Source organism: Archocentrus centrarchus, chromosome 14, assembly GCF_007364275.1.
Source record: "Archocentrus centrarchus isolate MPI-CPG fArcCen1 chromosome 14, fArcCen1, whole genome shotgun sequence".
Classification (NCBI taxonomy): domain Eukaryota; kingdom Metazoa; phylum Chordata; class Actinopteri; order Cichliformes; family Cichlidae; genus Archocentrus; species Archocentrus centrarchus.
In genome coordinates this window covers 22530750-22787396 of record NC_044359.1, presented here as the reverse complement: position 1 = coordinate 22787396, position 256647 = coordinate 22530750, and the positions used below count along the sequence as shown (strand labels likewise).

At 41.6% G+C, this 256647-nt stretch overlaps 16 protein-coding genes, 2 non-coding genes and 1 pseudogene across 23 annotated transcripts; 15 read left to right on the top strand and 4 right to left on the bottom strand.

The window, feature by feature from the left end:
• Positions 1-6462: 6462 nt before the first annotated feature.
• LOC115791451 (uncharacterized) lies at positions 6463-10059 on the top strand (annotated as a pseudogene).
• A 1590-nt stretch (positions 10060-11649) lies between these two features.
• Positions 11650-42527, bottom strand: LOC115792097 (multidrug and toxin extrusion protein 1-like). Its single transcript, XM_030746493.1, has 17 exons — positions 42315-42527; positions 41853-41954; positions 29931-29999; positions 29664-29812; positions 29312-29354; positions 28754-28798; positions 28064-28161; positions 27348-27445; positions 27136-27249; positions 25592-25659; positions 25342-25450; positions 25170-25245; positions 25016-25085; positions 24757-24889; positions 13899-13993; positions 12639-12743; positions 11650-12531 (listed from the first exon to the last, which is right to left on the bottom strand). Exons 1-17 carry the CDS (start codon positions 42525-42527, stop codon positions 12181-12183), a joined length of 1938 nt encoding a protein of 645 aa, XP_030602353.1. The 3' UTR covers positions 11650-12180.
• Positions 42528-42565: 38 nt separating this feature from the next.
• Positions 42566-51974, top strand: LOC115792631 (transmembrane and immunoglobulin domain-containing protein 1-like). The gene is made up of 6 exons (XM_030747244.1): positions 42566-42637; positions 49118-49202; positions 49318-49593; positions 51265-51552; positions 51676-51779; positions 51861-51974. The coding sequence occupies exons 2-6, from the start codon at positions 49145-49147 to the stop codon at positions 51870-51872; spliced, it is 738 nt and encodes a 245-aa protein (XP_030603104.1). The 5' UTR covers positions 42566-42637; positions 49118-49144; the 3' UTR covers positions 51873-51974.
• A 41106-nt stretch (positions 51975-93080) lies between these two features.
• LOC115792102 (multidrug and toxin extrusion protein 1-like) lies at positions 93081-127883 on the bottom strand. The gene is made up of 17 exons (XM_030746500.1): positions 127658-127883; positions 121301-121402; positions 105682-105750; positions 105433-105581; positions 103654-103696; positions 103401-103445; positions 102722-102819; positions 102011-102108; positions 101799-101912; positions 100056-100123; positions 99806-99914; positions 99644-99719; positions 99490-99559; positions 99231-99363; positions 94764-94858; positions 94185-94289; positions 93081-94077 (listed from the first exon to the last, which is right to left on the bottom strand). Exons 1-17 carry the CDS (start codon positions 127868-127870, stop codon positions 93727-93729), a joined length of 1938 nt encoding a protein of 645 aa, XP_030602360.1. The 5' UTR covers positions 127871-127883; the 3' UTR covers positions 93081-93726.
• A 68-nt stretch (positions 127884-127951) lies between these two features.
• LOC115792651 (transmembrane and immunoglobulin domain-containing protein 1-like) lies at positions 127952-136723 on the top strand. The gene is made up of 6 exons (XM_030747268.1): positions 127952-127980; positions 133347-133431; positions 133547-133822; positions 135494-135781; positions 135905-136008; positions 136090-136723. The coding sequence occupies exons 2-6, from the start codon at positions 133374-133376 to the stop codon at positions 136099-136101; spliced, it is 738 nt and encodes a 245-aa protein (XP_030603128.1). The 5' UTR covers positions 127952-127980; positions 133347-133373; the 3' UTR covers positions 136102-136723.
• A 2850-nt stretch (positions 136724-139573) lies between these two features.
• Positions 139574-143774, top strand: pimreg (PICALM interacting mitotic regulator). Its single transcript, XM_030746947.1, has 5 exons — positions 139574-139696; positions 140505-140821; positions 140979-141268; positions 141450-141545; positions 142746-143774. Exons 2-5 carry the CDS (start codon positions 140513-140515, stop codon positions 142903-142905), a joined length of 855 nt encoding a protein of 284 aa, XP_030602807.1. The 5' UTR covers positions 139574-139696; positions 140505-140512; the 3' UTR covers positions 142906-143774.
• Positions 143775-146367: 2593 nt separating this feature from the next.
• On the top strand, positions 146368-152744 carry cct8 (chaperonin containing TCP1, subunit 8 (theta)). Its single transcript, XM_030745960.1, has 15 exons — positions 146368-146535; positions 147105-147195; positions 147308-147387; positions 147484-147633; positions 147794-147974; positions 148093-148154; positions 148232-148369; positions 148476-148654; positions 149147-149213; positions 149306-149393; positions 149488-149603; positions 150015-150086; positions 150199-150363; positions 150908-151027; positions 152453-152744. The coding sequence occupies exons 1-15, from the start codon at positions 146476-146478 to the stop codon at positions 152522-152524; spliced, it is 1641 nt and encodes a 546-aa protein (XP_030601820.1). The 5' UTR covers positions 146368-146475; the 3' UTR covers positions 152525-152744.
• Positions 152745-153355: 611 nt separating this feature from the next.
• Positions 153356-163068, top strand: rskrb (ribosomal protein S6 kinase related b). Its single transcript, XM_030747332.1, has 13 exons — positions 153356-153608; positions 156370-156660; positions 156800-156883; positions 156990-157058; positions 157459-157528; positions 158525-158632; positions 158907-158947; positions 160461-160488; positions 160720-160809; positions 160968-161056; positions 161257-161367; positions 161446-161559; positions 161653-163068. The coding sequence occupies exons 1-13, from the start codon at positions 153579-153581 to the stop codon at positions 161887-161889; spliced, it is 1362 nt and encodes a 453-aa protein (XP_030603192.1). The 5' UTR covers positions 153356-153578; the 3' UTR covers positions 161890-163068.
• Positions 163069-165800: 2732 nt separating this feature from the next.
• aldocb (aldolase C, fructose-bisphosphate, b) lies at positions 165801-175304 on the top strand. 2 transcript variants are annotated; one of them, XM_030746974.1, is made up of 9 exons: positions 165801-165927; positions 171555-171671; positions 171984-172195; positions 172638-172692; positions 172802-172962; positions 173068-173151; positions 173250-173424; positions 173870-174069; positions 174174-175304. In XM_030746974.1, exons 2-9 carry the CDS (start codon positions 171560-171562, stop codon positions 174264-174266), a joined length of 1092 nt encoding a protein of 363 aa, XP_030602834.1. In that variant the 5' UTR covers positions 165801-165927; positions 171555-171559; the 3' UTR covers positions 174267-175304. The 2 variants fall into 2 exon arrangements, with proteins under 2 accessions (XP_030602834.1, XP_030602832.1); XM_030746972.1 differs by lacking the exon at positions 165801-165927 and adding an exon at positions 167038-167142.
• A 1628-nt stretch (positions 175305-176932) lies between these two features.
• pigs (phosphatidylinositol glycan anchor biosynthesis, class S) lies at positions 176933-183576 on the top strand. The gene is made up of 12 exons (XM_030746971.1): positions 176933-177172; positions 178589-178728; positions 178828-178939; positions 179028-179117; positions 179229-179320; positions 179640-179880; positions 179958-180100; positions 180183-180297; positions 180409-180554; positions 180646-180746; positions 180826-181036; positions 182516-183576. Exons 1-12 carry the CDS (start codon positions 177154-177156, stop codon positions 182792-182794), a joined length of 1689 nt encoding a protein of 562 aa, XP_030602831.1. The 5' UTR covers positions 176933-177153; the 3' UTR covers positions 182795-183576.
• A 295-nt stretch (positions 183577-183871) lies between these two features.
• On the top strand, positions 183872-187286 carry srsf1b (serine and arginine rich splicing factor 1b). The gene is made up of 6 exons (XM_030745921.1): positions 183872-184295; positions 184854-185041; positions 185153-185325; positions 185667-185982; positions 186269-186354; positions 186695-187286. The coding sequence occupies exons 1-4, from the start codon at positions 184105-184107 to the stop codon at positions 185859-185861; spliced, it is 747 nt and encodes a 248-aa protein (XP_030601781.1). The 5' UTR covers positions 183872-184104; the 3' UTR covers positions 185862-185982; positions 186269-186354; positions 186695-187286.
• Positions 187287-192459: 5173 nt separating this feature from the next.
• On the top strand, positions 192460-194111 carry dynll2b (dynein, light chain, LC8-type 2b). Of its 2 annotated transcripts, none has more exons than XM_030745922.1 (3): positions 192460-192596; positions 193149-193293; positions 193384-194111. In XM_030745922.1, the coding sequence occupies exons 2-3, from the start codon at positions 193162-193164 to the stop codon at positions 193519-193521; spliced, it is 270 nt and encodes an 89-aa protein (XP_030601782.1). In that variant the 5' UTR covers positions 192460-192596; positions 193149-193161; the 3' UTR covers positions 193522-194111. The 2 variants fall into 2 exon arrangements, with proteins under 2 accessions (XP_030601782.1, XP_030601783.1); XM_030745923.1 differs by having other exon boundaries at positions 192474-192596; positions 193153-193293.
• Positions 194112-195875: 1764 nt separating this feature from the next.
• On the top strand, positions 195876-204177 carry heatr6 (HEAT repeat containing 6). The gene is made up of 20 exons (XM_030745660.1): positions 195876-196171; positions 196527-196634; positions 197375-197515; positions 197599-197714; positions 197878-197992; positions 198068-198169; positions 198253-198417; positions 198498-198715; positions 198887-199061; positions 199141-199347; positions 199685-199784; positions 199871-200265; positions 200347-200469; positions 200578-200664; positions 201273-201407; positions 201492-201614; positions 201725-201849; positions 201973-202069; positions 202184-202388; positions 202555-204177. Exons 1-20 carry the CDS (start codon positions 195878-195880, stop codon positions 203115-203117), a joined length of 3594 nt encoding a protein of 1197 aa, XP_030601520.1. The 5' UTR covers positions 195876-195877; the 3' UTR covers positions 203118-204177.
• Positions 204178-204916: 739 nt separating this feature from the next.
• On the top strand, positions 204917-211799 carry ddx52 (DEAD (Asp-Glu-Ala-Asp) box polypeptide 52). The gene is made up of 15 exons (XM_030746499.1): positions 204917-205030; positions 205237-205483; positions 205589-205728; positions 205859-206044; positions 206166-206309; positions 206503-206614; positions 206690-206762; positions 206915-207118; positions 207216-207306; positions 207416-207538; positions 207626-207776; positions 207864-207939; positions 209891-209962; positions 210088-210387; positions 211628-211799. The coding sequence occupies exons 1-15, from the start codon at positions 204944-204946 to the stop codon at positions 211662-211664; spliced, it is 2043 nt and encodes a 680-aa protein (XP_030602359.1). The 5' UTR covers positions 204917-204943; the 3' UTR covers positions 211665-211799.
• Positions 211800-212441: 642 nt separating this feature from the next.
• Positions 212442-215367, top strand: rpl23a (ribosomal protein L23a). Its single transcript, XM_030746350.1, has 5 exons — positions 212442-212519; positions 213502-213682; positions 213913-214089; positions 215055-215124; positions 215305-215367. Exons 1-5 carry the CDS (start codon positions 212495-212497, stop codon positions 215317-215319), a joined length of 468 nt encoding a protein of 155 aa, XP_030602210.1. The 5' UTR covers positions 212442-212494; the 3' UTR covers positions 215320-215367.
• Positions 213733-213806, top strand: LOC115792715 (small nucleolar RNA Z17). Its single transcript, XR_004021066.1, has one exon. It is a non-coding gene; the product is annotated as a small nucleolar RNA Z17 (small nucleolar RNA).
• On the top strand, positions 215166-215234 carry LOC115792713 (small nucleolar RNA SNORD42). Its single transcript, XR_004021065.1, has one exon. It is a non-coding gene; the product is annotated as a small nucleolar RNA SNORD42 (small nucleolar RNA).
• A 7682-nt stretch (positions 215368-223049) lies between the features above and the next one.
• On the bottom strand, positions 223050-232327 carry birc2 (baculoviral IAP repeat containing 2). 3 transcript variants are annotated; one of them, XM_030746290.1, is made up of 13 exons: positions 232244-232327; positions 229774-230612; positions 229397-229677; positions 227751-228053; positions 227265-227553; positions 225766-225865; positions 225531-225609; positions 225367-225415; positions 225026-225268; positions 224793-224891; positions 223778-223933; positions 223617-223658; positions 223050-223483 (listed from the first exon to the last, which is right to left on the bottom strand). In XM_030746290.1, exons 2-13 carry the CDS (start codon positions 229865-229867, stop codon positions 223290-223292), a joined length of 1929 nt encoding a protein of 642 aa, XP_030602150.1. In that variant the 5' UTR covers positions 229868-230612; positions 232244-232327; the 3' UTR covers positions 223050-223289. The 3 variants fall into 3 exon arrangements, with proteins under 3 accessions (XP_030602150.1, XP_030602148.1, XP_030602149.1); XM_030746288.1 differs by lacking the exon at positions 232244-232327 and adding an exon at positions 231395-231454; XM_030746289.1 differs by lacking the exon at positions 232244-232327 and adding an exon at positions 230890-231370.
• Positions 232328-241830: 9503 nt separating this feature from the next.
• Positions 241831-253138, bottom strand: LOC115792307 (transcriptional coactivator YAP1-like). 2 transcript variants are annotated; one of them, XM_030746787.1, is made up of 9 exons: positions 252798-253138; positions 252240-252469; positions 250254-250453; positions 249326-249480; positions 247421-247522; positions 247080-247183; positions 246869-246987; positions 243096-243196; positions 241831-242802 (listed from the first exon to the last, which is right to left on the bottom strand). In XM_030746787.1, exons 2-9 carry the CDS (start codon positions 252438-252440, stop codon positions 242624-242626), a joined length of 1161 nt encoding a protein of 386 aa, XP_030602647.1. In that variant the 5' UTR covers positions 252441-252469; positions 252798-253138; the 3' UTR covers positions 241831-242623. The 2 variants fall into 2 exon arrangements, with proteins under 2 accessions (XP_030602647.1, XP_030602648.1); XM_030746788.1 differs by lacking the exon at positions 247421-247522.
• Between the last annotated feature and the right edge of the window lie 3509 nt (positions 253139-256647).

The window sequence follows — 256647 nt, the reverse complement described above, 5'->3', positions numbered from 1 at the left end:
GGCTTAACTGAGACAGCCAATGGAAACCCAGACTGAAAAAATAGCTACTGTATAGACAAGTCTTCCTTTTTTTTTTTTTTTTTTTTTTTTTTTTTTATAGGAACATGCTGTGTAAGCTGAGCTCCAATCGAGACTGAAAAAAATACATTTTCCCGTCCTCCAATTCATGGCCCGAATGGATGCCACAATTAGAAATAACATGATTAAAGCTTATATTTAGGCTACAGCACATCAGTGGATGTGTGCTTTCATCATCAAAAGACAGAAATGCTACTCTCTTGCTCGGTTTATCTTTCTTCCCTTTGATCTGTGTTGCCAAATTTGATGATAATGAAAGGCCTGCATGCGCTCACTGTAACATGCTGGTTGGATAAAGACATGTCACCCTGAGCAAATCAACCACCTGTTCCCTCTGCCTGAGCAGATAACCAGCACACAGTTTCAGTCTGCTCATAAATTCAGATTCAACCTGCTTAACAGTTACCCATTTGTGATTTTCGCATGCATATGTGTTGTTTGTACACAGCTATTAATTAAATAAATTGACTGTCTGTCTGTAATATGTAAGGCTAGCCTGAAATCAGCTAGCACAAAGGCTAGAACCAGGATACACTGCAGCCTTTAAATGCCTCTAAATCTCGCTATCTACCCAATTGTGACAAATTTTTATTGATTTTGGACAGAGCCTGGCTAGCCGGGTCCTCCTTTTATAGTCTGTCTTAAGTGAATTCAGAACTGGAAAAACATATTTCCCTTCTGCCCCACTATGTTTGATTTTATTTGTACTGCTGCTGACAGTTTAATTTGGATCTCAAGCAGCTAATGGACAGTCACACAGGTTAAAGCACAACACAAAGCCCTGCACTTGCTACAGTCTCATGTTTGCAACAATAAGATTAGAAAAAAGAAAAAAACTTTCATATTAATTCAGCGTTATTCAACATGTAAATCAGGTTTGATTCATACAAGGTTACAGCGTCATCCGAGCTATTCAGTCTTGCTCATCAGCGGAGATATTGCCACAGGCTCCTCACAGAGACCATAATCTTGGTCTGCTCACCTCCAGAGACTGCAATCAGTAACACGCTGTGGCATCATTAACAAGTGAAAAGTGACTGTTTAAAGATTTGCTGTCAGTATCTTTAGACTGCAACTTAGTCACTTAAGGAATCTCATATTAACTTCTTGGTTGTGTAACCACACAGCACAATAATATTCTTGAATCTAAGTCAAATTATGGCTCCATTTAATACAACCCTATAAATCAGGGACCCTGATTAATGGTGACTTGAATGATTTCCACAAATGATGTGCAAATAATTGAGCACCTGTATGTAAATGGAAATAATACTGAATTTTGAAACTGATACATTTCCTCGTTTGTTGAGAAACACATTCTCATTTTAAATTTGATGCCAGCCACAAGCTTTCAAATAGGTGGAACAGAAGCATGTAAGCCACTGTGTGGCCACACGTTTGGTTTTAACTATAGCCAGTAAGGTTTTGATAACTGAGGAAATCAGAGGTTTGAAAGCAAAATGATTCTCTGCAGTTGCTTGGAATTTCATCTGCACAGCAGTTCAGGGACTCCTTTGTTGTGCTTTTCATTTGTACAAAATGTTTCAAGGGGGGGACAGCTCCGGACTCCAGGTAAGCCCATTCATCACCTGCACCAGTTTACTACTGGGGGTGTCCTTTGGAATACAGGTATAATGTTGTTTGGAATTATTTTACAGACACAAGTAAAAAAGACATCATCTGGATGGCACAGAGTGTTACTCTAAAACCTGTACATATGGTACTGTGCAAAAGTTTTGAGCCACCCCTCATTTCTGCATATTTAAAGTTTTGCATGTGAGGGAATTGATTATTGCAGATTTGTGAAAATGCAAGGTTCAGTGTGGAGGTGCATTATTCTGATCAGGGAAAAGAAGGTGAAGCAGTCTCAGAGGTGTGTCTCTCATTGTTTACATTAGGCAGGAGTGGGGGTCGCATAACTGAGAGAGGAGAGTTGGCCCTAAGGATAAAACAATTCCTTATAACGTATTACGGTCGGAACCATAAAAAAGGGACGCGCAGACACACAGTCAGATTTGCAGTGCGCTTAGGGGGAGAACAGCCTAATTGCGGTAAGGGATGTTAACTGCAATCTCCAAGCATGCTTGTGGTGATTAATAAATTTTTATGAATGAAACTGAAAGTCTGACTTTTACCCCCTTTATTAAACGATCCCGGGAGGACACGAGGCGGAGGATTCCGATCGTTCCAACAATTTGGGGGCTCAGTCCGGGGATAAAGGGAGGAAAAGGTAGGACAAATTGGAGAGGGCGGTTTGAGCCAGACAAACCGGGAAACGAACTGATCTGACCCCGCGCGCGAAATATGAAAAGGTAAGGCAGAAACCTGTTTTGTCGAATGTCTGCCGATTGAGCATTTTAAAAGTGGTCAGATTACATTTAATTTCCGTGTTTCTAAATTAAAAAGGACATTAATAATGCAGAATGTCGGGATAAATAAAAAGAAAGTAAAATAAGGAAAGGAAATATTGTGTTACTTAACGAATGGTTTAGTGTAAAGGGAAAAAGTAAAATAGGAAGAAATACTTTTGCTCAGCGATTCGCAGACCGAGTTTCAGACGTGAGCTCGGTTCTTCGCGGCCTGGGGTCGGTAGAGACTGGGTGCAACCCCCGAGAGGATTGGAGCTCTCTCGAAGATTAAATATTAAAATAATGGGTGAAAGGCCAGGAGTAGATATTAGATCTATTCCAAGCATAATAGGGTGAAAGGCCCGGAAAATTATTAATAATAATTCTCAGCATATTAAAATAATAGTGCACGCCCGGAATAATTATTAATAAAAATTCCAAGCATATTTAAGGGTAAGAGGCCCAAGGTAGATTAGATTCACCTCAAGCATAGGGTGGAAGACCCGGGGTAATTATTGACAAAAAACCCCAAGCATCATAAGAGAAAACCATTCGAGGGAAATTTGTTTTGTTATAAAATCTATTGGGAAGAGTGAATGCGCGCGACCGTGGTATGAATGCTGTGCACGAGTGCGGAAGCAGCAGCGAGATCGCAGCGAAAGCACGATTTTGGTCTGTTGGAGTACGCCTCGGGAAGCAGATGCGTTGAAAAAAAGGAAAAACATAGGAGAAGACGTCGAGAGTAAAACCTGTACAGTGAAAAGAGAACAAAGGAGAACGGGCAGACCAGGGGGAGGAAGTGAACTCCTCGACAGACAGCGCATACTGACTCTCAGGGGCGGAAGTCCCTGCGAGTAGGGTGCTGAAGGAGGAGTCAGAAAGGGGACACTCACACTCACACACACACACACACACACACACACACACACACACACACACACACACACACACACACACACACACATATATACGTATATAGGATTGAGAAAAACCGAGGCAATACAAAAGAAGTAGTAAAATAAAATAAAATAAGAAATAAATAAATAAATAAAATAATAATAAATAAAACTTATATCAGAGTAATTGAAAATAAATTAAGGACCGAGAAGGAAAGCAAGATAACATGGAGAAAGAGTGGAAAACGGTCAATGAGCAAATTGAGGAATTGGTAATGGTAATGAAAAAACAGAAAGAGACCACAAAGGATAAAAAGAGGGTTGAAAAACGAGTGAGGGAACAGGTAGGTATAGCCCTCGAAACAGGAGGTGGTAAGTGACGAGCTGAACCGTCGCTGTGAGAGATTAAAAGCAACATCCAGCCCAGAGGAGAAAGAGGGGTTCACCTTCTGGGAAAAAAGGGTGCGAAAGAAAGCACATGAGGACGCTATGGAAGGCTGGAGAAAGCTTTATGACATTTACACCTGTTGTATGTGCCTCGATCACAGAATGAGGAGAGAAATTGAAAATAAAGATTCAAAAGAGATGGGGAATGGAACTCCAGAGCCATCTGCACCATCAGCAGAGGATTTTGACAGCTCTCCTAAGGAAAAGAAGGGGAGAGATGGAAACTCAGGTATGTATCCCGTGATTAACATAACTGGAGGACAGATGGAACTCCATGGGATAGATCATCCACCACCTTATAAGGCACCGACAAAACTGGGACCGGAACGAAAATGGACAGGAAATGGGGGAGTGCAAGGTGAAAAGGAGATGGAAGATGACCAGTTCCTGTTTGGAGGAGCCCACCTAACAGAGGGAGAGTCTCCGATGGAGCGGAGACGGTTAAAGAAAGGTAAGAAAAAGGAAAAATAGAAAACAAAGGACCCCAAGAGGGAAAGGGGTAAAAGGCAAATTAAATTACAGGCTGAAATAGATGGAGAGGTGGACTCTGAGAGCGAATACTCTCAGCATTCACCAGAACAGTCAGAACTAGAGTCAGAAGCCTCAGAGGAGGAGGATCTCTGTAGACAACAGTCTGAAATGTGGGATCAAATGGCACGAAACTACACTGAAATGCAGGAACACCTGCTGGAGATAAGAGAACAACTGAAGAATAAGGAGGACCCTGAAGAGGAACACCAGGTTGGTAGTGATGAAGAAATACCTGAAATAGAGGGACCATCCAGTAGGACCCAAAGCAAAACGTTGCCCACACAAATGCCATTATTAGCCAGAATAAAAGGAGGCCCCTGCAATATAAACCCTTTGGTTTAGGTGACATTCAAACATTGGCAGATCAGCTACCTCCCCCATCTGAAGGAGGAGCTAAATTCCTACATGCGCTAGATCGCCTTACACAAGGCTACGTAGTAGCAGTGGGTGATTTCAGGGCTGTGGCAGCACGACGAATGTCGAGAAGGGACCTTAAAGAGGTCCAAGAATTGGCTCAAATGGAGAATGACCCAGACGATACTACCCTACATTACAGAGGAGTTGCCTTGGGTGCAGCTATGAGGGAAGTTTTCCCTAGGAATGTAGCTCCAGCCATTCCTAAACTCACGTGGGACATATCTGAGGCCCCTAGAGTTTATTTAGATAAGGCTAAAGACACCTGGCTCCAAGAGACATGTGCTCATCCTTATAAAGAAGGAGCGAACAAAGAGTGGTTCAGGAAGGCAGTACTGGAGGGAATGCCAGGGGAAATTAAGGAACTGATGCAAAATAATCCTGATATACCAGGGTGTGAGGACACCAAATGGGAAAGACACTTAGTACATCATATGCAGCGACACAAAGATATAAAAGATGAAGAATCCAGTAAGGTGAAGGATTTACAGGCCCAATTGTTGAAACTCCAACTCGGCAAAGCAAGACAAGACGCGACTGAGTTAAAGAAAAATAGTAAACAGACCACAAAACAAATGGTGGTTCGCATGGCGAACCCAGAGGAACCGAATGGGCTGGATTTGGATCCGGATTCGGATCCTGCCGGTCATCGGTTACCATTCCCACAGAGAAACTCACAGCGTGGGTGGGGGGCTCCGAGGGGGAGACTTTTGAGACGGTTTGGCGGACCAGGGGGACCACCTCGTGCATTAGCCTGTTTTCTGTGTGGTCAGATGGGTCACTGGGTCAGGAGCTGCCCTATGAACAGACAAGGACCAGCAAGCCGTGGGGGAGCGCGTGGCAACCCTCGCCTGAATATATGGGCACCACCACAACGCCCAGGAGGGTGGACAGCTCCTAATCCACAGGCCGCACCCGATCACCAGTTTGCACCAGGAGTGCAGTACCAGGCTCCAGGGGGCCAGTACCCCCTGTGGGAGGACACCTGGGGTTCTGATCCAGGACAGTATTGACACACCCCACAGGGAGGCCACGGAGAAGAGGGAACGGCAGTACCACTTCTCCCAGTGATGGTGGCAGGCAAAACGATGCCATTCCTGGTTGACACAGGAGCAACTCACTCCACAATAAGACAATTATCTGGACTGACACCATTGTCGGACAAGACAGTCGACGTGGTCGGCTTCTCTGGGGTGCCACAAACTCTGCCCATAACGAAACCACTTAACACGGTGGTAGCTAAACAGATAGTGCATCATTCATTTGTAGTTGCCAAACATGTACCAGTGAATCTCCTGGGGAGAGATTTATTGATGAAGTTGGGAGCATCGATTCTGTGTAATACAGATGGACTGACAATTACTCTACCTGATGGGCAAACAAGGACGTATGATTATCAGCCCTCCAGTTGGAAGCACCAACTACTGATGCAACCCCTGGCCACACAGACACACACTGCTGACATTTACTGGGCTTTGTTGAAACCAGAAACGCCAACACAGACAGGCATATTGACTTTGTTCTGCAGGTGGGAACCCTGGATCGCTAGATTGGGACCATATGTCTCTCCGCCTGACCCTCCCCATGTCACGTTGTTTTATGACCGAGACGACACAGATTGGTATAAAGACGCTTTTGCCGAGCTGGAGGGTCAACAATGGGAGGTAGCAGTTTCTGATTTATACGTGGCTCATGAGGGAGTCGCGGCGGCGGTTATAATCACCTCCGATCAACAAAATTGGTATATGATGGCGGAGACATCCGTTCCACATGTCTCACTGGCATTACATTCAGGACACGCGGCCAAAGAATTAGGGCCCATGATGAAATGCGCAGGGGGCCTGACAGATTGGGTCCCGACACAGATCCCCGGACTCACTTATTCTCCGAGTACCAAAACGTACCGAATTTATGCGCGTGTAAATAATCAGGCAAATTTGGAACATGTCACGCTCGATCGAGAACACGGCCGAGAACACGGCCGAGAACACTCCGATCACAAGCAGGCTGAAGTCATAATTGCCCGGCTACCTCGTACTCTGTGGTCAACAGGACCTGCCGATGCGGGACATTGTCAGTGGTTACCTCCTATTACATTCCAAGTTCAAAAGGTCCATCCCATTTGGATTCCCCAGTACCCTCACAAACCTGCGGCTGAAGCTGGTATCATAGATACCATTCAAGGACTCCTGAAGACGGGAGTCCTGGAACCTTCCCAGTCCAATTGGAAAACCCCGATTTTACCTGTGGAGAAGGTGGGGACCGGTAAGTACCGAATGGCTCATGACTTGTGGGCCGTAAATAAAATTGTGGTAACTCCCACCCTACCGGTGCCAAATCCCTACACCGCTCTCTCATCGCTTCTTCCCACACAAAAATGGTTTTCCTGCATAGACCTGGCAAATGCATTCTTCTGCTTTCCTCTGGCAGAGAGCTGTAGAGACATGTTCTCCTTCACCTTCCAGGGGCGACAACTCCGGTACACACGGGTCCCGCAGGGATTTATTTTGTCACCGGGACTCTTCAATCAGGCCTTAAAAGAAGCCTTATTAGGCTGCGAGCTCCCACCTGACTGTACATTACAGTAATTCAGTACGTGGATGATATTCTCATCGCAGCCACAACAGCGGCAGATTGCCTCCAGGCCACACGTGATGTGCTCTGGCGGTTACATGCCCGTGGATTTAAGGCCAGCAAAGACAAATTACAGATAGCCCGTCCCACTGTTAAATTTCTGGGGCGCCTTATTAACAGACAGGGAGCCGGCATGTCCCCGAATCACAGACAAACCATTTTGCAGCATCCGAAACTGGCCACAGTAAAGCAAATGCTATCATTTTTGGGTCTTGCAGGGTTCAGCAGAAGTTATGTACCAGACTTTGTGAACCTGACCAATCTCCACCGAGAAATGGTGAGAGAACAGGGCATGAGAAACCTTACAGCTCCACTCCAGTGGACAGTTCCTGCAGAAGAGGCTTTCACAAAACTGAAACAATCTGGCTCGTCCAGATTATGCACATCCCTTTTTCTTGGATGTTTCTGTACAGGACAACGTGGTTAACGGTGTCCTGTATCAGAAACAAAGGGGGAGAAGGTGTATTCTAATGTATTTAAGCGTGATGCTGGACCCATTAGAAAGAAGGCACCCGGTGTGCACACAACACGCAGCAGGGATAGTAAAACTCATTCACCTAACAACACACAGCGTAGTAGCATTTGTGAACTCACAGATTTTCACACTAGCTCCACTGAGACAGGGAAGACTGAGCAAGATTCTGGAAGCCCCAAACCTGGTGTTTACACACCAAGGGATTAACGTGGCTGACCAGATCTCAGGGGAAGAACCCCATGACTGCCAAGAGAAGGTCTTGGAAGACCTGAAAATCAGACCAGACTTAGTCAGCGAACCGATAGAGGACGCTGAAAACTGGTACACAGATGGATGCTGCTATAAAGATAAACAGGGAGACCTCCAAGCAGGGTATGCAGTAGTTAGGGAGACAGAGACAGGTTATCAGGTCGTGAGAGCAGAGAAGTTAACAGAAAGACCATCAGCTCAGAGAGCAGAGCCTCTTGCAATGATCACAGCACTGCAATATGCAAAGGACAGAGAAGTGAATATCTACACTGACTCGGCCTACGTGGCAGGAGCTGTGCATGTGGAACTTAAACAATGGGAAAGAGCGGGATATCGAACGGCTAATATGACCCCTGTAAAACATGCAGAAGAAATGGCGAACTTGGCCCACGCCATCCAGGGACCAACCAAGGTGGCAGTGATAAAATGCAAAGGACATGACAGAGAAGGGAGCAGAGTGGCAAAAGGAAATGAGAAGGCTGATCAGCGAGCTAAAGAAGCAGCAGGATACACCCCTAGACATCAAATGATGATAAGCCATTCACAGGTAAGTGATTTACTCCCTAGGATTGACTTTGATATGATCAAAGAGTGTCAAAAGAGAGCATCACTTCAGGAGAAGACTGTTTGGAAACAACGAGGAGGCACTGAAATTGAAGGTGTGTGGAGAGGACCAGATGGTCGACCAATTTTTCCCCCAGAATTGACACCAAGTCTAATAGAAGAAGCCCACGGGCCAGGACATGTGGGGGCACAACAAATTCTGAGAAATTTGAGCCACTGGTGGCACCCCTACCAGGCTGACATGGCCAAGAGATGGGTAAGAGACTGTGAAATTTGTGGTAAGTACAACCCAAAGCCAACTGTGAAACCACACATGGGAGCATTCCCATTACAGGTATGGCCTGGAGAAGAGATTGTGATTGATTACACTGATATGATTGACAGAGTTCGAGGGTATCGCTACCTCCTGATGATGGTCGAATCGATCACAGGATGGCCCGAAGCGTACCCCGCAAAAAATGAAGACAGCAAAACAGTGATCAAATGTTTGATAAATCATTATATACCACAACATGGGTTTCCGAGAAGAGTGAGATCTGACAACGGAAGGCATTTCAAAAACCGAGACCTACAGGCTGTGGAAGCAGCTCTAGGCCTAAAACACAAGTTTGGAGCAGTGTACCACCCAGAATCTCAGGGCAAAGTTGAGCGCATGAACCAAAATCTAAAAACTAAATTGGCTAAAATCTGTGCACAGAGCAAAATTGATTGGGTTACAGCTCTTCCAGTGGCATTGTTGCAAGTAAGGAGCTCACTAAATAAAGTAACAGGGTTCACACCATTTGAGCTGCGTACAGGTAGACAGTTCCCAGGCCCTACAGCAGCTATTCCTGGGGAAAGGCAACATATAATCAATTTTCAGTACAAATCATATTTTGATGAACTTAAAGCTTTGTTGTCAGGTTTTGTCTCACAGGTGCACGATGGAGTGACGGGAGGCCAAAAGGGGGAGCCACACACAGCAGAGTGGGTCCTTCTGAAGGTCATCAAGAGGAAGTGGTCAGAGCCCAGGTGGACAGGACCCCACCGGGTGGTCGAGAGAACGTCGCATGCCGTGCGCCTACAAGGGAAAGGAGACACCTGGTACCACTGGAGCCAGTGTGCTCCAGCAGAAGAACCAGGAAGAACGGTTCAGGAAATCCAGAGCGTGTTGAAAGGGTCATCTGCTGGCGACCCCAACAAGGCTCTTCCACATATGGAGCAGAATAATCCCCAGGTAGAGCTTTTGGCTGAGGTAGTCCACCCTCAGTCAGCAATGTGATCTCCTCCGGTAGGAGGGATCTGAAGACAGAAGATCGACGTAAAGACAACTGCAAGTGGCATCAGAATAACAGATAATCTCACCACACATAACTCATTATGACTGGCAAAATGTATGATAACTGGAAATTGATAGTCATGCTTGGAGTACTTAGCATAGGGAATTGTGGTCACTTGTGGGTGCTGCTGTGTGCTCTGTATCCGTTCGCTCTGCATCAGGTGTATTACCAGAACCATTGAAGGGGGGTTTAAAGACCCACCTCCAGCATATTAGATGCTGTTATTGGGAATGGATTCAGAGGAGTTGGACTGGGAGCCTGCAGGAGCAGCTACAACTGATTGTGAGCTCTAGAGGAGCTCAAAAGCGGGAATTGAGGGAACTGATTATTGCAGATTTGTGAAAATGCAAGGTTCAGTGTGGAGGTGCATTATTCTGATCAGGGAAAGGAAGGTGAAGAAGTCTCAGAGGTGTGTCTCTCATTGTTTACATTAGGCAGGAGTAAGGGTCGCATAACTGAGAGAGGAGAGTTGGCCCTAAGGGAAAAACAATTCCTTATAAGGTATTACGGTCGGAACCATAAAAAAGGGACGCGCGAACACACAGTCAGATTTGCAGTGCGCTTAGTGGGAGAACAGCCTAATTGCGGTAAGGGATGTTAACTGCAATCTCCAAGCATGCTTGTTTAATTCTGCATTATTTTTGGCCCTCATGTATTATGTGTGGTGATTAATAAATTTTTATGAATGAAACTGAAAGTCTGACTTTCACCCCCTTTATTAAACGATCCCGGGAGGAAACGAGGTGGAGGAAACGAGGCGGAGGATTCCAATCGTTCTAACACGCGCTTTCTGAATGCCTTTCAGTTTCAAAGCTTTTTCATTCATTTTCAGTCCAGCCCTTGTACCTGACAATTTTCAGAGAAATGTTTTGGCGTTTGGGGGATTTTTTTGTTTGTTTTGTTAAGCTGCTGACTTATGACCTCAAGAACTGAAGAAGCCTATCGGATGAGAGGTGAAACGTCTTCGAGAAACAAAACGAAGTCACACACAAGGTGATTCCCAAAAAAATCACCTTGTTATTTTTTCAGCTGTTAGCTGAAAAATTGGTATATATTGGCATGGTGAGCACTGCGACCCTAAAAAAAAGGATACTGGAAAAGTGGAGGACATTAGAAGTGGTAATAGGTCTTATGGAGTGATGAATCCGAATTTGAAATTTTGGCTACAAATCATCATCAGTATGTATGGAGGTCAGTACAGAGGTACAACAGTGAGAGTCTACAGTCATCTGTAAAACACAGTGGAAGCTCTGTCATGGTTTGCAGCTGCATTTCAGCCAGCAGTGTTGGAGAGCTTGTCAAAATCAATGGAATTATGAACACAGAAAAGTGTAATCAAATTTTGATCCACCATGCAGTGCCATCTGGAGTGTGTCTGATTGGCAAGAGCTTCATTTTACAGCATGACAATGATCCCAAACACACTTTCAGCGCAGTAAAAGCATACCTGCGCAGAGAAACACACAATGGAACACTATCAGTCATGGATTGGCCTCCCTTTGGTTCTTCTTCTTCTGGTTGTGCAATTTTATTTCCAGTGTTTTTCATGTGAAAATAGTTACCTTTGCAGTTATTAGTAACACATCTATAAGAGCAGCAGAGCCAGCTTATTATTTATTAATTGCATTTGTCTCAAAAACAAACAGAGCCAGACTGATAGTAATAGACAATGCGACAACTATATTTCACTTATAGACATGTAAATTTAGCATCACATATTTACAGTCAATATTAAAGTTAAAACATGAGAAAATGATTTGAGGTCAGTAAGCTTCAACATATATCTCACAGTGCAATATGTAAATCAAGTCAAGAACAGGTTGAAAAACAAAAAAGCTATCTGTGAGAAAACATCTGTTGGTTGATGCCCGTGTGATTATTCAGAGAGGATTTGTAACCTACCTTGTTGCTCCAGTTAAAACATCTCAGCTGTGAGCTGGTTAAAACATGATCTTTGTAACAAGACCTTTGCTAATCCTGCCAGATTCCCTCTCATTTGATATTTCTTCCAGCTTTCTGTGGATTTGCTTGGCAGTGCAGCACTGAGACGTTTTTCTCTACACAAGGTAGCACGAGTAGCAAACATCAGGTTTTTACTAAATGAGACCTCTGGTTCATGAGAAGATCTGCAACTAGGAAGGAATTTGACACTTTTCTCTCTGTGAATACATCTGTGAGAACTATGTGCAGCCACGAGAAGTCAATACTTGGAAGTTAAATATATATCAGAAGTCTAGTGTAAGGTTCAGAGTCACTGGTGTGGGAGTGGAGTCATTGGCCCCGTTCAGAGTAAAGTTGGCCCTGCTCTGTGCACTCAGCCCTGGTACAGGGAAAGCAATATAAAAGGCAACACCTATAATCAAAATAAGAACTGAAACCAATAAGGTGGTTCCCAGACGCAAAATCAGCTGAGTGGCAGAAAGCAGCACTTTAGGTTTGGTGTTTTTGCTCTGTTCAGTTCTTCTTGCATTAGCATTGCTGTCACCTGCCACATGAGCAGCTTTCACTTCCTGATCCTGGGTGTTCACCGGACTGTAGCCATCTGTTTTAGGAGCTTCTCCGCTGTCCAACGGGCCCTTCACGGTGCAAAGACACAGTTAATGAATTTATGAGTGGCCCCATTACGATTTGACTATTATACATGTGAGAACATACACAGCACACATAGTGATTGTATACTTACTGAGTCCAGGCAGTTAGGAGTATCCGGCACCATAGCTTCACTGAGCCCTGTACTAGGAGGATGTCCAGGTGTTACCAGCAATTTCTTCCCAGCTCGCAGTTGAGCCTAAAGCATGTTAGTGAGGTTCAGGAAGTAAATAATAATATTAGGTATTCTCAGAGGTGGGAAGTAATGAAGTACAAATACTTTATTACTGTATTTAAGTGGAATTTTCAGGTATCTGTACTTTATTTGAGTATTTATTTTTCTGACAACTTTTTTACTTTTACTCCCTACATTTTTAAACAAATATCTGTACTTTCTACTCCTTACATTTTCAAAACAGGCTCGTTAGCTTAGGTTTCAGATATTTGAGGGAAGTTTTTACTTCACGTCACTGCACCTTCAAACATCAACCCGATCAGAGCCTACAGTAAATGGACGAACAATAACACATAAGAGACAATTGGTGTGTCCTCCATCAATGGGGCTTATCTCATACAAAGAGATTAAAGAGACAAAACCATATAATTTATGTATCATTTATAGCGCTATAATCAGGGGTTACAGTGGGCCGGACCGAGTGCAGATGTCCGTAAGTTGTGGTCGCAGTACTTCCAGCATCTTAGCTAGCGCTACTGAAGAGGAGCGAGCATAAAGGAAGAAACGTGTTGTAGCAGGTAAAGAACTTTGTAGCTGCTCCATCCACCTCTGTTTGTTTTCACATTGAACAATCTGCAGTAAATCTATGGAACTTAAAATATGCAGATGAACAGCCCTAATTACTGCAATCTGTCATCTCTGGCATTGTTACAAAATGCGAATTTAATGTGAATTTAAAAAACCCAATAAATTGAGTAAAAATATGAGCCTATAGAGAGGTTATTGAGCTCCTCTTGACTCAGCAAATGTGTTTGGCACAACAGGGCAATCAGATCATGGCTCTGTTTGCTAAAGCTGCTGGACAGGACAGGTTATTAAAAAAATGCATTGCATGTAATATGTGAGTGTGCATATTTATATTCTCATCTTTTGTTCCTTATCTATTTTTACGAAAGTGAAAAAATAAAAGCAAAGCCAAAGAAAAACAAAAGTTCTCAAAAGAAAAACAAATATATTTGGCAACTACATACAGATAAAAACCTCAGGTGCTGCCAAAGCTCGAGGGAGCTTCGGATGAACCAAAGATTTCCCTCAGAATTTTTTTCCTTTCTTTTTTTTTTTTTGGGGGGGGGGGGGGGGGTAAATTAATGTTTTTAGAGAAAGTTGAGAGCATCCTACCTTCTGTGTGACTTTTTTCCAGTTGAGCTTAAAGATCAGAACCAGGAATAACACCGTCTCAATGACAACACATATAAGGAGGCCCAGCCACAAACCTGAAAGGAGGAACACAAGTTCAAACAAACACATTAAGAAATACTCTAAAGTGTATGCATGCTCTAAATGCTACTGATAAACCTGGTTATACAAGGGTTAAAGATACAGCCAAGCTGGCAGCTGGCTCTGCTTATTAACAGCTGTAGACTGTGAGACCATATGCTCATACAAAGTGTTCACTCCATGCATTGACTGTGTTTCCATGTCCAGATGCTGTGCCTGGGGATAGAACTGCCAATTCTCTGACAAGTTCACCACTCAGCTTTACATTAGGATAATCTGATGTATTTACAGCACTGTGCAAAAGTCTTGAGTCACCCTTCATTTCTTTATAATTTGCAAGGTAAATGAGAAATAGATCCAACGATTTCTTGAAGCAAGTTTAGTTTAGTTTAATCATTTATTCATTTTAGTTAAAAACAAAACAAATTTCAATACAGAAAACAAATCTCATAAAATGAAAGGAAGCAGATAGAAGAAAAAAAATCAGCATTTTTGTTATCACTAGCCAAATTGTTCCACAACCTTATTCCTTGAACAGTGGTACATCTCTCTTTCAAACTTGTTCGGATTTTAGGGTTTACAAACATTTCAAATCCCTTTAGATTATAAATATTTTCTCACTTAATAAAATTAGATTGAATATTCAAAGGTAATACATTTTTGTGTGCCCATCAACTCTAAATGAAACATCCACCAATCAACAAAATCTTATAATCAACCAACTCATAAAACTTCAATAATCCCAATTGATCAAATAATATATTTGATGGGTGACTATAATGTTTTTTGGCAATAATTCTTATAGCTCTTTTTTGCAAAATAAAAATAGAATTTGTAGATGTTTTACATGCCTTCCCCCAAACTTCAACACAATAAATCAAATGTGGAACAATTATAGCATTATACAATATAAACAATGCTTTTTCATTAAATAACTCCTTTACCCTATATAGTACTGCAATAGACCTTGCCATTTTTCTTCTTAAGTAATTTATATGAGACTTCCAGGTCAGGTTTTCATCTATAATAACACCCAAAAACTTCACCTCACTGACTCTGCAAATATCAACACCATCAACTCTAAATGAAACATCCACCATTCTTTTTCTATTACTGAATATCATGTAATTTATTTTATCCAAATTTAGCGATAATTTATTACGCTTAAACCAAGTTTGTATTTTTGCAAATTCTGTTTGCATCATTCCCAACATTCGCTCTAAGTCTTTGCCCAAGCAAAAAAATGTGATATCGTCAGCAAACAAAACACACCTAAACAATCCTGACACATTTACCAAATCATTTATGTATAAAAGAAACAACGCTGGTCCAAGCATAGAACCCTGTGGGACTCCACATGTAATATCACCAAATGTAGATCTTACGTCATTTAATTGAACAAATTGTTTCCTGTTGGTAAGATAACTGGATACCCACTGTAATACTGGACCTCTCATACCATATTTATTCAATTTCTCAAGAAGAATGCTATGATCAATAGTATCAAAAGCTTTTTTTAAATCAACAAAAACACTAACACAATATTGTCTTTGATCAATAGCTGTCGATATTTGTTCTATCAGATCCATGAGTGCCATCGATGTTGAGTTGTTAGCTCTAAAGCCATATTGATTTTTACTCAAAACATTTTGTTTATCAATGAATTGATCCAATCTTGTAACAAACAATTTTTCCAAAATTTTCGAGAACTGAGGCAACAGGGAAATAGGTCTGTAGTTAGTAAACAAAAATTTGTCACCATTCTTATAAAGAGGAATTACTTTCGCTACTTTCATGCTGTCAAGAAAAATCCCTGTCGAAAAAGACAAGTTACAAATATATGTGAATGGCTCAATAACATAACCCATTATTTCCTTCACAAACGTCATATCCATGTCCATCCAGTCTTTAGATTTTTTATCAGCAAAATTTTTTACCAACTTCATTATTTCTTCTTTATCAGTTCCATCAAGAAAAAAACTGTTGGTACAACCCATCACCTTATCAGTCACACTGTCATTTACATTTGGTATCTTGGCAGCAAGACTTGGGCCAACATTCACAAAATAATTATTAAATTCATTTACAATTTCATTCTGCTCGTAAATTTCATGATCATCCTTAACAAAATATTGTGAAACACCAAATTTTGTTTTATTTTTCAAAACACCATTCATTACTCACCATGTCGCTTTCATGTCATTTTTACTTTTATCTAATAAATCACTGTAATGTTTCTTTTTATGCTTTCTGATAATCCATACCAATTTGTTTTTGTACTTCTTGTATTTCTCTTCTGATTCTTTTGTTCTCAACTTCAAGAAACAAGAATACAAGTAATTCTTTTTTTTACAAGCATTTCTCAGTCCTTTTGTCATCCATGGTTTATCAATAGTATTTGTCTTATTGTAATTGTTTTGCACACAGTTCTTTTTGAACAAAGTTCCTAAAATATTCATGAAAATGTCATAAGCTCTGTTTACATCATTGACATACACTTCTGTCCAATTTTGTTTTCCTAAATCATCCTTTAATTTGTCCAAAACTTTTTTTTAAGTATTTGTTGTTTTTTTCTTAATTCTAACTACTTTTGTACTATATTGATCATTTTTGTAAATCATAAATACTGGTAAATGATCACTTACATCAGTCAACAAAATACCACCCATTAGTTCTCCATTTGTTATAATTGTTGTAGCGCTATGGGTTGTGTTTCTTGTAGGGTTTGATATCAATGGATAAAGATTAAAAGTATGCATTGAGTTTATAAATGTACCAATATTATTTGTATCTGTTTTCTTTCCCAGGTCAATATTAAAATCTCCACACAAAAAAACTGTTTTATTAGAACAATCGTCCAATAACTCCATGATTTTATTGGTAAATACCTCAATACTTGATCTTGGTGATCGATATACACAGCTTATTATTGTATTTGTGGAATTCTTATTTATTATTTCAATTGTTACTATTTCCATACCATCATCTATAATGAATGACATTTTATTATTTAATTTACATTTTATTTCATTATTAATAAATAAAGCCACCCCCCTCTTTTGTTACTTCTATTCATACTGTACATATTATAACCATCAATGTAAATGTTACTTTTATATCCATCATTTATCCATGTTTCTGAAAGTGCTATTATGCTAAATTTTCTGTTAAATTGTTTTAAATAATCTGTTATGTTGGCTAAATTTGCTGTTGTACTCCTACTATTAAAATGTATGATGGAAAGATCGATTTTTGTTATATTATTAAACTGCTCTACATTATAATATTCACTATCACTGATTACTGGAAAAAAGTTTGAATCAGTTATATCTTCAACATCATATATTTTAGACTCCAGGTCTTCATTTGTCATATCGTAATGTATTTGTCCATTTGTTCTTATATTTTGTTAATTCCATTTGCACCAGTTGCTTCTGCCATTTAATTTTGTAACCTATCCCCTTCTAAATTCATCTAAATCCTTCATTTCTTTGATCATTTTTGCTTGTGACCCTTCCTTTGCTCTAATCCAAATATTTCCATTCCATGTCCAAGTTGCTATTATTTTTTTCTGTTTTTTCAATGACCTTGCCTCACGTGCTATATTTCCATTTTTTTTAGTTAAATGTTCATTTATGTATATATTCGTTCCTTTCAGTTTCTTTGCTTGCATTATTAAATTGTTTCTTGACTTCCTGCTTATAAATCTGATAACTATAGGTGGTTTGAACTTATCAGATTTAGAGGGCAAGGTGTGACAGATGGAAATATCCTCGGATTTAATGTCAATGTTTTTGTTTTGTAAAAAAAGTCACTACCTGTTGCTCCAAAGTGAGAAGTTCTCAAAGTGAATCATCAGTGATATTCACATTTGCTGCAACTCGAGCATAGGTCCGGTGTTTGATGTCAAGTCCAGTAATTAACAAGTCGTCGCGTCTTATATATTGTTCCAGTTCATCCACTTTTTGCTCCAATTCGGTTATCTTTTTGTCTCTATCACTTACTGCAAGTTTTAATCGCTTCACTTCCTCAAACAGCCCCATCAAAAGTTCTTGCTGTGATGCCACTCTCGTCAGTTCAGCACTCATAAAATCCAAAGATTTTTTAAATTCCTCCATATTGTCTTCAGAGTTGTTTTCGGCTGAAGCTGACCCTCTTCCCTGGCCGCGTCTAGGCATGACTCACCTGGGCCTGGCTCGATGACAACCAGGCCGCAGCAGGTCCTCACTCCAATGTCCCCAATGTCCGCCGCTCAGCAGGCAGGACAATTTCACAGGCCTGGTGGCTCCAGCTCCTGGAGGCAGCCCGGCATCGTATGGACTCGCGGCTCGGCGATGTTAACTCCTTGGGCCGACTACCAGCAGCTCCGAAGCCCGGTGTTGTTGTAGGCTCGCGGCTCGGCGGTGTTAGCTCGCCGAAGTCACGGCAGCCTTTCCTCGTCAAGGAAACTCAAGGTGTTCTGGAGGAAACGTCAGTCGGGATTTTTTGATGGACTTATTTGACAAATAATATGGCTCGGTGTGTGGCACAGCCTGTCGAAGAACTGTGCGATTCTGTTTTGGTGAGTGAATTCTTGCCGGTACTCGCAGTAACTGCACTTGTAGAGTCTCTATTCAAACGTGGGAGCTCCCCTCTTGCTGGCTGTACAGCGTAGACTTTATCCGCGTAGACTTTTTGTGACTTGTAAATGCGAACATATGTGGAAATAGAATATATAAAAACAGTGTTTTGACAATTCTAACAACCTTGAAAGTCAATACTTTGTATGACCACATTTATTCTTCAACACAGCCTGAACTCACTTAAGCAAGCTTTCTTATACTTGCTTTAAGGAATAGTTCTCCAGGCTTCTTGAAGGACATTCAAAGCTCTTTATGGATGTTGGCTGCCTTTTGTTCTGTTCTCTGATGATGATCTCACACTGCTTTACTAACACTGAGGTCCAGGCTCTGGGGAGGCCAATCCATGACTGATAGAGTGCCACTGTGTGTTTTTCTATCCAGGTACAGTGTATCACAAAAGTGAGTACAACCCTCACATGTGTGCAGATATTTAAGTATCTCTTTTCATGGGACAACACTGACAAAATGACACTTTTGTAGGAGTCGGTGGAAGGAGACACGAGCAGGTATGTAGTCTCAGCTTTATTAGGTAAACTCACAACAAACTACAACTCCAAATATAACTCCTGCAAAAGGAGGAGTCAAGCCCTTTTATCCTAGGCCTCTCTCTCCCGCCTTTTCCCTATCTATTCCGGTCTCTCTCTTCGCAATAAGAGCTTGGGGCATTCTGGTGTGAAATGTGCATATATGTGGCCACCACACAGGCCCCCCCTGAACACACAGAATGGCAAACAATACAATAATAAAAACAGCAACCATTTTCAACTCAACATAGCAAAAATAAAATACCACATCAAGAGTATCTCCTAGGGGGTTTAACAAGGCGGCCACTACGGCTGTGCTTGGCAACCACAGGTGGTGAAAACGAGGGAGGGGCATAGCCCCGACTACGGCGAGACTGCCCCCTCGCAGGGGAAAAAACAGCAGCTGGGGGCAGGTCCTCCGAGTGAGGCATAGAAACGGGAGGACGACCGCGGCGCGGAGGGTGGGCCAACTCAATAGGACCATCCGGAAACATGTGAGCAGGCTTAAGGCGATCCACCGAAACCCGCTCCTGACGACCTCCCAGCTCAACCAAAAAATCCTTAGGTCCCACCTCTAGCACACGGAATGGACCATCATAAGGAGGTCGAAGTGGAGAACGGTGCGCGTCATGGCGGATAAAAATGTACTTGGCAGACATCAGGTCCTTTGGCACATATGACTGTGGAAGGCAGTGATGCGCCGCTACTGGGGCCAAAAACCTATCATTCCCCGGGAAAACCGGCCCGCTCCTTTTGTCGGCCCCCGAAGCAGATGCACCAGGAAGGAATTCCCCTGGAACCCTCAAAGGCTGGCCCAGGACCAGCTCGGCTGAAGAAGACTGCAGGTCCTCCTTAGGTGTCGCACGCAGGCCCAGCAGGACCCAAGGAAGGCGGTCAACCCAGCTGCTGTCCACCAGCGCAGCCCGTAAGGCAGCCTTCATGGTACGGTGGAACCTCTCGCAAAGGCCATTGGCCTGCGGGTGGTACGCGGTAGTGCGATGGAGTCTGACGCCAAGGTTCTCCGCCACAGCAGTCCACAGCTCAGACGTGAACTGAGGACCCCTGTCAGATGTCAAGTCAAGCGGTACGCCAAACCGAGATACCCAGGAGGAGACGAACGCACGAGCAACATCTGCTGAGGTGGTTGACGCCAAAGGAACTGCTTCAGGCCACCGAGTCGTCCTGTCCACCATTGTCAGGAGATGGGTGAAACCCCGGGAAGGGGGAAATGGACCTACCAGGTCTACATGGACATGTTCGAACCTTCTCTGTGGTATGGGAAAGTGCTCCAGAGGGGATTTGGTGTGTCGTTGCACTTTGGCGCGCTGCCAAGCAACACAGGAGGAAGCCCACGCCCTGACCTCTTTCCGGAGGCCGGGCCACACAAACTTGGCCCCTACCAACTTAACTGAGGCTTTAACTCCTGGGTGCGAAAGAGAATGAACTGCCTCAAAAACCCGCCGACGCCAGCAAGCAGGAACCAAGGGGCGAGGCCTGCCCAATGAGACGTCGCAAAGTAGGGTTACGCCACTATCCTGAAATGAGACATCTTCCAAACGCAAACTGGACTCGGCCGCCTTAAAAGCCTGAATCTCCGTATCCGTAAGTTGGTCGGCAGCCATGGCAGAGTAGTCCACTCCCAAATGCACAGAACTAACCTGCGCCCTGGACAGACAGGCAGCCACCCGATTACACTTGCCGGCGACGTGCTGAATGTCAGTGGTAAACTCTGAAATAGCAGAAAGCTGCCGTTGCTGCCGTGCAGTCCATGGTTCTGAAACCTTTGTGAGAGGTTTGTGGTCTACAAAAGCGGTAAAGTCACGGCCCTCAAGCAGGAACCGGAAATGACGCGTCGCGAGAAAAAGGGCAAGGAGCTCCCTGTCAAACGTACTGTACTTTCTCTCCGCATCCCGAAGCTTCCTGCTAAAAAAGGCGAGGGGCTGCCAAGCACCACCCACCCATTGTTCGCACACGGCCCCGACTGCAAAATCGGAGGCATCGGTAGTAAGGGCAACAGGCGCCTCGGGAGACGGGTGGGCCAGCAGGGTAGCGTTGGCAAGAGCAGCTTTGGCACTGTCAAATGCCTGCACCCGCTCAGGTGTCCACTCTATCTCTTGGTTGCCTTTCTTGCCCTTAAGTGCATTGTACAGAGGGTGCATGAGGTGAGCAGCCCGGGGGATGAAACGGTTATAAAAGTTCACCATCCCCAAAAACTCCTGCAGGGGCTTCACTGAGGAAGGGCGCGGAAAAGCAGAAACCGCCTCCACCTTAGCGGGCAGGGGAAACGCCCCTTGGGGCGAAACGAGGTGTCCCAAAAACTCTATGGCCGGCAGACCGAACTGGCATTTAGCTGGATTCACAATCAAACCGTGCTCACTGAGACGCTCAAACAACTGGCGGAGGTGCACTGAATGCTCCGCGGCGGAAGGGCTGGCAACCAGTATGTCATCCAGATAGACGAACAAAAATGGCATACCACGCAAAACGGAGTCCATGAGGCGCTGAAACGTCTGTGCCGCGCCCTTCAGACCGAAGGGCATTCGCAAAAACTCGAAAAGGCCAAAAGGAGTGATAACCGCGGTCTTGGGCACATCACGCGGATGGACAGGAACCTGATGGTATCCCCTCACCAAATCCACCTTTGAAAAAATAGTTGCCCCCGCAAGATGAACCGAAAAATCTTGAATGTGGGGAACCGGGTACCTGTCATTAGTCGTCGCATTATTAAGGCGCCTAAAATCCCCACAAGGGCGCCACCCACCGTCAGCTTTAGGGACCATGTGCAACGGGGACGCCCACGGGCTGTTTGAGCGGCGCACAATACCAAGGCGCTCCATGTTTGCAAACTCCTCCCTGGCTATCGCTAACTTCGCGGCATCGAGACGGCGTGCACGCGCAAAAACCGGCGGACCCACAGTGGTAATGTAATGCTCCACACCATGTTTAGCTACGGCTGCAGAGAAGGTGGGAACCGTGAGGGTGGGAAACTCGGCAAGCAAACGCTGGTACTCATCACCTGTGGCAAGCATGTTAGCGAGGGGCAGGGGGCCAGGACTACCAAGTGTACAGGGGTAGGTATCAAAAGACACAGCATCTATCAAGCACCTATTAGCTACATCGACCAACAACCTGAAAGCACACAAGAAATCAGCGCCGAGTATAGGTACTGACACAGACGCTATCACAAAGTCCCAGTTAAACTGACGTCCCTTGAAACACACAGTCACCAACCTCATTCCATATGTGCGAATGGGGGTACCGTTCGCCGCGTCCAGCAGGGGTCCGTGACATTGTCCCAAGGCGTCCGCAGCTGAAGCCGGCATGATGCTACGCTGAGCACCCGAGTCCACAAGCAGACGGCGTCCCGAAGCAGTGTCCTCAATGAAGAGCAGCTTGTCCGAGCTGCCAGCGCACACAGCTGCTAGTGAGCACCGGCCCTCTCGTTTCCCTGGTGCTGGAAGGTACACGGCGGAATGCAGCGCTTCGCCTTCACTCCGAACCGGCGATGATAGAAGCAGAGCACGCTCTCCTTCCTCCGGCGCTCTGCGACGGCGGCCACAGCACCAGCTTCTCTCGTCTCCGCCCCTTGTAGAGCCGCACTCGGTAAAAGTGCATGCACACCGGAATGCCTGGATGCCAGCAAAATCTTGTCCGCCTCTTCAGCTAGCCCGCGGTAATCCTTGGCCCGTATCAGAGCGGAGCTGGCTAGCGCGGTGCGCACGGGAGGGGGGAGCTGGCGCAGGAACAGATGCGTAAAGAGAAACGAAGCGTCGCCCGGGCCGAGCAGAGCCAGCATGTGCTCCATCAGCTCGGAGGGTTTACCATCTCCCAAGCCATTCAGGGACAACAGGCGATCAGCCCGCTCTTCGTCTGAAAGCTGATAAATCCGCAGCAGGTTCTCCTTCAGCGCTCCATACTTGTTAGCAGGCGGCGGGTCCCGGAGCAGTCCCATCAGCCGGCGGGTAGAAGCAGAGTCCAGCGCCGCGACGACATGGTAATACTTGGTGTCGTCTGAGGTGATCCCGCGGAGGTGAAACTGGGCCTCCACATGCTGGAACCAAGGCTCTGGATCGTGCTGCCAGAACTCCGGGAGCTTGACCGTGGCCGCAAAAATAGCGGGAGAAACGGCGGCGGCTGGTGAGGAAACAGCGGCCGCTGAGCTGTCGTCAGCAGACATGTTCTTTAGTCGGGGTCACCAATGTAGGAGTCGGTGGAAGGAGACACGAGCAGGTATGTAGTCTCAGCTTTATTAGGTAAACTCACAACAAACTACAACTCCAAATATAACTCCTGCAAAAGGAGGAGTCAAGCCCTTTTATCCTAGGCCTCTCTCTCCCGCCTTTTCCCTATCTATTCCGGTCTCTCTCTTCGCAATAAGAGCTTGGGGCATTCTGGTGTGAAATGTGCATATATGTGGCCACCACACATTGACACAATGAAAAGTAGTCTGTGTGCAGCTTATATAACAGTCTTCATGTAGTGCAACAATTTGTCTTTTAAGATCAGAGAGTTCTTTGCCATGAGGTGGCATGTTGGAACGTTCAGAGACCAGTATGAGAGAGTGTGAGAGCTGTACTACAAAATTGAACACACCTGCTCCCTATGCACACCTGAGACCTAGTGACACTAACGAGTCACATGACATTTTGGAGGAGAAATGACAAGCAGTGCTCAATTTACACATTTACGGGTGTAGTCTCTTAGGAGTGTACTCACTTTTGTTGCCACTGCTTTAGACATTAATGGCTGTATATTGAGTTATTTTGAGGGAAGAATAAATTTACACTGTTATATAAGCTGCACACGGACTACTTTTCATTGTGTCAAAGTGTCATTTTGTCAGTGTTGTCCCATGAAAAGATATACTTAAATATCTGCAGAAATGTGAGGGGTGTACTCACTTTTGTGATACACTGTATGCTACACTGTAGGCAGTGTGTTTGGGATTATTGTCATGTTGTAAAATTAAGCTGCTTCTAATCAGATGCTTTCGAGATGGTATTTACAGATGTCACCTGCAAGCTTTCTTGTGCAGGTTTAAGTGTTTCCTGCAGTAAATCTAGGTATCAGCATCATTATCACCTGTTTTGTTATTTGTCTTGACCTAATGTCATATCACCTCTGTCTTATTGTCCTTTTTACGTTGTGTATCTTATCACTGTACCAAAATATGCTTGTACCACATCCTGAGCATTCCAGCCTTTGTTCTTCAAGGTCCTGCTTCAAAACATCTTTTGATGTTATGCTATTTAGTCCTCTGATTTTGGTTTATCAGTCCATCCATCCATTTTCTTAACTATTTATCCAACTATGGTCACCAGAAGGACGGACCTTTTCCCAGCTGATTTTGTTGAAGAGGCTTGATTACACCCTGGACAGGTCACCAGTCCATCACCAGTCCTTAACACCCACACCCTTAACCTAACATGCATGAATGAGCACCTGGAGAAAACCCTCAGTCAAACGTTTGCAGAAAGGAACCAGCTGACCATAAGCTTTGAAAACCAAACCTTCTTGTTGTGAGGCAACAATGCTAACCTGTGCACCACTACAGCATCCCGCTTTAGCATTTAACTTATAGCTTGTTCATAGAAACATGTCTACCATGGTTACCTAATATCCTCAGCTTGGCAGCAAACATGAGAGCTATTCCCACTGGCAGGCCGATACAGTAGTAACCAACCAAGTTGGAGATCGCAGCAATTTTCTGCATCCCAGATCCTACAAGAATCCCTGAGCAGACGCACTGAAAGGACACACAGTTTGAAAAGAAACAAAGTTAAGGTTTTAATTCAACAAAGCACACAACCAACTCTGTGAATTAATCCATGTAAAGTAAGAAGAGAACATTTGTTGTTCTGTAAAGACATACCAGAAGTGCATCAAAGAACTGTAGAAATATATACACTGTGAGGTTTTCTGACACGATTGCCACAATGTTGCTGCAGAAAGCAGAAAAAGACCATTAAAGCAGAGTTACCTTAAGATTTTACAGGCTTGAATGTGTATGTTGCTGTGATACTCACACATCAGAGGTAAATATGAAGGCAATGACTGACTTACAGCTAGCAATAACAATACCCTGGAAAACAGCAAGCACTCCTATAGAGACATTACATATACAGTAAGTCCATATGTCATTTTTTTTATCACCTACATATGTTTGACTTTTCAAATAAATGTCATGTATCTTAATACCTGATAGAACTAAGGCCACTCTGCAGGAGACTAAAGCTCTGGCAGTGTTCCCGGCCCCGAGAGCATTGCCAACACGCACACAGGCAGCCGCATGGACGCCTAAAGGGAACTACAAGGACCACACATTACTTCATGACATCAGTTACAGTGTGTACTGATCTGACACTGAGTAAGCCAATTTCCTAAAGTGCAGAATTATTGCTAAATAATAAGTTGCATGTGTTCAGGTGAATAAATGAATGATCCATACCATGTATACAATGCTTCCTATTTCCATCAACACATGCTGAGCAGCAAGATCCACTTCACCAAGTAAACCTGATATGATTTAGACAGATTTAGTAATCAAGCCGGGTTTTTCTGTTATATATGAATGTTACAATTTTTGCACAAGATTTTGACCAGTCACAACCAGGAAGCTGCACACAGAGACAAAGATGTCACAGTAAGGTCAGATCTTTTGAATGACTCTTTTCCATGATGAACTTTTTGCAGAAATGTGCCCATATCAAAACCAGAACATTTTACAGCATTTGGAGTGCAATGATTTGGCCACGGAGCAGCACTAGTACTGATACTGAACAAATACCATCTGGAAATAAGTATGTACAATATAACAGCACTGTATAATCAGTGGAACGTGATTCCAAATATTATCAAGCAACTGACAAGAGTGTAGATTTGTGTTTACAGAAAGATATTTTAGTCAGCATTTTGGCACATTTTTATACAAAAAGATTTAATATTCTTTCCTGGCATTCATTAAATCACTGAAACTCAACCCCTTCATCAGAATTTACATTAGTTACATGTTTATTCTATGAAAATAATTCCTTCGTGCCCTATAGTGGAATATTTGCTTCCTTTCTGTGTAGATCTCACCCATGTATGTGTAGACCTCCAGCAATCTGACAGTCTGTTCACCTCCAGCATGAGCAGGCTCATCTCGTGTTCAGCACCATAATTCTAATCCATGCCGCATAATGGCAATTTATAATATTGGAATAACAGAAGAAACTCTCTCTCACAACTCTAATACTCTCCACAACAGTAATATCAAAGTCAAACCACTTATCACAGAGTTAATAATGTGGTTTTAATGATAGATAAACCTTTTTTCCAGAGGCCAGTTGACAAGTTAACCAAAACCGGCAAGTAGATGGTACTGTTTCCTTAGATTTGTTCCATATGAAACTCTGACAGTCTGAATCTGGGTTTTTGAGACACTGTCACTCTATTTTTGTCATTGGTACACCTCAGTTCCAAGGCAGAAATGCTCTGCCACGGTGACTACACTGAATGTAATAGGTTAAAAAAAAACAAAAAAAACAAAGCTGGATTTTCATTGGAGGGGTTCTTGAGAAAATGTGTTTTAAACAAGTGTGTGTAGTGGGCCATTTGTGTGTGTGTGTGTGTGTGTGTGTGTGTGTGTGTGTGTGTGTGTGTGTGTGTGTGTGTGTGTGCGTGTGTGCGCGTATGTTTATAATACCTTGTGGGGACAATTTTCCTGACATATACTACGTTGTGGGGACCAATTGCTCCTTGTGGGGACTGGAACCTTGTCCCCACAAGGGGAAACCCTGTTTTTGGGTCAGGGGTCAGAGTTAGGGCTAAGGTATGAATTGAGTTTAGGTTAGGGTTAGGGTTAGGTATGTGATGGTTAGGGTTAGGAAAAGGGTAAAGGTAAGGTTTAGGCTGTAGAAATGAATGGAAGTCAATGGAAATTCCCCACAAAGATAGCAAAACACACTTGTGTGTGTGTGTGTGTGTGTGTGTCTGGTAAATAACACTGACCAGCAAAGAAACCTCCAAGCTCCCAGATCCACCATTCAAAGCAGATCATAAGTGCACTCGGAATAGCCAGCTTCATGTAAGAACCCCATTCCTGCAGACATTCAGTGGACCAACCTGCAAGGTTTGCAGAAAATTACATGCATCATTCACATTTTGGCCCAGATTATTTGCAGAAAGTGATTTGTTCACTTGGTATTTTGTGTAGAACTCACCTCCCCATGTCTGCTGATGGAGGTTCCTCCATCTGATGTAACCAAACAGCAGCAGGCAGATGGTGATCTGAGAGAGGCTATTAGCAATTGCTGATCCACTGAAAACACATATGATAAAACATCTTTATACCTGTGGTTCTCAGAGGTATGTGCAGTTACAGTAACCATGATTACACCTTTTGTCTGTAATCAGAAACACAGGGCTTCACTGAGGAGGAATGGACTGAAACACTGAAAGAAACACTGTGGTTTGGCACAGTAGAGTTCTGATGATCTGAGTATAAGACTTTGCAATTAGCAGGAATCAGTTTTTGATAAACGTGAGGGGAGGGAGAAACAAGGCCCACATAGAGAGGCCTGATTGGTTGAGTCATCTGCCTGATGAATCAAGTGTTTGTCCAGCTGGAGTAACTCCTGTCAGCACACTTTCTTCTTCCTTTACCCTATGCTGCCTCCGCTCTCAAATAAAGTTCAAAAATAATAAACATCAGTGCATTGCTGACTCGGTTTTAACAAAACACTATTTTTCTTCTTCTTTCACTCCCCTGTTTGGACTACAGTGTAGTGAACATAGCAGTGACAGAGAGTATTTTTCTGTCTTTGAAGACTAAAGGTATTTAAATAGTGTAGTTTATCTGTCAAGCCACTTAATGCTTAACTCCATATCAAGTCGGTCAAAAATTAAAAGGCAAGAGGAGGCAGTGTGACGCACTTACACAACACCCAAATTGAGGCTGAAGATCAAAATGTAGTTGAAGCCCACATTAAAAACATTCGCCATTCCTGCTGTGTACATCTGTGGGAATATGATCCCCTGAAAGATTTTAAAAAAAGACATGATTACCAATCCAATGTGCAGAGCCAACATTCGTGCAGCAAAATAATTTATTTTACTTATTTCCCTAAGGGAAATTCAGGTAAATGTAGCATATCAGTGAAAACAAGACTAAGAGGCTACAGCCATGCAGCTTCATCATCTTGCTGATGCTGCACATTAGCTGCTTATAATGTATTTGGTCCTGAATCAAAGTAGTGACTGGATGAAATTATTTGCCTGACAGGTGAACTTGAAAAAAGGGGGTCTTCAGAGCTCTTGCAGTTCATGTTGAGAAGGACAAAAATAGCTAAATAAAAATTGCATATAAGTGTATGCAATATTACATCCCTTTTACTGAAAAGTCCGAGCCTTACCAGAGTACTAAAGGAGACCCACCAGAGTTATGAGGATGCATAACACTTGTGCCAGTATTAGCTTGTAGTGTGGCTAAACAGCCGAAATGGTACAGCATGACCCCTTGTGTAATATTTCTAAAATTTTACATGACACGAGATGAACCATTCCCCTTTTGTTCCCTCTGCAGGTTCCTGCATACCAGAAGTGCACTTGTTTCCTCTCATGAACTTACTTGGTTTTGCAGGTAGGCAACCTGCAGCTGGTGCAGAAACATAGCCTGTAGTAGAGAGAGACAATATGGAATTTGTTTTTGTTTTACTGAATAAAATTGGCAGACCTATCAGGTAGCAATTATGATTCTCAAACATGAGGGTTAAAAAAGTTGCAGCTGTCAATCCCAGTGTGTTTACTGAACTGCTGCTCGTGTTACTAAATGCAGACCATGATGTGTGAACACGGTTGACATGGATGCAATAACTGGATTATGTCAGTCAAATTTAGGAGGTAAGAGGACTGAGGACATGTTGGACTGAGATTGTGAGCTTTGTCTTGCTTTTTTTTTTCTAACTGGAGAAAATGTCTCAATACTGTTTTCGCCCATTACTGCAAAGACGCCGCCTCCAGTGCCTTTCCTGAATTGCTTTATTGACAAAAAAGTGCAATCTGTACTGGGCAAAAATGACTATACACAATATTATTTTCAAACTTGGGATGTGTGTGTGTGTGTGTGTGTGTGTGTGTGTGCATGTGTGTGTGTGTGCAGGAGGAGGGGTCAGTTCAATACACTCACTGGAACAGCTGGTAGAAATGTCATCACATAGATGTGGGCAATTCTGAGGGGGAAGCAAACAAAGGGATTTTCATTTAGTGAAGCAAACACAAAGACAATAATTCACTTTCAACTCAAACAAGCACCTGTAAATGCATGCAGAGAAGGAAAATACATCAGCACTGTCTTCACATTAAATGTCTACTTTCTGCCTTAGTCCCTCAAAATTAAATTTAAACAAATTAAACAAATCTAACCAGAACTGTAACAGTCCATCAATATATCAGTGCTATCAGTACTAATAATATCAGTAATGCTGATAAAAATACCTTTTTTAAAAAAGCTATATGAGCTTTATAAGCCATGACTTTACCTCGCCACCTCTTCCTCTTGGTGCATGAGGATCAGTAAGTTGTAAGAGTTGATGAGAATAGCCCAACATGGCAGACAAAACAGCAGCAGGATCAGGGAACCCCTTTGGAGAATCACTCCCACGCGTTTCATGTTCTTACTTCCGAATGTCTGCAAAAGATAAACGATGCTGATGGGAAATTATTTTGATTGCATGATATTAGAATTAAAAGTTTCCCACGGATAAAACCACTGAAACAATAATATACATATAATGTGGTTTGCTCACCTGAGAGATGAGTGTGTCACAAGCCACACCAAGGCCATAGCCTGTTGCAGTCGTGGTTATATTAATGGTCTGAGAGGTGAAGAATAAAAACCACAAGTCAGACTGCAGTATACAGTTCCTGCATTCATGTCCGTTTATGACCATAACTGATTATTATGCTGTAACTAATATGAGATTGTGTGCTGCTGTTACGCTCAAATTATTCTTAAATTAACATCTAATTAAATTTTAACCTTCAAGATAGACCCTGAGAATTAACCCTTCCGTGTGCAGCAAATATGTGCCCGTTTCAGCTCACTAGTTTGCAGGTCCACATAGTTATTCTAAGGTCATATGCTCTGTGCTAGCGCAAGTCATATATAAGCTTTGTGTGCAGTGTCAAATGGCATGTACATAGCAAACAGATTTAATGACTGTCTGAAGAAAGGAGTGATACGTTTATCAAGCTATAGTGATGAAAATATTTTTGCAGACCAAAATGACAAAAGCTGATTTCCTGCTATATGAATTGAAAATCATACAGGTGAACTTTTAGTTTTGTGTCCAGTGCTGAACTTCATTTGGCACTGGACCAAATGCAAAGGAAGTTAATGACTGCCAAACAGTTAGCAAGCCAAAGAGAAGCAGTTATTTTTGCACACCAAAATGGGAAGTCAAAGTGAGGTTAATGTTGCATCAAAATGCTGAATTCTCTCTTACATCTACTGCTCACATGAAGCTCTTGCAAAAGACACCTCAGTATTTAAAACCAGAGACCATCTTCGGATGGTGTCACACCAGCCATGCTGGCAACACTCATCTTCATACTCAAACTTCATCGTGATCTCAAATACATCAAGTTTTTTTTAAAGTGTTGTGAAGCTATTGAGTAGACAAACTCGGTTCACACATAGACAGGCAGACAGGCAACACTTGCCATGGTACTGAATATCACACCTGTGGTAGTTCCTGCTATAGGTGTCTCCTAGACCACATACACAGACAAAGGGAGAGAGACAGACTCACAGCTTGAAAACAACAAATACAGTATTCCTGACAGAGATTAGGGCAACCTTTGATTTGAAGCAACATTGTTTGCTGATTTTCTGCTGTACATAAAGAAAGCTGAAACACACCACCTCAGTGACCCTAATTTCAAGCTTCTGGGCAGAAAAAACAATGAGTGACCTCATGTCTGTGAACTGTGTTTTTCAGATGAAGCCAATGGTGTTTCAAGTTTTGATAAAGTTCTAATTTGTTCCAAAAATTTATAAAAATAAATCAGAAGGGGAAAAAAGTACTCCTGCTAATGAAGGAGTCCCTGAATTTGTTCAGCAATTCACACACAAAGGTCCAGTGGAGTGTTCAGTGACCAAAAGTCAAAGGGAAGGTAAGACTGTAATGAGACCTGCTATGATGTATGGCTAGTAAGAAGGCAGAGCTTGAGGTGCCAGAGTTGAAAATGTTAAGATTTTAATGGGAGTGACCAGAATGGGCAAGATTAGAAATGAGTACATCAGAGGGACAGCTCAGGTTGAGACAAAGTTAGAGAGCCAAGGCTGAGATGTTTGCGCGCGTGCAGAGGAGGGATAGTGGATATATTGGACAAAGGATGTTGAAGATGGAGCTGCCAGGCAGGAGGAAAAGAGGAAGACCTCAGTGGAGTTTTGTTGTGGATGTAGTGAAGGAGGACATGATAGAGGCAGACAATTTGCTGTGGCAACCCCTAAAGGGAGCAGCCAAAAGAAGATCCTAGTAACCGCTGCCTCTGCTTGCACTTCAGTTAAACAATAGCAATAATAAATGTGTGTTTCTGTACAATAACACATAGTTGCTTTGCAGCACTTTCATAAATACTTATTGACTGACTTGTAAGGAAACGAAGCTCAGTTTCCCATTAGCATATTCTAATAAAGAAAACATAATATATTCATTCCCAGTGCTGTGGTCTTTTGCAGTTCCCTTGTTCATTGTTCCATTTTGAAATTTTCTTGTGTTGCTGGAGTTTGGAGGCAAAAAACAGCTTACATCGTGGGACAGGTTTTGTTTACTTATAGGAAAAAAGTTTTTTTCATTTTTTTTTTTAGCTAATCAAACTGAGGTAATTGATAATGACCTCACTAACAATTTAACAAGCCTTGTAAGCCCACAGCCACACAAACCCACTGCCTCTTGTTTTACCGGTCCCGCAACTCGTTCATCTACCAGTATTCATATACCCGGCACACTGAGAGTCTCAAAGTCATATATCACAGGAGCTCCACCTGAAACTTTTTAGATAAATGGATTAAGTTGCTACAATCAGCCTGACAAGATGCAATCAAGTTGTTGACGTGGATCATGTACCGGGAGCAGGCGAGTGGGGTACAAGGTGGCGGACTAGGAGCTGTGGCAACAAGAGCTTCATGCAAGTAGTGCTTTTACAAAGTTTGATACAAGGCTAGCAGTACTCTTAGCATCATTTACTGCACTTGTGGTATGTGTCAGTTTTTAATGTTGTACCAGAAAGCAGTGTTATTCAGGAACAGAGGAATATATAGTCACAGTGCCTTTCACACTTTTATAGTGGCTCACACCATAGACCAGTGATGTCAGTCAATCTGACTACTTTTTCTCGGTAACTCGATACTATTTAATCAGATTAAAGTAACTTATCCAAGTCACTGTGCATTACTATTTTTGTCATTTTCCTCAGTACAAAGAAATATTTTTGCTGTCTTCTTGCTTCTAAAGTCCCGTTTTCAGCATGAGGACAATAACAGCACAGCGACACAAATGTAAACAATGGAGGGAGGCGAGAGATGCGCGTTTTCTAGCTGAAATACAGGCACTATTCTGAATTTGTGTCAGAAGGTTTGTTGTGCACTCTGTGCTGGCGACAACGTGCTATCTAGCTTCAAAAACACTACGTCAAATATGAGGAAACATCTAGAGTCATGGCGCAGTCAAACTTACAGAGCGAGTCCCACCAGGTGGAGCGAAGCAGAGCTGCGGCTAATGCAGGAGGCCCCCCAGCACCCAAACAACAAAAGCTGGACTTCGGTACAAACTGGTAAGTGGGGGAAAGCTGAAAAAGTTGAAAAGCCCTCTACTACAGTATGTAGTAGAGGGCTTTTCAACTTTTTACATACTCTACTACAGTATGTAGTAGAGGCTGGTATTGTGCCAAAAAGTGATCATCTGCCAAACAGCAATTTTCTTTATTTGCCAAAAAATCATTCCCTGTATTTAAACGGCTGTAAATGACTTGTTGACCTATAAAAATTTGTCTCTCATGAATGATATCGTAATTTTGAGTGAGAAACAGCATTTCTATCATAAGGTAGAAGCTGAAGTTTTTTTTTAAAGGTAAAAACTGTCTGACATCATAAAATTTCTTTTTAAACATAAATCTGGCTCAGAAAGCTGCAGAAATCACAACAAATATAACATCACAGTTCTATAAAGATATTTGAAGTTGCCAAAAAAGCTCTGGGTTGATTATAATGTAGGTACAATAACACAGACTCCTAAAGATTCTTGAAAAATAGGTTATTTCTGCATTTTATATATAAGCCCTTCATAAATCATTTTGACTACACATAAAAACACTTTATGACAGACGATCACTTTTTGGCACAAGACCGGCAGCTGTTGAAAGTAACTAATAAAGTAACTTGTAATCTAACTTAGTTACTTCTAAAATTAAGTAATCACTAAAATAACTAAGTTACTTTTTAAAGGAGTAATCAGTAGTCGAACTACTTTTTCAAGGTAACTATACCATCACTGCCACAGACGCACACAGCGCCAGTTTATTGCAGTTAAAAAAGTACTGGACCCCTCAAACATATGAATGAGCAGCTGCAGGAATAGTGCTGCAGACACTCATACGGTCAAAATGGCTACAGTTGTTCATTCACTGTTATATACTAAAGCTTAGTTTAGTTTTGGGTCTGGGTGACTGCAACATTGATTAATCAAAGCAAGTTCAACAAGTTCTTCAGCTATTCAGGAGAAAGGACTGCACTATCACTGAGGTGTACAGTGGTATTTCAGTACCTGGTGGGAGCTTAGTGGGACTTTGTAGTACATGTGGAACAAGGATGATTGAATTTTACTTTTTGCTTGTGACCAGATCACAACTTGTTCCCACATGGAAAGCTACCTAAATAACACATGTAGCCTTTCCACTTGGCAAAGACATTTAAGGCATCCTTTGTTACACAGGAGCTGAAGTCACAATGGGCAATAAGACAAAATTCTTCCTCTGCAAGGACAGCTGAGTAAGTAAAGATATTTTTCTTAGCAGGTTACCCTGTGCTTGTCTCCTCACTTCAGCACCTCAGACAGTGACATGACCTACTGGGGTATTTATTTTATCTTTGGCTTTTATATCACTCTAGTTCATAATGAAATATTGGGTCTTAATAACTTTTAACTGCTCCAGATTACAGAACCCTCTTATCAATCTCAAACAACTCTCCAAATAAAGCACTTAACCACAGCTTACTGGAAAGAGACTTTGTGCATAAATGAAATCATTTTAAATTTCTGTGTCGCTCTGTAATTACACCTCTGTATCACTAGTAGCTGGTTTCGCTGCCACTGGGTGTGTTCATATATGTCAAAAAGTAGTGACTAGCAGATTACTTTGGTGTTTAAGCCAACAAATGTTGAACAACAGTGACTTGATGAAATTACTGCAACTTAGAAGAGATAGAGTCCATGCACACATTGGTAGATCATTAAAAACAAGGAAAGAGCATGTGGTTACACTGGTAGATTATTGACTATAGCATTAGCATTATGAATAAGCAATGTACAATTACAGCCTAACACAAATTGCAGTTTTGGTTCACAGGAACCATTCAGCAACATTTCATACCCTATGTACGCTCAACAAAAATATAAACACACAAAACACTTTCTCTATTTCATCTCATAACTAATCAACAATGTATAAGCACAATAATTTGAGTATACATGCAGTATCATTCACGCTTCAATAGAAACCTGTGTTTCAGATAATTATGCAACAGTCCATGTGTCATCACAAAGTGAGCACAGCGTGGTCAGTGATCAGAGTTCACAGCACTCAGTACTGAGTGTGTCCACCATTGGGTTTATGCATCTGCAGTGCATAGACATCACCAGATTGTCAGTAGTGGCCTGTGGGATGTCCCATTCCTCCAGGAGTGCATGGGCATGGGGATAGGTCATTTTAACTTAATCTTTTGGGTTTGTGCATTTATTTTTTTGTTGAGTGTATGTAGGATGTTATTGTGTAAGAGACCACTTCCATGGGGATAGAAATGTTTCCTCACAGGATAATGGCAATCACTGAGAACAACTTTGTATTGATTTGCAGTGTCTCTTCCCTCTAAGGTAACAGTTGGACCCTAACCATGCCTGTAACAGGACCCCACAGCATTACAGATTTGTGTGTTTTCTGTTGTGTGGCAGCATTTTAACCTAATGTGGCATCGTCTCATGTCTCTGACCGGACCATATTACAAGGGGAAAGCATTGTTACCACGTTCTAGAGATAGTTGGTTATTGTGTCCACCACTGTAAATGGTCCTTCAAGCCAGATTCTGATCATCTGTAATAAAAATGCTAGCATGCTAGGAGACAACCTACTCTCCCTGCCCACCTTCAGGAATACACCGGTCCCCAGGTTAGCACACACTCTGCCTCCATGTCCAACAGATGAGGAGGAGCCCAATGGAGCTCATGGATACGCCCAAACTAAGTCTACTAAAATTCAGGAAAGTTTCCAGTTATCTGGATGAGGCATCAAAGGGATGAGAAGAAAGAGACTACATTACAGTGTGCAGGCCAGTAGACCTGGCCTACACAAAGATCATTAACACTTTCACACTCAATCAAACCGTCTGAGAAATATTCTTGTTGTTCCTGATTATCAGAAATCATTCAAATTAATAACTTCATTGGTGTTTTCAATCTTTTAGTCCTATTTGAAAGCTTGAGGTTCAGATCAGTAGTTCAGACTAAGACATCAAAATATACTGTGGACCAAAATCTGTACATGTTTTGTTAAGCTGTAATCTTTACAGGGATTCTGCTGTAGAAACATGCACAGGTAGAGTCGAAGGCTGCAGTGCTGCAAGGCTGGCTGCTCGTCACTGCCTCTGTTACCTGTTGAAGATGAGGCTCTGGCTGCTGGGCTGGGGGTCAGCATGTGCTCAGCTTCATCACCACTCTGGGTTCTTGGCTGACTCTGTGTTAGCATGTTGTCTGTGCAGATACATGCAAAGAGCTGAAGTTGTGTTAGCAGTGTAACACACCTGTTTCTGTCCTGGAGGCAGTTTTCAGTTTACATCCAGCTTTTGTCCTTTTGCGGAATAAAAAAAAAGGATTGTCCATATACTCTTCTCATGAAAAGCTGTAGACGGCTCCACCGTTTTCATCCTCCTGCACAGGAGCTCAAGTCAGCTGATTGTAGCAGGAAGAAAAAAGCATGTAGTTTTATTTTTATTTTCCCTTTTTGCCTGCCCGATGTGCAGATAACTGGAGGACCCAAGCATTAACATAATTGCAACTGTAATGTCATTAGTCAATTTAGCACAGTAATGAGTTATGTTATTTTGTTACTGAAAAATGTCATGTAATTACATTGATGCATTCCTTTGGAACACATTACAACCAACACTGCTGGTGAGGGTCACCATTCCACCGCAAACCAACATGCAGGAGGCACAGCGTTCACTCGCCCATCAAGTAGACTACAGCACGAGAATAAGAGACTAAAAAGTGAGAAGTAGGTTCTGCTTCAAGCCATGCGCCAGCTGAGGCCACATAATGAGGCGCTGTCAGAGAAAGTGAACAGAGGATGACGCTGCTTAGCAGCCAAGCTGTAAAGGAGACAGAGCAATTACATGGACAGCTCAAACATCTCAGTGGCATTATTAATCAGCTGAAGAGTGTCTACAATGCATTGTCTACTCAACTGCTGGAGCTGAGAGACCAGTCTGCACCAAGGTTATTGTTATCAAAAACAAACAAATAACAAAAATTGAAATTGAAAAAAAAAATTTGTTAACTGAAATAAATAAAAACTGGAACTGTATTTTGTGTTTACAAAATTAACTAAAACACACTGAAATTACAGATAAAATGCCCTTTGTTTTTGTGTTTGTCAGTTTATTTAAAAGCCTTGTGGGTTGTTATTGTAACCCGGTTTTGGGCCTCCATGTACGCTAGCCACGAACCAGGCCTTCACCGTTTTATTTGGTTTTGAGTAATTTTGAATTTGCCGGGTTTAGGTGTGTGTGTGTGTGTGTGTGTGTGTGTGTGTGTGTGTGGTACATGTCATTTAAAGGTTGAAGAAACGTTACTGTAATTGTATTTTCTATATTAATCAAAACTAATATTTTTAAGTAAATCAGTTCATATTATTTTCTTAAAACTCAAGTGTTGTGAGTTTGTTTATAGCTTATAGATAAGTGGAAACTATTTCATCTGCAAAGTGTGTTTTTAGTTTTTAGGTTTTTAGTTTAAACTCTTGGAGAGACAAAAACCTTTAAAGGTGAGCTCCTAAAAAGTGTGTTTCAAAAGGCTTTTTTTCTACAGTGTAAAATAAATTCAAGGCTTTAAGAAACACTGAATGAATCAGGGTTGAAATATACATTGTAAGAACCCAAAAGCTCTTCCCCTATTAATATTTCTATTTATAGGCAGCGCTACAATATGAAATAACTTTTTCCGCTCTAGCAGTTTTAGCTGGGACCGCCACACAGCACCTCACTGTGTGTGAGTGTCTGCTCACCGTGCCAGTCTGCAAAATAATGGCAACAGCAAAAGTTGGGAGGAAGCAGCAGAGTCCCATATGGGATTTCTTTGAGTACAATAGTGCTACACATAGAAGCGAGTGTGTTGTTATGGATGATGGCAAACTGTGTGGAACACTTCTCAAGGGGAAAACCCCACCAATCTCAAAGTCCACCTGGGAAGTGCATACAAGGTGGCTACGGAAACCACTCTGAACCTATGCAGTAACCTACAATGTAACCCGACGTGCACTTCATGAGAAATGTAGCTACACATTGGGTTCACACAGCCTGCAACAATTATGATTAGCCTGTTCAGCACTGTCGAGTCCTCCCGTGCATTTTGGGCTACTTTTCACCACAGTTTTTCAATATCTAACCAAGCTAGCGTTTCTGAGCAGCTCCAACAGAGAACCAGCATCACAGCCATGCAGCAAGGTGACAACCATAATGCACTGTTTTCATCAAAAAAAGTAACTGCTGGCTAGTTACAATGCAAGTGGGAGGTTGGGCTGATAAATTTGTTTCTGAAGCAGGGATGTCCACACCACTGTGTGACACAAACAAATACAAACAAACACAATCTTGAAAAGCTGTATTTGAGCTTTGATTCCTTCGAAGAGTTCAGTTTTTGTCAAACACTCACTGAGTTCTGATGTTATACACCACAATGCGAGGTATTGTTGATATACTACACTGAGGCTGAAGTTTATTCTGAGTTTATTGTAAGTTTAATGGTTTTGGAATTTATGTTTTTCTTTATGTTTTTCCCTGTTAATGTCTTTTTCAATTCAATTTTATTTATATAGCCCCAAATCACAACAGCTGCCTTGAGGTGCATGATGTTCATGTACACACATTTAGCACGTAATGCTGCTATCCTGTGAACAGTTGGTTGTTGAATGCAATTTTTTAAATGGCAGCTGGTAGCTAATGAAAACTAAACTAAAAACTAAGCATTAAACCAAAAAAATAAAAGCTAAGAAAAATGAGCAAAACCACTCTAAAAACTAATTAAAACTAACTGAATTGGAGAAAAAGTTACACTGAAAAAAAACTAAACTATAATATAAAATCCAAAACTATTATAGACTTGGTCTGCACAGCTGGATAGGCCTGGCAGATCTACCAGTCCGGAAACCACGACAGAGCAGATTCTGATGGTGGTGAGGAAGGACAGCTTCTACCAGTTAAGGGAAGGGACCACACTCCTGGATTCAAATTACACAGTGTCACATCACGTGCCTCTGGAGCAGTGCTTCTCAATTATTTTCTGTTACAGACCATACCCCACTTGGAATTATGTGCAGCATTGACAGGGATGCAATTGGCACAGGTACTTACTACCAAACTGACAGTCCCTCTCCACCATGTCCCTCTATGAACGGACTCTACTACAGTACTAGCGTGGCTACAGTCAGACATATCGATTCAGAGTTTTTGTTGGTACTCGTGCGACTGAAATACATGATTTGACTGACCTGGCAGCCTGGAGATATGTGGATTCTGCCAGCAACCGACCAAACGACATTTCAAGGGGAAGACATCTGTCTGAATTAAGTGGCCAAGCTAGCTGGTGCCAAGGTCCCCCATTTCTCCATGAGTCTCCAGATCCGTTGGCAGAGAAATCCCATCTTACATCTGTTATTGACGAGGAGCTACAGAAGCCCTTTTTCTGCCTACATCTCAATAATAATACTGGATATTGCGGGGGAGAGAAGCAGTTAAGCGGTACCAACGAGGGTGTCTTGATTGCAAGTGGAAGTCTAGAGGCAAACCAAAGATACCTAAGATGGCAGACTTGCCCCTTATAAGACTTCACCAGCATCCATTCTACTCAACAAGCATGGACTGTTTTGGCCCATATATTAAAGTTGTCCAAAAAAATGAGATGCAATGGGGCATCATATTTAAATGCCTCACCACTAGAGCAGTCCATCTTGACCTACTCACCACCATGGACACAGACTCCTTTCTTATGGCACTCCGGCGATTCATAGCACACCAGGGAAAACCATTTGAACTGCTTTCTGATAAAGGCACTAATTTCAGAGGCAGGAGAGAGAGCTGAAAGAAGCTTTTAATGCCCTGCAGCCTGAACTATAGGCACAGCTTGCTGCTCAGCAGGTGAGGTTCTCTTTCAACCCACAAATTTCTCCCCATTTTGGTGGGTTCTGGGAGAAAGAGATTCACTCCTTGAAGATGGCCCTATTGACAACTTTAGGGGTGCAAACTGTAACAGAAGAGGTCCTGCAGACTGTCTTCACAGAAGTTGAAGGGATTCTGAATTCAATGTCCCTGGGTTACATATCCTCAGATGTGGCTGATGTGGACCCAGTCACTACGAACTCTGGGTGAGCCGTTTTGGTGTGGAAGAACTTGACTGGCCTGCACAGAGTCCTGACCTCAACCCAATAGAACACCTCTGGGATGAATTAGAGCAGAGACTGTGAGCCAGGCCTCGTCTTGAATCTGACCTCACAAATGCGATTCTGGAAGAATGGTCAAAAATTCCTACAAACACACTTCTAAATCTTGTGGAAAGCCTTCCCAGAAAAGTTGAAGCTCTTATAATTTGAAAGGGTATGTCGACATCATATTAAACCCTATGGATTAAGAATGGGATGTCACTGAAATTTAGGGCTGCATAAAACGATTATTTTAGTAATCGAGTATTCTATCGATTATTCCAGCGATTAATCGAGTAATCGGATAAGAAATACTTTTTTTTATTAACGGTTTATCTGCATATTTTAACTTCCGTAATGCAGTTTCTCGCCATGTGAACAAACAGCGGTGAATGGAGCAGCTACAAAGTTCTCTTTTCTTCACCTTAACACTTGCTGATCAGGTGCTTGATGAAGGACCTCCAGCTGTTTCACAGATTTAATGGTGGTTACTAAAAGAAAAAGCTGCTGTTTTGGACGCTGGAAAAACGTTTCCTTTTTCACTACTTGAACTCCCCGTCACAGCTTCGCCTTTTTGCGCTTGCGCAGTTAAAACCGCTGCCTGCTATGAGTGTTTTGAAAAACTAGTGGCTGCGGGAGCCATGGCGCATGTGTGAGTAATGGTGTAATGCTTTGTATTCACAAGCATTCTCGAAAATACGTTTCTACTGCAGGTCTATATTTAGTCACTAATAAGGGATTAAAGTATAAAAAATATTTTGAAGGAGCCCCTCGGTCCTGGGGGGCGGGCCTTCCGGTACCGAACCATCGCTAGTGCTAATGGCCCGCGCTCGCTAGCAAACCAGTTCTGGTAGCTACAGCTGAAGTAAAGACAAAAATAGCAGCTGAAATTCTCAGCGAGCACAACACACACAGACACACAGAGAGCAGTGGAGGCGTGGAAATGCATGTCAGCGACAGTTGCCACCCGTCCCGTAATGTTACGGAGCCGTATTCCACGGAGTCCCGTAACATACGGGGTTCTGTATTTTACGAGACAGGTGGCAACTCTAGTGATGATCCACTCTGTGTTAAATGAAGTCCATCGCAGCGACGGAGAGCTTTTTAGAATGTGTGCTTGTGTATACGTGAGTGATTCACACTCCAGTCCAGTAGGTGGCGGTAATGCAGTTCTATGTTGGTTTGCCAGCCCCCAATAAACCCACAAAAAAACGTCAGCACTAATGCTGCTAATGCTAGTGAGGAGCGCCGCTTACACCGAGACAGCTGAGCGCTGCAGAGTTTAAACGAAGCATCGACACAGTAAATTTGTGTCGATAAATTTTTAGAATCGATTTAATCGAGTTAATCGATGAATCGTTGCAGCCCTACTGAAATTCATATGCATGTGAAGGCAGGCGAGCAAATACTTTTAGCAATATAGTGTATGTTAGCTATGGAGATCAAACCCATTTTTTTCTCTAGGCTGCATTTTAATATGGGGAATCTGTGGGAATTGACTTGCTTTTTGGGACCAACTCTAGTGCCCAATCATCCACGGAGGTTGCTGCTTTGCTACATTACTTAAGAGTTAATGCAGATTTACACTGTGTCATATATACACCAATACATTCATGCAAACCACCATCACCTCCAGCACGCACAAAGACAAGCACGTTAGTTACAGATAAATTAGTCAAAAAGTAATACCATTATGACCAGCAATAATTAGAAAAGGCAGTGGTGCTAAAATCCACTAGTCTGGAAAGGAGTACAGAACTTACCGCTGAGGCCAGTGCATATCCAGCCAGTTCTGCATTGCCAATGTGACCACAGAATATAGTGATAACAAATGGCAGGAGGAAGTTCAGAATCCGAGACAGCAGCTGTAGAATAGAACAGAACGAAGGATTTTAATAATTTGCAGATAAAGTAAAACTACAGCAATTTATTGTTAGTGTTTCCTAGTGACTTATTATCAGTTATCAGCAAAGCAGTGAGAAAGCAGTGTTACGAAATCATCAGGCACAGACTTGACTGCATTAATATGAAGCCGGTATAGACACCTTTTTTTTTAACTTTTTTGATATGTAGTATATTCATTTTAAATTTGAGAAATAGTAACCAGTTGCAGTGTTTGCATTTTTAACACTGCGCACTAAACAGTAATTCTACAACACAGGAGTGCACTCATTAAACGTACCACAACATAACGCCCCCCCCCAAGTGTACTTTCCCCTACTCACCAGTGGGCCTGTGAGTCGTAACACTTGGTAGAGTTCTTCTCTGTAGGCCTGTGGTAGCCAGCGTTTCATGCACCCACACTCAAACAGTTTGGATCTCACCCATGTTGCAGCCTCGTCTTCCACAGCCCCTGCCGTCTTGGCAACAGAAACCTCAGCAACGGGCCCTGCGCCCTGCAAGGGGTGTGCTGGTTCCGGTGAGGCCAGCTTCTCCATTCAAACACAGAAAGAGAAGAAAGAAAGGAGAGAGGACGGAGGAAAGTTAGAGAACACTGGTGGGAGGGAGCAAGAGTGGCAGGGAGGGATTGGAGTAAGAGAGCGCAAGGGTAAGAAATACAGTTGGCCTATCTGGGTTTAAAAGTGCGACATATGCACTTCTGAAAAGTTAACGATTAAATAATGTGATTTGGAAGTGTGGAAACAGTAGATTGAATGAAAGCGGGAAAATAAACACTGGAGGTTATGGGGTTGGGGGGGTCAGCGGAAAAGAACAGAAGACGTTTCTGACACAAGGGTCAAAACAGGGCTGATAAACATGTCTTGAAGTTGAGGGAGGGAATCCAACGTGCTTGAGTATTTGTTCTGTGTGTGAGTACGAGTGCGGGCTTTGTGAATATGTTACATGGCATATTTTGGCGTGTGGGTTTGCTTGCGCATTTGAGTGGTCTCACAGGGCTCAGTGGTAATCTGATGAGGAATGCCTTTTTCTTTTCTATTTTTACAGTGTATACAAGGAATTCTGGTGGCATCTACTCTGCAGGTTTTGACTAATTGCTGCAGGGCAGTTGTGCTGTTGTGTGTGTGTGTGTGTGTGTGTGTGTGTGTGTGTGTGTGTGTGTGTGTGTGTGTGTGTGTGTGTGTGTGTGTGTGTGTGTCACTGATTGTAGCTGCCTCTGAATGGACTTTGACTAAAGACATTTGGGGGTCATCCTTCCTCATATTGTCACATAAACCAACAAAGTCACATGATCACAAAAACCTTTGGACCACTCTGCAACTAGAACATTTATTCATGATCATCTACAGATAACTTCATTTTTTATAGTGTACCGAATATTAAGTAAAGAAAACATCTCACGGCACTGAAGATCATTAAATCTTACTAACTTCCAATATGTTAATGAATTAGTTGACAACTAACAGTGATTTAAACATTGAAAACTACCTTTAAGATATCCACAGTGTGGAAATCAGAGGTGGCAAAAGTACAGACGTTATGCCAGTCTAAATTTTAATCCTAATGAATGCACGCAGCTTGAATCTGTTATGTAGGACACAAACTGTGAAAGGGACTTTAATAACAGCTCTATTCTCTGTGTCCTCCATAGTAGAGGGTGACTGTGCCTCCACACCTAAACACAAACATGAGGATACTCTGTGGTTAAAGTTGGATTCAGAAGGTGGAGGAACCCTAAGATCAGCTGTAGTGGCTCTGCATGGGGAGAAGAATCACAACTTTCTATTGTGAGCTCCAGTAAATGATGTTGGTGTGCAGGCTGTGATCAGCTGACCTGCTGCTGCTGCTCTGAGGTTTACTGCTCTGTGTGGATGAACTGGATTCACAAAGATGTAACGCAGTATTTCAAAGCTATCTGAGCTGATTTCCAACCCCTACACTGACAGCATACAGGCTGTAGAAATGTTGGATTGAGTGACTGAATCTCAGCATCAGCAGCTTTGATTCAAACTCATCTCTGCTGCACTGATGTAACCTGTAACTCTGACCATGAACACAGCCTCTGTGCACCAACACAGAGCTTTACTGTAAATACAGTACAACAAGCTAACCTGTTTATTATGCACTGAACTGCAGTCTTTTCATACAAAATTTTAATTACACAAAGTTAGTGTACCTCAGTTTGTTTTGCAGTCCTTAACTTTAAATCTAACCTCTCTTCTTCCTCTCCTGTCCTCTTTCTTACATCTTTCTCCTTCTCTGAGTGAACTTCTCTCTCATTCTTTTCTCTCCCTGGAAATACAGCAGCTATTCTTTTGTCTAGCAGACACACTGTGTGACAAAGTGCATACACATTTTGTGTGTTTGCTGATATTTGTTGAGCATTTGGAAACATTGCATTTAAAATTTACCTGCAACAAGTTACTCCCTTTATTTTCGCTCCTCTTCAGTAGCACTAGCTAAGATGCTGGAAGTACCCCTAGCACAGCCCACTGTAATCGCTGATTATAGAGCTATAAATAATACATAAATTATATGGTTTTGCCTCTTTAATCTCTTTGTATGTGATCAGCCCCGGTGATGGAGGATAGGATTGTCTGTTATGTGATATTGTTCAGCCATTTAGGTTCAGATCGTTTGATGTTTGAAGGAGCAGTGACAGGAAATAAAAACTTCTCTCAGACGCCTTAAACCTACAGTAATGTGTCTATTTTGGAAATGTAAAGTGTAGGGAGTAAAAGTAAAAAGTAGTCAAAAAAATTAAAACTCAAGTAAAATACAGATACCTGAAAAAACAGTATCTTTTCAGGTATCTGTACAAATACTTCATTATTTCCCACCCCTGGTGGAAATAAACAGTATCATTTGGTACAACAGCAATCTCTGCATGATCAAACAGATTTTAGCCTGTTCAGGAGACCGGTCAAAAGTGAGTTAATTTGTTTACACAGTATTGCTGAAAGGAGCGCGTGTGATCGTCTGCACACTCACATGCGCTCTCAATGAGAATGAGGAGTTTCCTGTGTGCTTAACATAGTGTGCAATCCAGTTAATTGCACAACATGTCGTAAAAAGCTTATTCATGCACCTCTGTTTGTGTTGCAATTGCAGTTAACCTTTGATCTTTGCAGGAACACAAGGCTTTCTTAAAGAGCGAGTATAGCAGCCTGTCAACGATTAAATACATTGAAATTTTTTTTTTTTTAAAGTACAGAGGTGGCAATGTGTTCAGAGAAATACATGAATGAACACGATCAAAGTGTGAAGGAGCTGGTTATAATTACAAATGGCACTATAGAGTATGTGCTAAGTCGGGCTAAATAAAAGGTAGAAAAAGAGTGGCCTTTAAATCTGAGTTCTGGTCGAAATTCTGAAGTAATAACTAAGTGTAGTTTGTCTACTGTAGTCTTGTTTTAAAGCTACTTTTAGACTTCCACTGGAGTCAGAAGTTGCATGGACAGGATGACTTTGAATTTAGCTGCTACCCTGTTTATGTGACATAACAAATGAAATTACTAAAATGTAGAAGCATCCAAAAAATTTCTGCAAACAGTTAAACTTTAGCTAAACATATTTCACAAGCTACCCACCACCCTTTTCCAGTTTGTTCTCTTAGCTTCCAGTATCTTTTTTTTTCTATCAGTAAGGTGATGAAGATTAGTAACCTTATTTGCATCCCTCACTAAAATAGCAGATTTTTGTTGGTGGTGGTCCAGCAGCCATTGCAGAAATGTTAATTTTCAAAGAGCATCCCTTAAGTGTCTTATATAGATGTTAAATTAGAAATATTAGCTTGTTACACTACAGTAAACCCATGTCTTTTAAATATTTTTAATTTTTAAATAGCCTACCCTTTTACATGGTTTTATACAAATACACACACCCATTACACTGGTCTGTGCTTACTGCCACTCAAATGATAACAAGAAAACCAAGGAAGGTTCACTAGGAAGTAAATCTATAAATACTGCAGTTACATCCGTGCCTTTTTCCACAGGGACATAACAATACCTAGAACACTGTTCCTTTTTAAGGACACACACATATGTATAATGTAAAATAAAAAAACAAAACAAAGTAAGTCATATATTCCTTTTTTTTAACCATACTGGAAATAACTGTTGGCCTTCCATTGTAACTTGGTTCATAAATAAATGTGTTGAGCTACACAGTAAAATCCATTTTTAGAGAATTCTCTATTTTAATCAATTTAACTGTCAGTTTAAAGATGTCGGTTTTATGATGTCCTAAGGGCATTTAAAAGCTGATATTTAAAAATAAATAAATAAATAAAAAGGGTGCTTTTTAACCTTGCACACATACACACACACACACACCCATTTAGTTATAGTGCCATTTTAATGACTACAGCCAATAAAAATGTTTTTTAAAAAAAGTAAAGGGTGGGAGTATTTAAAGGGTGTTGACATGAAGCTAAAACCTATTATGAGAAAGGCATTTAAACAGAGAGGGTAGTTATAAAAAAGTGACGTGTGGAAGTAAAGTCTAGGAGCTGCTCAAGGTTAAAACAGTCTTTCGTATGCTCATACAACACAGACAAGACACGAGCGTCGTCGGGTAAGTTCCTCTGACTCATCTCAGAATGCGAAACATTTATAGATGCATTTATAGTGTAATTCATAAAACCTCTCCTATGGGAATGAATCCAGAGAGCATTGGTGGATTTTTCTAAATGTTCTCTTTAATATTTTATCTAACAGAGGCTGAAAAAAGGAGCAATTTTGAAACAAATGTGTTTCCCTTCTCAGTCATAAAGTTCGGGTTGCCAGAGTTGGAAATAGTCTGATCTGGTGTGTTACCAGAGGTGGCAAAAGTACTGACATTCTGTACTTAAGTAGAAGTACAAGTACTTATGTTAAAAAATACTTTAGTAAAAGTCGAAGTACTGGTTCAACTTCTCTACTTAAGTAAAAGTAAAAAAGTACAGGCTCTGAAATGTACTCAAAGTAAGAAAGTAAAAGTAGTTCCTTGGAGGATGTTTCTACAAGCTATTTTTGTGTAAAACTAGCCGAACCTCATTATATATTACTGTAATAATATAAAATAATATTACATAAGAATACAAACGTTATTCCAATCTAAATTTTAATCCTAATGAATGCACTCAGCTTGAAACTGTTATGTAGGACACAAACTGTGAAAGGGAATTTAAACACAGCTCTATTCTCTGTGTCCTCCATAGTAGAGGGTGACTGTGCCTCCACCTAAACACCAACATGAGGATACTCAGGGGTTACAGTGGGATTCAGAAGGTGGAGGAACCCTAAGATCAGCTGTAGTGGCTCTGCATGGGGAGAAGAATCACAGCTTTCTATTGTGAGCTCCAGTAAACGATGTTGGTGTGCAGGCTGTGATCAGCTGACCTGCTGCTGCTGCTCTGAGGTTTACTGCTCTGTGTGGATGAAGTGAACTCACAAAGATGTAACCCAGTATTTCACAGCTCTCTGAGCTGATCTCCATCCCCTACACTGACAGCATACAGGCTGTAGAAATGTTGGATTCAGTGAATGAATCTCAGCATCAGCAGCTTTGATTCAGACTCATCTCTGCTGCACTGATGTAACCTGTAACTCTGCCCATGAACACAAACACTGTGCTCCAGTCCAACACAGAGCTTTACTGTAAATACAGTACAACAAACTAACCTATTTATTAAACACTAAACTGCAGTATTTTCATAGAATCTTTGAATTACACAACGTCAGCATACTTCAGTTTATTTTCCAGTCCTTACCTTTAATTCTAACCTCTCTTCTTCCTCTCCTGTCCTCTTTCTCCATCTCTGAGTGAACTTCTCTCTCTTTGCTCTCCCTGAAATGCAGCAGCTCTTCTATTAGCTAGCTGTGTAACAAACTGCACACACTTTGTGTGTTTGCTGATATTTGTTGAGCATTTAGAAACGCTGCATTTACCTGCCACACGTTACTCCCTTCATGCTCGCTCCTCTTCAGTAGCGCTAGCTAAGCTGTTTATGTGCCGCAGCGCAACTTACGGACTCGGTCCGGCCCGCTGTAACCCCTGATTATAGCGCTATAAATGATACATTAATTATATGGGTTTGCGTATTTAATCCCTTTGTACGAGATAAGCCCCGATGATGGAGGATACGCCAGTACGATTGGCTCTTATGTGTTATTATTCCTCCGTTTAGGCTCAGATCGGTTGATGTTTGACGGCGCACTGACCGGAAATGCAAACTTCTCTCTGACGTGTTAAAAAGTAACGAGTCTGTTTGAAAATGTAAGAAGTAGAAAGTACAGATACTTGTGTAAAAATGTAGGGAGTAAAAGTAAAAAGTAGTCACAAAAATAAATAATTAATTAAAGTACAGATACCTGAAAAATCTACTTAAGTACACTAACGAAGTATTTGTACTTCGTTACTTCACACCTCTGTGTGTTACATCACCTCGAAACTTAACTCAGAAAAACTGCTTCAATTTTTTTTCCTGTGGAACAAATTTTTGATATTTTGATGTTACCTGATTATAAACCAGGTTTGTAAATTAGCATTGTGTTAATTAACCATTAATGCAGACATTCCCTCAAAGAAGGGCTGTGTGGCAGGCAGAGTGGGGAGAACAGGTGAGCTGAATGTAACAAAACAAGGGAAGCAAAAGTGAGGACAAAGCACCAGATACAAGGGACTGGCAAAGTAAAACAGGAAGTAAGTAAACAGAAATGCAGACTTGATACAACACAGCGAGGCAGACTCACTGAGGAGCACAGGGAAGAAAAACCAGATGCAAAACACAAGAGACAAGGGACAGAGAGACAAAACTGTCATGGGAACACAGAAATGCGGAGCTGACATGGAGAACTTAGGAAAAACAGATTAACTACAAGTAAATGTATTCTGAGGCAAAATCACAAGAGGTGTAATGGGAAACATATTGTTGGTTTGTCGGTGTGGCCTGTTAATTGTATTCAGTGACTAGTGGTCTAATTATCTCATGTTGAAGAAAACAGCAGAATCTGTCATCTGTGAGTATGCCACATGTGAATGTGCAATTCTGCTTTTTTTTTCCTGCTGAAAAGCACTGATGCTTTAGATTTTTAAATGAAATCCACATCAGTGCTCTTTCTAATGATCTCTTCCTTTCCTCCAGGTTCATTAAAGGCAAAATATAGTGAAGATGATCCTCAGAGCTGCTCTTTTCCACTTGTTCCTCTTCTGTGCAAGCCAGATTTTAGGTAGGTGTGTCTTTTTATAAAGCCTGCGCACCGAGAACTTCACTCGGTAAGTTCTCTTGCCTCTGTTTATACTGTCTAGATTTTACTCATCTTCCTTCTCTTCTCCATCCCGAAGCCATTAATATCACATCTGATCCAGGAAATGACAGTGAGGGTGTTATACACGTAGGCCTTGAAGGGCCTGTGTCTCTGGTCTGTGCACTTGATACTCAGCCTGAAGAAGAGCTGGTCTGGCTCAGGAATGATGCCGTGGTTCGTCTGGAGGATGGAAACAAGAAGGGTCGCAGCGCTGTGTGTGTTACACCCATCCATGAAGATAATGGTGCCATGTTCACTTGTTACCAAAAAGGAAATTCCACAGTTAGGGCCTCTGTCACGCTGAATGTCACATGTAAGTCTGATGCTTATTATATTATTATATTAATACTGACAGCCAATACTGACTCACTTTTAGATTAACTGCATGTTTAGCCAAGATAGGGATCAGATGGTTTGTCAGCCCACCATTTTTATCCACACTGAACTATTTCAATGACCTATGGATGTACTGCCTTGAAAATTTAATATCCAGAAGATCCCAGAAAGCTCATCTGGTTGGAGTGTGTTCAGTGGGAGAAATGTTTCTTCAGTCATCCAAGTAACTTCTTCACTATCAGCTGACTGCAGGTTTAACCAGCATTAGAAATGGTACAGTTACATAACAGCCAAAACTAGCACCATTGACTAACCTTGGGTCATGAGCTCAGGTTCATGATCTTCAATATGCATCAGTATTTAAGGTTTCATTCTCATCATCCACTGGAGTAAAAACTGGGTTTCATCAGGATGCTACAACACAGAGTAAACACCATCTCCACAGACACAGTAACAGGGAAGCAGAAGAATATCATATCAAAAATGCCCTGAACAATTGTGGTTATTCCAACTGGACATTTGTCAGAGCTGGGAAGTCACATAAAGTATGCTCCAGGTGATCCAGGGGAGAAGAAGGACAACCCCCTAAGCTTAAACCTCTGGTGATTCCTTATGCGTCAGGAGTATCGGAACAGCTGAGCTTTTCAAAACACCAAATCTCTGTAGCTTTCAAACCCCAAAACACGCTACACCAAAACTTGGACCACCCTAGAGATCTGGTCCCCTGGCACAAACAGAGTAATGTAGTGTATACAGTGCCAAGAGGATTATCATGAATTATATATTGGAGAAAAAAAACAACAACTTCTCATGGTACTGGGACATTTGACCCAATGGTTCTGAGTTTTGGGACTTTCTAGTGTTGTTTATTTAATGATTCTTTTTGATTCCAGGTTTGTTTAATAATTAAATTATCCATCCATCCATTTTCTTCCACTTATCCAATCCAGGGTCGCAGGAGGGCTAGAGCCTATCCCAGTTGCCATAGGTCGAGAGGCGGGGTACACCCTAGACAGGTTATCAGCCTGTTGCAGCACTAACACAGAGAGAAGGACAACCATTCACACCTATGGGCAATTTAGAATCACCAATTAACCTAACCCCACTAACTGCATGTCTTTGGACTGTGGGAGTACCTGAAGAAAACCCACTCAGACACGGGGAGAGCATGCAAACTCCACCCAGAAAGACCCCTGATAGATAGTGGATTTGACAGCAGTGCTAACCAGGTCCTAGTTCACATTTGCTTTAGAATTTAGTGCTTTCCTCAGTGTCCCATCCTCTTGTGTCAAGTCTTCTGTATTAAGCTCATTCTTGTGTCTGCTTTATTTTGTGAGTTAGCTGTTTCTTGTGCTTTGCTTTTAGATTTGCTTCCTTCACTTGTCTGTGATTTGCTTCTCATTCTAAGAGGCAGGAGGACGGTTTTACACAAACACACCCAATATGCCTGTACAAAATGTAATGGTAGTCTGTTCGATTCTTGAAATATTTCAGTCTGAACCAATCTAGCTGCTAGATTACCATGCAATTTAGAGTTCTACTGTGCAATACTGCACTTAGGTGCACTTAAGTGCAATATTTGCATTTATCTGGGAAATGTTACTTCAAAAATCTCAGCAGTATTAATATTTAAACTGATCTTTTTCAGTTGCCCCAAATATATCTGGATCAGAGGAGGTTACAGTTGAAGAGGAGGGTGTCCTTGTCTTGGAGTGTGACATCAGGGCCAATCCACTTCTCTCCTCTGTGACGTGGACACTAAATGGAAGCCTGGTGGATCTGCGGGCAGGTGGCTTCTCTGTGATCAATAACGGCTTGACGAGCCAGCTGAAAGCCAGCAAAGTGGAGAAAAGCTTGCATGAAGGCATGTATCAGTGCACAGTGGTCAGTCCCATGTATGGAGTACGCAACAAGCTTTTCCAGGTCACAACAACAGGTCAGTTCACAGGACCAGCACTCTGCAATGCTACCCAAGCCACATTTCAACGTTAAGTCATTTTATCTGTGGATTTTATCACTCATGATAATCAGTTATTAATGTTTTCATCTTCATCTTTAGGCAAAACCTTGAAGTTCCCACTGGGGCCCATTATAGCTGGGGTGGTGGTGGTGGCCCTTACTGCACTTTTTGCTGTTGTTTCCAGGTGGAAGAAAATCACAAAGGTAACAGACAGAATACACACAGAGTACAAAACTGATTTATTACAACCTGGACTTTCTAATGTTTTAAATCTCTTTTAACAGTGCTGCAAGTAAGTTGTGCCCAAAAACACCATTCTTCTCAACGTCACCAAATGAGACAAGCCATGAAGATAACGCCACTCTTCAGTGCAAGACTGATTATTCATTTATGTGACCTTCTATTTAATTTCATGTCATAGTTGGCATTTTTTAAAGTAATACTTTGCCTTTTGACAAACATTTACATTTTCTTGATCCCATTCTCATATACACTATATGGACAAAAGTACACCTACAGGAGCTGCACAGCCGTGGAAACCCATGCCATGAAGCTCCCAGTTAGTGCTGATGTTAATGCCAGAGGAGGTTTGGAGTTCTGAAGTCACTGTACCAGCAGATCATTGGCAACTTTTACACCTCAGCATTTAGCAACCCCAAGCTGTAACTTTATATGGTCTGCTACTTTGTGGCTGAGTTGCTGTGGCTTCTAAACATTTCCACTTTGCAATGATACCACAGCTGATCGCAAAATATCTAGGTGGGGAGAAATTTCATGAACTGACTTGTTGCAACACAAACATCTGATTACAGTATCATACTCAAAATCAGTGAGCTCTTTAAAACGACCTGTTCTTTCACAGATGTTTGTAAGGGCAGACTGCACAGCTAGGTGCTTGATTTTATACACCTGTGACGATGGGAATAAAACACCTGAATTAAAAGATGAATAGGTGTTTTGCAGTACTTTTGTCCATATAGTGTATTTCTGTTATGTAAAAAACTACGGCTAGCAGTCATTAGTTTAGCTTAGACTAGAACCAAAATGAAACACTTAGCAGGCTCTGTCTAATGGTAATCCCTTATAAAAGCACAATATGTTAGTTCTTGAATGTATTGTATGATCAGGATGTAACTATCAATTAAATGTCCTTGTAAGTTTTTTGTTTGTTGTTGTTTTTTTTGTTTTTTTTTACCATTGGTTAAAACCCAGCTAGATGCTTCCCCTGTTTCCTGTCTTGTGCTAACTGTGTGGTAGCAGTAGCTCATTATTTTCAGACACAAACATGGGATCAACCTTCTCATGAAACTCTGCAGTAACATAAAGAAGCACTTCCCCCAAAATGTCGCTTGCAGTCTGTTTTAGCAAACTGTGAACTGTGTTCTAGGTAATATTTTTGTGGTAAAGATGAACCAACCTGAAAGGACACTGATGTCACAAATCCAACTGTATATTTAAAATTTATGAGCTCAGGATAATGTTTCCAATGCAATATAAACTATCTTTGGCTTCATTTTCCTTATTTTGTGTGTAAGATCATTTTTATTACTTATGACATAATACAGTATATATATTAACAGACACAGACAAACATCAAATTTGACACTATTATATTGAACTGCTATTGTATGGGATATGCATGGATTCCACTTACACAGATATATAGCTCAGTGTTTTTCACAGAGTAACTTAATGCTTAACCTGATGCTTTGAGAATACCCTGTGTAAAAAATCACTGTTAAACCAGCAGAATAAACAAGTGTGTCTAATGATTGTAGTGATTCAGAATCAGTCTTATTCTCTAGTTTCTGCATTTGCTCTGAACCTTACCTCCTGACTCACCACAGCTCATTAAAATGATGTTATACATTTACTTTTAATGAGGCAAAAGGACAGCAACTGCTAGGGTGTGATAGTGTTGTAGTCAAGACCACCTAACCCGAGACCGAGACAAGACCAAGACTTTTAGGGTCCAAGACCAGTCGAGACCAAGACCGAGGGAGGGCGAGACCGAGACAAGACCAAGACCAGTGCCTGACGCTACATGACCCAATAAAATGTGAAACATGATCAAAATCACTTCTCAAATTGATCTGAAAGATCCACATTCCCATAAAATCATCCTGATATTAAACACTCACAGCTCAAATAAATATAACCATCTTTATTTAATACTCCTGGGTGACTTCCATCATTTATCACAGAATGTAAAACAATTATTCATAGTTCATCACAATAGTCTTAACTTTTCTCTGCCTTTCAAAAACAATGCATAAAGTTGTGTTGTTTTTAAAATAACAACCTTTGTAAAAATGGGTGCTTTTTCAAAACCACATAGCTAAATGTGTAAAACTGAAAAAATGGCAAACACTCATCGACAGTAAGAACTAAAACCTTTAATCTTATACAGATTAAAGCTGCAGTATGTAACTTTTATAAAAAATCTGGTTTTTACATATTTTTTAAAACTGTCACCATGTCACGACAGTATGAGACCGATAATTTGCGAAAAAAATGGCGCTCCTCCACCTCCTCCCTGAGCCACTCCCAGTCAAAAACAACCAATCAGAGCCACGAGGAGGGTCTTAGCACTGTCAGTCACTCCTCGTGTATGCTGCTCAATGTAGTTGTGTGCAATACTTAAAGATTTGGTATCGATCCTATGTAAAGTAAACACAGGGCCATTATCACCAATACTGATACCAATACTTTTTAATAATTATGAAGAATTTCCATGAAGTTTAACTGGTTTGAGATTTTTTCCTTTGGCTCATTAATTAGTTAAAACCCAGGATAGAATTGGGTAAAGTTTATATATAAGTAGAAAATACTTTATCAAAATAAAAGTTATTATTCTGAAACAATAGAACATTAACAAAACAATTTTCCCCACACATTGATGTCTGGAATTTTTTTTTTCATAAATTAAGTGTAAAAAATCATCACTCAAGAACAAATGCAAACTTTTTTTCCAGGTAGATCGTTCAGAAAGTATAATAAAAAAAAGAATAAAAAATGTTCCTTCATTCACTAATTTTCTACAAATTTAAATTTAAATTTGCTTTAAATGTTTTATAGCAAAATCCTTTTTCTTTTTTCCCAATTAAAATATGTTAAGCGTCACATGACAGTATAACAAAACACTGTGGGGAGGGGAGGAGCAAAGTGTGCCTGCTCTGTGCTGTGACAGGAGCAGAGGTGTGAAGTAACGAAGTACAAATACTTCGTTACTGTACTTAAGTAGATTTTTCAGGTATCTGTACTTTACTTAAGTATTTATTTTTGTGACTAATTTTTACTTTTACTCCCTACATTTTTACACAAGTATCTGTACTTTCTACTTCTTACATTTTCAAACAGACTCGTTACTTTTTAACACGTCAGAGAGAAGTTTGCATTTCCGGTCAGTGCGCCGTCAAACATCAACCGATCTGAGCCTAAACGGAGGAATAATAACACATAAGAGACAATCGTACTGGCGTATCCTCCATCATCGGGGCTTATCTCGTACAAAGGGATTAAATACGCAAACCCATATAATTAATGTATCATTTATAGCGCTATAATCAGGGGTTACAGCGGACCGGACCGAGTCCGTAAGTTGCGCTGCGGCACATAAACAGCTTAGCTAGCGCTACTGAAGAGGAGCGAGCATGAAGGGAGTAACGTGTGGCAGGTAAATGCAGCGTTTCTAAATGCTCAACAAATATCAGCAAACACACAAAGTGTGTGCAGTTTGTTACACAGCTAGCTAATAGAAGAGCTGCTGCATTTCAGGGAGAGCAAAGCGAGAGAAGTTCACTCAGAGATGGAGAAAGAGGACAGGAGAGGAAGAAGAGAGGTTAGAATTAAAGGTAAGGACTGGTAAATAAACTGAAGTATGCTGACGTTGTGTAATTCAAAGATTCTATGAAAATACTGCAGTTTAGTGTTTAATAAATAGGTTAGTTTGTTGTACTGTATTTACAGTAAAGCTCTGTGTTGGACTGGAGCACAGTGTTTGTGTTCATGGTCAGAGTTACAGGTTACATCAGTGCAGCAGAGATGAGTTTGAATCAAAGCTGCTGATGCTGAGATTCATTCACTGAATCCAACATTTCTACAGCCTGTATGCTGTCAGTGTAGGGGATGGAGATCAGCTCAGAGAGCTGTGAAATACTGGGTTACATCTTTGTGAGTTCACTTCATCCACACAGAGCAGTAAACCTCAGAGCAGCAGCAGCAGGTCAGCTGATCACAGCCTGCACACCAACATCGTTTACTGGAGCTCACAATAGAAAGCTGTGATTCTTCTCCCCATGCAGAGCCACTACAGCTGATCTTAGGGTTCCTCCACCTTCTGAATCCCACTGTAACCCCTGAGTATCCTCATGTTGGTGTTTAGGTGGAGGCACAGTCACCCTCTACTATGGAGGACACAGAGAATAGAGCTGTGTTTAAATTCCCTTTCACAGTTTGTGTCCTACATAACAGTTTCAAGCTGAGTGCATTCATTAGGATTAAAATTTAGATTGGAATAACATTTGTATTCTCATGTAATATTATTTTATATTATTACAGTAATATATAATGAGGTTCGGCTAGTTTTACACAAAAATAGCTTGTAGAAACATCCTCCAAGGAACTACTTTTACTTTCTTACTTTGAGTACATTTCAGAGCCTGTACTTTTTTACTTTTACTTAAGTAGAGAAGTTGAACCAGTACTTCGACTTTTACTAAAGTATTTTTTAACATAAGTACTTGTACTTCTACTTAAGTACAGAATGTCAGTACTTTTGCCACCTCTGGACAGGAGTGACACTTAGACAGTCAGCTCGCATCTTTAATGAAACCGCAGCACTGCATACAGGAGAGAAACTGAAGCCAAAGTATCTCATTACACTGATATTGATCAATACCAATACCAACGTTGGCATCCATATTATCGATATTAGGATCGATCTGCCCACCACTAGCTCAATGTACTAATGGCGGAGAAACAACTTACTTACTGTTCTGTTGTTACCATTGGTGGTGGCCATGGTAACTTCAGGGTTCTAGCAAGAAATATTTCTCATCCCAGCGCTAACGCTAATGCTAATTAGTAAGCTAATGCTAACAGCTAAATGCCGCTCCCACTTGTTGAGTAATGGGGCCTAAGATGTAACTGGAAAGCAGTAATCAGTTTTTTGGACGTGTAGTTACATTTCTCGAGGTGCATGTCAGGTTTGGTTCAGAGAGGATTTTCAGTTATGCACAAACGATCAATGCACAACTCTAAATCAGGCCTTATTAGATCGATAGAATGATCATTTTTGCATATAATACAGAAAAGTTACATTTATATATCAAGCATTTAATGTGTCCCAGAGTGCCGTTTCCTTCCACTAATGTGTTTGCAGAAATCACATAAAAAAATACACAACAAAAACATAATCCAGATTCCTCAGCTGCTAAAAGCATTTCCTACATTTGAATATCAGCCACCGTATTGTGAGCATAAACTATCACGTTTTTAATGCAACAATAGGAAGTGACATCATCTTGCTGGGAACTGTAGTTATTTTATTCTTGAAGGCCTCTCATAGCTCCACTGGTGCTGAAAACGAATGTTTGACTATGGCTTTCTGAATACAAGTAGGGCTGCAACTATCAATTATTTTAGTAATCAAGTATTCAACTGATTACTCCGTCAATTAATCAAGTAATTGGATAAGAAATAATTTTTCATTTTAACAATTCATCAGCATATTTTAACTTCCGTACTGCAGATGTTTCTCTGTGTGAAACGAACAGGGTGGATGGAGCAGCTACAAAGTTCTCTTTGCTTCATGTTGCTGATCAGGTGGTTGATAAAAAACATTTTGACGGATCCCCTCTGTACTGAAGGTGGGGGGGGGCACCAAACGATTGCTAGTGCTAATGGCAGCCCCCCTTTCCCCAGTACACTGTGGTTATAGATCTGTTCTGGTGGCTACAGCTGACATACAGAAAAAATAACAGCTGACATCCTCTGCACAACATGTGCACACATTCAAACATGCGCACTCACAGCACAGAGAAGTGGGGGCGTGGAAAAACATCTCAGCGATCCACTCGTGTTAAAGGGTCGTTTTTTTGTTTTTTCCAAATGACGGAAATCCATTACAGCGATGGAGAACTAATGTGGAGGAAAAGCTTCGCTTACACGGAGACACCTGAGCTGCAGAGTTGAAACGAAAATTCAAAGCAACAAATTTGTGTCGAGGATTTTTAATAATCGAATTGCGTTACACCAAGAATTATTGCAGCCCTAAAATTTGGATTAAATTTTCAGTTTGTGTATCAAAATACATGAAGGTTGGTATTTACCTTTCATGCTGGGAAATTTTCCTTTGATCTTCATTTTCCCTCTTACTTCTCCTCGTGTTCATGTGGTTGTTATTTCGATTTATACAACAGACGCATGACCATAGTGAGACCAAACATACACATTGTGAATTAAACTGTCCATGCTCTGTGGTAGACTGCAAACTGCGGTGAAATGATACAGGCGTAAGCAGCGATGATAGCAGCGACCTAGCCGGGGCAGAGTCTGCGAGGTGCGCTCCTTTGAGAGGCAGAGGAGCGCAATCTGAATCAGTACGTTTTGTATCCAATAAAAGCAAAGATGTTAACAAATAAATTGGACAATATTCTGGCAATTTAGTGATATTTCCAGAGCTGTGGTCTTGACTGGTCTTGAAATAAAATCCCGAGTCCGCAATGTCTGAGTCCATGACAAGACCGAGACCAAATGCGGTCAAGTCCATGACAAGACCGAGACCATCAAAAAGCGATCTCGAGACCAAGACCGATCTCGAGTACTACAACACTAGGATGTGAGGGTCAAGGTCCTCTCTTTATGTTCTTTCCAATAAAGAAAGAAACACTTAAGGTCACATAAAACAGAGTGATACAAGACAAGGACAAATGGATTCGAAGTTAAATAAAAACTATTCCACAAGCTTCACGAGCTTGTTAATACCTTTCCCAAATCACTAGAGAGGTGGGTACACAAAGATCTCAAAATGCTGTTTGAAAACATTTCACATGCAAGTCTGCAGTGACATCTGCTGGTCACCAAGCCCTTTCTGTCCACAATGGTGGATTTATGAGTAAAGATGCAGCCAAAGGCATAGAAAATGTAATTTACCTTTACCGGAAAGTCCCATTGAGATCACAATCTCTGTTACAAGAGAGACCTGGTTATGAAAGTCAGAAGCCTTGTGATCTTTGACAAATGAGCAACAGTACTGAGTGACCATCTAGCCTTTTCCAGCTAGAGCATATTTCATTTACAGCACTGTCTAAAGGTACTGTTATTTTAGCTTTGTAAAATGTAATGTTTCAGATGTGTTTATTTTGTGTGTCAACAGTAATGTAATAAAAGAGCATCACTAACAGGCCTGTTAGTTGCGTCAACACCAATCTCATGCCAACTCAATAGAAACCAGACATATTAAACCAGTATAAGATTTATTGCTGACCAGTTTGCACTGGGATGAAGCTGAAAGAATTGTACTTTGTGGCACCCAGACATGTACTCCACTAGAAAACTTGATGATGTTTGAGAGATACAATTGTGATCATGGTCATTTTCAATTATTTTAATTTTTTTTGAATGGTTCTTTTTCCAGGGTGCGATGATCGTACAGCATACATCTTTAATGACTTTAAAAAACAAGAATTAGATACACAAGTTTGAATTTATTTAGGATTTTCTCTAATCCACAGGATCAGAAGTATACAGGCTTAAATTTATGCATCAAAGAAATCATTAAAAGCTCAGAATTATTGTGACATTCATGCCCGTGATGAGTGTATGTAAACTTCTGACCACAACTGTGTGTCAGTAAGATGGGATGTGGCTGTTGTGATGATACTCTGTTGTGGTTTATATCTATTTTAATAGAGAATTGTATGCAATCAGTCTGTACAGAAGACTGTCTTATCTACGTTTTTGCATTGAGAGGAATCTTCTTTTACAAACTCATGATCCTAAGCTATTTATTTTACATATTACTATAACATTTTGATGTAATTATACAGATAGTAGTAGCTGGCTTAACACGTTTAAAGATTATTTTTTTTTTTTTTTTTTTTTTTTTTTTTTATAAATTTTATTTTAAATTTTCAAGATTAGAACATACAGACAAACAAACAGAACCCAGATGCACAAGTTATACATAAAACATTCCAGTTGACAAATGGTGTACCCACACAGCAAATGTATATAAAGTCACATACATGAGAGTACAGACACCCATTGAGGGGCAACCGAGGGGAGAGTCCACGACAAAGTATGTTCAGCTTAATCTAGTCTGTGAAAAGTGTTCCAGGAAGGGATTCCAGTAGTATGAAAAAGTGTCTTTAGAGCCTTTACGAAGTCTTTCCATCTGTATTATGGACATCATGTCCGTCACCCAAAGGCGAAATGAAGGGGAAGCAGAGGACCTCCAGTCCCTCAGGATTAGTCTCTTGGCAACAATCAGTCCCAGTTCCAGTGGTTGCCGCATTGTAGCGGGTATAGTCCCCTGCGCTCGAGGGCATCCAAAAATTATAAGTTCTGGTTCAGGTTGTATGGGAGTCTTGTATGCTTTGGAGTACCAGTCAAACACTTTAGACCAAAGACCCTTTAATGAAGGACAAGACCAAAAAGCATGAGACAGTGTGCCTTCAGAGATGTTACACCTGTCACATATGGGGGAGACAGAGGGATAAATCTTATGCAATCTGACCTTTGAGTAGTGTAACCGATGCGTGATTTTAAACTGAATTAGCTGATGTCTGCTGTTTATTGAACACGAGCGAATTTTGGAGAGGCATCTGTTCCATAAGGGTTCAGGGATCGTTATCCCTAGCTCGTTTCCCCAGGCCTCCCTGATTTTTGTGGTGTGTGCTACAGTGTGGTCACTAAGTAGATGTACAATTCTTGTAATGAGATGTCTAGAGTCAGGGGAACTCACAAGTATGTCAAGAACACCGTGCTCCCGTGGAAAGGTGTCAAAGTTCTCAATTTTTGACTTAATGTAATGCCTGACCTGCAGATATCGAAAGAAGTGTGAATGGGGCAGATTGTATTTTTCTTTCAATAGGCTGAATGATGCAAACTTATTGCCAATATACATGTCCTTAATCGACACTAGCCCCTTTTCCCTCCAATCATGATAAGCTTTGTCCTGCCAAGGAGGCAAGAAACTGTGGTTAAAGCAAAACGGCGTCTGTGCTGATGTATTTGGTAATGCAAGGAAGGTCCTGATCTGATTTAGGATTCTTACTTCGTGTCTTAACACAAAGCTCAAATTTCGATAGGCTTCTGGTTTTTCGAGGCGGGCAAACAGCATAGCTGGTAGGGAGGAGTTATTCACCAGATTGGATTCCATCTTGAGCCACAGAGGGAAATTCATCCCTGGGTTACCCGGGAGGCCCTGTTGCCAATACATTAGTGCTCTGATATTGGCAGCCCAGTAATAGTGTTTAAATACAGGTAGGCCCAGACCTCCCTCCTCCCTCGGCCTCTGTAAATGCACTCTAGAAATCCTAGCATTTTTCCCATTCCATATATAGGATTGAATGATCGAATCCAGGTCCTTGTAGAAAGTCGCTGTAAGATAAATAGGAAGATTTTGACATAAATACAAGAACCTAGGTAGGGAGATCATTTTGATCGAATTAATGCGTCCAATCATTGACAGAGGCAAAGTCTTCCAGTACTCAATATTTTGCTTTAATCCTGATATAAACTCTGCGAAGTTTAGTTTGAATATAAGTTTGGGGTCTTTGGGTATAGTAAGACCGAGATAGGTAAGATGGCTCTCAACCACTTTAAATGGGACTTTTTGTAAGAATCCAGATGGGAACGTGTTGGAAAGAGGCATCAACTCACTCTTTGACCAATTGATTGTATACCCGGAAATTTTACTGAAGGATGTAATCAGACTGAGGAGGAGGGGGACAGATTTTACAGTGTCGTGCAAATATAATATCACATCATCGGCGTATAAACTAATGAGTGTCTCAACACCACCGACTCGGAGGCCTTCTATGTGCGGGTGCGCCCTGATTGCTGCAGCAAGTGGTTCCAATGCAATAGCAAAAAGTGCTGGTGACAGCGGGCAGCCCTGCTGAACTGAGCGCTGTAGGCGAAATGGAGCTGACCGGTCATTATTTGTCAGGATGGAGCACAGGGGTTCTTGATATATCAGTTTCACCCAGGAGATGAAAGTCTCGCCAAACCCAAACCTGCGCAATGATTCAAACATGAACGGCCATTCTACCTGGTCAAAGGCTTTGTGTGCGTCAAGGGCCAGAATAGAGGCATTAGTATTTTTATGATCGAAGTATACAGTGTTAAGTAGTCGTCTTACGTTAAAAAAAGATAACCTGCCAGGGATAAACCCTGTTTGATCCGGATGAATGATAGATGCTAAACATTTATTCAATCTAGTGGCCAAAATTTTTGTGATTATCTTGCGATCAACATTTTGCAATGCAATTGGCCTAAAGCTGGCCGGGTCGGTTTTGTCCCTCCCCTTTTTAGGAAAAAGAGAAATGTTAGCCTCATAAAGAGTTCTGGGCAGTTTTCCATCCTTTTTTGAAGCAGACATCATTCTAAACAAGAGTGGTGCAAGGAGGTCGCAAAATTTCTTATAGAAATCCGAACCAAAGCCGTCAGGCCCGGCTACTTTGCCTGATGGGAGGGATTTTATAGCTTCTGTGACCTCCTGAAGCGTCAAGTCGGACTCCAGATAGTCCCTGTCAGACTTATTCAGTTTAGGCAACGGGAGGGAATCGAAAAAATCATTAAAATCGGATTGTGTTGCATTATTCTCGGAGGAATACAGGTTAGCATAGAACTCTCTGAATCTACGATTTATGTCGGCAGGGTTGGTTAAGAGCACGCCGGATTTTGACTTAATGCTATAAATTGATCTCGCGGCTTGGGCACCCTTGAGCTGTAGTGCTAACAATTTGCCGGGCTTATCTCCAAGCTCAAAATTCTTCTGTCGTAGTTTCCAAAGCAAATTGCTAACCTGGCTGCTCATAATTTCGTTATATTCATATCTAAGTTTAAGTATTTCCTTATAGTCGCCAGGTGATTCAGAGATTTGGTACTTTCTTTCCAGGTTGGAGAGGGCGCAATTGATTTCAAATAGGCGTTTATCTCTTTCTTTTTTAAGGGCTGAAGTGTAGGAAATTATTTCGCCGCGCAGAACAGTCTTTAATGCTTCCCACAAGATGGGGTCTGATACTTCACCATTATCGTTTATTTCTATAAAGTCCTTTAGTTTGGAGGTTATGTTTTTAACAAAGTTATCATCGTTAAGAAGGTTTGCATTAAGTCGCCAGGAATAACCCTCCCTAGGGAGGGACAGATTTAGTGATATGGCTAGGGGGCAATGATCAGAAATCAGTATGTTATGATATTTAGAGTCGGCGATTTGAGAAATAAGATTGTTACTTATTAGAAAATAATCAATCCTGCTATAGGATTTATGCACATGTGAGTAAAATGAGTACTCTCTACTCGTAGGATGTTGAGCCCTCCAAATATCAACCATATTCCTTGCTTTGAGAAGATTATTTAGAAGTTTGGTAGACGCCGTTTCTGATGCTGGTCGTTTAGATGATCTGTCAAGAAAGGGGTCAAGATAACAGTTTAAGTCCCCTGCTATTATTACTTTTGAATGGCTATCATCGGGAAGCAGGTCAAAAACTTTTCTAAAAAAATTAGGATCATCTGAATTTGGGCCATAAACATTAAGGAGAGTTAATGGTTCCGAGTTTATGGTGCCAGTTACCATCACGAATCTGCCCATAGGGTCACTGACCACAGATGATGTCTGAAATGGGATATTCTTTCTCAATAATATGGCCACACCACGAGCATGAGAGGTGAACGGCGACTGGTATATCTGAGACACCCAACTACACTTTAGTCTATGTTGTGCATCTTTTCTAATATGGGTCTCTTGTAGGAAAACAATGTCTGCAGTTAAGGACTTCAGGTGTTTAAAAATTTTCCCCCTCTTCATTGCACTGCCCAAACCTTTTACATTCCATGAAATCAGTTGCAGATTTCTCCCCTCTGTCCGCCCCCCACCACGAACATCAGTCATTGAACGCATATATTGTCGGAACTGGCAGTTTTGATGCTATGCGATACAGACAAATAACACATGCGCATCTGGGTAGAACGAAACAAACAATTAACACACACCTCGAGCCCCCCCCCTCCCACATCACGGCGTCTGCGGAACGCGACGCACATCCCCCCCCCCTAAGCAAAACAGGAGCTGCCGGACAGATAGCGGACCGTACACAGTCCAGTCGCGACGACCCCCACCACAACAAACATTAAACTGGCATAAGAACTAAACAACTCTACCAGATAATCTTAAAATGTATTTTCTGAAAGAACAGACCCAGGTTATTCAGCATGCGTTCAGGGCGTCCGTACGCTATTAAAAATATAGTTCGTCAGAAAAACCACTGCATAACGGAGGCGGCTAACACCGGAGGGCCAGCACACCTTAAGACAGAAGAGAGGAAAAAGAAAGAAAGAACGCCACTTGGCTCACTATTCCCTTTCAGTCGTGCCGCCCATCCTCCGCAGGCGAGCCGCCTCCGCCTGAGCCGGGTCGCTGAAAACCTCAGGGGGGTTGCCATCAAGCCATTGCACCTGCAGCCGAGCCGGGTACCGCAGCTGGAACTTGATTCCGTTCCCTCTCAGGGCTTGCATCACGTTTCGAAAGGCGCGGCGCTGGCTCATTACTTCGCTGGTGTAGTCAGGAAAAATCAGAACTTTGTTCCCCTTATATTCCAACGGCTGCGTCCTGGCCAGGCGTAGAATTTGCTCTTTCATCTGAAAGTGATGTATTCGGGCGATGATGGTACGCGGTTTCTCACCCGCCGCCGGCTTGGGCCACAGAGAGCGGTGTGCGCGGTCGACCTTCAGTGGATGCGGGAAATGTTGTTTGCCCAGTAATTCGGGAATGAGCTTAGAGACAAACTCGGTTGGTCTCCCCTCTTCTGAGTTTTCTTTTACGCCAACGATTTTGATGTTGTGCCTGCGGGAACGCGCCTCCAAGTCCAGCAGTTTGGTTTGCTGCTGAGTTACAAGCTTTGTAAGCTCCGCACATTTCGTTTCAAGTTCCCCCAGACGCTCCTCGTGTGCGTTGATTGCTGATTCTTGGCCGGCCATGCGGTTCTGTAAGTCAGTCTGTGCAGCCAAGACAGACTGAAGCCTGGCTTCAAGGGCGTCGAAACGCTCATCAAGTTTCTCCAGGATTGAGGCTGACATATTTTTACATATTTCCTGGCACATTACGAGCATCTGGGTTTTGTCACCCGAAGCGCAGTCCCCAGTTTCGTTCACGGTCCCGCTGGCGAGGCCACTGCTAGCATTAGCCTCATTAGCACTAGCGCCGCCGATGTATCCGTCCATGGTCTTATTTTTCCCGGAATTTGTGGATTTTTTCAAAGGCGACATGATGCCCGGTTGCTAGTCGGGGGTGCAGGACCAGCGATGCTGGCTCCTAGATGTTTTTATCGTGGAATTTAAATATTTGTTTAAAGTTGTGGTGGAGAGCGCAAACCAACACGTCTACATCCTACAGCTGCGCACTAGCGCCCGTTTAAAGATTATTTTGAAAATAAAGACCTTAGCAGAATAACTACAAAAATATTTCTTTATCTGGTGTACAAAAATATGAACAAGAAGAAATCTTGAATGATTATTCTAACACAATAATTCAAGTAAAATTTCAAAGTAAATCCCATAAAAGTACAAAAACAAGTCTTCTAATGACCCTTACACAGTGACGAATCGTGTTACGTCACGTATCTCTGCATAAGGCGTGAGGACGGCTTGGGAATTCTGTGGTCCGCCACCAAATTCAAACAGCAAAAGAGGACATAAGAGTGACAGGCCACTAAAAGCCAGAGAGAAGGGATTCAGTGGCGGCTCCAGAAATATTTTTCTGCAGGTGCTAAGGGGGGGCTAAGCATTTTACTGAGGGTGCTATAGAGGATCATTTGTTCTCAACACACAGACACAAGAGTTGCGTCCAAATTCAGGGGCCGCATCCTTCGGAGGCCACATTTGTAGGCCGATTACGTCACAGCGAGGCAACAAAGGCGGTCCAAATTCAAAGACTCCTCCAAATGCGGTCGATGAAGGATGGGTCCGGTGTATCCTCCATGGCCTACCATATCCCATGATTCATGATTCATCAAAACTCAAACACAAAAATGGCGGAGGATAGCGGCCAAAAAGTTTGAAAAATGACTGTGACACAAAATGAACTTGATGTTTTCAGGCAAGAATGTAAATGTGTACACCTCAAATATCAGCTTGTTTTATCAAGATATCGCTTAATTAGCTGTCAGCTGACCAGGATATTGAGGCTCGCTTTAGCTGGAGAGAACGCCCGACTGCCGGCACATCCTTTTCAAACCCCCACTGGCTTTCGCCCCTGAGTGGGAGTTTATAATTCACTCAGATGATCTCTAGTGGCTGATGTTTGGTTTGTTTCAGTGTTTCATTTGTTCCTCAGCAAATCGGTTTGCCTGAAAATTAAAGTTAAGCATCATAACTGGATAGTTTTGTACAACATTAATGTCTCAATATAGTTGGAAATTAATCATTCACTCAGCTGTATTCCTTGATGTTGAAATGTGTTATGCTTCTTTTAACAGCTTATTTTGAATTAAAGACTTAAAATTAAACCACAAAAAGGAGCAAAAGTTTGTTCTCCGTTTAATGAGCTGCTTTTTCATGACTGTGCTTCGCACTGTCACGGTTGTTAGGCATCATGGGATACGCCGAGGTGGGGGCAGGTGATGCTGATATGAAGGCTAGACCGTCCAATTTCAAAGCCATTCACTTCCGGCCTTTGCGGTTGTTAGGTTCGGACCACCGTTAAATAAAGAAAGACACAGATACCCGTAGTTATCTATTCTAACATTTCCTCCCTGTTTATCATGAACATAGCACATACAATCCTGAATGAGGTTGAGGCAAAAAACCTGTCATGCGGCTGTCTATCCTTCTTTTGACCCAAAGTCACACTCTCTATTCTTTCAAGACAGGAAAATTCCTCAACGGCCCCGCCGCTCACGGCAGCCACTGCTAGTCAGTCTCACTCGGGGAAGCACCTACATACATTTGCAAAATTTAAACCTTAGTTTGAAAACCAGTTTACATCCACCCCCATCACTTGGTCTCCCATTTTCAATGGGGTTTCATATTTGGTCTTCTGTTTCACCCTCCTGCCCACCCTGCACAAGGGTACACTGATAGAAAGCTGAAATGAAAACATTCGTCATCATTTTCCTTAAACATGGAACAATACGACTGAAAAATAAACAAAACAGTAGCAGAATGACCCCTGGTGGCCCTAAGACTTTCAGCAGAACTTGCCACCAAGCTCCAGTAGTCAGCCAAGAGAGCCAGTCCTGACTCCCTCCAGGTGTCTGCCGTTCCACATACTGCTGCAGGGTGTATGCTCCTCCTTGCGGGGCGGCCAGCAAGTCCAAAACCACTCTATTCTGCATCACCATTGCACGCAAGGCGCTCAACTCTTGTGTTGCAGTCGCGATGGTCCCCAGGTCTGCCCAGGGTGCAGATCCAGTTCCACGTGGTCATTGCATGTGAATGAGCCATCCCTATTTAGTGGGGGATTCAGATGTTTTCTTCACGGGTTTGAGACGAAGGTGGCCTAGGGCTCACCCCCCCCCCTTTGTACCCCGACTTCCATCCCCTACTCAGCGTTGTTTGGCTCAATCCTTTTGCAATGGCTGAGGTGTATCCACGTGGATCTTTCTGCTATTTTGACTGCAGGTGGTGTGGTCAGTAGTACTTTGTAGGGTCCGTCCCACCGGGGTTGGTTCCAGCACTTCTTAATCACTCTGACCAGGACCCAGTCTCCCACCTCCACCGGATGTTCCTGTGGAGAAGCAGAAGAGCCATCTGGCAGTTTATTTGTATCAACAACATTTTTGCTTTGGAACAACTTTGTCATCCAATCACTCAAGTCTGTCTCTTCCTCTGCTTGTTGTTCTTCTGTGTACACCGGGAGTCTAAAAGGTCGGCCAAACAATGCCTCATAGGGGGTTATCCCTGTGTTGTTGGGGGTCACATGCATGTATGTTTTTACTAAGTCTATGCATTCTACCCAGGGCCTTCCCGTTTCTGCCATACATTTCCTTAGTCTGTTTTTTACTGTGCCATTCGTTCTTTCAACGAGTCCTGCGCTTTGCGGATGATAAGAACAGTGATTTTTTAGCTGTACCCCTAGGTTTTGCGATACTTTGCTCACTATTTCATTTACTAAATGTGGGCCGTTGTCGCTCCACAGTTTTTCAGGTACCCCATACAGTATATGGGTACAATAGTTTTGCACAGAGCTTTTGCTACTGTGAGAGCGTACGCTTTCACTGCTGGAATTATTTCGACCCACTTAGTCAGAGGATCTATTAATACTAAGCAATACTTATAGGTCTTACTCACTATCCCCCCCTGTTGATACATGTGTTAAAATATGGCTGCTGTTTTGAATAGTGACCTAGGAAGTACAGGTTTTCCATTTATGTGGTACAGCTGGGTTAGCTTAAATGCCCCATTTTTTAGCCATTGTTCCACTTCAATTTTAGGAGCAACTGGCCTAAATTTATCTCCATAAAGACTGTAACAGAGCTGAGGTCATAAACCCATCCTTGCAATCTACAGTCTGGACAAAATCTTTTTTGTAATTTGTTAGAGGCAGCACCAGGTATGTTACCAGTGCTTCTTTTACTTTTGTGAAAGCTTCTCCAGCCTCTCTTGTCCATTGTATGACATCTGTCATTGTCATGGGGTTGTCTTATATTAGGGAGAGCAATGGTTGCGTCAGTTGGGCATAATTAGGGATCCATGCTCTGCAATAATTACACAGGCCTAAGAAGGCCATCATTTGCTTCTTGGTTTGTGGCTTAGGTGTTTGTGCTAGTGCTGTTTGTGTGTGTTAGACGCCAGTAATGAGTGTGTGTGTGTGTGTGTGTGTGTGTGTGTGTGTGTGTGTGTGTGTGTGTGTGTGTGTGTGTGTGTGTGTGTGTGTGTGTGTTATCTCACTTCCCTTCTCTGCTGATCAAGCAACTTGCCCTCATCTGACTTGTCCGAAGTCCTCCTCTCCGATCAGTGTGACACAGTCTGGTTAGTCCGCGTTCTATTCACCAGTTGTGGACATTCAGTTCACCAATGAACCGTCAGGCTGCAGTTGTAACATCTGTCATCTCAATGCACCGACGATCATTCTGGTCTGGACAATGTCTGATCGGAGGGCAGGAGTCCAGATCTGGGTCAGAGATTTTCAGTGCTTATAAATTTGCCTGCAAAAAAGGCATAGAGAGATGAGGTCTCACAAGTAACAACAAATGGAGGTGGCCCCAAAACCGCCACTCCGTTAATTAGGGCATCAGCTGTTCTGCCGCTCAAAACTCCGCTAAGATCTCGCTCTACCCAGAGTTCTTTATTAATTTTCTACTCCTGCGTTCCCATCTCCATTTTTTCCTAGTGAGACACCTCTCACAGGTTCTACTACATGTAAGAAAACAAAGAAAAAGGACACGTTCAAGGAGGCCTAATCACCTTAGGTTAAACAACACAATTTGTCTTTAACCTCTTTTACACGCGACCCAGTCTGCGTGCCACCCATTCGCCGATGGGTGTTACCCTTTTAACCAGACTCCCAATGTCTATTCGGCCCTGACAGTGACAGATGCAATTTTTAATTTAACTTTTAAATCAATTTTTTTTTTTTTTCCCCATTTTAAACTATTTGGAATCTTTCTCACTCGATATGTTTTACGGCTGTGCCTCTAAGGCAGGGTCCTTGAATCCAGGCAGCTGTCCAGCAAAGGGTGAAAATTCGAGTTCCTCCGTAATTTGCAAATGTAGGAGGACTGAAGCTTTTTTTTTTTTTCCTTCAGCTTGGCCAGAGACTCGTCACTTCTTTGTGGAAGAACTCACTGGATCCTACCAACAATCATCAAAATTGTTATGGAAATTTATATATCAAATGAGAGAGACAAGATTCCTTCCCATGGTTTATTACTCATGTGAGGAGAAGTCACCCATACCCCCAGAGGGGCATGAGTGAATTCTGCATTCTACACAGAAACACAATGTCCTTATACCCTTTTACACCTCCCTGTTGAGGCATGGCAAGGCCCAGGACTCATTAATGCTACAGTTTAAAAAAAAAAAAAGATAGATATCATCCTTAGATGTCACCCCATCCTTCCTGCTGTTAAATTTAATTACTGCACTAACTCCCCCTCCTCCTCAACCTGTGAACCACCAACTGCCCCCTGTAGCTGCGGGGGAGGTGGCTGAGCTGGAAAAGGTGGTTGAGGTGGGGGTTGCTTGGTTCTGCACTTTCAGGAATGCCGCTGTGGGCTTTAAACACTGCTTCCAGGCAACCTTGGTACCCGTACACATCTTCGCCCTCTTTTTGTCTGCATTGGTTAATTTTGTCATAATTTGGGGGTGGCACTAGGGTCTGTTTTGTTCTCAAAATTACCCCATCCATCCCTTGCCGTAAGATTTCTGAATTATGCCTTAAAATGTTGCCGCCCTCATCTTTTCCTGTGAAGGTGTCCCTTACTCTTCCCCACTCGTGTTTAAAATGGTTGCGGAACACACGGAACATTTCATCCCCATTCAGGTTAAACGAGGTTTGTAATCCCCTTACATCTGTCGCCCATTGTTCTATGTCAATTTTGTGTGGGGTTAAGCCTTTAACGGCCTCTTGCATTTCAGTTTCAGTCCAAGGTCGGTAAACCAAAATAGTGGGAGGTTGAGGGGCGCTTGCTGTCTCTGTGTTTGGGTTCGCGACTTGGAGCACAGGGAAGGTTCGTGCCACTGGTTCCAGTGGAGGTGGGGGCCCTCCACAATTGAAGCAATCCCTTTCATGACCGTACTCTGATAAAACGGGATAACCTGATGGCTTAGGTGTGGCATGCACATCTATGTGCGCGAGTGTTTTAAGTTCTCCATTTCTGGTGCGGCTCGCAATGGGAGAAAATGCTGCGGGAGAAACAGCTGTTAAGCCTTCCCTTGCTTGGGTCTCATGTTGTTTTGTCCCACTAGCCCCTCCCCCCTCCAAACATGGCTCGGCTTGTTTTGCCCCGTTAGGCCCTCCCCCCTCTAAACATGGCGCGGCTTGTCTAAACATGGCGCAGCTCCGGGTGCCGCAGGATCAGGTCCCCTACGGTCTTGCTGGGGTCTACATACAATGTGAGTTTCCCCATCTGCCTTTATTACAGCTGCATGCACATGTGTGGGTGGCCTTTGCTTTGTCCCGTACAGACCACGTGTCTTTATTGAGACCTAAACCCAAATCCACCCTTCACTGTGTACTTCAACAGACCATGAAGTTGAAAACTGTTAGAGTTTTTTCATGCTGCTGCTTCCACTTCAATGGCGGCTTTCACTCTCTCAGTCACTCACATTCACACACACATATGCGTATTTATGGCGCCTATTTTAAATCTTTGTTTTCGGCGAGAACACCAAAATTCCGAATTAAGGCCAAATTAAAACCTCTCCGTTCGGTGAGAGTTACCAATTTACTTTCTCCTTTTGGCGAGAACACCTACGGTACCGTTTTATACTTTATTTTTCTACACTTTTCCCTGAAAAGCTAACTTTCCCTGAAAGTTGCTTCAGCCGGTGCCCCTCGTGAACCCTGTTCTGAGGGCGCTTTTCCCTGAAAAGCGAACTTTCCCTGAAAGTTACTCCGGCCAGTTACTTCACGAACCTGGTTCGGAGGACGTAGACTACAGTTTTCCCTGAAAAGCCAACTTTCCCTTAAAGCTATCCTGGCAATCGGACCGGGTCCAACTCAGTAGTCTACGATTTGTCCTACCTGGTTTCTGTCATCTTCACGTTGGTGGATCGGGTCTCAAGGAAAGCGTTCCCAGCGACCTTGGAGAAACCTATGAAGCCAGGCCTAACAACGAATTCATGTCTCAGGTCTTTGTGCAGCGCCTCTATTGCAGCTGGCTAACCAGACAGGCTCGCCGGCGTCCCTCCGTAGTCGTTGGAAAAACCTCCTCACTGCCCGCCCGGCTCTCGAAGGACCAAAAAATGTTAGGTTCGGACCACCGTTAAATAAAGAAAGACACAGAAACCCGTAGTTATCTTTTAACCTGCAGGGAGAGTCTCAGTCAGCCAACACTCGTGTGTGTGTCTGAAAGAGAGTCTGACCTCCTTCTTCCTGCCGGCTCTTTTATTTTAGCGTCACGTGAGTGTGTGGGGGTGTGTGTATGTGTATGTGACGTCAGCTTTCCTCACCTGGAGGGTCCGGGTGTGCGTGAGCATGTTTTGTGCTTACAATCTGATTGTCATGTGCATGTTTATGATGAACACATTGTGATACATAGAAAAACAGTTAAACGTTTATCTATTCTAACAGCGGTCTTCGTGGGCCGTGAAGAACCTGGTCTATGGAGGACAGGTCCTTCTAAGGATGCAGCCCCTGAATTTGGACACAGCTAAGCTATTTTCTTGGGGGTGCTACAGGGGTGCTATGACTTTTCCAGGGGGAGCTATAGCACCCCCTAGCGCTCCCACTGAATGGACTAGTTTTACAACTGACACTTTAAGGTGAGCTATCTGTACAGCAAGTGTCTGAATAGATGTTCTTTTGAGTTTTCGTAGTTTGGGTGAGCCATTCTCGGTTAAGTTGAAACTTGCACCAGAGTATTGTCCCGATCAAACAAAAGCCAGGGAGCTTTAACTAACACGATTACTGCTGCTTGATTGTGGGGTTGTTACAGGTCATTTTCACTTTAATTTTCTGTCCTTTGTTCATTAACATTTTTCACATTTTTTGTCAGTGACACAGGACTCTGAATTAATTTCCTAAAGCAACAGACTTAATTAAGCTTAAATTTGAGAATTTGTTTTATCTTTATCTTTGTCTCTTTTTTCTAACTGTCAGTACAAACAAATATTCAGCTTTCACACATAGCACATTGACTCAGATTGTCATAATTTTTTAATCATTTTATCACTTATTTTATTTGCAAAATAAAATTGTGAGATTTTGAAACAGTCTGCTGTGTATATATAGTTATTTGTTCTAAAATATAATCACACAGATGTTTTGTTATTTTGCTCAGCTCAGTCAATGGCCTCCTCAGTCATGGACAATGTTGGTAAAGCTGTTATTGGAGTCTGGCGGGCACATACAGTCTTGGATGAATCTGATGGAGCAGAGAGCTCCCCAGAAGCCCCTGACCGTTTCCGTAAACTTCAGTCCTCATCTTCACTCAACTCTCTGAGGATGTCACTGAGGAAGCGACTCCCACTATGATCTATCAGGCCAGTTCCCTTCATTAACATCCCACCTACTACTACTACTACTACTACTACTACTACTACTACTTTATTTATAAAGCACTTTAAAACAACAGCAGCTGCAACAAAGTGCTGTACAGATACAAATCAAATATCCAATACACATCACAATGACAACAACAATAATACAAAAACCAACACAAATAAAACAAGTCTCAGCATGTATTAAAAGCCAGGGAATAAAAATGTGTCTTAAGAGCAGTTTTAAAAGTCAACAATAAAGGAGCACTTCTAATATGCAACGGCAAGTTGTTCCATAATTTAGGAGCAGCAACGCTAAAAGCTCTGTCACCCCTGAGCTTCAACTTCAACCTTGGTACCTCCAGAAGCAGGTGATCAGCTAACATGAGGCAATGAGCTGGGAGGTATGGGTTCAGTAGCTCAGAGAGATAAGATGGGGCAAGACCATGTAAACATTTAAAAACAAATAAGCGAATGTTAAAATGAACTCTAAGGTGCACTGGCAACCAGTATAGTGAAGCCAGAATAGGAGTGAAAATTGGGTGTGTACCTTTTTTTTTTTTAAAGGCATGTATATCTGGTTATCGTCCGCATAATAGTGAAAGGCGATCTAATGTTTTCTAAGTATTGAGCCCAATGGGAGCAAGTAAAGTGAGAAAAGCAGGGGACCGAGGATTGAGCTTTGAGGGACCCCATAAAGTAGGGGAGCAGATGAGGATTCAAAATCTGTTAACCTTACAGACATGGTTCTGTCTGCCAGATAAGACCTAAACCATTCTAATACGGTCCCACTGAAGCCAAACTGGGTCCGTAAATGAGCTAATAGAATACTGTGGTCCACCATGTCAAATGCTGCAGTTAGGTCAAGGAAAACAAGAACAACATGCTCCCCAGCATTATTTGCCCTAAATATATCATTAAAAACTCTCACTAACGCAGACACCGTACTGTGCAGGGCCTTAAAACATGACTGTAAAACTTCCTTAATGTTATGTTTATCTAAATAGGACACAACCAGAGAGGAAACAACTTTCTCTAAAACTTTGGAGATAAAAGACAACTTAGAAATAGGTCTAAAATTAACTAAAACTGTTTGATCAAGGCCGGGTTTCGCAGGAACTGTACCTGACAGCAGGCTGTTGTTTACAATGGCAAGAATAATCTGTCCTATGCTGGAAAATGCCTCCTTAAGAAACTGAGGGGGAGCAGGGTCACGAGGAGAACCCGATGGCTTGATATGTTCAACTACATCCTTTAAAAAGGTCAGATTCACTGTTTCAAATTTTTCAAACACAGCAGCTACCCTATCTTTAAAAAAGTGCAGAAAATCATCACGTTTTTAGACATGGCTCTACACAGAGGCTGCGGGGCGTTAAGGGCACAGTCAATCATTTTGAATAACATACGTGAATTATCATGATGGGACGCAATAATCTTGGACAGATATTCCCTTTTTTCATCCTTGACGGTGTTCTAATAGTGTCGCCAACAGTTTTTGAGGATCTGGAAGGAAACTTGCAAATTGTCCTTCTTCCATTTACGTTCAGCATTCCCGTCTGGCGGTGCAAGTTTTGTCATTTAACCATGGATCAGTTTTTACTTTGGACTGAATGATTTTCTTAGATGCTACAGTATCCAAAATACTCTTACAAGATCCGTCCAACCAGAAACTTAGCTGCTCTGTATCTAAGCCAGAAGGAACATTAAGTTGCTCAAAGGCAGCAGAAAACTGTGCAAGAGTAAAAGGGTTAAAAACTCGACGCCAACCAGCGGGAAGGAGAGGTTTAACTGTGGCAGCAGATAGAACAACATTTAACAGAACAGGCATATGATCAGAGATAATATTAACACCCATTTCTAGATCAGTCACAGGCAAGCCATAAGGGAGAATTAAGGTCTAATGTATGACGATGTTCATGTGTGGGGCCGGTCACCCACTGCACCAAATTAAAAGAGTCGATAAGAATAAGAAAGTCCTTCACCATCAGTTTCGCAGGACAACACACATGGTTGGAGGACTCTGAGCTCCCCCAATAATTGGGAAAAATTAAGTTATTTCAGGCACACTTTTGGTATTTTTCCCCCCTCTTTCTTGGTGTGTGTGTTTTTTGTTTTTTTTTTGCCCATTAGTACATCCTGAACGGAATTTTGGCTTTTTATTGTCCAAAATGCCTCGAAAAGTTAAACTGCCTACACAGCCACAGAGGCCTGCTTCTCAAGGTACATCTCCCCCGCATAGTGACACTTCCTCCAGTTTGGACGAAGCTATTGGCGGCATTCCTTCCTCGACCTTTAAGGCCGATCTGCTCTCTGCACTTCGGGTCGAAATGGCGACCATTTTCAAGACAGAACTCCAAGCGGCCCTGACCGAAAACTTGTCAAACATCAAGACTGAGCTCCAGGCAGTGAAGTCGGAGTTAACCGGCAGTATTACAAACATTCAGTCAGATGTGCGGGCTTCGAAAGACACCGTAGGTGAGATCGAAACATCACTTTCTACATGTACCGACAACATCACTCCGTTTTGGATTGCTTTACCCGGCGTGCCTCCGGGTTACACACAATGGCATGGAGAAGGAGTTTAAATCACCAGAAGAGGCCAACACATTCATCAGGTCGCTCAACACATAAATGGACTTTGTAAAGGTACATAACTCTGATTAAGCCATGACGTCTCATAACTACTCCTGATAATTTTCTTTCTCTCAGCTACACTGTCGTTCTGTATTTTCTTTGAAGTTTACATTCTGTGGTTTTTCGTTTAACTTAAATTTGGCTAGTTGTGCCGTGTTGTCAAATGTTGCTAAGTTTGTGGGAGCTCAAATTGCAACTTTACTGCTATTATCGTGCTTATAACCATACGCATCTCCTTGTGGAGTCCAAACCCACTGGGTTCCCCATCGTTTGGGGATGGGGTCATTGTAAGTGCTTTGGGGAAGGGGGTTGGCAGGGGTTCAGGTTTTTCTTTTTTTTCTTTCTTTTTTTTCGTGTTATTTTTTTTCTTTTCCTTTGGGAGTGGGGGTGGTCCACATTCAGCTTTCTCTTCCCTCCTTCTGTAATAAATTTCAAATATGCCTACTGATAATAATATTGTGAATAGCCCACAATCTGGGTCTTCTGTAAGATTTTTGAGTTGGAATATTAAAGGCATTGGCAGCCCACTTAAGAGATCTAGGGTATTTGCCCATTTGAAACGTCTTAAAGCTAACCTAGTGTTTTTGCAGGAAACCCACATGCGCACCAAAGATCAGGTCAGACTTAAATGTCCCTGGGTTTCTGAAGTGTTTCACTCAAACTTTAACTCTAAAGCCAGAGGGGTTGCTATCTTAGTCGGTAAATCAATGCAGTTTTCTGCTTCTAATTTTATATCAGATAAAAATGGCAGATATTTAATTGTCATCGGTACATTATTCCATGTCCCAATCTTATTAGTGAATATATATGCCCCCAATTTTGATGTTCCAGGTTTTATGAATAAGTTATTTGAACTTCTAACATCTTTGAATAAGAACCTCCTCATAGGTAGGACCGCTTTTTTGCATTTACGCAATATTTCTAAAATTAGAAACATCCTTTCTCAGAGTGATGCTGAAAAGCTCATTCATGCATTTATTACTTCTAGAGTGGACTACTGTAATTCGTTATTATCAGGCTGTCCTAAAAGCTCCCTGAAAAGTCTTCAGCTGATCCAAAATGCTGCAGCTAGAGTACTGACAGGGACTAGAAAGAGAGAGCATATTTCTCCCATATTGGCTTCTCTTCATTGGCTCCCTGTTAAATCTAGAATAGAATTTAAAATCCTTCTCCTCACATACAAGGACTTGAATAATCAGGCACCATCTTATCTCAAAGACCTCATAGTACCATATCACCCCAACAGAGCACTTCGCTCTCAGACTGCTGGCTTACTTCTGGTTCCTAGGATACTTAAGAGTAGAATGGGAGGCAGAGCCTTCAGCTTTCAGGCGCCTCTTCTGTGGAACCAGCTTCCAGCTTGGATTCGGGAGACAGACACCCTCTCTATTTTTAAGATTGGGCTTAAAACTTTCCTTTTTGATCAAGCTTATAGTTAGGGCTGGATCAGGTGACCCTGAACCATCCCTTAGTTATGCTGCTATAGGCCTAGGCTGCTGGGGGGGTTCCCACAATAGACTGTCTCTTTTCATTCACCTTATTTACTTTGTTTATACTCCACTCTGCATTTAATCATTAATTGTTATTAATCTCTGGCTCTCTTCCACAGCATGTCTTTTCTCTCCCCTCAGCCCAACCGGTCGCGGCATATGACTGCCCCTCCCTGAGCCTGGTTCTGCTGGAGGTTTCTTCCTGTTAAAAGGGAGTTTTTTCTTCCCACTGTCGCCATATATATATATATATATATATATATATATATACATGTATGTGTGTATGTTTATGCATATATATATATATATATATATATATATATATATATATATTTATATTTTTTTTTTTTTTTTTTTTGTCTCATGTTGATATGTTATAAACTTTTTAAGAAATGGACTGTAGGCCTTATTTATCATGGTACACAGCACCTCTTTTTTTTGTGACACAGAGGTGCTGTGCTTTTATGTTCTGATTTATAAGCAATACTACTTTTTGCCTCATTGTCCTCCTTTCCTCATAATAAAAATATTAACACAAAAAAAAGGACAACATACATGGATATTAAAATCTCCAAGTATAAGCACATGATCATACTCAGTCATTATTCCTGATAAAAGTGTTTATAAAAAGTTTATAAAAGTGTGTATAGTGTATAGTATATAGAGTATAGTGTATAGTGTGAATTACTTTTTTTTAATTTTTATTCTTCTTATTTATATGTGTGTGTATATATGGTTGCAGGTACAAAATACATTTCACTGTGCATTGTACTGTGTATAACTGTGCATGTGACAAATAAACACTATCTTAATCTCTAATCTTAAAAAAAAAAAAAAAGGAAGGAAGTCCATGTCAAATTTTGAGTGACGGTAGACGATGGCACACAACACTGGGCCAGAACGATTCACTTCAAATAAAGTTATTTCAAAGCTTGAGGATGTTATATGGCGTAGCTTACATTTGAAGTTGTTCTTGTAAACAGCTGCCGTTCCTCCTCCACATCTGGAAATCCGAGGGGAACTTAAGTAGGAGACTCCAGACGATAAAAGCTCCACAAAAACACTGGAATCACCAGCCTCGATCCAGGTCTCTGTTATACAGAGAAAATACAGGCTAATGGAAGTGATGAAGTCCCTTACAATGAAGGTTTTATTTGCCAGAGACCTGGCATTAACCAAGCCGAACCTAACATTGGCCGTGGCCTGTGATTTGGCAAACCAAGGGACCCGAGGTGGTCTCTTCAGATTCCACGGGTTAACTCCACGCTGGCGGAGCCCAGAGAAGCAGGGGGGATGTAACTAGGTGCACCCATCCACGCCAGAGATGAGCACCAGGCCATACCTGTCAAGTCTCCCGTTTTGGCTGGGAAATTCCCGTATTTTACCCCTCTGTCCCGGCATCATCCCGTATTTTTATTTTCCCGTATTTTCAGTTTTCATTTTTTTTAAAGCATTCCTGTGCCACTCCAAACTGAATTGTCACTATCACTAGGTTAGTGCCGACAGCCAGAACAACCCCGTAAAAACAACTGGACCTCAGTTGGGCTTAGTGTTGCCAACTTAGCGTTTTTTTTGTTTGGTTTTTTTTGCCCCATAAAGCGATATAGCGACAGCGAAATCCTCCGCTGTCACCATGTTTTGTGTACATAAAGCCTTCTTATTGTGTCCCTTCGTACACTTTGGCATCATCCAGACCTCATTTGTCTCCAACCTCCAACCTCTGAACCACACTTAAACACCGAGCCTGCCCACCCGCTCCCTCCGCTCCCATCCCCGGTTCTCGCTTCGACCTTTATCAACCTTTGAGATAGTCGACAACGAGTTTTCTTTTTTTTTTTTTTTTTTTCCATTTTTGGCCACAGCGGCTTTTCGTGACAGTGGAGAGAGACAGGAAATGGGAGAAAGATACAGGGGAAGACACGCGGGCAAATCGGCGCCGGGCCGGGACGCGAACCCGCGCCGCCCGCACCGCAACGCGGCGTGTGTATGTGGTCGCCGGCTTAACCACTAAGCCACCCAGGCGCCCGACAGTGAGTTTTCTTACACGAGTTGGCAACAGTGGCCCAGATAAAGGAGGAGGGTTGAACTTAGCTAGCAGTCTCACCCCACAGTGTTTTCATTAAGTTTGATATTCTAACATTAAACAATACGGGACAAAATTGATCTATGTAATGTGGGCCTAGGCAAAGCATTAAAGGTATGAAGTTATTTCATAAAGTTTATTTGTAGTTCTGAACATATTTATGGTGTTTTTTTCTTCACTTTTTGTCTCTCCAAAGATGTTTTTCCTCTGTTCTGCAGCCTTGATTGCAACTACCATACATCCAAATGAAAAATTATACAAATTAGGTGATGACGTCATACAGCGACCTCTATTTTCAGCAGTGGAAAATTTCCCGTATTTTAAATACAAAACTTGACAGGTATGCACCAGGCCAGTGTCGATTGGCTCCAGAAAACGCCTTGGCACAGAGAAGAACAGAAATCTGTTTCTCACTGGAACCATGGAGGCCGAGCATGCCAGGCAGCTCTTCAGTTTCACCAGCTGTCCACCATGCTTGCCATGGTAATGGGGGCGCTTTTGTCGAGAGGACAAATCCACCTTCCGCTTGAGGATGCCCCAAAGATGTTCTATTGGGTTTAGGTCTGGAGACATGCTTGGCCAGTCCATCACCTTTACCCTCAGCCTCTTCAATAAAGCAGTGGTTGTCTTAGAGGTGTGTTTGGGGTCATTATCATGCTGGAACACTGCCCTGCGACCCAGTTTCCGGAGGGAGGGAATCATTCTCTGCTTCATTATTTCACAGTACATATTGGAGTTCATGTGTCCCTCAGTGAAATGTAACTCCCCAACACCTGCTGCACTCATGCAGCCCCAGACCATGGCATTCCCACCACCATTCTTGACTGTAGGCATGACACACTTATCTTTGTACTCCTCACCTGATCGCCGCTACACATGCTTGAGACCATCTGAACCAAACAAATTAATCTTGGTCTCATCAGACCACATGGTTCCAGTAATCCATGTCCTTTGTTGACATGTCTTCAGCAAACTGTTTGCAGGCTTTCTTGTGTACAGACTTCAGAAGAGGCTTCCTTCTGGGGTGACAGTCATGCAGACCAATTTGATGTAGTGTGCGGCGAATGGTCTGAGCACTGACAGGCTGACCCCCCACCTCTTCAATCTCTGCAGCAACGCTGACAGCACTCCTGCGTCTGTCTTTCAGAGACAGCATTTGGACATGACGCTGAGCACGTGCACTCAGCTTCTTTGGACGACCACTGTGCTGCAGCTCAGTTTCAGGGTGTTGGCAATCTTCTTGTACCCTTGGCCATCTTCATGTAGCACAATTAGTCTTTTAAGATCCTCAGAGAGTTCTTTGCCATGAGGTGCCATGTTGGAACTTCCAGAGACCAGTATGAGAGAGTGTGAGAGCTGTACTACAAAATTGAACACACCTGCTCCCTATGCACACCTGAGACCTAGTAACACTAACGAGTCACATGACATTTTGGAGGGGAAATGACAAGCAGTGCTCAATTTGGACATTTACGGGTGTAGTCTCTTAGGGGTGTACTCACTTTTGTTGCTGCTGGTTTAGACATTAATGGCTGTATATTGAGTTATTTTGAGGGAAGAATAAATTTACACTGTTATATAAGCTGCACACAGACTACTTTTCATTGTGTCAAAGTGTCATTTTGTCGGTGTTGTCTCATGAAAAGATATACTTAAATATCTGCAGAAATAATATCTGTGTATCTTTGTGCATTTGTCACTGTCCTCGTGGGTGTATTTGGGTGGGTGAATGCGTGTAGGTAGGGATGTGTGTGTATATGTGTGCACATATGTGGGTGGGTGTGTGTGCGCATGAGCATATGTGGGTGGGTGTGTGTGTGTATGAGCATATGAGGGTGGGTGTGTGTGCATACGTGTGTGCATGGCTGGACCTGAATCTGGGCCTTCTTGTGCCTTGCCTTCCGGCTGCTTCTCGTTGGTCACTCCTGCGTCCCCTGCCTCCCCGGGGTGTGGGTGCCTTGGGGTTCCTGGGCCGGGCTGGATGTTCTGGCGTGGGTGTCGACCTGCTCTCCTGGGGGCTGTGGGCCGGGGCGGCTTGGGCTTCTCCGGCGTAGGGGGGGGCTCTGCGGTATGTCGGGTGGTTCTTGGGCACCTGGGCCCTGGGGCCCTGCCGCCGGCCTGCACGGGGGGCTGGCCTCTGGGGGGGCCGGTTTCCTATTGCCTCAAATTCCCTGGGGCCCTTGCTCCTCGACTGGGGGGGCTCCATCTGGGATTTCCCTCTCCCCTCTGCTGGGGTGGGTATGCGGTTGTCGCTGGAATGTGCGGCCACGGGTTTTCGTGGCTCTTGATGGGCTGCGGATGGCTCGAATTTCCTGGGTCCCTCTCTGCCTGCCTCTGGCTCCTTGTGGATGGAGCGGCAGCTTTCTGCCTTCGTTGGTAAATGCATTCCATGACACAGACACTAACGCAATCACAGCATAACAAAATTGTTGTTCTTAAACAATCATGCTTCATTTTGTTGTGCCTTTTCCACAGTTATTTTTCCAGGTATTGCTTGTTCTGTTTTGGTATGTTGTCTTTTTTCTTTTTTTTTTTTTTTTTAGTTGCAGCATTTGAATTGTTTTGGTTAGTTTAGTGGTGCTTTGTCTTCTTTTTCTGTCTTCTCCCCTTTCTCTCTCCTTTTTTTTTTCTTTCTTTCTTTCTTTCTCCTTTTTTTTCTCAGCCTGTCAAATGGAATTAAATGTATGTGTACACAAATAAATGAATAAAATAAAAAAACAAACAAACAAACAAAACAAAAAAAAACACAAACATTAACAAAAAAAGCTTATAGAGACTCTATAGAGCTTATCTTGGAAAAATAAATATGTTTGGCACAACAGTGCATTCAGATCACAATTCTGCTTGCAAACACTGCCAGACATGACAGGCTTAGAGAAAAAAAAAAATATCTGCAGAAATGTGAGAGGTGTACTCACTTTTGTGATACACTGTACTAGCAGAGAATCAGCACACAATACCAAACATGAAAACAATAAAAACACAAACAAAGTAATGAGAGGTCGACGGCCTGCCTAACACACTGGCGCCATCTTTGACTGTCAAAGATGGCGCCAGGGAAACGATGAAGGAACAACCAAAACCCAGCACAGTTCACAAGCTTACTCGCAGTGCTCGTTAACTCCATCAATTGAGTATATCAGGTAGGTAAATTAACTGTTCTGGATGCATTTTTAATTTTTTTATTTTTAATCTGTGGAATTGCCTGAAAACAAGCATCATTTATTATCAGGCTCAACAAAAGCCACCAGTCAGTTATTCAGGGTGGTTTTCTCTGTCCCTCAGAGGTTACAGAGGACCAGAGAGTTTTCCCGTGAGGAGTGTTTGGTAGTGACCCCGGGTCGTGACGGAGAAAATGCTGGTGCATCAGATTCGTGCACCCCGAAGTGTACACCTTATCGAGCTGCAACACCCAGACGCTCACCCAGACCAGCAGCTACGCCCCCGGCTCCAAAGGACGAAGGACTCCTGAAGCATCCGTACGAGGAGTGAAGACAGGAGGTGGCAGGAAGCAACTGGTTTGCATGGCTGCTTTACGAAGTCACTTCGCCTCCCCAAACACGCAGAGCCAGAGGCTGTGCATTTCATTCATGTGTCTGTTAATTTTTTTTTTTGACTTATTTTTTTATTGAGTACTTTTATTTTACTGGATCCCTTTCAGGCAGTGTTAATTTTGACGGCAAATTTTGATTTAGTTTTATAGTCTTTTGACGGAAATGTAATTTAGTTTTAGTCATAATTTATTTATGAATAGTTTTAGTTTTAGTTGCCGAAATTATCTTAAGAATATAGTGGGCTAAATCTACAGTCAATTTAGTCGACTAAAATATAAAGGGTGTAAAATGTAAATGCTTTTTCTTCAGTTCCCTTGAATTAGTCATTATACACACTTACACAAAATTAAACATTTATTCACAGTTATGGAATATTATTAATAATATTAATATTAGCGTTTCACCTGCTGCCCACACACCTGATCATTAACACCATTTTACTGAGATAATACGAGCATTTTACAGCAGGACATGCTCTGAAAGGTACAGAGCAGTGTACAGGACTAAGATTAGGAAAGGCTAATCCACCGCAGTGTGGTGATTTTATCTAAACACAAACGCTAACCTGGGAGAAGCACTTTACCCTGAACGACATTAAAATGCTTACCTTTGCATGGAGATCTGGCTGACTGGTTTGCAGATGTTGTTTAAGATTTGTCGTGTTTTTATAGTAGTCACCCACATGGTTTACACACATCGTTTTGTTTGTCACAGTATCAAAGGACAAATGTGTCCATACATCGGCTCTTCTCTTTCTCTCTGCTGACATTATTTACATACCTTAGTTCTATTGGAAATAAAGACAAATCACAGGCTAGTTTGTCCTTCCCGGGTTTAAAGCAAATTTGCGCAACTGTGCATTTGATTGGATGTTTTCCTAACTTGCCCCACCCTTTCACAAAATTAAATACGTTCTGATTGGATTTCGTCCCCGCCAAGCATTTTCGTCTCATTTTCATTCATTGACGAAAGTGTCTGTTAATTTTGTTATCGTTTTTATCCTTTTAGGTAGTTTTTATGTAGTTGTCATAGACATATAGACGTATATATGTCTTTGGTTATTGTCTCGTTATCGTCATGAAAAAAAGGGTCGTTGACGAAAAGTATGACGAAAATATTTCATCAACGAAATTAACACTGCTTTGGGGTTGCGTCAGGAAGGGTGGTAAATTGTACAGAAGTGTTTGCATTTTGTGTGTGTGTTTTTTTGGGGTTTTTTTACAAATTAGGCCATTAATAGGAAAAGGGACAAATTACTGTTAACTTCCTTTATAATCATGAATGAAGGAGTGTGAGATGTAGGAGAATTCAAGTATTGTGTAACTGAACAGGCCATTAGTCCATTTCCTTGTATTCATGCATATTCTGCATAGAGGAAGCGTTTCTCTGCAGTCCTCAGCCAAAGAATCCCAGCTTGTGGGTCAGAAGACTTCCTCCCCCTCCCTCAAGACATTCTTCCCGCCTCAGTTTGAAACTGGGTCTCTGTTTCTGGTATTCAGATAAGGAGGGAGTAAGGGGGAAAAGGAGGTGGGTGTGGGAACTGGAGCCAGATGATACGACAAATGTACTTGAATGTTTGCATCACTTCCCGTGTTGACATTCAAAATCGTGGAGTCCCTGGTCTGATCTATAAAAAATGATGCGCAGTGTGAAAAGCGGGCACTCAGGAACAGTGACCTTGTCTGTTATCATGCACCCAACTGCTTTCCTCGCTGTATAAAAAGCTCTTCTTGTTTAACTTAAACCAGCTTGTTTTCACCTACAACAGGCAGTTCAACTACGAATACTTTTGCAAGCCACTGGATAAGATCAGCAGAGCCCGCTTATTATTTATTAATTGCATTTGTCTCAAAAACAAACAGAGCCAGACTGATAGTAATAGACAATGTGACAATTATATTTCACTTATAAACATGTAAATTTACTTCCGGGTGAGCAAGTAAGATGGCGACAGCTTAACCAAACGGCTCCTCGACAAATTGTAAAAATCTACTCTTACTAAGCAACTGCAGGATATAAAAAAAAACGCTAAAGAGTGATTCATAATGCCTAAGTCCAAACCCAAAAAGGCTCTGCTGTCTCGACAGTCGATTCTACAAGACGAAGAAACGAACAAAGAATGCACGGCTAGCCTCATGAATTCAGAAACATCACTGGGAGCTAACGACATAGCCAACGAGACAGCTAATCTACAAACTATTCTCCAAGAACTGAGAGAATCACGTCGCGAAAATGGAGAGGGCTTCCGAGAAGTTAAAGAAGAAATAAAAAACATAAACAGAAGCCTGGACGAAGCAGAAACGCGCATCATGGATGCAGAAAATAGGATCCAGCAGATTGAAGAGGTGGCTATGAAGCTAAGTAAAGTGCAGGATGAGCTAGAGGCCAAACTGGTTGAGCTCAAGGGAAGATCGAGACGTGAGAACATAAGGCTCCATGGCATTGCGGAAGGCTCTGAATGTGGGGATATTCGCCATCCCTGCGCAGCAGCACTTGCGTTTTACTTAGGTTACACAGTGAACTTTATACGACTAACTTAGCATAAGAGAAACACTCGACAACATTTTCTCCGTTGGCTGGCATTCTTCACACACACTGTGGACTCAGCCGTTTATTCAAAAAAAAAAACATATGTAAAACTAGTGGTGCGCATGGGGAACTGCAAGGACACTGACGTCATCACGTCTTGCATGTCTAATTGGATGCTGATAAACATGGCTTTGCCCTATTAACAAAATATGCCTAACACTCCCACTCAAAAACATGTTTACAGCTCTCTCTACTGTAAAGTGGAAAACAAAACATTTCACATACTGACAGTTCAAAAAAAAACTAATTAAAAGAAAAAAAACATTCTTCTTCATTACGTTATTTGCACTGTCAGCTTCCATTACTCTCCAAACAAATAACCCATGAATTTTCCAAATTTGACCTTTGACACTGGTTTGGTAAATACATCAGCTATCATATCTGCAGTAGGACAGTAAACAACATTGATTTTCCCCTCTGTGTGTGCAGACCGTACAAAGTGATATTTTATATCCACATGTTTGCTTCTCTGCCTGCATACTGGGTTCTTCGATAATGCTATTGCCCCCTGGTTATCCTCATAAATTTTGACTGGTAGATGTTTGTTATTACCATCCATCCCTTTCAGTAATTGAACAAGGTACATGCTCTCCTGAGTAGCGGCTGCTAGAGCCATGTACTCTGCTTCACAGCTAGATAGCGCCACTGTTGGCTGCTTCCTGCTTTTCCATGAGATTACTGCACCGGTCTCAGCTAAGCTGAAACAATATCCAGTGGTGCTTCTCCTGTCATTTTTGTCAGCTGCCCAATCAGCGTCACTATACGCCTCAAGCTGTAGGTTTTTGTCACATTTCCTGTAGTGTAATTCCTGATCCATAGTACCCTTTAAGTACCTCAGTAAATGTTTTGCAGCAGTCCAATGCTGTTGCTTTGGCTCTGCCAAGTGTTGTGATAGTTTGCTAACTATCCAACTTAAGTCGGGCCTAGTACATGTCATAATGTATATCAAGCTGCCCACTATCTCTCTGTAGCCTGATGAATCAATTACATCACCATCATTGTCAAAATGTAATTTTTGCTCAGATGGGGTGGCTCTCGGTTTGCATTCACACATTCCAAATCTGGCTAACATTTTCTCAATGTGTCTCTTCTGTGTCATTTTGATTTCTCCATCACTGTAGTTAAAATCAATACCTAGGAAGTGTTTAAGTGGACCCATATCTTTCATCTTAAACCTTCTCTTCAGCATTTCTTTCACATCTCTCAATATGGTGTTGTCACTGGCTGCTATGATTAAGTCATCAACCCACACTAACAGCATGACTTTCTCATTCCCAGATTCCCTGGTGTAGACACAATGATCAGCATCATTTTGCACAAAACCATTCCCTGTAAGGTGTTCATGCAGTAACATATTCCAGTTGCGACCGGACTGTTTTAACCCATACAATGACTTGTTGAGTTTACACACAAGATTTTCTCCTGTTTTTGACTTGACCTCAAAACCTTCGGGTTGCTCCATATATACCTCACAGTCCATGGGAGCATGCAAGTAAGCAGTCTTTACATCCATTTGGTGAAGGATAAGATCCTCCTGCACGGCAACCTGCATCAATGCTCGGACTGAGGTCATATTGGCAGTGGGTGAAAATGTCTCTTTGTAGTCAATCCCTTCCACCTGACCGTACCCCTTTGCCACATATCTGGCTTTACAAGTCTCAGACCCATCTGGACTTTCTTTTACTGCATATACCCAGCGACCTCCCACTGCTTGTTTACCCCGTGGCAGTGGTGTTAATGTGAAAGTTTTATTCTCAGTTAAGGATTGCATCTCTTCTTTCATCGCATCGCTCCACAGTTTTGATTTTCCTGAATTCATTGCCTCACTAAACGTTTTAGGTACACCATAGGTCACTCTGTAGAAATAATCCAAATTTTCTGTTTCATCACACTCTGCCTTACATTGATACTCTTTTAGGTAATCAGGAGCCTTTCTCTCCCTCACAGGATACCTCTGTTCTACCTGTTCATTCTCTGTACCATCTGTCTGGGTTGGACCTGCCTCAGTTGTCTCCACACTAGGCTCTCTAGTCTCCTCAGACTGTCCCTGATCCTGACTCTCTACCTTTGGTGTTGCATCTCCATAGCTCTCTGTATCATCCTCCAAATCATAACTGGTCTGTGTCTGGCTATCTGCACTGCTTTTAGTGATTGCTTTCACCAGTCTATGTTTTAGGACTTTTCCTGTGTCCGGATAGTAGATGTTGTAAGCTGGGCTATACTTATCGTAGCCTACAAAGATTCCTTTGTCACTCCTAGCATCCAGCTTCTTTTTATCCTGCTTATACGCGTAACATTCAGATCCGAATACCTTCATGTTAGACAGGTTGGGTGCTTTCCCTGTAAAAACATAGTAAGGTGTCTGCTCTAGACGCTTACTGTAACACCTGTTGCGAATCTGAGCTGCTGTTTGCACTGCGTATGTCCACAACTGCTTTGGGAGTTTACTCTCCAACAGCATGCATCTTGCCATCTCGAATAAGGTTCTCCATCCTCTTTCGGCCGTTCCGTTCTGATGGGGTGAGTAGGGTGCACTTGTCTCGTGCCTTATCCGATTACTCCTAAGTAAGGACTGGAACTCTTGCCCTGTAAATTCCGTTCCGTTATCACTCCTTATACACTTAATCTTTCCATATGGAGCTACATCAGCCATGAATTTTTCTGTAGCTTGCGCTGCATAGCTTTTTGCCTTCAGAAAGTATGGAAAAATCATCCCACTGTAATCATCTGTAAATGCTATTGCATACTTGTACCCATCTTTATCTGCTGGTTCTATTGGGCCGCACAAGTCTGTGTGCACTAGCTCAAGTATGGATGTTGCCTTTGCATCTGCCTGTCTGTTTCTGCTTTGTGTGAATTTGCCCTGCGTGCATATTTCACAATTTTGGTTTGACTTATTTTTGCCCTTAATAGACATCCCTTCAACAACACTCTCTAACTTTACAATGTCATCAAAATTACAATGACCTAGTATTTTGTGCCACGTTTGCATATCATGACAACCATACACTTCATCAATGTTTTCACTTTCAACTGTGCTAAGGTAATACAGCCTACCATACACATCCATTTTGAACTTTGTACCGTCCCTGTTGACCAGCCAGTCATCGCCGTCTTTGAATCGGATCTCTGCGCCGTTGCCTGTCGCTGCCTTGACGGAAAAGATGTTCTGCGGGAACGATGGGATGTAGAGCGCCCGCTTGAGTCTCGTTCTCACTCGTCGCCCCTCGCTGTCCAGCAAGTAGACCTCGGCGTCTCCCCTCATCTTCGCCATGCCGCTCACCTTGGTTCCGTCGGCCAGCTCGATCATGTGGTCCTCTGGTCTGAAGCTCTTGTCCACCGTTTTGAACTTGGTGGCGTCGTTGATCATGTGCGATGTGGCTCCGCAGTCGACCATGAGCCCTTTCTTGTTTTCTCCTTGCACTCGACAGTCACTCATCTTAAAGAAAAATGACGACTGTGCATCTGTCGGTTCATCCGCTTTCTTGAGTTGGTCACGGCCTCGGCCGCGTCCGCGCCTTTTTCCACGCTGTGGTGTGTCCCATGCTCGATCCTCTCTCCTCTGTTGCACGTCGTTGGGGCATGCTCGGGCCATGTGTCCTCGTTTCCCGCACGCGTAGCACTCCACCTCGGCCATGTCCACCTTCTTTCCTCGGCCTCTGCCGCGCGCTTTCGTTGCCCCGCTTGTTCTCATCACATTGTCCTCGGTCACGTCTCCTATTCCATATTTCTCTGTACTTTCATAACTGCGTAGTTTACTTTTAAACTCGCCAAAAGTCACGGCTTCATCTGACTGTGTCACGTGCACAACGAATGGTTTGTAGGACTCTGGTAGCCCTTTCCCCACCATTGCAATCATAAGTCCATCACTAATTTGTTCGTCTGCTCTCCTTAATGACGTGAAGATAGTCTCTGCTCGAATTATGTATTCGGTAATTGTCTCATCGCTAACTTTACAGAGTGAGGACAGTTCACAGTAAAGACTCACGACCCGTGGTTTGTCTTTGCCAACGTAATGCTTTCGCAGAATCTCCAGCGCCTTTCTTCCGTCTCGTTCAGCCTCTCTCATGACTAACGATAAACTTTTGTTGTCCAATACTTGCACAAGTTCCGCGTAAGCCTCACCATTCTTTGCCTCGTCCTCGGCGAGAGCTACTTCGTCCTCCTCGTCGATTTCAGGCATCTCTGTAATGGTTTCCCTGAGATTACGAAGCTCCATGTGCGCGAGGAACCTTGCTTCCCAAAGTTCGTAACTTTTCTCTTCGCCGTCGAACAAAAGTCTGCTCCACCTGTGCCCCAAGTGACTGGGCCCATAACCTGTGGGGATATTCGCCATCCCTGCGCAGCAGCACTTGCGTTTTACTTAGGTTACACAGTGAACTTTATACGACTAACTTAGCATAAGAGAAACACTCGACAACATTTTCTCCGTTGGCTGGCATTCTTCACACACACTGTGGACTCAGCCGTTTATTCAAAAAAAAAAACATATGTAAAACTAGTGGTGCGCATGGGGAACTGCAAGGACACTGACGTCATCACGTCTTGCATGTCTAATTGGATGCTGATAAACATGGCTTTGCCCTATTAACAAAATATGCCTAACACTGAAGACAGCTCTCCCTCTATCTCAGCCTACATAGAGAATCTACTCCGAGACAAGCTGGACATTCCGACATCATTCGACCTGTGGACTGAAAGAGCTCACCGCTCTCTGGGACCTAGAGCTCCACCTGACGCTCCTCCACGCTCAATAATAGTCAAGTTTGCCACATTTAAAGTCAAAGACGAAGTATTAAAACGAACCTGGCAAAAAAAAGGCTTTACACTGGCAGGGAAAAGAGTAATAGTAGACTATGATTATGCCCCAGACGTGCTAAAACGGCGACGTGAATATGCAGAAGTGAAGCAGGTCCTCAGAGAAAAGAAGATCAAATTCCAGACCCCATTCCCAGCCAAGTTGAAGATATTCTACGAGAACAGCGCATGTGTCTACAACTCTACAAATCATCCAACCATCTACAACGTGGGTGGAAAAGATAGGAAGAGCAATGTGGACCAGGTTGGGAAAGACGGACAAGGAGCTTCCAAAGAATGAAACGCGGGAGGGATATAAGAAGAAACTGGACGCGTTTAGAAGAAAACAACAGAACCATAAAGAACAAATAGGAGCAGATGGGACGTTTCTTTCTGAAGTGATTTGGAGTCGGGGATCGCACAAGGGGGGAAAAAAAAAGGAACGCCATAACCAGGTAACACCACCAGAGGGCCCTTCACAACCACAGAGTTGTGTCGGTTTTCCCTCAAAGCTGCTCACTAACTATTACATCACTAAGGTCGTAGACAAGACCAAAAGAATGGAGGTCCTCTTTGACTGTACATGTGTTAGCGCGATTTACAATGTCAAAATGTTCAGATGGTTAACAGTTGTTGTTCATTTGAGTAGCCAAAAGGGTGTCATTCACTATGCTTGTTCTGGTTATATGGTCATTTACAACTCATGACTTTGACATCACCAATAAGAATCACAACCTATAACGTAAAAGGAGTTCTTAATCCCATAAAAAGGGCAAAAATATTAGGCAAAATGAAAAAAGAAAAGGCAGAAGTAATATTCCTTCAGGAAACTCACCTCTCTGAGATAGAACATGGTAAGCTTAAAAGAGTGGGTTTTAATCAGGTATTCAGTGCATCACATAAATCAGGTCGTAGAAGGGGGGTGGCAACTTTATCATACCAGAAAGTGACATTTGAAAAGAGCCATGAATATAAAGACAGAATAGGTAGATACAATATAGTAGTTGGCAGACTCAAGGTACAAGAAATCACCTTTATGAATGTGTATGTCCCCCCAGGTTCAGAGTCCATAATACATGGCATCGAGATAAACCATAAAGAACAAAAGATAGCCCTGTTTGCAAATGACATCCTAATCTACTTGGCAAAACCTCAGGAATCCCTCCCAGAATTATACAAAACCTTGATGGAATATGGGAAGTTTTCTGGATATAAACTGAACTCCCACAAATCTCAGGTTTTAACTTTCAAATATTCACCTAGTAACACTGTCAAAGACAACTTCAAAATAAAATGGGACATGGAATCAATTATATACTTGCGAGTGACCATCCCTAAAGACACAAGAAATATTGTTAGTGCAAATTACAACCCCTTAATGACTAAAATAAAAAATGACCTATCCAGATGGAGCCTTATACCTTACCTGGGACTTATGCAAAGAGTAGAAGCCATTAAAATGATGATGCTACCAAAAATACTATACTTTTTCCAGACAATACCAGCAGAACCAGCTAAATCTATGTTCCAGGAAATTGATAAATTGATATCCAGATTTATCTGGCAAGGGAAACAGCCAAGGATTATATTCAAGACTTTACAGCTGGCTAAAGATAAAGGAGGCCTTTCACTCCCTAACATGCAAAACTAGTACAAACCAGCACAAATAAATCCACTAACGGAGATGTGCGATCCCTCCTACATAGCAAAATGGAAAGAAATTGAATGTACAAATACCAGTCCCTTGCGAGCAATAATTGGTAATATAGATTTATTAAAAGACTTAAAGGAACTTAGAAATAGCACTTAAGACCTGGTCAAAAGTATCAGAAGAAAATAAAGAACCTGTTTGCCGATTAGATGGATAGCATACGACCACGATTTTACACCAAATAAAACAGACAACACCTTTAAAAAATGGACTGAAAAGGGCCTGGTAAAATATAATGATCTCTACCATAAAGGTTCCCTGAGGAGCTTTCAAGACATTAAACAGAAATATGGTCTTGATAATAAAGATTTCTTTCGTTTTCTACAAACCCGGCATTATTTAAAAAAAAACAAAGATGAACCAGATAGGCCTTTTGATTGGCATTCTAAATATCTTTCTAAAGTCATACCAATCAGTTTCCATTAACAAATTAACATCCAAAATATACAACGAGCTACAAAACCTGGAGGGTGAGGATACACTATGGCCACTAATCCTGGACTAAATATTTTTTCCTATTGTGGTCTTCATTGACTTTTTCCTTTTAGTCTAGGACCATGCTTAATCCATGAACGGGAAGCCGGCCATATATATCAAGGAGAAACGGGAGAAAGAGGGCAACCATCATACCCACATCGAAGACTGGTTAAGTATATTGAAAAACTGTTTGAAATGTACATCATCACTAACATATAGGGAATTTGCCTGGAAGAATGTTACACGCTTCTTCAGAACACCATCCCAGAGAGGCAGAAATGCTGATAGATCATGCTGGAGGTCATGCGGGTCGAAACAAGCTGGTCATTTCCGTATCTTTTTGAGCTGCCCCAAGTTACTTTCTTATTGGGGGAAAATTAAACAGAGTGTGGAGAGTGTTATTGGGGCCAATATTGCTTTAGACTTTAAGACTTTGTACCTAGGCAAACAGCCAAACTGTGTAAAGGGGTTTTATAAGACATATGTTTAATACAATGCTAACGGCCAGTAAAAAAGCAATCACTCGTAATTGGATGACTGACAAAACACCTACACTAGAAGACTGGACAAATGTCATTCAGGACATTTCGTCAGAACTGACATTTGCACTGAGACTAGAACATGAGAGATTTGAAAAATGGTGGAAGCCATGGTGGACTTTTATGAACACAGATCTGAAACAAATGAAAACGAGGTGACACCCATTGTTCCTTAGCTACTCAATTGTTTGACTTGTTTTATTGTATTGAAATGTTGCTTATAAAAAAATAAAAAATAAAAATAATACAGGACACTGAATATTGAACAACCACGTGAAGAGGTACAATGTCTAGATTATTAAAACCATTTGATAAGAGAACTGTAAATTTAGCATCACATATTTACAGTCAATATTAAAGTTAAAACATGAGAAAATGATTTGAGGTCAGTAAGCTTCAACATATATATCTCACAGTGCAATATGTAAATCAAGTCAAGAACAGGTTGAAAAACAAAAAAGCTATCTGTGAGAAAACATCTGTTGGTTGATGCCCGTGTGATTATTCAGAGAGGATTTGTAACCTGTCTTGTTGCTCCAGTTAAAACATCTCAGCTGTGAGCTGGTTAAAACATGATCTTTGTAACAAGACCTTTGCTAATCCTGCCAGATTCCCTCTCATTTGATATTTCTTCCAGCCTTCTGTGGATTTGCTCGGCAGTGCAGCACTGAGACGTTTTTCTCTACAGAAGGTAGCACCAGTAGCAAACATCAGGTTTTTACTAAATGAGACCTCTGGTTTGTGAGAAGATCTGCAACTAGGAAGGAATTTGACCCTTTTTTCTAAAATATTTTTTATGCTTTAATCCCTGATTAGCAACTAAAGCTAGACCTGCAATAGAAACGTATCACATCTGTGAGAACTATGTGCAGCCACAAGAAGTCAATACTTCGAAGTTAAATGTATATCAAAAGTCTAGTGTAAGGTTCAGAGTCACTGGTGTGGGAGTGGAGTCATTGGCCCCATTAAGAGTAAAGTTGGCCCTGCTCTGTGCACTCAGCCCTGGTACAGGGAAAGCAATATAAAAGGCAATACCTATAATCAAACTAAGAACTAAAACCAATAAGGTGGTTCCCAGACGCAAAATCAGCTGAGTGGCAGAAAGCAGCACTTTAGGTTTGGTGTTTTTGCTCTGTTCAGTTCCTCTTGCATTAGCATTGCTGTCACCTGCCACATGAGCAGCTTTCACCTCCTGATCCTGGGTGTTCACCGGACTGTAGCCATCTGTTTTAGGAGCTTCTCCGCTGTCCAACGGGCCCTTCACGGTGCAAAGAAACAGTTAATGACTGTGTGAGTGGCCCCATTACGATTTGACTATTATACATGTGACAACATAAACAGCACACATAGTGATTGTATACTTACTGAGTCCAGGCAGTTAGGAGTATCCGGCACCATAGCTTCACTGAACTCTGTACTAGGAGGATGTCCAGGTGTTACCAGCAATTTCTTCCCAGCTCGCAGTTGAGCCTAAAACATATTAGAGTGCGGTTCAGGAAGTAAATAAAAATAATATTAGGTATTCTCAGAGGTGGGAACTAACGAAGTACAAATACTTGTTTACAGTATTTAAGTGGAATTTTCAGGTATCTGTACTTTACTTGAGTATTTATTTACTTTTTCTTTTACTCCATACTATTTACACAAATACCTATACTTTGTATTTCTTACATTTTCAAAACAGGCTCATGACTTTAGGTTTCTGATATTTGAGGGAAGTTTTTAATTTCACATCACTGCGCCTTCAAACATCAAAATGATCAGAGTGGAACAATAACGCATAAGAGACAATTGGGGTATCCTCCATCACCGTGGCTTATTTATACAAATAGATTAAAGAGACAAAACCATATAATTAAAGAAAAACAAAACTTTTTTTGTTTTTGTTTTTTTCTTTTTTTTGGAGGGGGGGGGCGCTCTTAAAGAAAGCTGAGAGCATCCTACCTTCTTTGTGACTTTTTTCCAGTCGAGTTTAACGATCACAACCAGGAATGTCACTACCTCAATGCTAATGCATATAAGGAGGCCCACCCAAAACCCTGAAAGGAAGAATACAAGTTCAAACAAACACATTAAGAAATATTCTGAAGTGTATGCATACACTAAATGCTACTGATAAAACTACTTATACAAAGCCAAGCTGGCAGCTGGCCCTGCTTATTAACAACTGTAGACTGTGAGACCATAATGCTCATACAAAGTGGACACACTATGTCTTGACTGTGCTTCCATGTCCGGATGCTGTGCCTGGGGATAGAACTGCCAATTCTCTGATTTGGGGAAGTGTGCACAACTGCTTGAGCCATGAATGCCAAAATGATAACTTTCTCTCTGCTGCTTATTTAATGTTGTTGCTTCACAGCGTCATGGTAGTTGTATTTTGTGTGTGTGTGTGTGTGTGTGTGTGTGTGTGTGTGTGTGTGTGGTACATGTCATTTAAAGGTTGAAGAAATGTTACTGTAATTGCATTTGCTTTTTCTATATTAATCAAAACTAATATTTTTAAGTAAATCAGTTCATACATTGCTAAGAAGTCTCCAGCAAAAAAGTGCAACGATCATATATTTTTGATTTTGTCTGCATATGTCAATATACACAAATATCTTCCATTTGTGACAAGTTCACAACTCAGCTTTACATTAGGATAATCTGATGTATTTACAGCACTGAGCTAACGTCTTGAGCCACCCTTAATTTCTGCTGGTATTTGTTTAGACTCTTTTGCTCCAGTTGATCTTTCAGAGTTAACTTCAATAGTTACTTCCTCCAAACCAGCAACATGTTTGTTAGATCCCATTCCTACTAGACTGTTCAAAGAAGTCTTTCCAATTATTGATGCTTCAATCTTAAAAATGATCAATCAGTCTTTATTAGTTGGCTATGTACCACAGACCTTCAAGGTGGCTGTAATTAAACCTCTGCTTAAAAAGCCATCACTTGACCCAGCTGTCTTAGCTAATTATAGGCCAATCTCCAACCTTCCTTTTCTCTCAAAGATTCTTGAAAGAGTAGTTGTAAAACAGCTAACTGATCATCTGCAGAGGAACGGTTTATTTGAAGAGTTTCAGTCAGGTTTCAGAATTCATCACAGTACAGAAACAGCATTAGTAAAGGTTACAAATGATCTTCTTAGAGCCTCTGACAGTGGACTCATCTCTGTTCTTGTCCTGTTGGACCTCAGTGCAGCTTTTGATACTGTTGACCATAACATTTTATTACAGAGATTAGAGCTTGCTATAGGTATTAAAGGTACTGCACTGCAGTGGTTTGAATCATATTTACCTCATAGACTCCAATTTGTTCATGTAAATGGGGAGTCTTCTTCACACACTAAGGTTAATTATGGAGTTCCACAGGGTTCTGTGCTAGGACCAATTTTATTTACATTATACATGCTTCCCTTAGGCAGTATTATTAGAAAGCACTGCATCAATTTTCATTGTTATGCAGATGATACTCAGCTTTACCTATCAATGAAGCCAGATGACACACATCAATTAATTAAACTGCAGGAATGTCTTAAAGATATTAAGGCCTGGATGACCTCTAATTTCCTGCTTCTAAATTCAGATAAAACTGAAATTCTTGTTCTCGGCCCCACAAATCTTAGAAACATGGTGTCTAACCAGATACTTACTCTGGATGGCATTACTTTGGCCTCCAGTAACACTGTGAGAAATCTTGGAGTCATTTTTGACCAGGATATGTCCTTCAATGCACATATTAAACAAATATGTAGGACCGCTTTTTTGCATTTGCGCAATATTTCTAAAAATAGAAACATCCTTTCTCAGAGTGATGCTGAAAAGCTCATTCATGCATTTATTACTTCTAGGCTGGACTATTGTAATTCATTATTATCAGGCTGTCCTAAAAGCTTCCTGAAAAGCCTTCAGCTGATCCAAAATGCTGCAGCTAGAGTACTGACAGGGACTAGAAAGAGAGAGCATATTTCTCCCATATTGGCTTCTCTTCATTGGCTCCCTGTTAAATCTAGAATAGAATTTAAAATTCTTCTCCTCACATACAAGGTCTTGAATAATCAGGCACCATCTTATCTCAAAGACCTCATAGTACCATATCACCCCAACAGAGCACTTCGCTCTCAGACTGCTGGCTTACTTGTGGTTCCTAGGATACTTAAGAGTAGAATGGGAGGCAGAGCCTTCAGCTTTCAGGCGCCTCTTCTGTGGAACCAGCTTCCAGCTTGGATTCGGGAGACAGACACCCTCTCTATTTTTAAGATTAGGCTTAAAACTTTCCTTTATGATAAAGCTTATAGTTAGGGCTGGATCAGGTGACCCTGAACCATCCCTTAGTTATGCTGCTATAGGCCTAGTCTGCTGGGGGGTTCACATAATGCACTGTTTCTCATTCACCTTATTTACTTTGTTTATACTCCACTCTGCATTTAATCATTAATTGATATTAATCTCTGGCTCTCTTCCACAGCATGTCTTTCTCTCCCCTCAGCCCAACCGGTCGCGGCAGATGACTGCCCCTCCCTAAGCCTGGTTCTGCTGGAGGTTTCTTCCTGTTAAAAGGGAGTTTTTCCTTTCCACTGTCGCCAAGTGCTTGCTCATAGGGGGTCGTTTTGACTGTTGGGTTTTCTCTGTATTATTGTAGGGTCTTTACCCACAATACAAAGCGCCTTGAGGCGACAGTTTGTTGTGATTTGGCGCTATATAAATAAAATTGAATTGAATTGAATTGAATTTATAATTTGCTAGTAAAATGAGAAATAGGTGCAGCATTTTCTTGAGGCATGTGCGAACATACGTGGAAATAAAATATATAAAAAACAGAGTTTCTACAGTTCTAACAACCTTGAAAGTCAATACTTTGACTACATTGAGGCTTTCATTTTCAGCATCTACATGGATTTTGAAATCACCCATGATAATTATTTTATCTGAACTGAGCACTAAATCAGATTAAAAAGTCTGAGAAATCAGACAGAAACTCTGAGTAAGGGCCAGGTGCATCATAGATAATAACAAATAAAAGTTTTTTCTTTTAATTTTCCAATTAGGGTGGACAAGGCTAAGAGTCAGAGTTTCAAAAGAATTAAAACTGTCTGGGTCTTTGATTAATTACTCAGCTGGAATGGAAGATTGCTGCTACTCCTCCTCCTCAACCTGTGCTTCGAGCATTCTGACAGTTAGTGTGACTCAGCAGTGTTGATTCATTTAAACTAACATATTCATCCTGCTGTAACCAGGTTTCTGTAAGGCAGAATAAATCAATATGTTGATCAATTATTAAATAATTTACTAACAGGGACTTGAAAGAGAGAGAACTAATGTTTAATCGTTTTATTCTTTGGTGCAGATTAGGAAGCTATATTATTTTTCTTTTTGAAATTTTATGCTTAAATAGTTTTTTGCCGATTTTAGATTTGTTTTTGGTGGTCTGGGAGCAGGCACCATCTCTGTGGGGATGGGGTTTTGGGGGGATGGCAGGAGAAGAGAAGCTGTACACAGATGTGTAAGACTGCAACTCTGCTTCCTGGTCTCAACCCTGGATAGTCAGGTTTTAGGTAGGTTAATAAATTTGGGCAGATTTCTAGAAATGAGAGCTGCTCCATCCAAAGTGGGATGGATGCCATCTCTCCTAACAAGACCAGGTTTTCCCCAGAAACTTTCCAAATTATCTATAAAGCCCACGTCGTTTTTTGGTCATCACTCAGACAGCCAGCGATTCAAGGAGAACATGCGGCTGAACATGTCGTTCCTGGTCCAACTGGGGAGTGGCCCAGAGAAAACTAGAGTCCAACATTGTTTTTGCAAAGTTACACACTGAGTCAATATTAATTTTAGTGACCTCCAATTGGCATAACTGGGTGTCATTACTGCTGACGTGAATTATGATCTTACCAAATCTACATTTAGCCTTAGCCAGCAGTTTCAAATTTCCTTGAATGTCGCCTGCTCTGGCCCCTGGAAGACATTTGACTATTGTTGCTGGTGTCACTAGCTTCACGTTTCTCAAAATAGAGTCGCCGATAAACAGAGTTTGTTCCTCGGCGGGTGTGTCACCAAGTGGGGGAAACAGGTTAGAGACTTTAATGGTTTTGTGGTGAACCGGGGGCTTCTGTTTAGGACTACACTTCCTCCTCACAGTCCTCCACCTGGCCTGCTTTTCTGCTGCTCAGGATCTGCTGGGGGTGCCTAATGGCAACTAAGCTACCTTGGTCCACACCGACCTGACTAGTTACTCCATCCATCCATCCATTCTCTTCCGCTTATCTGGGGCAGGGTCGCGGGGGCAGGAGCCTAAGCACAGAAGCCCAGGCTTCCCTCTCCCCAGCCACCTCCTCCAGCTCATGCGGAGGGACCCCAAGGCGTTCCCTGTGCACCTCCACAGCATCCCAGGCTTAGCAACATGTCTACTGTGGAATGAAAGCATTACCTAATAGCTTCAGCTCGGCAGCAAACATGAGAGCTATTCCCACCGGCAGGCCGATACAGTAGTAACCAACCAGGTTGGAGATAGCAGCAATTTTCTGCATCCCACATCCTACAAGAATCCCTGAGCAGACGCACTGAAAGGACACACAGTTTGAAAAGAAACAAAGTTAAGGTTTTTATTCAACAAAGCACACAACCAGCTCTGTGAATTAGTCCATATAAAGTAAGAAGAGAACATTTGTTGTTCTGTAAAGACATACCAGAAGTGCATCAAAGAACTGTAGAAATATGCACACTGTGAGGTTTTCTGACACCATCGTCACAATGTTGCTGCAGAAAGCAGAAAAAGATCATTAAAGCAGAGTTACCTTAAGATTTTACAGGCTTAAATGTGTATGTTACTGTGATACTCACACATCAGAGGTAAATATGAAGGCAATGACTGACTTAGAGCCAGCAATAACAATACCATGGAAAACAGCAAGCACTCCTATAGAGACATTACATATACAAGTAAGCTTTTTTTATCATTTACATATATTTTAATTTTCAAATAAATGTCATGTATCTTAATACCTGCCAGAACTAAGGCCACTCTGCAAGAGACTAAAGCTCTGGTAGTGTCCCCAGCCCCCAGAGCATTGCCAACACGCACACAGGCAGCCGCATGGATACCTAAAGGGACCTACAAGGACCACATATTACTTTATGACATCAGTTACAGTGTCTACTGATCTGAAACTGAATAAGCCAATTTCCTAAAGTGCAGAATTATTGCTAAATAATAAGCTGCATGTGTTCAGGTGAATAAATGATTGATCCATACCATGTATATAATGCTTCCTATTTCATCCAACACATGCTGAGCAGCAAGATCCACTTCACCAAGTAAACCTGATATGATTTAGACAAATTTGGAAATCAAGCCGGGCATAAAGGTTCACAAAGGTTTTTCTGTTATGCATGAATGTGAAAGTTTTTACACAAAATTTTGACCAGTCACAACCAGGAAGCTGCACACAGAGACAAAAATGTCACAATGAGGTCAGATTTTCTGAATGACTCTTTTCCATTTTCCATGATGAACTTTTTGCAGAAATGTGCCCATATCAAAACCAGAACATTTTACAGCAGTTGGAGTGCAATGATTTGGCCACTGAGCAGCATTAGTACTGATACTGAACAAATACCATCTGGAAATAAGTATGTACAATATAGCAGCACTGTATAATCAGTGGAACGTGATTCCAAATATTATCAAGCAACTGACAAGAGTGTAGATTTGTGTTTACAGAAAGATATTTTAGTCAGCATTTTGGCACATTTTTATACAAAAACATTTAATATTCTTTCCTGGCATTCATTAAATCACTTAAACTCAACCCCTTCATCAGAATTTACATTATTTACATGTTTATTCTATGAAATAATTCTTTCATGCCCTATAGTGGAACATTTGCTTCCTTTGTGTGTAGATCTGTGAATATGCAAATATGCTCCTCTCCAACTCCAACCTCCAATTATCACACCATCATGGTTAGGCTGTGTGGCAAGCAGGGTTGGACCCCAACGCCGGACGCATGAAGCAGAGCTTGACTCAAAACAGTTAATGCTGGTATCATCTCATACAATGCAAAAACCCAAAATACAATAACAAAACTCAACCAAAGCTGAACTGAAAGCAAAATAGCAATCCTAGGAGGTGGGCAGTAAACTGGGGAACACACAGGTAGGAGAGACACAGACAACAATGCAACAAGGGACAGAAAAAATTGAGGGCTTAAATACACACGAGGTAATTGGCAGAGTGGAGACAGCAGGGACCAACAGGTGAACCAAATGCAACTAATAACACAAAGGAAGTAAACCCAAACACAAAGCACAGGGAAGACAGGACTATCAAAACAAAACAGTCAGTGACCAACCATGACACACACGCAGACTTGACAGAACACGAGGAATAAAATACAGAAGAGACAAGGGACAAAGACAAAGAGACAAACAAACACTGGAAAACAGAGACACAGGAAAGACAACACGGGGAGTAGGGATCCATATAAATGTCTGTAACTAATAAGACCTATAACCTAAAATGAACTAAGAACCAAAACCATAAGAAAACTGGAACATAACAACCAGGACTCCAAACAATGAACAACAATGAAACAAACAATGAAAACAGAACCTAAAAAGAAAAACACAAAATGCTGAGCATGAGGCCCAGGACCATGAAACACACAGTTAATGTATTTTTAATGACAGATAAGCCTTTTTCCCCAGAGGTCAGTTGACAAGTTAACCAAAACCGGCAAGTAGATGGTACTGTTTCCTTAGATTTGTTCCCTTACAGCCTGAATCTGGGTTTCTGAGACACTGTCATTGGTACACTTCAGTTCCAAGGCAGAAATGCTCTGCCATGGTGATTATACAGTATATAATAGGTTAAAAAAAACTGCGGGATTTTCATTGGAGGGGTTCTTGAGAAAATGTGTTTTAAACAAGTGTTTGTACTGGGCCATTTGTGTGCATATATGTGTGCATGTGTGTGTGCCTAGTAAATAACACTGACCAGCAAAGAAACCTCCAAGCTCCCAGATCCACCATTCAAAGCAGGTCATAAGTGCACTCGGAATAGCCAGCTTCATATAAGAACCCCATTCCTGCAGACATTCAGTGGACCAACCTGCAAGGTTTGCAGAAAATTACATGCATCATTCACATTTTGGCCCAGATTATTTGCAGAAAGAGATTTGTTCACTTGGTATTTTGTGTAGAACTCACCTCCCCATGTCTGCTGATGGAGGTTCCTCCATCTGATGTAACCAAACAGCAGCAGGCAGATGGTGATCTGAGAGAGGCTGTTAGCAATTGCTGATCCACTGAAAACACATGTGATAAAACATCTTTATACCTGTGGTTCTCAGAGGTATGTGCAGTTACAGTAACCATGATTACACCTTTAGTCTGTAATCAGAAACACAGGGCTTCACTGAGGAGGAATGGACTGAAACACTGAAAGAAACTGTGGTTTGGCACAGTAGAGTTCTGATGATCTGAGTATAAGACTTTGCAATTAGCAGGAATCAGTGTTTGATAAACGTGAGGGGAGGGAGAAACAAGGCCCACATAGAGAGGCCTGATTGGTTGAGTCATCTGCCTGATGAATCAAGTGTTTGTCCAGCTGGAGTAACTCCTGTCAGCACACTTTCTTCTTCCTTTACCCTATGCTGCCTCCCGCTCTCAAATAAAAATAATAAACATCAGTGCATTGCTGACTCTGTTTTAGCAAAAAAAAAAAAAAATTTTCTTCTTCTTTCACTCCCCTGTTTGGACTACAGTGTACTGAACATAGCAGTGACAAAGTATTTTACTGTTTTTGAAACCCAAAGGTATTTAACTAGTGTAGTTTATCTTTCAAGCCACTTAATGCTTAACTCCATATCACGTCCATCAAAAATTAAAAGGCAAGAGGAGGCAGTGTGACGCACTTACACAACACCCAAATTGAGGCTGAAGATCAAAATGTAGTTGAAGCCCACATTAAAAACATTCGCTATTCCTGCTGTGTACATCTGTGGGAATATGATCCCCTGAAAGATTTTAAAAAAGACATGATTACCAATCCAATGTGCAGAGCCAACATTCATGCAGCAAAATAATTTATTTTACTTATTTCCCTAAGGGAAATTCAGGTAGATATAGCACATCATTGGTAACTAGACTAAGAGGCTACAGCCATGCAGCTTCATCATCTTGCTGATGCTGCACATTAGCTGCTTATAATGTGTTTGGTCCTGAATCAAAGTAGTGACTGGATGAAATTATTTGCCTGACAGGTGAACTTGAAAAAAGGGGGTCTTCAGAGCTCTTGCAGTTCATCATGAGAAGGACAAAAATGGCTAAATAAAAATTGCATGGAAGTGTATGCAATCTTACATCCCTTTCACTGAAAACCTGAACCTTACAAGAGTATTAAAGGAGACCCACCAGAGTCATGAGGATGCATAACACTATTAGCTTGTAGTGTGGCTAAACAGCTGAAATGGCGCAGCATGACCCCTTGTGTAATATTTCTAAAATTTTACATGACACAAGATGAAACATTCCCTTTTTGTTCTGTCTGCCGGTTCCTGCATACCAGAAGTGCACTTGTTTCCTCTCATGAACTTACTTGGTTTTGCAGGTAGGCAACCTGCAGCTGGTGCAGAAACACAGCCTGTAGTAGAGAGAGACAATATGGAAAAAAGTGCAATCTGTACTGAGCAAAAATGGCTATACACAATATTTTTTTCAGGCTTGGGGTATGTGTGTGTGTGTGTGTGTGTGTGTGTGTGTGTGTGTGTGTGTGTGTGTGTGTGTGTGTGTGTGTGTGTGTGTGTGTGTGTGTGTGTGTGGAGGAGGAGGGGTCAGTTCGTTACACTCACTGGAATAGCTGGTAGAAATGCCATCACATAGATGTGGGCAATTCTGAGGGGGAAGCAAACAAAGGGATTTTCATTTAGTGAAGCAAACACAAAGACAATAATTCACTTCCAGCTCAAACAAGCACCTGTAAATGCATGCAGAGCAGGAAAATACATCAGCACTGTTGTATGACCTGGCGTTTTGATGAATTGTGTTTGCACCTCCAGGTGGGGCTGATAATGTGTTTTTGTGCTTCTTTTCTGTGCTCATGGCTATTCAAGTTCCAGGTGGCGGCTGACCATTGGCTGGAGCCTGAGGAGTGCCAGCTATAAATTGAGACCTGTTGAGACTGGCCAACCCCTCTCTTTCTGCTGTCTTCCTGCTCCCAACAAAGCTGTGTCAACATGCGAGACGTGTAGTGTACTTATGACCAATACAAAAAAAGGATTTTTAGAAATGTTGGCCATCTGAAAAGTATGAGCATGTACAGCACTCAGTACTTAGTTGGGGCTCCTTTTTCCTGGATTACTGCAGCAATGCAGCGTGGCATGGAGTCGATCAGTCTGTGGCACTGCTCAGGTGTTATGAGAGCCCAGGTTGCCCTGATAGTGGCCTTCAGCTCTACTGAATTGTTGGGTCTGGTGTATCACATCTTCCTCTTCACAATAATAATACACAAACTCTGCATCTCCATGAAGTTGGTCAGTAGCAGAAAGCATGCAGTGCTCTAAAACTTCCTGGTAGGTGGCTGCGTTGACCTTGGACCTCAGAAAACACAGTGGACCAACACCAGCAGATGACATGGCACCCCACTGACTGTGGAAACTTTACACTGGACCTCAAGCAACGTAGATTCTGTGCCTCTCCTCTCTTCCTCCAGACTCTGGGACCTTGATTTCCAAAGGAAATGTAAAATTTACTTTGATCAGAGAACATAACTTTGGAGCACTCAGCAGCAGTCCAGTCCTTTTTGTCTTTAGCCCAGGCGAGACGCTTCTGACGCCGTCTCTTGTTCAAGAGTGGCTCGACACAAGGACTGCGACAGCTGAAACCCATGTCTGCATACGTCTGTGTGTGGTGGTTCTTGAAGCACTGACTCCAGCTGCAGTCCACTCTTTGTGAATCTCCCCCACATTTTTGAATGGGTTTTGTTTCACAATCCTCTCCAGGGTGCAGTTATCCCTATTGCTTGTACACTTTTTTCTACCACATTTTTTTCCTTCCCTTCGCCTCTCTATTGGACACAGAGCTCTGTGAACAGTCAGCCTCTTTAGCAATGACCTTTTGTGTCTTGCCCTCCTTGTGCAACGTGTCAGTGGTCGTCTTTTGGACAACTGTCAAGTCAGCAGTCTTCCCCATGATTGTGTAGCCTACAGAACTAGACTGAGAGACCATTTAAAGGCCTTTACAGGTGTTTGGAGTTAATTAGCTGATTAGAGTGTGGCACCAGGTGTCCTCAATATTGAACCTTTTCACAATATTCTAATTTTCTGAGATACTGAATTTGGGGTTTTTATTAGTTGTCAGTTATAATCATCAAAATTAAAAGAAACAAACATTTGAAACATATCAGTCTGTGTGTAACGAATGACTATAATATACAAGTTTCACTTTTTGAATGGAATTACTGAAATAAACCAACTTTTTCATGATATTCTAATTTTATGACCAGCACCTGTGTGTGTGTGTGTGTGTGTGTGTGTGTGTGTGTGTGTGTGTGTGTGTGTGTGTGTGTGTGTGTGTGTGTGTGTGTGTGTGTGTGTGTGTGTGTATATGAGCTTTATAAGCCATGACTTTACCTCGCCACCTCTTCCTCTTGGTGCATGAGGATCAGTAAGTTGTAAGAGTTGATGAGAATAGCCCAACATGGCAGACAAAACAGCAGCAGGATCAGGGAACCCCTTTGGAGAATCACTCCCACGCGTTTCATGTTCTTACTTCCAAATGTCTGCAAAAGATAAATGATGCTGATGGGAAATTATTTTGATTGCATGATATTAGAATTGAACTACTGAAACAATAATATACATATAATGTGGTTTGCTCACCTGAGAGATGAGTGTGTCGCAAGCCACACCAAGGCCATGGCCTGCTGCAATCGTGGTTATATTAATGGTCTGAGAGGTGAAGAATAAAAACCACAAGTCAGACTGCAGTATACAGTTCCTGCATTCATGTCCGTTTATGACCATAACTTATTATTATGTTGTAACTAATATGAGATTGTGTGCTGCTGTTACGCTCAAATTATTCTTAAATTAACATCTAATTAAATTTTAACCTTCAAGATAGACCCTGAGAATTAACCCTTCCGTGTGCAGCAAATATGTGCCCGTTTCAGCTCACTAGTTTGCAGGTCCACATAGTTATTCTAAGGTCATATGCTCTGTGCTAGCGCAAGTCATATATAAGCTTTGTGTGCAGTGTCAAATGGCATGTACATAGCAAACAGATTTAATGACTGTCTGAAGAAAGGAGTGATACGTTTATCAAGCTATAGTGATGAAAATATTTTTGCAGACCAAAATGACAAAAGCTGATTTCCTGCTATATGAATTGAAAATCATACATGTGAACTTTTAGTTTTGTGTCCAGTGCTGAACTTCATTTGGCACTGGACCAAATGCAAAGGAAGTTAATGACTGCCAAACAGTTAGCAAGCCAAAGAGAAGCAGTTATTTTTGCACACCAAAATGGGAAGTCAAAGTGGAGTTAATGTTGCATCAAAATGCTGAATTCTCTCTTACATCTACTGCTCACATGAAGCTCTTGCAAAAGACACCTCAGTATTTAAAACCAGAGACCATCTTCGGATGGTGTCACACCAGCCATGCTGGCAACACTCATCTTCATACTCAAACTTCATCGTGATCTCAAATACATCAAGTTTTTTTTAAAGTGTTGTGAAGCTATTGAGTAGACAAACTCGGTTCACACATAGACAGGCAGACAGGCAACACTTGCCATGGTACTGAATATCACACCTGTGGTAGTTCCTGCTATAGGTGTCTCCTAGACCACATACACAGACAAAGGGAGAGAGACAGACTCACAGCTTGAAAACAACAAATACAGTATTCCTGACAGAGATTAGTGCAACCTTTGATTTGAAGCAACATTGTTTGCTGATTTTCTGCTGTACATAGAGAAAGCTGAAACACACCACCTCAGTGACCCTAATTTCAAACTTCTGGGCAGAAGCTTTTTTTTTTTTTTTTTTCAAATGAAGCCAGTGATGTTTCAAGTTTTGATAAAGTTTTAATTTGCTCCAAAAAATTTGGAATAAATCAGAAGGGGAAAAAAGTACTCCTGCTTATCAAGGAGTCCCTGAATTTGCTCAGCAGTTCACACACAAAGGTCCAGTGGAGTGTTCAGTGACCAAAAGTCAAAGGGAAGGTTTACAAGACTGTAATGAGACCTGTTATAATATATGGCTAGTAAGGAGGTAGAATGGACAAGATTAGAAATGAGTACATCAGAGGGACAGCTCAGGTTGAGACAAAGATAGAGAGCCAAGGCTGAGATGGTTTGCACATGTGCAGAGGAGGAATAGTGGATATATTGGACAAAGGATGTTGAGCTGCCAGGCAGGTGGAAAAGAGGAAGACCTCAGTGGAGTTTCATTGTGGATGTAGTGAAGGAGGACATGCAGAGAGTTGGTGTGACAGAGGAGGAAGGGGATAGAGTGGGATGGAGGCAGACAATGTGGCAACCCCTAAAGGGAGCAGGCAAAAGAAGAAGATCCTAGTAACCGCTGCCTCTGCTTGCACTTCAGTTAAACAATAGCAATAATAAATGTGTGTTTCTGTACAATAACACATAGTTGCTCTGCAGCACTTTCATAAATACTTATTGACTGACTTGTAAGGAAAGGAAGCTCAGTCTCCCATTAACATATTCTAATAAAGAAAACATAATATATTCATTCCCAGTGCTGTGGTCTTTTCCAGTTCCCTTTGTTCATTGTTCCATTTTGAAATTTTTCTTGTGTTGCTGGAGTTTGGAGGCAAAAACAGCTTACATGGTGCATTGTAATACTGTTGATGATGTCCTCTGATCTTTCTAATGGTCAGTAAAATGCTCATCGTGGGACAGGTTTTGTTACCTCCGCCAAGGAGGTTATGTTTTCGGTCGCGTTGGTTTGTTTGTCTGTCTGTTTGTTTGTCAGCAGGATTACTCCAAAAGTTATGAAAGGATTTCGATGAAATTTTGTGGAGTGGTTGGAAATGACAAGAGGAAGAAGTGATTAAATTTTGGCGGTGATCTGGATCACGATCTGGATCCAGCAATTTTTTTAAGGATTCTTCACTATTGCGGGATAGGGGGTTATTGTTGTCTGTGAAAGATGAAAGATTATTTCACAGTATTTAGATACACGTATTACAGCGTCAGTGACCCTGTGGCCTTGGCGGAGGTTTGTGCCTTGCAAGCTCACAGCCACACAAACCCACTACCTCTGGTTTTACCGGTCCCGCAGCTCATTGATCTACCGGGATTCATTTACCCAGCACACTGAGAGTCTCAAAGTCATATATCACAGGAGCTCCACCTGAAACTTTTTGGATAAATGGATTAAGTTGCTACAATCAACATGACAAGATGTAATCAAGTTGTTGATGTGGATCATGTACAGGCGAGTGGGGTACAAGGTGGTGGACTAGGAGCTGTGGCAACAAGAGCTTCATGCAGGTAGTGCTTTTACAAAGTTTGATACAAAGCTAGCCGTACTCTTAGCATCATTTACTGCACTTGTGGTATGTGTCAGTTTTTAATGTAATCCCAGAAAGCAGTGTTATTCAGAAATAGAGGAATATATAGTCACAGTGCCTCTCACAGCTATTTTTTTAAAGTGGCTCACACCACAGATGCACACAGTGCCAGTTTACTGCAGTTAAAAAAGTGCTGGACCCCTCAAACATATGAATGAGCAGCTGCAGGAACAGTGCTGCAGACACTGATACGGGCAAAATGGCTACAGTTGTTCATTCACTGTTATATACTAAAGCTTAGTTTAGTTTTGAGTCTGGGTGACTGCATCATTGATTAATCAAAGCAAGTTCTTCAGCGATTCAGGAGAAAGGACCGCACTGAGGTGTACAGTGGTATTTCAGTACCTGGTGGGAGCTTGGTGCCTTACTCTGGATGGCATTACTTTGGCCTCCAGTAACACTGTGAGAAATCTTTGAGTCATTTTTGACCAGGATATGTTCTTCAATGCACATATTAAACAAATATGTAGGACCGCTTTTTTGCATTTGCGCAATATTTCTAAAATTAGAAACATCCTTTCTCAGAGTGATGCTGAAAAGCTAATTCATGCATTTATTACTTCTAGGGTGGACTATTGTAATTCATTATTATCAGGCTGTCCTAAAAGCTCACTGAAAAGCCTTCAGCTGATCCAAAATGCTGCAGCTAGAGTACTGACAGGGACTAGAAAGAGAGAGCAGATTTCTCCCATATTGGCTTCTCTTCATTGGCTCCCTGTTAAATCTAGAATAGAATTTAAAATTCTTCTCCTCACATACAAGGTCTTGAATAATCAGGCACCATCTTATCTCAAAGACCTCATAGTACCATATCACCCCAATAGAGCACTTCGCTCCCAGACTGCTGGCTTACTTGTGGTTCCTAGGATGCTTAAGAGTAGAATGGGAGGCAGAGCCTTCAGCTTTCAGGCGCCTCTTCTGTGGAACCAGCTTCCAGCTTGGATTCGGGAGACAGACACCCTCTCTATTTTTAAGATTAGGCTTAAAACTTTCCTTTATGATAAAGCTTATAGTTAGGGCTGGATCAGGTGACCCTGAACCATCTCTTAGTTATGCTGCTATAGGCCTAGGCTGCTGGGGGGTTCACATAATGCACTGTTTCTCATACACCTTATTTACTTTGTTTATACTCCACTCTGCATTTAATCATTAATTGATATTTCTGTGTAGATTCTCAGTCATCCAGGTCATAGTAGTCTCTGGAGCTTGAAAAAGGCGACTGGACTTCTTTTTGTTTCTTGAAGACGTTTCACCTCTCATCCGAAAGGCTTCTTCAGTTCTCAACCAAATGGTGGAGAGACCCAGGTATTTAAACCCCTGTGGGCGTAGTCCCCTGGAGGTGGTTATGACCCTCTATTGATCATGTGCGTGAACACATGTGCCCAGGTGTGAAGGGGGCGTGGGTCATATTTAATCAGTGGTTTCAGTTGAAACCAATTTAGGACTCCGCTCCATTGTTTCCTGTGGCCTATTGAGGTCACTGGAACAAAGGTGTGAATGGGGGTTGAGACGTCTGGGAAGGGAGCTCAGGACAGCACTGTAAGCGGGGGAAAGTTGGTGACGTAATCCACCTCCTCTGTTCAATGATGGTTGTTCACAGTGGACATAGATGGCTTCTTTCACTCCTCTTTCAAACCATCTGTTTTCCCTGTCCAGAATGTGAACATTGGCATCCTCAAAAGAGTGCCCTTTTTCCTTCAGATGCAGATGTACTGCTGAATCTTGTCCTGTCGAGGTGGCTCTTCTATGTTGTGCCATTCGTTTGTGAAGAGGCTGTTTGGTTTCACCAATGTAGAGGTCCGAGCACTCTTCACTGCACTGAACAGCATACACTACATCGCTGATCTTGTGTTTGGCGGGTTTGTCCTTGGGATGAACCAGTTTTTGTCTTAGGGTGTGACTTGGTTTGAAGTATACTGAGATGTCATGCTTGGAGAAAATTCTTCTGAGTTTCTCTGACAAGCCTGCCACATATGGGATGACAATGTTGTTCCTCTTGTCCTTCCCATTCTCTGTAGTTTGTGTTTGGCCTTCATTCCTGTGCATCTTAGCTGATTTGATGAAGGCCCAGTTGGGGTAACCACATGTTTTGAGGGCTTTCTTAATGTGTGTGTGTTCCTTATGCTTCCCTTCTGCCTTAGAGGGAACACTTTCCGCACGGTGTTGTAGGGTCCTGATCACCCCAAGTTTGTGTTCCAGAGGGTGGTGGGAGTCAAAGAGGAGATACTGGTCTGTGTGTGTGGGCTTCCGGTAAACTTCAATGTTGAGGCTTCCATCTTCCTCGATAAGCACCGCACAGTCCAGGAATGGTAACTTGTTATCTCTGGTGTCCTCCCTGGTAAAACGTATGTATTTATCCACTGAGTTAATGTGAGGAGTGAAGGCTTCTACTTCTTGGGTTTTGATTTTGACCCAGGTGTCATCTACATATCTGTACCAGTGGCTAGGTGCCATCCCTTTGAAAGAACCAAGAGCTTTACTTTCCACTTCCTCCATGTAAAGGTTGGCTACAATGGGAGACACTGGGGAGCCCATGGCACATCCATGCTTCTGTCTGTAGAATCCATCATTGTATTTAAAATATGTTGTGGTAAGGCAGAGATCTAAAAGTGCACAAATCTGATCTGGGGTGAAGCTGGTTCTGTTCAGTAAGGAATCGTCTTCCTGTAGTCGTCTTCTGACGGTCTCCACTGCCTCAGTTGTAGGTATGCAAGTGAAAAGTGAAACCACATCAAAGGACACCATGGTTTCATCTGGATCCAGTACAAGATTCTGGACCTTGTTAGTAAAATCTGTAGAGTTTTCAATGTGGTGGGGTGTGATGCCAACAAGCGGTGATAAGATGGTGGCGAGGTGTTTGGAAATGTTATAGGTGACCGAGTTTATACTGCTGATAATGGGTCGAAGTGGGACTCCAGACTATAGCATTAGCATTATGAATAAGCAAGGTACAATTACAGCCTATCACAAATTACAGTTTTGGTTCACAGGAACCATTCAGCAACATTTCATACCCTATGTACACTCAACAAAAATATAAACACACAAAACACTTTTTCCATTTCATCTCACAACTAATCAACAATGAAGAAGTACTTCAATTTGAGTATACATGCAGTATCATTCAGGCTTCAATAGCAACCAGTGTTTCAGATAATTATGCAACAGTCCATGCTCTGGAGCTTGAAAAAAGGCGACTGGACTTCTTTTTGTTTCTTGAAGACGTTTCACCTCTCATCCGAAAGGCTTCTTCAGTTCTCAACCAAATGGTGGAGAGACCCAGGTATTTAAACCCCTGTGGGCGTAGTCCCCTGGAGGTGGTTATGACCCTCTATTGATCATGTGCGTAAACACATGTGCCCAGGTGTGAAGGGAGGCGTGGGTCATTTCAATCAGTGGTTTCAGTTGAAACCAATTTAGGACTTCGCTCTATTGTTTCATGTGGCCTATTGAGGTCACTGGAACAAAGGTGTGAATGGGGGTTGAGACGTCTGGGAAGGGAGCTCAGGACAGCACTGTAAGCAGGGGAAAGTTGGTGATGTAATCCACCTCCTCTGTTCAATGATGGTTTTTCACAGTGGACATAGATGGCTTCTTTCACTCCTCTTTCAAACCATCTGTCTTCCCTGTCCAAAATGTGAACATTGGCATCCTCAAAAGAGTGCCCTTTTTCCTTCAGATGCAGATGTACAGCTGAATCTTGTCCTGTCGAGGTGGCTCTTCTATGTTGCGCCATTCGTTTGTGAAGACGCTGTTTAGTTTCTCCAATGTAGAGGTCCAAGCACTCTTCACTGCACTGGACAGCATACACTACATTGCTGATCTTGTGTTTGGGGGGTTTGTCCTTGTGATGAACCAGTTTTTGCCTTAGGGTGTGACTTGGTTTGAGTTTCTCTGACAAGCCTGACACATATGGGATGACAATGTTGTTCCTCTTGTCCTTCTTATTCTCTGTAGGATAATAATTCTCTACAGGAAATTTCCTCACTACTAAATATTCCACAGTCAACTGTTAGTGGTATTATAACAAAGTAGAAGCAATTGGGACTGACAGCATCTCAGGAACGAACTCGTAGGTCACATAAAATCACATAGTGGTGTCAGTGGATGCGGGGGGTTAATTATGTATCCAAAAAAGTTAATTGTGGTAATATTTACACCTGTTGGTGCCAACAAAGCCTCTATACCCCACATGTCAGAGCAGCACTTGGGTGAATTCATGGGTCTTTTATACTAGTCTGCCAGAGTGTGTGCTTGTTGTGTGGCAGCATTCTAACCTAATGTGACATCATATCATGTCTCCGACCGGACCATATTACAAGGGGAAAGCATTGTTACCATGTTCTAGAGATAGTGGGTTATTGTGTCCACCACTGTAAATAGTCCTTCGAGCCAGATTCTGATCATCTGTAATAAAAATGCTAGCATGCTAGGAGACAGCCTACTCTCCCTGCCCACCGGAATACACCGGTCCCCAGGTTAGCACACACTCTGCCTCCATGTCCAACAGATGAGGAGGAGCCTGACGGAGCTCATAGATACATCCAATCTGAGTCCCCTATAACTCAGGACAGTTTCCTGTTATCTGGTTGAGGCATCAGAGACTACAGCAGGAGAATAAGAGACTGAAAAGTGAGAAGTAGGTTCTGCTTCAAGCCATGCACCAGCTGAGGCTACATAATGAGGCGCTGTCAGAGAAAGTGAACAGAGGATGATGATGCTTAGCAGCCAAGCTGCAAAGGAGACAGAGCAATTACATGGACAGCTCAAACATCTCAATGGCACTATTAATCAGCTGAATAGTGTCTACAATGCATTGTCTACTCAACTGCTGGAGCTGAGAGACCAGTCTGCACCAAGGTTATTGTTATCAAAACAAACACCATACAGCACCTCACTGTGTGAGTGTCTGCTCATCGCGCCAGTCTGCAAAATAATGGCAACAGCAAAAGTTGGGAAAAGCATCAGAGTCCCATATTTGGGAATTTGGAATATTGGATTTACTGAATGGGTTCCCCAGTGAAACTGAAGGCTGTTGAAAAAAAAACAAGCAGCCTGTTCCAAAACAACATCTGCATTATCAGGAATTTGGCTCCCTAGCCGGCCTTGGGCTGGTAATCATATCTCTCCGGGACAATGTGTGATGGTCGCTCTTCTGGCTTTGTGTACACATCTACGTGTAAGAGCTCGAAATTTCACATGCACGAATGTCGCCGGTTGCTTAGCTGGAGGAGGGCAAGCAACTGTCGCCTCATCGCACAAGCTCCATAGGAAATGAATGGAGAGCGAGCGACATCGCTCCCCGTGTGTCAAGCCCCTAATGGTGCTGATGTGGGTGAAATGCTCCACTTAGACGGAGACACCTGAGCACTGTAGGGTTAAACGAATCATCGAAAATTTGCTTCGAGGATTTTTTATAATCGATTATTCAAGTTACTCAAGGAATTGTTGCAGCCCTATTTCTTAAGGCTACACAGCTCTTCAGTCTCAATCCCTTGAGTTCCCTTCACATTGTGCATGTGGAAATGCTCTTACTTTCACTATTAAACAGCCCTGAGTGCTACTGTTGTTTTTCTTAGATTTTATTTCACCAAACGTTTAAGTGATCACCTGTCACAATCATTCAGGATTTTTTCACATTTCTTCCTCGAAGACAATGGGTCCCCACTATCCTTCCAGTTTTTAATAATGCGTTGGACAGTTCTTAATCCAATTTTAGTAGTTTCTGCAATCTCCTTAGGTGTTTTCTCTGCTTGATGCAATGATTTGACCCTTCTCAGACTGACATCTTTTCCATGACCACATGATGTGTCTTTCAACATGGTTGTTTAAGAAATGAGAAGCAACTCATTGCACCAGTTGGGGTTAAATAACTTGTTGCTAGCTGAAAGATAATCATCCATGCAATAATTATCCAATAGGGGGCTCGTACCTATTTGCTTAGTTAAATCCAGGTGGCAACTTTTTTTTTGGCCAGGCAGTGTATGTTTGCAGCCATCCATCCATCCATTCTCTTCCATTTATCCTGTTCAGGGTTGTGGAGGGGGGGAGGGGCTAGTTAATTGGCTAGAGTTGCCAATTAACCTAACCCCAGTAACTGCATGTCTTTGGACTGTGGGAGGAAACGACAGTACCCAGAGGACACCCACGCAAACACAGGGAGAACATGCAAACTCCACACAGCGAGAAAGAGACCTGGGCCAAGGTGGAATCGAGCCTTCTAGATGTTATTCTAACTGTGAGGCGACAGTGCTAACCACTGCGCCACCGTGTTTGCAGTAAGCAAGCAAAAAAAAAAAGAGCAAGGACAAGAAAGAGTCCCACCATTTTTGGTTTCTGTTGGCCAACACCACATATAAAACACCAGCACAAGACCACAAGGTAATTAGCACACATAATGCAGCTCACACAAACATGACGTCGGCCAGTTACATAGGTTGCATACATAGACCCAGCAAAGACCCAGCACAGAACTCTAATTAGTGAGTATCTAACCAAGCTAGCGTTTCTGAACAGCTCCGACAGAAAACCAGCATCACAGCCATACAGCAAGGTGACAACCATAATACACTGTTTTAGGGCTGCAACGATTCATCGATTAACTCGATTAAATCGATTCTAAAAATTTATCGACACAAATTTACTGTGTCGATGCTTCGTTTAAACTCTGCAGCGCTCAGCTGTCTCAGTGTAAGCGGCGCTCCTCACTAGCATTAGCAGCATTAGTGCTGACGTTTATTTGTGGGTTTATTGGGGGCTGGCAAACCAACATAGAACTGCATTACTGCCACCTACTGGACTGGAGTGTGAATCACTCACGTATACACAAGCACACATTCTAAAAAGCTCTCCGTCGCTGCGATGGATTTCATTTAACACAGAGTGGATCATCACTAGAGTTGCCACCTGTCTCGTAAAATACAGAACCCCGTATGTTACGGGACTCCGTGGAATACGGCTCCGTAACATGCCGTGTTTCGTACTTTACGGGACGGGTGGCAACTGTCACTGACATGCATTTCCACGCCTCCACTGCTCTCTGTGTGTCTGTGTGTGTTGTGCTCGCTGAGAATTTCAGCTGCTATTTTTGTCTTTACTTCAGCTGTAGCTACCAGAACTGGTTTGCTAGCGAGCGCGGGCCATTAGCACTAGCGATGGTTCGGTACCGGAAGGCCCGCCCCCCCAGAACCGAGGGGCTCCTTCAAAATATTTTTTATACTTTAATCCCTTATTAGTGACTAAATATAGACCTGCAGTAGAAACGTATTTTCGAGAATGCTTGTGAATACAAAGCATTACACCATTACTCACACATGCGCCATGGCTCCCGCAGCCACTAGTTTTTCAAAACACTCATAGCAGGCAGCGGTTTTAACTGCGCAAGCGCAAAGAGGCGAAGCTGTGACGGTGAGTTCAAGTAGTGAAAAAGGAAACGTTTTTCCAGCGTCCAAAACAGCAGCTTTTTCTTTTAGTAACCACCATTAAATCTGTGAAACAGCTGGAGGTCCTTCATCAAGCACCTGATCAGCAAGTGTTAAGGTGAAGAAAAGAGAACTTTGTAGCTGCTCCATTCACCGCTGTTTGTTCACATGGCGAGAAACTGCAGTACGGAAGTTAAAATATGCAGATAAACTGTTAATAAAAAAAAGTATTTCTTATCCGATTACTCGATTAATCGCTGGAATAATCGATAGAATACTCGATTACTAAAATAATCGTTTTATGCAGCCCTACACTGTTTTCATCAGAAAAAAGTAACTGCTGGCTAGTTAATACACTGCAAGTGGGAAGTTGGGCTGATAAATTTGTTTTTGAAGCAGGGATGGCCACACCCCTGTGTGACACAAGCAAATACAAACACACACAATCTTGAAAAGCTGTATTTGAGATTTGATTCCTTTAAAGAGTTCAGTTTGTTTTTGTCAAACATTTGCTCTGTTTTGATGTTATACACCACAATGCGAGGTATTGTTAATCTACTATACTGAAGCTGAAGTTTGTTGAGAGTTTATTGTAGAGTTTATTGGGTTTGTGAGTTTATGTTTTTCTTTATGTTTCTCCCTGTTAATGTCTTTTCAATTCAATTTTATTTATATAGCGCCAAATCACAACAGTTGCCTCGTGGCGCATGATGTTCATATTTGTCCTTAGTATTACACACATTTAGCACATAATGCTGCTATCTTGTGAACAGTTTGTTGTTGATTGTTGAATGCAATTTTTTAAATGGAAGCTTTTGTTGAGTTCTTATTACACAATAAATACTCTTGCACCTTGAATCTTGCAACAGACGAATAAAGCATGAAAAACTTAAACTAATAGTAAAACTAATGAAAACTAAACTAAAACTAAGCATTAAACAAAAAAATAAAAGCTAAGAAAAAATGAGCAAAACCACTCTAAAAACTAATTAAAACTGAATTAGAGAAAAAAGTTAGAATGAAAAAAAAAACTATAATATAAAATCCAAAACTATTATAGATTTGGTGTGCACAGCTCGACAGGCCTGGCAGATCTACCAGTTGTAACAGTCGTAATTGTGTGGTGTCTCATTACGACAGTCTAAGCTTTGGTTAGTGATGTCACAAGTGTGCGCCACCGCTCCTCTGTAGAGAGCATGGGAGAAACGTGTTGGAAGATGAACACATGGATCGAGGCGGACCTCTATTTTTCTATCTCCCCAACTCTTTGTAATGTTACGGGTTGTATGAACACTGCTTATTTACATGTATGATAATGCAGAAGCTGTTACACTGGGCTTTATAAGGTGAAGAATACATTTATTAAAGGACAACACTGTGGAATTCCCAGTACCAGTGTGGTTGTGCGATTTTGACTGTTGCTCTCAAGGGATCACCTACACATCAACACACATCAGCACCTGAAGCCCGACACTTTAAACGGACTTTAGTGATTGCTAGCCTGATGGGTTCCCCTTTCACTGCCAAGACACTTCGGTTGGCCAAGCAAACGCACCCAGTGGACGCCCACAAGCAGAGATATCACCATCTCAGGGGTTTGTCACTGCAGAAAATCGATCATGCTAAGCCAGGGCAGCTAATGGGATCAGACCACCCACATTTGGTCACCCCAGTGGAGCCTGTCCGAATTTGCGCTCCACAGACAACATAGGGCTATAGTAGTAATTTTACTCGGGCTGTTGCAAGAATTCCGTGAATGGTAGCTCTTTTGAAGTTCACAGGATGCCATGCCACTCCTACGGGTTCCTAATATACCCATGATGTTTGTACCTAAGGTGGCAGTGCTCCCTCTGCTTTGCAGCACAGAGTAGCAGTTGTCCAAGTCACAGATTCAGAGAGTACAAAGGAAAGGTGATGTTGTTAAAATTGAGCATGGAGCAGAGAACTCTCCCACTAGTTGGTACATCCCACACAACATGGTGCAGCATAACAGCAAGAACTGAGTTGTATTTAACTGCTCTTTACAGTTCCAGGGACAAAGCCTAAACGATCTTCTCCTGGACCTACTTTGGGGCTACGCCTCCTGGCAGTGCTGTTAAGATATTGACATCATCCCTTTACAACATCCACGCACTGTTTCATCAGGTCCGACTTCTGAAGGAAGACCAGCCAGTCAGCCATTGCAGGATTGTAAATGTAAAGACCCCCCTGCTATGAATGAAGAGAGTTTCCCTTTGGCACCATGTGCAGCCCATGCTGCGCTGTCTTTGCTCTACAGAAACATGTGTTACACCACAGCCATCCAGGCGAGAATGTTCGTGAGACTGTGATGCAGTTATTCTATGTTGACAACTGTCTCCAGAATTTGGCATCCGAATTTGAAGCCACAGCACTTGTGGTTAAACTACAGAGCCTTCTGGCTGGAGGAGGTTTTGAGTTGAGACAATAAGCAAGTAACCAGCCCTCCATCATCAGCCACCTCCCCTCAGAGCTTCCATCCATCAGGGCTGAACTCTGGATAACACATGGTAAGCCCAATGTGCAAGAATCAGCATTTGGACTCCACTGGAACTGTGCATCAGATAGACTTTGCTATTAGCTCCACCCAGTTGATCACCCCCAAGTGACTCCAAGTACAATTTACAAGGTTTTAGTAAGTCAGTATGATCCGCTTGGTTACATTGTGCCATGCACAACATGAGATAAGATCATTGTTCAGCAGATGTGGGCTTCATGAAGAGATTAGGATGACTCCAACCTTCCAGAGGATCTCCATGCTTGGAAGGACTGGGAGCAAGAACTTCCCAAGTTGCAAACCACTTCTTTAGCCTGTTGCTACACCAGCTCTGCCATAGATGCAAGCATCTGTCATGTTGTCCATATATTCTGTGATGCTTCTGAGTGAACTTATGGATCTGTGGCTCATCTCAGAAGTGAAGGTGCACGTGGGAGAGTAGAAGTTGCTTTCCCAACAGCCCATTCCAGAGTAGCATCCTAGAAGCAACAGACCATACCCGCTTGGAATTACGTGCAACATTGACAGGGGCGCAGCTGGCACAGGTACTTACTACCAAACTGACAGTCCTTGTCCACCATGTCATTCTATGAACAGACTCTACTATAGTACTAGCGTGGCTAAAGTCAGATATATCGATTCAGAGTCTTTGTTGGTACTCGTGCGACTGAAATACATGATTTGACTGACCTGTTAGCCTGGAGATATGTGGATTCCGCCAGCAACCCACCAGACGACATTTCAAGGGAAAGACATCTGTCTGATATAGGTGACCAAGGTCGCTGGTGCCAAGGTCCCCCATTCCGCCATGAGTCTCCAGATCCGTTAGCAGAGAAACCCCATCTTACATCTGTTATTGACGAGGAGCTACGGAAGCCATTTATCTGCCTACATCTCAACACTCCACTCAAACTGCCTTTACCTAATCCAGAGCAGTTCCATGTGTAGTGGACAAGAAATTTGATTCTGTTTAGTTTTATAATTTTGTTCCTTTTACCTCACAACATTTTATTATTGTTTTGACTGTGTTGCTTTGTAGAATATGTAGTAGAAATGCAGAGCTGAGGAGTAAGTGGTTTGCCTGAATTGATTGTGCACTGATCCACTGGTAATGCCTTAGGATTTCAGTAGGGGAAACCGTGCGTCCCTTTCCCTCACTCAATACAGACTAGTGAAGGCAAGAGCGGCGTGTCGACCTCTTCATTTATCTGTCACTATTCCCCTTGTTTAAGGTAATTACTGCACACGAAACTCCCTAAACTCAGTAACACGTCATCATTGATTGTTTACTTATTGTTGTTAATTTTTGAATGCTTATTTTGATGAGTTCCCAGTGAACTTTGTTGCTGTGTTAGCTTGTGCTACGTCTCGCCATATTGCATGGTTGTTATTCAGCTTCTGTTCACATTTGTAAGTTACTCAATTCAGACGAGTGAAGGCAAGAGCGCCATGTCGACCTCTTCATTTATCTGTCACTATTCCCCTTGTTTAAGGGCACAACACATGCATTGAAGCAGCTCCTTACAGCACAATTTCTGCGTGAGTCAGCAGATGCCACTACCACTGTAGATGATTATGAGAGGGCAGAAAATGTTACTACAACAAGTATAGCAAGATTGTTTTCTGGCCTAATTGGAAGAAGACAACCCATTCCTGAAATCCAGCCATCTGATTACTCTGGCTCCTGCTCTGGATACAAATAAAGGGAATCGTCTTTGTCACAGTCCCTACCTTGACCAATCTACTATCCACCCAGTTATGCTTGATCCTAACTACAAAATCACTCAGTTAATTATTAAGGATATGGATGAAACATTATACCATCCCGGAGCAGAACGAGTGTTTGCCAAAGTTCGCCAGCGATACTGGATGTTGCGGGGGAGAAAAGAAGTTAAGCGGTACCAACGAGGGTGCCTTGATTGCAAGTGGAAGTGAAGAGGCAAACCTATGATTGCAGACTTGGCCCTTATAAGACTCCGGCTTCACCAGCCTCCATTCTACTCAACAGGCATGGACTGTTTTGGCCCATACATTATTAAAGTTGTCCAAAGAAATGAGATGCAATGGGGCATCATATTTAAGTGCCTCACCACTAGAGCAGTCCATCTTGACCTCCTCTCCACCATGGACACAGACTCCTTTCTTATGGCACTCCGGCGATTCATAGCACTCCGGGGAAAACCATTTGAACTGCTTTCTGATAAAGACACTAATTTCATAGGCAGGAGGGAGAGATGAAAGAAGCTTTTAATGCCCTGCAGCCTGAACTACAGGCACAGCTTGCTGCTCAGCAGTTGGGGTTCTCTTTCCCCACCAAGTTCTCCCCATTTTGGTGGGTTCTGGGAGAGAGACATTCGCTCCTTGAAAATGGCCCTTTAGGGCCGCAAAGTGTAACAGAAGAGGTCCTGCAGACTGTCTTCACAGAAGTTGAAGGGATTCTGAATTCAAAGTCCCTGGGTTACATATCCTCAGTTGTGACTGATGTGGACCCAGTCACTTCAAACTCTCTGTTGATGACATAGATGAGCCATTTTGGTGAGGAAGAATTTGACTGGCCTGCACAGAGTCCCGACCTCAACCCAATAGAACACCTTTGGGATGAATTAGAGCAGAGACTGTGAGCCAGGTCTTCTCGTCTCGAGTCTGACCTCACAAATGCACTTCTGGAAGAATGGTCAAAAATTCCTACAAACGCACTCCTAAATCTTGTGGAAAGCCTTCCCATAAGAGTTGAAGCTGTTATAACTGCAAAGAGTGGCCCAACATCATATTAAACCCTATGGATTATGGGATGTCACTCAAATTCATATGAGTGTGAAGGCAGGCAAGCAAATACTTTTGGCAATATAGTGTATATTATTACAGATAAATTAGTCAAAGAGTAATACCACTATGACCAGCAATAATTAGAAAAGGCAGTGGTGCTAAAATCCACTAGTCTGAAAAGGAGTACAGAACATACCGCTGAGGCCAGTGCATATCCAGCCAGTTCTGCATTGCCAATGTGACCACAGAATATAGAGATAACAAATGGCAGGAGGAAGTTCAGAATCTGAGACAGCACCTGTAGAAACAAACAGAATGAAGGAATTTAAAGGACACGTATCATGCAAAATCCACTTTTTAGCCCATAAATACATTTTGTTGTGTACTTTAAGTGTGTAGGAGTGCAGGAAATTTAAATGCATTCTGTTCCGGTGCTGCGTAGATATCTTTATATTCTTTTTGGGTCATATTTTTCAGGCTGTTTTTCAGTTTTCTCTAGTCCCTGTGAAGTTTTCTGTCCTCTGACGTCACAGTATTTGCCGTGAAACTGCTAAACAAGGGCATGGACATCCGACTAGCCAATCTCATGAATCTGCCATTTTTTCAGGCAGTGATTTTATAGTCCAGTTTCGGTATGTTGAAGTTGCATGTAGGTTCATCATCGTCATTCTCCTGCTCTGGGTCAGACTCTGACTCAAACATATAGGGCTGGATGGATAACTCTTCCATTGTTGACATTTTTAATATACTTGTGAATAAAAGGTTGCTCATAGTTGTATCGCCCGTAATCTTATCGCTGCTATCAAACTACAAAAATGTCAGAACGGGGTGGAGTTGACCACTGTGTGGCCTGGAGGGGGGGCAGGGCGTGAAATCTCATTCACATTTAAAGAGACCGCACCAAAACGGGTCGCTCTAAGACGCACGTCAAAAAAGGTGTAAAAGAGGGGTCTGTGGATAATGAGAAATTCATACCAAAGCATTGCAGTTCTACTTTATATAGACGACAAGTGAATGATTTACATATAAAAAAGAGAGGTTTTAAAAGCATGATATGTGTCCTTTAATAATTTGCAAATAAAGTGAAACTACAGCAGTTTATCATTACTGTTTCCTGGTGACTTATCATTATCAGTTGTCAGCAAAGTAGTGAGAAAGCAGTACTATGAAATCACAAGGCCTGGACTTCCGGTGACTAGCTGAGTGATGGACATATAGTCGCTTGGCTCCGGCGCAACCGAACTGAAATCCGCCCCTCACACTTGAGAAAACCAACTCAAGTTAATCTATAAACGATATGAGGAGGAGTAAATCCGCAGGAAGACAGAAACACACCAAACAATCGACACTGGAAGTAAACTCGCAGACTGAACAGATGGAACAACTCGATATGGAAGATGGTGGCGACTCTCTAACTAGCCGCGAGCTAGCTTCGGAGACGGGGACCGACGTTCTACGCAAGATTATAAAAATGTCCAGGGAGCTCGGCAACTTTAAAAAGGAGATCCAAGACTCCTTCCCTGGCTTAAGGGAAGAAATTAGTCAAAAACTGACACACGAGATGACGACGCTTAAACAAGAATTAAACCAAAAGTTAACAGAGTGTGTCGCTATGCAGCAGTCACAGGGCAAGGCCATTGCAGAAGCTGAGGAACAAAACAGAGATGGAAGAAAGCGACATGGTGACTAAAGAAGCGCTACTCAGTCTACTGAAAGAACAACACAAACTTCGTGAAAAGGTAATTGATGTGGAGAGTAAATCTAGAAGAAACAATATTCGTATCTACGGGGTGCCAGAGGATTCGGAAGGCGACGCGACAATTGACTTCGTACAGAATCTACTCAAAAAAGAACTGCCACTACCCGACGGCATGCTTCTCCAGATACAGCAAGCACACAGGGCCCTGACATGGAAACCAATGCCCAACGCGACACCTAGATCAGTAATCGTAAACTTTCTCCAGTACGAGGTAAAAGAAACGGTCCTTCGTCTCGCCTGGTAAAAAAAGGTGCTAATGAACAATAAACAAATTTTCTTTGACCACAATTATGCCTATGAGGTGATGGAAAAACGCAAAAAATACGGGGAGATTAAAAAGGCACTAAGAGAGAAAGGCATCCTCTTCCAAACGCCTTTCACGTGGATTCGCATTCACTGGAGCACCGGCCCGCGGACATACGGAGATGCGGATGAAGCACCAAAGGAGATGAGAGAGCGAGGCATCAAGGTGGCCACTGCACAGGGGAGTTTGGATCGCGGCATCGAAGAAAGGATACGGAATGTGTTCCCATGGCAAAAAAAGGGCACTGGGAACAGAGAGTCGCAAATAGAAACATGAGTTAGACGTAAACTGAAGGAGTACAGAAGAGGCCGTTAGACAATAAAAACAGGCAAGACTCACAACCTGTAAACAAGTTCCATCAGCGGGAAGGTAACACACACTATCTGGTTCGTCTTTCTAAGAAATGTGCCACTTCCAAGTTCGGTTGACCAGAAGGGATTTAAGCAGAGGTGGCAAAAGTACTGACATTCTGTACTTAAGTAGAAGTACAAGTACTTGTGTTAAAAAATACTTTGGTAAAAGTCAAATTACTGGTTCAACTTCTTTACTTAAGTAAAAAAGTACAGACTCTATAATGTACTGAAAGTAATAAAGTAAAAGTAGCTCTTGGAGGATGTTTCAACTGGCTATTTTTGTGTAAAGCTAACCGAACCTCTATATATAATACATGAGAATAGAAACGTTATTCTAATCTAAATTTTAATCCTAATGAATGCTCTCAGCTTGAATCTGTTATGTAGGATACAAACTGTGAAAGGGAATTTAAACGCAGCTCTAGTCTCTGTGTTCTCCATACTAGAGGGTGACTGTGCCACCACCTAAACACAAACATGAGGATACTCAGGGGTTACAGTGGGATTCAGGAGGTGGAGGAACCCTAAGATCAGCTGTAGTGGCTCTGCATGGGGAGAAGACTCACAACTTTCTATTGTGAGCTCCAGTAAATGATGTTGGTGTGCAGGCTGTGATCAGCTGCTGCTGCTGCTCTGAGGTTTACTGCTCTGTGTGGATGAACTGGATTCACAAAGATGTAACCCAGTATTTCACAGCTATCTTGGCTGATTTCCATCCCCTACACTGACAGCATACAGGCTGTAGAAATGTTGGATTCAGTGACTGAATCTCAGCATCAGCAGCTTTGATTCAAACTCATCTCTGCTGCACTGATGTAACCTGTAACTAATATTTGTTGAGCATTCAGAAACATTGCACTTGAAATTACCTGCCACACATTACTCCCTTTATGCTCACTCCTCTTCAGTAGCGCTAGCTAAGCTGTTTGTGTCCCGCGAGCACAACATACGGACTCGGTCTGGCCTGTTGTAACCCCTGATTATAGCGCTATAAATGAGACATAAATTATATGTGTTTGCGTATTTAATCCCTTTGTACCCGATAAGCCCCGGTGATGGAGGATAAGGCAGTATGATTGTCTCTCATGTGTTAATATTCCTCCGTTTAGGCTCAGATCGTTTGATGTTTGACGGCGCACTGACTGGAAATGCAAACTTCTCTCTGACGTGTTAAAAAGTAACGAGTCTGTTTTGAAAATGTAAGAAGTAGAAAGTACAGATACTCATGACAGCATTAGAAGATCCCTGCAAATCATTAGGCATATAAATTTAAATAAAGTCCAAGCGATTCTGGTGAGTCTAGATGCTGAAAAAGCATTTGACTCTGTAAGATGGAAATTCCTATTCAGAGTTATGCAGAAATTTGGTTTTAATGAATAAATTCTTACAACCATAAAAGAGTTATAAAACAAGCCAACTGCCAGACTGAAGATTAATGGGGAACTTACAGAGAAATTTAGGCTGGAAAGATCAACAAGACAGGGATGCCCGCTAAGCCTGCTCCTATTCGCCATTTTTATAGAACCGTTACCTCAATGGATCAGACAGAACAAGATAATAAAAGGAATTGAAATGGACTCAGGTGAACAGAAATTGGCCCTATTCACGGATGACGTATTAGTTTATTTATCAAACCCATCAGAATCTCTGCCGGAACTTATGTCAGTCTTGAGAGAGTATGGATCTTATTCAGGTTATAAATTAAATGCACAGAAAACTCAAATTCTTAGTAACCATTACAGCCTGCCTCAGTACTTGCGTAGTAAATTCAAAATGGAGTGGGATAGAAAGCATGTTAAGTACCTAGGCATTAACCTACAAATGGATTTGACTGGATTGGAAGAGATCAATTACTCCCCACTTAAAAAAGACATTGTGGCAGACATTAACAGATGAAATTTAATCCCCTACCTTTGTCATGGTCCTGAGCCGGTGGTCCAGTATTCTATGTTCCTGTGATATAGTTCTGTTTTATTATGGTTTCACTGTTTCTGTTCCCCTGTGTTCTGTTGTGCTGGTTATCCTTTGGTGTCTGTGTTCCTAGGTGTTAATCTGTGTTCTTTCAGGTTTTATTTTGGTGGGTCTTTTGTCGGTGCACTTTGGGTTTAGTTGTGCTTCCTGTGTTTCCCTCCCAGCTGTTTCCCATTCACCCATTACCTGCTGTGTATATATTGTCAGTGTTTTCACTTTGTCCTCGTCGCGTCATTGTTGATGGTTGTTGTTCCGCTGTTCTGTTTGCTTGCCTTGAAGTCTGGTCTGTTTAGCGTCTCTCCCCCTGTCTAGTGTGTTTCCGGGGAGAGCTCAAGGTGATAAATAAACGTGTGTGAGAGAACTACACCCGTCTTGGAGTCTGCATACTGGGGTCCTCCTTCCTGCCTGCGCAGCGGCCAGCCATGACAACCTTGGCATCTAAGCTAGAGTAGAAATAATAAAAACGAATATCCTCCCAAGATTGTTGCACATATTTCAATCTGTACCTATTGAGAAACCAGACCGTTATTTTAATGACTGGGATAAAATAATATCCAGGTTTATATGGGCAGGTAAAAAGCCAAGAGTCAGGTTTAAAACACTGCAACTTCCCAAAGGGAAAGGAGGACTAAACCTTCCATGTCTGTATGATTATTATAAAGCAACTCAGACAAAGCCAGTGATAGGATGGTGTAAGCCCAGTTATATCTCAAGATGGAAGGAAATTGACAGTTCTCTGGACTGGGGAGGCGGTTTCCCCATCCAAACTTTGTTAGGAGATACATCAATGGCAAATTCCCTGAGAGACGCTAGTAATCCCTGGATAAAAAGTTCAATAAAGGAATGGAGTGAACTACTTTAAAAATTTAACTTAAAAAAGAGGGCGGAAGTCTTTAAGTGGTTTGCTTATGACTCAGAGTTCCTACCTAGCAAAACAGACTCAACGTTTAAATCATGGTCTAATAAAGGTCTCACAACATACTGGACTTTGTTGAAGGAGGGAAAAGTGATGAGCTTCCACGACCTTAAGGGAAAATTTGGACTACAGAATTCGGATTTGTTTAGATACTTACAAATCAGAGACTTTTTGGGGAAAAAACCTAAACAAGATTCTAAAGCCAATGAAGGAATTTTTGATATTGTCAAAAACGCATATAAGGATACACCATTTCAGAAAACTATCTCAAATCTATACCAATCACTACAAATTTTACAGGGAAATGACACACAACATATAAAAGCAAGATGGGAAATAGAGGGCAATCTGAGTTAACAATGGAGGAATGGGAGGGAATCTGTACACAACAGTGGACTACAACAAGCGCCCCCTGCTGGAGGGAATTCAGCTGGAAGAATATGATTCACTTTTGCACACATGCCCAAAAGACTAAATACTCATGTCGGTCCAACTGTTGGAGACTGTGTGGTCTTATATTAGCAAATCATATATTTTGGGATTGCCCTCATGTGGCTCCATTTTGGAGAGAAATACATAAGGTTCTGGAGGCAGTCTTCAAAAAGAGAATACAATTTCAATTTGAGGTACTATACCTGGGTAATTTGGAAGGACTTGAACTACAAAAAAGGATAAATATCTACTTGGAGTGCTATTGGTGGGAGCCAAAAAGGCCATAACTCGAAAATGGTTTAAGAAGGAAACTCCTAAGGTAAATGAGTAGATCGATTTGATATATAAGATTTTCGTAATGGAAAGAATAACCTTCAGACTGAAGTCAAAAGGAGACGTTTTTGACAAATACTGGTCAAAATGGTTGAATTATGTCCAAATTGTCAGACCTGACTTTGTGTAACTACCTAATCCCCCCACCCCACCCCCTTTTTTTTCTTCTTTTACCCACTGATGTTGCTGTTTGCTTAAGTATATTTGTGAAAAATCAATAAAATATAAATGACAAAAAAAAGAAATCCCAAGGCCTGTACAGACTTGATTACATTAATATGCAGTCAGTATAGACACCATTTTTTTTTCACTTTTTTGTATATTCATTTTAAATTTGAGAAATAGTGATCAGTTGCAGTGTTTGCATTTTTAACACTGCACTCTAAACAGTAATTCTGCAACACAGGAGTGCACTCATTGAATGTGCCACAACATAACATATATACCCCTCCCCTACTCCCGCACGTGTACTTTCCCCTACTCACCAGTGGGCCTGTGAGTCGTAACACTTGGTAGAGTTCTTCTCTGTAGGCCTGTGGTAGCCAACGTTTCATGCACCCACACTCAAACAGTTTGGATCTCACCCATGTTGCAGCCTCGTCTTCCACAGCCCCTGCCCTCTCGGCAACAGAAACCTCAGCAACGGGCCCTGCGCCCTGCAAGGGGTGTGCTGGTTCCGGTGAGGCCAGCTTCTCCATTCAAACACAGAAAGAGAAGAAAGAAAGGAGAGAGGACGGAGGAAAGTTAGAGAACACTGGTGGGAGGGAGTAAAAGGGGCAGGGAGGGATTGGAGTAAGAGAGCGCAAGGGTAAAATGTGCAGTTGGCCTATCTGGATTTAAAAGTGTGACATATGCACTTTTGAAAAGTTAATGATTAAATAATGTGATTTGGAGGTGTGGAAACAGTAGATTGAATGAAAAAGGAAAATAAACACTGGTGGTTATGGGGTTGGGGGGGTCAGCGGAAAAGAACAGAAGACGTTTCTGACACAAGGGTCAAAACAGGGCTGATAAACATGTCTTGAAGTTGAGGGAGGGAATCCAACGTGCTTGAGTATTTGTTCTGTGTGTGAGTACGAGTGCGGGCTTTGTGAATATGTTACATGGCATATTTTGGCGTGTGGGTTTGCTTGCACATTTGAGTGGTCTCACAGGGCTCAGTGGTAATCTGATGAGGAATGCCTTTTTCTTTTCTTTTTTACAGTGTATACAAGGAATTCTGGTGGCATCTACTCTGCAGGTTTTGACTAATTGCTGCAGGGCAGTTGTGCTGTTTGTGTGTGTGTGTGTGTGTGTGTGTGTGTGTGTGTGTGTGTGTGTGTGTGTGTGTGTGTGTGTGTGTGTGCACGTGTGAGTGTGTGTGTGTGTGTGTGTGTGTGTGTGTGTGTGTGTGTGTGTGTGTGTGTGTGCGCGTGTGAGTGTGTGTGTGTGTGTGTGTGTGTGTGTGTGTGTGTGTGTCACTGATTGTAGCTGCCTCTGAATGGACTTTGACTAAAGACATTTGGGGGTCATCCTTCCTCATATTGTCACATAAACCAACAAAGTCACATGATCACAAAAACCTTTGGACCACTCTGCAACTAGAACATTTATTCATGAGTACCTACAAATAATTTCCTTTTTTATTGTGTACTGAATATTAAGAAAAGAAAACATCTCACCACACAAGATCATTAAATCTTACTAACTTCCATTTATATGTTAATGAATTAGTTGACAACTGACAGTGATTTAAAGGAGGTGGCAAAAGTACATTCAGTACTTAAGTACAAGTACTTGTGTTAAAAAATACTTTGTTAAAGTTGAAGTACTTCTTTACTCAAGTAAAAGTAAAAAGTAAAGGCTCTGAAATGTACTCAAAGTAAGAAAGTAAAAGTAGTTTTTAGGAGGACATTTCTACCAGCCATTTGTGTAACTTTGTGTAAGGTAACTGAACCTCATTATATATTATTGCAATAATATAAAATAATGCATGAGAATATAAATGTTATGCCAGTCTAAATTTTAATCCTAATGAATGCACACAGCTTGAATCTGTTATGTAGGACATAAGCTGTGAAAGGGACTTTAAAAACAGCTCTATTCTCTGTGTCCTCCATAGTAGAGGGTGACTGTGCCTCCACACCTAAACACAAACATGAGGATACTTAGGGGTTAAAGTTGGATTCAGAAGATCAGCTGTAGTGGCTCTGCATGGGGAGAAGAATCACAACTTTCTATTGTGAGCTCCAGTAAATGATGTTGGTGTGCAGGCTGTAATCAGCTGACCTGCTGCTGCTGCTCTGAGGTTTACTGCTCTGTGTGGATGAACTGGATTCACAAAGATGTAACGCAGTATTTCAAAGCTATCTTGGCTGATTTCCATCCCCTACACTGACAGCATACAGGCTGTAGAAATGTTGGATTCAGTGACTGAATCTCAGCATCAGCAGCTTTGATTCAAACTCATCTCTGCTGCACTGATGTAACCTGTAACTCTGACCATAAACACAGCCTCTGTGCACCAACACAGAGCTTTACAGTACAGCAATCTGACCTGTTTATCATTTTCATACAAAATTTGAATTACACAAAGTTAGTGTACCTCAGTTTGTTTTGCAGTCCTTAACTTTAAATCTAACCTCTCTTCTTCCTCTCCTGTCCTCTTTCTTACATCTTTCTCCTTCTCTGAGTGAACTTCTCTCTCATTCTTTTCTCTCCCTGGAAATACAGCAGCTGTTCTTTTGTCTAGCAGACACACTGTGTGACAAAGTGCATACACATTTTGTGTGTTTGCTGATATTTGTTAAGCATTTAGAAACATTGCATTTAAAATTTACCTGCAACAAGTTATTCCCTTTATTTTCGTTCCGTTTCAGTAGCGCTAGCTAAGATGCTGGAAGTACCGCAAGCACAACTTACAGACATCTGTCCTCGGTCGGGCCCACTATAACCCCTGATTATAGCGCTATAAATGATACATAAATTGTAAATGGTTTTGCCTCTTTGATCTCTTTGTATGAGATAAGCCCGGGTGATGGAGGATAGGATTGTCTGTTATGTGTTATTGTTCCACCATTTAGGTTTAAATCGTTTGATGTTTGAAAGAGCAGTGACAGGAAATAAAAACTTCTCTCAGACACCTTAAACCTACAGTAATGTGTCTGTTTTGGAAATGTAAGGAGTAGAAAGAACAAGTATTTGTGTAAAAATGTAGGGAGTAAAAGTAAAAAGTTGTCAGAAAAATAAATACTCAAGTAAAGTACACAAGCCTGGCTGAAAAATATACTTATGTACCGTAACAGTAACGAAGTATTTGCACTTCATTACTTCCCACCTCTGGTGGAAATGAACACTATGATTTGGTACAACAGCAGTCTCTGCATGATCAATCAGATTTAACCTGTTCAGGAGACCGGTCGTAAAAGAAGTAATTAGTTTACACAGTAGAGCTGAAAGGAGTGCATTCTCATGGCTTGTTGTGTGGCAGGATGCAGACTCAGACTGAATTGAACTTAAAGGTGGTTTATTAGAAAAACACAAGAAACAATAAACTCAGCTATACTGGAGCTGGACTGGTGCCAAAACTAAATACAAAACAATGGAGCAGGGAGGGACACACACACAGCAACACAGCAAGGGAACACTGACGACAATGCGGCAAAGAACAGATGAAAACTGAGGGATTAAATACACATCAGGTAATCAGGGCAAGAGGAAACAGCAGGTGAAGCAAATGAAACTAATAACAGGGGAAGCAAAACTAAACACAAAGCACGGGGAACACAAGATTGGCAAAATAAAACAGGAAGTGACTAAACAAGGTACACGCAGACTAGACACGGGGGGCTGGCACACAGACACGGGACAGAGACGCAGACTAGTGACAATAAAACTCAATATGAAAACACAGGAGGTCAGGGTCAAGACAAAAGGACAAAACAGACACAAGACCACAGATGCAGAGGAGACAGGGACACAACAAAACTCAGAGAAAACAAAACTAAACACAAAACGTTGGGCAGACAGCCCAGGACCATGACATGCATATGAGCGGGAGTTTCCTGTGTGCATAACATAGTGTGCTATCCAGTCAATTGCGCAACATATCATAAAAAGCTTCTTTATACACCTCTCTTTGTACTGCAAATACAGTTAACCTTTGATCTTTGCAGGAACACATAAGGCTTTCCTGAGCGAGTATAGCAGCCTGTCATAGATTAAATATGTTGAGAAGATTTTTTTTTATTATTATTAAAAGTACAGAGGTGGCAGTGTGTTAAGAGAAATACATGAATGAACAAGATCAAGTGTGAAGGAGCTGGTTATTATTACAAATGGCACTATAGAGTATGTGCTAAGTCGGATTAAATAAAAGGTAGAAAGAGAGTGGCCTTTTTCTAGCTTTAAATCTGAGTTCTGGTCGAAATGCTAATAACTAAGTAATAACTAATAGTGTGTCTACTGTAGTCTTGCTTTAAATGCAACTTTTAGACTTCCACTGGAGTCAGAAGTTGCACAGACAGCATGACTTTGAATTTAGCTGCTACCCTGTTTATGTGACATAACAAATTAAATTACTAAAATGTAGAAAAATATTTTTTGCAAACAGTTAAACTTTAGCTAAACATATTTCACAAGCTACCCACCACCTTTTTCCAGTTTGTTCTCTTAGCTTCCAGTATCTTTTTTTTTAATCAGTAAGGTGATGAAGATTAGTACCCTTATTTGCATCCCTCACTAAAATAGCAGATTTTTCTTGGTGGTGGTCCAGCAGCCGTTGTAGAAATGTTAATTTTCAAAGAATATCCATTAAGTGTCTTATATAGAAATTAGAAATATTAGCTTGTTGCACTAAAGTAAACCCATGTCTTTGAAATTTTGTTTACCAATACCATTTGTACATTTCTCATTCACATTTGTTTGTTTTTTAAATAGCCTTTTTTATTTAAAAAAAATAAATAAATAAAAAGGGTGCTTTTTAACCTTGCACACACACAAACCCATCCATTTAGTTTTAGTGCCATTTTAATGACTACAGCCAATAAAAATGTTTTTTTAAAAAAGTAAAGGGTGGGAGTATTTAAAGGGTGTTGACATGAAGCTAAAACCTATTATGAGAAAGGCATTTAAACAGAGAGGGTAGTTATAAAAAAGTGACGTGTGGAAGTAAAGTCTAGGAGCTGCTCAAGGTTAAAACAGTCTTTCGTATGCTCATACAACACAGACAAGACACGAGCGTCGTCGGGTAAGTTCCTCTGACTCATCTCAGAATGCGAAACATTTATAGATGCATTTATAGTGTAATTCATAAAACCTCTCCTATGGGAATGAATCCAGAGAGCATTGGTGGATTTTTCTAAATGTTCTCTTTAATATTTTATCTAACAGAGGCTGAAAAAAGGAGCAATTTTGAAACAAATGTGTTTCCCTTCTCAGTCATAAAGTTCGGGTTGCCAGAGTTGGAAATAGTCTGATCTGGTGTGTTACATCACCTCGAAACTTAACTCAGAAAAACTGCTTCAATTTTTTTTCCTGTGGAACAAATTTTTGATATTTTGATGTTACCTGATTATAAACCAGGTTTGTAAATTAGCATTGTGTTAATTAACCATTAATGCAGACATTCCCTCAAAGAAGGGCTGTGTGGCAGGCAGAGTGGGGAGAACAGGTGAGCTGAATGTAACAAAACAAGGGAAGCAAAAGTGAGGACAAAGCACCAGATACAAGGGACTGGCAAAGTAAAACAGGAAGTAAGTAAACAGAAATGCAGACTTGATACAACACAGCGAGGCAGACTCACTGAGGAGCACAGGGAAGAAAAACCAGATGCAAAACACAAGAGACAAGGGACAGAGAGACAAAACTGTCATGGGAACACAGAAATGCGGAGCTGACATGGAGAACATAGGAAAAACAGATTAACTACAAGTAAATGTATTCTGAGGCAAAATCACAAGAGGTGTAATGGGAAACATATTGTTGGTTTGTCGGTGTGGCCTGTTAATTGTAATCAGTGACTAGTGGTCTAATTATCTCATGTTGAAGAAAACAGCAGAATCTGTCATCTGTGAGTATGCCACATGTGAATGTGCAATTCTGCTTTTTTTTTCCTGCTGAAAAGCACTGATGCTTTAGATTTTTAAATGAAATCCACATCAGTGCTCTTTCTAATGATCTCTTCCTTTCCTCCAGGTTCATTAAAGGCAAAATATAGTGAAGATGATCCTCAGAGCTGCTCTTTTCCACTTGTTCCTCTTCTGTGCAAGCCAGATTTTAGGTAGGTGTGTCTTTTTATAAAGCCTGCGCACCGAGAACTTCACTCGGTAAGTTCTCTTGCCTCTGTTTATACTGTCTAGATTTTACTCATCTTCCTTCTCTTCTCCATCCCGAAGCCATTAATATCACATCTGATCCAGGAAATGACAGTGAGGGTGTTATACACGTAGGCCTTGAAGGGCCTGTGTCTCTGGTCTGTGCACTTGATACTCAGCCTGAAGAAGAACTGGTCTGGCTCAGGCATGATGCCGTGGTTCGTCTGGAGGACGGAAACAAGAAGGGTCGCAGCGCTGTGTGTGTTACACCCATCCATGAAGATAATGGTGCCATGTTCACTTGTTACCAAAAAGGAAATTCCACAGTTAGGGCCTCTGTCACGCTGAATGTCACATGTAAGTCTGATGCTTATTATATTATTATATTAATACTGACAGCCAATACTGACTCACTTTTAGATTAACTGCATGTTTAGCCAAGATAGGGATCAGATGGTTTGTCAGCCCACCATTTTTATCCACACTGAACTATTTCAATGACCTATGGATGTACTGCCTTGAAAATTTAATATCCAGAAGATCCCAGAAAGCTCATCTGGTTGGAGTGTGTTCAGTGGGAGAAATGTTTCTTCAGTCATCCAAGTAACTTCTTCACTCTCAGCTGACTGCAGGTTTAACCAGCATTAGAAATGGTACAGTTACATAACAGCCAAAACTAGCACCATTGACTAACCTTGGGTCATGAGCTCAGGTTCATGATCTTCAATATGCATCAGTATTTAAGGTTTCATTCTCATCATCCACTGGAGTAAAAACTGGGTTTCATCAGGATGCTACAACACAGAGTAAACACCATCTCCACAGACACAGTAACAGGGAAGCAGAAGAATATCATATCAAAAATGCCCTGAACAATTGTGGTTATTCCAACTGGACATTTGTCAGAGCTGGGAAGTCACATAAAGTATGCTCCAGGTGATCCAGGGGAGAAGAAGGACAACCCCCTAAGCTTAAACCTCTGGTGATTCCTTATGCGTCAGGAGTATCGGAACAGCTGAGCTTTTCAAAACACCAAATCTCTGTAGCTTTCAAACCCCAAAACACGCTACACCAAAACTTGGACCACCCTAGAGATCTGGTCCCCTGGCACAAACAGAGTAATGTAGTGTATACAGTGCCAAGAGGATTATCATGAATTATATATTGGAGAAAAAAAACAACAACTTCTCATGGTACTGGGACATTTGACCCAATGGTTCTGAGTTTTGGGACTTTCTAGTGTTGTTTATTTAATGATTCTTTTTGATTCCAGGTTTGTTTAATAATTAAATTATCCATCCATCCATTTTCTTCCACTTATCCAATCCAGGGTCGCAGGAGGGCTAGAGCCTATCCCAGTTGCCATAGGTCGAGAGGCGGGGTACACCCTAGACAGGTTATCAGCCTGTTGCAGCACTAACACAGAGAGAAGGACAACCATTCACACCTATGGGCAATTTAGAATCACCAATTAACCTAACCCCACTAACTGCATGTCTTTGGACTGTGGGAGTACCTGAAGAAAACCCACTCAGACACGGGGAGAGCATGCAAACTCCACCCAGAAAGACCCCTGATAGATAGTGGATTTGACAGCAGTGCTAACCAGGTCCTAGTTCACATTTGCTTTAGAATTTAGTGCTTTCCTCAGTGTCCCATCCTCTTGTGTCAAGTCTTCTGTATTAAGCTCATTCTTGTGTCTGCTTTATTTTGTGAGTTAGCTGTTTCTTGTGCTTTGCTTTTAGATTTGCTTCCTTCACTTGTCTGTGATTTGCTTCTCATTCTAAGAGGCAGGAGGACGGTTTTACACAAACACACCCAATATGCCTGTACAAAATGTAATGGTAGTCTGTTCGATTCTTGAAATATTTCAGTCTGAACCAATCTAGCTGCTAGATTACCATGCAATTTAGAGTTCTACTGTGCAATACTGCACTTAGGTGCACTTAAGTGCAATATTTGCATTTATCTGGGAAATGTTACTTCAAAAATCTCAGCAGTATTAATATTTAAACTGATCTTTTTCAGTTGCCCCAAATATATCTGGATCAGAGGAGGTTACAGTTGAAGAGGAGGGTGTCCTTGTCTTGGAGTGTGACATCAGGGCCAATCCACTTCTCTCCTCTGTGACGTGGACACTAAATGGAAGCCTGGTGGATCTGCGGGCAGGTGGCTTCACTGTGATCAATAACGGCTTGACGAGCCAGCTGAAAGCCAGCAAAGTGGAGAAAAGCTTGCATGAAGGCATGTATCAGTGCACAGTGGTCAGTCCCATGTATGGAGTACGCAACAAGCTTTTCCAGGTCACAACAACAGGTCAGTTCACAGGACCAGCACTCTGCAATGCTACCCAAGCCACATTTCAACGTTAAGTCATTTTATCTGTGGATTTTATCACTCGTGATAATCAGTTATTAATGTTTTCATCCTCATCTTTAGGCAAAACCTTGAAGTTCCCACTGGGGCCCATTATAGCTGGGGTGGTGGTGGTGGCCCTTACTGCACTTTTTGCTGTTGTTTCCAGGTGGAAGAAAATCACAAAGGTAACAGACAGAATACACACAGAGTACAAAACTGATTTATTACAACCTGGACTTTCTAATGTTTTAAATCTCTTTTAACAGTGCTGCAAGTAAGTTGTGCCCAAAAACACCATTCTTCTCAACGTCACCAAATGAGACAAGCCATGAAGATAACGCCACTCTTCAGTGCAAGACTGATTATTCATTTATGTGACCTTCTATTTAATTTCATGTCATAGTTGGCATTTTTTAAAGTAATACTTTGCCTTTTTGACAAACATTTACATTTTCTTGATCCCATTCTCATATACACTATATGGACAAAAGTACACCTACAGGAGCTGCACAGCCGTGGAAACCCATGCCATGAAGCTCCCAGTTAGTGCTGATGTTAATGCCAGAGGAGGTTTGGAGTTCTGAAGTCACTGTACCAGCAGATCATTGGCAACTTTTACACCTCAGCATTTAGCAACCCCAAGCTGTAACTTTATATGGTCTGCTACTTTGTGGCTGAGTTGCTGTGGCTTCTAAACATTTCCACTTTGCAATGATACCACAGCTGATCGCAAAATATCTAGGTGGGGAGAAATTTCATGAACTGACTTGTTGCAACACAAACATCTGATTACAGTATCATACTCAAAATCAGTGAGCTCTTTAAAACGACCTGTTCTTTCACAGATGTTTGTAAGGGCAGACTGCACAGCTAGGTGCTTGATTTTATACACCTGTGACGATGGGAATAAAACACCTGAATTAAAAGATGAATAGGTGTTTCGCAGTACTTTTGTCCATACAGTGTATTTCTGTTATGTAAAAAACTACGGCTAGCAGTCATTAGTTTAGCTTAGACTAGAACCAAAATGAAACACTTAGCAGGCTCTGTCTAATGGTAATCCCTTATAAAAGCACAATATGTTAGTTCTTGAATGTATTGTATGATCAGGATGTAACTATCAATTAAATGTCCTTGTAAGTTTTTTGTTTGTTGTTGTTTTTTTTGTTTTTTTTACCATTGGTTAAAACCCAGCTAGATGCTTCCCCTGTTTCCTGTCTTGTGCTAACTGTGTGGTAGCAGTAGCTCATTATTTTCAGACACAAACATGGGATCAACCTTCTCATGAAACTCTGCAGTAACATAAAGAAGCACTTCCCCCAAAATGTCGCTTGCAGTCTGTTTTAGCAAACTGTGAACTGTGTTCTAGGTAATATTTTTGTGGTAAAGATGAACCAACCTGAAAGGACACTGATGTCACAAATCCAACTGTATATTTAAAATTTATGAGCTCAGGATAATGTTTCCAATGCAATATAAACTATCTTTGGCTTCATTTTTGTGTGTGTGTGTGTGTGTGTGTGTGTGTGTGTGTGTGTGTGTGTGTGTGTGTGTGTGTGTGTGTGTGTGTGTGTGTGTAAAATCATTTTTATTACTTATTACATAATACAGTATATATATTAACAGACACAGACAAACATCAAATTTGACACTATTATATTGAACTGCTATTGTATGGCACTGTTAAACCAGCAGAATAAACAAGTGTGTCTAATGATTGTAGTGATTCAGAATCAGTCTTATTCTCTAGTTTCTGCATTTGCTCTGAACCTTACCTCCTGACTCACCAATACAGCCACAGCTCATTAAAATGATGTTATACATTTACTTTTAATGAGACAAAAGGACAGCAACTGCTAGGTTGTGAGGGTCAAGGTCCCCTCTTTATGTTCTTTCCAATAAAGAAAGAAACACTTAAGGTCACATAAAACAGAGTGATACAAGACAAGGACAAATGGATTGGAAGTTAAATAAAAACTATTCCACAAGCTTCACAAGCTTATTAATGTCTTTACCAAATCACTAGAGAGGTGGGCACACAAAGATCTCGAAATGCTGTTTGAAAAAATTTCACATGCTGGTCTGCAGTGACATCTGCTGGTCACCAAGCCCTTTCTGTCCACGATGGTGGATTTATGATTAAAGATGCAATCAAAGACATAGAAATGAACAATGAATAGAAATGGACAATGAATAATATCAATGTGCAACTATTACCTCAGCTGTCTGACATCTTATATCTTCTTTGTCTTGTTGTGTCTTTGCTTATTATTTATCTATTTATTCTTTGCTTGTATATTCCTGACTGTATATTTCTGACTGTATATTCTTGCATATTCTTGTAGATTTCTGACTGTATATTTCTGATTGTATATTCTTCTATATTCTGTATATTTCTGACTGTATATTCTTGTATATTTCCGACTGACAATATTTCCAACTATATCTCTGCTTGTGTGACTATAATGTAAAAAGCGCTACTGGAACTTTAATTTCCCTGACAGAACCCTCCCAAAGGGATTAATAAAGTTTAACCTAATCTAATCTAGAAAAAGTAATTTACCTTTACCAGAAAGTCCCATTGAGATCACAATCTCTGTTACAAGAGAGACCTGGTTATGAAAGTCACAAGCCTTGTGATCTTTGACAAATGAGCAACAGTACTGAGTGACCATCTAGCCTTTTCCAGCTAGAGCATATTTCATTTACAGCACTGTCTAAAGGTACTGTTATTTTAGCTTTGTAAAATGTAATGTTTCAGATGTGTTTTTTTTGTTTGTTTTCCTTATATTTGTAAGTGCGTTGGGAAAAACAAACTAGAAACACCTGTCAACAGTAATGTAATAAAAGAGCATCACTAACAGGTCTGTTAGTTGCGTCAACACCAATCTCATGCCAAGTCAATAAAAACCAGACATATTAAACCAGTATAAGATTTATTGCTGACCAGTTTGCACTGGGATGAAGCTGAAAGAATTGTGGCACCCAGACATGTACTCCACTAGAAAACTTGATGATGTTTGAGCGATACAATTTTGGTCATGGTCATTTGGGCTTTCAATTATTTTAATTTTTTTTTAACTGTTCTTTTTCCAGGGTGGAATGATTGTACAGCGTACATCTTTAATGACTTTAAAAAACAAGAATTGGCTACAAAAGTTTAAATTTATTTAGGATTTTCTCTAATCCACGGGATCAGAAGTATACAGCCTTAAATATATGCATCAAAGAAATCATTAAAAACTCAAAATTATTGTGACATTCATGCCCATGATGAGTGTATGTAAACTTCTGACCACAACTGTGTGTCAGTAAGATGGGATGTGCCTGTTGTGATGATACTCCGTTGTGGTTTTTATCTATTTTAATAGAGAATTGTATGCAATCAGTCTGTACAGGAGACTGTCTTATCTACGTGTTTGCATTGAGAGGAATCTTCTTTTACAAACTCATGATCCTAAGCTATTTATTTTACATATTACTATAACATTTTGATATAATTATACAGATAGTAGTAGCTGGATTAACACATTTTAAGATTATTTTGAAAAGACCATAGCAACATAACTACATTTCTTTATCTGGTGTACAAAAATATGAACAAGTAAAAAATCCTGAACTATAATTCCCACACAATAATTCAAGTAACGTTTCAACGCAAATCTCAGAAAAGTACAAAAAGAAAAGTCTTCTAATGAGCTTTACGCAGTGACGAATCCTGTTACGTCACGTATCTCTACGTAGGGCGTGGTGACGCCTGCCTTTGGGAATTCTGTGGTCCGCCGCCAAATTCAAACAGTGAAAGAGGACATAAGAGCGACAGGCCGCTAAAATCCAGAGGCAATCGACTAGTTTTACAACTGACACTTTCAGGTAAGCTATCTGTACAGCAAGTGTCTGACTAGACGTTCTTCTTTTGAAATTTCGTAGTTATTTAGGTAGACGTCTTTTAGCATAAACTGACATAGTAACGTTTTTCTTTTTTCGTTTTTTTTTATGCTAACCGTGGCTTAGGGGGCACAGCCCTTTTTTGTTTTGTTTGCCATGGTACCGCTTGACGACGTTTTAATGTAAAAGCAGTGAAAAGTAAAGTTTAATTCTCATTTGCTGCTTAAGGCTGTTATTCCCTCCTCCTGAGGTGAGCCATCCTCGGTTAAGCTGAAACTTTCACCGGAGCATTGTCCCGATCAAACAAAAGCCACGGAGCTCTCACTAACACGATTACTGCTGCTTGATTGTGGGGTTGTTACGGGTCATTTTCACTTTAATTTTCCGTCCATTGTTCATTAACATTTTTCACATTTTTTGTCAGTGACACAGGACTCTGAAGTAATTTCTGAAAGCAACAGTTAGACCCAATTAAGCTTAAATTTGAGAACGTGTTTATCTTTGTCTCTCTTTTTTTTTTCTATCCGTCAGTACAAACAAGTATTCAACTTTCGTGCATAGCACATTCATAATTTTTGAATCGTTTAGCGCTTATTTTAGTTTACAAAATAAATCTGAAACAGTCTGCTGTGTGTGTGTGTGTGTATGTATGTATGTATGTATATGTATATATATATATATATATATATATATATATATATATATATATATATATATATATATATATATATATATAATATAGTTATTTTTTTTCTAAAATATAATCACACAGATGTTTTGTTATTTTGCTCAGCTCAGTCAATGGCCTCCTCAGTCATGGATAATGTTGGTAAAGCTGTGATTGGAGTTTGGCGGGCACATACAGTCTTGGATGAGTCTGATGGAGCAGAGAGCTCCCCAGAAGCCCCTGACCGTTTCCGCAAACTTCGGTCCTCATCTTCACTCAACTCTCTGAGGATGTCACTGAGGAAGCGACTCCCACTACGATCTGTCCAGGCCAGTTCCCTCCCTGAACGTCCTACCTGGGAAACTATGAAGGAACAACCAAAACCCAGCACAGTCAACAAGCTTACTCGCAGCGCTCGTAACTCCATCAATGGAGTGTATCAGGTAGGTAAATTAACTGTTCTTAATGCACTTTGTTTTGTTTTTTAAATCTGTGGAATTGCCTGAAAAACAAGTATCATTTATTTATTACTTTTGATCATAATCAGGCTCAACAAAAGCCACCAGTCAGTTATTCAGGGTGGTTTTCTCTGTCCCTCAGAGGTTACAGAGGACCAGAGAGTTTTCCCGTGAGGAGTGTTTGGTAGTGACCCCGGGTCGTGACGGAGAAAATGCTGGTGCATCAGATTCGTGCACCCCAAAGCGTACACCTTATCGAGCTGCAACACCCAGACGCACACCCAGACCAGCAGCTACCCCCGGCTCCAAAGGACGAAGGACTCCTGAAGCATCCGTACGAGGAGTGAAGACAGGAGGTGGCAGGAGGCAACTGGTTCGCATGGCTGCTTTACGAAGTCCCTTCGCCTCCCCAAACACGCAGAGCCAGAAGCTGTGAGTTTGAGTACTTTTATTTCACTGGATCCCTTTGGAGTTGCGTCAGGAAGAGCATCCTGCATAAAAACTCTGCCAAATCCAACATGCAGAGCTACCTGCTGTGGTGACCCATTGTGAATAAGGGAGCAGCTTACTTTAATTTTTCTCTGCTGAATGTTTGTTTTACTGTTTATAATAGGAAATTTGACCAAGATTTGGAGTCAGTTTCCAGCGGACTGAGGAGGCTCAAACATCTTTCAAAGGCCTTTGATGATCTCATTGGCAGAGACAACAGGTAATGTGTTTTATTTCAGTTTCAATTCAAAATGCCGATTGGGTGGTAAATTGTACAGAGGTGTTTGCATTTTGAGTGTTTACAAATTAGGCCATTAATAGGAAAAGGGGCAAATTACTGTTAACTTCCTTTATAATCATGAATGAAGGAGTGTGAGATGTAGGAGAATTCAAGTATTGTGTAACTGAAGAAGCCATTAGTCCATTTCCTTGTATTCATGCATATTCTGCATAGAGGAAGCGTGTCTCTGCAGTCCTCAGCCAAAGAATCCCAGCTTGTGGGTCAGAAGACTTCCTCCCCCTCCCTCCAGACATTCTTCCCGCCTCGGTTTGAAACGGGGTCTCTGTTTCTGGTATTCAGATAAGGGGGGGAAAGGAGGTGGGTGTGGGAATTGGAGCCAGATGATATGACAAATGTAGTTGAATGTTTGCATCACTTCCCGTGTTGACATTCAAAATCTTAGAGCCCCTGTCTGATCTATAAACAATGATGTGCAGTATGAAAAGCGGGCGCTCAGGAACGGTGACCTTGTCTGTTATCATGCACCCAACTGCTTTCCACGCTGTATAAAAAGCTCTTCTTGTTTAACTTAAACCAGCTTGTTTTCACCTACAACAGGCAGTTCAACTATTCCCAATTTTTGGAGTAATACAGAAGGTAAAATCCCATTTAAAAAAAATAAATAAATAATAATAATCCTACTAAAACCAGATCAAGTATGACAACATATGCTTTCAGTGTAAACACAAGCGTGCATGGCAGAGCTAGTGTGAATACAAAACTATGACAGTCTACTTTGAAATGGAGGAAAAAGTCATGAATAACTCACTGTCCGGGCAAAAGATGCTTTTCTCTAGCTCCTCTATCTGACTCTCTTCTTTCTGACTTCACAGCACTTGCTTTAAATATTCTTTGTCACCTCACCTTCCCAAATACTTTGTCTGCTACTACCAGGATGTCTGCAAGTGAGAAATGTTATTATTCAAAGTAAAGAGCAGGAAAGGATTTAAATACTGAATTATTTTTTTTTTTGCTTTGTTGCATGATGTCTTAACACTTGCCCTTTTTTTTAATAACTGTAATGACAGAGTTGTAAATAGAGATGTTCTTAATGATGGTCTCTGAGTTGGATTACTCACTCTCCCTCTGTTTATGCTTTTTGCACTGATGTTCTTTCTCTCTCTCACTCTCTGCCTGCAGACCTGGTCCAAAGGAACGTTCTGGGGGAGTGATGATGAGAAAGTTGGATCCCAACGGTAAACTCAGCCGCTCAAACCTCACACGCAGAGCCACTCGCCTCTCAGACACGCTGGGCACTTGGGCCCACACAGCTGTAAACACTGTTCGTAAACCCAACTGAACTACGGGCATGTCTGTCTGTATAATACAGGACTTTTTGCAGCCATATTTTACACTTATTATGATCGTGGCATCACTGTTACATATACACAGTATTATCATCATGATACTGGGAGACTGCTACGCTGCAGCTTGTCTTTTTCTGTGTATCCTCTGCGTATTTGGCAGCATCTGTGTGTTTACATGTCTCAGGTTAGCTTGTCGTGGGTAATATCCTCACTGTAGCTGCCAGAGGAATTTCCTATATATCTGTCGTAGCTGCTACAGCCAAAATGTTTTAGTTACACTTTAAAAATACTAATATTGTACTTTCTGTTCTCATTCTTTTAGAAACCTTGTGCAACATAATGAAATGTACTCTAAAGAAATCTTGAACAAGAACTAAACTAACGCTACATTTTCTGACAAGAGGGGAAATGTATTTCCTCTCCATTTATATGTATGCAATAAAGTTACTAACACTTGTTATGCCATTTGAAATATTTTTTGAGCATACCAAATTATCAAGTGTATTTTCTAAAACTCAGTCTTTAAACGTGAATGTTCCTTGAGGCAGAAGTTGGCACTTTTAATGGCCCGTGGATGATTCATGCACCACTACTGTACACATAAATCATCTGATAATGTGATGGGGGAAAGATTTAGTGGCTCATTACCAGATGATGGCTATAATGATGATGTTATAAAGAGATATCCAGTATCTTATTAGTGACTGTCAAGCTAACGGCCTCAAATGGAGTAAAGCTCTTCTGTGGGTTTTTCTTTTTTTCTTTTTTATTGTATTGGTACCTTCTATTTCTGCATTAATTCGAAAAAATGGAGAAGAGAACATATGTCCAAATGTGAAAAAAATAAAATTTTGCCTTTTTATATATGTTTCATGTTTTCTTTCCACATAATTTAGGTTGATTGTAGGTTAAAATATATTATTTGTGGAAACTGTGGTTGCCACATGGTTATCGTTTATTCACAGCATGGAACTAACTGAAGTTTTCACAAAGATTTTAGAAACTGAGCTGAAGAAATGGTTTTGTCATTGTTCCCATTTTAACTATTTCATTCTTATTTCTTCATGGCACAGACTCAACAAGGTGCTGGAAACATTTTTCTGAGATTCTGATCCGTACTGATGAGAACATCACACAACAAAATATCTCCCACACAATCACCACCCTGAACCATTCATCATCTGCTTCAAAATTCAATGTGTAGTGCAGTCAAAGATGCTCTTCTGCATACCTTGGTTGTAACAGTGGTTATTGCCTATCAGAATGAAGCAGTCTGGTCATTGCATCAACAAGGCATTTTGTGCAGGGAACTAGTTGTGTGGGAAAATCCCAGTAGATCAGCAGTTTCTGAAATATTCATACCAGCTCGCCTGTCACTCAAATCACCTTTGTTCCACATGCTGATGCTGAATATGTGCTTTAGCATCAGCTTGGTCAAGATGACCTGGTGTTTGTTTTGTTATATTTTGTGTTAAGCACGTTGAGTTTGCATGTAATAAAATGTGCTATATAATTAAAATTGCCATGTCTACATCCATTGGATAGGATGTGTTTGATATAGCTGAATTATGAACTATTTAACAGAATACAAAATACAACTGATATACTTGCTGTTTTGCTACATGGTAGAACATCAGTAATATTCCAGTTAGTATATAGGTATCATACTCTTACAGAAGCCAATGTGCATACTGACTAATTAAGTTTTGGTAAAACATTTTGGCTGTAGAATTAAGGCCCAACTGTGTCAACCTCTCCACAGGATCTTTAAACCTGAGTCTGCAGCTGGGGTGGGTGCCAGCACTTTGGAAGACATCCTGTATTGTACTGCTACCAATAATAAAGTGTCCAGCTGAACGAAGTGACTACAGACAAGACCCTTACATCACACGTCATAAGAACCTTGTAATGGCTGATTCTACAACTACCAAGACTTGAGGTCAAAGACAAACTTGAGCCCCTGCAGTCTGCATACAAACAACACATTGGAGTAAATTATGCTGTCCTAGCTCATCTGGAGGCATCAGGCACTTATGTGAGTTATATGCTCTTTGATTTTTCAAATGTTTTCAATACCATCCAACCAAATATGCTCAAAGACAAGCTCACAGAGAAGTATGTAGAGTCTTCCTTTGTTTCTTACATCACAAACTTCTTGACAGAAAGGCCAGTTTGTCGGGTTTGGGAACTGTTTCTGGGGCATTAATGATCAGCACAGGTGCTCCACAGGGGACTGTCCTGGCTCTGTTTCTTTTCACATTGTATATAGCAGACTTCAAATACAATTCTGAGTCCTGCCACATCCAGAAATACTCAGATGACACTGCCATTGTGGCATGTATCAGGAATGGACAGTTAATGCCTTTAGCGAGTCACAAAAACCACCTCATATAGAACACCTCTAAGATGAAGGAAATGATAATAGATTTCCAAAGATTAAGGTCCCCTCTACAGCCTGTGAAAGTTTGTGGGGTGAACATAGAGGTGGTAACAAAATATAAATATCTAGGTTTACACCTAGATAACAAACTAGACGGGTACCTGAATACAGACGAACTATACACCAAGGGGCAGAGCCATCTCTTTTTGTTAAGAAAAGAGTTCGGTTGACATCTGTAGTAAAATGCTGAAGATGTTCTATCAGTCTTTGGTGGCAAGTGTGATGCTGCAGTCTGCTGGAGTGGCAGCATCAGAAACAAGGATGCAAGGAGACTGGACAAACTAGTGAGGAAAGCTGGCGCTGTGACAATGGAGACAGTGGGAAAATGCACACATAAGATGTTAGAAGCCACCCTGAACAACTCTGATCATCCACTTTATAACATCTTTATGGAACAAAAAAACATCAGTACTGGAAGACTCCTCTCTGTGTCAGAGAGATAAAAAGAAAATTGTACCCACAGCCATCAGGATTTTCAATTCTCATAAAAATAGCTGATGAGCTGTGTCAGACACATGAATTTCCCTCTGGGATCAGATTATTCTTATTCTTATTGTTCTTGTTCTTATTTAATGTTTTTAGTTTAACTGAAAAGAATATGTTAGATTTTATGGTCAACTATTTTATATGGCATTGGCATTACTACTACTTTAATTTGTATAATTCTTGTGCAATTCTTTGTATATAATAAAAAGTACAGTCTACGTATAGAAATAAATTTATGTTTTAATAAGGCACTCTACAAATGTAAGTTAATCATTTATTACATTTATGAAATGTAAGTATATAATGTCTCAAAGGAATGTCACAATAGAATACATTTTATAAGAATTTTACATACGTTAAACTGAATAAACAAAAGAAAAGGAAACACAAAAACTATTGGATTTCATTAAAAGTAACACATGAAGCCCATATAAAGGTAAAAGTGTCCATCGAGTGGTGTTTCCTGGTCACTGCATGGCGGAACGAGAACCGCTCAGTTTGTCCTTTGTTGCCACCCGTCTTTAGCTCGATGTCTCGTTGAAGTCGCTCCACCTCTGCCTCTCCGGCTTTGTACCCAGAGCTGAACCCACGCCGCGGCTACCTTCTCCAGGATACCGGGGCAGCTAAGCATCGGAAAATGGCCCTCCATGTCCCCAAAGCTCCGGGCTTTGCCCAGATGTTAAAGGATGGCGCCAAGGTGGGGTTAAATTAGGCATATTGGGCTTGTGTATGAGCTTTGAGTGAGTGGTTGTAAAGAAGCGTGCTAGCTAACGTTAGCCGCTGAGTTAGCGCGTTCATTCAGAGTCATGTGGGAGAGTTCTAGAAAGCAGCAGCCAGGCCGCCTGGAGGTGCTGTACGGGGGTCTATTCAGAGCGACGAAATGTTAATTTTTGGCCTTTCAGTGTCTTCCCTCAACTGTAAGACATGCCAAATACAGCAGAAGTGGGGGTGCTGTTATAACGGGCTGTCAATCTGCAGTCACACCCAGCTAGCATTCAGCTAACTGTCAATACTGTCAGGTTAAAGGGATGCTGATGCTTCATGGGTACCGCCGTTAGTGTTGTCCCAGCCTTTGCAGAATGATTCCCCAATTAATGAGCTACACATTTATTTTCTTTCTTGCTTATATTCTCAGACTATGTCTGATGTATCCAGTGAGTCTTTTTTACATAGTCATCGTTAGGCAGTGTACTGATTATTCAAGTCTGACATGGAAATGAAATATAATGCACCTCTCTTGAAAAGTGGATTTGTTGTCTATTACAGCACTTTTCAGGTCTTGAAGAGGCTGTCTTCCGTAACATCAGAGCTTGTAAGGAGCTTTCTCAAACCACCCGCACTGCCTATGGGCCTAATGGTAAGCTCAGTCTGCCCACAGTGTATTAAGTCGTGCTTGTGCTCTAATCTCATAAAACTAAACTACAAAGACAACAAAACGGCACCCATTAACTGTGTGTATTTTCCTGCAGGTATGAACAAAATGGTCATCAACCACTTAGAGAAGCTTTTTGTCACCAATGATGCTGCAACAATTCTCAGAGAGCTTGAGGTGAGGAAATGTTTTTGTGCAGGCTGCTGAGAATCAGCTGAATTCTTATGACTTGTACGAATTTAACTATTTACATGAATATCATTTGTTTTACAGGTGCAGCATCCCGCAGCTAAAATGATTGTACTGGCATCCCACATGCAAGAACAGGAAGTTGGCGATGGTACCAACTTTGTCCTGGTGTTTGCTGGAGCTCTGCTGGAGCTGGCTGAAGAGCTCCTCAGAATGGGCTTGTCCGTTTCAGAGGTAAACAAATGCAGTCGGTAAATGTTCTGTGCTTTGCAGATTATTTGATACAATAATGCTTTAATAAGATAATATTGGTAGTGTGGCTTAATGTCATATTTGCATCACAGGGCCATGAATTGTTCCATTTTCTCAGTACCCAATTTCCTCTTTGACACAGGTGATTGAGGGCTACGAGAAGGCTTGTAAGAAGGCCCTGGAGATCCTGCCAGACTGCGTTTGCTCCTCAGCCAAGAACCTCCACGATATCAACGAGGCCACATTGCTCATCCGTACAGCAGTCATGAGTAAACAGTACGGCAATGAAGACTTTCTCGCCAACCTCATTGCGCAGGCCTGTGGTGAGTCAGCGATCCAGACTACCTCAGACTGTTGTCTTAGCAAAAGTAATTATCTTGAATGTGGTATTAACTTCATATTTTTCTGACTTTCTTTTCTTTACCTCACCTGTTGCTGCAGTATCAATCTTCCCTGAGTCCGGCAATTTCAATGTTGATAATGTCAGAGTATGCAAGATTTTGGTAAGCTGCATCTTCTGTGGATTATATTTTATTTGCGTATAGAGTTTGGCCTCCGTTAACCTTTGTTGTGCTTTCAGGGTAGTGGGGTGACAGCATCTTCTATGCTTCATGGCATGGTTTTTAAGAAGGAGGCAGAGGGAGACATCACATCGGTTAAAGACGCCAAAATCGCTGTTTTCTCCTGCCCCTTTGACTGCATGGTGACAGAGACCAAGGTAAGGGAAGATGACTAACGGGAATGCATGAAGCTTAATGAACATGATTTTTTTTTTTTTTTTTTAATTGCTCTTGGTGCTGACAACAGTCCCGTCTACTTCACAGGGCACAGTGTTGATAAATAATGCACAGGAGCTCATGAACTTCAGTAAAGGAGAGGAAAATTTGATGGAAGCTAATGTGAAGGCCATCAAGGAGGCTGGTGCCAGTGTGGTGGTAACTGGGGGCAAAGTGGCTGACATGGCGCTGCACTATGCCAACAAATACAAGCTCATGGTGGTCAGGTAAGACCTACAAAACCTCAAGTGATCAGAGTCGTGAACATATCTTAAAACAAGAGCTAGAGGTTTAAATCTAATGCCTAGCCTGGGGATCTGCTTGTAGTTGAGCTTGACACAGCAGGTGTGCACAACTCACAAGATCAAATTACTCTCAAGTAAAGGATTTATCATTTTAATAATACATTAATTCATCTATGGCCATCTCGTACTGAAACTTTTTCCTTAAGAATCAATTTGTAACTTGGATATTTATCATTTTCAGTTTAAAAAATGAAGTGCTGTAGTTATTCTACTTTATCACAGTTTTTTGTTTTTTTTCATTATCATGAGTTAGCTGTTACCACACAGTTTTACTGTTATTAATCTCCATTTATTATGAAAATAATATACAAACTGTATCTGATGGTGGTATCTTAAATATTACTTGATTTCTAATAGTATGTCTTTGGCATTGAGTGCTTTCTGATCATAAATGTTCCTTGTCTCCCCCATCAGGCTTAACTCCAAGTGGGACCTCAGGAGGTTATGTAAGACTGTGGGAGCTGTAGCCCTGCCCAAGATGGTGAGTGTAGTCTTGTTTTAGTCAGGTCAGGTATTTGAAAGATAAGAAAAAGTTTTATTGTCTTAAATCAAAATTTTTTCTGTCATTCTTAGATGGCTCCAACTCCAGAGGAGATGGGTAGCTGCGACAGTGTATACCTGACCGAGGTGGGAGACACTCAGGTGGTCGTCTTCAAACATGGTAAATTACTCTTTGCTTCAGTCTCATGAATCTTCATTTTATATGTTTGAGTTTTCAGTTAAACATGTTAGTTTGTGTTAACAATTTTAAACAGATAAAGAGGATGGTGCCATCTCAACGGTGGTGATCAGAGGCTCCACTGATAACCTGATGGATGATATTGAGAGGGCTGTAGATGATGGGGTCAACACCTTTAAAGTTCTGGCCAGGGTAAGACGATATAAGCCACATTGGTGTTTTTGTTTTATTTATTTATTTTTAGGTTTTAGCTAAATAAAGTTTAAACGTGGATGTGCAAATGATATTATAAATGTTATTTTTTTTATAGTACATATTTATTGTGCAACAGCTGAAATGCTAAAGTCCTACAGACATCGATAGTGGGCGATACTCACTTTTTGGCTGATGTTCGTCTGTTGTTTCATCAATTTTGAGGACCTGGTTTCTTAAATTTGTAACCATTTGTTTGTTTCCCCATCATTAAATGTGAGAATAAATACCTAAAAAAACAAACACACAAAAAAACTATACTGTACTGAGTTGGGAATTTCACAGTTGGCAAATTTCGAGGGGTTTTCTTTTTTATACAACAGCTACAGTCTCTTCATTCACTATCTCTAGGACAAACGGCTGGTACCCGGAGCAGGAGCCACTGAGATTGAGCTGGCCAAACAGATCACATCATATGGAGAGGTACGCAGATTTAAGTGCATTAATTAACATGTACCAATTTCCACACACTGGCCTCTCCTCCTGGTTTTGCCCTTTTTGACTGGTAAACGCCTTTTTCCCTGCCTTTCTGCAGTCCTGCCCCGGCCTGGAGCAATACGCCATTAAAAAGTTTGCTGACGCTTTCGAGGCGTTGCCACGTGCCCTCGCTGAGAACTCTGGTGTGAAGGGGAGCGAGCTTATTTCTAAGCTGTATTCTGCGCATCACGAGGGAAACAAAAACATTGGCTTTGACATTGAGGTATGTATTTGTGCATGAGAAGAATACATGAATGACTTTGATATCTTCTGATTTCAGATGTGAATTATTTAGAATATCTCTCCCATGTTCCAGTTATTTACTCAGCAAGTATTTCCTTGGTTACAATCAACAACGGCACTACGAGATGACTGAAAACCCTGCACACTGGTCCTTTAAGCATCACCAGTGCTATCTAAAACTTGATTTATAGTCTTGCATGAAGTCCCTGTTGAGTCAACACTGGTGTTGGCTTTTAAAATGTGCACTGCACAAATGTGCAGTGTCATCATGAGTGGAACTTATCTCAAAGGCCAAGAAATTGGGCTAAGTCTCGAAAAAGAGTTACCTTGACTAAAATGCTGGAAGACAGCAAAACAGGACATTATAAAAGTGAATTCTGCATTAGTGTTGTGAGCAAGCTAGATACAGTTAGAGCTTGTTGCATTTTTGCATTTCAGTGGAGACATGATCTTTATGCTAAATAATATGCTGTTTGCATGGCTTCATGTTCTTGATGATGGTGTGGTTGTCATGATGTTTGCAGGGTGAAGGTCCTGCTGTTAAGGACATGCTCGAAGCCGGCATCCTGGATCCTTACCTGGTCAAATACTGGGGCATAAAACTGGCCACCAACGCTGCCATCACAGTGCTGAGGGTGGATCAGGTGCGTACCAAAACACTGAGCCTCTAAATGTAGTGAAGGCGAGCCTCAAGTTGAATATTTCATGCACAGCATCGGATTCATAATTGTTTTTTGTTTTTGATTGAGACAGAAAACTGTCTCAAACATAATGAATTTGCGGCTCTTAATGAGTCGTTTTCTTGTTTTTGTTTTGTTTTGGGAATTTTTTACTGTAGCAATGAGTTGCGAGACAAACCCACAAACTTAACGTCACAATCCGCCTGTATGTGTAGTGAGGATCTCACAGAGATCCAACAGACTGAGTCTGAAGACGTGATTCCACTCAAACATTAATTCCGAGTCCTGTTTTATATGATTTTGTGTTGTGGACAATTGAGGGCTTTGATGTTTTACTATTACTCTGAGAAAAGGACTTGAGTCTTAAGTTGTTTTCTGTTCATATTTTTAGTTTTGCATCTGTTTTTTTTTTTATTATTTTTAATGTATTTTTTAAGCATTTGAAAGCAGTTGGTGGGTGAATTAAGTGTGCATATATGTACGATCCAGATCATCATGGCTAAGGCTGCAGGGGGACCCAAGGCTCCCAAGCAGAGAGGTCATTGGGACAAAGACGGTTGGGATGAAGAACCTGATCAGTTTGAAACTCACCATTAGAGGGCACACACAAACCCTCAGTTTCTCAGTCAGTAGGTCTTGGAATGTGTGTGCGCTTTTAACTAAAAAAAAATTGCACTGGTGTGCTCAGTCACTCACAGGAAGTGTTTACCTGTCACGACTAACACTAAAGATGTGTTGCATTACTGGCTGGATTCAACCACATCACAATGTTCTATATAAACCCAGGTGTGCCACTGCCTAAACCTGCACAGAACAGATACTGTATGGTGTGATTGCACGCTGCATGCACTCACAAACTGTTTACAGCCTCTTACTTTGCAAGTGCTGAATCAAACATGGTTTTTCATGTATTTTAAGAGAATGTGCAAATGAAAATTGATTCAGCTTGGCCTTAATTAAGAGATTTTGTGAAACATACAATGCCTGAAGGAACTGACCTAGGGTTTGATCTTTGTGTTAAGTGTTCACTTGTACAGAAGTACTTTCCTGTGTAGCTCATTTTTCTTACAGCACAACATATTGCCATGTGTGCTCATGAATTTTTAATCACAATAAATAGCCTTCCAGGATCTCTAGGGATCTAAATGGCCTCGTTTACTTTGAAAACATAGTCCTCTCATTTTTTTTAATTAAGCACAGGCGTTTCAGATCGGACTCAATTTGGATGCTGTGACAGGTGTAACCTTTGAGACGGTTAATGTTTCTTTATCAAATATGTTTTAGTGTCAGAGATGATGTGCTTCCACTCTGCCTCAAACCCCACTCAGCTGCATGGATCTCAGTGCTCGTACTTCCCAGCTTATAATGAACTGTTTTGTTCCTTTTTAGATCATCATGGCCAAACCAGCAGGGGGACCCAAACCTCCCCAGGGCAAGAAGGACTTTGATGACGATGACTGAATGTGACACTGTTCAGCAGATGCTCCTTTAACCCCGAACGCTCCCACATGGATTCCCAAAATTTTTCTACTTGTTTATTTAACGCTCACCAGTTTTTGGTTTATTTTGTAGAAATGGCCATACATTAGTTTATTGGTACTGAGAGTGAAAAAAGTACCAATGGCTCTGTTTTGCTTTTTATGTTCTCAGTCCCAAATAAAAGGCACCTGTGCTGTCACTACTCGCTTTGTTTTTGTTTTTTTACTTCAGTGTTGCCCAGCTGTGCTTCTTTGGTACTTCATGTGTTCACTGTCATTGCTGCATCACGGATTGAGACTTGTAATCTTGTCGTGCTTTCTGCAAAGCACTCAAAACAAGGTACTATTATCACAGGGTTTACACTGTGACTGCTCCAAATTACTGTGCATTTCCCATGACGCTTAAAAGCTACTTAGAATCGATCAGCCAACACCATGCATTGCTCGCTGCTAATGATACGCACATGCACGCACTCATCCTTAATGTTTCCCGTTTAGTTTTACTCCAAACATGCTAAGGCAGCTGATATGCGTGCATGGGTTTATTTTTAGAACAAGTGAATGAGGGAGGGCGCATGAAAAATGTATCAGCAGGTAGCACGCAGGAGGCATTTGGGCTTTTCTGTTACATGTTTGTTTTTGTGCACACTAAAAGTCACGCCATGCAAATGATGCAAACCTAACAGGAACTGTCACCGATGTGTATAATTGATGTGTGCGACTCAGATTACTGCGAGCAGCAGAGGGAGCTGGAGCGTGCCTCTCATTGGACGGTAGCGATGGGGGCGGATTTACGATGACGTTGCCTGTTCGCGGGATTAACTTGTTTTTTATGTCGCCATATCTGTCACATTTTACGCCGCACAGCCCGATCGGTTGCAGATTATTAGCGAACACTTGTTATCTTCGTGCAGCCTGAAATCACTGCGCGTAGTGCGTGTGGAGAGGCTGCGGTGATGGCGCGCAGTAAAGCGTGAATGCCTACATGAAGAGCAGGCGTCGCTATGAGAGCACGGTGCTGATGTCCTGTCACACTGATGGGGGCCGACGGTAGTAAAAACAGGAAGGTGAGTTGAATTCCTGGTTGCTAAGGTGTGACGCACGTACGGGGGTTCCCCTGTGTGACGGGGTTGCGCTGTCTTTTTGCAGTGTGTTGAGCGGAGAGTGTGATGAAGTTGCGTAACAATAAAAAGTAGCTGATTAATAGTATAATGTGTTACCCCTGTATTACAATATGTGGTAACACTTTTGCTTTGAAGTCAAATTTGTCACTCTTCCTTCGATCCAAACAAAAGTCTGTCACTCCACTAGATTCTGATCGGCTGTTTCACTGATGTTTCAGCCAAGTGTCCCTTAATTTTGCTCAGATTATAATGACACACTGCATGGTTGATTGCACACATATTGGACTACAGAGCTGCAGAGATGTTGTGCAGCAAGAAGCCCACGGGGAGAGGGGTTGTTTGACCCAGTGACTGCAGCTTGCTTACAAACCAAGGAGGGACAAATGAGAGCTGGAATTCAGGCATTTGAGGGATGAATACAGTAAGATGGGAGGTTTGTTATAGCAAGGGAAAATCTGATGTCTTGTACATTAAAACATAATCATTAGGAAGCCAAAAGGAAGTACATCCTCTTTCAATTGAAAGGTTTTACATATAAGAAATAATTTTTAAAAATCCTTCAGTCCTTCACAGCTTGTCAGATTATTTAAATATAACCTCAGATGAACACAAGACATGACATATTACATTGTCATTATTTATTTAACAAAAACTAAGACAAAATTCAGAGACAGTGTGTGAAAAACTAAGTACACCTTTACTGCTTCCATAGGAATTAAGAAAGTAATTAGCAGCCAGGTGCTGCAAAACAAATGCTCTTAATTAGCTGATCACCACCAAGCGTGAACACCTCTGTAAAATTAGAGGTTTTGGCTGTTTGCTGCTTTGGAGCATTCAGGTGTGTGTTAACACAATGCTATAAAGGAAAGACAGCAATAATCTTAGAAAAGCAGAAGCAACTGTTGCAGGTCATCAGTCTGGGAGGGTCATGAGGCCATTTCCAAACAATATGAAGTTCATCATTGTATAGTGAGAATTATTCACAAGTAGAAAACATCCAAGACAGTTGCCAACCTTCTTAGAAGTGGGCATCCCAGCAAGTTCACCCCAAGGTCAGATCATGCAATGCTCAGAGAAATTGGAGAAAACCCAAGAGCTACATCTCAGACTCTCCAGGCCCCATTTGGCATGGTAAATGCTAAACTTCACAACAGCATCATTCAAAAAGGACTGAATAAGTTTGGCTTGTTTGGAAGGGTTACCAGGAGAAAGCCTCTTTTCTCTAAAAAGCACAGGGCAGCACAGGTTAGGTTTGTAAAGTTGCATCTGAACAAACCACAAGACTTCTGGAACAAAGTCCTTTGGAGAGACGAGGGCAAAGTGGAGATGTTTGGCTATAACGCACAGCACCATGTTTACAGAAAAACAAAAGCTCAAACACCTCATATTAAGCGCAGTGGTGGAGGGGTAATGATTTGGTTTTGTTTTGCACTCATCAAGTCAAAGATGAACTCCTCTGTATACCCAAGTATTCTAAAGGCAAATGTGAAGCCACCTGCCTGACAGCTAAAGCCTGAGTGAAATTAGGTTGTGCAGCATTGCAGTGATCCCAAGCACGGCAACAAATGTACAGCAGAATGGCTGGAAAGGAAGAGAATCAAGGTGTTGCAGTGGCCCAAAGTCCAGACCTCAGATTTGCTGTGGTGGGACCTTAAGAGAGCTGTGCATAAACACATGCCTGTAAACCTCACTGAACACTGTAAAGAAGAGGGGGCCAAAACTCCTCCACAATGGTGTGAGAGAATGATGAAGTCAAGAAGAAAATTATTAATTCAAGTTATTGCTGATAAATGTGAATCTGCAAGCTACTGAATCATGGGGTGCAGTTAGTTTTTCACACTGCTTCTTGGCTTAACGACACGCTGTAATATATCATGTGTTGTTGTTCATCTGAGGTTGTATTTAAATAAATTTAGAACATGTTAAGGAACTTTATTATTATTATTATTATTATTATGTCCTGATATGTAAAGAATGGACAGAGGGTGTACTTTCTTGTTACTATGACTATGCATTATATGTTCATTTGCCTAGTGGACCTACAAACTTACAAACTACAGTCAAACTACAGCGTAGTTGTGCTTGGACTTAGTCTGTAAATCTAGAGCAATTCCCTTCTATATTTTTAAAAAGTATTTTTCAGTACAGGGTATCTTGTGCCAACTTTCCTTGTGTGCTCTAGTTCCCAAAAGGTCAAGTGAAAGCAGAACAGTGCTTTCAGCAGCGCACGCCTTCCCTCGATGAGTGTTGGTATTTGTCCTTGCGTAAAACAGTCCCTGAATGAACAGTTTGTTCATTTTGTTCTCTAAGAGTTTGTTAAAGCATGCGTCAATGCTTAATATTTTTTTTCCATGTGAAAGGATTTTTTTTTTTAACACCTTTCCAGAAAGTATATTCTCTGACATGAGCAAAACTCTTTCGGGTGCCAGGGTGGCTCAGCGGTTGAGTGGGCAACCACATATGCTGCGTGGCGGTGCAGGTTCGAGTCCTGACCTAGTTGCCATTTACTGCGTGTCTTCCCCCATCTCTCCTCCCGCTTTCCTATCTCTCTCCACTGCACTATCAAATAAAGCTGCAAAAGGCTAAAAAAAAAACTTTCAGTGTAATAAGAACAGACTATCTAATCTTTTTTTTATCCTGTGCCTGCAGTAGCATGTAGTAAACAGTGTTTTAACACTGTTTTTATCCCTCGTTTCCCTTACAGAGAACTTCTGAAGGGCAGGAGAATGAGCACCTGTCTTCTGGATGGCGTGGCTTCCTCTCCAACATTGGGCTGTCTATCCCAGCAGGCCTGTGCCGCCTGGCCCCATCTGCCCTTCATCTGGGCCAGCATCAAATGCTCCAGGGCAAGGCCCCCGAGATCCCAGACCACGTCCTGAGGCTGGCAGGAGTTGGTCCACACAAACTGAGAGCAGAGTGGAGCCTGCCAGGGTTTATTACCATGTTCCTGCCCGAATTCCCCCACAGAACTGTGCCTGGCCATGAACACTTTCAGGTAAACAACAATTTCAGTTCCAACACTGCATCACGATTCCTATGATTGGATAAAAGCTTCCCGTGTTCTGCTTTTACTTTTTTAACTAGACACCATCCTAATCCTAAAACGTGTGTGTGCATTGTTCTCACCTCACTAGGTGTTGGGTTATATTGCCAAAGGTTCATTTGGACCCATTCTGAAAGTGAAGGACAAGGCCAAACAAAGGACATACGCTGTCAAAGTGAGTGTTGATTAACTGATGTTAATGTGATTAACATAAGCACCAATTAGGCGGCTGCAGGAAACTGGTTCATTTATAATTATAAAATACTCATGTCTGCCAACAGGTCATACCTAAAGCAGAGATTTTAAGACTCGGGGTCTTGGAGCAGTCAAAAGAAGAAGTTATAGTTCAGGTGGGTTCTGCGTTAAAAATCACTGAGTTTGTAAAGTTTAGAAAGTGTCAAGTTTTTAGTTTTTATCAACATAACTTGGAAGGAATTAAGGTTACATTTTCTAAATACAGCACTCAAATTCCTCAACATACCAAAGGTAGTTTCCACACAATAGTCAGTAAGTGATAATTACTGATACCAGTTAATAAATAAGATCTAACTTCGCATGCAGATTTATTTTGATTTATTAACTGTATAAGTGTTGACAGACGGTACAAACAAAAAACACCCTGCTCTAATAGTGATAAACCATTTATTTTTATTCACCCTTTCACAAAAATGGTGTACCTGTAAAGTCATTTCTCATAAACAGCAGTCAGAGTTGAGCTTTTTCAGGCTGACCTTTGACCTTTGCCTGCAGCGTCAGGTCCACCACCCATTTGTCCATGACCTCCAGGACTGCTGGCAGACACAGCGCCACGTCTACATTAGTGAGTCAGACAGAGACGGGTGACCCGTTCTAACCCAGATCCACTCTCCAAACCCCACTGTACTTCACCTCACCTTGTCTGGCACCTGGTACCTAAATCCAGGATCTACCCACAATCCCCAACCCAGCTCTTAGAACACAGTGAACAAAAAAAAAAAAAAGGCAAAGAGTTTCCCATCAACACTTTGAAATTCTGGGTGTTTGTGCTTGGACACCACATGTAGACGCATCTTTATTAAACCCCTCCACCCCCAATCCACCACTCCCTCTGCATTGTGTAGCTTCTTCAACCCCTTTCCTCTTTTCTCCAGAGCTTTTACCCCTTTTTTCCAAATTAGCCACTGACTCAGAAAGTGTGACCCACTTTGTTTGCCTCCCCACCCCCTGTGTAAAGAGAGGACGTTAGCCCGAAGACCAGATGTTGAATTCTGCTGCAGCTCATATTCAAATAGGGAGGCTACTGCTGCTGCTTACACTGTGAATCATCACTGAGTCACATATTTTTAAGCCATAAATGTAGAGACTATGGAAGTCACAATAATAGAAAGATGAACATCATTGTTGTGTTGGAGCTCATCACTATTATAAAGTATTGCGCAGCTCAGGCAGATATTTTGACACAATTAAGGTTCCCATTAATAACAGCTGCCTAATTCTTACGTTCCCTTATGTAGCAGGCAGCATTTTATAAATGTGACTATCCTCAGAGCATGTTTATTCATTATTACAGATACACACACACATTCAATTTGAAGTTGTGCACCTAACTCACTTTGCATCTTTAGTTTTCCAAACCATGTTCTTGGAAGCCAGGCTAAAAATCCACCCTACTTGGTTTACAGAGAAAGATAGATTTACACTCTTCTCTCTTCCAGATGATTCTTCTCTTCCCTAATTTGGGCAGTGTTGTGTTCCACCTCCCACTGACCTTCACTTCCCACTCACATTTCACACTGCATCACAGTGGCATGTTTTAATGGCGTTTCTTCTCCCACAGTGTGTGACTATTGCAGCACAGGAGACCTCTACACCTACTGGCAGATGATTGGTCAGTTCCCAGAGGACACAGTGCGAGTGTTTGCTGCAGAGCTGGGATGTGCGCTTGGTGTGTATGCTGTTCCAGTGCTAATAAAACTAATGCTATGAACCCATATACATATTGTAGACCTCACTTTTCCCCTCAGAAATCTTAATTAGCCCAAAGTCTCTTTTCCACAGTAATTATCAAAGGAGGTCTAATTAAACACAGACGAACTCTCCGTGGATCTCCACTGGCAACACAGCAGTGCCAGGACGACTCAGTATGCCAGTGGGAAGACTTGGATTTAAATCCTGATTGCTTACTGGTTGAGTTTTTTTTTGTTGTTGTGTTTTCACAGGATTTCTTCATGACTTTGGAGTCATCCACAGAGATGTGAAGGTAAAAAAACAACAAAAAAAACAACAACTGTACAATATGTAGGTAGTTAGAAAATGAACAAGCTATTGTCCCCCTGTTATGATATGAGCCCTGCATTAGGCATCTAGATAATTTCAGTTAACACTAATTTATATCATTTTTTCACAGGACTTTGCAGTCCTCAGTCTCTCACATAATTGTGGAGGAATTTTGGCCCACTCATTTAGGTTTGCAGAAATTCATTTATGTACAGCACTCTTAAGGTCCCACCACAGCATTTCAGTCAAGTGAAGGTCTGGACTTTGGTCCGTTGCAACACCTTGATTCTTTTCTTTTTCAGCCATTAGATTTGCCGCTGTGCTCTGGATCATTGTCCGGCTGCATGACTTTAGCTGTTAGATGGCTTCAGATTTGACTCTAGAATATTTGGGTATGCAGAAGAGTGTTTGGTTTTTGCCAGACATCTCCCATTTCGGTCTCATCTCTTCAGGACATTGTTCCAGAAGTCTTGTGGTTTATTCAGATGCAACTTTGCGAACCTAAGCTGTGTTACTGTGATCTTTCAAGCAAAAACAGGCTTTCTCCTGGCAACCCTTCCAAGCAAGCCATACTTGTTCAGTCTTTTTCTAATTGTGCTGTCTTGAACTTTCACATTTAACACACTAACCAAGGCCTGTAGAGTCTAGAGCTTTGCACGGTCTGACCCTCAGGTGAATTTGCTGGGATTTTCACTCCAGGGAAGATTGTGGCATTGTGTTAACACACACACACACACACACACACTTGATTGCTCGAAACCAGCAAACTGCCAAAAATATCTGCTTTTATAGAGGTGCTCACAATTGCTGGTGATCAATTAAGTGCATTTGATTAGCAGCAGCTGGCTGCTACCTAGCTGGTTGGTTCCCATGGAAACAGTAATGATGGATTTTCACAGGACTGCGTGGAGTCCACCGTACAGCAGAATAAGGGAAATCAAACAGTACAAGCCCAACATTTATCATGAATTTTGTTCTTACCTCTGAGACCTTTCCAGCTAGCTGCCCTACATATGTATCTCATTTAGGAACAGCCAGCTCAGCTGTCTTTTTTTCATGAACACACACAAAAGCTATTTTTGCTTTTATCGTGCAAAAAAAATGTTAGAGATTCTATGCAGTTGCTAAAGTAGATCAATTCATTAACATAAAATATTTTCTAAACTGTTCATTGCTGGTATTTAGTAATCAGTGTGTGTAATGCATTAAATAAAAAAAGACTTGTCGCATAATATTTTATTGAAGTAGAATTTTTCTGATATGTAAGAATGTGGTTACATTACTGGGCATAGTTTCTGCTTAGTTTCTTTATCAGATACCATGTATGCAGTTTTATTTGTTTTTAGCATTTTTTACAGGCTGTTCTTCATCAGTGTTTAGGAGAATTACTATGGCAGACACAGAGTGTAGAATAAGAATTCAATGCATCAATGACCAAGAGTGTAATTTCATTTATTTATTTTTATTTATTTATTTTTTTTGCTCTCCGTTTGCAGTTGGAAAATATCCTGCTGACAGACAATGGTGAGTAAATCTTGTCCCCAGCAGAGAGCAGCATAGCTCTGACGTTAGGGTGAAAAGCACAGATGCTTCTAGAAAACACAGCTATGCACATCTGTCAGTCAGTGCCTGTTAATACAAACTGTAGGGGAACATTAGAATGGGAATTTTCAAAAGTGTTCCCTGCATCTGTAAAAGAAACTCAGTTCAGAGCCTCATTCTCACAGTAATGTTGAGGAAAATGATCTTTTTTAGGACACATCCGGCTGGCTGACTTTGGGTTGTCCCGTCGCCTGGAGAGGGGAGGAAGAGCCTTTACCATCTGTGGAACCATCCAGTATATGGGTGAGAAAAACATCCACCCTTAACCTCCTCTACAGCTAATCCAGCCACAGCTGCAGATGCTGGGGCTTGCAAGCATTTAGTGCATATTTCATTCTATTATACCAGAAGGTGAATTTATGAATAGAGAAGATATGGTGGGGGTTCTCTGTCCTCTGCAGCTCCAGAGGTGCTGAGTGGTGGACCCTACAACCATGCAGCTGATTGGTGGTCGCTGGGAATTCTGCTTTTCTCATTGGCTACTGGGAAGGTGAGCTATTGTTGCCTGTAGCTAGGACTGTTTTTCATGATCAGTAGGTCAGTTAATCTCTCGGTGACAGATTTGCATGAAAGACTGCGTTCATTTGAAGTTTTCATGTTTTGCCATCCTGAAGTATTAATCTGTCAAAGTTCTAAAAGATGAATCCTCCCCTGAATTTGTCCTCTTCATGTATCTCCAACTGTCCGTAGTTCCCCGTTCCCCCAGAACCAGACCACTGCAGTATGCTGAGGAAAGTGGGGAGTTTCCCCTATGAAATGCCCCTCAGCCTCAGTTCCCCACTGGCCTTGCTAATAACAGAGGTAATTATTTATCATATATCTGCTACCCAGTGAGCCGGTTTAACCATCATATCATCATCTACATGTTTTTCTGTCTAGCTTTTGTGCAAGACTCCCACCCGCCGCTTGAGGACCCTTGATCGTTTCCAGCGGCAAACCTTCTTCCACGGAGCAACCTTTGACCTCGACCTATTGCAGCGTCAACCTGTGGAGGTGACCGATGAACGTCTGAATGTATTCAGTTTGGTTGTTTCCCCTTTGAGTGGAGACAAGAGTCAGTGACTTCTTCTTTCTGTCCCTGTGCAGGTGATTCTGGAGCTGAGGGAGAGACCGGACCGGCCTGCCAAAGCCAGACGAGGCCTCACTTTGTCTCTGCAGCCTCTAAAGGGCTTCGACTACGACTCACTCCTCAGCCCTCCCGCCACGCCACACACACAGCTGGATCCCTGCGTAAACACTCACGCAGCTGCACCGCTGCCCGGCCCAGCACTCCTGATGCAACCTGCATACGAAAAAGGACCACGCAGAGAAGTGTTTGTTTAACAGAAGTTGAGTTTACAGTATAAAGGCCTGCATTTGTGTATTTCTGCACATTCGTTCACTCTTATACACAGAATCTGTGCACCTTTTTAAAAACTCTTATTTTGTAAAATCTGAAATAACTGAGTCTGACTTAATTGGATAAACATTTTAGAAGGCAATCATACATTTGAGTGAAAAGCACCTCTTTTTTCCCACATATTTCAGTGAGTTTTATGTTTTGTGATGTGCTTAACACAACTTTTTCCTTTTAAGTGTTTGCCTTTCTCTGCTGTGCACAGTTTCAATCCTATTTGCCCAACAGTTGTGCAAGAAAGATTGCACTATTGTGCATCCACTTTCCAGTAAACGGTCATGGCTGCCATGTTAATACATAGTGGACAAATGCTATCAAATTCCCCCCGTGTGGAAATGTCATGCTTATTGATCATAATATCATATAGCATATTTTTTTGTGGTTTTTTTGTGTTTTTGGTTTTTTTTAGAGTAGAAAGTTTACTTATCCCTTCAGCAGAGGGAGTTGACTGCTATATTTCTGCTTTTATTTTCATGGTGTAAGATATTGCAATCATTCAAGCAGAAGTGGATGGAAAAAAAAAACTTGTTGCCTCATTCTGTGTTACCTTTGAAACTTGTGTTCCTTTACTGATGCTGTGATCCAACCTTTCCAAAAACCTGACCTTGACTACATTTCTCGTCACAGTATGAGATTCAAATGAATATGCCTTCCACCTTATTTAGGTTCACCATTTATAACTAGTGTCTCAGGGGAGCGCTCACTGGTTTTCCCATTCAGCCTTGATTTGGACTCAAAGATGGCGCCTAGCTGTGCAGGTCTGAGCTGGGACTGAAACAACAGCATCTTTTACCTCCAGTTAAGATTTTGATAGATACAGGGCTTTTTCTTTTTTCTGAGGCTGTGGTAACCCTTGCCAGTAATCGCACCTTTATGCACTTACCTGTTCATCTGATCATGTAAAGCATGCCCTAATGTGTGCTCAGAATGCCTCACATATGAGATCCTGACCTTGCTTTTTTCACAAGATGCTTGTGTACATATTTCTCTTTATAAAGTTTTTATGCATTTTTTTGGATGTTCTTTGGTGTTATATGTTATGTTATGATGTATTTTTGTAATTGCCATGTAGCACAGATGGAACATTAAACTCTTACTGTACAGTGCTCTGCTGATTTGTTCTGTCACGGTGGAACCAGCTGAAGTTCCAACTGAGCGTCAGGCTGGGGAAGAAAAGTCATGAACGTGACTTTGAACATGGCATGATTGTTGGTGCCAGATGGGCTGGTCTCAGTATTTCAGAAACTGCTGATCTACTGGAATTTTCTCCACACAAGCATCTCTAGGGTTTACAGAGAATGGTCAGAAAATATCTAGAAGCATCAGTTCTCTGGGTGAAAATGCCTTGTTGATGCCAGAGCTGACAGGGAGGCAACAGTAACTCAAATAACCTCTTGTTCGAACCAAAGTATACAGAAAAGCATCTCTGAATGCATATCACATTGAACCTTGAAGCAAATGGGCTAGAGCAACAGACCATATACACACTCTTCTCAGCTAAGAACAGAAAAATTAAACTACTCGTCACACAGGCTCACCAAAATTGGACAACAGAAGATTGAAAAAACATTGCCTGATCTGATGAGTCTTGATTTCTGCTTCAAGACTCAGATGGTAGCGGGTGATGGGAGATTCACATCATGGTGGTGCAACCGACAAATCTGCAGCAACTGTGTGATGCAACACTATGTTGCCAAAAGTATTTGCTTGCCTGCCCTCACACACATATGAACTTGAGTAACATCCCATTCTTTATCCATAGGGTTTGATATGATGTCGACCCACCCTTTGCAGCTATAACAGCTGGAACTCTTCTGGGAAGGCTTTCTACAAGGTTTAGGTGTGTTTATGGGAATTTTTGACCATTCTTCCAGAAGTGCATTTGCAAGGTCAAACACTTGTTGGACGAGAAGGCCTGGCTCTAATTCTAAAAAGGTGTTCTATCAGAGTGAGGTCAGGACTCTGTGCAGGCCAATCAAGTTCTTCCACACCAAACTTGCTCATCCATGTCTTTATGGTCCTTGCTTTGGCCACTGGTGTGCAGTCATGTTGGAACAGGAAGGGGCCATCCCAAACTGTTTCCACAAAGTTGGGAGCATGAAATTGTACAAAATGTCTTGGTATGCTGAAACATTAAGAGTTCATTTCACTGGAACTAAGGGGCCGAGCCCAACTCCTGAAAAACAACCCCACACCATTAACCCCCTCCACCAAACTTTATGCTTGGCACAATGTAATCAGATAAGCAAGGTTCTCCTGGCAACTGCCAAACCCAGACTCGTCCATCATATTGCCAGATGGAGAAGCGTGATTCGTGACTCCAGAGAGCACATCTGCTCGAGTCTAGTGGCGGTGTGTTTTACACCTCTGCATCTGATGCTTTGCATTGAGCTTGATGATGTAAGGCTTGGCTGCAGCTGTTCAGCCATGGAAACCCATTCCATGAAGCTCTCTACACACTGTTCTTGAGCTAATCTGAAGGCCACATGAAGTTTGGAGGTCTGTAGCGATTGACTCTCCAGAAAGTTGGTGACCTCTGCGCACTATGCACCTCAGCATCTGCTAACCCTGTTGTGTCATTTTACGTGGCCTACCGCTTCGTGGCTGAGTTGCTGTTGTTTCCAATCGCTTCCACTTTTCGCACAGGTGGGATCCTATCACCACGCTGGAATTTACTGAGCTCCTGAGAGCGACCCATTCTTTCACAAATACTTGTAGAAGCAGTCTGCATGCCTAGGTGTTTGATTTTGTACACCTGTGGCCATGGAAGTGATTGGAACACCTGAATATAGGTGGGTGAGTGAATAATTTTTGGCAATATAGTGTATCAAGTCAATGTGGAGCAAAATCTCTGAGGAATGTTTCCACTACTTTGTTGAATTACTTTTCTCTCCCTGTAGCTGAAGCATGCAAGTCTTTTTCCCATGGAGTATAGACAGTCTGCAATAGCACCAACAGCATCATTCATAGATAGATAGATAGATAGATAGATAGATAGATAGATAGATAGATAGATAGATAGATAGATAGATAGATAGATAGATAGATAGATAGATAGATAGATAGATAGATAGATAGATAGAGAGAGAGAGAGAGAGATAGAGAGAGAGAGAGAGATACTTTATTGATCCCATAAGGAAAATTATTATAGTACATAAACCGCTGAGTTACTGTCAAATACAAACAAAGGAACAACATATAAGTACAAATTGCAGTATAAATGGAACATGTATCATTGGCCATTACCAAAATAGAGGTATATGTGCAAAGTCATTGAGTGCAGATCTGCATTCAACCAGTGGGAGGTCTGTGTCTCAGAAAATCTTATGAAAACAAAGACCTTGTAAGGTCACATTATTCCCATGTTCATATGTCCACATCTGTTTTAAACCTTGTAATTACTCAATTAAAGACCTTAGAGGTATCACCTAAGTATCAGAATATAAAATAAACAATAATGTTAATATAAATCTAACAATAGGATATACAACAAGTCTATATATGCATGTCACTCAAAGTTCCTCTGGTTTTGTACATACTAGGCTACAAGATATGAGTATTTATAAAAGAGATTATTAAGCACTTGAAAAAAAACTTCATAAAACAGAGAGTTGAATTTAGTATTTAGTAGTATTGAACAGTTTACATTGCAGGAGGCCAGACTAGACTTGTTGTTTACAGTCGCTTTGTTAATTTTCCCGTCAGCATCTATAAATATTTGGGTACTTTTAGAAAACAGAGGACTGTCTCCTCAAAACAAACAGGAATTAAAAAAAAAAAAAGATGCACAATCATTCTGTGTGATCTTCAGCGCATGCGCCATGTCGTGTCGTGACGCCGAGCTGTTGGCTCCGCCCAGGCTTTGTAAAAGGTCACGTTGCGCTGCAGCACTGATACAGGAGACCACTTCGCATCCTCCGCGCGCACCTCACTTGCTCTCTATCAGCTCTGACATCCCTCAGCAGGTAAGAATCAACCCTCATCTGACCAATATCGCAAATTTAAACACTCACTGTGTGTCACTGAACGCGTCAGATTTGAAGGCAGTCATTCCGTTAATGATGCGGATATGATGCTAGTTTACTGTACCTAAAGCTAGCTGGTTAGCCGTAAATTAATAAGTAACACTATAAACTGTGTCACTGATGCTATGTCGCCATCTTATTTGACAGACAATTCTTAAAACTCTTCCACCTTTTTAAAAAGACTCGTTTTAGAGTTGCGCATTTCAGCCCACCATCGAAATACGCAAACAGGAAGGGCGCAGAAATGATGACCTTCAAGGATGGAAGCGGAGGAGACGAGCCTGTTGCGCCTTCCTTGACTTCAGATCGACGAACTAAGTGTTACATGTGCTTAATATGAGTGATATTTCGGGTCTAAATGTGGATAGTGGCGGTGATGAGAGAGGGATGTGGCGAGGTCGTGTCCCGTCAGGGTGTATCTGCGCCGAGGCACGTAGACCTCGGATGTGTTGGGAGGCGGAGCTGCAGAGGAGAGGAAGAAGAGGACGTGAAGAAGCTACACGTGTTAATGAAGTCATACAGCTGCCTTAATTTTGGAAGGCATGGCGTATATTTCTTTAAATTTAGTTCGTAGGTAATTGGCGCAAAATCAGTCAACAGAAGCAGATTGGTTCAGATTGTAAAGCAAAATGATGACGCAAAAGATTTTGGATTGTAGAAGTAAAAATAATAAAAGAAATTTCAACTGGCAGTTTCAGCTCTGAGAAAACGTGGGCATTTTTCACTTTTTTTTTTTTTTTGGTACAGTTTAATTAACGGTTTGGTTACATTTCTAAAAAACATTTAGGCTTTGTACACTACCGTTTTTGTGTAAAATTGATTTTTAAAATGAAAAGCACCCATCACAATTTCAAGACCGAATCTAAGCCCTTAATCAATAATCACTAACATCAAGGGTTATTGTCAATGGTTTTCTTAAATTACCAGCAGGAGCAATTTTTGTTTCTTCACTGCCTTTAAGATGGACATGTTGCTGAAGTCTAACCTGCACATTTTCATCAGTGTCCATCTTTCTTTGAACTCTGACGTGCTCGCAGCCTCGACGTCTGTAATAGGCTCCTGAGTCAGTGAGCTGCATGGGTAACAGTGCTCCTGCTAGCGCTGCAGCATCGCGGCCTGAAGATAGATGCTGCGCCAAGGCCAGAAGCCCGTCTGGTAACAAAATGCAGCACAGAAAGCAGCCTTTTTACTTTATTGCTGCCTGCAGGAGCCATTTCACCACCTCAAAGCTCACGCAGCTTGCAAATAGAGATTTAAAAAAACCAAAAAAAAACCCAACGTGGTACACTGCCAGGGGGTTCTAATTATATAGACAAGGCAGCAGAAAACCCTCATCCTCTCCCTACATGCTTATGAAATTAGGCAGTATAGCATGCAAGCTTCAGATTTTGTAGTTTAATGCTTGCAGCAATGCTTAAAAGACAAGCTGCAGCTGATTGCTGTAGATGCAGAGACTGATGTTTTCTTGTATTTGTGATTTCTCCCTGCACCCTGGGCTGGTCCTTTCTAAGGTGAGAAGCATCAGACAAGTATTGGATGCCCCTCTGTTTTCTGTGTTAACTTGGTTCCAGCTAAAGATGAATCAGACAGTATCACAGTTGAATCAGAATGGTAAAAAATGTGAACCGCTTCATTTTCCATCTACCACATGGAAAATGTGAGCATGTCAGGCCTGCAGTGTGATTTCTGTGGACTGCATTCCACATATGTCTCACCTCCAGTGTCATCTGAAAATCAGTGTCAAGACTCGCATGTCTCCTCTCCTTTTAAGTGGTTCGACTCATGACTCAGCAGGGAGTCAGCTGATGCACCTTCATGTCGCAGTGCAGGAGTGGTGTTCGTTTTCTGATGAGGCAGACCACTGCAACAGGCTGGCTTGAAAAAAGAGAGGAAAAAAAATCAGACATGATGGAGAGTTGGGTTGCTATGGCTGCATAATAATCTCAGCTGACTTGCTGTCATGTAACGAAAACCTTAATCTTGCATACAGCAGAGAACCAGCTTTAAACCGTCCAATCAGATCACTTCAAGGGTGCGTGGCATTTTTATTTATTTATTTTTTGACATGACAAATTATTTTAAAACACCTCAGTCAAATACAGTCCTTTCTCTACTGTGTTTCTACATATGTGTTCTGAGGAATGAGTTGGTGCCCCCCCCCCCCCCCCCCCCCACACACACACACACACACACACACACACAGGAAATTGATCAGGAATCGATAAAGAATCTGACCTGTAAGCAGACTTGCTAATGGCAGCTAACAAATCAATAAAATCTCTTGACTATCCATCAATAACAGACACTTTAATTTTAATGGAAACCTCCAGCACTGCCTTTTTTTTTTCTCCTTCCAATTGACCAAGCCTAGAAGTTGATGCATTTATAAAATATTTCAGTGCTGCATTAGTTAAATCATGCAGCAGCATCCTTGGTCACAGGGGCGTTGTGAATGCTGACCGGTGTATGAGACTCTCTGGAGGACTTGGAATTCTTATTTCCAGGAGGAGGTTCAGTCCTCACAAATTCCCCAAAAATGTGATGTCCTTTAGCTTTTTAAATTAGCAACAATTAAGTAGTTAAAGCATTTCCCTAACTAAGAAAATTACATTTTTAATATTTATTAAAATGATTAACTATATAATGGTATCAGAATAACCACTTGACTTCAAGATAACCTCATGGAAAATGTCTGACTAAAGGAATATGTACAGCAGAAATATTTACTGAGTTGAGATTTGAACTGCGTACAGACCAATAAAACTTTACCAGAAAGTATTACTGAAGTTAAAAGTGTAGTTTTTATTTTACTTGATTGGGGCTTCATTGGGATTTTCCCTAAAACGCTAAGCTCTGCGTGATGGGCTTCCCTTTTTTTTTTTTTTGTATGCCACATCTGTGATTCAAAGGCCCTGCAGTGCTGAGTGTGGCACAGAGCAGACGTGGATGTTTTTGTTCTAATGTCCTCCTATGGGAGCATTTCCCAGAGACACATAAGGAGCAAACCCTAAAATAGAAAATGCTAAGATCAGTGCCTCCTTTGTTTGAGTAATTTAAGCTGAGTTGTCTTCACCTGACTGCGTCTAGAACAGGTCAACCACGACCGCCTTTGGTTTGGACACCATTGTACATTTATATAAAGTGAATCTTATATGACAATTAAAAATTTCCTGGGACATAGGATAGACACGCCACTGACACCACGCAGTTGTTGGCACACAATAATAATTATAAAACTTTATACTAGATCAGTTAGCAGAAATATTTTATTTAAAGCTAATAATCCTCTAAGCATAAACTTTGAATGGCATGCTACTACCTAATTCAGCCAGGCTGATCATATGTCAGTCTGGCAGGGTCCTTTAAGGAAATATTTGGAATACATAATTTATGGTACCACAACTATGTCCATTTGTGTACATGTTTACCTACAGAGAGAGGTTTTCACCCAATGCAAATGTGCTCCCATGCAGTCTTCCAAAATCCCAACTGCACGTGGCACAGCGTGGATGATGCCGTGCGCTGATCAAATGCTGATCGACAAATGGTCTGGAATAGGGAAGGCAGAGACAGCAGAGTTCACCGGGATTACGAGAAGCACGGGAGGAGTGAAAAATACAGCATGAAAAGCACAAACGGTGGCTGTAGTGGACACTTTTCATTATTTTTAACAAACTTTCATTTCAGCTCTTTGCATGTTAAACTTCTGTCTTTTGGGCTGGTTGATGGTCAAACAACAGCACTAACAAGAGTAGCCCGCAACTGGTTTTACCACATACTTCATACACTCCCTCCATTGATGGCAGATGCTCTCTGCAGGTAGCTGGCAGTCTGTGGACGGCCTTATGTGCTACCACTTCAGCATAAGCCTTCAGCCAATGTAAATGTGTGGTCTTTAGTAATTTTCCGTTATGTTTGACCAGTTGCATAAACTGGAGATTTCCTATTGAGTTAAATCGTTGTGCAATGTTTCCTTAGCAGAAACCACACTGCAGTGGAACCAAACTGTCAGTGAAGGTTCAGTGTTGAAGCACACAGGTGCTTCACAAAAGAGAGAAGGTATTTGCTGAGCACGGTTTTTGTCGGGCACAGGCAGTGGAGCAGAGCTGAGTGCACACATGCCTGTGTCCTTAGGTTGGCTTTTATCAAGTGTAAATACTTCCTTTTAGTCACTGGAGACGTGAAGTATGCCGTTTCTACCCCTGCTCCAACTGTTCTCCTCAGGGGACACATTATACCCTGCAGGCCTGGCAGTGTTTAATTTCAGTTCTGTGTGAGATGTAACTATTAACACAGAGCAGTGTGTAACGTAAGAGTTGCACACTGATTTCACTGAAAGGCCTGTGTGTACTCTAAAGGTTATCTCATGGCTTTAAGCTGAGGATTAACACAGAGGGTACAGAGAGTATATCAGACAGTGTGCTCCCACAACAAACCAGCCTCCCTGACTTTATTGAGCTGTATTATGCCCTCCTATGAATTCCAGCTTTTAGTTAAGACTGATCGCTGACTGGGCATACAATGCAACACAGGCTTCCATCTATTGGACTGATTTTTTTTTTTTTTTTTTTTTTTCTTTTCAGTGGATGACCCATTTGTGGCACTCACTCTGGAACGTGTGATGTGCACAAAGCTACAATCTGTGTTCAGTGGTAGCACCTAAGATACCAATATACCCAAGCAGAAAGACGAGTCACAGCTTGTTCCTAGGCACACGCTGCATTAGTGGGAGTGAGAATGGAAATTTCCAAGTCCTTCATGCACTTGTCTCGCATGTATCTAGTAGAAATCATTTGTAGTCACAAAGCAGCAGCACTTAAATAGATGTGTGACGTATTAATCGAGGCGAAGAACTGAAGGTGTAAGTCACACAGGAGTGTGTAATGACATTAGAAGAAAACAAAGAGTGTTGCTGAGGAGAGGGAAATGACCCATGCTGCATCCAGTCCTGCAGCTATAATGAGGACTGGCAGCAGAGTCTATAGGAGCATTGTTACACAACTGCATCCGTCTGCTGTGAGATGGGGGAGGTGAGGGGGTTACGTAACTGCTAATTTACGGAAGAGTGAGGAAGGGAATGGGGAATTAAATGATCTGGTTTGAAGCCTGTTTAGAGTGAGGTCTGTGCCACCAAGCTTTATTTATTTTTATTTCCAAGACCAGACAACACACCAAAAAGGAATTTTACAAACCCTGAATAAAATGTTAGCAAGAGAGGGGTATTTGCTACTAGTCACAATTAATATTTTTCACAAAGATCTACAGATTTGCTTTTTAGCTCTCAGGAAGCAGGAAGTCTACTGCTCACATTCTTTGGTTTTATCACATCTTGCCCACATGCTACCAAGTTTTTGGATGGTGTGATTAAGTGCCATCGTGTAGGAGTTGGTCATTTTCGTCCATCTGGCTGCACTTGACTGAGAAGAGCTCATTGAGCTCATTGGTATAACAGTGTGGTCCTGCTGCAGACAATAGAGGGGCGTTAAATGAGACCAGTGCTGGGCAGCCATCCAGGTTTGCACATAGTGAAGCTGTATGTGTGTGTGTGTGTCCCCTCTCTCTTTCAGCCATCATGACTCATCAGTATCCCGCACTGACCCCTGAGCAGAAGAAGGAGCTGCAGGACATTGCTCAGAGGATAGTCGCTCCAGGCAAAGGCATCCTCGCAGCTGATGAGTCCACCGGTATGTGTATGTTTGGTGTTACAACAAGGGTACTGATTGAAACACAAAACTAATAAGATGGAAGCGAAACAGTTGAATACCCATGTACAGTATATTGACTATGCAATGAATTGCATGTAAAATTAGAATTAATTGTGCATGTTATTATTTACAAACAGATCTATAAAAGCAATCAAGGAAATTTATATACTTTATTTCTGGTGGATGAGTCTTGGAAACTAATATCCAGTATTTTTCCAGTTTATTACACCATGAGCACAAAACAGTATTTTTAAATGCATGTGCTTTCTTTTTTTTTTTTTTTGACTTTAGGCAGCATGGCAAAGCGTTTAAACCCCATCGGGGTTGAGAACACAGAGGAGAACAGGCGCCGCTACCGCCAGCTGCTCTTCACAGCCGACCAGCGCATCGACAACTGTATTGGAGGGGTCATCTTCTTCCATGAAACCCTCTACCAGAACACGGATGATGGCGTTTCCTTCGCCAAGCTCATCAAAGACCGCGGCATTGTTGTTGGCATCAAGGTAAGTGGGGAATGCTGTTACCCCCTTACACTCATGCAGTCTTGAAGATGGATTTTAAAGCAGCTGAATTTTACTTCTCGAGCTTTCTCCAATAGCTGCATTGCCTGGTTTGTGCTGTTAGGTGTTAGTTTACATAGTTTGTCATGCTCAGACTCGGCCCCCAAAAACACAAGGGCTTGAGTGCAGAAAGCTCAGCCTTCTTTGGTTTGAATGTCACCACTGCTCTGTTGATATAATGCAGTCAAGGGTTTCAGCTTAGCAGGGTAAGAAAATCACGAGTTTAGCAAGTAAAAGCTGAAAGTGTATAAACACTGATCCACTTTCAGCATGTTTACAGACACACACATGACAGCAGATTGTGTTGTTAGAGAAAACTGGGCTAAAGCTGTTTCAGGTTATACTTTGAGGAAATTTAGAAAGTTTCCTGCTTCTCTCTTTACAGGTGGATAAGGGTGTTGTACCCCTCGCTGGAACAAATGGAGAGACCACCACTCAGGGTAGGAGGCAGTAGAGTAGCACTCATCTCAGTTCATGTAGTTGAAATGAACTTCTCAGAAGCCCTGCTGTGTTTCTCATGGATGGTTCTGTGTACGTGCTTGAGTGCAGGTCTGGATGGGCTGTCTGAGCGATGTGCTCAGTACAAGAAGGACGGCGCAGACTTCGCCAAGTGGCGTTGTGTGCTGAAGATCAGCGAAACCACGCCATCTGAGCTGGCCATCTTTGAGAATGCCAACGTGCTGGCGCGATACGCTAGCATCTGCCAACAGGTTGGTGTAAAACTACAGAGGAAAGGACACTGCTGATCCTCACAGCAAAATATAGTACATCTCTTTAAAATATTGGAGTTAAACTTACTTTGTAATGTCTCTCAGAATGGTATTGTTCCAATTGTGGAGCCTGAGATCCTTCCTGACGGAGACCATGACCTGAAGCGTTGCCAGTATGTCACTGAGAAGGTAATGTAGTGAGGAATGTGTATAACTCAACCCTCTGCATCTGTCCTGGAAAGTTAGATTTTTGGACTCACATGCAGTCATTTGTCTCCTGCTGTCAGGTCCTAGCTGCAGTGTACAAGTCTCTGTCAGACCACCACGTGTACCTCGAGGGGACACTGCTGAAGCCCAACATGGTCACAGCTGGACACTCCTGCCCAACCAAGTACACCAATGAAGAAATCGCCATGGCTACTGTCACTGCTCTGCGCCGCACGGTGCCTCCTGCTGTCACAGGCAAGACGTTTTTATATTAGGAATAAATATTGAGGGGTTGGGGTGTGAGATCGCAAGGCTGCAAGCAATTTAATATAGCAACATATTTAAACGTTAAACCATTACATCTTTTTAGCTTGCTTATTATCGTGGAGAAATGATCCACATTTTTTAATGTCGTAAATGTGGATAACATCATTCATCCAAACTCAAGGAATTTGCCCTTTTTCACTTAGCCTTGTTTGCACTGTAGTAACACTCAAGTGTATCATATACCTGCGATCTTGCTGCAACAAACATGGCATGATGCATAATGTCGGACAGCGTCACGTTCATCTCTTCATTGTTTTGCTCGTTCATACCTGTGTGCAGAGTGCGAACACAAACCTAAATGTTTTATGAAAAATTTTAAATCTCCCTTGACATCAGGTTTGAGCAAATCGATAACTCATCTGTTTTTAAACAGGGGTGACGTTCTTGTCTGGAGGCCAGTCTGAAGAAGAGGCCAGCGTGAACCTTAATGCTATCAACAACTGCCCACTCCCCAAGCCCTGGGCCCTGACTTTCTCCTACGGCCGTGCCCTGCAGGCCTCTGCTCTTAACACCTGGAAAGGACAGCTGAGCAACGAGAAGGCTGCCACTGAGGAGTTCATCAAGCGCGCCGAGGTCAGACCACAAGAAGGGACATCTGATATGTCCTTTATTAAATTTAAAAGAAACGTTTTCCCATGCTCTGTTTTTAAATCTATTTTGTTTTTATTCTTCTCCAGGCTAACGGTCTGGCTGCACTCGGAAAGTACCAGTCTTCTGGAAGTGGCGGCGCCGCAGCCCAGTCCCTCTATGTGGCTAATCATGCCTATTAAACATCAAATGCCACATTCAACTGTGGCCTAGTTATAGTCTTATATCTGCTCTGCTATTGCCCCCCTCACTCCTCCATCAATCACAGACCTGTGCTGTCTGCTTTACTTTAGAGTTCTTAAAGTTCCATTATTAGATGTGTATTTGAAAACGATGTGAAATCGCAGCACTAAAAGAGAACAGGCTTGGGTCTCTTTTCTTTCCCAGTTTTGGAAAAAAAAAAAAAATTAGTTTTGAGACAATTTGAAGTTGGGGGGAAAAAAAAGTTGGAGGTTAATCAAAATTATTAGTCAGTATTCATTTCACAGCCCTTCTTTCATGCTCCTGTTTCTAAAGTCAGGCCCTTACTCCCCTCACATCAAATCTCGAATCGCTCCCAAGCAGGTCAGGTCAGGTCAGCTTGTGTGTCAGTGTTTCGCTTCTGTCAGAACACAACATTGTTGAAATGCTATACTAACATCTGCACTGACAGTGGGACCAACTGCTTATTAGTGGCGTCAGTAAGTAAGGAGCGACAGGGCAAACAGTGACGATGTTGATCTTTTGAACAAAAGCGTGGGGTGCTCTGTTGTGCTTTCAGACAGCTGTATCTCTAGCAGATGTTAGCAGGCACATTATACTGTAATAAGCCACTACACACCAGGGTTCTTCCTAACATTTCTTTTTTTCTTCTTGTGCTCTTTATCACCATTATTGAATCAAAAAGGAAAAAAAAAAAAAAACATCTTGTGTGTCTGTTCTCAGTATAACATTAGCTTTAAATTACATGCAGTAATCAATGTATTGAGTTGTGTGAAGGTGTCAATATTATGTGATGCTAGTGTGTCATCCTCCCACCTGATTTCCCCCCTGTCTGCCCTACGGAAAGATCAGGCTAATTTCTATTGACATTCACATTAAATGGACCAATGGCGTGGGGTCAGCAGCGGGGAAACAGTCACTGCTGTGTTGAAATATTGTGTCGTTTGTGATAATATTGTTCTTGAAGCACTTGGTGTGTCAAATAGTGGAGAAAAATAAACTAAAACCTTAAAACATCAGATGCTTTTGTGTGATGGAATTTTTATACATCAGTCCTGACACTGACAGTGACCCTGTGTGACCATATTATACATACAGTGGGGGAAATTATTTGATCCCCCTGCTGAATTTGTTTGTTCACAAACAAATGAACAGTCTGTTATGGTAGTTTCATTTTACTGGAGAGAGAATCTCAACTAAAAATTCAGAAAAAAAAAACCCTGTTACATGAAAGTTATAAATTGAATTGCATGCCATTGAGTGAAATAAGTATTTGGTCTCCAAGCAAAACATGACTTCGTACTTGGAGAAACCCTTGTTGGGAGGCACACCAGTAAGATGTTGTAGTTGGTCACCAAATTTGCGCACATCTCAGGAGGGATTTTGGCCCACTGCTCTTTACAGAAACTCTCTAAATCCTTTAGGTTTGTTGGCTGCTGTTTGGCAACTCAAAGCTTCAGCTTCCTCCACAGGTTTTCTATAGGACTGAGAGGTCTCCATGACCTTAATGTGCTTCTTCTTTAGCCACTCCTTTGTTGCCTTGGCGGTATGGTTTGGGTCAGTGTCAGTGCTGGAAGATCCATCCCCAAGTCCTCTTCAGTGTTCTGGCTGAAGGAAGGTGGTTTAATTCAAGATATGGTCCGTTGTCCGGTACCCTTAGCGGGGAACAACAGCCCCAAAGCATAATATTTCCACCTCTGTGCTTGACTGTGGGGATGGTGTTCTTTGGGTCATACTCAGCATTTGTCTTTCTCCAAACACAGAGTTGATGCCAAAGAGCTTGAGTTTGGTTTCATCTGATCGAAGTACTTTCTCCCAAGCCTTCTCTGAATCATTTAGATGTTCTCTGGCAAATTTAAGACAGACTGTACATGTTCCTTCTTGAGCAAGGGGACCTTGCAGGTGCTCCAAGATTTCAGTCCATCATGGCGTAGTGTGTTACCGACAGTGTTCTTGGTGCTTGTGGTCCCAACTGCCTTCAGATCATCACCAAGCTTCTTCCTGATGGTCTTGTAGCCCACTCCAGCCTTGTGCAGGTCCACAATCTTTTTTATATATATAATTCAAAGTTTTTTTTATTGAGTTTTATCATTACATAAAATAAAACAATACAAAATCAACAAAAATAAAAGGTGGTCAGGTAGTAGCAGTTCAATAGATAGAGCAACACATAAATCTGCAAATGGAGGGCAGTTCACTATCCAGGGCAATGTCCAGGTCCACATCCACATCATGAATATCTTCACTTGTTCTTGCTGTTTTCTCATTATATATAGCATATATATAGATATATAGCATATTCTGTATTAATTAAAATGAAACTACCACAAAACTTAGAGACTGTTCATTTCTTTGCAAGTGAGAAGACTCACAAATTCAGCAGGGATCAAATAGTTATTTCCCCACACTGTATAATGTATGTTGTAAAAGTTTAAATAACAGTAAGCTTTTAAACTTTGTTGAAAAATTTGCTTGTTCATTTTGTTGGCTGCTCAGTGAATTTATGTATTCACAGTCAGATGAATTGAGCCTGTCGTAATTAAAGTTCCCACAGGTGGCGCTAGATGCCAGCATTTAGCACACTGCGTTTGTGCGTTTCATATTAATACCGGGTGCGCCGATCGTCATTTCCCCTCCTGCACTGCCTTGCAAAGCACCGTACTACCCGAACGCTTTCTCAGGTATGGGACGGACAGACAGGTGCATGAGCCAATATTTGTTACTATTTAATAAAAAGTTTGCCATCACGACGCTGTTTTCGTTCTTAAATTAAGTACCTGTAGGGGTGTGTTTTAAAAATCCGTCATGTGACTGGTGTGGCTGGGTTTTTGGTATCAACGAGTGCCCCTTTTCAGTTCACTGGCAGAAATGGCCACCACGGAAGTGGGTGAGTAGATTTGTAACTGAAATGACTGTAAATAATTTTCTGAGGGTCGCATTTATTTTTAGTTTACGATGAATTTATTAAATACGAACCCTTGTACTGAGTGCAGCTCTAGCAGGCTAACAGCAGCTGGTTTCTTCATGTAATGACCCTTTGAAGCTAACAGCTAGCTAGCAGAAGTTGCAAGCGTAATGCCATGAAGACGCTGCAAAAACACCTGCTGTTTGCCACAGGATTCGTTGTTTTTAAAATATTTACTTACGACCGACAGTTGATCGACTGCTGTGTCTAATTTACTATTTTTTAATTGTTGAGATTTAAACCGAAGCCAAGTAATCTACTGTAGTGGATGCAGCATCAAATGTCTTACCTCAGTAAGGTGTCCCCAGTCTGGACCCATCGAAGGATGTAGGGGTCAACGATTGGGATAAAACCTCTGTTATGATATACAGTCAACGCACACTTTATTAGATACACCTCGCTAGTACTGGGTTGGACCCCACACTGAGCACACTGTTCACAAGGACTTGATGATCAGCACCAATAACCAGGTAGACCGTGGTGTTTAAACGATGCTGGGGGGGTGTCAAGAAAAATATCCATTCCACCACCACCAGCAGCAGCAGCATGCACTGTTGGTATCAGGCAGGATAGATCCGTGCTTTCATGCTGTTGACCCATAATTGTACCTCTATCCCCATCTGGCATCAACAACCACGCCACGTTCAAAGTCACATAAATCTTTTTTCCCTATTCAGATGCTGAGTTGTAACTACAACAGGTAGTCTTGGCCATGTCTATGTGCTTAACTGTATGGAGTTGCTGCCATGTGATTGGCTGATTAGATATACTCTATGTGTCAATGAGCAGTTGACAGATGTAACTAAGAAAGTGGCCAGTGAGTGTATGTAATCTATTTGAATACAGTGTAATTCATATATTGCTCATTGATTTCCAGAACTCCCCACAATGAGCTGATACAACCCTATTTAATTTTTATCAAGGAAGCATATTTAGTTTAAACACCGTGGAAAAATCTCATAATATAGTGTAACGTTGTTTTTGGTGCTGATTTTTTTTTTTTGTCTGAATCATACATGAGGTTTGAAGGTTGACATTTAGAGCTGCAGTATTACTTAGTTATCTGATTAAAAGAGAGTTTTTCTCCAGCTATTTTGGTAATTGATTGGTAATTAGTTTTTTTAATGCAAAATGCATCTAAAAACATTTTTGGACTGTTGACCAGACAATCTAAGCAAATAATGAGTTTATGATGGAAGTATTTCACATGTATGCTTTACTTTTCATCTACTACATTTTTAATTGAGAGACCTAATCGGCAGATTATCACAACTAAAAATGTTTGCACACTAAAAAAAACAATACTGTGTTTTTTGTGGGTCTTGGTTTGTCTCTCAGAGCGCAGACGAGGTCAGCTTGCTGCTCTATCCATAGCAGCTGTGGTTATCATTGTGGGAGTCCCTTTGTGGTGGCGAACAACTGAGACATACCGTGCCTGGCTGCCTGTCAGTCAGATCAATGATTTGGCTAAACTGCAGGTTTGTTAGTGCTTCAGTTTATTACATGTCTCGTGTCTTGTGGTTGATTAATCTTCCTTTTTAAATGCCCCCCTTTCTCTGTTATTTCTGATTTTGCAGCTACAGTTGAGTGCTGATGTCGAGGTTGTGTTTGCACGTGGCACCGTGACACCAGAACAGCAGAAGAAGGTCCCACTGACGCAGACCCACGATGAGGAACATGCAGTGGATGGTGATTCACTAATGCAGTTTATGATTCTGTGGTCACAAAATATGAAAGAAACCTGTAAGGTTATTTTAATCTCAAATTTTGTTTCCAGAGGACACAGTGTTGAGGTACAGGTATGAAACAAGGTACCGCACAGCTACAATCATGGAGGAAGATGCCTTGAAAAAGTCCACTGCTGCAGGTGAGCACTAGCCTGACAAATACAGATTACTGTACTTCAGATGTTGACATTTTATCCCTGTGAAAGCACAGCTGGTAATTTCTCTCTGTCTCTCTCATTCTTCTACTTTAGAGGCAGATCTGTCTCTGCACATGCTCAGTGAGGGTCCATGCGGCTCTTTAGTTGTATATGTGATCCCGGAGTCATCTTCTCTGCTGCCTGAGGTAAAGCTAAAGCTGTTTTTTTTTTTGATTGTCATGTTTTCTATATTCGATTTCAAAGAGCATGACCACTGTTAGACCTTTACCATCCATTGTTACATCAATCTTTTTAAAAATGCATGTAAATCCAATTAACCTAAATGTAATCTAAATGCTAATTACCAAACAGGAAAACAGAGATAATATAATCTGTTGTTGCTGCTTAGTGTCTAAGAGTCTAAATACAGTATCTTCTGCACACCTTGAAACAGAATGAATCATTTGTTCTCTTCCAAATAAGACAAAGATAATAAAGTATGCACTGTACTTTCATGCCTTTCAGGATGTGAATGTGTATATCGGTCAGCGAAGGACAGCCCTGCTGCGTATCAGTGCCCAGATGAGAGCGGGCAAGACACTAGAGCAGTTGCTGGCTCACCTGGAACCCCGGATCAAGCAGGTGCTGCAAATGATGTCTTTTAGCCACACTGACATCACCGCTGCCCTCAGTGACAGAGTCCGTTTTAGCCCTGGCAACAAAGAGAGCATTGCTGACAGTATGAGAGCCTTTAAATCTAGCCCAGGTAGGTCATTTCTGCTCCAGCTTCAATCCTGTGAACACTTTAGATCTTTGCTCTTATTAGTCTTCTCATCTTTTCAGGTTATGAGATAACATTCAGTCTGTTGAACCCCGATCCAAAGTCACACCGGATACACTGGGACATAGAGGGTGCCGTGCAGACCTACATCCAGCCTTTACTTACAAAACTGTCCCCTGTGGCTAACTTTAGCATCGACTCTCAGGTTCTGTTAATGTGCAGTCCCCATATCACAAAGTAAAGATGCTCAGTTGGTGGATGATAAGGTTAACATTTTTTTTTTACAGACCTTGTACTACACCATTCTTGGTGTGACACCACGTTTTGACAGTAGCCTCGAGGCTTACACACTCAACGTTGACAGCCTTGCACATGTCATCAACCCCGTGGAGGCTAGACTTGGTAAAAGGCTGCTTTTTTTGTTTGTTTGTTTGTTTTTAAAGAATTAATATGGTGTAGCTTCTTCTGGTATATTTAAATACAGCTGCTTCTTTTTTTGCATTTGACTTTTAGGCTCTAATGCTGCATCTTCTAACCCTGTGTTGAATTTTCTTCTGTACGTCCCGGATGCGCGCCATTCGCCCCTTTACATCCATGATCATCGTAAACAGGAAGTCCCTTCCAATGCTTTTCACTCTCCACGGTGGGGTGGAATCATGGTAAGAAAATCTAATAGCAACACAGAAGGATAATTTGTTGTAGTGGGTTTTGCATCCACAAGATAACCTATATTTATCCATGTTTCTGTAGGTTTATAATGTTAATGATTTCTATGAGTCAGAGACTGAGTTTCCAGTTCATGTCAACATTAACATGGCTAAAGTGATGGGAGTCTTCCTCGCCCAGCTTCGGCAAGTGTTAACCTGCAGTATGACAATTACCTTCTTGCTTCTAGACACAAAGTAACCTTCCTGTACTGTGTCCTGTCAGGTTGTTGCTGGGTGTGTCGTCATCAGCCCCTCCATCTGGCTTCTTGGTGGCACCGTGTGGCAGTACAGGATTAGCCGACTGGGAGCTGGATCGCCTTATGTGGAGTCGTAGTGTGGAAAATGTTGCAACAGCAACCACCACCATCACCTCTCTAGCGCAGCTGCTGGACCAGATAGGCAACATTGTTATTAATGACAACATTGCACAACAGGTAAGGTGCAGGTGCGGCTGTACTAATACATGTACACCTTGTAGCAAAAATTGCACACATGTGCATGATATGTAATGCATCCTTCCTTTTGATCTTAGAAATTTGCATCATTGTTTGGGTTTCTTAGTTTGAATTTAAAAGTGCAATATGTAGTTAATTACTTGTACTAACTCAGTTGTAAATACTTTAAATACTGCATGTTTACATACTTTATTTATCGTAAAAGTAATTTCATGTGAAAAATTCAACCTTAATTGTCTCAGGATGTGGACTGATTTCTATGTGATGGACTTGTGAGAAGAATGTTTCTGTGAAAATCTCGAGGATGTGACATTAACGCTCGCTATCAGGCACATCGATGCCCCTTTTCTGCTTCTCTATAGCATTAGCTTTGCACATGTAGTCCAGTAATTATTATCAACAACAAACAAGCTGCTTCCTGCTCATCACAGACTCCACCTGAAGACAAAATTCAAAAACTGATCCTACTTCAAAAATGATTGTGCTAATAACATAATAGTGAGGAAGCACACTAAGGTTAGCTAGCTAGCTTCTACTTTGGGTAACTAGAGATTCATTTGCTTTGACAGGTAACAAAGATTAGCATTAGCATTAGAAGCAAAGAAAAGGGGAGTGTGCTTAACACCTGTGTTGACAATGAAATCTGTAAATATTTCATAAAGTTACTGAACGTCTGTTCCTTTTCACAAATTTACAGATTTTTCTCCATGAAGTATTCCCCTTTTGATAACCTGAAGGAGCAGTAGATTGAAAATAGCAGAAGTAGGAATGTGACTACAGCCACTGTTAGCGAGGTATCTTACTCATAGTGCAGTCTTCATTTGGATTTGAGGATCTTTTTTCTGGCTAATAGTAGCTAACACTGGCTTGACTTGATAAGAGAGATGAATTGCTAGCTGCCTGCAGTGGTTAAGGTCAGCTAATTTATCCAAACTGTTGGGGCTGAAATGGTGAGTAAATTAGTCTTCTGGTTTCAAATTATTTTGTCGGCCAAGAATCCAAACTAGCTCTCTGGATTCATGTGTTACAGCTAGCTGGATAAGCTCACCCAGCTGATAAAGTCATTGCTTGCAAAATACTATCTGGTTTTCTGGTCTGCCAAACATGCCAACGTAATAGAGCAGCGCAGTCTAGTTCACATTTGCAGTAATTTTGACTTCACGGCCACACACATCATTAATAAAATTGGTTTTTTGGATTCTATTCAAGGAAACTGTAGTTGTTTTAGTATTTTAAAAAATGTAAATGCTATCTGTGAATGTTGCATTTGCAGCTCCTGAATTTTCTATGTCACAGAAAACCAAAAAGTAACCCTCTCAATAAGAAGAATGCAAGGCTGAATGAATCAAAATAAACAAAAGGCAAATTCAGTCTCATCATCAGGGTAGTATCTTACACCTAACAATTAGATAATTACATAATAATACATAACCTGTGATTGTTTATATTGTCACTCAGGTTTCCAGTGCCGTCACATCCCTGCAACTGGCTGTGGCTGAGCTGGAGGCCGGAAACCTTGGCTTTGCTCTGCAGTACAGCAAAGAGGCCATCTTGGCGTCAGAGAAGGCGTTCTTCGACCCTTCGCTGCTCCACCTCCTCTACTTCCCCGATGACCAGAAGTTTGCTATCTATATACCACTCTTCCTGCCCATGTGCGTGCCTATTCTGCTTTCAATGCTGAAAATAGTGTCTGAAGCTAGACAGAAACGCAGAGAAAAGCAAGCCAAAAAGGAATAAGAGACCCTTGAGTAGAGAAGAAGAAGATGGGGCTGAACAAAGAAACTGTATGAACGAACTGTTTTGTTAGTGGCCTGAACAGGCTCATTTGCACCATTTTAGGGTTTACAACTTATAATTATTGTTTTGTACGAGGATTTGTGTGCGTCTGATTTATTGAAGGATTTCAGTGACTGTCTGACACTGTACAGCCAAAAGCTTCAGTTTATTTATTTCTCATATTGTTAAGAAATGAAGACTAAAGTTCTGTTTCATTTTAAGTAGTTTTTTTTTCTTTTGTAAGGAATGACACATTTTCTATTATTGCATTAATGTAGGTGCTGAGCTTTAAAGTTCATTGTTGATATAAAAAAAAAAAAAACAGCAGCTTCGAGAAGTGACATCCAGGTGAAAAAAAGACACTGAAGCAGTTAGTCTCTCCAATGCCCTTTCTTAAAAACTTAATGAGATTTTCATCATATCACATCATTTTCACATTAGTGGTCACATTTTTATTGATGAAGAGCAGATTATATGCTCCTAAATGGACTTTGACTTGAGATTGTTTTGAAATGGTAAGTAGACTGGATAGGATACTTCAGTGTATGGACCGGAGGAATCAGGGATCGAGCCACCAACCTTCTGATTGAGAGATGACTCGCACTACCACCTGAGTGTCTGTGGGTCAGGTGGTAAAGTGGGTGTTTTGCCAGCTACTGGTTCCAAAATCCAAGAATAGACTAATTTGAGGGGAGGATTGCATTAAAAATGTTCCTGTGTCTGTACAACAATAAGCAGTTGAAGAAGTGTTTTTTTTTTTTTTTGGGGGGGGGGGGGGGGGGTGGGGGGGGGGTATTATTGTAACATGTTCAAAATAAAGCCCTATCATATCTATCTACGCTCCTGCTGCCCCTGGTACAAATATGGATGGATGAATAAACCAGAAAGAGTTTGCTGATGTTATCACACGACCTTTTAATTAAAACTTTTTAAATAACTGATTAAAAAACTTTTTTCGCCTTCTGAAGTGAGAGCCGCCGCTGTAGAGTGTAACCCCTCTCACTCTCCAGTAGGTGGCGGTATGAGCCTTTTAAAGCCAGTCGCCACCGAAGAAGAAATGTCGGTATTAAGTGCGTGTAACTTTTAGCCGCTGCTTCAAAATCTGCTTTGAGGGGTTTTAACTTTCATTAAGACGAAGCTCAGACTGAGTCGTTAACGTGTAATTCTTACGTGCAGTTTACTATCTAGAGGTATTTTACTATCTGTGGGTATTTATTCACCAGTAGTTGATCAGTTAGCCAGCTCGCTAATTTCCCTCCCGTTGCACCATCATGTCCGGCGGTCTCATTCGTGGACCCGCGGGGAGTAACGATTGTCGGATATATGTGGGGAATCTCCCTCCCGACATACGTTCAAAAGACGTGGAAGACTTATTTTACAAATACGGAGGTATTCGTGATATAGATCTGAAGAACCGCAGAGGAGGACCACCGTTTGCCTTCGTGCAGTTCGACGACCCGAGGTGAGCCTTGCTGTCCCGCCGCCACGTCTCGCTGTTATCTCCACAGATAGCCAGCTACACCCAAAATAAGACGTAAACAGGCACATAATACTCAGATGCCAGTTGACGAGTTGTACACTGTACTGAGACTTTGTTTTAGGAGAGATTTTGAATCAAATTAATGGAGCTGTTTTGTGGTTGTGGCGCAATGCATGTTGAGGCCTGCTGGCGGCTACATCAAGTTTGCTTGCAAATGAGGCTGATTTGAGCAGTGCTCGTTACGAACTACCAAACCACTTTTCAGCTAATAAGTAATGGACTACAATTTGAAGTTAGCGATTAAGTTCTTCAAGAAGATATCAGGCATCTATAAATGCACAATAAAAGCCTAGATTTGTTCCCATTTTTCATAAATTTTGCAATTCAATAATTAGACAAGATGCAGCTTTCTTCCAGATTTTAAGCCAGCTGTTGGATAGCATACTGTGACCAAGACTAATAAATTAGTGAAGCTGTGCGTGCTTATTTTTATGATCGGAGATAATTGGAGATGATTAATTAATTTGTTTGATTTAACAGGGATGCTGAAGACGCTGTTTATGGGCGTGATGGATATGACTACGATGGCTACCGACTGCGTGTGGAGTTTCCTAGAAGTGGAAGGGGAGGCGGCGGCGGCGGCGGTGGAGGAGGAGGAGGAGCAGGACCCCCAAGGGGAAGGTATGGGCCGCCATCCCGACGCTCAGAGAACAGGGTCGTTGTGTCAGGTGAGTGATGTTTTTCTCTCTGAAGGTTGTGTTCTCCTAATTTTAAGTGTATAGTTGTGTGTATGAATCTTCTAACACTTTTCTTTTTTTGTTTCCCCTTCTCTCTGTTAGGACTTCCTCCCAGCGGGAGCTGGCAGGACCTGAAGGATCACATGCGTGAGGCAGGTGATGTATGTTATGCAGATGTGTACCGTGATGGCACTGGTGTGGTGGAGTTTGTACGCAAAGAAGACATGACCTACGCTGTCCGTAAATTGGACAACACCAAGTTTCGCTCACACGAGGTATGTAAAGCCCCGCACTGTTAGACTCCATTAAGAAGGAGTTTCTCTGGGACTACATTGAAAAGTTTACTTAAATGAAGAAAGCAGTGTGAGGGTGAAAATGACTGAACAGTAAGTAAAGCCAGATGCTCAACTGTAAGGATGGTGTGTAATTACAGCATGGTGAGAAGAATCAGTGATTGGCTTATCTGTTTTATAACAATCAGGGCTGCTGTGCAGCAGTATCTATTTAAGTGACTAATATATCAACAAAAAGAAGTTAACTCTTTCTGTATGTGGGTTTCAAATAACAGCTTACACAAAATGAATGGTCAGTGAACTGTTTGCATGTTTGTGTACAGGGCGAGACGGCCTACATCCGTGTGAAGATGGACGGTCCTCGCAGCCCCAGCTATGGCCGCTCTCGTAGCCGCAGTCGAAGCCGCAGCAAGAGTGGATCACGCAGCTACTCCCCACGCCGCGGCAGAGGATCTCCTCGTTATTCCCCCCGCCGCTCCCGGTCCCATTCCCGGTCTCGATCCCGCTCTCGTACCTAGACACGCCTGACCTAAAGCAGTGGTGTACCTCAGAGCCCGAGAGGAAATCTTCACTTTACTCAACAAAACCTGTATATTCATCAAGGATCATTCTCGTGTGTCACCTGTGTATGCTGTCATGGTGTGTGTTCCCTTCCCCCTCACCAACCCACCCACCGACCTAGTTTTCTTTTTCATTCTCATTTTTGCAGACCAGTTGAGCATATACATGAGCCAGTTTTACTCCATTCTTTCATGTTTCTGCTGTCCATTTCTAATTCATCTATCAACTTTTCTTCTGATTGTCTTTGTTGAATGTTTTGCTTCATTTGCAATTTTTTTTTTTTTTTTTTTTTTTTTTTTTTTTTTTTAACTTCCTTCAGGCATATACTGTTGTCCTTTTGACCTTCTTGTGTGTTTCTCTGTAGAGTTCAGAGGAACAGGATAGGATGGGAACAGAGGAAACAGTTCATATTAGGATAAGGAGGAGGAGGAGTCAAATGTGGCACCAATGGTATGATGGCTGTGCCTTGTCATCTGTGAAATTATAAGGCTGATCCTCTTTTTTTTTTTTTTTTTTTTTTTAAAACATACACCTTACAATAGAGTCCAGTTTGAATGTTTGCAGTAGTTAATAGTTCTGCATTTGGAGATCCAAAGCTTATTTTTTGCTTATTATCATCCTTTAACATACAAAGTAAATCTTTGTATTTTGGGCTTGAATATAGATGGTTTTCCCCTTTTCTCAAAGTAAACTCCCTGGTAGCTGCATTTATTGACATTTCTTAAAGTATTTTCCTGAAGGTGTGATTCTAACTCGCCTCCTTCTCTTTGGTTCTGCTGGTATTCTGAAGGTTTGGACTCTGCTCATTGTCTCCCCATTCCGGAGCCGGATCAGGATTCAGGATCAGATTAGGATTAGGCTTCAGGATGGATACATGGAGCAGGATCATAGGAGCTTTTTACCGGGAGAAGATCCCGACCCCCTGGCCCTGTCCACATAAACCCATCAAACTGGAAACATTGTAGTGCGATATTCAGAGTAAATTGGCTTTCGAATGTTCCAAATAGTTGCTTTCCCTTTTTGTTTGGGACCTCACAGACAGACTTACTGGCTGAACAGTGACACAACGTTTATTTTTCTTTTTAAAATTATTAAAAAGAAGAGCAAAGCTTGGATCAAATCCAGGAGGAGGGCTGGGAGGTGCAGGATGGATCCACAAGGAGTGGTAAATAGTGGAAAACCGTTACCAGTGGAGGAGGGAGGGAGGAGGGAGGTCTGGGAGGAGACAAGGGATTGTAACTTTAATGTGGTTTGTAGTTTTTAGTTGTTGTTTTTTGGACATTTTTTTTTCCAGCAGTGTCTTGATTTCTAATTTTCTTACATATAAACTCCAGTATCTCAAAGCTTTATTCTCTTTTAATAAAATGTTCTATAACATTAAATGAAGTGACTTAGTTTTTTTCTTTCTTTGCATTACAAATGACGTGTTCATTTGGACACATTTGAATGTATCCTGTTTCTAGGTGGGTATGATAATTTCATTTTCTTTTTTTTTTGCACATCCATAGTCCACAAAAGCAGCATGAGAAGATTTTATATTTTTAAAAATCTGAACATTTACCACTGTGTGGGTCAGAAACTTGCCCATTGCATTCAAGAGGCCACCTCTACCTTTACAGTCCCAAATGCCTTTATCTCATGAGATGTTGACTGATCCATTGCCATCTGCTTCTTTTTTTTTTTTTCTTTTTTTTGTGTGCAGAATTTTATCTCCACTAGTAAAAATTGTCTGAATAAATCCAACGTTAAATGATCTGTTACCTGATTATGTTCACTCTCTGTCCATCATCTTATGGCAGGAATGTCTTTTAACGCATGCGCAGTATGACGTTCAATAGTTAGAGATTTGTACTCGTAAATTTGTGATTTGTACTTGTATTGTTGCGAAGTTGTAACTTTGTAGCTTGTATTCATAACTTGTAAACTTGATAAAACCTTGGATTTCACATGTACGTATGAGTTGCAAAACAGAACAAATCCAAGTCTTAAATTTGTTCATATTTATTGACTTACATTTACGAATTTGGACTCCTACGCATACATTTTTTATCGACAGTAATCTGACCCCATACGTTTGTACCAATAATTGTTTTTCCAATACAGTCAGGATTCTGTTTATTGATAATGACTGTCATACAACAAAAACTAGCGTGAAAACTAGAGTTCATAAATAATATATGTTTCATGTAATAATGTCAGTGTTTTATGGAAGCTTGTCACTGACAAAAAAGTAAATTAAATTCCATCCATAAGTAAAAATTTCAGCTGAATAATGCACAGTTTCAAGTTATTTTCTCAGATATTTGAGGTAATAACCAGAACTTGTGACTTTTGGATGGTATTTTTTCCCACTGGTGGAAATGAGCTTCCATATTTAAACAACTATTTCTTGTTAGCCAAAAGCTCAGGTTTCAGATATTTTTCTAGTTTTAGTGCCGTATGATGTCACAGAGCAGATATCCCTAATATGATCATGCTCTCTGAACTGGTGTGTGCTTATTGCGAATTTTGATAAGCACCATTAAAAAAATACACAACTGTGACTAAAATTTTGCTAAACTTTAAGATGAATAAAAGTAAAATATAAAAATATCAGCAAACCTTAAACATTAAAACAACAATATAAAAGAAAAGAAAATAATCCACATAGTTACAAGGCAGGAAGAACAATGATTAAGACAAATTACAGACAGTAAATGATGAAACGTTAAATAAAATCTTTAAAAAAAAAAAAAATTCTTTTGAAAATGTCCCATAAAGGTGTATCCCCCATGATGTTGAGAGCGATTGTTCCATCAGCACCTAAAAGTTGATTCCCTGTTTAGTTTTGATGAAATCGCTCATACTGTTACCACTAGGAGAAGGGTTTGTGACCAGGCCATTCACTCAGCATTTACCGTGCAAGTGTGTGCATTTTAACTGAAAAACGACTGAGTGAACAGATAGAATATGGTTTGCTGTTTCAGTACCATGGAGAGTGACGCTGGGACTGAAGGGACTTGAGTGCTTTAATACACAAGTAACTTTATCTCTGAAAACACTTCCCATGTCCAATTACTGTGCGTTAAGAATTTCTTTACACAGCTGTATTGGTCTTCATGTAAAAAGTCTCCTCAGAAACCTCTAATTTAAGTAAAGTTGTAACACAGAATTATGGCCAATGACATTTTTGTTGTTTTGGCTAAAGCCAATTTCTGCAATTGCTTATTATTTATGGGTTTAATATAAAAGATGGACATTGCTGCCATTGCTGAAAAGTGATGCTGATTAAGCCTGCACTCCCTTTAATGGCCACCAAGGGGCAATACCTGTGGTTTCAAAAAGGCTCAAATTGTCTCTCTAAATCTTAAAAAAAAAAAAACTTGTAGGCTTGTTAGACTGCCTCAGTTTTAAGTGAACACATTAAATTGACAAGATGAGCCTGCAGTTGTCTAAAATCAGTGTACTACTCAGTACACTGTGGCATGTACTGAGGAGTGAGTGTCAGTATCACTCTTCAGGGATGCTGAAGATGCTGTTTATGGATGTGATGGTTACGACTACGATGGCTACCGTCTGCGTGTTGAGTTCCCTCAAAGTGGACGTGGAGGTGGAAGAGGAGGTGGTGGTGGAGCTTTAGGAACCCCAAAGGAAAGGCATGTTCCCCCGTCACAGCGTTCCAAGTACAGGGTTATAGTCTCAGGTAGGTCATGTGCACCTTGAATGACTGACTATATTATTACCTCACATGTATTATGTTACGTTTCCTGTAACATCCCTATTGTTCCTGTCAGGAAGGTGTGATTCTAACTCGCCTCCTTCTCTTTGGTTCTGCTAGTATTCTGAAAGTTTGGGCTGGGTCTCCCCATTCCGGAGCTGGATCAGGAGTCAGGATCAGATTAAGATTAGACTTCAGGATGGATACATGGAACAGGAGCATGGGAACATTTTACCAGGAGAGGATCCCGACCCCTGGCCCTGTCCACATCCACATAATCCCATCAAACTGGAAACATTTTAGAAAAATATTCAAACTGTAAATTGGCCTTCAAACAGCAGAAAGAAAACATTTCTTTTCATGTGGGAAGACATCCTGAGAAATTTATTGTTTCTGATTAAGATGAAAAGCTTGGTGTAATCCAGGAGGAGGGCTGAGAGGTGCAGGATGGCTCCACGCACATAAGGAGAGTGGTAAAGTGTGGCTAAAAATTAACACAATCACAGAGGGTGGGGAGATTCGGAGGTTACAGGAGAATGTGACTTTTATGTGTGCAATTTCTCTCTTAGGTCAGCAATTTTCTGCAGACAATCATTTAGATAAGTATAATTTCCAGTACTTTGAAAAGCTTCAATAAAAATTCATTTTACAGTTTCATTTCATCGTGGTTTTCGTTTTTGTACCAGTTCTGCGAAATTAACAGATTACACTGTTTATCCTCATCATACCACCAGATGGAACAGAAAACAACCAAAAACCCATATAGTTGTGGGCAGAAGTTTGCATACATTCATCATGGGCATGAATGTCATGATCGTTTTGGGCTTTTAATAATCTCTTTGAATTGTTCCTTTTCCAGGTTATAATGTTTGTGCAGCATACAGCTTTAATTACTTTTTTTTTTTTTAATAAGAATTGGGTGCACAAGTTTGAATTTGTTTTGGATTTTCTCTGATCCACACAGGGTCCAAAGTAGACATGCAGGCTCAAACATACAAACCCTCAATAATATCTGGTGAAATATCTCTTAGCAAGTTGCACCTTGTATTTTTGTAGTCATCAACAAGCTTTTGTCATAATTCTGGCCGGATATTTGACCATTTTCTTGGCAGAATTGGTAGAGTTAATTTAAATTGGCTGGTTTCCTTTTTGGTATAGTGTTTTCAGGTTCGAAAGTCTCACTTTTACTCCTCAATTGTCCTTTACTCCTAATTGTCATTGTGGCCAATTAGCTCAATCTTTGTCTTATCTGACCACTTCACTGCAGACAGTGTTCCAGGAGTTTACGGTTCAAGGCAGGCTTGAGGCTTGGTGGTTCCTGAGTTGTTCCTGAACATCCTAACCAAGTTCCTCTCATCTGAGGGTGACAGTTTGGGTCTTTTTCCAGACTTTGGCAAAGTGGTGTCAGAATAACTGAATAACTTGTATTTATGTACAGTTGTTTCAACTTATAATCTTGAAATCTGCAGTTTAGAAATGACACCAAGAGACCTGCCCAACTTGGTTAAATATAAAATTCTCCCTTGGACCTTCCCATTGTTCTGAGTATTGTTCAGTCTTAATAAGTGCTATCAAACCAATAATTTTTATGGTGGCAGAGAGAAACTACAAGTTGTAGTCAATCAAGATCACTAATGAGAAGTTAATAGTAGTGATGGCCCTGCAACACTAAAGCTTCAATATGGGCTTCAGACCCTGAAATTACAGTTCCATAGAACCACTGCTTCAAAGCTTGCTTTGGGGTGAAAAAAAAATCGCGTGGCATATGATGTCCCATGATGCACTGAGTATCTCTTTTTCATTAACCTCTTTTCACTCTTTCTATTTTTATACACCACTCTGGATTTAAGCAGTAGTTATTATTAATCTCTGGCTCTCTTCCACAGCATGTCTTTTGTCCTGTCTGGCAGATGGCTGTCCCTCCCTGAGCCTGGTTCTGCCAGATGGTTCTTCCTGTTAAAAGGGAGTTTTTCCTTTCCAATGTTGCCAAGTGCTTGCTCATAGAGGGTTGTTTTAATTGTTGGGTTTTCTCTGTAATTATTGTAGGGTCTGTACCTTAAAATATAAAGCACCTTGAGGCAACTGCTTGTTGTGATTTGACACTATGTAAATAAAATTGAAATGAAATGGCAGGTTTGCGGTCCAATCAGGTGATTCACTGACACTCCTCATCTCATTGTGAGCAAAAAGGAAGATCGGCTCAATCCAAAAATAGCTGAAAAAATAATGTACCTCAATAAAAATCTCTGAGTGTTCCCCATCCCATGAAATCACCCCTTGCCATAGTTACACAAGCACACCAATTTATGCCATATTTTCCCAGAACTCTCTCCTCAATAACAACAGGCACATTCAGTCTCTCCATTTGTAAATAGATCATAATGTGTGGGCAAAGACGCTTCGCAAAAGGTGTTTTGTACAGAAGTACCTCATTAAAGTGTGTATGTGTGCGTACATCCGCGTGCGTGTGCGCAATTAAGTCTCCTGTCCACCAACATGCTGCCTACTTTGACTGCAGCCTTGCACTTCTCCAGGAGAGGTCGCTGTAACGGAAGCTTCGAGTAACGAACCCATTTTCGATACAATTGTCTCAGGTGGTTCAGTGCTTTACAAAGGCTTCGTTTGCGCATCGCTATTAACGGGCTTTGACCGTGTCAAGTTAAAGGACACTTAAGTGAGTGTGTGTACATATTTGAGCCTATTTTTACGCTCAGGTTTGTAGGTGCTTTTATACCGATCACCTGGATCGATCAGGCCCTGTGAGGGGCGGGGTAGCGGGTGAAAATGGTGCATTCTGGGTGGAAATAAGATGCAGGGTGTCGTCGGCAAGTAAAACAGGCCCTTGGCAGGGTGGAGGCTTCGCTCGAGCCAATCACGCGGAGGATGTGAAGCAGAGGGCGGAACGCACGCGCCACACTTCCTCGCATAAATAAAGGAAAAAACGTGCGGCAAATTCATCGCGTACCGTTGCACGTTGAGACTTTCTTGAAAGACGGTAAGAGTGAAATGCGTTTTAATACCAGGCTCTGCTACTTGTTGTCGCTGTGAGCAGGTGAGAGTGAGTGATGAGGTTTCTGCTTGCGTGCGCATGCACGCTCTTGAGGCTCTTCTATTTGTCCCGAGGAGCTGCATAAATGCTGCCTCCACTTTCTACACGTTATGCACACCTGCTAACCGGAGCAGTTAGACAGTTGTTGGATTACATGAGCAAAATTGGGTGCTGTAATGGTTAAACTGTGCTTTTACTAAAGCAGCAGCGGCACATGGCTTCCATTAATTGTGATCCTAACATAAATGGCCCTCTGTCTGCCTCAAACTACACAAGGGACCTCAGTAAAATCCAGGACACTTATGTCACCTGTTTTGGATACTGTCCTAGTCTCATTTGGCTCTCCTTTGCAAATCGTGCAAGTCACGTAAATAAAATGCACCCTGCAGCCAGTAACGGCCTCTTTGGGCCCTGTGACAGTAGTGATGCCACGAGAAAGTACTGGCTGCAGCTCCTAAGACCTGAACATGTCGGTAAATATTGCTTTGTCTCTCGCAGTCAGAAAGCCAACATGAGTGACAAGAAGGCTGTGATAAAGAATGCAGACATGTCTGATGAAATGCAGCAGGATGCAGTGGACTGTGCCATGCAGGCTATGGAAAAGTACAACATTGAGAAGGATATTGCCGCTTATGTCAAAAAGGTATGTCGCTTTTGCTTAAAAATAAAACTAATTGTGCAAACCTGTTGCATGTATTTTGCCAGGAAGATAATTGGTGTTTCTGCCCTGTAGGAGTTTGACAAGAAGTACAACCCCACCTGGCATTGCATTGTTGGGAGGAACTTTGGCAGCTACGTGACACATGAGACGAAGCATTTCATCTACTTCTACCTGGGTCAAGTGGCTATTCTGCTCTTCAAGTCTGGCTGAAACATGCCCGCTTAAACTGAGTCCTCAGCCCTTCTCCCATTTGCTACATGACTACCTCCTGATTTCCTATTGGCTTCAGCCTTTTTTGGGGTTTTTCTTTTTTTTGGGTGCCTCCTGCAACACTACTACCAAGCGTGGATGGTGCTTTGAGCTTGTGTAATGCCTGAACTGGTGATGTCATTCATAGAAAATACCAGTATAAATTTACTTGACGTGACGGCACTCAGTCAGCCTCTGCACATCTAACTCATCTTTGCTCATGATTTTTCAGTAATTTGCTGTGCAGTGGTGCATGGACTTGTACATTATTTTGCGATTTAATTTGCTTTCAATGAAGCAACAGTTTTTTTTTTTTTTTTTTTTGTGTTCTATGTTAATTTTCTGTGAAATCATGCTGACACTGTTGCTCGCACAAAATAAAGGATGTAACATGCTGAGAGATTTTAGGGGATTTGTACATGCTTGAACATTCCTGTTGATTATTTACACTGTTACTGTAGATCTGTTGAATGTAATTCAGTGAGCAGTTTGATATTTTCATCATGTTGAGAGAAAAAAAACTTGGAGATAGTAAATTGGTTCAAAATGTGTTATGGTGCTTGGAATTCATTTCACTTGCATGAAATTTAACAATGTCTTGTCACTCTGTGGGGATATCCAGCAAATGATCTCATGTATATTCTGATCACAGTATTGTGGCACATTTTGCTGAAGGTGTTCCAACTCCAGATGGAGGGGACATGAATAGTCAGCTATGTACATGTCAAAGTGTGTTTAGCATTTTTCAAAGAAATTGGACTTTTTTTTTTTTTTTTTTTTTTTTTTTTTTTTTTTTTCTGTTAGTAACAAAGGGCCTAAAAATACAATTTAGTTGGTTCATTGCTAAGGTGGTTGTGTATAGACACTGGTTCAGCTCTTGAGTTAGGTGCCTTCTTTATGGTTGAATGAATCATGGGGCAGTGTTAAGTGGCTTAGCAAAAAAATAAAAAAATTCCTCTGAAGACAGTCAGGTACAAGGACTGGGACCTACTCCAGAAAGCAGGGTTAGCTAAAAACTCTGTTAACCCTAAAGTGGCAGAAACTGTACCAGAAAACTAACTTTAACTCTTAGTTATGATGGTAACAGACTGTGACCCTAAACTGTTCCCCTCTGACCCCTCCCCTCCTGCACCTGAACCACCTGACAGTCTGATTCATTGCCTCATTAAGTTGCTGTCAGAGGAGCAAATTCATCTGCAGACATTTGTTTCTATAAGCACTGAAATCCCAGTTAGACGTTAGTTCATTATTTGTAACACAAGCACTTCCACAGTTATTCACTCAACTGGCTGTAAGGACGGAGACACCGTTCATGCCACGGGTTTATAATCAGCACGTGGCTGGCAGAGTGCCGTCATCTATCAGTGAAGCTGAGATCAGATTAGAAACTGTTAAACTGGAAACATTAAAGCAGTTTTTCTCTCAAGCTCATTACTCATTTTTATCCAGTAATGCCAGAAGTAATGAAATTCTCCATTTAAAAAATGAATAAAGTGAGGTTGCTATTCCATCACTAGATTCCATTTTTACTGAACAATTATTTAAACAATCATAAACTGCAGCAAAAACAGCTTTTATTAATTAAACTTACATGAGGGCAGCTCCGCCCCCAGTCTGCGGCCATCTTAGTAACTAATACACAGGTCTGTCAGTAAACTCTGAGCTGTTTCTCCACATTTTTATCTTCACTTTCTGTCTCCTGCATTTGTTTGTCAGGTTGCAGCTGAATAATTAGATTTTAAAAATCAAATGCAAAATTAGGATTAAGCTTCATCTGTTGAAAATTCAAGTTTCGGTAAATGATGGCAGCAGACATTATAAAATAAATAATATATTTAATAAACTTTTATTCTGTCTATGATGATGACAGAGTGGGCCAAGCTGATTAAACTCACTCATGATGCTCCACACTGATACGTATATTCCTCGAATCACCGGGTTAAAATGGAGGCTCAGCTCTTTATTTACCCGGAGCTCCGTTTATGGAGGATTTCTTTCCTTACTCACACACACGCAAACTCAGAGTTGATCAACTCAGACTGTGCTTTTAAACTTGTAATTTGCTGAACCAGCTTCCTGGAATAGGGCCAATAACTGGAAAATTTGACTTATGGCTGGCAGAAACAGTAAATAATAATAATACAAAATAAATAAATAAAAAGTTCAGTGGCAGAAACAAACTTCCATACCAACCTCTGCAAAACACAAAACGGAGATTCGTATTTTTGGTTTCCGCTGTAGGGGGCGGTAATGAGCTGGACACTTGGATGTGAAGTTTTAAAGAAAGCGCAATAACCACCGAGGAGATAGAAAAAGTATGGCGGCTCAGAGCGGGTTGTCACACCCGGCACTTGTCCGCGGTGCTGCTCCTGCTTTTCCCCCGGTCCCTCTGTCCGCCGAGGCTGCTCCATTCACACCCATGGCGGCGGACGGCTGGCAGCACGGCACGCAGTCGGAGGCCGAGAAACTGTTTTCCAACTGCGCCGTAAAACTGCGAGCCCTGCGAGCTGACTCAGTCCAACTCAGAGAGGAGCTCAACCTGCTGTTTGACCAGCTCCTGTCCGAAAACTACAACAGGACCTTCGAGCCCGCTGTCAGCATCCGTCCAGAGGTAAGGACACGTTGGACGCGTAGTCTGCATGCACACAAACAAGTCGTAAAAGTCTGGTGCCTCAGTATTTGACACCAGAAGTGGAGTGACTAAATGCTGGAATAGCCATAAACACGCACTGTCCTTGTTAGGGTACAGTCCAGACCCCTGAGGATGACCGTGTAACCAATAAGAGTTACTGTTCTGTTACTGTGCACGTGGGCATTAACCGCACATGTAGCACACCTATCCAATCAAACGTGCAGGAGCTTCCTGGGCAAAGTAAACCAACACATGTGATGTCCAGTATCATTTTTGCTTTGGCTGTGAAAGATATTAATGGCTGTGCTGATGATCCTCCTCATTTTCATTTCAGGAAGTGTGTTCTCTCCTCAAACATGCCAGCTGTCTTGTGCCGCTGACTCAGGAACATTTAGTCATCAAACTCTGCCAGCTTGTCCATCATCTGCTCAATCAGCTGAAGGTAACAGGTCTTTGAGAAGAGTCAGATTTTTACCACATGTGCACTTATGTGCCGTATAGGCTTAGTTTTGTTACACATGCACTATATGGACAAATGTATTGGATCTCACCTGAACTGATGTGTTTTTTTTTTTGTTTTTTTTAGTCCTGTTGCCACAGGTGAATAAAATCAAGTACCTAGTCATGCAGTCTGCCTTTACAAACATTTGTGAAGAAATGGGTTGGTCTAGGAATTCACTGGTTTGGTGAATGCCAGGAGAGTGTTACCTGCCTGACTGCATTGTGCCAACTGTAAAGTTTGTTGAAGTGATAATGCAGTGGGGATGTTTTTCTGGGGCTGGCCTGGTCCCAGTGAAGGGAAATTTTAATGCTTCAACTTATGAAGACATTTTGGACAATTCTTTGCTTCCAACCTTTTGGGAACAGTTTGGGGAAGGTCCTTTTCTGTTCTGGTTTGACTCTGCCCCAGTGCACAAAGCAATGACACACTAAACACATCCAGCCGTCTAACACCTTTGGGATGAAACAGAGATTCAAGCTGGACCTTCTCATTAGCATCAGTGGCTGACCTCAAATGGTCTTCTGGGCAAAAGGCAGCAACTACATATTAATAGAATGAGATGTCATAAAGGTTCCTGTAGTTGTTGTAATGTGTAGCTGCCCCAGTACATTTGTCCACATAGTGTGTTTTGAAGTATATTGCACTTTCAGTCACATTTGTCTTTTTTTTTTTTTTTTAAGGTAATAATGGATGAACACACACTGGATGTACTGGTGAACTATACTGCGGGTGCACTGAAAGTATGCAGCACGTGGACACACACAGATGTCCTCCTGGCACTCTCCACGGTAGTCTATGGGAATGGACCTCAGTGCCACCAGGTAGATATTTATACAGTGCACTTTGTGAACATGTGTCCTAACTGTTGACTATTTGCATCAAGACTTTTTTTTTATATTTGTAGCACCTCAGTGACTTGCTGGGTGAAGAGGGATTCCTCCTGCAATATAGTTCTCCATCTCAGTCCAATATGGAGTTGCGCCGAGTTGCTCTTACCTGCATGGCCAACATCTGTCTCAGGTACGACTACAATGTACATAAGCCTGGGGCCATTTTTATCTGTGTAGGCAATATAAAAATCTGGATGTGGTGTCTGATCTGATTTCTGAAGCGATGCTTTGAATCCAGAAAGTGACTGAAACAAGGTGCAGCAAGCAAACTAATCCCAACTGTCTCCCTGCAGGATCCCTGGTCAGCCTCCTTTGGATGATCAGTACAGAAATGTTTGTTTCAGAGCCTTCTTGAAAACGTTGCAGTCACCCAAACCTCCCAACACTGACGAGCTCTTCTACTGCATGGTACTGAATACTTGTTGTGCCAAACATTTAAACAAGGAACAGATTGATTCAGTCATGCTTGTATGATCTATGCAGGTGATCCAAGCAGCTCTGAAGGGACTTCAGTGTTGTCTCTCAGGTGGGAAGTGGAAATTTGGTGGAGGGGAGGAGCTTGGTTCCGTACTGGCTGCACTTAAGGTGTGAAATCATCCCACACTTGCACTTTTTTTTCCTAGTAATGTTAGAGTATTAACATGGAGTCCTCCTCATGTATTCTGCAGCGGCTCATGTTCCAGGGGGCTCCGGGTGTGAGTGTGGAGTGGCCGACTGTACTTTATCCAGCACCTTTACCGCAGTACGAGGGCCACTCTGCAGCAAAAACTGCAGAATCACCAAAATCTTCAGAGCCACCAAAGGATGCCGCTGTGCCAGGAAAAGCTTCAGGGGTAAGAAGAGTCTTGATACCAGCGATAGCCATATTGAAAAACACTGAGGAAACTCACACACTGTATTTGTCTCTCCTAAGAATAAAAAGAGGAAATCTAAAGGTAAGGGAAAGAAGACGAAAACCGAGGAGAGCAAAGGGGATGAACGAGAGGAACGAGATGCAGAGACTGTGCCTGTGCCTCAGAAAGGCAGGGTGGAAGAAAAACAGCCTGCCTCATTTCTTTACCCGCCCTGGAAACTAAACAGTTCTGACTCTGAATTTTCTGACCCAGAGGGCAACACACAGAGCAAATTAAGGTACAGAAAGTCCCTTTTTTCCAAATACCTTTCCCCATGTGTGCATGTTTTTTTTTTTTTTTTTAAGTTTCAGTAGATGGTCTATTTGTTTCATCTTCTTGTGCTCTTTTTTTTTTTTTTTTACACTCCAAAAGAAACTGCAGTGTTTTCTTTTTTTCTTTTCTCTTTCAGAGCGAACCATGGTCGTGTGCGTCAGGGGGCGCTGCACTGTTTGTTAGCGGTGGTGAAAGCAGTAGAGAAGAGAACTCTGTACGGTTACTGGTCTTCCTTCATCCCTGACTCTCCTATTGGGGGGCCGCCGCCTCTTACACTCCTCACAATTATTCTGAAGGACCCCTCGCCAAAGGTACCGCACACACCTATCTGCTGTGCATTTCTCCTGGACAGCTATGATTGTTACATCTCTCTCTTCACTCTCCTTCCAGGTGAGGTTGTGTGCACTTCAGGTGTTGTCAGCCATACTGGACGGCTCCCGTCAGTTTCTGGCTGTGGCTGAAGATACAGCGTCTCCTCGAACATCTTACACCCCTTTCTCCTTCACGCTGGCTACTGCTGTCAGAGAGCTGCACCGCACTCTCAGTCTGGCACTGCTGGCTGAGACTTCTCCTCAGACACTCACACAGGTCATAAAGGTGCGATTACTTCCCCTTCATGAACACACTTTACCTGTGTGTACAAAGCTCCCCCATTAGTTTTCTCTTTCGGGTTACAGCCACTGTCTTCCTGACTTTGTTGAACTTCTGCAACTACTTAAAATTTCTGACTGTAATTTATTTATTACCTCCTTATTTTAATGTATCTACTTACTTAGTCACTGTGTTTCAACTAGTCTTCTTGTGTTGTTTATCTATAGCAAATTAAAATGTGATTTATTGGTCCCAGATTAATGTGAAACAAGCTTGCAGAGATGTTGCTGAATTCTGGCCTTTATTATCCACACTGTAAATCTCCCTCTGCTTCGTCTGTTAGTGTCTGGCCTACTTGGTGGGCAATGCTCCCTATAACCGTCTCAGACCTGGTCTGCTCACTCTGCTCTGGAAGCAGATTCGTCCATACGTGCGCCACAGAGGTCTGTATAATGTCAGTGTATTTAAATACCATAACTGAGAGACATGGACTTATGTTACTGTTGACACACTTATTGTCCTTCTTTAGATGTGAATGTACGTGTGTCAGTCCTGACACTTTATGGGGCTCTAGTGACCACACAGGCTCCTCTTCCTGAGGTTCAGCTACTCCTCCAGCAGCCGGATCACAGCAGCACCGCCGGTGCGCTCACGCCACAGGACTCGGCTCTCAGCTGGAGACAACGAGATGGGGTATCTTCACCCTCTCGTACACCAGTCGGACATTCCCATTCCCAGCGGAGCTCTAGCACACATACCCCACACGTTCCTTACACACCAGGGGAGGAGGACAGCTGCCGGCTGTGGCTGCTGCAGCTGTGTGTGATGCTAGTGACTCAGCCCAGAGAGGACCAATCAGACAGTGAGGGAATGGGAGGGGGTGCTGCTTTAGAGCCCCCTCCTGTTCGACTCGAAGCTCTGCAGGTGAGAGATAATATGCCAGACAAAAAGCTCCGAACAGGCGTTTTTAAAGTCTTAAGATGTTTTTAATCGCTTGTGTTTCAGGTCTTGTCTCACCTGGTGCGTGGCTACTTCCCTCTAACTCAAAGCTATCTGTGTGAGATTGGGCAAGTGAGTGCTCACTGCCTCGGGGAGGCAGACACCTCCGTACAGCTGCACGGAGCAAAGGTAATGCCCTCTATTTAATATATAAATGCAAATTTCAAACTGATCCTGCAACAGTACACAAAAAATTAACTATCAGATATTTAGAAATAACATTTGTCTCTTATTTAGTTGCTAGAGGAGTTTGGTTTGGGAATAATCCAGCAGTATAGAGCAGAAAGCAACGTGCCTGAGAACTCAAGGGTCCCCATAAGCCAGGTAAGTGCAGACCATCTCTATACAGTAGAGTATTCACAGCATGACATTACAGCTGTTTAAACAAATGTTTCATTCTTTTTAGACAACTCCTGTTTGTCAGACAGATTCAGCTAATGCAGGGCTAAAATTAAAATCTAAAGTGTTAGATTCTTCTTAATATCCATATGTAACACACTTAAATTTTTGATTTGTTTTAGAGCATTTAAGCAAACCTCTTTCAGACTTTGAACATACTGATGTGCATTTGTAAGTGATTACAAAATAATTTTTCAGATTTCAACTTGAGCTTCAAAGACACTGGAGCCTTTAGACGATGATGAACTGATTGAAAAATCCTTTGCAGTTACAGACAACCACAGCTTTCTGGAGTATTCAAACTCAAGTCTAGAGACAGGATTTGATATCTGCAGGTTGAGCACAGATTGAGGAGTAGGTAATGTAAGCTGCTGTCATTAAAACACTGAGCTACAAACCAGTTCTGTACAGGCTGCAGTTATAGTAAAAGGAGGTGTTAAGAACCTGCAAGCTTCAGGTTATATAAAAAAAAAAAATAGTTGCAGGAATTCACATTAACGTATTCTCATTTCATTCACGTGTGCACAATGTAGGTGGTGCAGTTTTGGTTAGAAGTGTTGAGCGGTCCACTAAACAGGGCGCTGCAGAATGAGCAGCATCCCACGCTGCAGGCGAGCGCCTGCGACACGCTCTCCTCCATCCTGCCGCAGGCTTTTGCACAGCTGCCGGTGAGTGGCACTTTCATTTAACTCATTTTTCCACACTGGTGCTGCTGAGCTTCATGAAGCTTTATGTGTAATGTGGTTTTTAAGGACAAGACCCAGCTGATGTGCATCACTGTGCTGCTGGGGCTGACCTACATCGAAAACTATCTGGTGAAGACGGCAGCCGTCAGGGCTTTGGGGATCTACGTACTGTTCCCCTGTTTGAGGGAGGTAGGCACACTGATCAGCGGTTATGAGCACAATTAACATTCAAGTTAGTAAGTTATTTACCAAGAGTTGTAACTCTAGATAAAAACAGAGAAAACATGTTTTCTTTTCAGGATGTCATGTTCGTGGCTGATACTGCAAACACTATCCTAGCTGCGCTCGATGATCGATCTACGAATGTGCGTGCCAAGGCTGCCTGGTCCCTAGGGAACCTCACAGACACTCTTATTGTTAATATGTAAGACAGCATGGCTCTACTGTGTGCATTGACTGTCTCAGAACAGACTGTGATCGTATTTGAAGATTACAGACAAAAACTATACTTTATTCTAATCAGTTGACCTTCACTCTCTTTAACCAGGGAGAGTGTAGGTGTGGACTTCCAGGAAGAGTTATCAGACATGCTGCTGCTCAAGATGTTGCAGGCAGCTACACGAGCAGCTGCAGACAAAGACAGGGTGCGAGCATCTATGCTTTCACACGCACAAACATGAGCATTATTTTAAAATGCCTTTGAATTAATCTGTTAGATCACGTATTGTGAACTTGTATCCTCCCTTGATCCCTACCAGGTGAAGTCTAATGCAGTGCGAGCGCTCGGGAATCTGCTTCATTTCCTGCGGCAGAGTCAGATGACCAGGCCCGCGTTCCAAGGGCCGCTGGAAGATGCAGTTCGTGCTCTGGTTAAAACGGTCCAATCAGAGGCTACGATGAAGGTCAGATGGAACGCCTGTTATGCTTTAGGAAATGCTTTCAGAAACCCGGCCTTGCCTCTAGGTAAGTGTTTAATCACAGGGCTGTAAATTCACAGTACATTCTCAGTGTTACATCTCATATATGAAGGAGCTGCATAAAATTTTCCCAGCAATGATTTTTTTGGATTTCAGTTTGTTTTTTTTTAAATGTTGCTCATGTGCCAGATTTGTTTCAATCTTTCCATCAGACTCAGCCGTGTGGTCTCATGAAGCGTTCTCTGCCCTCTGCCACGTTGTTACTTCCTGTAAGAATTTCAAAGTGCGGATCAAATCTGCCGCCGCTCTATCAGTTCCCACTCACCGCAGCTGCTATGGAGACATGGAGCGGTTTACCTGTGTGTGGCGCTCACTGGCTACAGCCCTCGAGAACAGTGAAGACACCCATGACTTTTTGGAGTTCCGCTACAGCGCCAGCCTGCGACACACCCTCTCACAGGCTCTCTTACACCTGCTCAGCGTCAGCCAGTCGCAGGACATGCCTGGCCTCGGCGCGTCGCTTGCCGGTGAGGAGGGGAGGGGCATCAGAGAGCATTTGATAAAGTATCTCCTAGCAGAGGAAGGAGGAGGAGAGGAGGCGGAGAAGGACACAGGAGGGGAGAGTTTGCACCCTCGGCAGAGAATTGGAGGTGTGCAGCAGATTCTGGTCAGGATGAAGGGGTTAACGGTGGGAGGGGAGGAGGAGAGAGGTAAGGAGGTGGTGACTCATTTTCTGGAGGATTTGCTAAAGACTTGTGAAGAGACCACAAAGTAACAAAGAGGTGACTGAAAGCAAAGCCAAGAGATCATTTATTGACTTTGTAACAGTGGGTTATGACTGATGATGTTGAACATCAGTTCAAACATATTTTGCTTCTGAAAAATAAAAAATAAACAGTTGTAGGAAGAAAAAACATTGAACCCTCCATATTGATGTCATGTATTTTTTTTTTAACCACCACTGCTTAGGTGATTGCTGCTTTGTAATTTTACTAATAAGATTAAAGAATCTTTTAGTCAGAATTATACACAATTGCACATACAAATTCATACTTTTCATGTCTCAGTTGAACTTTGTGTATGAGAGGCACATTTTTAGTAACTTTTTCTTGCAACTCTTGAAAAAAAACCTCAAAACAAACAAAAAAAAAACCCTAAAAACATCCGAATAATGTTACACTGATTCCCACATTTCAAGATACTAGCAGTGATGACCGCATCACTGCTGGCAGCAAAGACACCATTACGAAGTGTTAGCTTCAGAAAAGTTGCTCTACTGCCACATTGTTGGTTAATATCAAACATGTAACCTGGAACAGATGACATGTTTTATACAGCTCCAAAAAGAACTGGGAAAATAAAAGGTGGGAAAATTGTGGTGTTATTTGACCCTTGATACTTTGGTGAGAAGCCTGTTTTTTCATTTACATATACACAATTTTCTTTCTTTCTCCTTTAAAATACACAATCCTATACTGACTTCTGCCTCATCTCGTGAACACTTGGTTTTATGCTTTTTTGTTCTTCAAATGTGGCAAAATAATTTTTTGGAATGTGTCAATTCTGGTGTGATTTTGTGTGGTTTAGTGAGAGCAACAGCTGCACAAGCTGCCCTGTTTGGTTAAAACGCAAGAATACACTAGTGTCTCTTCTCTCCTGTCTTCCCCCTTTGTTTCTGATTTTTAAGATGAGATATTGTGATCTACTGCCAGTTTTTTTGTGTAAACATCTTTTTAACTTTTTGTGCACTCGTTTGATACCTGCAAGCGAATTTGGTCATTACTTACAGTGGAAAACTCTACAATGGTGCAGTAGGACCATTAGAGGTTAAAAAAGAGGTTTTTTTTTTTTTTTTTTTTTTTTTTTTTTTGGTTATTCAAATATAAGGCTTCTAATTACTAAAACTATATATTTGTTATATGAATACATTATTTAGCATGTATATGTATAAAGATCACTTGCTATAATTTTTAAAAATTGTATACATTCAGATTTAAAAATACCTGATTTTAAAAGTAGAAAAATTTGCTATTCACTTATTATTGTGTACTTGTTTTTAATGAAATGGCAAAATACGCTGCTTTGAAGTTTCCCTTTGAAGCGGCGTATCTTTTTACTCATTGTGAACACTACAAAATTTTGTGCCCTATTTCACAAGACGACAAAGTGGCAGAAACAATAAAATGAGCATATAGTAGACCTAATTTTGTTGCCAGTAATGCACAGCTTCTGGCTGTTTGACTGTGATATTAAATGTATGCATTTGTTACAACAAAAAAATCCCTTGAAAAATGAGCACTGATGCAAAGTTTTCTTCTGAACAGGCGCAGTTCACATAAATGTCCCTTCAGGGTTGTATATGAAAATATGGCTATTTATAGGTCCTGATAATTTTTCATGTTTGTAAATAAAATCTTTTAGTATTTTATGGTAATATTACCCCTTTCCTATATAACCTATATAAACTATTTTAGTATAATTGCTGCAGTTGCTTTACTTGTAACACTCACAGCTCACAGCAGGGGGCGCCAGAGATGAGCGGTGGATGATCCGGATGTTGATTAGTGACGCCTGATCCGGGCAGACCACGCTACTGCAGAAATGGACGCGTACGAGTTGTTTCGGAAACTCGGAGCTGGAGCGAAATTTGACCTGAAGAGGTTTGGACAGGACGCCGCTCGGTTTAAGGTAAACTTTATACGTGTAGCTGACGACGTACTGGACGAAAGTAGCGACTGGTTTAATACATTTTGGCTAACTTCGAGTTTTGCTGTCCTGCGTGTGTTAGTAATTTAGCATTCTAAGGACACTGGGGTGCTTAATATGGTAATTTATAAGAGGAATGGTAGAGCCCTAGTATACACACCTACACCTTTGTGTCTTTTATTTTGTAGACTGCGAGGAGTCATGCAGGAGAAGCTTCTTCCGATCGCCTTTCTGCGATTGATTACTTTGGCACAGCCAGTGGAGCCCAGAGCTGGACCCAGGGAGGAGAGGAAGAGGAGGATAAAGAGGAATATGAGGAAAGTGAAGATGGAGGTTCTGACACAGGAGGCAAACGAAAGCGCAAAGAGGAGGAGGGAGATGTGCGGACCAAAAAGAAGAAGAAAAAAACCAAAAGCAGTCAGGTGGAGGTGAAAGGTAAGAGATGTGGTGTTAACTATGAAAACCTTATTTAAAGTGAACATGATCTAGCTGTTCATTTTAGAGCCTCACTACTGTGTGCTGTCTTCTGTCTGACTGAAGCCAGCGACGGGCTGCTGAAAGAGACGCAGGAAACTGGCATCACCTGGACCTCCTCTTTGGACAGAAAGATCCAAAACCTGCAGAGCGATGGCAAAGAGAACTCGTCGTTGAAGAAGCTGAAGCATCTTCATCAGGAAAAGGTCTTCGCAGAGATACATCTCATAGCCCAAAGTAGTAAAATAAATGGATTTTTTGTCTGATTTTGAGAAATGTTAAAATTGCTTTCTGAAGTCTTTTTTTCCCTCTTTATTTGATTTTTTTTTTTTTAAGGTCAATCGTATTCGTGCTCAACACCGCATAAATGTGCACGGCTGCGACATACCCGACCCCGTGTGCACATTCGAGGAGCTGCAGTCTGAGTACCATCTCAACCCCCGTGTCCTTCAGAACCTCAGAGACGCAGGGCTGAGTTCCCCTACGCCGATACAGATGCAGGCGATACCACTCATGATGCATGTGAGCACACACACACACACACACACACACACACACACACGCATCGAAGCTCAGTGGTTCTTACATAGTGTTCAGATGGCGATTTTTGTGAGAATGTCTCTCGGTTTGTTTTCTCGCTCAGGTTCGGGAGCTTCTGGCCTGTGCTCCCACAGGATCTGGAAAGACTTTGGCTTTCTGTCTCCCACTGCTCGCCCAACTGCAGCAGCCAACCAATCAGGGCTTCAGAGCTGTGATCATCTCCCCAACCAGAGAGCTGGCCAGCCAGGTACACAACATGAATTAGAAAGTAATGCTTCTTTCAGTGTGTCTCACTCGTGCAAGGAAGCCTTACACGAGCTTTCCTGCTGTGAATGGGAGCAGTTAGTGATACTTGTTCAGGTACTTTGTTAAGTGATGATGAAAGATGTATTTCATGTATGTTCACCAGTGTTTGGTCAGTTTTGTCGAATTGTGTTCAGACCTACAGAGAGCTGCTCCGTCTGTCGGAGGGAGTCGGATTTAGAGTTCACATCATAGACAAAGCGTCCCTAGCAGCCAAGAAATACGGACCGCAGTCAAACAAAAAATATGGTATGGCATAGTTTTCTCAGTGGGGCTGAAAAAGAAATCTGGTTGGCCTTTAACTCCCTACGTTACTGTGTGCAGATATACTCGTCAGTACTCCAAACAGACTCATCTTCCTTCTCAAGCAGGATCCTCCAGCTATTGACCTCAGCAGGTGACATTTGATCTGCTCCTCCCTGAAGATTTTTGTGTGTCATGCCTCCTCTGTTTGCCTGTTTATTGCTTTTTACATAACCCCCCCCCCCCCCCCAAAAAAAAAAAAAAAACACAGTGAGATACTGACGTTGTTGTTATGTTGCTGTTCAGTGTGGAGTGGCTGGTGGTCGACGAGTCCGATAAGCTATTTGAAGACGGCAAGACGGGCTTCAGGGATCAGCTGGCCACCATTTTTCTGGCCTGCTCTGGTGCAAAGGTGCGCAGGGCTTTCTTCAGTGCCACCTGCACACCAGATGTAGAACAGTGGTGCCGCCTAAACCTCGACAACCTGGTTTCTGTCAACATCGGACACAGGTAAGGCTCTGCCTGTAAAACGGCTTACTGCAGCGGATTCACGCTTTCTTTTTTTTTTTCTTACATTTAGAAATGTGGATGTTTAATTTTTTTTCAGAAATGCAGCAGTGGATACGGTGGATCAGCAGCTGCTGTTTGTCGGGACGGAGAATGGCAAGCTCGTGGCAATGAGGGATATCATCAAAAAGGCATGGGCACAATAAGGAGATCAGTTTACTGCAGAAACAGCAAATGTATTTGTGGTGATCGCATAAATATGTTTTTCATTCATTTCTGATAGTCCTTTTTGTTCTTCAGGGCTTCCTGCCTCCCATGCTGGTGTTTGTTCAGACTATAGAAAGAGCGCGGGAGCTTTTCCATGAGCTGGTATACGAAGGCATCAATGTGGATGTGATCCACGCAGACCGCACACAGCAGCAGGTACAGCAACACACCTAACACTCTTATTTGTCATTTCTGTTCCAGTTGATTTATTGTCCACGCTCATCTTTTGCTCCTCTGTTTCAGAGGGACAACGTGGTGAACAGTTTTCGCTCTGGGAAGATTTGGGTGTTGATCTGCACGGCTCTGCTCGCCAGAGGAATCGACTTCAAAGGCGTAAACCTCGTGGTCAACTACGACTTCCCCACCAGCGCCGTGGAGTACATCCACCGCATTGGTTGGTTTGGATTGTGAACCACAAATAAACACTACTTTGGTTAGGATTGATAATCAGCTTGATGTCTCCACTTTCTCTGTTTGTTAGGTCGTACTGGGAGAGCTGGACATCAGGGGAAGGCTGTCACCTTCTTCACAGAGAGTGATAAACCGCTGTTGCGCAGGTATGAAACGAGCAAGCTGACTTATTTTGCAGGAAAATACGTATGACTCGAGGCCCCATTGTTTTCATCAACAGCAAGTTCCAGGTTGGGTGTATTTGGCGATAGTTATCACCCTGCCAAACATGAGTCCTCTGAGGTGTGGTTACAACTTTAAGTAGGAAGCAAAGAGACGGAGTAACGTGCACAAAAGAAAAAAGTCATAAAAAATGTCCTTTGGATTAGGGCTTAAGAGTATGAGCATTTTAATCACAGCTAAAAAATACATGGGTACCCATTAAAGGTATAACAGCATTCACCCCAAACAACCCCTTTTTTTCCAGTGAAAAGCTTGACAGCAACAGTGAGGATGACAGAAACCTCGCAGGTGCAGGTGAAGCTGACCCGCTCAGAGCTGACAGCAGTGAAAGCTCCTCTTTTTAGCTGACAGGAGCAGCACCTGGTGTGGTCTTCTGCTGCTGTAGCCCATCTGCTTTAATGATGGTTATTTGAGTTACTGTTTCCTTCCTATCAACTCAGAGCAGTCTGGCCATTCTCCCCTGACATCAATGAGACATTTTCATCCAGCTGCTCACTGGATTTTTTTTTTTTTCTCTTTTCTGGAATTTATGAACTTTTTTCTAGTGTTGACAACATTTCTGCTTGTTACTGTGACTGCAAGTGCAATCTGTGTGAGTAAAAAGCCAAATGGGGCCTTATATCTAATCACCTGTTCAACAAGCCTAACCCATTCACCCACAATGCACTTGTTAAGCTATGATGGCCTGACTTCATTTTCCACATCATCAAATCTGATAGATTAGCTGGAGGTAGCAATTGTAGCAGCTTGTGGGTCTTAGTTTAAAGGTGGTGCAGCACTTCCCTGACAAACACACACACACTAATAAATGAAGCTACACCTCCTCCAGGATAGCATATCAATACATGGTATCACAAGAAGGTCAAGTTAGAAAGGCATCAACCCAGCAGCAGGACTGGTATCTGCTCCTTTATATGAGGAGGAACAGGAGGAGCGCTGCCGGAGCCCTACAACATGACCTCCAGCGAGCTACCCATGTGCACGTTTTTGAACAAACTGTCACAAACAGACTCCACGAGGGTGAAAAGAGCGACTGACATCCTCATATCCTTTAGTGGGACCTGTGCTCACAGCCCATCTGTGCAGCTCGATTGGCATTCACCAGAGAACACCAAAGACACCTGTTCTCTTTACAAGTAAGAGCAGGTTCACAGCGAGCACATGCGACATGTGGAACACTCTGGAGACACTATGACAAATGTTAGGGTGACTGCATCTGTGAAGAGATCAGGGCACCAGTGGCAGGCAGTCAGGAGAGATGAGGTGAGGGCAATGGTCCATGACCACCACCTGCAAAAACATTGCCTTTTTGAGGGTTGCTTTGTTGTTGCCTCTCAAAGGCACCAAAGCAGCGGAAATGGGTTCACACAGGTTTCTGCTCCCTGACTGAACAGATTGATGTCCCACAAGTTTAACTTTGTATTACTGACAGTGTACAGTGTATTGCTGTACTTAGCACTATATAGAGTAATTAATATTAGTGCCAGCTATGATGTTAAAGTGATGTACACTTTAATTAATAAATAAGGTCTTGCAGTATAATGTATATGATTGTGAATTGGGGCATTCTGCATGGTATGAACTTTAGCTTTTGATACTTTTAATATAAGTGTGTTATTTTTAAACTGTAGTATTATTTTACTAAAGTAAAGAATGTAAATACTTCCGTATCCATATCCAGTTGTTAACACTGTATTTTTGATTTCCTGAATTTTCCGTGGGCCGTCCTGCTATCTTTGCTGTCACATTTTTATAAAATAATTTCATTGCAACACAAAAATGGCAGGTTTTTATGCCATTCATTTATTTTGAAAGCTTTCTGAATTTAATTATTGAGTCTGTACTTTTTTTTTTTCCTGCACTTCTCTCCTACAGCATTGCTAATGTTATGAAACAAGCAGGCTGTCCTGTACCAGACTACATGATTGGTTTCAAGAAGATACACAGGTAACAAAGCTCCTTAATACCTGATGCATTTAAAGACTTTTTTTTTTTTTTTCCTTTAATTTCTTGCTGAATTGCTCCCTATTGAGTTTTGATAAGTGTGGTCTGGCTGTTATGTCTTTGTTTAGCAAAGTAAAGCGGAGACTTGAGAAGAAACCTCCCAAGAGAAACACCATTTGCACAACTCCTCGCTTCTTAATGAAGACCAAAGCCAGATCGCAGAAAACAGGAAACAAGCGGCCACTGAGTGGAGAGCAGAAAGGAGAAAACGGGCCTCAGACAACAACGCAGCAGGAAAAGGGGGAAAAGAAGATAAAAGGACGGGGACTGAAGAAAAGAAATAAAATGCAGAAAGAAGAAGGGAGAGAAAAACACAAGAAAGTGTCCCAGAAGATGACATCAAAGTCCTCAGGAACCAAGTTACAAAAGTAAGGAGGTGGGAAGGGCATTGTCATAATGAACATACTTTCATGCACATTTATCCAATCCAACAAATTAGAAACTGCAGTCAAATCAAACGCTATTATGTTACAGAAAAAACACACAAAAGCAAAATATACATATATGATAATTGAGCCTGCACACAACTTGGCACTACCCCTATGATACCAGTGGGATAGTTTAAAAGGAATGAAAAGTCCTAGAAAATGTAGACTGACAAATTCATATTATTAAGCCTAGCTGGAGCCAATCCCAGAGAGATGACCATTCACACCTATGAGCAATTTAGAATCACCAGTTAACCTGACCCCAGTAACTGCATGTCTTTGGACTGTGGGAGGAAACCGGAATACCCGGAGAAAACCCACGCAGACAGGAAGGTCAGATGGTGGATTTGAACCCAAGAGCTTTGTGCTGTGAGGCAAGTGCGCTAACCACCACTAACCACTGCACCACTGCGCTGCTCCCAAGGTTGTTATAGTTAACTAAAACTAAACTAAAAGCATTTTTTTGTTCTCGTTAAATGAAATAAAAATAAAAACTAGACTTTTGAAAAAAAAAATGTAAAACATGATTTCAGTATTTGTTAGTTTGGAAAAATGTATCGCAACCTCCCTGCTGTGACTTTGGTGGAGACTTTGGACGTCTGCAAGACTGTGAATCAACTGCCTTCAGTGTTTTTATTGTAATGCCTTTTTAAATGTTGCCTCCAGCACACGCCCTCCATAAGCTGGAGGACTAAAACTAACACTGAAACTAAAAACAACTAATAAAAACATTTTCAAACAATTAAAAACTAAACTGAAACAAGCAAACCCACTCTGGACACTAACTGAATTAAAATAAAAAAAGTCAAAATGAAATAAAAATAAAAACTAATCAGAAAATACAAAATTACAATAGCTCTGGTGTGAAGTACCTCCACTTATTTGGGATATTATTTTCAGAATGATCTGCATGTAATTTCAGTGGACACGGAAATAAAAACTACATGTACCGATTCAAATCCTGTAATGACTAAATGCTGCAAACGTTTGCCCCAAAATAAGGTTTTAAGCTTTATTTGTTGTTGTGAAATTCTTTGATTTCAGTTCAAGATTAAGTGCCAGGTCATTCTGTTAGACTGTCTCTGTTAACACTAATGTATAATTTAATTGGCAGCGATTTTTCAGTGCAGTCTGAAGATTTAAATGATTCCAATATTCTTTCTTTCTTTCTCTCCAACAGGAAAAAGGGGAAGAAAACTAAGTTGAAGGCACACTAAAGGAGAGTGACGCCGATGGACTGATGGGAAGAGGATGTTTGGTTTTTTTTTGTTGGGGTTTTTTTTTTTTGGCCGTCTGATTTACTGCTAACATTAACATTTACCCTCATAAGAGTATAAAATAAACTTTTATATATCTATATAAACTTAATTTTGCCATTTTGTTACATTTGTTCACCTGATCAAACATAATTTTGTATGTTTTTTGTAATAAAGATGAAGACTGTGGAAGTACAGCAAACAGCAACTGGGTATTTTTGATCAAATGAGAAATATATAAATTAATCTGTTATTTAAGGGCAACTGTGATAGATAAGGGGGTGCCCTAAGATGTTACATTTCATCAAAGCTTTACTGTTTAGCCCCTCACCAGACTTGGTTTTAATCAAACACTATCCATCTTTAATATAACTTTAAAAAGTGGGTATGCATACTTTACTAAAGTAAAGTAACATTTATTTTATGTAAAACGTTTAAAACACATTTTCAGTAGCCTAAACTGTTGAAAGCTAACTGAAATGCATTTTCCTTAAATAATTTAACAACCACAAACACCCCTGCACTTAAAAAAAAGGGGAAATATGTTTATGCAGTTACCTTTAAAACAAAAGTTTGAGTATTTTTGTGTATTTATATACACATACAAGCTTATCACGACAAATTTGAGCAAGAGATAAACTTAAGAAATTATTCCCGCAGTTACATTTTAATTAGTGTCGTCAGAAACACGTCTACTGTGCATTGGAGCGGACTATCGCGATACATCTGTCATGAGATCTCGCCCATGCAAATATACTGCTGGAAACCCCGTTCAGTCTCCCTTTCTCAACATGGCACCGAAGGTGAAGAAAGAAGGTTCGTCAATCCAAACATTTAGAATGAAAAAAATGGCATGTTTTGTACCAACAGTGCCTTTGATAGTAGACATACGTGTGCGGTATGAAGGAATATAATGAAAATGCTTTGACTGATTTCAGGTTATTGCTGTCAACGTTGTAAATATGTGGATAACTTGCGAGTGTGGCTCCGGCATGTATGCTGTAACGTGATGCTCGCTATGCTATGCTAAGCCAGGTCACTGCTGACCAGAACTGGAGCATTTATAGTCATATTTATTTAATGTTTTCTAATTAAATTGTCTGTTATGGACAAGGAATAGGTAGTTTACCTAATTAAGCCTTTGTTAGCTCAAATGGGCGAGCGGATTAGGTGTTTTAGATTGTTAGCATTCGCCGCAGCTCAGCAGGCTTTAAAACGTTACATTAGCAACGCAGGAAAGCATCTCTAAGCATCTTATTTGGTATTGTCCCAAATCTAAGAGTACGTTGAGTTTTAGCTGTTGTAGACAATATTTCTGTAACGTTAAACCCTGGGAGATAGTTGGCATGTTTGTAATCTGTCTTCCAGGTGTTAATGCAGTGTGGAGGGCAGATATGGGTGTAGGCACATCGAGCAGTAACTCCGTGTATTTTAAGCACACGTGTCTTCAAGTTGCAAATGTAAAATGAAAGCGGATTGTTTATACATTGACTTCCTTTAATACACCTGTAAAGCAGCCTCAGCTTCATATATAAATTATGCTTATTTTGACATTGATGTCAGTGTAAAGGTGGAGTTTTGCTTATAAAATTGAATGTAGTTTAAATGGAAATACTGGATCAGCAGTAATTCATTAGATTAACTGTTATGTACGTTGTGTCAAATACATGGGCCACAGGGGAATTGGGCAGTGGTTTTTCATATTTTACAGTGTTCTTTGGCTTATAGACAAGTTAAACACTAGCATGAACAACTGTTTGACTGTAACATATCCCCCCCCCCTTTTCTCATTTGTTAGCTGTCCCTGCCAAGACTGAGGCCAAGTCAAAGGCTCTGAAGGCCAAAAAGGCTGTGCTCAAAGGTGTACACAGCCACAAGAAGAAGAAAGTCAGGACTTCTCCCACCTTCCGTCGCCCTAAAACCCTCCGTCTCCGCAGACAGCCCAAATATCCTCGCAAGAGTGCTCCTCGTAGGAACAAGTGAGTTACAAAGCGTACATGCTGATCACAAACGGATACAAGCAGCAGTTGGTGCACATGATGGTTAAATAGCGATCAAAGTATGAAAAAGCATGATTCCAGCTTTATAAAATTCTGATGCACCCATCTGAGCCTTTTTTTTTGTTGTTGTTGCATGTTTGTAGGGAGACTAGGCAGTTAACATTTCATGATGTAGAGACTAAACACTTGTATGGCTTATTTTTCTATAGGTTGGATCATTATGCCATCATCAAGTTCCCCTTGACAACAGAGTCTGCTATGAAGAAAATTGAAGATAACAACACGCTTGTGTTCATTGTGGACGTCAAGGCAAACAAGCACCAGATCAAACACGCAGTCAAGAAGCTGTACGACATTGATGTCGCCAAAGTCAACACACTCATCAGGTAGAAATCCTCAGCCAGGCTGTGCTGAAAGCCAACTTCAGAGACCTTTTCAGTACCTCTTTCTTTCTAACATTGACTTCATATGTGCTGATCACACGCAGTGATTTACATGTAGCTGCACAAACATTAACTTGATGTGGATGCAGTGACAGGTTTGCAAAAGTCCAAACTATTAGTAATAATCACCATAACCTCATACTGCCTGTTTTATATGGTAAATTTAGCTGCAGAACCTGAAAAACCAAACCAATAATGCGTTTAGATATTACTGCCAACATTATATAAATGAATGGTCACATTGCAACATTCATTCAGGATGATTGTTACATTTTTGTGTGTAATTGAAAGGGATGAAGCATATTCATTACACAAGCACTTGCCAGGTTGTTGTTTGATATGTCGATGTTAATGGGGGTGTCAGTGGTTATTGTAGCATTGATGGGACAGTGGAGTTGTGTAGGTGCAGCTCTGGTGTACACACAGGGTACAAGTTTACCTCTTTCATATGCACTCACAAATTATTTAGCCTTCTGGTAAATAGCTTGCCTGATATCCACCTGTGTCCCAGGATTTACATTACACTGACCTAGGAATGTCATTGGGCTCACGCTGGTGGAAACCTTGTTTCTTGTGTGTAGGCAGTTGTTGCCAGTGCTGAAATGCGACTTTTCTGGCTTTCCACCATCCAAATAGACAGAACAGTAAATTTGAATTTCACTCTTCCTAAATAAATGTGCTATCACAGGATAAAGTCTGGAGAAAAAAAGAAAAAAAAAAAACAGCCTAATGTGCTCATTGTTTTTCATGGATCTTGGTTTTTCTGGTCACTCCAAAACATTTTTGCTTACCTTTAATACATACTTTATAATACATGTCAGAAATCAGTTTTGATCATCAGAACTCAAGACTGCACGTAGTTGCTGTTTTTTCATTGCTTTACCTATTTTGTCCTGATCACGTTGCAGGCCTGACGGTGAGAAGAAGGCATACGTCCGTCTCGCACCTGATTATGATGCGTTGGATGTTGCAAACAAGGTGAGTCTTTATTCTGGGATAGTGGTTGTAGTGTCAGTGCTGTGCATGTGATGTAAACTTTTTATTTGCTCTGAATGTCTGTGATGCATTCAAAGGAACCACTGATGCAAACAGTGCAGATACACATATGTCCACTCTGTTAATGAACACTGTGTAGTGATTGTCCTTTTCTTCTTGCAGATTGGCATCATCTAAACAGGAGCTGAAGAGACTTGTGGATGAATAAATATTTGTATAAACAAAGTGTTTGGTCTCCTTGTGTGTGTTACCACTGCTTGAGGTAGTATAATTGTGGTTCAGGACATATACGTGCATTTTCCTCAAAGGTGCGGTAATACAGCTCCATCTTTAAAGTAAAATGTGTTTACTTCTCATCAGCATAAAGCGATGAGTTTACTATTGGGGGGGGGACACATCGGAAACCTGATAGATCCGTAAATACTCTGAGGAAAGCCTAAAAAAAAAAGGCCACACTGGTACTAGCAAGCTAAATATTTCAGTACCACAAAAATGATTAGTATTGCACACAAGTGCAACATTTGATATGTTTTATTGGTTGAAAACATCTGGTCAAAAATGCATTTATGTAGGTTGACTGGCAATAGAACTGGTTCTTTAATTAAACAACGTTCTGACATGAAAGAACGCTCACAAATAATGTAATGAACAAATTATTCACTTTTTAATATCAACCTTAAGTAAAAAAAAAAAAACAGCTTTTAAAATATGCCTATTCAGTTTGAAACTAATGAATCTAATACATAAAAATAAATATCAATAAAAATAACTGAGAAATAAAAGTGATACCTTTCACATTTAATAGACAAGATGTGTCCCTCACTGAGTGTGCTGTTGCACTTTACAGCCCTGCATTTAATAATTGGCCAAACAGGTGCCGGAGCACACAAAAGGTTATATAACATTGGCCTAGTCAAAAGAGCCAAAATGTTTTTTCCACCTCTCATTTGCAACCACAAACTGCTTGCAAAATGACTTCTTCTTGTCCAGTAAATATTGGAGGAGTGACCATCCCAGGATTAAAACTACTGAAAAAGATTTGGTTTCTATATATGAAAGTAAACTGACAAGACGTTATGAACAAGCTATATTCATGGCAACATTCCCGACAGACCTCATTCAAAAGAGTTTCTGACTCCTGCTGCTGTCTCCCGCCTCATGGAACAGTTCGAAGGTGGGCAGGGGGAGTGCAGTGACATCATGACGCTATGTTGCATCTTAAAATTAAAAGCAAGCGAGTTAAAGATTTCAAAAATCAAATCTTTTTCTCCTCCGTGGTGTAATTTTTGAGTGCGACAAATGCGCCTGTCTCCAATATTGGGGGGGGGGACATGTCCCCCCGGTTCCTACGCCTCTGTGTGTAAATTTCTAGTTTTGTCCTCAGCCTAAAAATTTCAGTGCTTTGAACCTGCTAAATTTATTTATTTAAAAGTGATAGCTAAGTTCTCTTGGTAGTTTGGCACTACTGACTGTCTTCACACATATTTAGGCAATTTATACATATTTTACTGATATTGGTGCATAATTTTATAGTGACCGTTTGCAGATGGTGCTAGCTAGAGGAAGGAAACTTGCCATCATACCTGTGTGTGTAAAATAAACCTTATTCAGAACTTTTCGTGATTTAAACATCTGCCTGTTCTGTGCATTCAGTGTAAATAATCCTTAGTTATTCATAATATTAACACTCACCGATTCTTAATAGTCTTCGCAGCAGGGCATGGGGGCAAAAGAGTGAGGCACCTCTAGAGCTCCTGGGGTAGGTCATTGTAGCAGGTTATGGGAGTGCAGATATAAGTATTGGTGATGATGTGTAATTAGAGTTTATGTGTTGTGGAATTTTTTTTTTTTTTTTTTAAAGTTGATGCCAATGTTGAGACAAGTTCAGGTGGATTTTTTATTTTTATATATTAGTTGATTCTGGATGATTTAAAAAATAGGCAAACAAAAGTATTAATTTTTGCTTGGATTATTAGAAAAACTTCCATTTGTATGCAGTGCAACTACAAGTGAAAGAATGGGTGGATCTCAGGAGCGCAGTCCACAGTAAACTGTTAGCGGTATTTTAAAGTGGAAGTGATTGGGAACGACAGGTAGGCCACGTAAAATGACAGAGCGGGCACAGCAGATGCCGAGGTGCAGTGGTTGCCAACTTTCTGCTGTCAATCACTACACACCTCCAAACTTCATGTGGTCTTCAGATTAGCTCAAGAACAGTGTGTAGAGAGTATCATGGAATGGGTTTCCAATGGCCAAGCAGCTGCATCCAAGCCTTACATCAAGGACAACGCAAACCACTGGATGCAGTGGTGTAAAGTAGGCTGCAACTAACTACTATTTTGATAGTCGATTAGTCATCGACTATTGAAACGATTAGTCGACTAATCGGATTATGAATCACATAATTATGAAATGACACTTATTTAGCTATCAGCTTTTACATTTAGCATAAGGTTATTTAAAATGTGGTAGTAAACACACGGAAGATGGATACTTAATTCAAAGATTTTAATCAGGTTTGCTGCTGATATAACTTTAACGGTCCATTTTTCAGACCATAAAAAAAATATATAGTACTTTTTCGTCCCTGTAAAACACAGTTGGCACAGTTTCACCAGTAGCCCCCATGACTAAACATAGCCGGTCTTTAATTCTAACGTCATTTCCGGGTCCAAATGCTCCTAAATAAACAGCAATGGCAATGACTGTTCACTATTAAATATGATTGTAACCAGAGGTGGCAAAAGTACTGACATTCTGTACTTAAGTAGAAGTACAAGTACTTATGTTAAAAAATACTTTAGTAAAAGTCGAAGTACTGGTTCAACTTCTCTACTTAAGTAAAAGTAAAAAAGTACAGGCTCTGAAATGTACTCAAAGTAAGAAAGTAAAAGTAGTTCTTTGGACGATGTTTCTACAAGCTATTTTTGTGTAAAACTAACCGAACCTCATTATATATTATTGTAATAATATAAAATAATATTACATGAGAATACAAACGTTATTCCAATCCAATCAAATTTTAATCCTAATGAATGCACTCAGCTTGAAACTGTTATGTAGGACACAAACTGTGAAAGGGAATTTAAACACAGCTCTATTCTCTGTGTCCTCCATAGTAGAGGGTGACTGTGCCTCCACCTAAACACCAACATGAGGATACTCAGGGGTTACAGTGGGATTCAGAAGGTGGAGGAACCCTAAGATCAGCTGTAGTGGCTCTGCATGGGGAGAAGAATCACAGCTTTCTATTGTGAGCTGCAGTAAATGATGTTGGTGTGCAGGCTGTGATCAGCTGACCTGCTGCTGCTGCTCTGAGGTTTACTGCTCTGTGTGGATGAAGTGAACTCACAAAGATGTAACCCAGGATTTCACAGCTCTCTGAGCTGATCTCCATCCCCTACACTGACAGCATACAGGCTGTAGAAATGTTGGACTCAGTGAATGAATCTCAGCATCAGCAGCTTTGATTCAAACTCATCTCTGCTGCACTGATGTAACCTGTAACTCTGACCATGAACACAAACACTGTGCTCCAGTCCAACACAGAGCTTTACTGTAAATACAGTACAACAAGCTAACCTAAACTGCAGTATTTTCATAGAATCTTTGAATTACACAACGTCAGCATACTTCAGTTTATTTTCCAGTCCTTACCTTTAATTCTAACCTCTCTTCTTCCTCTCCTGTCCTCTTTCTCCATCTCTGAGTGAACTTCTCTCTCTTTGCTCTCCCTGAAATACAGCAGCTCTTCTTTTAGCTAGCTGTGTAACAAACTGCACACACTTTGTGTGTTTGCTGATATTTGTTGAGCATTTAGAAACGTTGCATTTACCTGCCACACGTTACTCCCTTCGTGCTCGCTCCTCTTCAGTAGCGCTAGCTAAGCTGTTTATGTGCCGCAGCGCAACTTACGGACTCGGTCCGGCCCGCTGTAACCCCTGATTATAGCGCTATAAATGATACATTAATTACATGGGTTTGCGTATTTAATCCCTTTGTACGAGATAAGCCCCGATGATGGAGGATACGCCAGTACGATTGTCTCTTATGTGTTATTATTCCTCCGTTTAGGGTCAGATCGTTTGATGTTTGACGGCGCACTGACCGGAAATGCAAACTTCTCTCTGACGTGTTAAAAAGTAACGAGTCTGTTTGAAAATGTAAGAAGTAGAAAGTACAGATACTTGTGTAAAAATGTAGGGAGTAAAAGTAAAAAGTAGTCAGAAAAATAAATACTTAAGTAAAGTACAGATACCTGAAAAATCTACTTAAGTACAGTAACGAAGTATTTGTACTTCGTTACTTCCCACCTCTGATTGTAACATACCTTATCAACTGCAGCCATTTCCGCTTCTCTTTGTCATTGGTAAAATGACAGCGGAGTGTTTTTTTTTTCGTGTCAGATCAGTTAAAACTACTAGGGACACAGAATTGCGGCATATTGATCACGTGACAGTTTGGACCCGGAAATGTAATTCTACGCCGTAACCGGATTGCCCATGTGTGAAGCTCGCCAGATATAGAGGGACAGGAAGATGTCTCACTCCGTTAAAAAAAAAAAATCACCAGTAATAAAAAACGACTATTATCGACAATTAAATTCGTCATCAACTATTTTTATTGTCGATTATTGTCGACAATGTCGACTAGTCGTTGCAGCCCTAGTGTAAAGCATGCTGCCACTGCACTCTACAGCAGTGGAGACGTGTTCTCTGGAGTGATGAATCACACTTCTCTGTCTGGCAATCCAATGGACAAAGTCTGGGTTTGGTGGTTTCCAGGGGAACAGTACTTGTCTGACTGCATTGTGCCAAGTGTAAAGTTTGGTGGAGGGGGGGGGGTTATGGTGTAGGGTTGTTTTTCATGAGTTGGACTCGGCTCCTTAGTTCCAGTGAAAGGAACTCTTAATGCTTCAGCATACCAAGACATTTGGGACAATTTCATGCTCCCAACGTTGTGGGAACAGTTTGGGGATGACTGCACAAAGTAAGGTCCATAAAGATATGGATGAGTGTTACTTACAGGTAACACCAGAGCCATTAGCTACTCAGTGGCTCTTCATAACACCAGTGAAGTGACTCCCATGTAGAATTTTTATTTTTTTTTTAAATCAGAAGCTGTTCAATTAAATTTTGCATAAAATATTTTATACAAATCCCATTATTATTAATCCTCCTTTAATCACGTATGTCTAAACCGAGTGCCATATATGTCCCCAGATGGTTTAGTGTCACTTTGTTACAGTGTAGGTGTTTTCCTGTCACATCAAATAAAATGCGTCATATTTGACAAGCTAATTTTACATCCACCGGATACTTTAGGGCAGGGGTCATTAACTACATTTGTCCAAGGGCCAGAATTTTTCTCGGCAAATACTATGACGGCCAGATGCTCTCGTAACGTAAAATAAAAGGAATATTGTATCTTAGGTAATATATTATAATTTGATATATCAATTTTCCTTTCAAATTTATACTATTTTTAACGATGTGATGTGCAAGTCTTGCAAATACATGCTCTTCTCAGTTATGTTGATGGTTGTTAAGGAGACAGTGCAACTTGTGCTGTTGTGCTCATCATAGATATAATGAGCATGAGAAACAATAAAGTGTTACATGAGAGCAACAAGTTTATTGCTGCATATTCTACTGTTGGGGGGGGGGGGGGGGGGGGTTAGATTTAAAAAAAAAAAAAAAATGAGTTCAAACGCAAAACCCTCTAAATCTGCCTGGACATTTTTCCTTTTGAAATAGCTTCCCCCCCCTCTCATTTTCTTTTTTAATCTGGATCTTATTGTAAATTTTAGTAATATTATTTCACAGGCAATGTTGAGGTCCCTTTTCTTCAAAATCAAATGTTAAGTAATTTACCTAATTTTTAATAAATATATTTTGTTTTAAGGCAAAGCCAGCAAAATCTTCAGTCTGTCCTCTGCACAGTGTGAATGAAAGCAACAGGCCAAAAATATCAGATTCTGATTTTTAAAAAAAATTGATATAAATTGACGCAGAACCGCAATGGCAAAAATGGCAGCACATTTATTTTAACAATATTAGAATGGTAGATACTAGGCCGCGGGGGACGTAATGGGTACACGTCCAACCGTCGAGCCACAGCCACCTACCCGTCCGGTCCCCCGCAAGCACCGGTTGCTTTTCCACCGACGGGGTTCTGGTGCGCAGGCGCAGGCCGGGGAGTACGCTCGGCAGCCCAGTAACGATCCTTCCGCAGGTTCACCACCGGAAAAACTTCCTTTAGTTAGACAAGTTTAATCGCCGAACATTTTTTCTACACAAAACAAGGTAAGAGTTAACTTCAGCTGTTTACACTCTAATCACCACCAACAAGCCGGCTGCTCTGTGCAGCCACAAAATGCTTGAAGTCCGATCTTGCGTTCTGATTGGTTATAGGGACGTAGAGGCATTTATGGGCAATGTGAAATTGCAGTTGGAAGCATTTGATGAACTCCTTGGTGGCCGGATGGAAAGCTCTGGCGGACAGGATGTGGCCCACGGGCCACCAGTTGACGTTCCCTGCTTTAGGGTTAAGCCAGGGGTGGGCAATTCCAGGCCTCGAGGGCTGGTGTCCTGCAGGTTTTAGATGTGTCCCTGATCCAACACACCTGAATCAAATGGCTGAATTACCTCCTCAGTATGCAGTCAAGTTCTACCGAGTCCTGCTAATGACTTCTATATTTGACTCAGGTCTGTTGAAGCAGAGACACATCTAAAACCTGCAGGACACCGGCCCTCGAGGCCTGGAGTTGCCCACCCCTGGGTTAAGCTATAAAGGATTGCATCATTACTAATTGCAATGGTGGTGCACACTGAAAAAACCTGATTTTAAAATATAAACTGACTTGTTGCATTATTGTTGTTCTGTGATGCTCACTACATATGCTAAAGAAACTGAGGACATATTTAATGAACACCTTGAAAATTGCCAAAGAAGCAACACCAGTGACAAGAAGATGGCGCTTGCATCTTCAAGTACAAAAAAGATTAAAAAAAAAAATCCCTAAGCTACCATTTTTTCTGAGTACATAAAGTCAACATGTACTAATGTTTAAATATTAGAAAATTTATTTTAAGACATCTTTTGCACATTGGATATTTCTGTTGACTGATCCTGTACCAGGCCTCTGCACACGGCTTTGTAGATCATGTCAAAATTTACACAAATTTATCTTGATGCATTATCTGTCCATTCGATTATGATTGCAGCATTGCTGTGTGACTCTTCATAGCGATGTGCGACAGCAGCTTTGCAAGATGATCAGTTTGTGGTCTGTGTCATCTATAATTGTTCCAGCTGCTGGACAAACTGGTCCACTGTCAGTACTGAGAATGTTTGTGCTTGTGTCAACTTGACTCTCACCCAAGTCCCAACTGCAGCAGTCTGCAGCTTGAGTATCTGGACATCCTACTTCTGGCCTCTGTTGGTATTTCCATTACTTTTGCATTCAAATTATGATAAAACTGTATAAGGCTCCTGTTTGACAAACTAGGATAATTAATGTATCACAGTATTGTTTACCTTAAGAACAGCATAAGAGTACAACGCACTAGCTATTTAGTAGTTGATTTTTAATTCTTTCTCTTGCAGCTATCGAGATGAAACTGTCTAAACTCTGACACTAGACAGGGGCCTTGATGTTTTAAGTGTCGGCAAAACACCAGGGAAGGTAGTCTTTCAGGTTGACCAGGACATCATTCTCATGTATCCCAAAGAAACACAGCAAAGGTTGTGTGTGCACATAGATACGCTGGACTTTCATGTACCATACAAAAATAATAGCCCCGATATCATCAATGACCTGGGAGATAGATACCTTTGTATCTCAGTATCAAATACATTCACTGCATGAATGAAAAGACCACAATGATGAATGTGCAATAATGCAATGCAGTTCAAAGTGACTGTTTTATTGAAACACAAGCATATCATTTTAGCAGTTTGTCTAATTGTAGACAGGCTACATTTGAACAGTGACTTGTATATACCATAGAGATTAGCCCCTGTGCATGAATCCAGGTCAATTCTAACAGATTCTAGTGTAAAATTACCTTATTCTTTCAATAAATATATTATAACTATAGCCTAATGTTTACTTTCAGTATCAAAACTGAGAACAAACCTCCTGCCTATGAGAGGAAGGTTCGAACTGTGCCTTTAACCAAGCCCCTGCAGATCGGGCACTTTCGCAGTGATGGCGCGCACTCTTTACACACCACCAGGTGTCCACATGGGATGAAGACGATGTTGACCTCTTTATCCATACACACCTTGCAGGTACGCTCCTCCTGTAGGCGCCGCAGCTGCTCCTCCATTGGGAGGTCTGCAATACAAAGGAGAATTCACTATTAAAAGAAAATCATGAACATGACAGTATTTAAGTAGGTTATCTCTCAGTTAACTGAACACAAAACATGAATCTTGCAGGATAGCGAGTTCTGCTTCAAGCTACATACCTGAAAGATCCTGGCTTGGTGATGCAGCTTCATTTGATTGAGCTAAAAGCATGAAAGACAACATGTACTTAGTCACTGAGCTACAGTTTGATCACAGTCACGGTGTTCAGTTCTTTTGTCCAGTTTAAAGCTGTCTGTATTTGACCTGCTTACACACATACCCATGAGATCTCTGAGCAGGTGGACGTCGTTTTTCTGGATCCAGTTGCGGAAGACCTCAGCTGCAGCGTTTCCCTTTGTGAGGATGAGCTCTATCAACCGGGCAGTTTGCTGCTGGGCGGATGTCTGAGCCAAAAGACCGCTATACTCCTCAGCAGCTGCAGGTAAAACAGGGAATGTGAAACATTTTGAAAAACAAATAAAAATGCAGAAGTGGCTCCATCAGGAACCATGGTGCACCTCCAGTAGGGTCAAAATGCTTATTTGCTGAAACTGTTGTGGGAATAAGCAGGGATTCATTCATTCAATTTATTTCCACACTGTACAACTGACAATAAGCTGCAGCTCTAATCCTTAAGATAGGCCACTACCTTTATTTTTATGGTCTGCTCATAAGGGCTAGTCAGGCTGTACCTTTATCTTTTTTTTTAAAAAAAGCACGGTGGCGCGGTGGTTAGCACTGCTGCCTCACAGTTAGAATACCATCTGGAAGGCCTGAGTTCGATTCCATCTTGGCCCAGGCCCCTCCCTCTCTCTCTGTGTGGGTTTTCTCCGGGTACACCGGTTTCCTCCCACAGTCCAAAGACATGCACTTACTGGGGTTAGGTTATTTGGTGTGAATGAGAGGATGAATGTGAGTGTGGATGTTGTCTGTCTCTCTGTGTTGGCCCTGCGACAGGCTGGCGACCTGTACAGAGGCTACCCAGATCTTCCTTCATCTAATAATATAATAGTAACTTGCCCTGACAGCAAAGGATTGTGGATTGTGATAGGATTGTGCACAGGCACCACATCCAGGTCTTTTAACAAGAAAATACATTTTAAGCACATGTTTTTAACAAAAAGTGAAATGTAACATTGGAATTGTGTTGCAGGGTATTGTTGGAAAGGTTGTCTCTCTGATTTTTCACCACCGGGCTACGGTGAATTCAACCAAGAAGAGATCTGAATTCAGACAAAGAATGTGTCTCTTAAGGTTTGAGGTGTTAAAATCTTAAAGAAGAAGAAGTTACGCACACAACACGTTCTGATCTCTTAAATGCTCCAACACTGGCTCGACACTTTTCAGACGCTGGATCAAAGCTGCCTGGTGTCTCTTCACAAAAGTGAAACCATCTGAAAGAAAAGGAAACATCAGCAATTCACGGTGTGAGTACAGCTCATGGAACAACTAAATGGATTTGATGGCACATTTCCATCGAAAATACATGCAAGGAAGTGAGAATAGTATTAAGGACGGTCAGCTTCACCTGATGCCATGGCCTCTGCCAGCATCTCTCGCTCCTCTTCTCTTTTCTGATCTTCAGCGCTCAGCAGATCTGAAACCAGCTCCTGGACCGTCTTGTAGTTCTCGCCACTGGTCAGAATCTTGCTCTGGACTGTTTGCTTGACTAGACTTCGCTCAAAGCCCATCTCTAAAGCAGACTTAATCACGGGGGTGTTCATCATGATGGCATCCTCAGACCGCTCCTCCCCTGGACCGAGGTGAACCACTGAGGCAAAAAGAATGCAGACACATCAGGCTGAGTTATGACCTTAAGTTTAAGGAACACTGGTCATATCCAGACACAATTTCATACTTTAAACTCACCTGGTGGATCCACAAACTCTCTGGAGTTACTGTCTCCATTTGTTAAAAGCTATTGGAGAGAAGAAAAAAAGGGGGTGGGGGTGGGGGGGCACAACAGTTTTTAAAATAGGTTGTTTTTAACGATATGTTTGAACTAAATTTCAGACGTGCTGGTCTTTACTAACTTGTTCAAAAAGCCGAGGAAATCGAGCTTGGATCTGGTGAACAAATTCTTGTCCTTTCTCCTGGAGCAAATATTCACACCTGTGGTTAACCAGAGGTACAAGAATACAAACATTCATTAACCACACATATAAACACACCATTCACCTAGGCAGTGCTTTTTTACAGTGCACGGCGCTCTGGATAACAGTGATGGCAAATCAAACATTAGAAAAATATTATGAAAGGAGCATTTACCGAGGAAACCACTTAGCATGCTCCACCCATGGATCATCCCCAGACTCCCAGCATCTCAGGCCTCCATCACAACAGAAACACTTGACGTCATCATTACGACCTTGGGGGGCAAACAAAGAGCTTTCAGTCTGAATAAGTAGCTTTCCGTAGATTTCTCCTTTCGCTTGAAAGCGGTGATCTCATCACGTTTAGTTGCTTTTTTAGTTTCAATATTATGACATAACCAGGTGTCCCTTAAAAAGGATTTCTTTAGGGACTTTCCAATGAAATGTGAAAAACTACATAAGAACTGATGCTGGAACCTTCTGTGGAATCCCCTCACAAACAGCCAGAAAAACCTCCAAGTAAATTTCCATGTCAATTTCAGCTAAATGCCAAAATCAACCTCTACAAAGTGTCCCTTTAAAATCATAAGGTTCTATCTGACATTTTTGACGAAATTGACTTATTGTCATATTCTTACAGACACCCTCTCTATTTTTAAGATTAGGCTTAAAACTTTCCTTTATGATAAAGCTTATAGTTAGGGCTGGATCAGGTGACCCTGAACCATCCCTTAGTTATGCTGCTATAGGCCTAGTCTGCTGGGGGGTTCACATAATGCACTGTTTCTCATTCACCTTATTTACTTTGTTTATACTCCACTCTGCATTTAATCATTAATTGATATTAATCTCTGGCTCTCTTCCACAGCATGTCTTTCTCTCCCCTCAGCCCAACCGGTCGCGGCAGATGACTGCCCCTCCCTGAGCCTGGTTCTGCTGGAGGTTTCTTCCTGTTAAAAGGGAGTTTTTCCTTCCCACTGTCACCAAGTGCTTGCTCATAGGGGGTCGTTTTGACTGTTGGGTTTTCTCTGTATTATTGTAGGGTCTTTACCCACAATACAAAGCGCCTTGAGGCGACAGTTTGTTGTGATTTGGCGCTATATAAATAAAATTGAATTGAATTGAATTGAATTACTTGTTGACTGCTAAATCAACAATATGTAAGAGATTTTTTTTTAATTATATACAACTTTGGCCATTTTATTCACAAAACAAAAAGGTTCTATCTGCAAAATCAAGCTTTAACTTGTTATTATAAGGTTCTATTATTTAGTATCTCAAAACTGGTCAGAATACAGATAGAACCTTATAATTCTAAGGGGACAAAAGGTCAAGAGTATCGCCTTGCAAGTATTACCTATATAAAAGAAAATTAAATGAAACTTGATCAGCTATGGTTTATAGGTGTCTAATTTTGGTATTAAACATCAAAATTCTGTATAGTTTTCCAGGCATATTATTTTCATATATTTAATTCTTCTTAAATTGGCACTAATGGTCTTTTTGGCCAGCTGTCGAGAGTGCAAAAAGCTATGACTATAGCCCAGACATCCTCTTATTTATACATAGCTCCCAATGAATAGCATAACCTCTTAATAGAAAAAGACACTGGTCAACTAATGAATGTAAGTCAGAGGTCACGGAACAACTGTCCCTCTTTGACACCATCCGTACCTACATAGTAGAAGCCGGCTTTAGCAAGCTGGTCTGGCCGGACAGGGATACGTGATGGCCAGTTGACAAAGGTGAGCAACCTCTCCTCACTCTGCTGCATGGCAGGGTTGGACACGTTAGTGAGAACTGTGGCTCCTGAAGACATTTGGGAAGTCGCTGCTAAGGATGCAGTTGCCGCTGCACCAGCTAGCGACACGTTGTCAGCTCTGTCCCCCCGGACAAAGCGGCAGTTTGGATAATGCCTCTGATGTTCGGATATGGCTCTGTCCCCAGGCTCCCAGTTACTTAGCTGCAGAGAAAAAAGAAGAGCTTCTGTCATGGCATTTCCAGTTCAGGGTTTGAATCAACTCCCTTACATTTTCATATGAAAACAAAAATCTGCTAACAAGGTTCTTTAAGTAGAATGAATCAAGTACAAACAAAGCAAGATTATATATATATATATATATATATATATATAAAATAAAAAAGAGAAAGTACACACACCTGTCCTCCGCAACTGAAGCAAGCCACTCGGTCACCCTGACCCAGGTAATAGAAGCCAGCTTTGGCGAGCTCTGCAGGTGTTATGATGGACAGCGTCCAGGATTGAAAGGTATCCAGACGGTCCTGCTCTCTGCGCATGCTTGGATTGTGGCACGTTGGTCTCTGGTGTGACATGTCCTCAACGCCACGGGAAGTCAGTGGGCTGGAGGGTGGGGGAGCAGAGAAGGCCATATTCAGGTAGCCAACAGGCTCTTCACCTTGGCTTACTGCTGCATTAGGAGCAGCTGGGCCTGGACCAGAAAGCTAGATAAAAGAAAAAAATATTACTCAAGATAGCTCAGAGCCTCTGAGTTCTAATTTTACACTGCAGAACATTTAGACATTTTATAAGACATTGAGAGAATTGTAACATATTGACCACAAAAACCTTCACTGACCATTTTTTTAAAAGATACACACATTTGCTTTTATCTAACTTGGAAGTGATCACAACTCCTTGACTCTTAGCATCTGTCTTTGAATGGTACACTGTGTTAACTGCAAGCTCATCATGTTAAAAAACTGACTGATCAGTTGGAAAAACCCTTCGACAATTATCTTAGTACAGCTGAGAACTGCCCTGATGATTAAAGCAGCAATAAATTTGCCTAGCTGAGCATCTTGGGTTTGATTGTAGTCTCAAAATGCCCACTTCCTCACAAAGACCTTTATTCTTGTTCTAATGTGTAGCACTCCCTTAACAGAACACCAAAAACTGGATCTAACCAAAAGAGAAAGACACGAGAGACCATGTTGCACGGCTCACAGCTGAGAAAGAGGACAAGTACATTAGAGTCTCATTACATCATACCTCTAAAAAGGTGACTGTGCTGGTTTGTGAAAGGAGTGGTACACACAATTGTGTAAATGTTTTCAGTTTTCTGGCAATTACTCCCTGGAATAACTGTCATTTCTTAAATCAAAAATATTCAGGCAAGCTATTTATTTATGGATCACTTTTAGACTAATCAAATCCATAAAGGATTTACTTACTTGTAGGGTCTTTACCCACAATACAAAGCGCCTTGAGGCGACAGTTTGTTGTGATTTGGCGCTATATAAATAAAATTGAATTGAAAATTGAATTGAACTCGACGAGCCAGATTTCTTGTCTCTTTCATCATCATTGGTTATCAGTTGTCCCTTTTTGAACACAGGAGTAATGGTTACTGAAAATGTCACTGTGTATACCTATGCAAATGTAGGAGCAGCACCACTTTTGGTTGCTCTCTTATTCACAAGGGGACACCAGAGCCGGTAGCTCTGCAAATTTTGATTTGTCAGTTTTACGCCGGATGCCCTTCCTGACGTCCCAAACCCCAGAGTCTCCGCCTGGTCTTGAAACAGAGATCTCTAGCTTGTTAAGAGAATATGTAAACTACTACATTATCGAGCAACTTTGCAAAAATCTTAAGTGATTTATAATAATTCCATTAACCAGTAACTGTCATTTAGATAATTTCTAAACATTTTAAATGTTATAAGACAAAACAAAGAAGAAAAAAAAAGAAGGTATTTTTCCTTTCAAAAACAAAGACATTTCTAAGTAACTCCAAAGTTTTGAGTGGTGGTGTATCTCCATTTGAAGCATCCCATGATAATCTTACTGGTAATGCTGGGGCAATGCGGAGTGGGGAGAAGGCAGAGTGAGAAGAGGACAGTAGGTTGGCTGTAGATGGGAGGCTCTGGATGAAGGAGCAGGAAGGAGAGAGCTGTCTGTGTTTCTCTGTTGGACAGTCGCCGGGCTGCCAGCCCTCTGCCGTCACGTTACATCTGAAACACTGAACGCGGTCACCCACGCCGGTGTAGAACCAACCTGCCCTCGCCAGACTTCGTTCTGTGACCACTGATGTTGGGAAGCGAGCAAAGGTTGAGATGCGGAAGAGCTCTGGAAGATAAAAACAATTGGCAAATTTGGTTGAGTTTAGAAGGTAAGTTACAGACAAATTCAAATGATAATGGGGAGTAGGGGGGGGGCAGGTACCTGAGGAGTTATCATATTGCAGTTCAGGTGGAGGTCCATTGCGAAACAGACCCATCAAAAACTGGTTGTTTTTGAGCTTAAGAAGAGTTTCCATTTTTGGATTTTAGTGAATAAGGAAAAAGAGATGTCCCTCGGAGGGAGAGGGGTTTGAGAAAACCCAAGGTCTTGCTCTCTCACACAAACACACTTCAGTAATGCCAAAGAGGATCACAGATGAGTGGATAAGCATATAAACGAGGAGGAAGATCCAACCAAGATTAAGACAGTGAAAGCTTAAGTACCAGTACCCCCATCACCAGACAGATGTTGGTTTCACATCACACAGTTTCTACTTGCATCCACATTACCTGTAGCTTGCGGAGAGCACTACACCTGAACATTGAACTGCCTCAATGTCAACATTTCTCTTTCAAATGAAAGTTCAAGTGGATGAATGAAAAACAAACAAAAAAACTCATCATCTGCAGTAACAACAGTGTGATTAAAATGCACCTTTAAAAAGTATGCATCACATCACCCAGGATCATTATGCACTTGAGTGTCTTGCGCATCTAATAAATACATATCTAACACACTATCAAGCTGCTCAAACTTAAACATATGGTATGTGCTTATGTGGATAAAGGAAACATATTAAACATCTACAAAACACACACACACACACAGACACACACACACACACACACAGACCGAAGGATTTGTGCTCTCAAACCCCTCCCCCCAACTCGGACATCCCTTTTGAGGGTGTCTAAGTGTTCATAATTGAATTGAAAAAAACCCAATAAATTTTTTTTAATCCTCCAGGGGTAACAAAAGGGGCTTCTTTATATCAGCAGAACCTGCAGATGAGAAGAAAAACATACGCTGTAGTTACATTCCAAGTTCAACAGTCAAAATCCCAAAGACAAAGGTCAAAAGAACCAAATGTCCATAAACAGTTTGAGGTTTGGCTCCTTTTCTAAAGTTTTAGCCTCCAAACTGAGATAACATTATCATTATCCTTTCATTTCGGTGTTTCAAAGCAACCCCGTAACACAAAAATACACCACACTATCGCTCGCGACAAGTCAAATGACCTTCATGTTAAAAAATCGATGGAATAACCCTTTAACCAACCTGCCCACTGACTTCTTGTTGAATCAGAACTGAAAGCGATATATCTGAGCCTGGGAGATTCATAAAGCATTCAAAGACGGACTCTCCTTTGGAGGGAAAACAAGAATCGCTTTCTGTAAATTAACGCCACAGATACTATATTTCCGCCAGGTACTTTCCTGAACTCACAGCCAGCTGTACGCACACCAGACACTTCCTGATTTAGCCAACGTCTCCTAACGCTTAATATGTAACGTTAGGAGGAGGCTGGCTTTATTAACAGTTTGCTCGCGCAGTTAGCGAGCTGCAACCGAGAGGTACGATACAGGATTAGCAACGGGCGTTAGCCTGCTAACGCCGAAGGCAGCTAACAAGCATGAAGTGCAGTCCCACTTTCCGGCTGGTTAACGCGCGGAGCCGCCGAGTGGAGAAAGGAAAATAAACTAGCTGATTTACGGAACGCAAAACCCGAGACAGAACATAATTAGCAACGTGACGTGTCATTTCCACTGATATGCACACTCACCACTTCGCAATCTATTCGGAAAGTCCCGAAGCTTCTGGTCCCACCCCCACCTCTGTGTGCTTCCGGGTGTTGTGTCAATAAGTGGTCGTCTGGCAAACAGTGATTTCTGATGTTTCTATGCTTTTTTTTTTTTTTAATGTGTAATGTCTTTGCCTATATGGGTAAACAGCATGTAGGATTTACCCTGATAAATAAAGAATATATAAAATTTATAAAAGTCACTTTGCCAAAAACTGATTGCAGCTTCTACCTTGTGACAGGACTGTTGTTTTGCGCTCAAAATGACTTGATATCATTCATGAGAGATAGGCCAAAAAGTCATTTACAACAGTTTAAATACAGCCAATCACTTATTTGGCAAATTCCGGAAATCACCTTTTAACAGACGACCACATTTTGACACAACACCTGTTTAGAACCTCAACGAAAACATGAATGAATCGGTAAGATTTCCCCCAGGTAAGTCCCTACATCCAGAAGTCCAGCGAAGGACCCAAATCTCACCACGTTAGATGGATTCTAAACATTAAAAGCACAATGTTTTGTGCAAAATAAACAAATAAATAAATAAAATGTAAAGCTCGTATTTCACCGAAAAACACCACTAATATATGTAGCTTTTACCCTGGGAGCCCCTTACGGTAGTCCATGTGTTTGTGCCACACGGCTACATTATCTGAGCAAACTTACTGTACACAGCTGCTATGTCTTTGTAGACAGCAGTGGGAATATTCATATAAACCATACGCAGGAAGTACGTACCGCAACAACAGTCTGACAAAAGTCCTGTCACCTTTTAGGATTATTAGCTCAAAATAAAAACCAAAGATCATTAAACAAGATACTTACATAGAGGACTTGCTGAAGATGTCAGTCGCTGGATGCAGTGAATCATTTAAACCCTGTGAATGACATAGTGTGATCTGTGGTGCTTTCCCCCCTCAGCACCACCCCCCCGACGTCACAATGTGTGTAAAGCGCTTAAATTTTTTTCAAAGTTTCCCCTCAAAGGTAAAATTTTGGTAATTCTCCCTCACGTTGCGCTTAAAACCCTTCTTTTAAGGGTTCTTTTTCTGAATAATTTTGAATTTCAGTATGAATAAAGGTTTCACTGTTCTGCAAATCTCCCCTTGGGGAAATTTGGTTAACAGATTAATGTACCGAGAGAGCGCTACAAACTGTCTAAGGTACAATGAAAGAAATCTACAAGTACACTTGATTATGTGAATTTTATTCATTTTAACATACAGTCAGTGGTTATGATACTGGGCCTGGCTCACTAACAGAATGACCAAGCAGCTTTAAAACACAATTAAAGTATATACACATAAGAAAAAATAAGCCATACTAAAGTTTTTATTGCGTTCCACACCCTGGACAGATCACCAGTTAGGCACTCTTTTATACACAGATTCATACACACACAGTTGTCTTTAGACTTAGGAAAAAGGCGGAGTACCCACGGAAAAACCCGTGCAGTCACAAGGGGGAGGCATGCACGCACCACTACTTTCCCACCGCCGAGGAGCCGGTGTTGTGCGAAATTCTGTTCCCCTGTGAAATTCTGTTCCCCGTGTGTCGGGAGAGCGCAGCCAGAGAGGCGGATCCGACAGTCTTCACGGCGCTTCTGATCGATTTCTCGGTAAAAGTCTTTTACTGTGTTCATTCCTCTCATCAAGAACAACAACTCCTGTGAATATGAAAACATTTGCTCTTTATTTGCCAAAGTAACACGGGGGGAACCAAATATTTCAGCCATCCAAAATATTGTGTTCCCCCTTCATGACATGGGAACAAATTAATTTAGCAGCAAGTCTTTTACAGTGTCATTTTACCGAGAAATCGATCAGAAACGCCGTGAACAACACTTGACATATTGCACTCTGTCATTATTTATTTAACAAAAATGAAGCCAAAACGCAGAAGCAGTGTGTGAAAAACTAACCACACTCCATGATTCAGTAACTTGTAGCAGTAATAACTCGAAGTAATCATTTTCTGTATGACTTTATCAGTCTCTCACATTGTTGCAGAGGAATTATACTCCGCTTTTATTTTCAGCGTTGCTTCAGTTCATTGAGGTTCACCTCAGCAATTCAGTCAGGTTGAAGTGCGGACTTTGAATCACTGCAACACCTTGATTCTTTTCTTTTTCAGCCATTCTGTTGTAGATTTGCTGCTGTTTTTGGAAACACTGTGCTACTGCATGACCCAATATCAGCCAACCTTTAGCTGTCAGACAGATACAGTGTATCACAAAAGTGAGTACGCCCCTCACATTTCTGCAGCTATTATCTTTTCATGGGACAACACTGACAAAATGACACTTTGACACAATGAAAAGTAGTCTGTGTGCAGCTTATATAACAGTGTAAATTTATTCTTCCCTCAAAATAACTCAATATACAGCCATTAATGTCTAAACCAGCAGCAACAAAAGTGAGTACACCCCTTAGTAAAAGTTCCTGAAGTGTCAATATTTTGTGTGGCCACCATTCTTTTCCAGAACTGCCTTAACTCTCCTGGGCATGGAGGTTACCAGAGCTTCACGGAGCTGGCGGATATTCGAGACTTTGTGCTCCTCCACCTTCCGCTTGAGGATGCCCCAAAGATGTTCTATTGGGTTTAGGTCTGGAGACATGCTTGGCCAGTCCATCACCTTTACCCTCAGCCTCTTCAATAAAGCAGTGGTTGTCTTAGAGGTGTGTTTGGAGGCATTATCATGCTGGAACACTGCCCTGTGACCCAGTTTCCAGAGGGAGGGGATCATGCTCTGCTTCATTATTTCACAGTACATATTGGAGTTCATGTGTCCCTCAGTGAAATGTAACTCCCCAACACCTGCTGCACTCATGCAGCTCCAGACCATGGCATTCTCACCACCATGCCTGACTGTAGGCATGACACACTTATCTTTGTACTCAGTGGCGGTTTCTGATATGGGCGACATGGGCAGCCGCCCAGGGCGGCATTTCATCTAGGGCGGCATGAGCGCCCCCCTCCCCCCAACGCATTGCGATCGCCGCAGCAACGCCTACCGCACTGCTCCACTTGTGGGGTAATGGGCGCCCTCTGCTTGCTGTGTATTGCATGTAGCTTTCTGCCATAGTCAGACAGGTTGTAACAGAAGAAAAAGGGCAGGAGGGGGATTCTCTGTCTCGCTGTCACTGCTTCACTCGATCGTCACACACACAGCGCTGCCCCGCCCCCTTCTCCTCTCAGCCTGGGGTGCGAGTCGAGTGAAGCAGTGATGGCGTGAGAGTGAGACTGTCAGCCGGGTTCATTCATTCATGCCTGTACAGTTTGGGCCTGGTTACAGCCAACAGTAACCGCTGAATTATAAATAAAGGTGACTTTTGCTGGCAGTCTCTCGCCAAACCTTTCATCCTCACGGACACTGCCATATCAAGATTAACGCGAAGTGTATGTCCTAATATTGAAAAGTTTTGCGAGATCTCGCAAAAGTAACTCAGGATCTCGCAAAACTTTTGCGAGATATGCAAAACTGACTCTTTTTTTTTTTTTTCCTCCCATGTTCCACAGAATGAATCTGTGCGTCTAATAAAATTAGATGCACACAACTGATAGAACACAAAGCCCATTTCATTTATAATACTGTAAATATGGTCATTAAATCACAGTATTTGTGTGAACCCGAATCCTGATAAAAAAAATAACACAAATACGAATCTAGACAGTTTGGACAAATGTTGGTGGATGGCGCAGTGTTGCCAGATTGGGCAGCTTGTGAACACATTGGGGTGGAATATTATATAGATATTTCTATATAATTATAAAATTATATAGATATATAATTTTACAATAAAAACTTCCTAAAAACCTACCAAATATGGTGAAAAGCAGCCAAAATTTTAACAAGTTACCCAAAGCTTGTATATTTAAATATATATCACACCTGGTGCTATTAACATGAGTTTCAGTGGAGGTTTTGTTGTGTTGGGCTGGCAACTGTCAGTCAGATCTGACAACCCTGGGGATGGGCGGTGGTGGTGGCGAATTGTGGCAGATGGAAAGGAAAAGGTCAAAGCCATCAGGTGCACAGTTTAGGAAAAAGAGAAAAGAAGAAGAGGAGAAACAAGCAAAGATAAAGGTAAGCAGAAGCTGTGTAATATTTCAGTTTCTTCCATGTTTTTTCAAATAAAAATTTAAAAGAAATTCTGAGTGTGCCTGTGATGGTGGGGGGACCTTCTGTTAAAACCTGTCTGTCAGACCATGGCAGAAAGCTACATACACCACACAGCAGTCGCTCATTACCCCCCCAAGTGTAGTAGTGCGGCGATCGCTATTGTGTGTGTGTGTGTGTGTGTGTGTGGGGGGGGGGGGGGGGGGGGGGGGGGGGGGGGGGGCGCCGGCGGGGATGCTCGCCCAGGGCGCCAAACAGGCTAGGACCGCCACTGTTTGTACTCCTCACCTGATCGCCGCCACACATGCTTGAGACCATCTGAACCAAACAAATTAATCTTGGTCTCATCAGACCACATGGTTCCAGTAATCCATGTCCTTTGTTGACATGTCTTCAGCAAACTGTTTGCGGGCTGTCTTGTGTACAAACTTCAGAAGAGGCTTCCTTCTGGGGGGACAGCCATGCAGACCAATTTGATGTAGTGTGCAGCATATGGTCTGAGCACTGACAGGCTGACCCCCCCACCTCTTCAATCTCTGCAGCAATGCCGACAGCACTCCTGCGTCTATCTTTCAGAGACAGCATTTGGACGTGACGCTGAGCACGTGCACTCAGCTTCTTTGGACGACCAATGCGAGGTCTGTTCTGAGTGGACCCTGCTCTTTTAAAACGCTGGATGATCTTGGCCACTGTGCTGCAGCTCAGTTTCAGGGTGTTGGCAATCTTCTTGTAGCCTTGGCCATCTTCATGTAGTGCAACAATTTGTCTTTTAAGATCCTCAGAGAGCTCTCTGCCATGTTGGAACTTTCAGTGACCAGTATGAGAGAGTGTGAGAGCTGTACTACAAAATTGAACACACCTGCTCCCTATGCACACCTGAGACCTAGTAACACTAACGAGTCACATGACATTTTGGAGGGGAAATGACAAGCAGTGCTCAATTTAGACATTTACAGGTGTAGTCTCTCAGGGGTGTTGCCGCTGGTTTAGACATTAATGGCTGTATATTGAGTTATTTTGAGTGAAGAATAAATTGACACTGTTTTATAAGCGTCACACAGACTACTTTTCATTGTGTCAAAGTGTCATTTTGTCAGTGTTGTCTCATGAAAAGATAGACTTAAATATCTGCAGAAGTGTGAGGGGTTTACTCACTTTTGTGATACACTGTAGCCTCACATTTGCTTCTAGAATACTTTGGTATACAGAGGAGTTCATGGTTGACTCAGTGACTGCAGGGTGCCCAGATCCTGTGGCTGCAAAATGAGCCCAAATTGTTGTCCCTCCACCACCGTGCTGACAGTTGGTATGAGGTATTTGGGCTGATATGCTTGTTTGGTTTTCACCAAATGTGGTGCTGTGCATTGTGGCCAAACATCTCCATTTTGGTTTCATCTATACAAAGGACATATCCAACTTTGCAAACCTAAGCCATGCTGCCATGTTTGTTTTAGAGAGAGAAGGGGCTTTCTCCTGGGCTTGAGAGTCTGAGATGTGGCTCTTTTTTTTTTTTTTTTTTTAGTTTCTCTGAGCATTGCACGTTCTGCCCTTTGGTGAATTTGCTGGGACATCCACTCCTGGGAAGACTGAAGACTGTCTTGAATGATTTCCACTTGTGAATAATCTTTCTCACTGCAGACTGATGCACTCCTGTAAAGCTGAACGGAGGTGGAAAAGAAACAGGTTGCAGGTTTCTTTTGAAATGTTGAGAGAAAGGTGATGTTTTCAGAAAACTGTGAAAGCTGTTAGGTCAACTTGTCTTCTGATACCATTGTCTCTAATGCTCACAACCCCTGTGTGCTTTTTAACGTACTGAGCTCTGTTCTTAGTCCATGAACCTGTCCATCTGGAAGTTTCCAGTGAAATTTGTGATCAATTTCTTCTCTTCTTTTTGCAGAAAGTTATAAGCACCAGGGCCATCATTTCATGTCCCTTCTTGACTTCTTAAAGAACTTTTTCTTAATCTGGGTCCCTTTATTCTTACCATTATTAATAGTAGTTTGACCTCTAGTGTGGTGCGAAAAATTTTAAACATGCTGTTGTGCAACCCTTGCTGAAGAAATCTGGTCTAGACTTTTCTGTTTAGTCAAGCTTTTAGCCTATCCCCATGCTAGTGTTTTTGTCAGAAATCCTGGAAAAGATTTTCTACACAACTGAAATCCTTCCTGGATGAACATGTAATTCTGGAGGTGTTCCAGTCTGGGTTTAAAACTCATGACATCACTGACTCCACTCTATTATGATATTCTTTTAGCAACCGATTCTGGTGACTGTGTGCTACTCATGCTATTGGACTTAACAGCTGCCTTTGACACTGTGGACCATGAGATCCTCATCTCCAGGCTGGAGCAGTTGGTGGGCATCGCAGGTGCAGCTCTCCAGTGGTTTAGTTCCTACCTCTCCTGCAGAAGATTCTGTGTCAGCAGTGATGACTTTACTGGGAGGGGGGGGTACCACAAGGCTCCATTTTTGAACCTCTCCCTTTCTCTTTGTACCTGCTGCCACTTGGCACTATTTTCCATAAACATGGTATTTCCTTTCATTTTTATGTGGACGGTTGTCAAGTTTATGGATACTATAAGGCCCGATACTCAGGAAAACAATTTCCGAAAACCAAAAAAAACAAAAAAACAAAACCATCAAGTCTCATGTGTCCAAATGCAATCTTGAAACATTAATGCATGCTTTTACAGCATCTTGCCTTGATCACTGGAATGCACTTTTTAATCAGAATTAGCCAGACTTCCAGTGGTTGCCTACAGCTGGTACAAAATGCTGCAGCTTGATTTTTATCTGGTGCAAGAGAGCACGTCGCTCCAATTTTAGCTTTCCTTCACTGACTACCAGTTAATTTACAAATCCATTTTAAAATTCTGTTATTTAACCTCTTGAGTTCCTATGGAAGCAGCAAGGGTGTATTTAGTTTTTCACAAACTGCTTCTGCATTTTGGCTTTGTTTTTGTTAAATAACCCACAGTGTAATATATGGCAATAGCAATAATATATGATGTGTTCTTGTTCAGCCGAGGTTGTATTTTTGTAGATGAAGCAGTCCACAGTATGCAGTATGGTATGTCCACTTCAGAACCCCCGGTTAACCTAATATGTAGGATATGTAGGAGGAAACGCATCAGGAGAAAAACGCCACACAGAAAGGCCTCAGGAAGAAATAAACCCAAAATCTTACTTTGAAGTAACAATGCTAACACAGTAGGTCAATCCTACCAATGCCACTCAGATTAAATTAGGTTCCTGCATACAAACAAAAAAAAAAAAAAACCTACCCAATTAAAAAAAATAAAAAATAAAGAATATAATATGCACTGGACACATCACAAGAAACAATGTTTTTATTTAGGCATATGTAAAAGTTTGTTAAACAGAAACTTCTTTAAAGTGATTACAAAGAAAATGTATATAAATCGCATGCATAAAAAGGTACAAAATAAGTCTTGATTGCTTCCAAACTTTCTGTAAATAGGATAATAAACATCATTATATGTAACATACATAGCGAGTGTCATGCATCTTCAGATAAATATTAGGCTAGGTAGTGTGTTGCATTATGTCTATGAGCAGTAAGCCGCTCAGTAAGTTTGGTACTTAAATTTAGAAAATATCACAAAAAGTTGACTTGGCTATTTATTTGGGGATGTTGTGAATTATATCTTGTTACTTTGTACTGTATACTTATTTAACAATGCTGGTTGGAAGAAATTATTTCACCAACAATTAAAAGCTTCAACTTTGGATAAAGTATAAACACACTGCAGAAACAACCCAGGAGATAAAAACAGATTATACACTTATTACACAGCTTCACTAAAAAGGGAAAATTAAAGAGTCCCCCCCTACTGATGCTTGTCTCCTGCACTGCAGCTTCGGATAGCATTTGCAGTTAGACTAAAATATACTACAAACACAGCATCTGCAATTAGTATATTTCTTTTTGGAGAAGTCACAACAGGGTCCTGGACTTATGCAGAAGCCTGTTTATGAGGCACTTTTCTCTTGAGCCACAAACATGAAGAATTATAATGCTACACAATGACAGCAATCCAATATCTTATTAGCACAAACAATGATTATTTTTAAATAATATTTTTTCCTGCTGTTCCAGGCATCTAATGCACTCCTGTCCATGCATAACCTTTGGCAGGATGCTGAAACTTGCTTCTGTTGTCCAAATCTTTCCTGCAAACACACTTTTCTCCATTAAGTAGCTGTAGACTGTGAAACAGGTTAATCGTAGTTGATTATTTAGTAAAATCAAATTCAACCTGTTAATAAACAACAAGCTCTAATTAAAAACTGTATCTTTTAGAAGATATTCTGAAAAGTTGCTAATGGAAATCAGTCACGATTTATCAATAATCGACTCTGAGAAGAGTACAAATACGCTCGGACACAATCCTGATTAATTTGGATGGATTTGCATTGAATTATTAGAAAAACAACTTGAAGGCACAAATTTTGAGACAACTATGATTTGGGAAATTAAACTGGATGTCTGAAATGGTAGGAAAGTGGATCTGAAAAATAATCAGCAATAGTAAAAGTTTACCCGTCTTTCGGTGGGGGAAAAGACCTGTGATTAGGAACACGTCAAAAAAAAAAAAAAAGGAAGAGGGGCAGGCAGATTATTTATTATTGAATTAAAAAACAAATTCCAGTGGCCTCATTTAAAAAAATATATATATTATTGTTTTAAAAAAGGTGGACACAGCAGTCACACAAACCTCTAATAAATACTTGCTCTGTGAAGTTTCTATTCAGGAAGTTTCTATTGGTGGGGATAAAATCATTGGAATAAAATGCAATCTAACATGGCAACAAAACTCATAAAAACTGTATATTAATGAATGTAAATGCAGGGATTTTACACCAGGGCAGTGGTAGGGTTTCCTTTCTTTTTTTTTAAATTTTAGAACAGAGATGGGCTTTATTAACTAATAAAATTAATCAAAAGACCAGATGAGTCAGGATTAACAGTTGCTGGGGAAAAGCCTGTATTGTGAGATACTGCGTTATACTGATCATGAGATCATTTTCTGCAGATGTCCTTTGTAACAGTTCCCTCTCTGTGTACAGAGGACTCCTGAAAACTGACTGCATTCTAGTTTAGTGTTTAAACCTTTTTATTCTTTAATGAGAGGCTTTGAGATGTTAGGTCAATAGACTAAACTTGAATACTTTAAATACTAATTTTAAACCATTTTAACTGAATGTTTTTAAGGTTTTGAAGTAAATCTGACTCCAAAATCTCTATAGTCCCACCACAAGGGTTTCCCTGCTTTTTTCAGCAGGGAAATTTGGTCAGATGTAACCCACTTAATATTAATCCAGATGAATTCAGTGATTAATTGCTTGCACTCACTTCTAGCACTCCTTAGGAACGTGCTTTTGTTTGTTTGTTTTAAACACATTTAAAATCACGACTCAGAAGCTGTTTAGAGGTAGTAAAATTGGCCATTGCGCCTTTATCCCACAGAATTTGTGTTTAACCAAGGGGAATGTGAATGATGTCAGGTCTGTGCCGCTTTTATTGTTTTGAAATGCCTTTTTGTGACTTCACTATATTTTTAAAGTACCCCTAATATGCTGTTGTTATTTTGTGAGTGTTAAAGGGACTTATTGTAAAATATTTTTTAAAAAAGAAGAGTTTATCTTACCAAATGAACTAAAACTATCAAGAGAATTTTATAGAAACAACAGTGACGATGCCTGTGGGCCGTGTTGCAGAGATGGTATCATCAGCTGGAGTTTAAATAGAGCTGGGCTGTACTCTGGTGTAATACCATTTTGAACCACAAGATGGTGCAATGTGTCAGTATAGTGTCCAATCTGCCCCAAGTCCAGCATGAGACGTTCAAACATTAAACAAGCTAGTGTTAGCTTAGCAGTTGTATAGAATTCATGCTGCTATGATACTTAGCCTACTTATTTTAGTAGCTAGAAGAAAACCCTACAGTTTAATGAAAATAAAATGACAAAAAAGTGAAACAATAGATTAAAAGTCATATGTCATGATAGTAGCAATAATATTTTCAAAAGAACATAAATGAATATAATGCTGGTAGTATGGAAGCTTGTTACCGTTACAGAATTTTATTTTATTCATTTGTTTATTTTTGCTATCTGTAACTCAAAACTTCAGGTTAGAATCTAGAAATTTTGACTTAACTTAAAATTTTGAGATAATAATCCAGAACTCAAAAATCGGAGACTTGAAATTTTAACTTAGCTCTGTAAGAAAAAAAAAAAGAAAAAAAAAAAAAAAAAAAAGGCAGAAACAAGCTTCCATAGCTGGGTGGCTGACTAACAATAAAACTTTCTGGGAAAACGCTGCCACCTTGTGGTTAAAGTTTTGCTTGTTTTTTTTAAAGTAAATTTTGCATGTCGCACCATCTCTTGGACTTGTTCTCTCCCAAAGAAAAAAATATTGTTAAATTGGCACATTCAGGCTTTTCTTCCATTACTTATCTAACTCACTATGCAACACATAGTGCCCACCTAGCAGTTTGGCACAGCCCAAGAACAAGAATGAGGAGCTAGTTAAATCCAGATGCAGGCCGCCAGTATATCCTTGACACAGTTGCTAATGATAAGTTTATAAGCTGTTCAATATTATCTTGCTTTTGTCACTTCAACTGATCAAACATTTTTAAGTACATTTTTAAATGTACAGCTTGAGAAAATATTTTTTTTTAACTTTATAGATTATTCTTGTCAACATCCAAAACAAAATTCCGAGCTTGTAAATGAGCATAAAAGGAACACTTTAAAAGTTTGTTACAAACCAACTACAAAGTTAAAGACTAAAAAAAAAAAAAAATGAATGGAGTGTTTTTGTGGATGCTCTGTGTGCTTCTCTTTAAAATCAGGGCCAAAAACTGTAAAAAACAAGCAGCTTACCACCTTCTTCCTCAGGGTGTGAGTAGTGTTAGGTATCCATCACACAACGGTATCATACTCTGTCTGTAATGTTGATCTGTACCACCTTTGAATCCAAAAATCCACCAGAATTCTCAGTCACGTTGTGAAAATTTGATGCCAATCTATATTTGACCAGTGGCTGGTTGTGTCTATAGCCAGGTGAGCAGGCTGTCTCTGTCCATATGCGAGCCAGAGAGAACGGTCTCCATGTCCATCAGGAGGTCTGAACTCAGACCCTCTGGGATACAGGGCATCAGCTCCTCGCCCTCAGACATCGGGAGCACGGGCATCGAGTCCTGCAAGGCCATCGAGGGGGGCTCCGAGTCACCTGCATGAGTCAGAATAGCAGTGAAATGTTGCTTTTCCATGAACAAAAGGAGGTATTCAAAAGTTTTCAAAGTGCACTTAATTTTAATTTCATCATTGGTGGCTTAATTTGTGATACATTTATTCTTAAACTCACAAAGTAAAACCTAAAAGGATGCCAAGATCAGATCTTCACTGCGTTAATCATTACTTTGGTTTAGCTAAAAAGACATGTATCTGTAACATGTGACATTACGGAAACCCCAGTTCCTATTTTTCTGCCTTGGATGCTGTGTGTTTAGAAAACCGGTTTACCGGTGTCCATGTGATCCACGGAGCTCAACATGTGGTCCGTCGTGCGGGGTAGGCTGCTGACGCTCAGACCGCTGTCCGTGCTCTCATTGCGAGAGTGAGCGCTGCACAAGGAAACACGCAAACAACAGTTAAGTAAATTTATCGTCTCAACTTACAACAGACTTTAAAGAAATTACAAATACAACACTTTCCTGGTGACTGAACTGCCAACACTTTCTAGAAATATTCATTTATATAACATTTGTTTGCAGGTGGCAGCCACGGACCATTCCTCTTTCCTCATCCCTCGTGACTGATTTTTTTCTTTAGTTTTGCTTTTTGCTAGTGTCCTTGTCATTAATGGTAGCATGAGATGATAGCTGCCACTTATTCAGGTTGCACAGGTCAATCAGATCTCATATCCATAACTGGTGTCACAGAAAGCTTTGCTATGTGTCCCAGTACAGAGGAGCTACCAGGAGTATTCACCAAAGAAACACAGAATGCTTGTTCTCTTCATAGATGACAGCAGGTTCAGAGTAAGCACATGTGACAGACAGGCCCGGTTCTAGCCCACTGTAGTTGGGTGGGCAGACTGAAAATGTAGGTGGGCAAGTATATATATATATAATATGACACAAAATATTAGGCTATATTTGTTTGTTTTTTGGGAGTTGAATACAGCCCTAGTAGGCACAAAGATATACATATACCCTCTCCATTTATCTGGGTTTGGGACATCACAAAAAATACACAGATTTGTGACCTTCTGTGGCTCGAATATACTTTTTTTTTTAATTCTTTTTTAATTCTTTTTTTTTTTTTATTATACAACAGTATAACAGAAAGAGAACAGCAACTGCAAAAAATGCAAAATGTGAAAAACTACAGAATCATTCTCCTGGGTTTTTTTTTTTTTTTGGCAAACTTAGTGACAAATTCATTCGGGAAGCAGAAACATGTGTCCTGAGCCACAGAGTATTCCAGCTGAGGTCTAGTGCGGTACCACGCCGGGTTGAATGAGCGGAACGTTTTGGCGAAGGCACGATAGTTAGCTAGTACTGGCTGTGTGGGCCAGGGTTATAATAGTTTTGGATTTTTACATTATTGTTTAGATTTAGTTAGTTTTTACTTTTTTTTCCTCTAATTCAGTTAGTTTTAATTAGTTTTCAGGGTGGTTTTGCTTGTTTTTATTTTAGGTTTAATGTTTAGTTTTAGTAGTTTTAGTTTAGTTTTGTTAGTTTCAGTACTAGTTTTAGTATTTTCACACTTTGTCAGGTGCAAGATTCAATGCACAAAAGTGACTATTGTGTAATAAAAACTCAACAAAAGATACCATAAAGAAATATATTCAACAACCAACAGTTCACAAGACAGCAGCACAACATGCTAAATGTGTAATAATTAGGACACACATGAACATCAACAGGGAGAAACAAAGAAAAACATGAACTCCCAAACTCAATAACTTCTACAATAAACTCCCAATAAACGCCAGTGTCAGTGCAGTAGATTAACAACACCTACATGTGGTGTTTGACAAAAACAAACTCTTTGAAGGAGTCAAAGCTCAAATCCAGCTGCATCCTGATGTTCTCACCACCTGAAGCTGCTTCTGTTTTGGAGCTAGCTTGGTTAGATGCTCGCTGATTAGACTTGCAGGGTCTTTGCGGCCTCTGTACACAACCTACGGAAGTGTCCGACCTCATGTCCGCATTTATGCTTGTGTAGCTGTGTGTGTTGTGTGTGTTAATTACCTTGTGGTCGTGTGCTGCGGTGCCAGCTGGGACTTTTTTTGGTCCTGCTCTTTGTGTTCAGTTTTTTGGCTGCAAACATATTTGTCCCTGTTTTTCCACTTCCTTCATTTCCTCACGTCCATTCCGACAGCAGTGTCCCTCCAGGAATTTGCTGACATTTGTGAGACCTGATGCTTTGATTATTATTCCTGATTGTTATTCTCTCACTGATAACGTAGACGGAAACGCACAAGGACTGAACAGGTTCATCACAGCGTTGCGGCAGCGTGGACCCGCTCTGAACCCGGTCGGTTCAGAGTGACTCTGCCGCTTTCTCGTGCACACGCACGCACACAGCTGCCCGACGGCGCTCCCAGCTTAAACTCGGAGAGCGGAAAAATGATCAATCCACAATAATTTCAGTTAGTTTTAGTTAGTTTTTTAAACTCACAATACAGTTTTAGTTAGTTATCGTTTTTTCCTTTTAATTGTAGCCTTTATTTATTTCAGTTAACGACAATGTTTTTTTCAATTTTAGTTTTCGTTATTTTGTTCGTTTTCGTTAACTATAATAACCCTGGTGTGGGCACAGTGCTATTCAGGTCCGCAACGGTAGGACCTGGCGCTGAAATGGCCAGAGGAAGGACCTGCTTTGGGTCTGGGGATGTGGCTTGAGTAGGACTAGCATCAGGGGTGCTTGTGCTATTACATGCAGAGAAACTAGTCGGTAGATTGTCTGCTGATCGGACAGAGGAGGAGACGGAGCAGGTAACCCGCTCAGGGGGAGATATTTCAGCACGGGCAGCAGCGGGACGGGAGCTGTTGGGGATACCCCAGTGCTAGATTTACTGATAGACGCGATACATGCTCATGGTAAAAAGAAGTAAAAATATTAACATGGAAATTAGAGTGTGACCCAGATTAAGGAAAAGCACGAAACGAGGGGGTGCAGCCCTGAATCAGGCCTCTTTCCCACCAACAGGGTTCCGGAGCCCGTGCCGTAATTTGAACCATGAGGCGGGTTTTCCACCGCCGAAACACTCAGTGCTCGGCCGAAAAACGGGTTCAATTCCGGCCCAGCAAACTAGCTGGTCTCGAACCACGAACGCGTGATGAAAGCGTGTGAGAAAGTCAAAGTGTGGAAAATAAAAACTATTGTAGGCGTAGCTTGATGGGAGTACTATTCGCTGCCCGCAGGCGCTATGGGAGATTTTGATTGGGTGGGCAAGAATCAGATTTGGGTGGGCTGAGCCCACCCTTGTCCTATGCTACCGCCGGCCCCGGTGACAGATCTGAAAGGGTCTGGAGACACCGTGGCAAATGTTATGATGCATGCAACATCATCTGTGAAGAGAACAGGGCCCCAGTGGTGGACCTACAAGTTCAGGTGTTCTGCGGTTAATGCCAGTCGAGCTGCACAGTGTTGGGCTGCGAGAACAAGTCCCACTAAAGGATGTCGGGTCCTCACATCACCCACGCAGAGTCTGTTTCTGACAGTTTGGTCAGTAACATGCAAGTGAGTAGCCCGCTGGAGGTCACGTTGTAAGGCTGTGGCAGCACTCCTTCTGGTTCTCCTCACAAAGGAGCAGGTACTGGTCCTGCTGCCGGGTTGACATCCTTCTACGGCCCTGCCCACCTCTCCTTGTGTCTCCTGATATCTTCCTCTGCACTCTTAAGACTGTGTTGGGAAACCCAGCAAAAATTCTTGTGGTGGCATGCACTGCTGTTCCATCCTGCAGGAGATGGACATCCTGTGTAACCTGAACGAGCTCCAGGCACCATCTCTCACTATCAGCAGTGATGAGGACACTAGCAAAATGCAAAACTAGAGAAAAATCTGTCAGGAGGGATGGAGAGAGCACTGGTCTGTGGAAACCCCCTGCAAAGCCATTTCCTTTAGAGGGTTTTCTTGTTGTTGCATCTCCAGTGCACCTTATGTCACATTCCTGAAGTTTAACTGATTGAGTTCACACATTTTTTTTGAGCAGCATATCATCAGGAATAACACTTTTACATTCTTGTCAGTTAACGGCCATGACCCTGAAGATCACCACTCACCCATTAAGTGTAGGTTCGTGGTTTGATGCTCTGATCCTGATTTCCAGAGATGGGACAAGTGTCTGGGCGCTCCTGTCATGGTCCATCCCACCAGGCATCTGGTTCCTTCCTCCTGCATCCTGCAACACAGACACACCAACCTATATGCTTAACTCTGTGTTACGCTCAAACTGAAAACTTCATCCAGTTATAATTGTATTTGACCCCTGACCTGTGATGCGATTTGTTGAGGGATGCCTTGCTTGCATCTGAGCCTTTCCTTTTCCTGACTTTGCTGCATCGCCATGCTGAGGAGGCTGGAGTTCATCTTCTGAGCTGCAACACAAGAGTGACAGGAAGAGACCCTTTTTGAGACTCAACTGAATATTTTCACCGAAATTAAACATTTCGGCATTTACATATATGAGGAAAACTTTTCAAAACTTTGCGATCTCTTTTTAATTTTTTTGTCTGCCAAAAAGCAACTTCTGATGGTGGACACTGGAACAAAAGAGTTCTCATTGACAAACAAGAATTGTCAATTCAGGAGACACAAATTTGATAGTGTGCTACCTAGACGCGGGTCGACCCATGCGGTGGTCTTATTTATGTGATCGATGTAGTACATCTCTCCATCTGCAGTCACAGCCTGCTCCCAGCCTTCAGGCAGTGGACCTGAACAGCAGTGAAAGTACACAGTGAGAAGGCAAATGGTAGATGGAGAGCATGGAGTGTTGAGAGAAAAAAAGTAGAATCTGGCCCACGTCCTTTAATGTCTGTGTTGTCTCTAGTTTGTAAAGATTTTATGAACAGTAGTGAAGGTTAGAGGGTATATACTTACAGTGTTTCCATTGAAGTAAAAATATTCTAATCTGTGTGCATCCTCTCTGAATGCAGTGGGTGAAAAACACTGGTGAGGTGACTATGCAGTACTGCCCATATACCCAGGGTGGAGGGACAGACAAGGGCTGCAGAATTTACTTTTATTTTTGTAATGGATTTGTTCACCCAAATTACAATATAAAATACTGTAGTAATACCTCTTTACAAAATCTCATTTATTTAACAAAAATGAAGCCAAAATGCAGAAGCAGTGTGTGGAAAAACAAACTACACCCCATGATTCAGTAGCTTGTAGAACAACCTTTAGCAGCAAGAACTTGAAGCAATTCTTTTTTCTGTGACTTTATCAGTCTCTCATGTTGTTGTGGAGGAATTATGGCCCCTTCTTCTTTACAGTGTTGCTTCAGTTCATTGAAGTTTGCTGGCATTCGTATATGCACGGCGTTTCTTTTCTTTTTCAGCCATTCTGTTGTAGATTTGCTGCTGTGTTTGGGATCATTGTGCTGTTTCATTTACAGTTTGTGCCAAGCTTTAGCTGTCAGACAGATGGCCTCACATTTGAGTCCACAATACTTTGGTATACAGAGGAGTTCATGCAAGGTGTGCTGCCGTGTTCTTCGTAGAGAGAAGACACTTACTCCTGACAGCCCTTCCAAACAAGCCACACTTGTTCAGTCTTTTTCTAACTGTACCGTCATGAACTTTAACATTTAACATGACAACTGAGGCCTGTAGAGTCAAAACTTCTGTTTTTATAGAGATGCTCACACTAGTGATCAATTAATCCAACACATTGGGTTAGCAGCACCTGGCTGCTACTTAGCCGCTTAATTTCTACATAAACAGTAAGGGTCTACTTAGTTTCCCACACACTGCTTCTGCATTTTGACTTCATTTTTGTTAAATAAATAATAACAATGTAACATGTAATGTGTTGTTGTTCATCTGAGGTTGTATTAACTCATTTTAACACCTGCTAAAGGACTGGATGGTTTTTTTTTTAAATCACATTTTTGCATGTAAAACCTTAGAGGCTGTACTTTCTTTATAACATGACTGAATTGAAACCCCATCAGCTCCATTAATATTCATTATTAACTAAGGAATGAATACACAAAGCAAAAACTGTTTCAGTACGGTCACCTGGCTGCTGTTGAAAGATCTTATTAGTCATTAACTATGCAGTTCCATCGTTACGCAGCCTGGTTAAAGTCTGGCTGGAGTACGTTGTGTTAAGGGATGACATGAAACAGTCTCCACACATTTACAGTTAGTTTATTATTTGCCCGGTGATGAACACACACAGAAAAATTTAAATAACTCCAATTTGGGAGAACTGACCTTTAATTTTTTTATTTATTTAAAGATAACTGTCCGATTAACTATAAAACCTGGATCTAAGTCAGAAAAACCCCTGATTTCTCTCAGATGACATCCAAGAGTCCCATCTCTCTCACACTCTGAGGACACCAGACCCACGGATGTAGACACCAAGCAGACACAGATGTAGATACAGAAACTGCACCCAGCAAAGACCTGATCCACTGCACATGGACTTATTAAATGAAGCAGGTCTGTGCTTTTAAAAGAAACTGGACAGTGAGATGGGGTCTGTAAGAACTAGCAGAGTGATACCTTTCTCTGGATTGATGTTTTGTGGTTGCGTTGTAGGTGCTGGGTTGCTGAGGGAGTGGGCATGGACTGGAGGGGCAGGGATGGGATGCTGAGCTGCGGCTGACTGAAGCTGTGCCAGGCGAGGGTCATGCCAAGTGGTTGTCTTATCCAGGTGACTGAAAACACACAACAAGTCTAAACGTATCTGTGACTGTTGAACCACTGTAACCTGATGGATAAGGAGCCTCAGACCTGCTTTACCTGTACGACCAGATGCTCCCACATTCGCACAATCACATTCACACAGACAAATGACATTTGTGAACATTTGTGCTGCTGTAAACTACAGTGACCTTTGACAGGAGCGTGAGCTGCCAGGCCATGTGCTCTCATGAAGTTACAACCACACTGGTTGCAAAACTAGTTGGAACATTTTCTGGCTGCAAGCAACTAATTTGTTTCAGCCCTGGTTGTATCTGCACTGCTGCATGGCTCTCTTCACTGTTTCCCAGCACTTTTAATCACAGTCTTTTCACTGCTTTCTGTTGCAAGACAGAAATATAGTAAAAATCTAAAGAAACTACTTCCTGTGGACACACAATTAGCTCTAGAATAATAAGTTGATGGGTCAAATTGATGATCTACATAACCTGAACCAATTTTGACAATTTCAATATTTTATAGGTAAAAATGCACCCAATGTGCTGATTTTCTTTGCCTTATGTGTCTATAAATTAATCATTTGAGCAATTAGCCTGAAAAAAGACTTGGCAACAATTTCCGAGTAAAACAGCAGAAGACAAAAACCACTTTTTGCAACATTTAACAGGAGTGAGTGTACAACAGCGGGGATCAGAACAAGATGGACCGGGCTCCTTCTGCACAGGAACCGTTCTAGTAACCTGCAGAGCAGAAGAGATGAAACACACAGACTTGAGGGTGACCTTACTTGAGGAAGTAACGCTGGCCAGTAGGTGTTTTGGCCATTTCCCAACCGTGGGGGAGTGGCATGTCATCAGGTATGATTGGTGTCGCTGCTACATCTGTTCCTTGAGTGGAGAGGGAGTTGACAGGAAGGGAGGCAGGGGAGGAATGGGCGCGGACGTGATGAGGAGTCAGGGAGCCGCACACACCTCCATCCGAACTGGCCTGACGAGAAATAAGCAGGGTTAACAACTCTGTCACGAAACCACAAACGGCAATCCGAAACATGAACCGACCGGCAGGACGAGATCTCAAAGGAAACCAGAGTGAGCGCAAAGAGGAAGAAGTTGAAATTTTCAAACTCAAGTGCTACGTAGTATTGCACATAGTATTATACAGTTGTAGTATTTGCTTTCCACAAAGTTTTCTTAGAAGTTCTCCAGATGTTACTGCTGATCAAGTCTGACACGTTTCAGGAATTGTCATGCTTTACTCACATCTACAAATACAAGAAACAGTTTACACAGGTACAGCTGATGGTCATGAAATAAATCTAAATGTTAGGTAATTTTAAGGAAAGGGATCTTTGAAACAGACAGGTGAAGCCCTCTGTCTGCTTTTGAGTCACAAGAAGATCCAAATGGTTCTCACTGTGGCTCTTGTGAATCTCATAAACACCTTTTATTGCATGTATTCATCTTCTTTCAGCTGCTCTCTTTAGAGATAACCACAGTGGAGCCTAGCATCCAACACTCCTCCTTCACTACACTCACAAAACTCCTGGTCTTCCTCTTTTCCTGCTGCCTGGCAGCTCCATCTTCAACATCCAACTATCCCTCCTCCTCTGCACACGTCCTAACCCATCTGAAGCTTGCCTCTCTAACTTTTGTCTCCAAACTGCTCAACCTGAGCTGTCCCTCTGATGGACTAATTTCTAATCCTGTCCATCTTGGTCACTCCCAACAAAAATCTGAGCATCTTCAACTCTGCCACCTCCAGCTCAGCCTCCTGTCTACAGAGTAATATCCAATTTTACACTAAATAATAAATATAAACTCTTCATGAGTGGGTTTCCACAGAGCTGAAGGTATATAAGAGTTAAGGACATATCTGAAACACCTTAAAAATACAAAAACAAGATGAATCTTCACTCAGGCACAGTCATTTTAAGGGCTTATGAATAAAGTGTTAAAAGTTTAATCCTCAATACATTCAAAGTTTTTAAATGCCTAACTATATAAATTTTCCACCAAATACCATTTTACAGCATTACTCAGAATACAAAGAAGCAGCCACTTCTGCATACACGAGAAAAAGTCAAGGCCGTCAGACTTGGTGACCTGTGCATCATTTGGTAACACAGTAACCAGTTTCACTGTCACTGATCTCAGCAAAGTTGTAGGTAGGCTCAGTCAAATATAGACCCAAATCAACCATCATCAGCAATTTTATACAGTCTCAACAACATAATGTGATTAGTGAACACTGAGTGACCAGAAAAATGAAAAACAATCCAATAACCTTAGTAAAATGACTTCAAATCCAGAGCTGCAACTATTTACCACCCATATGGAAGCAGGACAAAACCAACGAGGATCCCCAGGTCTCATAAAACTTACATGTCAAGCTTTTTACATGCAAAACAAATATTAGAAATAGGCATGAAAACAAAGTATGTGACACATACAAAGCATATAAATAGTAACTTTTTAGATTTTTCAGTTAACCTTAGTTTACTGTATACCTGATCTTCAGGCTTTTCAGTGAAACCAGAGAAAATGAAACGATGGAAATGATTTTATTTTTCACGGTTTCCTGGTGTCTTATAGATGAAACCATTAATTAAAAAAATAACCAAAAGATTTTAATTCCAGCTCATATTATGTCCTACAGTAGGCTTTTGGATTGCTCTGCATCATTGCGGCCACTTCACAGCTGTGATTTGCCGTGATTTGAATGCAGGGACACTACAGGGTCTGCTCTGTAACAGATTAGTAGCTGTTTTTAGTACTTGTCTGGAGTGGCCCCGGGGCGCCGGCTGTCTGAAGAAGGAGTCCGGCAGCTTCCTCATCCTCATGGGGAGAGAAGAAGGCTGTTTGACCGCGTTGGGGTTCGTCACCGCAGTGAAGAGGGCCTCCAGCTCCGTCTGCGAGTCCCCGCGGACGTGCACGATCTGCTGCCCGGCCGGAGGCGCGCCACGGTGCGCGTCCATGTCGCCAAAAGTTTGGTGTCGAAACAAATCTGTCGAAAAAGTAAAAAAACGTAAACAAACAAGGGGGAAAAGCCCACCAGGCCCACTGACTCTAGATGCGTCAAAGTGCTGGAGTTATGATCGGATTTGTTTACACTTTTCGCCCTCCACCCCCCCACCCACCCACCACTAACAGCCCCCCTCCTATTTGAACTTTTGCGTCGTTGTGAGTCTCTTTCAAGCTCTAACATCTCATAAGTCAATCAGCTGTGAACGGATTATCAGTCATTTCGTAAAGAAGTCGAAAGAGTGCATTTTTAAAGCATGGATCTCAGACCAAACTGAGTCTCAGCGCTGGACAACATGCCTCCCACATACCTTCAAGCAGCCAGACCGTTTCCCCCCTCCCTCCCTCCTCTCTCTCTGTGTATTCCTGCAGGGAAAAAAAAAATAAGTCGGAGAAATCTCAGCCGGGAAAAGACCCAGGAGGGCACCAGCGTCCCGTGCAAAGTCACAACCGAAAGCCTCCTAAAGTGAAAGAATACGCGCATAAAGCCGTGTAGCTGAAGCTGGTAGGAGAAGAGTGGTTCCTGCGAGACCTCCAAACTTTTTTTTTTTTTTTTTCACATCCAGCTTTCAGTCCAGATTCCCGTGATAGTGCGGAGGGGCGGGGTTGGAGGCTTTAAAGCCGCCGCAGTTGCAGGGGAAATATTTCACTCCGAGGACAGACGTGTGAACTGTCAATAAGAATAAAAAAAAATGACTAAGTATTTTTGCAGCTCAGCTTGGATGAAGTGAGTCACTTTCAGCCCTGACAATGGACGGAAATGAGTGTTATTCCAGTGTTACTTTCTGACTAGGTTTTGATTCCAGTTTGTGCGGTTTTCCAGTGCAGCTGATGAAAGTAGCACAGGGCCAAATGTGGACCGGGAGGGGGGGGAGGGCAAAAGACAAGCACACTAATATACTCGCGGGGGGGCTGGAACCACTTTTCTAACTCTGGGCCTGGGTCTCGTCTGGTTTGGGGGTTGGGTGGGGGGGGGGATTGGGAAGTTGCACTGAGAAAACATCCGCCCGTGATGAGGCCAACCCAGCCGGAGCCTGTTTGTCCCGTGCAGGCACGGCCGCGGTGCCCTGCCTCTAGTGGAAAACATGCGGCATAGTGAGCTTGAGCTCAGCTGGCCAACAGATTGAATTCAAGAAAAATGTCTGGCTGGACTGGAGTTCAGTATAACCCACCAAAGGCAACAGCTGACGCGGGGAGCTTTAGTCTATATATAATTACATAATAAACTTGGTCTGATTAAAGCACTGGTGGAGTGTTGGTGGAGCAGATTGTCCTGATGATATTACATAGTTGAACATGTTAAATATATGGTTCAGCATATATATTGTGTGTTTTGCTTGTTCAGTCATTACTTTAGAGAAATGCTTACAATTTGAGGCCAATTCTTTTTATATTTGGGATGTGAAAGATATTTTAATGCTCATTTCACTCACCAATTATTTTAGCTATGAAATAAAAAGATAGCAACAGTGTGACACATACATTTACTGCTGTGACAGGCTCCTGTCTGTTTACATGAATGAGCTCCATAAGCTGAAGGGTGAAGAAAAGGTCAACAGACACTTTTCAGCCACGCTGCTCTCTCTGAAGTCACCAGGCTCAGAGATCTGTGAGACCCACTTTGCTGGCAAAACTGAGTGACCCGTACTGCTTTCATATGAAATAAGAGTGTAAGTAGCAGCCAGGTGCTGCCAATCAAAATTTAATTGATCCTCAGTGAGTGTGAGCAGCTCTATAAAAACAGACGTTTTGGCAGTTTGGTAGTCTGGAGCATTCAGGTGTGTTTTAACACAGTGCTGTGGTATTCTGGGTGGCCCAGCAAATTCACCCCAAAGTCAGACTGTGCAGTGATTAGAGAAACTGCAAAAACCACGAGCGCTACATGTCAGAGTCTTCCGGCTTCAGTTAGCATGTTAAGTGTTAAAGGTCATGCCACCGCAATTAGAAAAAAGACTGAACAAGTTTGGCTTGTTTGGAAAGGCTGCCAGCAGAAAGCCTCTAAAAAGAACATGGCAGCACGGTTTAGGTTTGCAAAGTTGTATCTAAACAAAACCACAAGACCTCTAGAACAATATCCTTTGGACAGGTTAGATCAAAATGGAGATGTTTGACTATAATACACAGCTTTTTGTTTTTGAAGAATTCCAAACAGCATATCAGACCAACTGGATCTGGGCACCTTGCAGTCAGTGAGTCGACTATGAGCTCCTCTATCGAGCAACGTATTCTACAGTAAAATCTGAGGCCATCTCTCTGACAACTAAAACCCGGCTGAAACTGGGTCATGCAACAAGACAATGATCCCAAGCGCAGCAGCAAATCTACAGCAGAACGGCTGAAAACGAAAAGAAGCGAGCTGCTGCAATGGTCCAGTCAAAGTCCTGACCTAAATTTGATTGAAATGCTGTGGTGGGATCTTAAGAGAGCTGTACATAAACAAATTCCTGCAAAGCTCAATGAACTGAAGCAAAGAGTGGGCCAAAATTCCTACACAGTGATATGAGAAAATGATAAAGTCAAACAGAAAAAAAATATTTCAAGGTGTTACTGCTAAAGATGGTGTAATGCGTAGAGTCCTGTGAAAACTTTCTTTTTCTGTATCTTAAATTACAAGAGATTTTTTTTAAATGTTAGGCTCAGTCACCATCACTGTGTTAGTTTTTTTTTTTTTTAACTATTTGTGACCCAGATTAGTTTAAAATCATGGCATTTTGATAAAATGTACTTTATTAATTGTTTTAAACAATAATAAAGTTACAGGTAAGTTTTCGGTCTCGCTGCACACTTTCTGATGTTTTATTTCATACAACACAGAAATGTTTTGATTATTTGATGTTTCTGAAGCTCCAAAGCAGGATGTTTAAACGCTGTGGAGCATTCAGATCCATGAGCCTCGCCGTAAATGTAATGTAATACACACCACTGCACATTAGATGGCAGTGTCTCACCTAAACTTCTGTGGTGACAGCTGTTAGTTTATTTTTGATTATTTAGGGGGAATATTTTGGGAAACACACTTTTCACTGCTTCACCTCTAAAATGTTAAACAGCTGCGTTTTGTGGGACATCATGCGCTGGAACAAAGGGTATATAATGTGTTCTGGTGCTTGTTAAACATATAATTTTTCTCATGTCTGATAGCTGATCAGCCCTTCAAAGACAACAAGCCAGAAAAATCATTCAGCTTAGCCACATAAATAAAACCACAGAGTGCACGTTTGTGTTTTGGTTGGTATAACCTAATGAGTCAGCTTCAGGGGAGATGGCAGTGCTGCTCTGGTACATGTGCTGCAGAGAGTGCTTGCTCTTGTAAACAACAATTTCAGGTGATGACACCATTTCTAAATTAATCTAAGTATTTTTTTTTTTCCTGCATCACCTTTTCACAAAAAAAGGAAAAAAGTCATTGTGCACTCACTGGCAACTTCATTACGTACACCCAATATCCAATCAGCCAATAACGTGGCTGCAGCTCACTTCATTTAGGTATGTCAGCGGCCTGCTGAAGTTCAAGCCAAGCATCAGAATGAGGAAGAAAGGTGACTGAACGTGGCATGGTTGCTGGTGCTGGTCTATTTCAGAAACTGCTGATCCGCTGGGGTTTTCCCACACAACCATCTCTAGGGTTTACAGAAAATGGTCAGAAAAAGAGAAAATATCCAGAGAGCCGCAGTTCACTGGGTGAAGATGCCCTGTTGATGTCAGAGGTCAGAGGAGAATGGCCAGACTGCTTTGAGTTAATAGAAAGGCAGCAGTAACTCAAATTACCTCTCGTTCCGAACTTCCGACCATGGTGCACAGAACAGTGTCTCTCATGTCAAACATTGAAGCATACGGGTTCACCAAAATTGGACAATAGAAGATTGGAAAAATGTTGCCCCGTCTGATGAGTCTTGATTTCTGCTGAGGCATTCGGATGGTAGGGTCAGCATGAAAATGGTAGAAACAGCATGAAAGCATGGATCCAGCCTGCCTTGTATCAATGGTTCAGGTGGGTGGTGGTGTGATGGTGTGGGGGATCTATTCTTTGGACCCCTTAGTACCAGCTGAGCATTGTTTAAGCACCACACCCTGCCTGAGTATTGGCAGTATTGGCCCAGCTATATTCAGGCTTTACTCAGGCTAGAGCCAAACTGACTCTTTTTTGCTAAGCTAACTGTC

Coding starts and splice junctions, on each gene's coding strand:
- LOC115792307 (XM_030746787.1), bottom strand. CDS start 252,440: ATGGACGCGCACCGTGGCGCGCCTCCGGCCGGGCAGCAGATCGTGCAC. Junction 249,481..250,253: donor GGCCAGCGTTACTTCCTCAA/GTAAGGTCACCC, acceptor GTGTGTTTTCAG/TCACCTGGATAAGACAACCA. Junction 247,523..249,325: donor AAACATCAATCCAGAGAAAG/GTATCACTCTGC, acceptor ACTGCTGTTCAG/GTCCACTGCCTGAAGGCTGG.
- rskrb (XM_030747332.1), top strand. CDS start 153,579: ATGGGGGCCGACGGTAGTAAAAACAGGAAG. Junction 156,884..156,989: donor AAAGGACATACGCTGTCAAA/GTGAGTGTTGAT, acceptor GTCTGCCAACAG/GTCATACCTAAAGCAGAGAT. Junction 158,633..158,906: donor AGAGCTGGGATGTGCGCTTG/GTGTGTATGCTG, acceptor GTGTTTTCACAG/GATTTCTTCATGACTTTGGA.
- LOC115792102 (XM_030746500.1), bottom strand. CDS start 127,870: ATGGAGAAGCTGGCCTCACCGGAACCAGCACACCCCTTGCAGGGCGCA. Junction 103,446..103,653: donor CATTTCTACCAGCTATTCCA/GTGAGTGTAACG, acceptor TCTCTACTACAG/GCTGTGTTTCTGCACCAGCT. Junction 94,859..99,230: donor TGCCGAGCTGAAGCTATTAG/GTAATGCTTTCA, acceptor TCTTCCTTTCAG/GGTTTTGGGTGGGCCTCCTT.
- LOC115792097 (XM_030746493.1), bottom strand. CDS start 42,527: ATGGAGAAGCTGGCCTCACCGGAACCAGCACACCCCTTGCAGGGCGCA. Junction 29,355..29,663: donor CAAGAGGAAGAGGTGGCGAG/GTAAAGTCATGG, acceptor CTTCCCCCTCAG/AATTGCCCACATCTATGTGA. Junction 24,890..25,015: donor AGTTCTTTGATGCACTTCTG/GTATGTCTTTAC, acceptor GTGTCCTTTCAG/TGCGTCTGCTCAGGGATTCT.
- heatr6 (XM_030745660.1), top strand. CDS start 195,878: ATGGCGGCTCAGAGCGGGTTGTCACACCCGGCACTTGTCCGCGGTGCT. Junction 197,715..197,877: donor ATGGCCAACATCTGTCTCAG/GTACGACTACAA, acceptor GTCTCCCTGCAG/GATCCCTGGTCAGCCTCCTT. Junction 202,070..202,183: donor CAGCTGCAGACAAAGACAGG/GTGCGAGCATCT, acceptor GATCCCTACCAG/GTGAAGTCTAATGCAGTGCG.
- LOC115792631 (XM_030747244.1), top strand. CDS start 49,145: ATGATCCTCAGAGCTGCTCTTTTCCACTTGTTCCTCTTCTGTGCAAGC. Junction 49,594..51,264: donor TGTCACGCTGAATGTCACAT/GTAAGTCTGATG, acceptor GATCTTTTTCAG/TTGCCCCAAATATATCTGGA. Junction 51,553..51,675: donor TTTCCAGGTCACAACAACAG/GTCAGTTCACAG, acceptor CTTCATCTTTAG/GCAAAACCTTGAAGTTCCCA.
- pigs (XM_030746971.1), top strand. Junction 179,321..179,639: donor CATCTTCTCTGCTGCCTGAG/GTAAAGCTAAAG, acceptor CATGCCTTTCAG/GATGTGAATGTGTATATCGG. Junction 181,037..182,515: donor ATGACAACATTGCACAACAG/GTAAGGTGCAGG, acceptor ATTGTCACTCAG/GTTTCCAGTGCCGTCACATC.
- ddx52 (XM_030746499.1), top strand. CDS start 204,944: ATGGACGCGTACGAGTTGTTTCGGAAACTCGGAGCTGGAGCGAAATTT. Junction 206,310..206,502: donor CCAGAGAGCTGGCCAGCCAG/GTACACAACATG, acceptor AATTGTGTTCAG/ACCTACAGAGAGCTGCTCCG. Junction 206,763..206,914: donor CCAGCTATTGACCTCAGCAG/GTGACATTTGAT, acceptor GTTGCTGTTCAG/TGTGGAGTGGCTGGTGGTCG.
- cct8 (XM_030745960.1), top strand. CDS start 146,476: ATGGCCCTCCATGTCCCCAAAGCTCCGGGCTTTGCCCAGATGTTAAAG. Junction 147,975..148,092: donor CCTCATTGCGCAGGCCTGTG/GTGAGTCAGCGA, acceptor CTGTTGCTGCAG/TATCAATCTTCCCTGAGTCC. Junction 151,028..152,452: donor CAGTGCTGAGGGTGGATCAG/GTGCGTACCAAA, acceptor GTTCCTTTTTAG/ATCATCATGGCCAAACCAGC.
- LOC115792651 (XM_030747268.1), top strand. CDS start 133,374: ATGATCCTCAGAGCTGCTCTTTTCCACTTGTTCCTCTTCTGTGCAAGC. Junction 133,432..133,546: donor CTGTGCAAGCCAGATTTTAG/GTAGGTGTGTCT, acceptor TCCATCCCGAAG/CCATTAATATCACATCTGAT. Junction 133,823..135,493: donor TGTCACGCTGAATGTCACAT/GTAAGTCTGATG, acceptor GATCTTTTTCAG/TTGCCCCAAATATATCTGGA.
- birc2 (XM_030746290.1), bottom strand. CDS start 229,867: ATGGAAACTCTTCTTAAGCTCAAAAACAACCAGTTTTTGATGGGTCTG. Junction 227,554..227,750: donor GCTTCAGTTGCGGAGGACAG/GTGTGTGTACTT, acceptor TTTTCTCTGCAG/CTAAGTAACTGGGAGCCTGG. Junction 223,484..223,616: donor ACCAAGCCAGGATCTTTCAG/GTATGTAGCTTG, acceptor TTTGTATTGCAG/ACCTCCCAATGGAGGAGCAG.
- rpl23a (XM_030746350.1), top strand. CDS start 212,495: ATGGCACCGAAGGTGAAGAAAGAAG. Junction 213,683..213,912: donor AGTGCTCCTCGTAGGAACAA/GTGAGTTACAAA, acceptor ATTTTTCTATAG/GTTGGATCATTATGCCATCA. Junction 214,090..215,054: donor AAAGTCAACACACTCATCAG/GTAGAAATCCTC, acceptor ATCACGTTGCAG/GCCTGACGGTGAGAAGAAGG.
- dynll2b (XM_030745922.1), top strand. CDS start 193,162: ATGAGTGACAAGAAGGCTGTGATAAAGAATGCAGACATGTCTGATGAA. Junction 193,294..193,383: donor TTGCCGCTTATGTCAAAAAG/GTATGTCGCTTT, acceptor TCTGCCCTGTAG/GAGTTTGACAAGAAGTACAA.
- aldocb (XM_030746972.1), top strand. CDS start 167,064: ATGGGTAACAGTGCTCCTGCTAGCGCTGCAGCATCGCGGCCTGAAGAT. Junction 172,693..172,801: donor TGGAGAGACCACCACTCAGG/GTAGGAGGCAGT, acceptor GCTTGAGTGCAG/GTCTGGATGGGCTGTCTGAG. Junction 173,425..173,869: donor GGTGCCTCCTGCTGTCACAG/GCAAGACGTTTT, acceptor GTTTTTAAACAG/GGGTGACGTTCTTGTCTGGA.
- pimreg (XM_030746947.1), top strand. CDS start 140,513: ATGGCCTCCTCAGTCATGGATAATGTTGGTAAAGCTGTGATTGGAGTT. Junction 141,269..141,449: donor AACACGCAGAGCCAGAAGCT/GTGAGTTTGAGT, acceptor TGTTTATAATAG/GAAATTTGACCAAGATTTGG. Junction 141,546..142,745: donor CTCATTGGCAGAGACAACAG/GTAATGTGTTTT, acceptor CTCTGCCTGCAG/ACCTGGTCCAAAGGAACGTT.
- srsf1b (XM_030745921.1), top strand. CDS start 184,105: ATGTCCGGCGGTCTCATTCGTGGACCCGCGGGGAGTAACGATTGTCGG. Junction 184,296..184,853: donor GTGCAGTTCGACGACCCGAG/GTGAGCCTTGCT, acceptor TTGATTTAACAG/GGATGCTGAAGACGCTGTTT. Junction 185,042..185,152: donor GAACAGGGTCGTTGTGTCAG/GTGAGTGATGTT, acceptor TCTCTCTGTTAG/GACTTCCTCCCAGCGGGAGC.